Genomic DNA, 277,067 nt, shown 5'->3' on the forward strand with positions numbered 1-277,067 from the left:
AAAAATATACATTAATGCATATACAGATTAAGCTATGTCAGCCTAACATATTTTTATTTCGTATCGAAAGATTATCTAACAAATTCAAATAATTACAAAATAAAATAATGACTAATAAATACAATACCCTATACGGTAGTGTCTAATAACAAATTCCAAAGTTAAAAAGAACCAAACAAAATACCCAAAAAAGAAAAAAGAAATTAAAAAAAAGGAAAGAATAAATAACTTTAGGAATCATATACTTTAATGAACCAAGTGGGAGGGAAAAGGTTGGATTCCAAAGTTGATATCAATTTAGGAATGCATTTAATATCAAATTCCATAAACCCTAAAAGAGTGCATATCACATTTGATGATCTCATGCTACCCCTCATCTAGCCCATTGTTTTTCGTTTTCGGGGCTTTTTTTAATAATTTAATGTTAGTGATTCAAAAAATTAGGTTTTTTTCGGTCTTTTCACTTATATAAGTTAAAACCCATGTCCATGATTCAGATCAAAATTCGTGGATTCAATACCTGATAGCCTAACCCTTCCTCTGCAACATGATCACATTAGTTACTCCTCTTAAAAGACCCAATACGTTTTGTCGTCACTCACATGTATTCTAAGAAAATTCCTGCACGTTTAACTATAGAGTTTCTATGATTGAGTCACTGAAAAAAAATGTGCACCTTATTTATACAGATAGTGACTACTCTCATTTGGATTTGGTCTCAGTTTATTTATATTCTTCTCCTTTACTCGGATGTCACAATATATAAATATTTGTCAACGTCATCTGATTTGATAACTTCTTAATTGAATCGATTCAACGTTTGAAAAAGTTGTTTTGGAATATTTATAACATAATTCTGATTTGATTAACTAACCGTTTATTATACGGCTTTAGAATTCTTTGAAAATTTTATTTTAAATATTAATCTCTATAATTCACCTAAACACTAAAAAATAAATAGTCGATAAATAAATAAATATTTACACAAATCATTCCAGAATTAAAAAGAAATTAGCCAAAAATAAAATTATGAAAATTTAAAAATTTGATAATAAAACAGCTAAGATTTTTATTTTATTTTATTATTATTTTAAATTGTCACAATAAATAAATTAATGTAATCCAGCTAATATATCAATTAGAATTTTCTAGGACATGTCCCACAAGATTTTATTTTTCTAATAATTAAAAAAAATTAATAATTTTAAAAGCTTTTTAATCCATAGCTCAAATTAAAATAAATTAAAATAAATTAAAATAAATTAAAATAAATTAAAAATTATAAAATATTAGAAGCTGTTCTGGCTTTATAATTGTCACAACCACTAAAAGCTTCTCATTATTGTGTCTCTAATATGTCCCTTGTTTTCCATATCTCTTAATATTATTATTATTATTATTATTATTATTATTATTATTATATACTTTCTTTTATTAAAAAATTTAAAATTTAAAAATTCCAATTTCAATGATTTGAAACGTTAAGTGATAGGTTATGGTCAATCGTATTTTTGATTCTCAACTCGAGCTTAAGAATATTTTTTAGTTGTCCTTATCATTTAATTAATTAATTTATATGCTGTTATTTCGAAGAATGATGTAACGGATCTGAATATGTATTATATTGATCTAATTTATTATTTGTTATTAGGTTTTAGTCCCACTTCCGTTTTCGAACTTCTTAGCTGTTTCGTTTACTAACATGATAATATGATTAGTTTTTGAATCAGTTAAGTTGAAACGAACTGTAATGACCCGACTTTCTAAAACCCTAGACTGGTGCAAGCTCTTTATCATATACATGTGTACGTCATTTAAAGCGAAAAATGGAAATAAGCTCATATATTTTGTTAAGAATATTTAGTAATAAATTATAGTTTACCATATATATTATATTTCATATTTTATTATAAGAATATTTAGTAATAAATGATAGTTTACCATATAAGTATCTTTGCATTTATTACTATTTCTCTATCCTTATAATTCGTTTGATTATAAATAAGATAACTTTCACACCATTTAGGTGTGGTGTATTAATCAAACATTCACATGGTATCAGAGCCCTCTCGGTTTAACAGCCCCATCTTTTCTTTTCAATAGCTTTTGAATCCTCTAATCTTTTTCTCCACCACCCCTGCTGGTTTTGACGCCGCAGGGGCAGTCTTCATGACTGCCGTAGTCGGAGCCGATTGATTACTCTTCGGCTCCACCTTATTGACCTCCAAATCATCTTTCGTCATACTCTGTACATACAACCTCACCTTTTCCAACCCAATCGGTTTTCCCCTTGGCCAATATAGTCTCTCTCATTTTCTTCCCAATCAACCTTCATCCTTCACATAAACCCTAACCTAAACCTATCAACCTTTTGCAGAGATTTACCTTCGGAGTCTGGGTGTCGCACTGGCCTATTCGCCAACCAAGTTGCCGCCGCCCTTCCTGCCAAAATTGGCTTCTTCGCCCGATGAGGCGACTCTTCCGACTGCCCTTCTCGCAAAATTGGCTCCTTCGCCCAATGTGGCGACTCTTCCGGCTTCAACATTGTCTTTGTCCCTTGCTCTAGGTTTCCCCTTCTACTTCTTGGGGTTAGAAATATTCTCACCAGAGCCAGGCAGCATTGTCGCTAAGCGACAATCCCTCTTCATGGGTTAGACATATTCTCGCCGAAGCCAAGGCAGCATCGCCGCTGAGCGGCGATCCCTCTGCAATTTTTGATGGCCAAGAACCGGGTTGTTAGCATCTTCATGAAAAGTGTTTCTCAACCTCTTTGAATTTTTCAGATTCAAGCTTCACGTTCGTTTAAATCCGACACTTAGCTTGCGGTGGGGTGCTAAGGATATTTAGTAATAAATTATAGTTTACCATATATATTATATTTGATATTTGCCTTATTATCATAGGTATCTTTCCATTTATTGTTATTTCCATTTATTACTATTTCCATATCCTTGTAATTCATTTGATTATAAATAAGATAACTTTCACACTATTTAGGTGTGATGGATTAATCAAACATTCACATATTTTAATAAAAATCATTCAAAGATAGTATGAGGGTGGAAACTACCAAGGTGGAGTACAGTAGGGGCATAGGGAATTTTCGGTGGAGCGGTGAAATGTGTAGAGATCGGAAAGAACACCAATGGCGAAAGCACTCTGCTGGGTCGACACTGACACTGAGAGACGAAAGCTAGGGGAGCGAATGGGATTAGATACCCTAGTAGTCCTAGCCGTAAACGATGGATACTAGGCGCTGTGTGTATCAACCTGTGTAGTGCTATAGTTAACGCTTAAGTATCTCGCCCGGTAAATGAATTAAATCCTCTAAAAGAAGAAGAAGAATCAAATGAAAGAAGAATCAGAATCATAGAATGAAAGAAAGAGAAGCTCCGAAAGCTGAACCTATTTACTAAGTGAAATCAGTCCAATTGAGGGTTACGAGAATCTTCATTGTATACGTTTAAAAGTTAAATAATCAACGACTACTAGAGTTTGTCGTTTAGAAATAAAACAGATGCCTAAGAAAATTTCAGGGTAAATAATAGAAAGATGTAGAAGATAAGCTAGCACAACTAGGGTCACTCATGGCCATAAACACTCATTCTCGTCACGACTATGGTATCTTAAATTTTTTTTTTTGTTGAAATTTTTTAGTATTAAAAATATTTAATAATAAACCCATATATTGGGGTTGGAAATGTATACAATCATATCTGATAGCAAGAAGTTAAAGGACCTAATAATCATTCAAAACTGGTGAAATCTCACGTACACAGATTAGTTGTTGTCATATGATTTACTCACGAAAAAGTAATACAACTTTGCACCCTAGTTCAAGATGAATCATCCAAGACGGAAGATTCCACCCTAATTAAGATTTCATCGTTTCGTTATGCTATGATACCTCCGTTCGGTAAAAGGGCCCAAGCCTTTAGGTTAAGTAGGTTGGGCTAGGTTAGGTTGATCTTTTGGAATGATATTCAATCTGGGTACTTGCCCACTTCAAAAGCTTTGTAGCTTCATCTAAGTGGGTTTTGGTTAGGTCATTGAGCTCCTATACCACCTCTTGGCAAAGTAGGCTGATGGGCAAGACCCCTCCAGCCGCAATGGTGTGGAGTGTCAGAAATTGTTGTCTCGTGACCAACTCGCAGGGACTGAAGTTCGATATAGAGCTTTTTGGTTCTTCAGTTATAATAGCATTGAGCAAGATCCAAAGCTCCAGTCCAACAGGCTTCGACTAAAGTGCCTCAAGTATCCAATGGTATTCACGTTTGGCATATGTTTGCTCTAACCGAGATTTTTGGAGATGATTTTGTACTACAATCCGATGAAGGATACATGATGGTGATTGCCTCTAATGCCACATTACAACTAGGTAATTACTACCATTTTACCATCTACAGATATCCAAAATAACTTTCATTTAAACAACCAAAAAAGACACCATAATTTTCATACACAAATAGGTAATTACCTCACGTCCTTGCGACCTATGTAATTCCATGCATAGGTAATTGTCTTACGCTTATCGATATACAAAAAAGTCAGATAGTACTCGTAAATATTATTTATAGGTATGTAAACATCACAACCAATCACAATTTAGTCCACAAATCACATAAATCAACGCATACATATCTAAGAGTTAGAAAAGTGCTTACAATTTGGTCATCCGAGCTAGTTATCAAGTTAATTCTGCTTAACTCTTTCAATAATTAGGGCAACCTAACCTCGAAATTGAATTCATAACAAACTATTGAGTCAGACAGATTAAACTGTCCAAAATCATTGATCATTGAGTGACGGGTTGGTTGTTGACTATTGATTGAAGCCGAGCTGCTGACTCAGCTGACAACCAAGACGTGACCGAGCTGCGTGCACGATTGAAGCTGTTGGATTGGGCTGTCTGTGGAGTTGATGTAGGTTGGGCTTAAGGCGATTGATGGGCAAGACCAAAGTTGGAGTTGAGCTGTTTGAGTTTGAGATTCAAATTTGACTTGACTCGACTCAACTCAACCCAACCCAATTTAGTGGATCCTCCTTCTTTACTCGACTTTGTTGCTAATAACAAGTGCTTCTTAGGTGACTCGATGACAAATTTTCGACATTTCATGACGTCATTTTACCACCAAAACAACCAACTTACCATGCCGATTCTTTAACCCTTGTCAATTGCACGACAACACATCTTATATTCAATAAATTTGGAAAAGAAAAACCGATCTATGACTCACAAAAATCGATCGAAACTTAGGCTAATTCTGGGTCGATTACTCACAAATCATGACGATTCAAGGTGAGAATGATCACGAATTTCAACCAAATCAGCGACATTCCTCCGAGGATTCACCAGAAAATTGTGAGATTTCCAGTGCTTAAAAAAGAGGGTTGTTGCAGGAACATCGAAAAAAAGAGATTTACAGTAAAAAAACAAATAGCGTAACAAAGATCAAAACCGAACAAACTTGAAAGTTTAAGAACCAAAACATACGTTTAGAAAGCTCTCTGAACTAGCCATCATTAGAATCTGGACTCGATCCAAGAACAGTTGATAACAGACAGCATTCTTGAAGCCATGCACTGAACCAACATCATCTCAAATAGATTAGAAGATCAAGCAGTCTACAGTACAAAATGTTCATTAAACTTCAAAGAGAACCCACTATTTATTTGGGGTGTGGAAGAAGTATATAAGTGGAGAGATCCTAATCCGTAGAGGCAGATAGGTTTCTTCCGCAGCGATCGCATATGTTAGAATCACTTGGGGAAGCTTTGTGTGGCTTTTCCTTCATCAGCTGTGGAAGATCAATTTCCAGCACATCATGGAGTGCCTTGGTGCCTTCTTTCACCTCATCCAAACTGCACAACAAATGCTTACAATCATTCTCTATGGTATTATGAAGTTTTCACTGCTTTTATCAAGCTCATTGAAACCGTTCGTCTTGTTTTCGGCTTCTTGAGGTGTCTGGAAAGACAAATCCTCTTGTATTTTTTCTCTCTACGTGTTTCCCCATTCACTGCAGCATGCGATGAAGTCCTAATTCGGCCTCCTCTCCAACCGATGTGGGATCTCACAATCCACTCCCCTTTAGGGTCTAGCGTCCTCGCTGACACTCGTTCCTCTCTCCAATCGATGTGGGGTCTCACAATCCACCCCCTTCGGCCCAACGTCCTCGCTGGCACACCGCCTGGTGTCCACCCTCTTCAGGGCTCAGCGTCCTCACTGGCACACTGCCTGATGTCTAGCTCTGATACCATTTGTAAAAGTCCAAGCCCACCGCTAGAAGATATTGTCCTCTTTGGACTCTCTCTTTTGGGCTTCCCCTCAAGGATTTTAAAAAGCGTTTGATAGGGAGAGGTTTCCACCCCCTTATAAAGAATGTTTCATTTCCCTCTCCAACCGATGTGGGATCTCACAATCCACTGCCCTTTAGGACCTAGTGTTCTCGTGGGCACTCGTTCCTCTCTCCAATCGACGTGGGATCTCACAATCCACCCCCTTTCAGGGCCCAGAGTCATCGCGGGCACTCGTTCCTCTCTCCAATCGATGTAGGATCTCACAATCAATCTCCTTCGGCCCAACGTCCTTGCTAACACACCGCTTGGTGTCACCCCCTTCAAGGCTCAACGTCCTCATTAGTAGACCGCCCAATGTTTGGCTCTAATACCATTTGTAACAGCCCAAGCCCACCGTTAGCAAATATTGTCCTCTTTGGACTTTCCCTTTCAGGCTTCTCCTTAAGGATTTTAAAACGTGTCTGCTAGGAAGAGGTTTCCACATCTTTAAAAAAATGTTTAGTTTCCCCAACCGATATGAGAACCAATGGGTATCAGAACATCCCCCCCCCCCCCCCCCCCCCCCCCTAATATTGTCTCTGGCTAAGTTTCAACAGCAAGAAAAGAGGTAATTATAAAAGATACGCCATACCTTATCGAGAGTGGAGGCGTTAACCGAATTATAGTATCGTGCGTCGGTTTAGCAAGAACTCCCCTTTCCTTCAACTTCATGCAAATATCATATGCCGAAACAGGAGATAAAGCTTTGCTTTTAAGCTCCACGGCATTGAATAAACCTCTTCCTCGAACATGCTTGATGTATTGTGGGAAACGTTCCTGAACTTCGACGAGCTGCTTTCTGAGCTCCTCTACTAATTTAGCTGATCTGTTTTTTACATGGAAAAAAAGTTCAACATTTCATAGTATAAATCAGAGGCCCAAAAAGGGAGATAGTAAAGGAAATGACTAGAAAACATCTTGAAAAGTATAACAGGCAGCAATTTATCATGCATACTTCATACCTTTCAGCAAGTTTCTCATCTTTGATCACTTCAAGTGAGGCAATAGCAACTGCACTTGCCAGTGGATTTCCCCCAAAAGTGCTATGCATAATGAGATCAAGAGCAAGGTCAGTCTTTATTAGATATCACAACAGCAGTTTAAGATAGTGTTCTCAATAGCACACGAGTACTGTGTAATAGCCCAAGCCTAAGCCCACTACTAGCAGATATTGTCCTCTTTGGACTTTTCCTTTTAGGCTTATTAGGAGAGGTTTCCACACCCTTATTAGGCATGTTTCATTCCCCTTTCCAACCAATGTGGGATCTCACAATCCCCCTTAGGGGCCAGCGTCCTCGCTGGCACATCACCCAGTGTCTGGCTCTGATACCATATGTAACTGCCCAAGCCCACCGCTAGTTATTGTCCTCTTTGGGCTTTCCCTTCCGAGCTTCCCCTCAAGGTTTTAAAATGCATCTACTAAGCAGAGGTTTCCACACCTTTATAAGGAATGCTTCGTTACCCTCTCCAACTGATGTAGTATTTCATAATCCACCCCCTTCAGGGACCTCCGATAAAATTGGAGATGCATTTTCAAACCTTGAAAAGAAGCCTGAAAGGGAAAGACCAAAGAGAACAATATTTACTAGCGGTGGGCTTGAGCTTTTATAGATAGACACGTCTTAGAAACAAAGAAACATATGTAGCAGAAATTCTGATCATGTTTTACTCTCGAGGAGAAAATCAACACATGCATTTGCAGAGATAGGAATAGAAACATTCTTGTTTAAAATATGTTGAAGCTAATATGTTCTTTTGGGTGCAAGAAAGGTCATGCCATTTAGTCAAGTGGCAGCATTCTCCACTGTTTATATTAATTCAGATAGGGTTCATGTATAGAACTGATTCTTAAGTTGTGCCTTTTCTGCAGTGAGTGAAGCCTAATATAATGTTCACAGGGACCTTTAATAAGGCAACTTTTCCATTTAACTCCGATGAGTAGAAAAAAGAAGGTGTTAAAGGAACCCTCCTGGCCCAAGCCTAGACACTCTAAGATCCTTTTTCAAATCTCCTAAAGATTACTTTGGCTGGCTTAGCTAGTGGGCAATGCATCCATCTCAAGTGGAGGCTGCCTCACAATTTGCAAGCAGCCGCAGCTAATCTTCCAACCGATTTTGGGTCTGTTTGCGAGAAGGGGGAAAAGGGGAATCACAAGGATGACAAGTTGGTTAGAAATCAAATTGTATGGGAAGGAACCACCGGGATCGTGCATGGTGGAGTGTTGGGAAAGGAGGGTAGTGTGAGATCCCATATTAGTTGAGAAGGAGAACAAAACATTATTTATAAGGGTGTGGAAACCTCTCCCTAGCCGATACATTTTAAAAACCTTGAGGAGAATCCCAAAAGAAAAAGCCTAAAGAGGACAAAATCTGCTGCTAGTGGTGGACTTGGGCTATTACAATTGGTATAAGAGCTAGACATCGGACAATATGCTAGCGAGGAGCTTGAACACCGAAGAGGGGTGGACATGAGGCGGTGTGCCAACAAGGACGCTAGGCCTAGAAGGAAGTGGATTGGGGTCGCACATCGATTGGAGAAGGAAACGAGTGCCAGCGAGGACGCTAGGCCCCGAAGGGGGGGATGGATTGTGAGATCCCACATCGGTTAGGGAGGAGAACAAAAGCATTCTTTATAAGGGTGTGGAAACCAACTCTTAGCAGACACATTTTAAAAACCTTGAGGGGAAGCCCAAAGAGGATAATATCTACTAGTAGTGGGCTTGTGATGTTACCGGTAATATTCTTTATACTTTCAGTCTAGTACGAGCGTTCTAGAGAGAGGAGAGTTTACCAACCCTCTCAAATTGACTCGGTATTTTGTATTTTCCTAGGCAATCTCTTTCTCCGAATATCCATAGATTGTAAGATAGAGTCCTCCTTACATTTTACTAACTTGTGACTCAAGGCTAAGAAAAACAAATAGAATTCTTCAATGTTGGCTGATAAACTTTGGTCAGTTTTCATGAAACTATTGATTTGAAAAACAGCACCCGAAAAGAAAACGTCTTAATTTTAACGATAAGTGAAGATTAAAAGTCGGGCGCTAGAAGGGGAAAAAAAAGTCTATCTCATAAATCTAAACACAAGCTACACACCTCCCATGCTCTCCAGGTTGGATACAAAGCATTATATCTTTGTCAGCAAGAACAGCACTTACAGGTATTACTCCACCGCCCAATGCTTTTCCCAGTATCTGAATCATAAAAAAAAATCATGTACAAGTTTATAGCAGAAGAAATATAAGAATTAAGGAGATGTTTGGTTAAATGAAGAACGTTTTGAAATGAAGAACGTTGATCAAACCTTCCCCTATCGTAGATGAACCCGTAGTAGTACAGGAAACGTCGAGAATCAAATAGATTCATTCTTAATAAATATATATAAATAAAAGAAAACGTCCTATAATATGGGAAGAGCGAGACGGGGCATTACCACTAAATCTGGTCTGACATTCTCCCAATTGCAAGCCAACAATTTTCCCGACCTCGCTAAGCCAGATTGTATTTCGTCAGCAATCATTAAGACATTATACTTCGAGCAAAGATCTCGCACAGCTTTCATGTAACCATCAGGGGGAATAATAACCTAGAAGAATATCGAAATATCCACACAAAATGATTCAGATGTCGAAAGCGAAACTGTAAGAGTCAATACATTATGTAGCAATCCATATTCTTCAGCTGTAAGAGGCAGATAGCGAAAAAAGAAAGTAGTATTGGACTTTTCGTAGATCTATGTCTAAAAAGATCATAGCACGTGTTTTCGTTTCATGTAAGATTCTTATAACGCGTTATTTTATTATTTATTGTAACAGACAGTCCAAGCCCAAACCCATCGCTAACAGATATTGTTTGCTTTGGCCCATTACATATCATTGTCAGCCTCACGATTTTAAAACGCGTCTACTATGTAGAGAGTCTAGCCCTACACCAACTAGTGTCTCGCACCGTCTAGTGACTAGCTTTGATACCATTTGTAACGGCCCTAGCCCACCGCTAGTAGATATGGTTCTCTTTGAACTTTCCTTTTCGGGCTTCCCCTCAAGGTTTTTAAAACGCGTCTGCGAGAGAGAGGTTTCCACACCCTTATAAGGAATGTTTCATTCCCCTCTCCAACCAATGTGGGATCTCACAATCCACCCCTTAGGGTCTAGTGTCATCGCTAGCACACCGCCCAGTGTCTGGCTCTGATACCATTTGTAACAGCCCAAGCCCACCGCTAGCAGATATTGTCCGCTTTGGCTCGTTATGTATCGCCATCAGCCTCACGGTTTTAAAACACGCCTGATAGGGAGAGGTTTTCACACCCTTATAAGGAATGTTTCCTTAGCCTCTCCAATATGCCGCTAACAACATTTAGAAAACAACCTTCCCTAGTAAAAGATTTCTGTCCCTTCATACATACCCCTGCCTCTCCTTGAATGGGCTCGAACAAAAATCCAGCTATTCGGTCCCCATGCTCTGCACTCCATGAAAACGACGAGCAATAAGATAAACCGAACGCCAAATACAAATCCCCATGACCAAGCAAAACAAAAACTAATGGATAGGATTGTTTAATAGTGAAAATACATGAACAAGTTACCTCTTTTATAATTCTTTAGTAACAAATTTCTTGACATGTACATAAAAAACACAAGGGAAACCATGTCTTGGAACAATAGATTCAACCAACCTTTAAATATTTTCTCAAGGGCAACTGCATCACCAAAATCAACTTTAAGATGTCCAGGCAACAAGGGCCCAAATTCACGAGTCGCTTCATTGTCGCAGCTCATGGAAATAACAGCCAATGTACGACCGTGAAAGCACCCACAACATGAAACAATAATAGCCTGCATATGTGACATAAAATATGGGACTTCAAAGGTCATTTAATTATGAAGAATTTGGAGGATAAGTTATTGATTTTTTTGCACAATAATATGTTCTACATGGATTAGTTTCATCACAGTTTTGCAAGTAAATTTTAAGAAAAGTAATTTATTAAGATCGTAACAGCACCTACGAGCACTTAACAGCAATCAAGTTTGAACTGCGATGAACGCTAATGTAACAACCCTAGCCCACCGCTAGTAGATCGCCTTCAGCCTCCTCACTGGCACATTGCCTGGTGTCTGGCTTTGATACCATTTGTAACATCCCAAGCTCAGCGCTAAGAGATATTGTCCTTTTTGGGCTTTCCCTTTCGGCTTTGCCCTCATGGTTTTTAAAACGCGTCTACTAGGAAGAGGTTTCTACACCCTTATAAAGAATGTTTCGTTCTCCTCCCCAACCGATATGGATCTCACAATTCACCCCCCTTTGGGGCCCAGTGTCCTCGTTGGCATTCGGTCCCTTCTCCACTCGATGTGGGACCCCCCCAATCCACCTCCTTCAGGGCCCAGCGTCCTTACTGGCACACCGCCTCGTGTCTACCCCCCTTCGAGGCTCAGACTCTTTGCTAGTAGATTGCCCGGTGTCTAGCTCTGATACCATTTGTAACAGCCCAAGCCCACCGCTAGCATATATTGTCCTCTTTGGGCTTTCCCTTTCGGGCTTCCATTCAAGGTTTTTAAAACGCGTCTACAAGAGAGAGTTTTCCACACTCTTATAAGAAATGATGCTTCGTTTTCCTGCCCAATTGATGTGGGATCTCACAATCCACCCCCCTTCAGGGCTCAGCGTCCTTGCCGGCATTCGTTCCCTTCTCCAATCAATATGGGACACCCCAATCCACCCCCTGGGTCCAGCGTCCTTGCTGGCGCACAGTCTCGTGTTCACTCCCCTTCAGGGCTCAACCTCCTCATTCGCACATTGCCCAGTGTCTGGTTTTGATACCATTTGTAACAGCTCAAGCCCAATGCTAGCAGATATTGTCCTCTTTGGGCTTTCCCTTTCGGGCTTACCCTCATGGTTTTTAAAATGCGTCTGCTAAGGAGAGGTTTCCACATCCTTATAAAAAATATTTCGTTCTTCTCCCAAACCAATGTGGGATCTCACAGCTAATATGCTAAACGTTTCCAACTAAAATGGAGAACGGAGAAACTTTCAAAATTTGAAGACCACGATGTAAATTATAGCACAAAATTTCCTTACACCGCACCTCATCTTTGGGGATTTTCTTCTTCTTGTAACCCCATTTCCTTGCCAACTTCAAAGCAGTTTCCACTCCTTCAGCACCAGTGTTCATTGGAAGCACCATATCATAGCCAAAATTTTATGTTAAGTACTCAGCAAACAGGAGAAACTTATCATTACAGAAAGCTCGAGAGCTAAGAGTGAGTTTCTCTGCTTGTTCTTGGAATGCCTTGACAATCTTTGGATGACAATGTCCCTACAGGCATAAGGCAATAAAAGATATCAATTAAGCGATGAATTATCAAACAAGTCACTTAGAAATGATTATTAAAGAAAAAAACACCTGTTATTAGAATGAACAATGCTAAAAACGTTCAATTTAGTTCACATCATGCATGGAGATCAATTACACTCGTGTACCTGGTTGACAGCAGAATAAGCTGATAGAAAATCCAGATATCTCTTACCCTCTGGGTCCCATATCGATGACCCCTTTGCTTCCGAGAATACAACTGGAATGGGGTGGTAGCTGCATAACGCCATGAAGTATCCATCAATAAGGGTAGAATCAACATAAATTCGACACTCCACAGACTACAATTCCCTACTTAAGGGATATGGGAACTGTGAGATCCCACATTAGTTGGGGAGGAGAACGAAACATTCTTCACAAGAATGTGAAAACCTCTCCCTAGTAGACATGTTTTAAAACTTTGAGTGGAAGTCCGAAAGGGAAAGCCCAAAGAGGACAATATCTGCTAGCATTGGGCTTGAGCTCTTACAAATGGTATCAGAGCCAGACACTAGGCGATATGTGAGCGAGGAGATTGAACCCCGAAGGGGGGTGAACACGAGGCGGTGTGCCAACAAGAACGGTGGAACCTGAAGGTAGGTGGATTGGGGTGTCCCATATTGATTGGAGAAGGGAACGAATGTCGGCAAGGATGCTGAGCCCTAAAGGGGGGTGGATTGTGAGATCCCACATCAATTGGGGAGGAAAACGAAGCATCATTCCTTATAAGGGTGTGGAAAACTCTCCCTAGTAGACGTGTTTTAAATCCTTGAAGGGAAGCTCAAAAGAAAAAGCCCAAAGAGGACAATATCTGTTAGAGGTAGGATTGGGCTATTACAAATGGTAACAGAGCCAGACACTAGGCGATGTGCAAACGAGAATGCTGAGTCCCAGAGGGGGTAGACACAAGGCGGTGGCATCGAAAGGTGGATTGGGGGGTCTCATATCGATTGGAGAAGGGAACAAATGCCAGCAAAGACGATGGGCCCAAAAGGGGAGTGGATTATGAGATCCTACATCGATGGGGAGGAGAACGAAACATTCCTTATAAGGGTGTGGAAACTTCTCCTTACTCCATAGAAGAAGCATTTTAAAACCTTGAGAGGAAGCCCGAAAGTAGCGATGAGCTTAGACTCTTGCAAGAACACAAAGAAAAGAAGAAAATTTAAGGCTCTTAAGCGACATTTGATATGACATAGACTTGTATAAACTAATGCCTGCTGCATGACTTCAGCCATTTGATTCGTAACAACAATAAAAGTTGGAACTACATAAACCCTTTTATCCAATCAATAATATAAGCATCATAACACTCTCTTATAAACATTAAGCAATATGATTGATATCTTCTGATAGACAGAAGCTTGCTGCATCAAAGGTTACTCAGGCCGCCCATGGAGAAATCAAGAAAAGTATCACATATCATCATCTATATCAAAGACATGGAGAGAAACAGAGAGAACCCAGAATCAAAAACATCAGAAAACAACAGATATCACAGCATGAAAACAAGAACACCACCACAAACCTTCAATTCAAGATAAGATCAAGAGTTCATCAAGAAACCAAACAATCAAAACCATGAAACGAGAGCTCACTTATGGACACTATAATCTTTTTCCATATCTATGAGCTTCTCAGAAGCAGAAAAAGAAGAGAATGGCCTCCCTCCCCTGCAAACCAAGCTGATCAAACATTGCAACTGCCTTCTGGACGCCATTGATGAAATGGGTTTTTCACGAAATCTCGGAATCTCAAACAAATTCCCTTCTGGGTTTCACCTCACAGCATCCACAGAGCGAAATATCCAAACCCCAGAGATTAAGGCCTTTTTAATCGGCTAAATATATCTCTTATCTATTGGAAATTGGAACCATTTCTTCTTTAAATTAAGCAACCCACTAGTTGATCGCTGTCGTTGCTTTTTCCTGTTGTGGCATCGCAGAGGACGATAAACAACCGACTTTTTTTGCCCTGAAAAATATTCGCGTCGTGAAGAACTCATAGTTCAAACGGCACAAGCAATGTTTATAGAATCTTAGAACACGGAATAAGTGTGTACAATTGTTATCCATTTAACTTTTAAGGGTCGAAAAGTTTAAAGAGTTAGTTCTAATATTATGGTTAAAATTGTTAAAAGTGAAACTCATTCCTAATAGATATTATTCTTTTTGTGGTTTTGTTCAACGTGTTTAAAATAGGTAGAGTTTTCACGCCCTTATAAAGAAGGTTTCGTTCCCTCTGTTGGATGATGAAAGTCCCACATCGGCTAATTTAGGGAATGATCATGGGTTTATAAGTGAGGAATACTAACTCCATTGGAATGAGGCGTTTTGGGAAGCCCAAAGCAAAGCCATGAGAGCTTATGCTCAAAGTGGACAATATCATACCATTGTGGGGAGTCGTGTTCGTCTAACATGGTATCAGAGCCATGCCCTAAACTTAGCCGTGCCAATAGATTGGCAAATCCTTCAAGCCTCCTCGAAGGTACGAAGGCAGTCAAAAATGACTAAGACTAAGACTCCAAAGGAGTCGAGCCTCGATTAAGGGGAGGCGTGCTTTGTTCGAGGGGAGGTGTTGGATGATGAAAGTCCCACATCGGCTAATTTAGGGAATGATCATGGGTTTATAAGTGAGGCCTTTTGGGAAGCCCAAAGCAAAACCATGAGAGCTTATGCTCAAAGTGGACAATATCATACCACGTGGGATTTTACAATTTATCTCTAATCGATGTGGGACACCTCAATCCATCCCCTTTAGAACCCAACGTTCTTGCTGGCACATTGTCTCTTGTCCACCTCCTTCAGGACTCAACCTCCTCGTTGGCACATCACTTAACGGCCCAAGCACACCACTAGTAGATATTGATATTAGAGCCAAGTTTTGATCTTGGGACAATCCAGGTAATTGAGGCTCGACTCCTTCTTTGGAGTCCTCGAACAAAGTACATCTTATAAGAAAAGGATGGGATTTTCAATAAAGTGCATATTTGATTTGTAGTACTCCCGATAATGATTCTATTTTTAGGGTTTAGGGTTTAGGAACGAGTGCAAGGATATATTCAAATCTTATCGGAAATCATGAGATTTTTTGCAAGGAATATTTACATCAGTAATAAATTGCGACGACAATGTAACATTTTCCTCTTTGAGACCGTCTCGACGTGAGAGTGAATATAGTGGTTCACCATGAGGGGTCATCGTTGCCGTTAGTAGTGGAATAGAACGCAGAAAACGTCGCCGGAGATGAAGAAAATCGTTCTCAGTTTCATTGGGTGAGGAAGACGAACAGTCGGGTTGGATTCCAAGTTTCAACCGATTACGGGTGACTCATGCCATCACAGCAGCTATGGCTCGGCCTAACAGTCCACCGCTCGCGAGCCAAACCCAGATCAAATATAGAAGCTTGATTTGTTGCGTCGATTCGAGACCTACGACCCCACCCGTACACCCGCATCTCGACTCGACGCGCTCCTCTTGACTCTACACGTGCTTTGCCTTAGCAACAACTCATGCTTGGCTCGACTTCGGCACGTTAGGCAGTTCAATCGGCTCGACTTCTCGACTTAGGCGAATCGGTATATAAACTTTATTTCATTTTATAAGTTTTCGATCCTTCTGAAGCCATTTTGACCTTATTTAAGGCAATTTGAGGTCAGTAGCACTTCTATTTACTCAACTTTATGTAGTTTTATGACTTCTATTAGAAATAATCATCATGTTTAGCTAGATTAAGATATTGATATGCCCTAAGTACGTGACATAGGTTGATATTGGTGACATTTAACGTCAAAGTATAGTGCTCGGTACAGTTACAAATTAATTAGTAATATCGGTCCAGGCCAACCAAATAAGTGACCTTATTGTTTGAGTTAGATAATTGAATAATATACAATGGTGCATGTTTTATGGCCCCTACATGTAGCATATTATTTTATGTTATGCTTGTTATTTGTATTGACGTATGATGCTATGTAATATAGGCATGGTAACGGTTGGAAAATTTTATATAATAATAAGTAAATAATAATTTTAAAAGAAAGGTAAATGATGGGCTCTCTCTCCACCTTCTCCCAAATATCTGTCCCCGACACCTCGTGCAACTGCAAAATGATCTGAAAAAAAAACAAATAAAAAAATTGATGATGAGAAATATATATATATATATTCAATACTCATAAAATCTCTAATGCTCACATGAAGTTTAACACAGACCATTGTAACATTTAGAGAATTGAAATTGAAATTCATGTCATGGTTCATATTGGTCAGTTTGGATACAAAGAACAAAACCGAACTTGATAAATTGGTGATAACAGTCTAAGCCAATCAAGTAAGTGGCCTTACTATCGGCTTGGTCGAAAGACGTCTTATGTATGACGACACGTGCCCAGTGACCCTTGCACATGTCATTTATGCTTTATGTTATGTCATGATGTGATGACGTTAGATGATGATGTGTTGATGTTGTATGATGATGTGTTGATGTTGTATGATGATGTGATGACGTTAGATAGTGATGCAGTGATGTTATATGGTGTTGTGATGTTGTTATATGATGATGTGATAATGTTATGTGATGACGTGATGATGTTGTCTGATGACTTGATGACGTTAGATAATGATGTGATGATGTTATATGAATGATGTACTTGGTATGCTTGATGCACTTTATGACAATATGATGAGTATGATGATTGCATGACGTTTAACTTAATATGATGATGTTTTCCATATTGAGCATGTTATATGATGATGAATGCCATATTGCATCATGTCGTTAGATCGACATAAGACACAACCCTAAGAGCATGAAAATGATATTAATATAAATATCCACGAGTATGTGGTACCTAAAGTAACAAAGAGATGAGACTAGAGGGTTGTATTAGAAAAGACGTAATGATGGATTTAGAGGGACCTCATGCATATTGTATGTTCATAAGCATAGGGCTACTTCCCCTAGAGATGATGAGTGCGGACGCGTACAGTACGATGATGAGTGCGAATGTGGATGAGCGCAAATGTGAACAGATGAGGGTGTTCATGAGGCACATGACACTATGGGGTTCCACTGACCTCCGGATGTCACTACAGATTAGCTTGACTAGAGGATTCAAGGGGTGTGCGAGCGCTCTGGGAATTCACACTCGCACGTGTGAGTCGTGTGTAGAGAAGTACTACACACCCAGTTTGTCTGAGATTGCATGTGTTTGCATTTGCATGGCCCCCCTTGCAGTGGGCGATTTACGGAGTATTCTTTGAAATACTCAGGCCGTGTGCCACATCATTTTTCAGATAAAGGCAAGGCGCATTTGTACGGAGGACGGCGGCATCGCGAGCAGAGACTGTGACATGTGCATAGAGTAGACTCATATTTAAATTCCTAGTCTTAAGTTACAATATGTTGTTTTGCATTTAATTGTTTTAAATTATTTTGTATTTGTTTTTATTTTCTCGAAATTTCAGTATTTCATATTTAAATGCGTAAGAACCATGATTGTGTTTTTCAGAGAAGAAGTTGTTTTAAGCATTTTTCGAAGTTTAAGTCATAAATGATTTCATGTAAGAGTTATATTTCCACATTAGAGATGAACATGAGATGCTATTAGACTCTGAGTATGTGGAAATTTAGGGTCGTTCCATGCATGTAATATCCATTATACTATATTATGAATGAAATAAAATGCTATGCATGTCATGTCATGTCTTGCCATGTGAAGTTAATGTTATGTTATGAATAAAAATCATGGGAACCTCATGTATGTATGTCATGTGCATCGGGATACTTCTCCGTTATGTTATGCTAGTAAGGACACGTACTTTCGATATTGATGTTCGCCATGTTATCATGCAGGTCATTTATTTTCTATACGAGTCCGTCTGGTGGGTACATGTGTGTGTACGTGAGCTGTGGGTGGAGAAGTACCGCACATCCAACCCTGCCCAAGACTCGAAGAGCCAAGGTCATGTTACGATTTTAAAATAGGTCCCAATGTTGTTAAGTGTGTGATTGTATTATTAACCCCAACAGTTGGGTAACTTACTGAGTATTTCTTAACATACTCAAGTCACGTGTTATCCTTATATTTTTAGGTAAGAATAAAGCTCTAATGTACGGATGACAATGAAAGCTAGAGTAAAATCCGACCCTGTTATGATAATGCAAGTTCAGACAAATTATGTCAAGTATGTTAATGCAAAGTGTAAGCATGTATATTTATGCGATTGATTAGAAAAGTATATAATGTATGTAAGTGGAGTGTTATAGACTTAGAAGAAGAGGTAAAGGGCGTAGGAGATGACCTCGTGCTACATGAGGAATCGGTGAATCGATCTGACGAATGGTGTCACTCCCACCTCAAACAGTGCGTAAGACCCCACAACTGTCGTAATGGAATCGTTACAAGCAATTATGCAAATGATGGTAACAATCCAACAAGACAATGTCTCGTCATCAACGAGAGAGGCAAAATACCTACGAGATTTTAAGAAGGGCGACCCTCGTAACTTTAGTGGGACTACAGATGATCCAATAGTGGCACAATTGTGGTTGCATCAATGGAGACTATGTTCGGGCTGACAAATTGCTTAGATGATCATAATGTACAATGTACAATGTTCATACTACGAGGTGATGCAGAGTTGTGGTGGCAGTTCAGCTGCGAGATTCTTAATCCTGAGGGAGGTGTAATCTCGTGGTCGGACTTCAAGAGCGCTTTTCTGGAAGAGTATTACCCGAAAGAGCAAGAGTTCACACATATGAGTCAAAGAGGTCGTTTAGTTACCACATATGCAAGGGATTTTATGAGAATGAAAGAATTCGCTCTAACGTTGGTTAACTCTGAACATAAATTAGCATGGAGGTTTGTTCTGTACTAGACAAAAAGATCAGCCGAACAGATGAGACAATAGCGCCTACTATTTATGTTATCACCCTTAGAGCAACTATAACCATGAAAGGAGATGGACTACTAAAACCCCCTCCACCGACTCTTATCATGGGACAAAAGCGACGTCATTGTGACAGTTAGGACAAGAAAATTAGGGGTGTTACAATGCATGACATGACTAATGCTTATGGAAAACGTTCATTTAAAATATTTCATAAAAGGTGTATGGACTTGAAACGTTCTACATCTTAGAGCTAAATTTGGCCCGATCTAAACAACCGGGATATCAAAAATCAAACTTTCTCAAAATTTTCATGGAAGAAACTCAAGAAAGAGTGTGTTCTTTACACATTACAATTTTAAACATCTCAATTGATGGGTTATTGAGTGTAAGGTGAAGCAGATTGAATCCGATTCTTCCTTTTATGTAGAAACCTCTGCAAAGATCTCTTCATGGAGAGCCCGGAATCGGAACCACCTTCACGTTTACACGGTTCCGATCGATGTCGACGACTCGTGGATCGTCGGGTTGCTAGCATTATTATAGCTCTGGCCTGAAATGCACCAACAAGTTCATGAATTTCTAATCAAAATCAACCATTTTCTAATGCAATCCCAAGAAGAAAGGTACCTGATCCTCTGTAAAATCAGCCACACAAACTCTTCCATTGTAGAAAATTGTCATCTGCTGATGAGAGTTCTTGCTCGACTCATCATCTCTGCCATAAGAACAACCTTAATCAATCGCAAAGTCACGAGACACTATCTTTATTGATACGAAAAACTAAAATCAAAGTCACGAGAACTCTCATGTTATTGTGGAGGTTCGTTGTTTTATAAGTGATAATCCTTAGGTGTTAAACCTCGTAGGTGTAACGACTCAAGCCTACCACTAACAAATATTGTTTTCTTTGGGTTCTCCTGCTTCCCCTCAAGGTTTTTAAAACCCTACCGAGAAGTTTCCACACTTTTATAAATAGTGTTTCGTTCTCCTCTCCAACCGATGTGGGATCTCACAATCCACCCTCTTCGAGACCAGCGTCCTCGCTAGCGGATATTATCCTCTTTGAGCTTTCCTTTTTCAGGCTTCCCCTCAAACTTTTTAAAACGTTTGCTAAAGAGAGGTTTCCACATCGTTATAAATGGTGTTTCATTCTCCTCCTCAATCGATGAGGATCTTACAATCCACCCTCTTTGTGATTCAGCGTCCTCGTTGTCACTCGTTCCCTTCTTTAATCGATGTGAGACTCCCCAATCCATCCACTTCGGGTTCAGCCTCTTCACTGGCACATCGTCCGTTGTCTAGCTCTAATACCATTTTTAACAGCTCAAACCCACAACTAGCAAGTATTGTCCTCTTTAGGCTTTCTCTTTCAGGTTTCCCCTCAAGGTTTTTAAAACGTCTGCTAAGGAGAGGTTTCCACACTGTTATAAATGGTGTTTCATTCTCCTCCCCAACCGATGAGGGATCTTACAATCTACCCCCTTCGTGGCTCAACGTCTTTGTTAGCACTCATTCCCTTCTATAATCGATGTGGGACCCACAATCCACCCACTTTAGGGTCCAACATCCTTACTGGTACACTATCTCATGTTCAGCTCAAACCTACGACTAGTAAATATTGTCCTCTCTGAGTTTTCCCTTAAAGTTAGAGAAAAATTTTCACACTCTTACAAATAATGTTTCATTCTTCTTTCCAACCAACATCAGATTTCATAGTAGGTATAATCACAAACAATATTATATGTGATTGTGAAGGTTCATTGTTTACGAACAGCAAAAAAGAGAGAGAAAACTTACAAGAACTGGTGGAGGGAAGGGTGGTGGCGGCGGAGGTCACCGGAATCATGATCGGAAGAAGCCATAGAAGAAGAAGAAAGACAAAGTTCCAAGTTACAATTTTTCTCCATGAAAATGGGAAGAACCGCCATTAGAGGAAGAGGATCGAAACAATCAAACAGACCCAGATGAAAAAAGATGAGATTTTTGGACTTAACAAAATGGAAGAACGAAGGCTTGTTTATATGAATGCTTGACGACAAGATTGTTTCTAAAAAAAAAACACGTTTTAAATGTTTATTTAGAGGAGGCCAAATAATCCGCCGCTATTGATTTGGGAGCTCTTAATTTATCGTGTTTTAGTCATTTAAATCACGTGCTTAAGTCGGCAACATTATCTCAACATTTATTTGGATATTTCAGAAAAAAAATCTTGGTCTAAATTTTATTTAAATTATATAAACATTTCATAATTTCTTTTCCACTTTATTTTTTAGAATATAGAATATAGTTTGATAAAAATTCGAACCCTTTCGGTGGTATAATATACTATCTCGTGTTATTATTATTATTATTATTTTTTATAATATATGAATCAAAACGTAAACTTTTAAAAGCAATATTAGTATTAATATACAAACGGAAAACTGTTTATCTATATATCATATATCGTCTTACGACAAAAAAAAAAAAAAAAATTAATTTTTTTCTAAAATTTTTAAAATTTGTATCTAATGACAATATCTTTTTTAAAACTTTTTTTCTTAAACATTAAAACAAACTTTAGAAATATTTTTATTAATTTAGACCAACATTTAAATTATATATACATTTCTTAATTTTTTAATTTTTTTTTTAGAATATAGAATTAATCGGTTATTTGCATACAGATCAAAATTCAAATATTCAATTTCTAGGGAAAAAAAACGGTGGTAGAATGTACACGTCTTGTGTTAATTCCACACATTTACTTTTTAACTTTTTGTTCGTTCATATAACTTTATGAAATAGTTCATTCAAATTAAAATCACAAAAATTAAAAATAATATTACCATTAAATCAACCAATAATAATGTGACACGTAGGTTTATAAATTATAAATTACCTCTCCAACTATAATTATATCTTATTTTATTGCATTATTGATTAGATTTATTTCGTATTAAAATTATACTTCAATGAGGTAGCTCGGTTAGAGTGTTTAGGTCAAATATTCTTTACGAATCGTTTGGTTTAAAGTTTGTGAAATAATCATGAATGTTAAATGTATGAAAAATTAAAAATGCGAGAATATATAAAAATAAACGGAAAATATAATTGATGAATAATTTTATAATTATTTTTAGTAATAAAGATTTGTATTAAATTATTTATTAAAATTGATATGGGCTTTTTAAGCTTTTCTCAGACATCCCATTCCCAGAACTGTTTTCATTCAAATGTGGGCATGATTCATTTATGTATCTCTTCTTTACTCAGGCATCACAATAATAATGTGATTAAAGTCTCACATTGGTGAGTACGAGACGTTTGTCGAATATTCTCGAGCGACAAACAAAAAAAATATATAAAATCATCAACACGGTGATTCAAGCTCGAGGTTTAATGGACTGTTTTAAAAAAGAAAAATTGGTTTCGATAAGAGCTAGATAACTCTTCCTTCAAAGTTAGGTTATCAAATTCGAACTACTTGAAAAAGACATTTTTTATTTTATTTTATTTATCAAAATTAAAAATTTTAATCAAAATAATCTTAAACCTTAACCCAACCGTTAAAAATACCCGATAAAAATTCGACTCTTTACATATTTTACTCAAATTTAGCCCGATAAAAATACCCGATACGTATGAGCCTAACATAATTAGATACTTTACTCGAATTAAAAAAAAAAATAAAAAATGAGTAAATATTCCTCATAAATACCCATTTCATTAAAATTAAAAGCAAAACTTTGGTTAGGTATGGAAAATAGGCCACCAAATTTTATCGCCCATTAAATACTCATCTCTCCTTTATTATTATTATTATTATTATTATTATTATTATTATTATTATTATTATTATTATTGATATAATTACCAACTTTTTTTTGGTTTATTTTATTAAGAATATTATTATTTTTTTGTTTAAGTAAATAGCTATCAGAATTTCATCTAAATAAATATATAATATTTTTGTTTAATTACTTCTAACAATTTTATCAAATTATTAAAATAATTTAAACTAATAAAAATTTCATTTCTTTTATGTTTTTGAATTTATTTAATAATTAATATTAATAATTATTTTCGAATAAATAATTTTAATAAAATTGTATAAATTTTTATTCACTCGAATATAAAATACATTTATTTCAATTTATTATAATTTTCTTCCCAGACTTGATTGGTAAATAAAATTAATTTATTATCAAGAAAAAAAGAATAATGGAAATGAAACTGTTAAACCATAAACAAAACATAAATAATTGAAGAGTTATAAAAAAAGAAACAACATTAAACTCAAATAATGAAAAAAAAAAAAACAAAATAATATAATTATATTAAAATAGAAAAAGAAAATAAGAAAAATAAATAATTAAAAAGGTTGAGAAAGTAAAGAAGTGAAGAAATAATAATAATAAGAATAATAACAAAAACAGAAGAAACCTATTTTTAAAAAAAAAAAAAACAAAGAAAATAAAAGAATGGATTAAAAAAAAAAGTCAATTCTAAATTTTTATGAGTTTGGTTATTCGTTAATTATATTTAAAAATGTTCGTATCCGATCCATTAGTTCAATCAAAACCATAAAAATTGAGTTGGGCTAATTTTTGTTCAGTTTGAGTCGGGTTGAATTTTTAGAAAATCGGTTAGATTGGTTGGTTGACATCTTTTGGTCGAGTCAACTTCAGCCATCCAAAAAAATAGAATTACGTTATTAATATAACATGTGTTAGGATCGCACAAACACGATCTAGATGAGCACAAAGAACATGTATGATGCATATATATATATCCATCTACTATATATAACTATCGTTTTTTTTTACCATTAGTGTGACAATTTACTTTATATGTCATTTACCAAATATAGCTTTAATGTGTAACTGCTACTGAGCTATAAATAAGCAACTTGTTCTATAACCTAACAACATGTACGGTGAATAAATAGAAAATTTTAAATAATTAAAATAAGAACAACTCGACAACTTAACCATACCTAACTTAGTGTTGGATGGAATAGGGTTGGGTCTAGCGGTGAATTCTAGACATGGTTGCTTGAGTCACTCACCCAATAAATCTAAAATTTTGCTATAATTATTTTTTTATTATTCATTCCGAACAATTTTTATAAACAAATTTTTAAGTATTTTAAATTATAAATCGTAATTTAATTTAATTTTTTATTTTTTTAAACGATTACATTTAAGTGAAACAATTAAAAGGAGAATTTAAAGCAAAAGAAAAAATAATAATAATAAATAGGGTTTTTTTTTTTTTTTTTTTTTTTTTTGGAGGTGGCGATGAAATCGAAGTGGAGCATGTGGATGTGGGCGATGATATTCCTGCAGTTAAATCGCCAATCTCTGCGAGGAACACACTGCCTGAAGAAGACGAAGAAGCAGCGAATACTGTAACGGAGCTCGATTTCTTCTCCTTTCCCCCTTGATTCCTCCGCCGTCCCCCACCATTTCCCTTTTCGTTTCATATAAATTCCTCTTCTCCCTGCCACCCGCTTCACAATCTCTCTTCCTCCCCATCCGCTCTGCTCTCTACACATCGGATATGGCGACTGTTTTCCAGGGGCTTGCAGTTCGTACGCCTTTCTCCCCTCCCAACGCCTTAGATTCCAACAAATCCCTCCTTCACCCTCCCAGATCCCTCTCCGTTTCTGGTAATTTCTTTCTTCTTTCTCTTTTCTTTTCCTTCCATGCTTCTTGAGTCTCTTATTCTTGTTTTTTTTTTTTTTTTTTTTTTTTTTTTTTTTTTTTTTTTCATTTGATTTNGGCTGGGTTGTTCATTGTTCGATCTGAGGGAAGAACTAACCATGTTCTCAGGCCTAGATCTCGCTCTGACCAGTTCATCACTACTGCAGTTGCGGTTAGTTGCTTGCTTCCCCTCCTCCTCCTCTTTCATTTTCTTTCTGTTTTTACTGCTTAATCAACCCCCACTTCGTTCTACTAACTTTTTTTTTTTTTTTTTGTTAGACCAAGGCTGATAGTTCCTCTGCTTCCACAGCATCGAAACCAGGGTATGCTTCTCATCATTCCTGTAATTAACACCTGAACTTACTATACTTGACTTGATTATTCAAAGTAATAGAATTGCTGAAGCGTTGTTATTATATTTGATAAGGGATTTTGTGGGATGAGGAAATTCTTTGATAATTGTGTTAACATTTTGACTTGAGTATTGGGAATTGGGATCTCTTTTCCTCTGAAACTGCATGACATGTTACGGATTTGGAAGCTCTGTTGCAAACGCTTAATGCCTAAATATCTTCTGAGCTTTACTTTATTGAGCACTTCGCCACTATTTTTGTGAAAGGTTGTGTTGGGGCTAATAAGGTTGTGTTTAGAGCTATACCCTTTTCTTTTTGCATGGACCTCTCACGAGAAATTCAAGTCAACCATGTTGGACTTTTTCGAAGATGGTCTTAGCAATTACTTCCTTTGCTTCACGAGCTTGAAGTCATCCATTGTTTCACTGGAAAATAAAATGATAAAGTCAATGATTTGGCAATTAGCCGTAAAAGCTGATTCATTGGGAGCAATTTTACCATGAAGAATGTCCTTCGGTCTGATGGCAAGTACCGTAGGGGTGGTGACTATGAGACTTGACACATATACGAAGTTAAGACAACTAGCAATGTTTGAAGAGCTTGAAGATATGGAAGGATTTGGTGGGCTATGGCTGGTGGAAGAGGATGGGATCCTAAGAGCTTAGGAAGTCGTGTCCAAAATTAGAACATAAGAATAATATTAGACATGATTTTAGCTTGTTGGATACGTATTTGAGCATGTCTGGTGGATGTATCCTTGTCCTACACATGTTCGACATGGACACTTACCTAAAACAGTCTTTATGCTTTAGATGAGGTGTGTGTTTTATAGGAGAGACACAGGGTATCAGGATTTGGATCTCCTTCTTCATCGATGCTTTTCTTTTAGACAATTTGGTTCAAGCCTTCTTGGTAATGCCTTGGCTTTTGGTTCTGCCTAGGAAGAGGTGCTTCTTTTCTGGATGGTTTTCTCTCTCACACCTTCTCATTTAGGGACTCGGGGAGGGTTTTCGGTCGGTAAGTCAGTTATAATAATGCTGGAGAGTGTTTCCTGTGTATTACCTTGATGTTTGCGAAGGCTTCCAAGCCTCCCTTTTCTTTCAAGTATCTTGATGCTATTGCCTTGCGTCTTTCCTATTCTTGCTTCTGAAATTTGGTCTCTCAATAGAATCATCGTCAGATGTTCTGTATATATATATTTTATATCTGTGCATGTGCAATGTGATTTTCTAGTCCCTCTGCATTTGGATTCAGTATACATATTCATAAAAGATAACCAAGTTTTTAGTAGTGAAATTATGCTCTCAGGACAGTCTGAGAGACTGAACACATTGTGCACCGAAGTAGCTCACGTCGTACTTGTTTGTTTATTCAATCAATGATGGTTCTGAAATTCTGCTATGTTTCATGTGTGATATTTATTTATTTTATCAGAGACAATTTTATTGATGTATAAAATTTACAAAATAAAAAAAAAAAGAAGAAAAAAGGAACAATTTCATATTAGATGGTGATTACAAAAAGCTTTCCAAGTTGATTATAAGGGAAGCATACCCGTAAGAAACAAAGAGATTGGACAGTTTACACTAAGAAATAACATAATAAATAATGAGCTTGAAAAACCCTTTAAAGGTGTACTCTTTATCCAAAAAAGCCCATTGGATTCATTCCTTCCATAAAACCCAAACGAAGGCCAAGGTGATGTGCTTCCAAAGCAGTGCTTTAGCATTGTTAAAGGGGTGATCTGTCTGAAAAGTTGATAAGATCCTTTAATATAACTAGGAATTGTCAAATACCAGCCAAAAATTCCAAGCAAGCGGGCAATGAATGAATTTCTGCTTTTGTGCTTCGCCATCAGCCTTGCATAAGAAACACCAGCCTGAGGAAATGGCCAAGTAAGGTAGTATTCGCCTTTGAAGGATATGTTGAGTTAAAATGGCTATGTGAGAAATTTCCTAAAGAAAAAACTTGATCTTCTTGGGGTAATTATATTTCCAAATACATCTAGCCAAACATGTCTCCAAAAGGTTAACTCAAGGTTAATTGAGTTGACCATATCATAAAGCAGAGATTTGATGGAGAAGGAACCATTTGAATTAGGAACCCATCTCCATGGATATTCCCTTTGTAAGACAGACAATTGGTGCAAGATCGAGACTGAGATCGTTCCATCTCCATGCCTTTCAACTTTCTCCCAAGTTAGATATTAAAAGTGGCTCCACACCTCTTTAACCATTGCCTTCTTGCAATGTAGTTTTTATTTATGGGTAATTTGCTTTGTATTGGTGAGAATCCAATGCCCCAAAAACCTAAGGGTTCCTCCTCAAGGTTCGTCTACGGAGGGTGAGTTAGGGCCTAAGATCAGGCCGAAAAGCATAGTCGGTGGACAATAGGTGAATATTCCTGTACTACCCCCTTGTTGGTCCCGAGGGATGAGGAGGCTAGGTTAGCCGAAAGGTGGATATTGGTTCAAAGCCCCTGTCTTTTCAGGGTAAGAAGGGGTAGAGAAATACTTTGAGCCAATGTTTGAGTACCAGGCGCTACGGCGTTCGTTGAAGTAAGTAACTCATGTCATACTCCTAGGAAAAGCTTGGGTGGAGACGAGGAATGGGGAGAGATGATTGCATTACCACGTCTAGTTTAAATAGTACTTACTTATTTTGTTACAATTTTGTGTCGTTAATTTGAGTCATGTCATTGAATTACCATACATGTTGATCGACAAACTATACGGCCCTGCGGCCCTTCTCATGTATCAGTTGTGCCACAATTCTATATACATGCTGTCAAAATTTCTGTTGCATTTAATCTCTTCATTCTTCTTCTCAGGCATGAACTCTTGCTTTTTGAAGCACTAAGAGAAGGTTTGGAGGAAGAAATGGATAGGGACCCATGTGTTTGTGTCATGGGTGAAGACGTCGGTCACTACGGTGGTTCCTACAAGGTAACCAAAGGTCTAGCTACCAAATATGGGGATCTTAGAGTTCTCGATACGCCTATTGCCGAGAACTCCTTCACAGGTATGGGTATTGGAGCTGCCATGACTGGGCTGAGGCCAATTGTTGAGGGAATGAACATGGGATTTCTTCTTCTTGCATTCAACCAAATTTCTAACAATTGTGGAATGCTTCACTACACATCTGGCGGCCAGTTCAAGATACCAATAGTTATTCGTGGCCCCGGTGGAGTTGGGCGTCAACTTGGTGCTGAGCACTCGCAACGTCTCGAATCATATTTTCAGTCAATCCCTGGAATCCAGATGGTTGCTTGTTCCACACCCTACAATGCAAAGGGCTTGATGAAAGCTGCAATCAGGAGTGACAACCCAGTGATCCTCTTTGAACATGTTTTGCTTTACAACTTAAAAGAGCGAATCCCAGATGAAGAATACATTTGTTCTCTCGAGGAAGCCGAGATGGTTAGACCTGGCGAGCACGTCACAATATTGACATATTCCCGGATGAGGTATCATGTGATGCAAGCTGCTAAAACTCTTGTAAACAAAGGTTACGATCCTGAAGTAATCGACATCAGGTCGTTGAAGCCCTTCGATCTTCACACGATTGGGAACTCCGTGAAGAAAACTCATCGAGTACTGATCGTTGAGGAGTGCATGAGAACCGGAGGAATTGGCGCTAGTTTGACAGCAGCGATCACTGAGAACTTCCACGATTACTTGGATGCGCCAATTGTATGCTTGTCTTCTCAGGATGTGCCTACTCCTTATGCAGGGACTTTGGAAGATTGGACTGTGGTACAGCCTGCGCAGATTGTCACTGCCGTTGAACAGCTTTGCCAATAATTTAGTTAATTCAATCAGAAGAGCTATGGAAGTTAGCGTCGAAGTTGTGGTTCGTCTCAGTGATAGAAGAGTTATTTCTCTTTGCGTCGCATCGAGTTAGCGTTAATGAAGATTTCACTTTCAGATCTCTGAGCAATTTTTCATTATTGAAAACTTATGCAACTGTTTGATTGTTTGTTTTGTTTGAACTCCTTCTTTCCCCCCATGGTTCCATTTTTCTTTAGTACTTGTTTTTGTAATGTTCTTTCGCAGATAGGCCCGAGTAATATGGTATTGTTGATCAGTTTAATAGGATCTATGATCCATTTTTAGTATCACGTAATTGAAGGTTTATTGACCGTGGCTGTCTCCTTTCAAACCCACAAATTATGTGTTTGTTCCACTTTAAAATATTGATTCTATAGATATGTCTATGGATAGGGGATGTAGAAGTCTTAAAATTTCTCTTATAGCAAGGATTCCCATAGGGAATGTGAAGACTTGGATTTTTTTTATTGCATGTATGTCATGCACCGCCATTGCATGTATGTCATGTCTGATATGCACTCAAAGTCGCCATTGCATGTATGTCATGTCTGATATGCACTCAAGGTTCTTATTGTATGTATGTCATGTCTAATATGCACTCAAGGTTGCCATTGCATGTATGTCATGTCTAATATGCACTAAGAAGTTCATTTAAAATATTTTGTATGCAAATAAAGTTACTATCAAGAAAATAGCAGAAATAAAATAACAAAAACAGCTTAGGGCTACAATTTAAACATAAATGAACCTTAGGATTGCAAGTTAAACATAAATGTAACTATCTTAGCTTCGATCCCATGGCTTCCACTGTGACATCTGTACATTGGGTACCTTACATTACCTCAAAAAACAAAAATTCAAAGTAACCAAAACACTGTAATCTAACCTAAGGCTACAATTTAAATATAAATGCAACTATCTTATCTTTGATTCCATGACCTCCACTGTGATGTCGTCAACCATTAAGGGATATCTTACCTTTACTTGAAAAATAAGCACGTACCTTGGGTATTTTAAGAAATATTCTCAGTAAGTGATCCCAGGGGTCAAGAAATACAATCACATGCAACCGTGTTTGAGACCTATCGTAAAACATTATTTCATGGCCTTGGTCACAACTTCCACTATGGATAGAATTAGAGGTGTAAGTACTTATTTACACGTGGCCTACGCGCACATGAACCCTCAGACAAGCTCGTATACGTACTTTTGGACCTAGCTTTCAACTAATGTAATCCCACATTGCCGATATATCATGGAGGGAAGGGAGTGTGCATAGTATTGTGGTGTATATAATACTATATCATAACATCATGAAGGACATAAATGCTGTGAGATACATGTTTGTACTAATCATGACGGTGAAGTATCTCAATGCACGTGATCAATAATATGCATGAGGTCTCATAGTTTAAAATCATGATTAATATCCGTGATACACTACGTATTTTCGTTCATTTCATACATAACATAATCATTTCATGTCATTACATAAGGTAGAGTACAATATGGTACCATACTTTCATATCAACAATGACAACATGTCGACATAATGTTCCATAACATGACATATCTCATCATAAAAGCACATCATAACATAATAAACAAACATAACAATCACAAGATAAAACTCAGCAAGGACGATATGACACACGCCGTTCCTGAACAATTTATCCAACCCAAATACTAGTGAAGAAGTCACTTACCTGGTAGCTCTAGGTCGAAGTTACTAATTATTCTTGATATTAGCCTGAATATGCTCCTCACCATTCAAATCAACTTTAGATCAGTTCCATCATCATGTCAAAACAAAATGACTTCAAAAATCGGCCACCATGTGACCCAATTATTGTATTTACTAGATTCCTAATCTTACTTCCCAAAGAATTTTCATAAAACTACAATTGGGATCTCTTTGTTTTAATACAACTTTTGAGTGTAAACTTGAAAAGATGATTTCATCAGATACACAACTTTCACCAGAAACGTCAGAAGAGATTTAAAGAGACAAAATTATGCCTTTACAATCATCAAACGTCCAACATACATAACCAAAAATATTGAAACTAAAATTCTTTCTGTACATTAATTTGACAAAGGGATTGATGATGAACATCCCGCCCTCCTTCCAACGCCCGAAATTTTCGGTGTTGTTTGCAAGGGGAAAACACTATTTTAAGCAAGGTAATTGTATATCTGTGGGTTGCTCTTGTCACGTTCTAGGTACTCTCTATCGATTAGACTTTCGATCCGCTTCTTCAAATCCGCTGGCTTTATTGGAAACTTTAACTGTTCAACACACCACATAAATCCAGTTCAATATATCAAGAGTCAAGATATTACACACTTCTCAGTTCCTCCAAACAAAACAGAATCAGATAGCCATTTTCGCTTTCATTTATAGGTGGAAGAAACGTCCCGGAGTTGCAAGAAGTGCCATTTAATGAAAAGTGTTTCTTGTTGGGAAAAATAAAGAATAATATGGACTTAAGAATGCACGAGGTGCTTTTACCTATCAAGCATAACTCAATTGATTAAGACATTATATTTCAGCTAAAAAGACAAAGGTTCGAATCTCTAGCCCCTACATATTGTTGAAACAAAAAACGAAGCCATTTTCGCTTTCATTTATAGGTGGAAGAAACGTCAAGGAGTTGCAAGAAATGCCATTTAATGAAAAGTGTTTCTTGTTGGGAAAAATAAAAAATAATATGGACTAAAAATGCATGACGCGTTTTTACCTATCAAGCATAACTCATCTAATTAAGACATTATATCTCAGCAAAAAATGCCATTTAATGAAAAGTGTTTCTTGTCGGGAAAAATAAAGAATAATATGAACTAAAAATGCATGACACGTTTTTACCTATCAAGCATAACTCATCTAATTAAGACATTATATCTCAGCTAAAAAGACAGTTCGAATCTCTAGCCCCTACATAATGTTGAAACAAAAAACGAATAATGTCTTGTACCTGTTGGAATAGTTCGGTTATCAGAAGGGTGTGACTCAACACTTTCCGGGTTTTCATTATTCGAACAATCGCGGCATCAACCTGCAGATGCCACACAACTAATTTAGGGGTATACGAATCGGTAATCTACTATTAATCTGCTGTTTGATCAGAGAATAGTAACAAGCCTTTCAAGTCTTATTCTTCATTTACATTCCACCATTGAACAAATTAACTCTAGTCTATAGATGACTTTGATTCTAAGTTTACATTCAAGTTCAAATTACATGAACTGAAAAAACTCCATTAAAGAGAGGGGGAGAAGAACTCTAGAGAAAAATGGTTAACCTGATATTGACGATCCTGAAAGACTCTTTCAGTTGTGCTGGTATTCTCTTCTACTGTTTCCTTCATCTGAATTGCATTGACCTGCATCGCACACGATAATACATGTAGTTTCAGACGTTGGAATAACGCGATCATTCCGAGTGGGCAAAATAAAAATTGACGTACCTTAAGACGGTAGAGGGGAGCAGTAAACACTTCATTGAACACGAACGAATCATGGTCCTCCACGTCTCTACCTTTGGGTATCTAAATATATGATGGAGAGAGAAAAGAAGTTCAAATTCATAATTCATTTTATATTTTCTCCCAGAAAAGACATCAAATGAAGATGTCGTCCACCTTTTGCAGTACTCTAACTTTTCCACAGGCAAGTGACTGTAAAGTCCTCCTGAGTTCTTTATCCTCAATTCCAGTAGATTCTCTAATGTCTTGAAAACTGAGCTTCTCAGCGTCGTTGAAAAGCATTAAAACCACAGTCTGGACGACAATGCACAGTTTAAATCTTTCGACGTGGTAAGAAAATACAATGATTTCCCGCCCCATTTCATCCAAGAGAGACAAGGAAAAGTAATACCAAAAGGCCCCAAAGAATCCCTAAAAACAGCCATAATGCCCAAAGGTAAACTCACCTGAAAAAGGGAAACTGCCAACTCTTTTTTACCTTTTGGGAACTCAGCTTTCAACACACAGTGGCCTAAGGAATTATGCCACATTAAGCGTCTCCCACTGTACTTGCTCAAATAGAACTCTTTGAAAATGTCCTACAACATGAAGCAAGGAAATCAAATGATTACTCCAAATTACATGTACTCTTAAAGATCCATACTATTGTCCATTGATATCAACCTGGTAGACATTCAATTCGTGGGGAAGCCTAACGTCCATGGGAGGATAAGTTGGCCAATACCTACAGATGACCAATTGATTATTAAAATTCTTGTTAAAGGCGGAACAGTGAAATAGAGCTAATCAGTAAATAACGACAATAATTACAACTTACCCAGTAGTTAAGACATGAACACTCATTTCAATCCCCATGGGGAGCTTCGTCCTCGCTTGGGATGATTGCTTGAAAGATTCATTGATCTCTTTAGACAATTCTATGTCCTAATACAATACACCAGAAAATGAATTTCAGGAGATGGTGAAAACTAACCACAATTCACAACTATTCGGGATTGTGTCAAAAACAAAATCACAATTGTTGGATAAATCTTTAAAATAAATTTCAGAAGTATGCACCTTAAACATTCCTTCAAGTTTGTTCGTAAACTGACTACCACACTCGGTCTTAAGCTGCAATGAAGAAAAAAGAACTAGTTAGCATTATTAAAGCAACTACGAGCTAAAGAATTGGACAAACAAACTGTTGCCATGATTAGTAAATAAAACAATCACTATTGAAATTTGAAACAAGGAAAAATTGTCACCGACTTTGGAGATCATAGACTTCTCTGCATCAATGGAAGCACTCTTTCCTAGAAGAAGCCTCTTCGCTAGATCCTTCTTGTAAAAGGCTTCAAACACATCTTTTCCCTACATTGAATAAAATCAGGCAGGCTGTAAAATTTGTTTTCTTTATGTCAATTACAAGTGTGCAAAAGCTATGGCAAAATAAAATAGCAAGTCGCCGAAAATAATTTGAGATCAATTAGAAAAATATGATAATTACCTGAATAAACCTGAACAGAACCAACACTTTGTCCAGGGTACCCTCCAATTCTTCTTCAGACGTACCCTTATTTCCAGCACGGAGTTTTTCATCAAGAAACTTTGCAATCAGTTCGGCAGGACGATTCTACAGAAGGAAAATATCCGGCTGTTAGATCATATAATTGAACATAGACCAGCAACTGAAATGATGATACAAAAGAAAATGTTAAAAGCTGATGAGGAAATCAAAACTAGGTCTTGAAAGTAATATAGATTAGCAGAATTAATTCACATATCGAGAAAAGTTTGGTCCATAGATTTTACAACTTATGATTATGAGCAAGATCAAAGTCCAGTTTATCACATTACATCTGAAGAAAAAAGAGTTGAACTCTTCCTGCAAATCATGCTATGGCACTTGGCTCAGCAGATATTGTTGCTTATTCACCTCGTCGCACAATAAGGTGAACATTAGTTCTCAATGTTTTCTTTCTCAACATCATCAGATATACGCTTTTAAACAAGGGTGACAAGGTACACCAGATAGAATAATACCAATTACAAGGTTATTAATTCAATTATGTTGCAGTTTAAGAATGTGTATGCACCACTTATTTTAATTATCTTCAACAATTAATGGGAACATGCTGAAAAGAAAACAAGAACACAAACATGGAGAGAGTAGTACCTGACGAAGATTAATCAGATGCTCAAACGAATCCTTTATCGTATTGCAAAAAGCTTCATTCTTGGAAAAACTTTCTTCCCATATTGTATCAAGAGAAGCCTTAAATTCTAAAAGCGATGGGACCATATCCTTGTCCTTCTCATCATCCATGACAATATTCTGCCCAGTTCTTCGTATATATGAGCTAAGGGCTTGTCTTAGTGATTCAAGGGCATTGACCCTTGAAATAAGGTTGTACATTCTCAGAAGGTCTCCCATCCGATTCCCATCCATCAGCAATGTAAAACCCTAAGGCCAAAAAGATTCTAAATAAATATATTCTGCAAGAAAACAATGTATAGGAGAGAACAAGAATTTATGGAAGAATAAAAAAAATTGAGTTATTGATGGAACCTTATCAAGAATTGCAGATATATGACGTTCAAGGAGTTGTCTTTCCGTAGTTGCTATCAGTGGCTTTCTTGTACTTGAATCAAGGTAGTGCAAACATCTATCTTGCTCGGCCTGCAGCCTCCCCTGGAACAACAGATACAGAACTAGAATTAACATACATGGATGATTAGTGAGAAACACAAGAAGGAAGATTAACATTCGGTTCTTCAATGGACACGATGTGCAATCTTTTTTATGCCAAGGAATCAGCCAACCCCTTCATATTCATTAACTATGAGATTCAAAACTAAGAATTACTACTTAACCTACAATTCTGATCGACTTGCGATACTGCAAATTGCAGGTAAGTAGCCTCCAACATTTACCAAGCCATGTTCTCTTAGTATTTATACAATTAAGAGACATCCAATGTTTATTAGTGCAGAGTGTCCAACTGGGATTAAGAACGCGCATCCCCTTAATTCCAACTGGATTCAGCTGGGATATGCAAAAAAGAGGAAGAAAAAAAAATTAAGAGAAGGTCCACTTTAATGTCCAACCAAGAAAACTTCAGCCCCTTTATTTCAGACCCGTTCTGATTTCCAGAAACTCGGAAGAGACCCCACGAGGCCAAACTCCTCCATTGACCGAAACCACCCATTAGTGGCAAAAACACAATGAAGAAGAATATGATAGAATGACTATCATTGGAACATAAGTTGCAGACCAGCCCCTTTTTTTCTTATTTTTACAATTACGAGAGCATTTTCCTAATTTCTACCTTGAACTTAGGTTTGATTTCCAATCATTGCTCCCTACTTTTTTGCTTTAAAAAAAGATTTGGGCAAGGTACAACTTTGGTCCTAGTGTTTATTTGGTCTTTGAATTTGAAATATAGTTCTAAGGAGTCCTGAACCTATTGACATGGTTGACACCAAAATATTGACTAGGTTGTTAATTATTGACATAGATTGCTTATTTGTAATTTTTTTAAATTATATTGAACGATATTAAAATAGTAAAAAGTTTTGAAAAGGAAACATTACAATTCGGGAAATCTGCTCCTCCATGCAACTGATAACACCCAACCTATCAAAACGTTTCTACAACCTCATACTGAAGCTTCTGATGGCAGAGCAATGACTTGAGATTGCAACCCGGCTTTTAAATCACCCACCCGATTCATTTGTTGTTCAATCATAGAACAAAACTGATGAAATTGGGAGATAAAAATGGAGTGGATCGACGATGAAGGCATTGAACAAACTGAGCATCAAATTCATCTTCAATTTGATTAAATTCATCATGCTTCTTCTATTTGACTCCTCAATTGCTCGTTTGTTCACGAGGATTTTGATGTGATTGGGAATGAGAATGGAGAGGAGAGGATTAATAAAGGGGGTAGTGTGTGTTTATGGATAGGGGAGTTTCCTTCTTTTTAGATTCCAAACGAGTAGGGAAGAGGGAAAAGGAAGTTAAAAAAAAAAAAAAAAATTACCCAAGCCAAAAATAGTATGAAAATTGAAACTTCAACTAAAAATTGTCACATCAACATGGTACCTATTTTTTAGGTAAGTCAACTAATATTCAACTTAACTCAGGACCATTTAGAACCATTTTTCAATCCTTCAGGATAAAAATTTAGACTTTGAAAGTCCAGAGACCAAATAAACACCAACCTCATACCAGAGGTACTAAAAGTGTATTTTTCCCAAAAGATTTACTGCGTACTTAATCAATGTATAATCATGGCTAAGAAAAAGAGCAAGATTATGACAAAGATAGATGAATGCAAACCTCTGCATGCTTTAAATATTCTGAAACGTATGACTGCTGCATGTGTTTCATGCCTTCAGCGGCATAAAACTCCGAAGTGTATTCAAGGAATGGCTTTTCAAAGCTCTCTGAGTAAATTCCTAGCGCAGTGAACATCTTCAAAAGGTGGTTGAGGAGAGTCCGATTAACTGCTTCACCTAGCCTAAAAGACCATTTAAAGATACCTGTTAGTAATCATTTTACATAATATATATATAATGTGGAATAATCTAATAGATAAACTAATTGTACAAAAAAAAAAAAAAAAAAATTATATTTTACTTCATAATGAATATTCAAACCTCAGTAAAATTGGCTTATGTTTTTTTTATGAAATTCTGAAATTCTAATGCATGGTGGAAAACAGCGAAGAAACCAAAATAAAGTAATCTACACTTGCAAATTTGTAATATCTCGTTAGGATTGCACGCCGTAGATAATTGTGTCAATTTAGAAAAAACTACATGAAGCAAATAATTCCCAGGGATGAGAAGTAAAGGAATGGGAAGATTCACCCACATAGGGATTACTGATCGGTTATGTGTCAGTGTCACTAATATAAAATTTTCAACTAGAGGAATGTATAATCCATGGTGTTTACAAAAGACCTTCCCAATTTGCAATGAGGGAGGTATAAATATAGGAAGTAAAAATATTAGACAATTTACACCAAGATATAGCTTGGTAAACAACATTGTCGAAAAGTTTTGTGTAGGTTTGTGTCTTTTCAGCAAATATTCTATAATTTCTTTCTTTCCACAAATTCCAAAAGAAAGTCATGATGAGGTTTTTCCATAATAGGGCTTTTGTGTTCTTGAAAGGGTGGTTCGTTAAGGCCATATCCAAAAAATCCTTTACCTCCCTAGGAAATGTGAGATGTCATCTAAATATATTGAGAATCGTTGCCCAGAAATTCTAAGCATATATGCATTGCATAAACAAGTGACTTTGTGATTCGTTTTCTTTCTTACATAATGGACACCCATTTGTAGAGAGAGTGATGTAAGGCATTCTTTTTTGAAGATTTTCACTTGTGCGGATGGTTTTATCGCTATTTCCCAAAGGAAGAACTTCACCTTTTTAGGTTGATGTCCTTTCCATATTGTCTTTGCTAACGTGGGATCTATTGCTTCTACTTTTTCCTCCATGTCCATCATCAAGGATTTTGTAGAAAAGACCCCATCAACATTGGGGAGCCAAGTTAGTGAGTTTTCTTTGTTTGACAATACCACAGGGGCAAAGGCAAGGACAAGGCTTAATTTGGCCCCCTCCGTTGCTTCATTATCCTTTAAATTCCTACCAAGCTTCAAGTCCCAAAATTTGTTGACAACATTCCACGTTTCTTTAATCGTGGCTTTTTATACTATGAGAGGGCCTGTACAAAAGTGGATACTTCAAGGCTAGCATGGTGTTTTCAATCCATGGGTCGGTCCAAAATGATGTGCTTCCCCCATTCCCCACCTCTTATGGCGAGTTCGGTTGGTGATGAGATTTTGATGTTTCTTTATGTACTTTCAAGGCCCTTTTGTAGAAGATGGAGGGGGTGATTTTTGTTTGATGTAGAGGAGTATATTTAGCCTTTATAAGATTACGCCATAAGGCCTTTTCTTCATGATGATATCTCCATATCCATTTGGCGAGGAGAGCTTTGTTCTTCCTTATCGAGAGAAGACCGAGGCCTCCCTTTTTTGTGGGGAGGTTTATAATATTCCAACAAACAAGGTGTGCGTCATGAATCCCACTAACTTGGCTCCCTAGCGCTGACGGGGTCTTTTCTACAAAATCCTTGATGATGGACATGGGGGGAAAAGTAGAAGCAATGAATCCCACGCTAGCAAAGACAATACGGAAAGGACATCAACCTAAAAAGGTGAAGTTCTTCCTTTGGGAAATAGCGCATAAAGCCATCAGCACAAGTGAAAATCTTCAAAAAAGAATGTCTTACATCACTCTCTCTCCAAATTGGTGTCCACTATGCAAGAAAGCAAATGAATCACAAAGTCACTTGTTTATGCAATGCACATACACTCAAAATTTCTGGACAACGATTCTTAATATATTCGGATGGCATCTCACATTTCCTAGGGAGGTAAAGGATTTTTTGGATATGGCCTTAACATACCACCCTTTCAAGAACGCAAAACCCTATTATGGAAAAAACTCATCATGGCTTTCTTTTGGAATCTGTGGAAAGAAAGAAATCAGAGAATATTTGCAGAAACGACACAGACCTACACAAAACTTTTTGACAATGTTGTTTACTAAGCTATATCTTGGTGTAAACTGTCTAATATTTTTCTTTTCTATAGTTATACCTCCCACACTGCAAATTGGGAAGGTCTTTTTGTAAACATCATGGATTATACATCCCTCTGGTAAATTTCACTCATCAATGAAATTGTCTCTTATAGAAAAAAAATAGAGTCATGTAGTAAGTAGGGAGGTTGGATAATGTAGCTTGTATTAAGGTAAGTCTTCCGCCTTTTGAAGTATAATGTGATGACCATGTTGACAACTTTCTTTCTATTTTCTCAATAATAATCTTCCATAAGGAAAACGGTTTGTGGTTTCTTTTTAGAGGTAGTCCTAGGTACATATTCGGTCATTCTCCCTTTTTACAACCATATATGCTAGCAAATTCTTTAATGATCTCTGTGCTAATATTGATGCCCATGATCTCTGTTTTTTGGAGATTGATATTTTGTCCAAAGAATCCTTTAAAGGTTTTTACCGTCTCAATCATGTTTTTTATGGAAGAGGCATCAACCAAATCATAAAAGAGGATTGTGTCATCTGCGAACTGAAGGTGGTTGATGCTCAAGCCTTCGTTACCAATCTGAAAACCTTTTATCTGCCCTTCATATTCTGCTTTTGTCAATAGGTGACTGAGACCGTCCATTACCATGATGAAGAGAAAAGGGGATAGTGGATCTCCTTGTCTCAGACCCCGTGTGGCATAAATCTTCCCTCTTGGTCTTCCATTGATGATGATGGAGAAATTTATGGATGAGCTGCATCCTTTAATCCACCTTCGCCATTTTGGGCCAAAGCCTTTTGCCATAAGAATGTTTTCGAGGAAAGTCCAATCAATCTTGTTGAAGGCCTTTTCCATGTCAAGTTTAATGACTACACCTTTTTGTTTCTTTCTTTCTCGTTCATCAATGAGTTTGTTGGCCATGAGGGATGCATCAAGAATTTGTCACCCCTCAACAAAGACAGATATTTTTTATCATTTCAAGATATGCAATCGGCATTCAATCCCCAAACAACTATCCAGATGTTAACGCCACAGACACAGCGGGTCTCATACCGAGGGGATCATATACCCAAAATCGACTTACGAATAAATATTAATTCCATGACTTAGACAAAATTCCTCTTATACCCAAATATTAAATAATCATACCATATCTGGTGTTAGATCCAAAAATTTAGATTGATGGAAGAAGGAAGAGGCCAAAGGTGCATGAACTCAAGAAAAATTTGACAAAGATATAAAATGAATATAGATGAGGCATTTCTTAGTTCTGATGGCTTTCATTGCAGCATGTCCAATATTTTCCAAGCTGCCACCAGCTTAAAAAAAAGCAGAAAACTGAGTTTGTAGTTTTTCTCAGTTCTAATCATCAAAGAATGTAGTAAGTGCCTTTCATTGCTGTGTTTGCTTAAAAAGAAGAATCTCGAGAATAAGATGGAACTTTACGACGCTAAGGAGGAAAACATGCAAATTTCTAATGAAGAAAAAGATTAGAGAAAGATATGAAGGAAGCAACTATTTGACATCTCAAAAACAAAGGGAATAAGATTGATTCAAAAAGGTAAGATCACTTGGCTAAAAAGAGGAGATGACAACCTTCTCCAATGCTAGGTGCGCATAGTTTGAAGAGAGGGAAAATTTTGTGGCTGAATGCCCTTAAAGCAACAGCTCGTCTACAGGAAGGAACAACCATATCATTCAATGCAAAGAAAAAGGTTAGGAGGTAGTTGTTGACCTAATCAAATTTCTTGTTTCATTGAGAATTCATTTTGTAACAATCTCTGTAATTAACTGAAATTGTATTCTTTTTCTCTAAATCAATGAAAAGAGTTTCTCGTTACATAAACCTAAAGTACACAAATAACTTTAAAAAGAAAACATCTTCTTAATTTTTTGTCGATCCTCATTCCAATCACAGAAACTTATACGAAAGGACTGTCATAACCATTTTTGTCAATAGCTTATATCCTCCAGATAAACTAAGACTGCTAACAATTGTTGCAAGTATTCAAGCTTTATCATTAAGAAATCCATCGACTATTAACTTTATTATTAACTCAAAACGTGCATGAGAAGTCACAGTCCAAAATTAGTGTCCACAAATAAAGAAAAAACGTGCAATTTCATGTGAATATGCGATATCCATAATGCTAAAAATTATTGCATCATTCAGAATAGAGATTTACCTTTCTTTCTCAATCATTCTTAATAGACCAGTAACTGTCTTGTGCTCAACTTCTGAAGACAAAGATAGATGTTTTCTGAAAAGTTGCAAGCCCATGTCCCATAATGAACACACACTTGGTGTTTGTTTGACATACGTCCTGTCCAGATACAGGGCAATGCCACGAATCATCAACATCTGATCACAAAAATCTTGCCAACATTTCTCCACATATGCCAAGAAAACCACCAAATCTGGGCTTTGCCCAACCAAAGACTGTAATGCTGCAGATATGTGCAGTTCACACTCCTTCTCAATCCGCCGATAAAGGTTTCCACCCATTTTGTGCAAGCAAAGATCATTAACAGCCTGCATACATAATACAGCAATTGGTCAAGAGACCTCAGATACGGATAAATGACAAAATTTCAGAAACTGTCCTTTTTCAACCAAAGAAGTGGAGGAAAAATTATAGAGACATAAATTTGACCTGATAAAGCTTCTCGAGATCACAAGAATTAGGTTGCTTCAAGAATATGGCACATATGGCTGATTTCAACTTTGCCCATGTATCCTCCTCAAAATTAGCAGGGAGGGTCGGTTTTGCTTCATAGAGAAAAAAAAAAAAAAAAAAATTGGCGAATGTAAACCATTTTCAACATGAGATTTAAGTTTAACAGTGTCTTCACAACTATTTAGAACCATCTACACCACAAAAGGCTAGGCAGTAAACAAAAGCAAAAGCTAACACAGAGTATAGACGTGATCTCACTGTAATAATAGTTGCCAAGTTGAAGTATGTTTTCTTCAGCTTACCAATTTTTGGCAGATGACAAAAAATCTTCCTTCATCATGAACTTCCAATTGAGATATTGGTAGAAGAGTACGTGTTTCTAGCTACAAAATCTACCCAAAATAACGAAATTAACTTCCCCAATTCTATACGCAGAGTCCTCTTAATCTCCAAGCACATGAAATAATGTTTTATAATCCTGGTAGCTCTACCATAGAATTTCTTAGGATCCACTTGAAAATTTAAATGCCGCTGCGTACAACTCAGCAATCAGAAGGAAAATCAGCAGAAAACGTCCACTTAAAGGTCAACTACAAGTAATCTAGTATGAATGGCCACAAAAACAAAATGAATTGAATTCAACTCGAGAGCCCATTTTCAGTTACAGCTAAATTCCAAGTAATTCAAAAGTAAGAACACGAAGATATCAATCAGCAAGAACAAATTGAACCTAGAAGTCAGAAAGAACAAATTGAATCGACCACGCGAAAACAAAACCTAACCACAAAACATCCAAAACGAATTCCCTAAACCCCACGAGTGAGGAACGAGATCTAAAGAACAGACCTTTGACAAGCTTGATGACAAGTTTCTTGGCAGGCTGAGGAAGAGTAGCTTTCTTCCGCGACAAATTGGTGGCGACGGCGCGGCTAGTGCCAATGAGAGGGGAGTCGTCGGGATTGAGATCTTCATCTAGGGCCATGGAAGAAGGGTCGAAATCGGCGTCATCGACGAGGGCGGAGGAAGTAATGTTGGAAGAAGGGCGGTCGAGGTGGTGGAGGCCATTCTTGTTGGGGTCGAGGGAGGTGGAAAGAGGTTGGGATTTGGTTTTCTTCATAGGAGGGGAAGAGATGGAGGCGGTGGAAGTGGGTGAAGAAGAGACGACGGAGCTGGCGGCGGTGTTGGCGGTGGCGGTAGCAGAGCGTTTGGTGGGGAGAGACATGAAAGTGATCAAGAGGAGGGCATTGTCCAGTGAAGCAGAACAGAGGAAATTTTGAGCACAAAATTGAAGATTGATTTCTGAAGACCGCTCTACCCAACCAACGCACAAGACAATTTCAGAATTCCCTTTTCTTTTTTTCTTTTTTTCTTTTTTTTTTTCTTTTTTTATTATTTTTTATTATTAGCCAAAATAGGTATCGTTCGTGTTCCCGGCTTTTTGTTCGTGTTTTAGGGCAATTTTGGAAACCTAGTTTCTCTATCTAATATCCTAATATTCCCGTAGGGAACAGTAGTAGGGCTTGGATTTCGAACAAAAAGAGCCTACAGCACTACTGCATATATCAACCTTAAAACTGAAACCCTAATTGGGTCAACCAAAGCACGGGGTGAAAAACTAAGTTAAGATCAATACTTTTATACATTATTGTGAGGAGCGCTCAAATTTGATGGTTTCGACATGTATGATTAGTAACCAACATTCAAAAAAGGTTATGCTCGTGACCAGTTTTTGGTTCGTTTTTCGTGGGGTACCATTGGCTGCCTTTTGTTTATGTTTTTAATTACAAAGTAAATAACCACAATACTGAGATTCAGCTCGGTTGGATGAAAGCATGCGTCGTAGTCTTAAATATTTAAGTAAAAACATCTTCATAAAATAATGTCATGGACTTCGTTGTTTAAGAAAAATGTCTTAAAAATAGACATAAGTAAAAATAAAACAGCACTGTTCTCCTGTACTAATCTAAGATCTATGAAATTTAAATGCGATTATCTTATGCCATGGCCTTTAATTGTGATGTTACTGTCAGCTATACATGAGTGTTTTGCTTTTACTTGAAATATAGAAATAGCACATGACTGGAGTGTTTTAAGAAATACTCAGTACCTCACTATTGGGGTCGAGAATGCAAACACATGCAACCATGATTACGAACCTATCATTTAAAATCATCATAGAGGTGCACTCCAGACAAATTGGATGTGTAGGGAAGTACTACACACCAAGCGGTTCGCGCACCCCCCAGGCCCATCATTGTCGGCCTAGTTGGATGTAGCTGGTCGTCCGGAGGTACAACAAATCCTCGAATATCATGCAAGGCATGATCATCATCATAGTGTACGCGTCCGTACTCATTATTATAAAAGGAGAAGTAACTTGGTGTAAGTGAATATACGATATGCATGAGACCTATATAGTTTTTATCTTAAATCATTTATATGACATAAACCCCACACATCCTTCACATATTACTCTAGATAACATGTATACATAAGTTTTTATACATTATCATTTATAACATCATTATGGGTTGTGTGTCATAAAACTCTTCATCATAATGCAACGTGACATCTCATACATGTACATCGTCATAACATGAATTATCATATGCTCATTAACTTCTGCCTTGGTTCGTCCTCGAGTCTCATCCAACTAGGACATGTGTCGCTCCAATACTGTTAATTGTCCAAGATTCAAATTAGGATGATAGTTTACTTGACCTAAACGCTTAGACGGTAATGTAATTGGGCCAAGCAAAGGCCCATATCGTTGGGCCTCTTATTTTGTTTCTCCAAATAAAGCTTCGACTTCCAACCTAGGATAACATTTGATATTGTCCTCTTCGGATTTAATCTCAAGGTTTTAAAACGTGTTTGCTAGGAAAAGGTTTCCACACCCTTATAAAGAATGTTTCGTTATCCTATAGGTATTATTCAATTAAACAACGTTCAAGTTAACTATTCCCGAACACTCAAATACCCACGAAACGTTTTCAAACATTCTTAAAAATAAATAGTTTCTTTTTAATTATGCTTTTTTTCGGGTCGGATTTCTACAAAGTTCTCGAAAAAAGAGTCGAGATGATGAATAAAATCATGTATAAAGCTTGAAATGATCACTCAAAATGAGGTGATGGATCCACACGACCCCCAAATTCTTTCCTTTATTGAAAATAAACACGAAAACACATGCCACCCTTTAGCCCTTGAAACTATTAGGGATTAGGGAAGGTCGGATTGTGACGTTTTTTTAATTTCAACTCAATTGTTCGAGTTGTAAATTTTTTCAATTTAAACAACTTTTATTAAATAATAAACTTAACCCTGTCATAAATTTTCAGGTACGGCTAGCTCGAGTTGGTTTGAGTCATTTACTCAATTGTTTTAGTAAAAGTGAAATGTTAGTCTCAAAACATCCATTTATTTATTTTCAAACATTCAATTGAGATTAGCAACTCATTCCTGTATCTAATTAAAATTTATTTTGTAAAAGTAAAATAATAATAAAAAAAAGTATAAAATTAAATAAATAAATATATATAATTGTATCTCAAACAAAAAAAAATGTATATTTTAAAATTAACAATAAATTTGAGTTGAGTTGGCTCAATCCAATCTAGTTTTATTTCATTTATTTGAACTCAACCTAGTTGAGGATGGTCGTGAAAGAGTCTCACACTGGCTAATTAAGAGAATGATCAGTACATCATCATCGATATGAAGCTTTCGGTAAAACCAAAAGTAAAGTCACAAGAGCTTATATTCAAAATGAACAATATCATACCATCATGTAGGTCGTGGTTTTTAACAAACCCAACCCAAATAACTTCACGACTTAATCCATATTGTACGAGCTGAATTGAGCTGATCAAATTTTCAGGTCATTGAGTTTGTTTACTAAAATTAACACCATTTGAGTTCGGCTATACAGGGTGTGATCTAAACCATAAATATGAAGCTTCGATATCGTAAAACGCGATCGCCATACCGTAGTACCTAAAATGGAAGGCCACATGCAAAGGGCACAAGAAGTAGTGGCTAAGCATAGACATAGATAATCAATATCAACATTTCTTCATTTCATTTCCTTCCCATTTGAATTTACTTTCATGCGAAGAAATTAAAGAACTTGGCGTGGCTGTAAAGACAACAAATTTATGTATCAAAAAAAAAAAAAAAAAAAAAACATCATTGTTTTTCACAAACAAGAAAAGAAAGGAATTGCGGCTTTCTTGTTCTTATATTTTCTCTTTCCCTCTCCTCCCATTTCTTCAATCTTCATGCCATGTTCTTCCATGTTCTTCTTCTGTTTCTTCTCCATGGTACTTAATTTCTGTTCTTGATTCGTGTTCTTGTTAGTTTTTATGTGTTACCCATGATTTTGATTTGAAGTTTGAAGCATTTTTTTAGGGTTTGGTGGTGAGCTTAGAGGAGCTTCATCTTTGGGTATCAATTATGGCCAAATTGGTGATGATTTGCCATCACCCGACAAGGTTTTGGATATGTTGATGGCTTTGAAGATTACTAAAGTAAGGATTTACGATACGAATCAACAGATATTGTCAGCTTTTGCTAATTCTGATGTGGAGATTATTGTTACGGTCGAAAATGAAATGTTGGGTGAACTTATGGACCCCCAACAAGCCCTTCAATGGGTTGCCACTCAGATTAAGCCGTATGTTCCTGCGACTCGGGTCACTGGAATTGCAATTGGGAACGAGGTTAGTTAAATCATTATCGAACTCAAAAGTTTGTTCGTTCGGGTAGGATAATGAGTTTTTTTGTTTTAATTAAAATTAAGTTTAAAAACGTGATGTAATTTTTTTATTTATATTTTTGTAACGGTACGAGTTTAGAGTTTTCTCTTACGAGGTTTTCCTCAACGTTTTTTAAACGTGTATGGTAAGAAAGGTTTTTACATTTTTATAAAACATGATAGGACAGTTTTATAAATATTTTTTAAAAAATTAGGTAAAATTTAGAAAAAAAAAATAATTTTTTTTTTATAACGGTACAAATCTACTGCGGGTCGATATTGTCATTTTTGTATTTTTCCGAGCTATTTCTCAACGCTTTCGCTAGGGGGTTTTCACACATTTTAAAGAATTTTTTATCCTCCGAGGTAGGATTTCGCCTTTATATAAATATTTTTAAAAAATAAGCTAAAATTTCAAAAATAATTTTAAAAAATTTAGTTTTGTTATTAAAAAATTGGGTAAGAAAAGAAAAAAGAAAAAGATTCTTTCTCTCTCCTCCTTTTCTCTCTCTAAAAAGTTCATTGATTCATGTCATCTATTTTCTTTATGTCAACTCATGAAACATTTTGAAAATTCATTTTAAAACTTTATAAACTAAATAAAAATTAAATACTAAAAGATATTTAATAGCGAAATATAATTAAATATCGAGATACCATTGTATTCTTTGTTAGGTCTTTACGGACGACGACTTGACATTGATGGAGACGTTAGTCCCCGCCATGCTAAGCATCCATACAGCCTTATCCCAACTAGGTCTAGACACCATAAAAGTCTCAACACCAAGCTCCCTAGCTGTCCTACAAGAATCCTACCCGCCCTCGGCCGGGAGCTTCAAGCCCGAAATAACCGGAATCATGTCCCAATTCTTACAATTCCTAAACACAACAAACGCACCATTTTGGATTAATGCATACCCATATTTCGCCTACAAAGACAACCCGAATAACATCCCATTAGAATACGTAATCTTCAACCCAAACCCAGGCATGATCGATCCCTACACAAATCTCCATTACGACAACATGCTTTACGCTCAAGCCGATGCAGTCCTTTTTGCGATGGCCAAGCTAGGTTTCGGGGGCATCGAAGTTCGGGTCTCGGAAACGGGGTGGCCATCGAAAGGGGACCCTAATGAGGTTGGAGCAAGCCTTGAAAATGCAGCCAATTATAATAGGAATTTGTTGAGGAGACAAATGGCTAATGAAGGGACACCATTAAGGCCTAATTTGAGGCTTGAGGTTTACTTGTTTGCTTTGTTTAATGAGAATATGAAGCCTGGACCGACCTCTGAAAGGAACTATGGACTTTACCAGCCGGATGGCACCATGGCCTACAATGTAGGGCTGTCCTCCTTTAAGGGCACTTCCTTCTCTCCTTCTTCCTCTTCCATTTCACTCACATCAAAGGCCACTAGAGAGATGAAGGTAATGAACAACCCTTGAATTTCACTTTATATTGTAATTAGAGGGCACCAAAGGGCTTGGATTTGGTTGTTTGTATGAATAATTCAATATGAATTCAAGTTTGTGATGTTCTTGAGAATTTGTTTAAATTGAATTGAACAGGGTTCTACGATTGGGTATTGTCGAAGCTTGGTGTACTTGATGTTTGTGTATTTGATCACCTCTCGAGTTTTTACAAGAAGACTGTCTTAACCGTTCTTCGTTCGGGATTTATTCTATTTTAGTCTCTAAATTTGGTTATTGTAATTTTAATAAATCTTTATTATAGTTTCTTCGATAAACTTTGAGTTTAATTTTCGTTTAGTTTTAAGAAAAGTTACACGTTAATCTTCATTTAAGAAATTGACATAAGTCTAGTTTCTGTATGAGTTGGGTTCGATCAGCGAAGGAGAATCTTGCCTAAGGTTTGACGAAATTGCAAAATTGAGCGAAAAATAGAAATGGGATTTGAGTCTTTTTCTAAAGACTTGTTATGAGTATGTCAAGATCATGACGTTGTATGGTTAAAAAGTATGACGGTGACAGTAGGTATTAGACGATACCTCTCCTAGGAAAATGTGGTTTGATGAAACCAAGGTGGAAATTCGTGCGCACGTGTGAGATCGCACATCGGTTAGAGAGGAGAATGAAACATTCCTTATAAGGATACGAAAATCTCTCTCTATTAGACGTGTTTTTAAAACCGTGAGGTTGATGACGATACGTAACAAGCTAAAACGAACAATATTTGCTAGTGGTGGGCTTGGCCTATTACAAATGGTATCAAAGCCAGACACTAGGCAGTGGGCCAACGAGAACGTTAGTTTCAAGGGGGGTAGATTGTGAGATCTCATATCGGTTGGAGAGAAGAACGAAACATTCCTTAAAAAGGGTATGGAAACCTCTTCCTAGTAGATGTGTTTTAAAACCGTGAAACTGACGATAATACGTAACCGACTAAAATGGATAATATCTGCTAGAAGAGTATATAAATAAATCGGAACCTAATCGGTCCAAAATTTCGAATTAATCCAAAAGATTTTTTCAACCAAATGCAGCCCAACATGCACTCATCTATTTTTCCTCACTCCCTTCAGGGCCCCTGCGCCCTCACTAGCACTCGTTCCTTTTAACAATTGATGTGGGATCCCCACCAAATCCACCCCGTTCGGGGCCTAGCATCTTTACTGGCACACCGTCTCGTGTCTACCCACTTTAGGGAACAACCTCCTCGCTGGCACATTGCCTAGTGTCTACCCCCTTCAGGGAACAACCTCCTCGTTGGCACATCACCTCGTGTCTGGCTTTGATACCATTCGTAACGGCCCAGGCTCACCGCTAGCAAATATTGTCTTCTTTCGGATTTCCTCTCAAAGTTTTAAAACGCATATGATAGGAAAAGGTTTCCCCACTCTCATAAAAGGTATTTCGTTCTCCTTCTCAACTAATGTGGGATATCACAAAAGCCAAACTAACCCCAGATATCACAAAAGCCATAAAAAGTGAAGAGACATGGCATATTGTTGTCATGAAGTGTTTTTTTTAATCATTGTTCAAGTGAGAATGGTCGGTCAAGTGCTTTATTCCGTGGCCAAAAAACTAGCCATTAGAAAGATGGGTTGTTTGGAAGTGCTTTTACTTGGAAAGGTGCTTCCTTTTGAGCCCTTTTGAGCCCTTTTTTTATTGCCATGGATCTATGGTTAGGGATGGAAGTGCATACATTTTAAGGTCAGCCTTTGAGGGTGGTGATGAGGATTGCCCTTTGTCCATGTGCCCTTCCACATTTAATTAAAGCATTTCGTTTTTTAAGAACATTATATTTTCAATTTGAGTTCCGTTCTCTGTCATTCAATGAATCTCTTCCTTTCTACGTATGGCATCGCCATCCCCTTTGGCAGTATCCAATAACCAACGAATGTCAAGTGTTTTTCCTTGTGTGGATTCTATTTCAATGGGTCTTAAACAACTTGATGTTACTCGACTCTCCAACCCCTCAGAGCACTATTGAAGAGTTCACTTTATTTTTCCAATTTGAGTTGGTTACATTTTTAGAAAATTAAAAATTTTGGGTAGGTGTTTGGTCGGGTTTGTTGGGTTTTATGTCTTAAAACTCATAATTCGTAAAAAAAAACATATTCTATTTTTTAATAAAGTTATTATGGTTGTTTATTTAGTAAAGATTGTTATTGAATAAAGTGATTTTTACGATCATTAATCTAAATCCAATAAACTAAGAGCACTCTGGTTATAATATGATTACTTGAACTATATGTAGAGACATAAGAGTGGATCAAGTTCAAGTATATAGTCAAAATGATCTATAGTATAAGGATAAAACTGAGTACCTTATTCTGAGGACACTATGGATGTGGCCCACTTTTGTATATGATATAAACAATGTGATCACTAAAATTGTACAAGCGGAGACATGTGAGTGAGGGCGTCCTATGCAATGAGTATTGCATAAGATCGGACCATGAAGAAAATCACTCTCACTTTCTAATGTCGTTTACTATTGAGACTGATTTTCTTTTCATTCGATGACCTAGGTAACTCGATCTTAATCCTGAGCTAACTATGAACTCCTGTTTATTCGGAATTATCCTTAGATTTGCATGGGTGAGAGTGGCTCAAGTTCGCCGCCTCAATAGGCCTCCCATTTCAGGGGTAAGACTGGGTAAATGGCTGGGGACGTGGGATGCAAGATGAAATTCACTCCTTCCCACTCATAGGGATAGAAGAGAGGTAGGTACTGACTCCAGGTCTTGAATAAGGGGCCCCACCCTCTCATTGGCCTGAGAGGGATTCGGTTTACTGGTTGGACCACAAACCAATTGTTCATTAGAAGATCAGTGAGACATAAGGAACAATAAGTAACTTCAGTGGTAAAACGGTAAATTGACCCAGCTCTTGTTACGAACAACCTGTGAAGGATCGACTTACTAATCATGGTTATATCAAATGGACAGAAATATAACTATAGTGAGGGGAGTGCAACTACTAGGCTATAGTGGAATGTCCTAATAGTTAACGAATTTTGGTTAACAAGGTTAATGAATTTAACCGGTTAATCTTGGATCGTTGGAGCCCATGATCTATAGGTTCATTAGGTCTCTCTGCTAGCTCATATCGGACTAAACCATAGAACAGTGTGACGAGTGAGTTCGAAGTGTTCGAATTCAAATTAGGGAGAATGCGCTACATATATACGATATATTTAACCGCATTTTTGTTTTATTTACTAATTAAACAAAAAGAGAGAATCTGAGATATTTAAATTAGATTTAAATATCTTAATCAAATATGTGTCAGAATTAATTGTGATTGACATTCGAATTAATATTAAATATTAATTAAATAGTTTAATTAATTATTTAATATTACTTTAATTTAAAATTAATAATTCAAATGGATGGTTGAATCAATGAAGAAAGTCAAAATGTTGACTTCATTTAATGGAAAAATCGTGTAATTTTGAGATATCAAAATTTGGTTAACTCAAGCATGCTTGCCACGTAATCCCAAACATTTGAGTGGAATTTTGAGTGTCAACATTTGGTGATCTCAAATTTGCATGAACATGCAAACATGACTCTATAAATAGAGTTATCATAATACGTGAAAGTTCTTGTTGTTGGTGAAAAACCTTGAGAAAAACCTCTCACAAACACTCTCTTCATATATACAAAATCCCTCCCAAGTTTAAGTCACTCACCGGATTCCACAATCCCGTTCTAAGGTCGGTGGATAGTGGAGAAGATACTAATGGTGGTTCGAAATCGGTTCGTGAGGAAAAAGGAATTTGAACTACAAAAGGTTAGTATTCAAACTCATTAAGTTTTAATACTTATGAACATGCTAGTTATTTACTATAATTGATGTTCTAAAAGTACCTAAGATCCAAATTGCTTCCGCATGTGTTATATTAACACCATCAGGGTTAACCCAACAAATCTGGAAAATAGGGTTGCAACTCAACAGTATCGTAGTTTTAAAATAAAAGTTTGTAATTGATGTTAGTAATAGACTTGTAAATGTTTGATATTTGAGGGTTTTAAAATAATTATAAAAAAAACCCAACCAACCCAAAATTTTGAATTTAGAGTTAAGTTGAGTTGTGAACTCTATTCGAGTTGATATTGAATCAAAATGTGACATTACACAAGTTCAAAAGGTTGATTCGTAAGAGAATTCGAGGTACTATGAACACATTAGTACTAACAACACATAAGGCCTAAAACAAGAACTTAAGTTGAAGGTGTTATGATAAGAACATTCTTGAGATAGCTTCATGTGAGATTCTATATCAGTTGAGGAGGAGAACGAACAACGAATTTATAAGGGTATGAACATCTCTTCCTAGTAAACGTGTTTTTAAAAACCCAAAAAAGACAATATCTGCTAGCGATGAGCTTGGGCTGATACACTTCTTCTCATATAAAATCATCTTTTAAGGATTTTTATTGATGGGTAACACGTGTAGGAGGAGCAGAACAAAATTTCATTGAATTGTGCATACAAATTCGATCCACCTAAACCCTGTTAGATTATATAGTTTGAGTTGGGTCACTAATAGGAGTGTACATAGTCGAGTTGGGCTAGGTTGATTAAATTTTTTTGGACCAATAAAAGATTTGGATGGGTTGAATTGGTAACTCAACCTAACCCATATTTTTTTAAAATTTGGTAAGATGACGGTGAATTATTTTTTACAATAATTATTATTTAGGACCTCGGGTTGTGATTCAAAACCCTAAAAAATTAGATATTTAATAAAAATAATATATATATATATATATATATATATATATATATATATATATAAACACATATAAACATTTGAAGACTCTAATCATGCAAAGTGTCTAATGTCTGCATGAAGTCTAACACATAAGCGTGAGAAATCGGTGACCCGGCTTTGATGTCATGAGCTCACAGGACAAAATCGAATTTTCATTAAGGATAAATGAGTGACATCAGCTTAAACATCAACTTAAGCTAATCAAATAAGTAGTCTTTCTACCAGTATGGTTAAAAGTTTGTGTCTTGTATGATGACACGTGCTTCTTGGTTCTGTACGTGTCATATGTTTGATATGTATGAAATATTTATGAAATGATATGTCTGTGATATGATATGCTAATGATATGATACACGTTATGATATGACATGTGGATAAAATGAAATATGATATCATTGCCGATATGATGCAATATTGTAATATGGTTTATGATATGATACGTGCATGAAATGACATGGTATGTTGGAGGATATGTTATGCACATGATATGATATGACATGAATGACACACAGTAAATATATTTCGACACGGTAACCGTAATATATGTTTTAAAAGCTATGTTATAAAAAATGATATGATATGAAGGACAATACGAGGGGTTGTTTTTATATGGTTTGATAAATGAAAAAGGTTGGGACTTCATGCATCACTGTATGTTACATGCATCGGAAAAGTTCTCTATTTAAGATGGATACGAACGTGTACATAACGAAAAAGGAAAATTATTATAATGTTTATTATAATACTACGGCGGACACATTCTATCGGGTGTCCGACAAGAGCATCAAATAATGCTAATCCGACAAAGATAGGAGCCTAAGAGGTGTGCGAACTGACTGGTGGGTACATATTCGCACGTATGGTCGTGTGTGTAGATAGTAAATACACATCAAATAAAGCATAAATATAATAATATTTTTATTAATTTATCAAAAAAAAAAAAAAAAAAAAAAGGTTTTTGAGCGAATCCAAAATTTTAGCCCTACGTAACCCTCATTGGTTATAGCAATCCCCGTCCCTGATTTGGCCTTCTCCATTTTCTTCATCTTCTTCCTCCAAATTCCCTAACGCTGCTCTGTTTCATTTTCATTTTAATCTTGAAGAATATTCTGATTATGGCGGAAGATTTTTCTCTTGATTTGGAGGAGCTTCGTCACCTCCAAAGCATTGCCAAGAGGCCTCGAGTCATCTCTCTAATTTCCTCTCAGATTTGCAACTTAGAGAAGGTTCTTTGCTGTCTTCTCTTATGAATTTGAACTAACTTTGGCCTTTTTTTAATGATCGTAAATGCACGTTATTGTAGAAATCTGAAAGTTATTGTTCGGTAATTGTTCGTCATTAGCTGTTCTTTCGTGGCTTTCTGAAACTGATAATGTGATGGAAGTGAATTCTGAGCTATGGATATCTATTATCTTAATTCTTTTATGCTACCATCTGTGTAAGGCTTCTGCATTGTCTGTTTGACCTAAATTATAATGGTGTATGTTCACTCAGTTGTCAAAAGAGACTGTCTCAGCTCCATCCCTACAAACTCCCACTCCCATTCCAATTTCAACTTCGACAGCTAAGGTGCCCATTAATTCAGCCATTGTTTACACTCCACTACCTGGATTCAGCTGGGACCAGGACAATGATAAATTGAAGGTAAAAGGCTTCAAGTTTCTACTGGATGGCATGATTAGAATCCTTTTGTGAAAATTAGTGTATGTTAAAATTTAAAATGATCTTGTTCTCCCATTTGGGTGGGATGTATGGATGTAATTTTCATTATCCTTTTTGGGGATGTAGATATATATATCTCTGGAAGGAATTGACCAAGAAAAAGTAGAGGCTGTCTACAAGGAAACGTCGGTCGATATCAAGTTCCATGATGTTAAAGGGAAGAATTATCGGTTTGCAATTCCTAAGCTGAATGAGGAAATTGTTCCTGAGAAGTGCAAGTTCTTAGTTAGACCAACACGGGCTGTGATCACATTGTTTAAAGCTTCAAAGGGGAATTGGTTAGACTTGCAGATGAAGGAGGACAAGGTAAGTGATTTAACAGACAGTAAGTGGCGATCTAGTTGTATCTGGGTAGCATTTATTCAGCTAACGTTATGTTTTTTTTACATCTTACAGCTCAAGCCAAGTCTAGATAAGGAACGCAACCCAATGGCAGGAATCATGGACTTAATGAAGGTAACAGCTTCTTAGCCTATGCAGACTTTATGGATTGAAAATGAAGGAACGTTTCTCTTTCTTTTCTTATTTTTTTGGGGTGGGTGGTCCTAAAATTTCTTTCACATTTATGCCTGAGTTTTGGTGAGTAAAGAGTGGATAAAGATGATGATGTGATGTGTTCTTCAAGTTACTTAGATGGGCTGGAAGGTGATAAGTGAAAGCACCACCATGATTGAAATCCCATCTTCATCTGTTTAGGATTATGAGTTTCTTGACAACAAAAGTGTTGGGTCGAATGATTTTCTTGTGAGATTTGTCAAGGAACACACTTCAAATGGGTTGTGAGATTGGTTGAGTTACTAGACACTTTTTTTGCCATAGCTGTCATATGTCTATGGAGGACAAGACACTTTGAGCTCGATAATTGGGCTGAAAAAAAGTCCCATGACCTGAATTTTTACATCAAGCCTAACTAACTCATTCTTGGTCTTGTCACTGTCCTGTTTTTCTTCTTGTACAAATTCAAAACCAAACTTTTCAATTGATTTTCAACTAAAGATGTATATCGATATATTGTAACAGCTTAAACCCACCGCTAGTAGATATTGTCCTCTTTAAGTTTTTCCTTTCGAGTTTCCCCTTGAGGTTTTTAAAAGCGTTTGGAGAGGTCTTCACACCCTTATAAAAAAATATTTTATTCTCCTCTCCAACCGATGTAGAATCTCACAATTCTTCCCCTTCGAGGCCCAGTGTACTCGTTTACACTCATTCCTCTCTCCAATTGACGTGGGATCTCACAATCCACCTCCCTCGGAGTCCAACGTCCTTATTGGCATACCACTCTGTGTCCACCTTCCTTCGAGACTCAGCGCTGTCACTGGCACACCGCCGGGTGTCTGACTTTCATACTATTTGTAACAACCCAAGCCTACTGCTAGCCGATATTGTCTTCTTTGGGCTTTTCTTTTCGAACTAACCCTCAAGGTTTTTAAAACACGTTTTCTTGGGAGAGGCTTCCACACCTTTATAAAGAATGCTTCAATCTCCTCTCTAACTGATGTGAGATCTCGTTCTTCTCTCTAATTGATGTGAGATCTCACATGTATGTTATGTTGTGTGAAATAGGTACACTTACATGCGCCTCTGATAATCTTATATACAATTAGGATAAGCATGAAACTGTGTCTGCATTTAGGCTGAACACTGACCTCCGTGTGACTGCTGATTTAATGACTGACATGAAAACTGCAGAATATGTATGATGATGGTGATGATGAAATGAAAAAAACGATAGCCAAGGCATGGACTGATGCCAGATCCGGCAAGACGGCTGATCCACTTAAAGGGTTTCCTTGAGCCATTGCTTTCCAAATCTAATAATCATCTTTTAGGAATGGTTCTTTGTTTTTCTTATGATCAGTGGACCGCGTTTGGCTGGCTTTGCTTATATGGTTTTGAATCCTTTCTATTTGCTTTAGTTATGGAGTTTGTATAAAACTTGCTCCTGAGTTTTTTTATCTATGAAAAGTTCATGTTTTGCATGGGTTAATGGGCTGTTTTAAGGAATGATGGATGTTGAAAATTTTGATCAACGAACTCAAATAAGAGCTTTAATAAGAGAGTTTAAAGCTCGGTATTCTCTCTTTTTTTTTTTTTTTTTTTTTTTTTTTTTTTTTTTTTTTTTTTTTTTTTTCGGGAATACTTCAGCTAGTTCAATAAATTAAATGGTCATAAATAGTAAACAATTATGTATAGTAGATGACCGTATCTAGTTATTTATGTACTTTCCGCCAATATTCTTCTTTGCATTTTCTCTCTCTGATTATTTATCTTCATCTGGATCGAGTGTGTGTTGTTATGTGATCCTAACATTTAACATTTAATGCTAATTTTTGTAGTGTCGAGTTGTTACCTAATCAAGAGAGATAAACGCACAAAAGATTTGACCATTTATTCAACACGGCGGAGTACGTTTAGATTTTAAGAGACGGGCAATAGTAAGAACCATAGATAGCATTGAAATCCACAAGCTTTGATACAAAGAGGGCAAGAGGAAGTTATTAGAGAAGTATATTAACAAAGTGGGGGGTATTTTGGGGAAAATATTTAACAAAAACAAACCCTATTCTATTTGTTTCCTAAGCCTTCCCAAATCCCTTATTGTATTGTTTTGTTGGGTTTTTTCAAGTCAACAAAGGGGTGAGATTTTTGAGCTCAAAAGGGCGTAATCTACAAGCAGCCAGCCTTGATTTATATGCTGAGTTTTTGTAATCCCACCATGTGAACTCTTTGTATAACCTTTGCTCTCCCTCCTCCAATATTGATGCTAAAGGTGCAATCTTTTCATTCAATGGTGGCCCACCAAAGTAGATCATTGAAAACCTTGGTTTTGTTGGGTCAGCTAAAACCTTGTGCTTCACACTGTTAAACCTCCCATTAGTCATCACCTGCACCAATACAACTCGAATTATGATCCATCCAAGAATAAGAAAGAACAAGAATCGTATCAGCCTAAGCCATCTTAGCATATTCGTTTTCCTCTCCAACCAATGTGAGATCTCGCAATCCACTTTCCTTTCGTGATCCAGCGTCCTTGCTGGCGCACCGCCTTGTGTCTACCCTCTTTGAAGCTCAGCCTCTTTACTAGCACATCACATGGTGTCTAGTCCTTGCTGGCATTCCGCCTCATGTCCACCCCCTTCGAGACTCAGCCTCCTCATTCTCCTCCCCACCCAACGTGGGATCTCACTATCCACCCTCCTTTGGGGCCCAGCTTCTTTACTGTGCACATCGCCCTGTTTGGTCCTTGCTTGCACATTGCCTCGTATACCCCCCTAGCTGATATCATTAGTAACAGCTCAAGTCCACCACTAGCAAATAGTGTTCTTTTGAACTTTCTCTTTTGAGCTTTTCTCAAGGTTTTTAAAACGGTTGGCTAGTGTGAGAGGTTTCCGCATCTTTATAAAGAATGTTTCGTTTTCCTCCCAATCGAGGTAGCCTTCAAAACAAAATATAAACAAAACCATCCCAAGATTCCATTGCCATTTCTTGAGATGAAAATGGCAGAGAAAGAGTGGGCTATACCTGCAATGAGTCGCCAACATTGATGAAAAAGGACCTCTGATCAGGTGGGACTGGAACCCAGCTTCCATCTCTCAAACAAATATGGAGTCCGGTCGTGTTATTGGATCTCAGAACAGATATTATTTGTGGGTCTGTATGTTCCCCAAACCCAATCAAATTCCTGCCACTCAAAGCTTCAAGCTCCGGGCATGGCGGATAATGGTTCAACCTGAAACAGCAGTCACTTCTCTCGTCCTTCAACAGCCTGCTCAAATCATGTTTCTCTATCCCCAGCCCTTCCGCCATTGCTTCCAGCACTTCACAAGCCATCTTTTTCACTGCCAAAATATACTCCTCCACCGCACACCTACGACAAAAAACACGACAAATCAGAAAACAGAGCAACCAAAAAACAGAGCACTCTGTTCTTAGTAATTTTACGTGTTTTTACCTGAAAATCTCTGGATTTTCACGGAGAATGAAGAGGGATTTTTCAGAAATGAGTTCATGATTCGTGTTAAGGAGGAGATATTCGATCCAACCCACATCGCCGTTTGGGCCAATTCTCTTGCTGCCATATCCAAATGGGTCGGCTGGCCCTGCTTTTTCCTTCTCAGATTGAGGGAGGTGGAAGAATTTCAAAGCTTGGGCTTCGAGAGCTCCGATGAGGTCGTCGGAGACGCCATGGTTGACAACCTTAAAGAATCCGAAATCTTCACAGGCTTTGACGATATGGGTTTTGGCTTCTGGGTCGGAAAGGTCGATCACCGGAATTCCGGTGAACAGGGCGGTGTGTTTGCAGGATTTGATCGGAGCAAAATGGTCGAACACCAGCTGTGATTGAACCACCATGATTGAACAAGAAGGTTTTTGAATTTGAACGAGGAATTGGATGAGGAGGCATTAGCCTTGGCTTACAACGTATATTTATATACCATCAAGAATGAGTTGCTAATTTTAAAAAACAAATCATTATTATTTACCATTTCATGTTTATATTTTCAATTCAAAAGAAAAAGAAAAGGACATGATTTTCTTTTTATTTTTAACAATGAACTTGTTGTTTGATCATGATGTTGGTTTGAAGGGTGGTTGATTTTGAATGTGCTTCAATGGCTTGCTCCTCTTTAATACTACGATGGCCTACTAGAATTCATGGTTCGATCTGTTCGACAACTAAAGTAAAGTTACAAATTCTGACGAAGATGTTAATAGGTTGTTATTGAAGTTTATATTAGATCGGGCTGACTATGGAATATATTTAATAGGTTGCTACTGATAACGCTAATAGCTTCACGCTTGCATGATGTACTAACAATGTACTAGAATCTACTTAAGTGTGAAAAGAGAGTTTGTTGTGTTGTTCCTCAATCTTTATGTTAATGTAACAACTGGACTTTGCTTAGCTTCGATGCTCATACCCAATATACATCAACGGGTGTGTGGCCCATGGATTATGACTCATATGGATTAGGGTGTATACGTTAAGAGTTTTATTTTGGTCATGCCTCTGGACTTAACAAGAAACTCTTAGAGTTAAACCCAAGATACCCTAAAAGACTTCTCAATGTGCAGTTCAACATGGTCTTATGACACAGACATTACGTCGTAGAGAATGCATGAAACTTCAGGCATATGTATTCAAACTATCTTACAAGAACGCTTGAAGCCTCGGGCATTAGTTAGGATTGAGTTCGACATTTGACCCTAGAACCCTACAAGTCTCCCAGGTGAGTGTCTAAGGACAAAAAACCAAGATCCAAGAACTCAAGACTAATTGAGCTATTACTGACGTTATTGGAGACAATTCAAGTGGGTACATCCATTCTTTCACTGATTTAAAGTGTGTTTAAATTAGAGGACTATTTGAGATCATTAGGCACCTTAAACTCTTTAACATATTCTAACTCGATACCATAGACCCATATAGGTTGACTCATTCTCTAAGGGTAGTTTCGGACTAGCACCAAGAATAAGATGATATCTCTAACTTAGGCTAACTAAGTAAGTGACTTCACTGTTAGTTTAGTTGAACGAATTATATGATCTATGATGATGCACGCCTCGTGGCCCTTGCACATGTCATGAATGTAATTGTTGACATGTGTAATGTTGTGTTTTGTTATGCTATGCTATGCCATGCCACATTATGTTATTTTATGCTATGCTATGTCGTGTTATTCTGTGTTATGTCATGTCATATTATAAGATACACTATAATATGACTACCATATTGTGGATTTATATTTATGATATCGATGATATATGATGCATAAACCTCTATACACCACACCGTGTAAATTATGTTAAGTACGAAAGCTATGATAAGCATAAATTACACGTCTCATATGCTCGTTATGTCATGAGCGAATGGAGGTTTGATTTGCACCATAAACTTATGCTAAGATTTTAAGCTTTGGGGACCTCATGCATTTATGCATCACGTGCACCAGGATACTTCCTCATTATAATGAGTATGGACACGTATCTTACGATATCTTTGTTCGTCGTGATATTATGTGAGTCCTTTCCCTTCTAAGTAGTGTAAGTGTGCACTAGCCTAACAAGCCCGGAGGTACGTACATGAGTCTCCCTTATCATGTTTTACCTCGATTTTCCTTAGTGTTTTGCACACAAAGTTCCAGAATTGGTCGAATCTTTCGACTCCAAATTAGTCGATGTTGTCAATGGTGAACTCATATTTGGGCTTCAAATTTAACTCTTTAATGAAGTTTGACAAGTCGATCCTAACTCATGAGGCTCCGCATAACCTTTTCCTTCAACGAATACATTCATCATAGATGTGAGGTTGATTGCCTCTATAACCTAGATTCTCGTGGCACGATCGACCAAATTCTAGACTCTTAGTATTAGACTGTTCTTTGGTCCAACATGATGCCTTTGAAGGCCTTTTGAGATATGAAATATTTTGGGTCTTCTTTGCAATTAGAGTTTTCGTTCTATCAATACCATTGTGAGCACTGCAACAAATTTGACCTTTTAGGCTATTTTTCACCGTCATCGAAACCATATAATGACAGTTTGTGAACCGACACCTTTATAGGTGTCAATATTGGTTATGATGTCAGTATCAAATCGACAATGAACTTAGTTGTATCTGTATTCATTCATTGATGTTTAGCTACAACGTTAGTGTTAAACTAATATTGTAAACTAAAATGATAATAATCATAAACTAACTTATGTTCATGAATTGAACACACATGATCTAATAACAATTTATTTTAATGATATTTTACAACCACATAATTTTAAATTATTCTCGTTATAGCAACATTTTTCACGAACCTATTTTGTATGGTACAAACTTGCTATGTATATTTTCATGCCATATCAATACCGTCAACAAATACTCGAAGGATGATTATTATAGGCAAATTCTCAACAATTGACGGTTAACAAGTCTAAGTCGTTAGCTTTCATAACTTATAGTCAATACTGATAATCAAACAACGATCGATCATCCTTTCCTTTAAAATCTATAAAAAAAAGATTATTTAAATATTCAATACGACACTTCAAACTATTACTGATATGAAATATCACAAAGTAATAATGGTTGATACCCATCAAAATTTCTTTTATTTTGTAATCTCACATATTGCTTCGTGTCCCTTCGTCTCCGATCATACATAATATTAATAATAATTATAAATTTTTACTCACAACTAATAAAAAAAATGAAGCGTTGTAAATTAATAAATATATTCGATAAAAAGTTAGAAGGGTTAAGGATTAAATTGAGTTGAGTTGATACACTCAGAACTAACTATAAAATATTTTAGATTTGTTGGTTTCAAATTGTTCGGGTCATTTATTGAATTTTTTATTTTTACTAAAGGTAAAATGTTTATTTAATTGTAATATATATTTTGAAAATTTATTTAAAAAGGGGTTAGAAAAATGTTATAATAGAAAAAATAATTATAGAAGAAAAGAAAATTAAAATAAATATATGTATAATTACATCATAAATATAAAAGATGACTTCAATATGATGAGATAAAATTAATAATATATATTTTATTTTAATAATATCCTTAAATTAAAAAAAAAAAAAAATACGGTCAATATTTTACAATTTTTTTTTTGTATTTTTTTTAACAATATTTTTAAAAAAATATTCTTAAATTTTTAAAATTTTTATTAATAGGTGTAAATAAATAATTTTTGATAAAAACTTTATAGAGTTAATATTATTTTTAAATTTCATGGTATTTTTTAAACCTGGTTTATTAATAAATTATTTTTTTAATATTTTTTTAAATTAAAAAGAATATTAATAAACCTTTTCAAAATTAAAAGATATTTTAAAAACAAATAAACTTTTTATTTTATTTTATTATTATTATTATTATTATTTTAGTTTAAAGAAGAGTCAAAATTATTAAAATTATTAAAAATTTAGAAATATTTTTATTAATTTTGCCAAATATATATAAATAAAAAAAAGTATCATCAACATAGAACAAGCTTTTTTTGGTAGCAGCCTGCATCTATTTTCTGACCATATTCGTTTAATCTAAGCCTATTGATTGAGAAATGAAAGTGATGGGATATTGTGTAATAACGACGTTGCCTAATAGTTCATTCATTGTACAATATTAACGTTTTGGTACCTGATTCTAATAACCGTCGTGTCTTTTATTGTCTCGACATAATTCAACGTGATACGACTTTGATGTTGTAGTACTAGATCTTTTGTCTCCCTCGATAAGAAAATCTTGGTGGAGCAACGTCATCACACGTTTCTTTACTTCATTCATTTCATCTCTATTTTCTTAAATATACTTTAAGAATGAGTGATTGTCCTTCTCCGACCCTTACTGTCGAACTGGATAGTGGACAGCTAATGCGTTCCACTTATTGAACAGGGTTCTATGATCGGTCTGTGACCCCTGATATTGAAGGCATCCTTGGAGTGATCTTGTAGTTCCTACGTGGTGGAGACGATGGAGTCGCTCAAAGGGTTGAAGGGAAATAGTGCATCAAGCTGTTGGCAAGGGCCAACTTGATCCGTTTCCCCAAGGATCCCAGATGAGAGAACCCTAAGAATGCCACCGACTCCAACTACCGTCCATGTACGATCTATACTAGATCTGACCAACTGCCCATCCTACCTCTTATACGTTCTCGACCGCCCATCTTTGTCTCCCTAAAGTATCCAAAAGGTGGTGAGAGTTTTTTTATTTATAATCATTTACAGAATCAAATAGATTATAAAAAAATATGGAAAGAGCAATAAATGAATATAAGATATTAGTCTATAATCAAAGATTAAATATGATACATATGGTAAACAGTAATGGAAAGCTAAATATCCTCGATAGAAATGAAATAAGAAATGCATATCAAAGCATATTTCCGATTATGCCGTAACGTTCCAAATTAATTCAACGTTTGGAACTAATAATATTTTACAATATAGATCTAACGCTAAATAATTTTAGTAATTTTTCTATATTGGGTGACTTTCTAGAAATTTTCGTAAAAAATATATGGGTGAGGACAAAACATTCTAAAGGACCCGTATTAGTTTGTGAAGATAGTTTTCACTCGTAGTATCAGTTCAAGACAAGTAGGTAACGTGGTTATCGTGCAGATGAAGTAAGAGAATGTTGAGTCCATCAAGCGACGAATTTAGGTTCCAAACTCGAGTTTAAATCCTTGGCATGAGCATTACACATACAACGTGAATATAACGTAACAGCTAAAACATTTGATAATTGATATAATCATTAAAATTAAAATGTAAAATTTTTTTATTCACTATAAAAATGTTCCCAAATTTTCTTTCATAAATAATTATATAAATTCCATATTATTTTAAAATTGTGCAAACGTGGCATGTAATGAATGGGCATAGAAAATTGTCTAGTTGGCGTGTAAGAAAAGATGAGAACACGTGTAAGAAAAGGGTGAGTCAGAGGGGAGAATTGTTGACGTGGACGTTGGTAAGCGATGAGTTGGAAAGTGGGTCAAATAAATAAGCGAGACTAAGATGGAATTTCCTGTCGCCATCTGTCCCCTTTTCCGTTTTTAACGTGCTCGTTTCTACACTTAGGGTCCCGCACTGGATAATAACCCAAAGGCCCTCCTTTTTTAAAAATTATTTTTTATTTTCTATTTTAAAAGTTTCCAAATATAAATAAATAAATAAATTTACGATATTGCCATCGACACTCCACTCTTCTTCATGGTTCACTGATCCTGTCTGAAGTATGTCTACATCTTGTATTATTATTATTATTATTATTATTATTATTATTATTTTTCTTTTTAATTCCTCTTTTTCTCAATATTTTATTCCTATTTCTATTATTACAAGCTCGGGAGGACGATCGTGATTGAGTTTGATTGCTTACTCGTAATGGACGTTGGATTAAAGGACCTCGACGTCGACTTCTACCTCGACTCTCTAATCTTTAGTTTAGTGATTCAAGATATTGGAGCAATTAGGATGCTAGCTCGAACGGGATGAAAAATCTTCATTTGAACGGAAAATAGGGAAGAATCGAGGAGAGGTATCTCCCGTTACCTAAATGGGTCGGGGATGGGAATTATACTCTCCATCCACGTTTCTGCCCAATTCTCTACTTCACCCCGTCTCGCCTTATATATATTTCTTATTTCCATCCGTTTGAGCAAGAGCATTGAAAACTATGAAATTTTAAAATTATGTCAATAGGACGTTATATTATATTTTTTTTCTTATAAAAATTGGATTTATTGGGATGTTTTACATTTTTAATATAAATTATATTGAAAAATGGAAATCGTCCAATAAAAAATTATTTAAAATAAATAATGTTCTTAAAAATACAAAAAAATGAAAAGAACATTCTCGGTAGAAACCCGATGCTCATGAATTTCCTGCGGAGAACCTCATCTCAACTTTCAAAAAAAATAAATAGAAAATTTAATGGAGATAGAAAAGTCTTCATGTTTCAATCCCATAAACATCTCTAATATATATAGCACACTTACAAAACTTCAAACTCAACCGACCTATAGTTAAAGCTCAATAGCACGCTATAGTAATCGTTCATATTTTTCTTTGATTTGAGTATCCATCGAGAAAATGAGATTCAAATGAACACCCAATATTGTGTTTCAATAATTTAGCTGATACGCTACAATTTCATAAAAACATTAACGAAACTTCAAATTAGGTTAACCTCCGTTCGTTTCAATGATTTTTCGATTTTATTTTATTTTTCTAACAAATTTCTTCCATGTGCTTATTATTCAAATCTTCAATTATTTTTAGTTGAATGACACAAACATATTTGATTCAATGTATGCGATAATTTTGTAAAGCTATACTCGAAGTTGCATATAACCATTAGGGGCCATGGCCCCTTCATATATGAACAACAAACATAACAAAAAAAATAATTCATGTAATAACATCTTTGGGATGTTCAAAAGATGGAAGTAAAATCAGTAAAAACCTGAATCTGAAAAAGAAATCAGAAACCCTATGGCTCATAGCTCTTCGCCTCGAGAGAAGCTTCATGCATATAAAATATTTTATTCCCCTTTCCAACCGATGCGTGATCTCACAATCCACCTTCTTAGGAAACCTAGCATTCTAGATGGCACACGGTCCAGTGTCTAACTCTGATATCATTTGTAACGCTCTAAGCCCACTACTAGCAGATATTTTCTGCTTTGACTTGTTACTTATCGTCGTCAGCTTCATGGTTTTAAACACATACATTAGGGAAAGGTTTTCACACCCTTATAGAAAATGTTTCATTTCCTTCTCCAACTGATGTGAGATCTCACGATCCACGAGGGCCCATCATCTGCGCTGGCACACTATCCGATCTACTTTGACTCGTTACTTATCATCGTCAGTCTCATGGTTTTAAAATGTATCAATTAGGGAGAGGTTTCCATACCTTTATAAGCAATGTTTTGTTCCCTTTCCAACCTCGTTCAATCCCACCAAGAATCATTTGAAGGTAAATTTGATTTCTCGTTAGATTTGATTTTGTAATTCGTTTTGTTTAGTCGAGGGTTAGAGTTCTTAGACTTGACGTTTGATACCATCATTGTGGTTCCTCATGGGTATGTGTAGGCTAGTGTGGAGAGGTGGTGATGTCATAGTTGAGGAAGTAAGAGTTTGTTATTGTTGGATGATGAAAGTCTCACATCTGCTAATTTAGGGAATGATTATGAGTTTATAATCGAAGAATATTCTTCATTGGTATGAGGCCTTTTAGGAACGCCAAAGCATAGCCATGAGAGCTTATGCTCAAAATGGACAATATCATACTATGGTGAAGAGTCGTGTTCAATCTCGTAGTTTATGAGAGAGATACAGTCTGCACCATGCAGCATACAGCATGCAGCATGCAGCATTACCAAAAGCCACTGTTCTTACCAAAAGCCACTGTCCTTAAAAGACAAACAAACTTGTAATCTTGAAAGTTGTACAAATTTGGATGATTTCCCTTCCACGCGTCCTTCTCCCTCCATGCAACGTGCTCTTCCCTTCCCCATGCCACAACCTCTTCGTTCTTCTCTCCAACTTATACAATTCCACGTGCCCATCTTCAATCACGTTCGGGAGTGGACGACCAACCTCACCACTACCAAATATTGTCCTTTTTGAGCTTTCTCTTTCGAGCTTCACCTCAAAATTTTTAAAACGCGTCTATTAGGGAGAGGTTTCTACACCCTTATAAAGAGTGATTCGATATAGGATCTCACAATCCACTCTTCTTCAGGGCTCAGCGTTGTCGTTGACACTCGTTTCTCTCTCAAATCGATGTGGGCCTCACCACTACCAGATATTGTCCCCTTTGAGGTTTCTCTTTCGAGGTTCCCCTCAAAATTTTTAAAACGCCTGTTAAGGAGAGGTTTCCACATCCTTATAAAGGGTGATTCGATGTAGGATCTCACAATCCACTCTCCTTCAGGGCTTAGCGTTCTCGCTGGCACTCGTTCCTCACTCAAATCGATGTGGGATCTCATAATTCACCCTCCTACAAGACCCAGCGTCCTCGTTGACACTCGTTTCTCTCTCCAATCGATATGAAGTCTCACAGATCATATCTCTATAATGGATAATATTATTCGATCTGAACCTTTTTTTTTTTTTTTTTTGTTTTATACATGATGGGAGAGTTTTGTTAGTATTTTTGTCACTGCATTGAGAAGTTATTAACAATAGAGTATTTTTAGGAGAAGTTATTAATCTTGGAGCATCCATATTTAAGAGGAGAATTATTAGTGATTTTGCTTCTTTAAATAGTCATAAGTTGCAGGTTCTATTTAAACAACTCTTTGGTACAAAATGAATTTTGTGTTATTCATTCGTTGGGTTTGGATCGAGATCCAAAATTAATGCAATCACATTTGAGATAGTTAAAAAATCTCTATAACAGTACGATATTATTCAAATGGTTGTTGGAGAGTCAGACAATATAAGGATGAGCAGTTAAAAGTGGAGCCATATGCACCAAAATTTATGGAGAGAGGAGGATGGTCAATGGCACAAGGGAAGGAGGTAAGAGGGTGAGGGGGATCACATGGAATAGGCCACTTGTGAGGCCTCAATTGGCTGGATGGTTACTGCAGCTCATGGCCTTGGCTTGCGCTCATTGCTTATGCCATTGATGCACCCTGTGCTCCCCTTACGGCCCTCGCTTTTACATTAAATTTTGGCAGGTGAGGTCCCTTGCATGCAACATGCAATGGACAATACCCCGTCGGTGGGCTCAACTACCACTGTTTCTTCCATTCAATGACTATTCCATCCAACCAATTCATTTAGAAAGAGAAACAAAAATGGATGATTCCAAGAGTGAGATTCCGATATCTCACGTCGGTTGGAAAGGAGAACAAAGTATTCATTATAAACGTGTAGAAACTTTTCTTTAGCAAACGTGTTTTAAAAGCATTGAGGGAAAAATCGAAAGAGAAAGCCCAAAATGGACAATATTTACTAGTAATGGACTTGAGTTGTTACAAATGATATCAGAGCCAGACATGGGAGGCTGTGTCCTGAGTCTCGAAGGGGTGTGGATTGAGGGTCCACATCGATTGGAAAAGGGAACAAGTGTCAGTGAGAATGTTGGGTCCCGAAAGGGTGTGAATTTTGAGATCACACATCAGTTGAGGAGGAGAACAAATCTTTTTTGTAAGAGTGTGGAAACCTCTCTCTAGCATACGCGTCTTAAAAACCTTGAGTGGAAACTCAAAAGAGAAAACTTAAAGATGACAATATCTGCTAGTGATGGGCTTGTGTTGTTACAAATGATATCAGAGCTAGACACTAGGTGATGTGCCAACGATGTGACTGAGTCCTGAGTCTCGAATGCGGGTGGATTGGGGGTCTCATATCGATTAGGGAAGGGAATGAGTGTCACCAAGGACGCTGGCCTTGAAACACTCTTTGTATGGGTGTGGATTCCAAGAACTCAATCAAAAGTGTGAGATCCAACGTCGGTTAGAAAGAAAAACAAAGTATTATTTATAAGGGTGTGGAAACTTTTCACTACCAGACACGTTTTAAAAATATTGAGATGAGAAATCTATTAGCGGTGGGCTTGAGCTGTTACAAATGATATCAGACTCAGACATTGGGTGATGTGTCAGCGAAGAGGGGTGAATTGTGAGATCCAACATCGGTTGGGGAGGAGAACAAAGCCTTCTTATAAGAGTGAGGAAACCTCTTTCTAACATATGCGTTTTAAAAACCTTAAAGGAAAGCCCGAAAGTTGCCATTACATTTGTCAACTAACTTCGAGCTATATAAACCTATTCCTTGAATTAAATTTAAGCTCGATCGAGGAGTATCACGGGGTGTAGCTCGCTCTTTTCTTTTTTGTTCTTTGGAATCGAAAAAAAAGGTGTCAAAATAGAAGGTAGAAGGGGACATGGATCCACATTTAGAGGCCTACTTTATAGAAATAGTACACAAATCATAGGGATTGCAATCAATAAGGGGAGCTACTTGTTGTTTGTCCTAACACCTAACTTACATTTACTTCACTTCAAACCAACCAACATATAAACACTCAATTTTTCCCATTTTAATGGCATCGTTTGTACTCGCTTACGTTTACATAAATTTGTTTATTTTAAGGAAGATTTTCGAGATAGATATCTAGACAAGTAAATATGTGTAGTATGATCATCTTGTGTGCATAAAAAAGAAATGTCCCTTTGTTTTTGCTTGAAATCTTTTGAACGTTCATAAAGAAAACTGAGCTTTCATTAAGAAGAAACGAAAGAATATAATAGGGCATGGTGGAAGCATAGGCCGACATCACGGGTCAATAAAAAAGGGCCTACAAAATGAGGACCATATGTATCGATTGTATTAATATTGCATATAAAAAATTTAAAGTTGATTTTGATCCCGAAAAGATGTAGATGTATGCTCAAAAATTGAAAAAAAGGGGAAAAAGAAAGGAAGCTCGAAGTAATTAAACCTCTTCGAGCTATTTCGAGCTATTTTGATTGTGGTTCTAAATTATAGTTGCGAACTAAATAATGAGAAAAATATATATTTAATTTGAAGCGGTGAAATTAATATTAAATATAAAAAAGAAAATACATTTTATAATATTTAAATATATTATTTTTCAAGTAAAAAGGTTTTTTTTTTTTTTTTTTTTTTTTTTTTTTTTTTTTTTTTTTTTTTTTTTTTTTTTAAGTTTTATTTAACTCTAAATAAAATTAAAGTCAGTTATGACGTTCCTAATATGTGAATAAAACGTTCATTCCCAATAAAGAAGTCAAACTACACAATGGGCGTGATTCGTCTACTGCCTTGAGTCGACTACGTGTAGCAAATGGTGGAGGTGTTGGACGAACGAAGGCGTTAACCGATTTCGGTCGTGCTTGTGATCTGGGCTACGTCGTTCTGTGGGCTTAGGCTGGTGGCTACCTGCATGTGTGGTTGGCTTGGACGTTTGGTCACACTTCACATGAGTTGTGGAGCATCACTAGGTGCTGGTAGGTTGGGTTAGTCTCGACTAGACTGTTCTTGTTCGTCTATTCAAGAACTTCTTCGAGGTGTTCATATCTTAGTTTGAATGTCTAACCCATGGTAGCTCCCTTAGAAATTTACACAACCCTTTATAGGTTTGGGCTTTTGGGTCGAATTATTCTTGGGCTAATTTTATATTTAGCCCACACGCGATATTATTTGTAATTTCTCAAAGGTTTATGGAACACATGCCAACTTATAATTAACGTAACTGTCCAAGTCCAAATAAGGGATCTGTGTCGTAATAGTAGTACATCTAACTCTGATTAGGTGTTTGATCTACGTTAGGCATTGATAAACATCTCTCCCTTTATTATATATATATATGTTCTAATACAATAAATGCTTGTTATAAATTACAAGTTTAATATAACAAAAATTAAATATTTGGTTAAAACGTAATAAGAGCTTATATATGATCGAACGATGCATTAATAAACATCTCTCCCTTTATTATATGGTAGTAAAATATTGGAAGTAATATATATATATATATATATATATATATATATATATATATATATATATATATATATATATGTTCCCCATAAAAAAGGATGGTACTCAAATCATGTTTGGGCCACTGCCTATGTTGTCTGAGAAAATTTTCCAATTATCTTTAGCATCAATACTGCTCTCCAATAAGGTATATATAACAGCCTGCATGAAATTATTACTTAATTAGTGGCCTTTTTTAAAAAATTATTATGGATAATAAGAAAAATATAAGGCTAAAATTGTCATTTTACTTATCAAATATACTTTTTAAATTTATTACACATTTATTAAAAAATTTAATATTTTAATTAGTTGTTATAATAACTAATAATAAAAGGTTAAAATTGTCATTTTACTTATGAAATATACTTCGGGTATTATTGTATTAGAATTTATTAGACATTTATTAAAAAACTAATGGAAAAGGCTATAATTGTCCTTTCACTTATGAAATATACTTTTTAAATTTTCAATTTTATTCATAATGGAAAATATTAGATATTTATTAAAAAATTTAATCGGGTTAAATTTAAAGGTTAAACTTGTAATTTATTATATTTTAATTAGTAGTTGTAATAATGAAAAATAAAAAGTTAAAATTGTCATTTTATTTATGAAATATACGGGTTATTATTCGTATTAGAATCTATTAGACATTTATTAAAAAATTTCAAACGGCACAATTTTAAAAATTTAAGGTTTGAACTTGTAATTTAACTGTTTTTTTTAATAAATTTATTATAGAAAGAATAGAAAGAAGAAAATGAGAAGGCTATAATTGTCAATTTCACGTATGAAATATAGTTTTAAAATTTTAAATTTTATTCTTAATGGAAAATATTAGATATTTATTAAAAAAATTCAAAAGGTTAAACTTGTAATTTTGCTATAATAACGAAAAATAAAAGGTTAAAATTGTCATTTTACTTATCAAATATACCTTTTAAACTTTTAGTATTATTCTTACTAGAATTTATTAGACATTTATTAAAAAAATTGGAACTCAGTCAAACACACCACTTTAAAAATTTAAGGTTTGAATTTGTAATTTATAAATTTATGATAGAAGTAAGAAAATGAGAAGACTATAATTGTCATTTCACTTGTGGAATATATTTTTAAAATTTTAAATTTTATTATTAATGGAAAATATTAGATATTTATTAAAAAAAATTCAAAAAGTTAAAGTTGTAATTTATTGCTATAATAACAAAATAAATAAATAAATAAATAAAAGGTTAAAAGGGTCATTTTAGTTCAAATCTATTAGACATTTATTAAAAAAATTCAAACCAATTTAAACACAACTTTAAAAATTTAAAGTTTGAACTTATAATTTAACATTTTTTATAAATTTATTATAGAAAAAAAAAAATATATGAGAAGCCTATAATGGTCATTTCAAAAATAGTCTATTTAAAATTTCAATTTTATTCTTAAAAAAAAAATTATAATTTATTAAAAAAATTAAAGGTTAAACTTGGATTTTCTTACCCAGACCTATTTTAATTTTTTTTTTTTTATGTTTATTTTGTTCTCTTTATAATTTTTTTATTTTTATTTTTACAATTATGAGATTAAATAAATTTCTTGCCAAAAGTTTATTTTAACCTATTTTTATTACTACAATTAAAGTTTTATAAATAAAGATTAAATGATAGTTTGAAAATAAAAAATATATTGACCTAAAAAAGATATTTTAAAATAAGAAACTTCAAAATCAAAATATTATTTAAATAGAAACAAAAATTAATTAAGATCAAATAACTTACCCTATAAAGGATACGTTTTATGTCACTTGGCTTAGCCTTCCACGCTTCTATGTCGTTTAGATAGAGCATAGCATCACTCAAGCTTTTTCTTTGTCCCTATATTAAAATAATAATATTTTTAAATTTAAAATAAGTAGTCTCGAACACATTTTGATTTATTTTATTAAGCTTCTTTTCATCACTAAGTCAACTCGATATATATATATATAGATTTTCAATAAAAATATTATTATAAGTTACATTTTTTTTTTAAGTATTTAAAATATTTTTTATTGTTATATTAATGATAAATTTATTATTTATTATTTTTTTTACTTTTTTTATGAATATTTTCTCAAAACCCACTTTTGTCATCTAAATGAACAAATAAATAAATAAAACTATTATAAATTAACATTAAATTATTGATTTTTTTTTTTTTTCAAAGAGTGTTTATACAAAATCATTTGAAAAATAAAGCATTTCTTTCCCAATTATAACAAACACATTATTTATGGAATAAATTATATATTAGTCCTTATAAAGGTGAGTGAAAAATTGTTGGGTTGAGTTAGATTTTTTTTTTTTTTTTTTTTTTTTTTTTTTTTTTTTTTTTTTTTTTTTTTTTTTTTTTTTTTTTTTTTTTGGCTTGACTTTCTTTGAGGCCGTGCATCCTTACTAGTACACTATTCGATGTTCATCCTCTACGTGGCTCAACGTCCTTGCTGCACATTGTCTGATGTTCACTTCTTATGTGTCTCAATGTCCTCGCTAACACACTGTCTGATGTCCACTCCCTATGTAGCACAATGTCCTCGCTGACACACTACCTGATGTCCACCCCCCACGTGGCTCAACGTCCATGCTGGCACACTGCCCGGTGTTCACCCCCTACGGAGCTTAGCGTCCTCACTAGTACACCGCTTAGTGTCCACCCCTTTTAGGGCTCAATGGTAGTGTTCACTCCTTTCGAGGCTCAATGTCCTCGCTAGTACACCGCTCGTTGTCCACCCCCTACGAGCCTTAGAATCTTCACTGGCACACTGCCTGGTGTCCATTCCCTACGAGCCTTAGCATCCTCGCTGGCACACCGCCTGGTGTCCACCCCCTTCGAGGCTCAATGTCCTTGTTGGCACACCGCCTAGTGTCCACCCCCAATGAAGCTCAGCATCCTTGCTGGCACACTGCTTAGTGTCCACCTTCCTAAGGGGCTTAACGTCCTCGCTAGCACACTACCCAGTGTCCACTCTCTCAAGGGGCTCAGCGTCCTCGCTGGCACATCGTAGCGGTGTCCACCCCCCTCCGGGGCTCAATGGCAGTGTCTACCCTCCTCTGAGGCTCAACATCCTCATTGGCACACCGCCTGGTGTCTTCCCCTCTACAAGGCTCAGCGTCCTCATTGACACATCACCAAGTGTCTAGCTCTGATACCATTTGTAAGAGTCCAAGCCCACCGCTACCAAATATTTTTCCTCTCTAGGCTTTTCCTTTTGGGTTTCCCCTCAAAACTTTTAAAACGCGTTTCCTAGATAGAAGTTTTCACACCCTTACAAATAATGCACTCATTCTCCTCTCCAATCGACCTTTGGCTCTCATAATTAAATTTTCGAAAAACCAAAAATTCAAATTTTAGTTCAATCCGACCAACTCAAAAACAGAATAACAACAAAATTCAACTTGAAATCCAATTCTAAATTACTTTTAAAAACAATCGATAAATGTTCAATAATTAAACTAATTATCAACCTAATAGGTATCTATAAGTGAAATTCCTAAATAATTTTAACCCGACTAACCCAACCCAATCTAGCTCATGTATACCCCGGAGAAAATACCGTGTGGATGAGAATTGCAACCATTGCCAAGGTAGCTTCATATTTAATCTCAACTTTGTCATTTTTGTATTTTTGGAGCACCTTCTTCATTATCCTCTCAGCCTCTGCAGGATTATTAGCCAACAATGCCTGTAAAGCTTTTCTCTGCCACAAACAATAAACCCTCAAACTTACAATCAAACCTAAACATAGTTGAAAGTATAAACTAAAGCCCACCTTCTGAGCACTTATGTCTTTGGTTTCGAACTCCGCCGCCGCATCCAAAGAGAAGCACAGCAGCGACTGCATAGCCACTTTGGTGTTTAAAAAAGGAAACCCATCGTTCTGAGAACCGGACGACTCCATTCGGTTATATCTGTGACACACTATTTTGATGCCATTATTACTACACCTCCGAGCGTCGTGCTTGTTAACGGTCTCGTTGGGGACGAGGTGAACGGAAGAAGACATGTTGCGTCGGAACGACAACGGGAGTGGCAGTGTTGGGGCGATTCCACGGTGGAGGAGGGCGGTGGAGTTCATGACGGTGGGTGGTGGTTGGTTGGATTGAAATTTGAAGGCATGAGGAAAAGGGAAGAGGCTTTAATTTAAATAGAGGGAAAAGGAAGAGAATACTTGTGTATTATTAGAAAAGAAAGTAAGGGAGTATTTTACTTGAAACATGAGTAAAAGTTGCTGTGCTATGATTTGCAAGGCATCACGATTCGTTTTTCATTTCCTATATTGTATGAAGCACTTAAAATAAAAAAAGTGAATACTTTTCTTTTTTCTTTTTCTTTTGAATTTCTCGGGTTTAGAGGTGTACACGGGTTGTGTGATATCCCACGTTGGTTGGGGAGTAGGGTGCGAAAGCATTTCTATAGCAGACGCGTTTTAAAGTCTTGAGTGTAGGGGAAATTCGAAAGGGAAAGCCTAAAGAGAACAATATCTGTTAAGTGGGTCAGGGTCGTAACAGGTTGGGTTGGAAAAATCTTTTTAATTAACCCAAAATCTCGAGTTGGTTGGGTTGATGATCCAATCAACAACCTGAATGAAGTTTACAACCCAACCCAACCCAACCCACTTGGGTTAGGTTGAGTTGGGTTGTTGAGGTACGGGTCGTAACAGGTTGGGTTGGAAAAATCTTTTGAATTAACCCAAAATCTCGAGTTGGTTAGGTTGATGATCCAATCAACAACCTGAATGAAGTTTACAACCCAACCCAACCCAACCCACTTGGGTTAGGTTGAGTTGGGTTGTTGAGGTACGTTAAATATTCTTAATCTTCACAATAATTTTAAAAGTAAAATAGGGTTGGATTGAGTTGTAAAATACCCTATTTTCAGGATCCATCCCTCGGGTAAGGTTGGATTCAACCCTCAGGTTAGGTTGAGTTGTGTTGTAATACTCTATTTTCAAGACCCAACACTCGGGTTAGGTTGAGTTGTGTTGTAATACCCTATTTTCAAGACCCAAACCCTCGGGTTAGGTTGAGTTGTGTTGTAATACCCTATTTTCAAGGCCCAACTAGGTTGAGTTGTGAAATACCCTATTTTCAGGACCCAACCCTCAGGTTAGGTTGGATTCAACCCTCGGGTTAGGTTGAGTTGTAAAATACCCTATTTTCAGGACCCAACCCTCGAGTTAGGTTGAGTTGTGTTGTAATACCCTATTTTCAGGACCCAACACTCGAGTTAGATTGAGTTGTAAAATACCCTATTTTCAGGACTCAACACTCGGGTTAGGTTGAGTTGTAAAATACCCTATTTTTAGGATCCAACCCTCGGTTAGGTTGAGTTGTGTTGTAATAATCTTAAAAGTAAAATAGGGCTCTATTTTCAGGTTAATTAGGTTGACTTAATAAAAAAAATGTTAAATACATGAACGGAACCAATCCAAAGTTTCGAATTTCCAAAAATTCAACACAATCCCATCGAAAAAATCTAGCCCAACTCAATCTTTATAGTTTTGGTTGAGTTGTTGGATTGAGCTAGGTTGAGTTGGGTTGAGTTCAACACAATCTTATCGAAGAAAATCTAACCCAACTCAATCTTTATAGTTTTGGTTGAGTTCTCAGATTGGTCAAGTTATCGAATTATATGAACACTCCTAATTTTTTTCGTTATTAACATTTTATACTTGAATGTATCGTGTACTTTTTAAAAAATAAATAAATTCAACATAAATTCACAATGTTACGTAACAATGCAAGGTATAAGTTTTGTGCTTTTCGTTTTGCATGGCATGAGAGATCTTTGTCAAGTGGTCCATGTCTTGGAAACGTAAAGTCATGATAATACTTTAAACAACAAAAACAAATATGCCTCGTGACATTAACCTTTTATGTACTTCAAATTTATTCTATTTTTGATATAATCCTCATTTAAAGTTAATTTTTTAACAACTAAAATTAATAATAAATTTATTACTACAACTTATTTTAACATTTATTAAAAATACCCCAACTAAAATTAGAAATTTAACCTTTTCTCCTTTGTTGATTTTTGGTAGCGTGAGCTTCTTGTAGCCCATAGTTAGGTCGAGAAGGTACGTTAATGAACCCGCCTAGTGGGTTCATGCGCATTTGTGTGAACCGTGAGTAGATAAGTACTATACATCTAATCCTACCCAAAAAAGACAGAAAAGTCCAAGGAACAATCACGAGAATTAGGTCCTACCAATTATGATACATGTCGTATGTGGTTGTATTCTTCGACCCCAACAATCGGATCAGTTACAAAATATTTTTAAAACTCCTCATGTTTAACATTTGTTTAGGTAAAAGTGAATGCCCATGTATAGATGATAACGACCTTAGCTAGAGAGGTCATGTAATAGAGTCATTAATAGTCAGATACGGTATTTCTATTATAGTCTCATTATTAGGATAATTTAGTAGTATTTTTAATTTTTCGTGCATGCAGCCTTGACATGCATGTAGTAACAGTTTTATTTTTTAAAATTACCAAGGTCGATACTATTGTACACTTCATCATATCAATTCTCATGGATAATCCTCGGGTCCAAAGATATAAATTAAAGTAGGTTTATCACTTATATCAATGAAAGTCTCACGTGAAAATTTATTTTTTTGAGTTCTACGTAGGAAAGATTCAAACTTTTGACTCTTTAATTAAAAAATTTACGTCTTAATCAATGTAGCTATATATGCATTTGTAATACCCGAGCCTCGATAAGAGATTAAACACTCAACTTTTCTTTTAAAGTTCGAACTTACAAGTTTTCATTAAGAAATATAAATGAAAATAGCAAACAATTAAAAAATGGTTAATGTCAACCCATAGGTATTTTGGTCATTTTTTCCCTCGTCTTATTAAGCACGTGCAGATAGGTTAATTGAGAGTTTAGGGAAAAAATAAGGAAAGGAAAACAAAAGAAAAGAAAAAGAGAGAGAGAGAAAAGGAATGTATCCCTGTTCCAACTCCAATTTCAACCACGAGGAGTTCGATTTCGACTGAGGTCATTCATAGAATTTGCTTAGAAGCCTTGGGAGAAGTAATTTAGACTATATGTTTTCGAGATTTATTTCGGGGTTTCTCTAAATTTGTAACATTTGTAAGGAATTAGGTTCTAAGATTTGTTTATGTTGATCTTGTTGAAATATTATCACTAACTCAATAAGATTAAGCACAGTTTACTCTATTTAGGTTAAGAAAATGATTTAGGATTTTAGAATAAATTTAGGAAAATAATTTAGAGATTTTAGGAAAACGTTGAGAAATTTTAGGAATACATTGCCTACCATATGGTATAAATACTTCTCCACCCTACTGAGTTCATCACCCAAGAAATCCCAAGAAATACGGAGCAGTAGTATTCTGCAGAGTGTCTTGTAATCTCTTCTCGATTGGTCATAATAAAAAGTGCGAGTGTTTCCCACATAAAGTTGTGTTCAATAATCTGGTATTAGAGCGAGGTTAGTGTAGGTTATCTGATCTCTTGGAATTCTTAGTATGTTTTGTGGTTGCAGCTCTGTCTGATCTTCCACATCATAAACGATTTCTTGAGATTAGTAGTGGGTGAGTTTCATGCTTTATGGTTGCAGCTCTGTCTGATCTTCCACATCATAAACGATTTTTTGAGATTAGTAGTAGGTGAATTTCTTTTGTGTCGTGAGTAGTCTGTGACTCTGCAAGTTTTTTGTTGAAAGAGTTTGTTTGGTATTACTGAGTTATAGCCAACACGATGAGTGATTTCCAAATCGTTGGAGGAATCAAGAAACTCAACAACAACAACTACAACACGTGGGCAACATGCATGATGTTCTATTTACATGGACTTGATCTTTGGGAGATCGTTGGCGGGTGCAAAACCACGCCGCCAGAGGAGGATTCTAACGGCGCCTTGTGCAAATGGAGAATCAAAGTAGGAAAAACAATATTTGCCTTGAAGACCACAATCGGAGAAGAGATGTTAGAGCATATTGAGATGACAAGACACCGAAAGAAGCATGGGACACGTTCGTGATGTTGTTTGTTCTCAAAGAAGAACGATGCAAGACTACAACTTCTGGAGAACGAGTTGTTGTCAATTTCACAACGTGACATGACGATTTCTTAGTACTTCTACAAGGTCAAGTCGATCTGTCGGGAGATTACTGAACTAGACACAAAATCCGCAATTAGAGAAGATCGAATGAAGAGGATCATAATCCACGGATTGTGGCCAGAATATCGAAGCTTCATTATTGCTGTACAAGGTGACCCACTCAACCATCACTTGTAAAGTTCAAAAATTTATTAGCCAGCCAAGAAGCCATGGCTAAACAAATGGGAGACATCACATTCAAGGGTGAAGAAGAAGCACTCTACACAAGTAAAAGTCGGAGCAATAATAGGCTATCTATCAAATATGGATACAATGGTGACAAAAGAAGAAGTCACCAAAGAACTGCACAACTAGGGAGAGCTTGGGAGAACGATAGCAATAACTCTCAAGGGAAGAGATTGGAAGGAATTTGCTACAATTGTGGGAAGAAGGGCCACATGTCCTAGAGATTGTTGGTTCAAGAAAAAAATCTTCCGAAAGAAATGTGACATCCTCGAACATGGGGATGGAGGAAGAATGAGATGCAGAGGTATTGTATGCCATAGAAGAAGATGAGCTAGCACTCATGGCGATGATGGGAGACCATATCGATTATGAGAATGATTGGATCGTTGATCCAGGATGCTCAAACCACATGAAGCATTACCAGGCCTCAGAGAATGAAGCATTACCAGGCCTTGAGCAAATTGAAGAAACTCTTCCACAGAAGATGGGGGAGAAAATTAAAGAAATTCTACAATAGAAGATGGGAGGGAAGACAATACACATTTGCTTAAGTGCTGATGTGCCTGAAAATCCAAGTAACACTGATCTTAGTAAGAAAGAAGTGACTCAACCACGCAAACCTGGTGAAAAGAAAATTACACCTCAACGACTAAACGGTCTGAAAGAATCCAGAAGCCAAATCAAAGTATGTCGATATAACTATTATAGATGACGAAGTTAAAGAGCCAGAGACGTATGTAGAAGCATCACAAAATATGACTTGGCAGAAAGCGATGGAGGAAGAAATTATAGCCCTGGAGCAAAATCAAACTTGGGAACTAGTACCAAGACCAAAAGATGTCAAATTCATCTCTTGCAAGTGGGCTTACGAAATAATGTATCTCTCGGATGGATCAATCGAAAGATACAAGACTCAATATGTAGCTCGAGGGTTCTCTCAAGAATATGGACTAGACTATGATGAAACGTTTAGTCCAGTGGCGAAGATAACTATCATACAAGTTCCTCCAGTACTTGTGGTAAATAAAGATTGGAAATTAGGGCAGATGGATATGAAGAATACTTTCCTGAACGATGAGTTAAACAGAGAATTCTACATGGACCAACCGAAGAAATTTGAAAATGAAGTTGGAGTCATTAGTCAATATATGCAAAGTCCGAAGAAGCCTCATTTGGATGTGGCTAGACGGACCTTGAGATATGTTAAAGATACAATCAATTATAATCGTTTGTACAAAAGAAGCGAAGACTGGAAGCTAGCTGGATATAGTGATGTCGACTATGCAGGAGACCACGATACTCGAAGATCAATCGTTGGGTATGTGTTCAAGCTCGGTTCGAGAACAATTTCTTGATGTAACAAAAGACAACTAATTGTATCATTGTCAACTAGAGAATAGAGTACAGAGCAGCGGCGGGAGCAGCTCAGAAATGTACATGGCTGAAACTTCTGATGAAAGATTAGCACTAGAAAGTTGACTATTCGATACCACTTTAATGCAACAACTAATCTGTGATTCGTCTAGTAGAAAATTCGATGTTTCATGCCAGAACAAAGCATGTGGAGGTGCATTGCCATTTTATTAGAGACAAAATCTTGAAGGAAGAATACGGATGACCAAGTGGCAAATTTGTCACAAAAGAGCTGAATACTTGCACACATGAGAGATTTCACTGTGGTGCAGCGAATGAGACCAGTTCTGAGGGAAGTGTTAAAATATCATCACTAACCCAATAGGGTTAAGCTCAACCATGGTATGAGTGACTATATTTAGATGAAGAAAATGATTTAGGATTTTAAGAATAAATTTAGGAAAATGATTTTAGGGATTTTAGAAAAAAACGTTGAAAAATTTTATGTAACGACCCTAAATTTTACCTATTTAATCTAAGGTCATTACCATACCTTGAAATGCGGAATTTACATTAAATGGGCCCTGATCATAAATGCGACTTACACTCGCTTTTTATTAACTCGTGAAATAGAAAACGATTACAAGGGAAAGAAAGGAAAAATAACATTATTGAAATAAGAGAAAAAGAACAAAACTGAAATGAATGTCTTACTTACCCTAAAGTTTATTATGCAAATACAATTCAACCTATGCTAACCTATACTAATGATGCATATCGAATTCAACCTAGACTACGAAATGGAAAAACAACTACCCTATGCATGTGCCACGGTCCCGGGGTGTACGATGCCGCCGTCGATGTCACATGGGTGCCTTGCCCTTATCTGAAAAAATAAATTAACACGAGGTTTAAGTATTACTAGAATACTCAATAAGTGGCCCCCTATCGGGGTTATGCAACAAGCACATGCAATGATATGATGGGACCTATCTTTTCGTTTTGTTTTCCCTACGGTGCTGTCCTAACGGGTAAACTTTGGACGTGTACCATATACTCTACACACAACCCATACGTGCGAGTATGGGCTCACTAGCTAGTTCGCACACCGTTGGGCCACTTTCCTTATCCGGTGGGAATACTTTGGGAGCCGCTTATGCCGGAACCCATTAGAACTAGTAACCGTCACAGCAGCGCTATGCAAAGCATAACGGTCGTGTCCTGCCATTGGATGTATGCGTTCGTACCCTCGTGATGGGATAGGGGTATCCCCCCAAATGCATGAACACACATAATGCATGAGGTCCCCATTACTTCCACATTTAACATTAATGAACATAACCCCCCCTTCTCACGTTCCATGCTTACATGTCATTCTCATTTTCAATTTACATATCTTACATATTTCTATCGGGATTATGTTTCCAAGCAGTTTACCGTATTTCATGTCATATAATTCATGCTATTTAAATTCAAATATTCCATACAATCATGCCATAATCATTCAAGAACAACATAACGTCACATGCATTACATAATGTTGGGTTTTAAACTCATAGTTTGTAAACAAAAACATATTCTATATTCAATAAAGTTATTATTGTTGTTTATTCAGTAAAGATTGTTATTGAATAAAGTGAACTTTACGATCATTAATCTAAATCCAATAAACTAAGAACACTCTAGCTATAGTATGATTACTTGAACTATATGTAGAGACATAAGAGTGGATCAAGTTCAAGTATATAGTCAAAATGATCTATAGTATAAGGATAAGGCTAAGTACCTTATTCTAGGGACACTATGGATGCGACCCACTTTTGTATATGATATAAACAATGTGATCACTAAATTGAATATGTGGAGACATGTGAGTGAGGGCGTCTTATGCAATGAGTATTGCATAAAATCGGACCATGAAGAAAATCACTCTCACTTTATAATGTCGTTTACTATTGAGACTGATTTTCTTTTCATTCGATGACCTAGGTAACTCGATCTTAATCCTGAGCTAACCATGAACTCCTATTTATTCGGAATTATCCTTAGATTTGCATGGGTGAGAATGACTCGAGTTCACCGACTCAATAGGCCTCCCATTTTAGGGGTAAGATGGGTGAATAGCTGGGGACGTGGGGTGCAAGATGAAATTCGTTCCTACCCACTTTTAGGGATAGAAGAGAAGTAGTTTCCTTAAGTACTAACTCCAGGTCTTGAATAAGAGGCCCCACTCACTCATTGGTCTGAGAGGGATTCGGTTTACTGGTTGGACCACAAACCAATTGTTCATAAGAGGATCAGTGGGACATAAGGAACAAAAAGTAACTTCAGGGGTAAAATGAATAATTGACCCAACTCTAGTTACGAACAACTTGTGAAGTATCGACTTACTAATCATAGTTATATCAAATGGACAGAAATATATCTATAGTGAGAGGAGTGCAACTACTAGGCTATAGTGGAGTGTCCTAGTAGTTAACGAGTGTTGTTGATTAACAAGGTTAATGAGTTTAACTGGTTAATCTTGTATCGTTGGAGCCCATGATCTATAGGTCCATTAGGTCTCTCTGCTAGCTCATCTCGAACTAAACAATAGAACAGTGTGACGAGTGAGTTCGAAGTGTTCGAATTCAAATTAGGGAATATGCGCTACATATATACGATATATTTAACCGCATTTTTGTTTTATTTACGAATTAAACAAAAAAAGAGAATTTGAGATATTTAAATAAGATTTAAATATTTTAATCAAATATGTGTCGGAATTGATAGGGATTGGCTTTTGAATTAATATTAAATATTAATTAAATAGTTTAATTAATCTTTTAAAATTACTTTAATTTGAAATTAATTGTTGAATTAAAATGAAGAAAGTCAAAATGTTGACTTTATTTAATGAAAAAATTCATATTAGTGGAATTTTGAGGTGTCAAAATTTGGTTTAACCAAACTTGCATGCTTGCCAAATAAACCCCACAAATTTGAGTGGAATTTTGAGTGTCAAAATTTGGTTAACTCAAGCATGCATGCTTGCCACGTAATCCCAAACATTTGAGTGGAATTTTGAGTGTCAAAATTTGGTGATCTCACGTTTGCATGAACATGCAAACATGACTCTATCAATAGAGTGATCATGGTACATGGAAGGTTGGCTTTTGGAAAAAAGGTTGAGAAAAACCTCTCACAAACTCTCTCTTCATATATACTAAATCCCTCCCAAGTTTAGTCACTCACCGGATTCCACAATCTCATTCTAAGGTCGGAGAATAGTGGAGAAGACACTAGTGGTGGTTCGAAACGGTTCGTGAGGAAAAAGAAACTTGAGCGACAAAAGGTTAGTATTCAAACGCATTGAGTTTTAAGCTAATTTACTATAATTGATGTACTTAGAGTGCCTAAGATCCAAATTGCTTCTGCATGTGTTATATTAACTCCCTCACATAACACATCAGGCTAAACATCATACATAGCATACATTCACATTCACATGATGACGTTCTTAAGCACAACATCCTATCATACGATTTAATGACACGTGTGAATCTACGGGCACATGCCAACAAACAGCAAATAATGCGTAACCTACGACGGGTGAGCCACTTACTTGGTAGGCCTTAGCCGAAGTACTCCCTAAAATATAAATGTAAGCTCCTAGCTCCTTGTAACCGTTCTACGCTTCCGTTGGTGGTTGGTTCCTATTGGATCATTCGTCACCTTCGTTAGTATTTCACAAACATAATTAATTTCCAACTTGAATTTATGAAATACAACCTTAAAATGATCTATTTTACCTTAAACGGGGCCGAAGCTAGGTTCGGGAGGGTCGGAACGGTGCCAAACAGGTCAGAAATAGGTTTCCGAGCCGAATAAATCGCTGGAGCCGAGAAGCCGCTGCCGAGCCGATCAAGCTGCTGGAGCCGAGGGGTGTCGCACTACAAATGTGCCATGTGGCACAACCAGAGGGCGATGCGTGTGCAGCGGTCTCGGGTCGAGGCACGGGTTTTCGGGTCGTTCGCAAGTTATGGGTCGTCCTGGCTGAAGGACGTGTAGGTGGGCTGGGTTGTGCATGTCGGGCGTTGGTTTGGGCTTGCGGGTCTCGGGTCGGTTGGGTTTTTGTTCTCGGGTCGTGGCTGGTGGGTTAGGCTGTAACTGGGCTTACGGGTTTGGGCTGAGGCGACTGGGCCACGGGAGTCGTCGGGTGTTGGGCTGACTTATGGTGGTTGGACTTGGTTCGGGTCGCGGGATCTGGCCCTCAGGTCGGACTTCGTCTCCTTCACCCGGTTGCCTGCAGTTCTTTCCGGCGACCTCTCACTCTCCTCGTTAATGTCGTTTCGACGTCCTTTTTCCTCCGCTCCAGAGTCTCTTTCTGCCCCTAATTCCGTTTTTGGTATTGGTTTGGTTCGTAAAGGCCTCACACTCCCGGATCTAGAAGGGTTCGGAAATCCGACGTCCGTCTCTCTTGCCGACGGTGTACAACGTGTAGAACTCGTCTAACTCTACCCCCGATGTATGTAAAAGGCTCTGGGATTACTTTTGTTGGGTACCATGGAGGTTTTGACGTCGATTTCGTAGGGTTTCGCCTCGTCTGAGTTTCGTTTGATTTTTCTCTGTCTTCTTCGTTTTCCCTTATTTTTTCTTCTTTGCAGGTGTCTTGGGGTGGCTGAAGGTTGAGATCGAGTTCCTTGGTGACCCAGACTTCGGCTGCCCTTTGTGGGTCGTGTGTGAACTCGCCGGAGTTTTCGAACCTGTCGACAATTCCGTTTTTTTTTTTTTTTTTTTTTTTTTTATATCTGATCCGTTACATTTTAGGAATAGATCGCCTACCATCTAGTATAAATACCTATCCACCCTACTTAGTTCATCATCCTAAGAAATACGGAGCGGTACAGAGTGTCTTGTAATGTCTTGTGATTGTCTTAATAAAGAGTACAAGTGTTTTCCACAGAGAATTGTGTTCAACAGATCTTGTAAGGTTTTCACACATTTTTCATGAAGGAAGTCAGAGTCAAGTCGATTTGGAGGTAGAAGTTCAGGCATTCATCAAGAACCGTAAGTGATAAATTTTTAGCCAATTTTGGACTTGAATATATTTACGTGTAGTTAATTAGAAATTACAAAAAAAAAACATTTGCTTCCAAGAGTAAAAACTATCTCCACAGACCAATACGACTCCTTCCAGCATGGTTTGACTTCATTAACCACATGGATTGCTCAAAGCAAAGCTCACTTAACCATGAAGTTCTTATGATCGTGAAAAAGGTGTACTTTGTTGATATAAGTACTAACTTTCAATTCTTTCAAGTCTTTCTTAATCATCCTATTCTCGAGATTGCTCTCATTTGAATGTGATTTCGATTCATTCATGTACATTTCCTTTACTGAGGTGCATAATAGTGGATTGACTTAGAATTAATTAATGGAAATGACTGATTAACGAGTTTAGTTAATTAATTTTATGTCATTAGACCCGAAAGAAAATTTGTAATCTTCAAATTAATATTTATTATTTATTGCATGAAATTAAAATAAATTATATTTATCAAACATTGCTAACTCGTCTTCCAAAATCACTTAATAAACTATACGAAATATATTTTAAATATTTTTATCTAGCATAATTTACGGTCACTTCGTTATATATGTATTAACAAACTAATTAACGACCATTAATTAGTTGATTGAATTGGTGACCAGAATAATCGAAATACAGGTTGAGTTGGGTTAGGTTCTCGGACTATTTTTTTTTAATTATTTAAGAAAATATTATTTATTTATAATTCATATTATATTAATAATTAAATTTTTATAAAATTTAAATATAAAACATTCACAAGTCATAAAATATCATTAATATCTGTTACAAATATCAAATATTTTTCGATCTTCGTAATAATCTTTAAAGTAGTTTGGGTAGAGTTGAATTGTAACTTTATTTTCAGGTTTGTTGGGTTGACTCAATGAAAAAATGTCAACCCGAGAACCCACTCGAATTTTTCAGTTTTCCAAAAGTTCAACCTGACCCAATTTCTAAATCGAGTTAAGGGTAAGTACCTTGTAAAGACAAGTTCTTGCTAAATTGGAATCGGGGAAATCCTCCTCGATCGCAACGAGACGCTTTAAAGCTTCTTCATATTTTCCCTAATTAAGAATTACTCGTGAATTTATTTCACAATTATAATTTCAAAAATAAATTAAACACAAATATATATTTTAAGTTAACCTAATTTTTTAAAAAATGTTTTTATTCATTATTTTTTTTTTATAGAAAAACACAGATTATTTAAAATTATTTCAACATGTATATTAAACACAATTTAAACCATTTGTTTTTTTTTTAAATAAAATTACAAAATTTATTAAGTGAGCAGCTAAAAATCTTTCAAATATATGGTAAGAAAAAAAAAAGTATATTTATAATTAATATAATCACTTAATGCAATAAAAAAAATTAAAAAAAAAAACTTTCTTATTTAAAAAAAATATATATTTTTTTTAGAAGTGTGTAAACCAAAGATATTCGAAATGTACTCTAAATTAACTTATTAGATATATAAGAATCTGGATATATGCGATTTGCGCCTCTAATGCCTCCTCTCGGTTGTCTCTTACTTCGTTACATAAGTTTTCCATGTAGCATTTTACTGCATCATAATCCCCATTCACGACTGCCTACATCATTTCTTTGGGAACCAACATCATTTGTTCTCCTCCCCAATTGATGTGGGATCTCACACTCCACCCCCTTTAGGGTCCAGTGTCCTTGTTGGCACTAGTTCCCTTCTCCAATCGATGTGGGACACCCCAATCCACCCCTTTCAAGGCCAGCATTCTTGCTGTCACACCGTCTTGTGTCCACTTCTCTTGAGGGCTCAGCCTCCTCATTGAAACATCGTTCAGTGTTTGACCCTGATATCGTTTGTAACGGTCAAGTCCACCGCTAGCATATATTGTTCTCTTTGGACTTTCTCTTTCGAGTTTCCCATCAAAGTTTTTAAAACACGTCTGTTAAGAAATTTTTTTTACACTTTTATAAAAAATGTTTAATGGATTTCACAATAATTGAAAAATAAATCGATAAGACTAGAAGGGAATAACCTTAGAGGGAATAATGTTGAATAACAAATGAGCCATGTTTCACATTGGATGATTTTAAGTTCAACAATGGCTTCAATCGGCTCTTAGCACTCGTCAAGAACCCGTCTGAATTTGTATTTCTACAATGAGCTTCGAACTCCTCATTTCAACAAGGTACGTATTCCACCATTCTTCTGCTTTACCATTCTTGCTTAACATCGTATGAACCACAGCCTACACAAAATTACATCCTTTTCAATCAACATTATATGAAACCCACTAAACTATATTTAGGTAAATATTCGTTTGTATTGATCTCTAAAACGTGTTAAATTGTAGGAGTGTTTGTGGGTTGAGTCAGGTCGGGTCCAATCTAGTTGAGGTATTGAAAATTCACATACTTAGCCATGACAATAATAAGAATGTACCTTATAAAGGGAAAGTGTTGCTTCAAATGCTTTAGATTGAGGAAAGTTGTCCTTCTCCTCTAGAAATTCTAGAGCCTTGTTGTATTCATCCTAGTGAAGAACACCAAATTACATGTTAATTTATCACACTACATTGGAAGAAATTAGATATACAATAATAATAAATAAATTGTTGTGACGTAAAGCTCAAATTATATTTAGGTTAAAATGTCTCTGTATTTTAGTGTAACAATCCTAGTGTACGGCTACTAAATATTGTCCTCTTTCGGCTCTCTCTTTCATGGTTTAGCTCAAGTTGTTTTAAACGCCTATGGTAGAAAGAGGTTTCCACACCCTTATAAAAAATGTTTCGTTCTTCTCCTTAATTGATGTGGGTTCTCACAATCCACCCACTTCATAGCCCAGCGTCCTCGATGACACTCGTTCCCTTCTCCAATTAATGTGGGCCCCCCAATCCACTCGGGAGAGGTTTTCATACCCTTATAAAGAATGTTTGAGCGTTCTCGCTAGCACTCATTCCCTTCTCCAATCGATGTAGGATCCCCCAATCCACCCGAGAGAGGTTTTCACACCCTTATAAAGAATGTTCCATTGTTTTCGCTGGCACTCTTTCCCTTCTCTAATCGATGTGGGACTCCAATGCACCCGAGAGAGGTTTTTATACCTTTATAAAGAATGTTTCAGCGTTTTCGCTTGCACTCATTCCCTTCTCCAATTGATGTAGGATCCCCCAATCCACCCGAGAGAGGTTTTCACACCCTTATAAAGAATGTTCCATTGTTTTCACTGGCACTCGTTCCCTTCTCTAATCGATGTGGGACCCCAATGCACCCGAGAGAGATTTTTATACCTTTATAAAGAATGTTTCAGCGTTTTCGCTTGCACTCATTCCCTTCTCCAATTGATGTAGGATCCCCCAATCCACCCGAGAGAGGTTTTCACACCCTTATAAAGAATGTTCCATTGTTTTCACTCGCACTCGTTCACTTCTTTAATCGATGTGGGACCCCAATGCACCCGAGAGAGGTTTTTATACCTTTATAAAGAATGTTTCAGCGTTTTCGCTTGCACTCATTCCCTTCTCCAATTGATGTAGGATCCCCCAATCCACCCGAGAGAGGTTTTCACACCCTTACACTCATTCCCTTCTCCAATTGATGTAGGATCCCCCAATCCACCCGAGAGAGGTTTTCACACCCTTATAAAGAATGTTCCATTGTTTTCACTTAGGATCCCCCAATCCACCCGAGAGAGGTTTTCACACCCTTATAAAGAATGTTCCATTGTTTTCACTGGCACTCGTTCCCTTCTCTAATCGATGTGGGACCCCAATGCACCCGAGAGAGGTTTTTATACCTTTATAAAGAATGTTTCAGCGTTTTCGCTGGCACTCATTCCCTTCTCCAATCTATGTAGGATCTCCCAATCCACCCGAGAGAGATTTCCACACCCTTATAAAAATGTTTCGTTCAACTCCTCAACTGATGTGAGATCTCACATTTAGATCTTAATCTATTATAATTTATATACTTTATATTTAAATTTAGTTTTTCAACTTCCACTAAATTTAATTTTAATTTTAATTTTTAGTAAAAATCGAATCTGGTAAGTCTTCCTCATCTTCGTTTCATTTCGTGGCGTTGTAAAAGCTTACCAAACGTATGAGAATTTGGAGATGTGCCAGCCGAGCCTCATAGACAACTTCAACCTTAGCGGAAGAGCATAATTTTTTCGTATGGCACAATCCTTCACCGTACTTCTCTTCGACGACCAACTTCAATGCCTCATTCTACCAAAAAAAAAAAAAAAAAAAAAAAAAAAAAAAAAAAAAAAAAAAAAAAAAAAAAAAAAAAAAACAAAAAAAAAANAAAAAAAAAAAAAAAAAAAAAAAAAAAAAAAAAAAAAAAAAAAAAAAAAAAAAAAAAAAAAAAAAATCCTTTTAATTCATTGAGAGGACTTTTCAAATTTGTTCTTATAATTTAGAGGTTAAAAAATAAACGAACCTTGGTGGAAGCAATCACTAATGTTGATGAATTACTTTCTTTTGGTTGTACTAAGCTTAGCAATGCCTTCAATGAGTCTTCTTCGGCATTTGAGTACGTCTCCCCATCCCCACAACGAGCTAATAACATGTCACGTGTATTGGGATTCCAAGTCGACACAATAGAGACACGGGTCGATATTAAACCATTCGATAGTCGAGAAAAGGGTGGGTTCCTAACGTTGAAACAGAGCCATGAAGGCACCACCGACATCGGGGTGCTAGGGGAAGGTTTAAGCAAGGGAAGTTTAGACGGTAAGCCGCCATGAAGCAAAGCAAAGGATTCCATGGGTATGACAGTTTAGGCGATATCGATATGAGCTTCGACTTGAATGAAGGACGCGTTCTTGGCCGTGGTATGAGTATAGAGATTTCGAAACTATATAATAATAATGTGTAAAAGTGAGTATACAAAAATGGAAAAGCATTCTTGGAGGCCAAGTATTTAATTATTCTCATTTCATTCCCATCTGCATATAAAATTCCATGGTTCAAATAGAAGGCAAAGGTTAAAGAGGAAAGGGTTGTTGTGTTTCATATTTCTTTTAACAAAATGAAGAAAATCAAACTAAAAAAGAAGCATCTTTTAAAATGAAGAAAAAAAAAAGATTTGCCAAAGGTGCACGTGTTTGCTCATCGTTGTAATCTAATCGTCTCTTTTATATCACTAAAGACGTTAAAACAGCATAATAAAAGTTCTTACGCATCTAATAACAAATCTACGTGAGATCCCACATCAGAGAGGGATACCAAGTATTATTTGTAAGGGCGTGGAAACCTCTACGTAAAAGACGTGTTATAAAAACTTTGAGGGGAACCCTGAAAGGGAAAGCCCAAAAAGGAAAATATCGCTAGTGGTGGGCTTAGGCTATTACAAATGATATAAGAGCGAGACACCGGACAGTGTGTAAGCAAGGACGCTGAACCCGAAGGGGGTGGACACCGAGTGGTGTGCCAACGAATGAGCCCTCGAAAGTGGTGGATTGTGAGATCTCATATCGATTGGAGAGGGGAACGAGTGTAAGTGAAGACATTGGGCTCTGAAGGGGGAAGGAGTGAATTGTGAGATCTCACACCAATTGGAGAGGGGAACGAGTGCCAGTGAGGATGTTGGGCCCCGAGGGGGGTGGATTGTGAGATCCACATCGATTGGAGAGGGGAACGAAACATTCTTCATAAGGGTGTAGAAACTTCTCCCACGTATTTTAAAAACCTTGAAGGAAAGCTAAAGGGAAAGCCCATAGAGAACAATATCTAGTTGCGCTTGAGTTGGTACAGTTAACCTCTGTCGAAATATGACACATAAAGGGCCCGATGCATACAATTCTATTCAATATTTCTCAATCTTTCTGACTTGTTCCTACACCACCCTCTCAAAATAAAGTTAGGGTTTGTGTACAAATTGATAGCTTTGCCAGAGACCAGACGAGGGCTAGTTAGTAAATGTATAGCCGAGTGTAGTAGACACTTCTAGGCCGCTTCTCGGCTAAAAGATTAGTTCTACTTCCTTTTTTAGCTTTACAGCCATGGTAAGTACCCCATGCCCCTTCTTTTTCACCCTGCATTCCCCTTCTTTTTCTTTTGTGACAATGGCAATAGGACTTAGAGGTACAATCTCGATTATGCAAGGCTATAGAACTATCACGATTACGCCTCGAGGGTCTAACTTTTCACCTCGAGGCTTATGTGTAACAACTTGAATTTAAGAAAACCCTAGAGTCGTCAACATGCGAGCTTGGTGTCAATGTACAACGTCGTGATTTTGACACGCTCATGATAAGCCTTAAAAAGAATCCAATTTCCCATATATATTTTTTGTTCGGCGTTGTGGCTTCATTGGATCTTAGGCGAGGTTCTCCTTTGCCAACCGAACATATCTCGTACAGAATCTAAGCTTGTTCAGCCATACACATCATCCGTGCATGCATGTTCAATTGTATACAACTATAGTCGCTTGCTCTACACTAGGCCAATGTCTCTCGTGTTTAATGTTGCATCTCAATCATCATCTTGGTTCCCAACAGCACAACTCATGCATCATGATGTCATCCCATGACTCAAGATAGCTTGGTCATCTTGGCTTGCTCGGACATGTATATCGTAATCAACTCATGTGTTGCTCATCTCATTGGGACATCCTGAACATCCATCCATCAAAGTTGTCTTCGGGGCATGAGTTCTCCCACACATGGGTTGGGGCACAATGTCGATACACCCTTGTCGTCTAACATTGTCCTTGAAAAACTCATTTCAAAGGAAGACGCTCGTCTCACAACGTTCACCCACATTGTAATACACGTATGTACCACAGGGTATCTCTCTTAGGTCACAAGGCTCAAAGGTGGTGGAAAGCTGATACCATACCTCCCCTATAGTACATTTTGAGACATTTCTAATCTTTAAGTAACATGATTTTGGCTAGCAGTCATACCTTCTTTATGACTTCTTTATGACTTCATTTGGCTCGTCTCACAAGGTTCTCTCCAACCTTATTTATGTCTTAACTTGACTTTAATGAACACTCTTTTTGGTGTGTTGGATGATGCACTCTCCTCCTTGGCCACATCATGGCACTTGTCTGTTTCGGCTCTCACATGGTCGGATGGACGCCACTTAATCCTCCTATTGTAGGTCTGGCCCAAGCTTGTGTATCCTTTTTTTTTAGCTGAGTTCGGTTGAATTGGAGAAATTAATTAGACCTAACCTAACCATTTATTTTCATGTTGAGTTATTTATTTTCGTGTTGGGTTGAGTTAGGTTGTCGGGTTTTTTTTTTAATTTATAATTATTTAAAAAAAACATACATATCCACATAACCACAATAAATATTACATTAATAATTGAAAATCTCATAAAACTCAAATATTAAATGTAACGAGCCTAATTTTCTACTTAATTGAAGTCGTTAACATATACATAAATTAATAATTTTATGTGGAAATAATCATTTGAAACTTTGTCTTAAAATAATTTCATAGACTTAAGTATTTGAAAACACTTTTAAAACAACATAACGAAATACTAAATAAAATAAATAAATATTAAAAGTAAAACACCATATTCTAACCCAAAGTCTAGGAAATTAAATACAATTATCCTATGCATGTGTCATAGTCTCAATTTGCGATGTTGTCGTCAGCCGTACATGGGTGTCTTGCCTTTGCCTGAAAAGTAGCACGTGGCTTGAGTATTTAAAAAAATTACTCTATAAGTGACCTCATTATTGGGGTTAAATGCAAACAAATACAATCATGAATGAGACCTAACCTTTTAATTCATATTCCCTTAGGCGACTATCCTAAGCGGGTAATTCGATGTGTATCTACTATTCTACACACGACCCACACGTGCGAGTATGGATCCACCAGTTGGTTCACACGCCTCTTGGGCCTCTTTCCTGGTCGTGCTAGCATTCTCTAGTGGTATAGTCGGACACCCGGTAGGAATAGTGATCGTCGCAGCATTATTATAAACATAATGATCGTTTTCCTGCCTCATAATGTACGCATCCGTACCACCGAAAAGGGGGAGATTCCCCGATGCATGAGGTCCCAACATTTTCATTCATTAGATCATGTTATACAACTCCTTCCGTTTTCCTTCAAATCCTATCATTTTACAACATAGCCTTAAGGCATGTATTAGGGTTGAATATCGTATCATTCACATCATACATCGTCATATGTCATATCATGCACATAACATGTCATTCGACATATCATATTATATCATGCATGTATCATATCATAAAACATGTCACAACATGTATTATATCACCAAACGCGTTACACCATAACATACATCGTATCATCAATACATCACATCATAATACGTATCATAATATTAAAATAACATATCATTTCATAAATATATCATAGTCATATCATTTCATAAACATTTCACACATATCAAGCATATGACACGTGCATAACCACGGAGCACGTATCATCAAACAATATCAATTTCTAACTATGCCGATAGTAAGACCACTTACTTGGTTGGCCTAAGCAGGTGTTCTCCTTAAACTTTAGTACATTTGAATTTTGTCCCTCGAATTTTTTCCAAGTATCATTGGGAGTTGCTTCCTATTAGAACGTCCATCTTATTTCATTAAAAATTCACATTTCTAGTCTATGTCAACTTGAACTTGGAAATAGGACGTTATAAAGACCTCAACAGTAAGAAATTGTGCAACCTAAGCCGAATAACGTGTTTTTGAGCTGAGGAGCCGATGAAGTCGTGTGAGCCAAAGGAGTCGACATCTACATGCACATGTCGTTGTGGGAAGGTGATGCATCGCGTGTAACGTTACAGGTCGAGGTGCGGATCTCGGGTCACGTGTTTTTGTTAGAGTCGTTAGTCGTCAGCGTAGTTGGTCGTCTACGGATCTCAGGTAACGTCACAGGTCGTTAGTCGTCTACGGATCTTGGGGTCGAGAGTTCATCTTTTAATTTTTCAATGAATAATATTTTACTACATTTGTAATGTTTGTAATTTTTTTTATTAAAAAAAAAAAAAAACTTTTGACATTAAAATTAAATATTTTTCAAATAAATTATTGGATATTAAAAATGCATCATAATTAAGTACGTAATTATCCATTAAGATTACTTAAATTCTAATTATTCTTTTCACCAACCCCAAAACTATGATTAATAATAAATGTGGTGTTAATAATATTAATTAAATTATCCGTTGACTCTTGTAACAACAAAAATTTATCATATTAAATACAAATATAAATAGAATGTGCAAATTCCAAATTTAGGCTAAAAACCCTCAAATTTTATATTTTTTAAAATAAAAATATTTTTGTCTAAATAGCTTTATAAAATAATTTCAATATAGATTCGAAATTTAAATGGGCTTTATATATTTATTTAATTTTTTTTTATTATTTAGAAAGGTCTATATTTCATTTTCATAATTGAAAATAAAATTTGTCGTGGACCCTAAAAATATTTTGTTCACAAAAATAATAAAAATGTATAATTTTAATAAATGGTAAAATAAACAATTAAATTAAGAAACCCTAAATAAACCAATGAATAAATTATACCGAGGGTAAATTAATAAAAATATTTCTATATTTTAATATTTTTATTAATTTTTAATAATATCTTTAAATTTTTAATTTTAAAAGAGACGTTTTAAAAATATCCTTAAACTTTTTTAAAAAAAAATTAAATTAAATAATGTTTATTTAAATTAAAAAAATTAAAAAAAATAGTCTTATCATTTGTACTATTCTTAAAAATTAATCTTGGAATTTTAAAAATATTATTGACATCCTGAAGTCTATAATTTTTTTTATAAAAAAATTTTAATTACCAATATATATCATAGATCATCTCCAAATTTTTATTTTTTATTTTATTTTATTTTATTCGGTCATTATTGGAAAGATAATAGGCAAAAGAAAGGTTTTTTTTTTATTAATTTAGCCTAAAATTTATAATTATTTTCAAAATAAAAATATACTTTTTTTTTTTTAATTAAGGTTAAAAAGAAAGAAAAAAATGCTAAAATTAAAATAATACATATTAGAAAAGTAAAATAAATTACATTAAATTTAAAATTATTATTTTGATATTTAATTCGATTAAAGAGAATTTAATATTTTTGAAATATAAAATTGATTTAAAAATAATTATCCGCAAAATGAAATGAAATCTAATCGACGGCATTGGGAGTGAAAAGAGAGCGGCAACCACAACGAAAACCATCGTTCCAACAGCAAGAACCGTTCAGAAGAGCAAGTGGATACACAATTAAGAGATCTTCTTCTTCTTCGTCTTCAATTTTCAGCTAAATCCTTCTGCTTTGATCTCATCTTCTATCTATCTAATCTGCGTTTGATCCACGTGATCTCTCTCTCTGGCATTCTATCTGATGTTTACGATTCTTCATTTCGTCTCCGGGAACTTGTATCTCTCTAGATCTGCGCTTTTGTAGTTTAGATTCTGTTTTTTATATGTGTTTTTCGGTGTTGGTGGAATGTTGAAGTGATTTGCTTCTGTTTTTTGTTGTGTTTTGTTTGCATTTTGCAGTTTTAGTCTGGACTGATGATGGAGGCCTCTGTTATTACTCCTGGACAGGTATTGCGTTGGTTTAATTCGTTTTTCTTGCTTCGATGTGGATGTATTTGAGAGTTGTGTAATTCCTTGGTTCAGGATGGTTTTTGATTGTTGTGTTGTGTATGACATTCTTGCATAGTGAAGTTCACTGATACTTGTAGTTTATTTGATTGTTTGAGTTTGAATTTGAATTTGAATTTGAATTTGATTTCGCATTTACCTGCACTGTTGGCTACATGTTTTGGTTTAGTTGGCGATGAATAATTCTCACCGACAGTTGCCTTCGCCTTTTGATTCTTTTGTCGATGTGGATGTATTTGATAGTTGCGTAATTCCTTGGTTGTGGTTGGTTTTTGGTTGTTATGTTGTTTTGTGTATGACATTCTTGCATAGTGAAGTTCACTGATACTTGAAGTTTATTTGATTTTTTGGATTTGAATTTCGCATTTACCTGCACTGTCGGCTACGTGTTTTGGTTTAGTTGGCGATTAATAATACTCACCGACAGTTGCCTTTTCCTTTGGATTTTTAAATTATTTTCTCCTTTTTGCTCCTTATTCACCTCATTTTCAAGATTTAGTTCTCGGAGTATCCCATGAATACAGAATTTGTGTACTGTCAACTGGGAATTAACACTTCTTGTTCATGGAAACTTGTCTTGATGTGAATGGGAACTTGCATACAGAATTAGGACATGACTGCCTAGGATACATTTGTTTTTTCCTTTATGCAAGTTATCCTTGAATCTTTCTGAGCTTTTTTCCTCCCGGAGGTTCTTGTTTTTGCATTCAATTCATTCTACATTTTTTGAAAGTGTCTTGGATTTGTCGGATTGTTAGATTGTGTGTTGATGTTCGTGGGTTATAATTTTCACAGGTAGATTATGCACTGTATTTCGAGGCTTGAGTTTGAGAATGATACTGGGACAGACTGGAATTAATTTCAAAGTTTTCTTAAGTTTTGATATTATTTAATATTGATTTGCCTGTTTCTAATTTTACATGAAAAAATGTCTGTCTGGTGTTATGTTTACTTTCTCCTATCTGTTCATATTTGTTGCCTCAAGGATCTTACTTTTATCGCATTTTAAGCCTGAAATAGCTGACAAGGATATTTTCATGTCTCAGATATCGTTCCTTCTTGGAATATCTCCCATCTTTGTTTCATGGATATACTCAGAATTCCTTGAATATAGGAAATCTTCAGCTCCTTCTAAAGCGTGAGAAACTCTCTGCAATTTTTATTGTTTTAGATTTAAACTTTAGTGCCATCTATCGTCCTTATACGTGGTTAGAATGATTCTACTTGAAAGTTGAGTGACTGGGAATGTGATAACTTTCATCATGTATCTTTTTTTGGCAATTTATGCAAATTTCCCCTGATCTCTATGTTTAAAATGTTAAAGACTTGTAAGAGAATAGGCATTTAACAAGTAGGATTAAGGAATAGGTTGATTTTACTTATTCAGTTTGTGTTTGACTTGTCTGTTTTCGTCTGTCTTTTTAGTTGTTGCAGTCAAGCACACACAAGTACTTTTGTTTTTCTTACTTTCTATCTTCATTTTTAAAGGTATATATTCAGCTTTTTTTGCTTAAGATTCCTGTTCCTGATTGAAATTTCCTGGATTGCAGTCATTCAGACATCAATCTGGTTGACTTGGGAGGTGAGACAATAAAAGAAGATGATCAAGCTGTTCTATTGGAAGGAGGTTTGGCTAGAACAGCATCTGCAAAGATTCATAATTCATCCATCACAACAAATTTGATAAGGTAATTTCCATGATCTATATTATTATATATCTTTTATTTTGAAATACTTTGTTTCTTTAATGTCCTTTCTACTGTCTGAACCTTTCTGGTCTTTAGGTTTTTTACACTGGATGATACCTTCTTGCTAGAAAATCGAGCTACATTGAGAGCAATGTGAGTCTTGACTTGATTAGTTCTAACTAGATTAAGCAATTGTATTGAAGTAAACTCTTCAACTCATCGTTACAAACTTGTTTAGGTCTGAATTTGGAGCAATTCTGTTGTATTTCTTTGTATGTGACCGTACATCTATCCTGGCAGATTCGAAAAAGGTAATTTGGAGCAATTCTTGAAACAATAATTTCATCTCAACCTGTTTCCTCTTCCAAAAAAAAAAAAAAAAAAAAAAAAAAAAAAAAAAAAAAAAAAAAAAAAAAAAAAAAAAAAAAAAAAAAAAACTCTGTTATAGAACTCTTCCTGCCGCAATGCTTTTGTTTTTTTTACTTTACTTCTTCTCTATTACCTAAGATACATGCCTATTGCCGTATATTATTGTTGATAGTTAGGTGAGCAAGTAATTGAGGCCGGAATTCCACAGAATCTCATTCTCAATTTTGTGTCATCTTTTATGTTTCTAACTGATTCCCTTAAAATTTCGTACTTGTAGATACTAAACAATTTGCTTCCCCCTTTTTTTTTTTAACCTGCGTTAAAAGAAATGTTTTTAATACTGTTTAAAATTGTTCTTTTCTTTGACAGAATTACAGCCGTGACCTCTTTCTCTTTCTCTACATTCTTCTCATCATTGTTTCAGCAGCAACATCTTTAAAAAAACACAGCGACAAGTCAGCATTCTCTGGGAGATCTATTCTTTACCTTAATAGGCATCAGACAGAGGAGTGGAAAGGATGGATGCAGGCAAGTTGTTTTCTAAAGTAAATTTATAGATAGAATAATATACCCTTTGGAAATAAATTCTTAGATTGCTATCTTAATTTATGATTTTATGGTGCATGGAGTGTACATTGTGTTTTATTCTTAGCCTACTTTGATTCGTAATAAAATCTGTGTACTAGACTGCTCTTTATCGATATTAACTAGTTGTACATTTTCATTCGTCCACCACTTGTGTTTTTCCAATTATGTTTTGGCTTTTGACTGTCAATTTTTTGTTGTAAATTGTCTCCATGTCCATCCTTAGATGTCATTCAATTGTTAGTTCATTTGAGTGAATTTGTGTACGCTACACTTCATTTTAAAATGTTTTATTGTTCTTCACATGTATTTGATTTACTATTTTCTCATACCAGTGGTTTTAATTAAGTTTGAGTTATTTTGTTTGGTTCTTGTCAATCCATTAACATATTTCTTTTTTGTGTTTCAACAGGTTCTTTTCTTAATGTACCATTATTTTGCTGCTGCAGAGATATACAATGCAATACGCATGTTTATTGCTGCATACGTTTGGATGACTGGATTTGGGAATTTTTCCTATTATTACATCAGAAAGGATTTTAGTGTTGCTCGTTTTGCTCAGGTTACCTTGATTTAAGCTTAAAACTCTTTCTACCTTCAAAGCTTTATCAATACCCTACCCCCTGTGTTGGCCCAAAAAAGATTGGGAGCAAGTAACTTTTGTTAATATCTATTATTATATGCAGATGATGTGGCGGCTAAATTTCTTCGTTATCTTTTGCTGTATCGTTCTCAACAATGATTATATGCTGTACTACATCTGCCCAATGCATACGCTTTTCACTCTAATGGTTTATGGAGCTCTTGGTATTTTTCACAAGCATAATGAGAAAAGCTCAGTGATTGCAGTGAAGATTCTTGCTTGCTTTCTTGTTGTAATTCTCATTTGGGAAGTTCCTGGTGTTTTTGACGCATTTTGGAGTCCTTTGACATTCCTTTTAGGTAAGAACAGATTTAGGCCCCCTGCTCAAAGAAAGAAAGTAGAGAAGAAAACAGGACAAATAGTTGTTTTTTTGTCTCTTTAGTATTTCGTTCTTATGTTTTGGACTGGGAAGGTGGCTCAATTATTTTGATTTCATAAATCAAGCTATTCTTTGTTTTTAGAAGTTGTTTTCCAACCTAACCGTTTAGGTTGGTTGTATGCGGACTGTACTTCAAGTTTAAACTGTAGGTAGTGGGCTTTTCCATTTGCATACATGTTTGACAACTTGTGCTGATGACTAAGACTTTAATGATACCATATTTTTCATAATATGGTAAACGTTTAGATAATTGGGTTTCTTTGAAGACAATTGCAACCTTTTAAACTATTTGGTTTTCTGCATTTTTATTTGTACTAATCCATATATTACATAATGACAATTTTTCCTTGTCTTTTTCCCTTATTTTTTGGATATCTAACAGGTTATACTGATCCTGCAAAACCTCAACTCCCTAAATTGCATGAATGGCATTTCAGATCTGGACTCGACAGATACATTTGGATTATCGGAATGATCTATGCCTACTTTCATCCCAATGTAAACTGATGTGACTGAATTAGTTATGATTTTTATTGTTGTTGTTTTAATTTGTTTCCATTTTCTATTTGTTTGCTATCCTTAGAAACAATCATTTTCATCCCAGGTTGAAAAATGGATGGAGAAATTAGAGGAAGCTGAAACCAAGAAGAGAATCTCAATTAAAACATGCATAGTTACAGTTGCCTTGTTCGTAAGTTGGATGAATTTGTGACTATCAATTTCTTTTAGCACGGCAACAATAATCTTATTTAAGTCATTGCGTTTCTCAATGCCTTCTGTTGTTTCTAGGTTGGTTATATGTGGTATGAGTGGATTTATAAGCTGGACAAAATTACATATAACAAGTATCATCCTTACACATCGTGGATTCCCATAACGTATGTATTGTAGAGGTTTTCGTTGCTTTATTTTTATTTGTTTTCTAGTATTTTATCACTGACCTTGTTTTCTTTTAATTCTAGTGTTTACATTTGCCTACGAAATTTTACCCAAGAGATTCGAAACTACTCTCTAACACTATTTGCGTATGTATTTCTTTTCAACGTTATACAATGAGATATTAAAGTTTTGAACTTCTTGCAGTATATTCTGACTATTTTATATCATCAGGTGGCTTGGCAAGATTACCCTTGAAACTTACATTTCACAGTTCCATATATGGCTGAGGTGAGGAACTTTTTGGTGCAACTCGCTATTAGTTCTTTCTAATGTCATTTGATTGTGAACTCAGAATGTATCTTTACTAAATAGCCGTAGTTCCTTACCTTATAGGCCACAAAATGTTTTACATGGTTTGCATCCGTCATTTTAATTGTTGATGAACTTCAAAATTGCTTAATTATGCTCTACTCTCAGAAGACTTTCGTTGTTTATATTTAACGTAGATGTGTAATTACAATTCAAATGTATTCAATTTTTTTTAGGATTTCTAGGAGATATGAAGTGTCTTTCTTCATCGTCCACACACTTGAACTCAGTGTTTTCAAATACTTCTGCCAATATCATCTTTTTTTTTTTCTTTTTCAGTTCATAAGTTATGATCGAAATACGGCCACTGTAGTGCAAAAATTTGTATGGAATTTAAATTACATTTTTTCCATTAAGACATGCAATTGTTATTTTCTGTCTGTTTGTGCAGATCAAATGTACCCAATGGACAGCCTAAGTGGCTTCTTTCTATCATTCCAGAATATCCTATGCTAAATTTCATGCTCACCACAGCAATCTATATCTTTGTAAGAGATTTTACATGACCCTTTTGGAAGGAGGATTCAGTATTTTTAGATTTCATTTTCTTGCATGATTATTGGTAAATTGATTCTCTTTTGCAGCTCTCACTCCGATTATTTGAATTGACAAATACACTCAAGGCAGTCTTCATTCCCACAAAAGATGATCGTCGTCTATTGCATAATTTACTTTCCGGTGGTGCAATTGGTTTATGTTTATACAGCATCTCATTGATTTTCTATGGTTTCTACATTTGACGGTGAGCCCTTTTCCCAACTTGCTTTAGGGAATTTCGGATTGTAGTGGAAGTGTCATTAGTTGATAGTACTTTTCAGCTTTAGGGCTTTTCGTTCTGTTTCTTGGAATTCTAAATTGATTCTTATGTTTTTTTGACTTGTTAAAACTTATTAGTTGACGAATCTGCTATTTCGAAATGGTGATGCAGATGTTATTGTGAATGCAAGAGCCATGTCTGCAGTGTTTATTTCCAGTTGGAAATATGCAAAAGTGAAAGGAGATAAAATTTTTAGATTGCATATCCAACTCATTCTATAGGCTTCCTTCAATCGACCTTTTACGCTTTCAAGCTACGAAGACGTGGCTGTAGCGATTTGCAAGCTGAAAAGAAACTTTTGGTATGTTTCCAGATCCCCACAAAAGAGTAGTAAGTAGCTGATTTCGGTGACAAAGTGTTGTTCTTTGATGTAATATAGTATTCAAAATTGAAGTTATGTCAAATGTTCATCATACATATAATAAGTTCTTAGTACGTAATTTGCTTCATTTTTCTGGATGGAATTTCCCTACTTTTGCTTGGCTTGCCCGTGTCTTTCCTAAGGAGAATAGAAGTGTGAGATCTCAAATCGTTTGGGGAAGAGAATGAAGCATTCTTTATAAGAGTGTGGAAACTTCTCCCCAGCAGACACAAAGTCGACAATATCTGTTAGTGGTGGAGGCTTTGGCGGTTACAAATGGTATCAAAGCCCGACATTGGGCGATGTGCCAGCGAGGAGGCTGGGCCTTGAAGGGGGTAGATTGAGGGGCCCCACATCGATTGGAAAAGGGAACGAGTGTCAGCGAAAACGCTGGGCCCTGGAGGGGGTGGATTGTGAAATCCCACATCAAATGGTATCAAAGCCAGGCATAGGGCGATGTGCCAGCGAGGAGGCTGGGCCCTAAAGGGGGTGGATTGAGGGGTTCTACATCGATTAGAAAAGGGAACGAGTGTCAGCGAGAACACTGGGGCCTTGGAGGGGGTGAATTGTGAGATCCCACATCAGTTGAGAAAGAGAACGAAACATTCTTTATAAGGGTGTGGAAACCTCTTCCTAGCAACGCGTTTTAAAAACCTTGAGAGGAAGCCCGAAACGAAAAATTGAGAGAACAATTATCTTTATTATCAAAGCTTGGCTGTTTTGAAAATAGTACCATGGAATTTGATAACATATCCATATCAACATCATTCTGTGTTCTCCGTTTTTAGTGATTGCAGGAAGATCAATTCAAGGTAGATCTTTCGGAAGTTGTTGAAGAAACTAGCTTTTTCAAGATGTTCGTTCGATCTCGAGATCTAGTTTTGTAAGATTTTCTCTTTTTCTTTACCTCCATGAGACCTTGCCTTATTTGGTAGTGGAGGGTGGAATCAATACAATTCGTACTAGTAGTAGTGAGACGTTGCCCTCATTGGGTTGGAATAGTAGGTCTCCGGAGCCTTGTTCTCCATGGTCATTCTTACCGTCAATGCCTTTGTCACTATCAATCAAATCTACATGGACTTTTTGAACCAAAGTTAAGGTCACTAATAAATCTACATATTTAAGTAAACGGAAGTTTTTACGAAAGGAATTCTCTCCCGTACTTTTTTGTTTCTGGTCTAGGTCACACCCACCCTAGGGTTATTGGATACAAATCTGTCATTTTATCCCCAAAATATGTGGCTTACATTTGAGAGGTGGGAAGTTGTCAAAATCTTCATATCTTGACTTTGAACCACTAGAGTCAAAGTAAGATAGAAGTTGAAGATAAGGTTCAAACAAACCACAAAATTCTCATTTGACTGGGTTTAGAGCAAAATGTGGACGCAACAATTATTCGGTTGTATCGTATGTTCACTATTTGCCACAATTGCACTCTTGCAGTACTGGAATAGTAATTGTACGACACTTGTTCTAATCGAGCAAATAAGTCAGTCGTGAGAAATTCGAATTTTGCAGACAATGTTACCATATGCTCGTGCCTCGAATCACGTTTGCAAGAAATGTTTTAGAAAACATGAGCAAAAAAAAACATTTGAAAGAAAGCAATGTTGTATGACTATAAGCAAAGAAAGAAACCGTCATTTAAATAGTATAATAATTCAATGTGAATATCTTTAAAAAAAATGAAAAAAAATATAAGCCGACGCATAATTCTCTAAGTCATGCTCAATGATGATTTTTCCTAGATTTCATTAGGAATGATAAACCTCTTACATATTCATACAAGATCGGAATAGGTGGGTCGAGGTCTTACGAGGTACCCACTACTCGTTAGTACCCTCCCAAAAGGAAAAAGGGTTTGGATGATTAAAAGGTAATGGCATCTTTTGGCTCAATGTGCTCGTTGGAAAAGCTTGAACTCTAAACCCAAAACTATTGTCAGCCGTCCTTGATTTTCCTTGATACGTGGTTGATTTAAATGGACTCCATTCCCCATTGTTGTGCTTTGTCGTCCAAAAAGTTAAGCAAATCTTAATGGTCTCGAGCCACGCTAGTGAAGCCTAATTTGTATGAATGATTGATGAATCAATTGTTTTGAAAGCTATATGAGATTTCATTGTAAGTTAACTTGTATAGATCTATATGAGTATCAGTAGTTGGTAGACATAGGTCGCTCCCCTTTTTATTATGATTATTGTACAATACAGAGACTATTAACGCTAACTAATTTCTAGTTGTGAAATGTCTATCTTGATAGGGTACTTATACGTACATACGAAAGTAGGTAGCTACAGAGTCACACCCTATGTGATATTAACCCACACAAGGTCACTCCTTGTGTATATGATGTGATTCTACTATGGTCATGTCCTACATGATAATATATGAGTCCAATCGTTGTAGTACAAGATTCCACTAGAGTTGTTCCCTAACGATATGAGCTCATACTTGAGGTCACTCCTTTCACGTATAATATATGATTCTAATAGAATTGTGTCTTATACAATGTACAAAATTCTACTAGGATCATGTTCTAACGATATGAGCTTGCATACGAGGACACTCTTTGAATGTATATGATGTGATTCTACTAAGGTCATGTATGACATGATACGAGCACAGATGGGGTCACTCCCTCTATATGTACCAAATTCTATTAGGTTGGGTAGTCCGTACTAGTCAAGTTATAGAGCCATATGAACGCCCCTAGCGGGTAGAGAATGGGAGATGGAACGAATAAAGATTTCTCTCCGTTAACTAAATAGGTTACGGGATGAGGACTGGATTCTCTGTCTCCCTCCTCATCTCGCCCCGCCCCGCCCCGCCCATTTTTACATATAAATATAAATTTATTTATTTATGTGAAAATTAAAATTTTAAATTGAAAAGATATGACTATTCAAGTAGGAGATTAAACATGGAATTGATGCACCATACCACGAATAGGTACAATCCATGTATTAAAACAATAAATATGACAAACTTTCTTTTATTAGAGAACTTAAAAGATTTTAATAATGAGTTGAAGGAACTATGTTGTGGGTAAAATTATTATTGGAATTGTGCCATGAGATAAATGAGAACAAAACATTTTTGATGGTATACAATCGTTGCATCTCCAAATTGAACTACGTTTGGTTTGTGCTTACTAAACAAATGTTCTAACCAACTGAACTATGAGAGCTACTTACATATTTATACGAACGAGAAAAATATGTAAAATACTAATTTATCTTTACGAGATAAACCCAAATCAAATAAAGCCTAACCTAATCCAACATTATAAGAGTTTAATAAAACAAAAATTCTAAAATATATCAAGTTCGAGATTTCATAATAAAAATATTGAATATTTAAATTGTTAATTAATTATAAATTTGGACGTCTAAACGTAATCAAAAGTTTCTAAAATCTTTCACATGACATAAATTTATTATTGTCCCGTAGTCTCGAAACTTCGGTATGAAATCGCCTCCTGCCATAGCAATTTTTATATTATCATAAAAGAAAAAGCAGCAAAAATATACTCGGTAAGTAGCTTTACTTGCATGAATTTAAAAATTCATGGGAGAGCCACTACTGTTAAGTTATGGAACTTGTGCTTATTTATCGCTTATACATAGTAAAACTATATTTGTTAAATGAATATAAAGTAAATTTTAGTAAATAGCTAAGTAAAAAGTTATATGGGTAAAACTATGGTAAATAGTTATATATAATAGATGGTTATAGCTAAATATAGCAAGCTAAACTATATATATTCCCTCGAGCAGAGCTTTGAAAATGTATTCTTTATCTGTATTCTCTCTTACGGAACATACTTGAAGTCATCAATATAAATCTTTTAGCCAAAGTTCTCCTTGCATTTTCTCTATCATGTTCTTTGTGTTCATCTAGATCGAGTGTGTGCGTTGTTGTGCGATCCTAACAACTACCATTTGTAATTCCTATCAGGTAGGAATTAGCTCTTAACTCTTAGAAGTAAAAAGTAAGTAAGGTGACTATGAGTGAACCGAGATTACATCCGAATGAGAGCAATCTTAATAATAGAATGACTAAGAAAGATTTTAAAAAATTGAAAGTTTCTATCTATACCATTACGTAAACAAAATAGTCATATCACAAAGGATGAAAGGGAATGTCGGGGCTATCGTATATCAAATTTTGATCTGAATCTTAAGTATAGGTCGTTACAGTTAAATTCTTAACGTGTAAAATAAGAGTGATTTTTTATTTTTGGGTTGTTCTATCAAACAAGTGGTTGTCCAATCCAAACATCAAATCCAAACATCATGCTTGGTCTGATGTTGCTTATGAATGAATTTGAGTTCAATTTTTCCTCTATAAGCTTCGTGAGCCATTATCGTCCACACTTGCCACATGGTGTGTAACAACATCAATGCAATGACATTAGTGTCCAATCTTGTTTTTCATGCTCACATGAACTATATTGAAATCAACGTCGATTTTATTTGGAATTAGGTGCTTCGATATCAGCTCGATATTTAGCTAGATCAGATTATCATATTCAGCTCGATGTTGATGCTCTGTCTAGCAGTTGATACTCTGTATCTTCAAGGAGAATTCAATTTCACCATTTCTATGTTGGAGACAGTGGGGCAGACGTTAAACCTTTATGGAATTTAAATAAAAGAATTAACAAGGAAAATCTAGGTTAATCATATACTACTATAAACTCATTGATTATAACCTATTATTTATACTCAAAACTCTTGCTTTGTTCGTGAAACATACAAACAAACAAGTAATACACAAGATTTCAATTTATCATTAATCCCAACCTAATTTTTCCTACTACGAGTCTATTATATCCAAAATACCCTAGTAATTGATATTCTTGTTTCTCTTAAGATCGGCACACATTCTAATCTTCTCAATATTAAAACGTGCTACGACGTCCCATAAGTTGGTCAAACATATCGAAGAAATAGATGAGTAAATAATCGAGAGGACAATTAATAACCAAACAATGTCTTTACTACTCGACGAGAAGAGGACAGGAACAAAGCAGTGAGACCAATAGAATAGATGAAGGCAATGAAATTGTTTTATGAGTTGACAAGGGGAAGGAGCAAAGCCAAGATGGCTAGGTAAACAAGCAACCTGTAATGTAGGTCCCGACTCCAAGTTCTTTCTCTTCTTTCTTTTCTCGAGTCTGAAGAGCACACCCAACGACGACAACTCTTGCTTAAATCATTACTTTGAATTCTCCATTGTTTTGTAATCTTTTTTAAAAATTTTGATGAGATTCGATTCCCCAGATACTCAAATTGTCTCGATTTTCAATACAAAATATAACGTCGGGCATAGTTGTCTCGTCCCTGACTAGCTTGCTTCCCTGGCGTGGCTGGTTTTTTAGGGCTTGTCACCTTCACCATCAGTTGTCACCTTCACCGTTGCAATTGTCTATTGTCTGTTACCCTTTGATTTATACACAATATCGACCAAACACCGAATTTCTTTTCTATTTCTACTTTTGTGATTGGACTGTTGCTGAAACATCATCACCACTCAAAGTACTTTAACTTCTCTCCCAATCCCTTCCCCTATTTAAGTCCTTCCATCTCTCATCTTTCTCTCTCTCTCTCAATAATTTCTTCAAATTCATACCATGGGAAACAATGGAGAACTGCGGCTGCCATTTGAGGGTAAGTCTTTTATGCTTATAACCCTACATAAATGCTTCCCAAAACCTTAAAAAAACAGCAAACTTTTGTAAGTTCCACCTGAATATTCCTAGTTTTCGTATGATAGGGATCAAATTATTGACAATTTGATACGGTAATGAGTTATGTTCGAATTAACGGTGTTCTTGTTTGATGTTTTGCTCCTATGTGCTCAAATTGACGATGTTCTTATTTGATGTTTTGCTCCTGTGTGCTCAAATTGACGGTGTTCTTGTCTGATGTTTTGCTCCTGTGTGAGAAATTGACGGTGTTCTTGTTTGATGTTTTGCTCCTATGTGCTCGTATTGACGGTATTCTTGTCTGATGTTTTTCTCCTGTATGTTCAAATTGACAGTATTCTTGTATGATGTTTTGCTCCTATGTGCTCGTATTGACAATGTTCTTGTTTGATGTTTTTCTCCTGTGTGCTCAAATTGACAGTGTTCTTGTCTGATGTTTTGCTCCTATGTGCTCATATTGACGGTATTCTTGTTTGAGGTTTTGCTCATGTGTGCTCGTATTGACGGTATTCTTATCTGATGTTTTGCTCCTGTGTGCTCGTATTGACGATGTTCTTATCTGATGATTTGCTCCTGTGTGCTCAAATTGATGGTGTTCTTGTTTGATGTTTTGCTTCTGTGTGCTCATATTGACGGTGTTCTTGTCTGATGTTTTGCTCCTATGTTCTTGGAACAAAAGACGAGAAAACGATGAACGTGAACCCAACAAACGACACAAGCTCGATGAACCTTGACCAACCTAGAAGAAGCCTACAAACCAAACCAAATTACAAAAGATGGCTAAGAATTGGTGTATACACTTTCTTGCTCCTCTCAGGTCAATCAGTTGGAACTATGCTTGGGAGGCTTTACTTTGATAAGGGTGGCAAAAGCAAATGGTTGGCAACTCTTGTTTCATTGATAGGCTTTCCCATTCTCCTCCCACTCTACATGATAAAATCACCTAAAATTTCATCCTCAAATATCACCCTCCAATCAAATCCACCCACAACTACAAAACTTATCTTTGTCTATGTCTCTCTTGGCCTTCTTGTTGCCATTAATTGCTTTCTTTACTCTGTGGGCCTCATGTACCTTCATGTCTCAACCTTTTCTCTCATTTGTGCCTCACAATTGGCCTTCAATGCCTTATTTTCTTATTTCATTAACTCCCTTGTCTTCACTCCTTTCATTGTCAATTCTCTTGTTCTTCTTACCATCTCCTCCTCTCTCCTCGTCTTTCAATCCGATCCGGTCTCCGACACTAGCTCCGACGGCCCCGGACACCCAACTTCTCGAGCTAAGTTTATCACGGGTAAGGTCTTAAATATCAATGAAAACGTCTTGAACTTTATGATGTTCCTACTAGTTAGGCGGTGTAATATTAGTTTAATAGCCCAAGTCCACTGCTAGCAGATATTGTCTTCTCTGGGCTCTACCTTTCGGACTTCCCCTTAATGTTTTTAATACGCGCTCTACTAGGGAGAGATTTTCACATCCTTATAAAGGGTGTTTCGTTCTCCTCCCCAACCGATGTGGGATCTAACAATCTACTCCCCTTCTGGGCCAGCGTCCTCACTGACACTCGTTCCTTTCTCCAATTGATGTAGGACCCCCACCAAATCCACCTCCCTTCAAGATTTAGCGTCCTTACTAGCGCCTCGTATCTACCTCCTTCAAGGAACAACCTCCTCACTAGCACATCGCTCGGTGTCTAGTTCTGATACCATTTATAACGGTCCAAGCCTACTGCTAGCAGATATTGTCCTCTTTGTGGCTTTATTGTTAGATCCCACATCGATTGGGGAGGAGAACGAAACCCCATTTATAAGGGTGTGAAAACTTCTCCGTAGTAGACGTGTTTTAAAAACCTTGAGGGGAAGCCCGAAAGGGAAATCCCAAAGAGGACAATATCTGCCAACAGTAGGCTTATAGGTGTTTCAAAGTGAAACGTGTCTGCTAGGGAGAGGTTTCCACACCCTTATAAAGGGTGTTTCGTTCTTCTTCCCAACCGACGTGGGATCTAACAATTCACCCCTTTTAGGGGCCAGCGTCCTCGCTGGCACTCGTTCCTTTCTCCAATCGATGTAGGACCCTATCAAATCTACTCCCTTCGCGACCCAGCATCCTTACTGGCACACCACCTCATGTCTACCCCCTCTAGGGAACAGCCTTCTCCCTCGTACATCGCTTAGTGTCTGGCTCTAATATCATTTGTAACGACCCAAGCCCACCGCTAGCAAATATTGTTCTCTTTGAGTTTTATTGTTAGATCCCACATCAGTTGGGGAGGAGAACGAAACGCCCTTTATAATGATGGTGGAAACCTCTTCCTAGCAAACGCGTTTTAAAAACCTTGAAGTGAAGCCCGCAACGGGAAGCCCAAATAGAACAATACCTACTGGCTAGTGAGCTTGAGCCATTACCATTAGAACAAATTAAAATTTCTTATTACAAATATATATATACATTCGTGATGGGTTGATAACCTTTTTTCTTTTATATCAACGTTAAACTCAAAGAGACATAGAAATGTTAACATCTCGTTTAAAATTTGATGTTCGAGTTACAGGTTTCGTGCACGGTAGCGGCCTCAGCCGGGTATGGCCTAGTGCTATCCCTAACCCAACTAGCCTTCAAGAAAGTCATAAAAAAGGAGACTTTCAAGGCAGTATTGGACATGATCATCTACCTATCAATTGTTTCAAGTTCAGCCATTTTGATAGGCTTCTTTGCAAGTGGGGAGTGGAAAACTTTGAAAATGGAAATAGATGGGTTCCATTTGGGCAAAGTTTCATACAAAATGACATTGTTTTGGACAGCCATAAGCTGGCAACTGTTCTCCGTTGGCTCTGTGGGTCTCATTTTTGACGTCTCTTCTCTCTTTTCCAATGCCATTGGTGCTTTGGGTTTGCCCATTGTTCCTGTTTTTGCAGTCATTTTCTTCCATGACAAAATGGATGGCATCAAAATTGTGGCCATGATTTTGGCTGTGTGGGGTTTTGTTTCTTATGGCTATCAAAATTATCTCGATGATTTGAAGAGCTCCTCAAAGGTCAAAAATCGAGACTCGAACGACGTTTCGAGATCTTCTTCTTTGCCCTAAGAGAGATATGGATGAACACGATATGGTGTCACAACGAGATTGGTGTATATCTATTCATACTCGATAGTAATCATTTTGGTGTAATATCTCTTTTGTTCCATCTATATTACTATTGTGCTCTTTATTGAAATTTAAAATTAAAATTGGATTGTCGAGAAAAAAGGGTTTGTATAGTTCTGTTCGTCTGGTTTTAGCTTAAACCGACAATGAAATCGAACCATTCACTTATAAAAGATTATAAACCAAAAGAATCATAAGTTTCCATTGGTTTCGGTTTAAAACCAAACCAACTATATTTTGTTCTCATTGGTTCGGTTTAGTTTCAAACCAAATTTCTCTTTTTTGTGCCGGTAAGATAGAGAGAGGTGAACCAAGGTGCTAAACCACAATTATTTTGACGTACAAGTCAATAATCGAGATGATAATATGTGTTAGTGACTATTTTGGATATTCCCATCCATCTACTAATGTGTTATACTTATAGAGACGTTTAGGAACCATCGTCATAATGGCCAGCAATAATTTCATTGTAATTCTTGTCAACCATCAATTGGTCTCCTATTCGATTAAACTTCTTCTCAAATGGTGCTCGACTTATTGGAGATAAGACTCAAGTCATTTTCTTCTCAACCATCAATTGACCTCAAGAAGGCTCGACCTCAAGGTCTACTTTTGTCGACACTCGTAGTGGTATTGTGAGTAAAATACCTAGAAACTTCAAGACACTGATCTAAAGGTCCCACTACAGCTGCATGGTGTCACGGTCCTAACTTCTTGACTGTGAGGCGTCGTGATCTATACACGCTCACGACTAGCCTTAAGGGAAATTAAGCCCCATATGCATTTTTCGCCCCGGCTTTGTGGCTTCGTCGAACCTTAGGTGAGGTTTGTCTTCGCCAATCGAACATCGCTTGTGCGGAATCCAAGCTTGTTCAACCACATACGTCGCCTGTGCGTGTATGTTCAATCGTCTGCGACACATCCGACTTGCCTCTACGCTAGGCCAACTCATTCGGCTCAACCTTGTCTCTACTCGGGCCAAGGTCTCTCAATATAACGTCGCATCTCATCTTGTCATCTCGATCCCCATCGATAGGGTCCATATGTCTTGACGCCATCCCGAGTCTCGGGATGTCGTCGGCCATCATAACTCACTCGGTCATGCCATCGAGAATGGGCCCGCACGTCGTCCATCTCATCGGGACTTTCGGAACATCCATCCATCCGGGTTCTATCGAGGCATAGGCCCTCTCGTGCCCATGCCGAGTCATTTACGGATACCGTCTTGGATAGCTGGTGTATGTAGCAACCTCCAACACCCGGGCTAGGGCGCAATATCGGCACACCCGTGTCGTCCGGTACTGTCCTTCAAAAACTCATTTCAAAGGAAGTCGCTCGAGACACTCGTCTCGGCACGCTCGCCCACACTGTGACACACGTATGTGCCATAGGGTAGCTCACTTAGGCCACAGGGCCCAGGGGTGGTTTGCTAACACCATGATACCCCCTATAATACATTTTGAGCCATTTTCATTCTACCAGGTGTAGACATGATTTTGGTGAGGTGTCAGTGTCGTGCATTGTCCGTCCAAAGTTCGATTGACACCAAACTTGGCGAGCATTCATATTTCATATGGATGGACTTAACTCCCGAACCGCATGCCCAAATTCCTTCTGAGACCCCAACTTTTGAGGTTAAGGCCCGAGGTCCAACCAGGCCCTTCAACAAGCCTATCTTGTCCTTCATGTCTATGCTGATGTCTCTGTTATGCTTATGTCTCAACATGTCTTCAATGCCCACTTTGCGTGGTGGTGTGTTGGATGATGCATCGTCCTCCTCGATCGCATCATGGCATTCTTCTATGTTGGTCCACATATGGTTGGATGGGGCATCTCTTGAGGGACGACCCTTTGCTTGTCATGGCGTGAGGGTCACAACCTACTTTCTTCATACTATGGTTGTAACATTCTCCTCCACTTAACTTAGTCATCGTCCTCGATGACTTACTCGAGTCACAATCATATTGCAGATTGTGATACATGGCTCCCGTCCTGCTAACAACTTTTACTTCATGAGCCTTTTGAAAATAAAAAATAGCAAGGATGAGTATAAAAAAATAACCAATAAGCTGTTAAGACCGCACAACAACAGGCATACTTGATTTAGATGAATACAGAACTTGAGAGAGAAAATTAACGGGAGATTTATACATTAATAAAGAATACATATAATGCTGAAAATACATTTTCAAATCATAATCTAAGAGTGCACAGATGGTTCTGTGCACAGATCATTTGTGATATATAATCTTATTATTATCATAAACAACAATTCTAAATATTCATTCTGTCAACTAAGAACAGATTAATATACAGGCTCCTACCTTGAATAATATGCAGAATATTATGCAGATCAATCATCAAGGAATATGAAAGAACAAATTTTGTGAATTTTCGTCATCCACATAGGAAGATATTCAAACCCTATTAAAGTAGGTTGTGGAACGCTTAACAATAACTATTATCGGTTCTTATTATAGAGAAATTATACGAAGAAGTCGTTGTAATAAGACTTGACAGTTTTACGAAGTAAGATGCACAGATGAAACTCGAGACAAATCGATCTGAAGAACTACGGTTCAGAAATTCTCCAACAAAGCGACATCAGGTTTGATCTCATCGTTGTCTAGTACTACTACTAAACTGATCTCTAGCTTTTAGTTGGTGAAGATGATTGATGGTGTTCAAACATTTCAAGAAAACTCTGTACTGAAAATGCAATGCACTGCTAAGTTCTTGACCTAAATCGACTCGAGAAACTTAAAAAAACGTCCTCGGTTTAAACCCATTTCAGTGGAACCTGCATGAAGAATAACAAAACACGAAAATGCTCGAGCAGCGAGGCAAAGAAACGATGCTTCCATGGATCTACAAGTACAAAATGTTACATCTCAACGAAACGGCGAAATCATCGGTTAGCTCGGGATATCCACTTATTATATTGACATTTGATTAAAGCAACGTACAAGGGAAGTATATACACATGTTTACAACATCATAGAAAATCATGGAAGCAACAAAACCTTACGGATTTTTCGATACCACTCATCGAGCACGTTTCACAACAGTTTCAATCATATCTACATAACAATCAAAAAAAATCTTTCACAACGTCAATCGCCAGTTCTGGCACATTTGATGTAAACTTGCATCCCAAAAGCATCTATATAAGGCTACCCCTCGATGGTTCCTACAATTGAGAGATATCAACAATTTTCATGAGACCCTTTTTGAGTATGAAACTAATGTAAATGAAGTAGAGTAAATAAATAGTTCTACGACGTTCCGATGAACGGAATACAAACCGAAGAATTCATTGTCAAAGTCCAATGCTGAGGACGACGAACGGCTGCAGAATCGTCATGAACGAAGGTTATTGTCCCTACTCGTTCTTGGGCACTAGCTGCTATCCATGGTGGTAATTCTCTCATGATCCATAGAACAAATGCTGAAGGAATTGATGATCCTGGCATAATAATCTGCTTCATATCAAAATTCAAAGAAATATGTGTAAACCCGAAAAGCGGGTTCCTCAGGAGGCAGAGGGTTATGATCCGATGAACATAACGAGCTCCCGGTCGATGGGAGTCTAGTTGCAAGGATATGAGGCTTTCTTTTCCAGATAAAAGACGTTTGAAGAGAGCGAAGGAAATGAACCAAGACAGGTACTGAAGTAGGTAGGTGACTCAAGCGATTCCAAGAAGCAAACGGTTCAAGATGAAAAGGGAAATTTAAGAAGCTAACTAGAACTTAAAGACAGATCCAAATTCATGTAACAAGCAAAATGGAACAAGTTCAAGAACTGATACCTATAAAGTAATATGTAATCAGCAAAGTCGAAGTATATGCACCATAAATGCGATATTGTTGTCGCCACTGATTTGGTACCTGCAACGAGAACGAGTGTATTCATTGCCTTATGAACTGATCAAGAACACCCGTTTCTTTTTCTAAAGAAAACACGAGTTTATTGGTTCGATCAAGTGTATACCGGTATGTTCGTTAGAAAAGCTACCAGTGCACTTGAAGTGAAACATACGACCGACATGGCAGCCAAACCCGCAACCTGGAACGCAACAGAATAGTTTCAAGCAATAAGATGAATCCAGGCAGAAGTGAATGAATCATGAAAAATAGAAAGTCTGCTACCTTTAATATTTCAGAGGATGCTCTCTCAGATCTAACCCTTCTCATTTTCAAGAATAACAGCAGTCCTGAACGTCGAAAAAAACGCTCAGAAGGGAAAAGAAAAAGTTCTGCTACTCGGAATTCTGTGAGTTTTTGAAGCATTATCTTTTGTTTACTTAATCAATCAAAATCTCCCAGAAAGCTGTGATTATTTTTTGGTGGCTACTGCAACTTGTGTTGGGTTTTTGTATGGCTTATTTGTACTTTCGTTATGAAAACGGTTCTTTTAGAGAAAGCTACCCAAAAGCAGAAAGCTATTGGATAGAGTATTTTTGTGAGATCCCACATCGATTGGGGAGGAGAATGAAGCATTTTTTATAAGGGTGTGAAAACCTCTCCCTAGCAGACGCATTTTAACAACCTTGAGAGAAAGTCTGAAAGGGAAAATCCAAAGAGGACAATATCTGCTAGAGGTGGGCTTGGGCTGTTACAAATGGTATCAGAGTCAGACACCGAGTTGTGTGCAAGCGAGAACGCGAGCCTGAATGGGAGTGGACATTGGGCAGTGTGCCAACGAGAACATTGGGCCCTGAAGAGGGGTGGATTGTGAGATCCCACATCGATTAGAGAGGGGAACGACAACGATTGGAGAGGGGACGAATGCTAGCAAGGACACTAGGCTCCGAAGGGGGTGGATTGTGAGAACCTACATCAGTTGGAAAGGAGAACGAAACATTCTTTATAAGGGTGTGGAAACCTCTCCCTAACAAACACGTTTTAAAAACTTTAATGGGGAAGCCTGAAAGAGAAAACCCAAAGAGGATAATATCTACTAGTGGTGGGCTTGAGCTGTTACAAATGGTATCAAAGCCAGACACTGGGCAGTGTACCAACGAGGACGCTAAGCCCTAAAGAGGGTGGATACTGGGCAGTGTGCCAGCGAGGACGCTAGCCCCAAAAGGGGGTGGATTGTGAGATCCCACATCGATTGGAGAGGGAACGAGTGTCAGTGAGAACATTGGGCCCCGAAGAAGAGTGGATTGTGAAATCCCACGTCGGTTGGGGAGGAGAACAAAGTATTTTTTACAAGGGTGTGAAAATCTCTCCCTAACAGATACATTTTAAAAACCTTGAGGGAAGCTCGAAAGCCCAAAAATGACAATATCTACTAATAGTAGGCTTGGGCTATTACAATTTCCTTAAAACTCAAGGACATAGAAGTACCGCTTATAGAACAAATCTTGTTCAAGTAAGGTCGTCGTAACAGGGTACTTCAATCAAATTGAAATCGAGAATTACGAACAAAGATACTAAAAATAACCGATTGTTAGTACAAAGGATAGTTGCGAACCATAGCAAGCTAAGGCGCCTCCTAATAAGAGAATCACTACAGCAAAAAGATCTACATATACTACCTGCACAATAGTAAGAGTGATTGCCATATTACTTCATTTCCAGAGTATACAAGCCATAAATTAATATTTCGAAAAAGGTGTTTTAAGATTCTCCAAACCTGAAGAACTAACAAAGAATCAATGGATTTGTTTCTCATCCCGATCCAAAGTATCACAGCAAATGCCAACGTTAAGACGAAGAATATCACGACCACCTGTGAATAGATAGACAGTGATCAGATGTCGCATCCGTTTAAGCAGAAGACACGAGACGATATAAACAACATCGGAGTACTAATAAGAACATCACGATGTGTACAAGGATGACTAAATTTTGAACTAATAAGAGCGTCACGGCGTGTACCAGGATGACTAAATGTTGATGGCTTCCAACATGAGGCAGCCGCACCGGAAGCCACCACCTTCGGCTCCAATCTGTATTTGATGTACTTGGTTTACTTGAAATCTTCTCCAACAAGCCTTCCTCGAAACTTCTCTCTTCATCTTCGTCGTCTTCATCGTCTGGTTGATGGCACAGGTCAACCCTATTAATGTTTTCCATAGAAACATAATCAACAACTTTCAAATAAGACAATAATGAAAGATTAGAAAATGGAGAGATATCCAATTCTAACTCATCTCGAAATTGCTATAGTTTCATTAATCGATTCAAACTCAACCCATCTCGAAATTACTCCAGTCTTGCGTGAGCATCTATTCAAACAGAGGACGAAACGTCCTTGGATAAATGTGGCAAAAGCTATTCTTTGAGCCATGTCGGTTGAAAGAAATGGAAGGTTCATTTAAAAAACGTGTAAGAATATCATCTGATGATGGGATCTATACTTGTGAAAGAATATCATCTGATGATGGGATCTATACTTGTGAATTTCTTTTCAAAAGAGCTATATCCAAATTGTTACAACTAAGATTAATAAAACTCCTTTTTAGTGAGATCCCCACAACGGTTTCTAGTGAGATCCCACATCAGTTGGAGAGGGGAATGAAACATTCTTTATAAGGATGTGAAAACCTCTCCCTAGAAGATGCGTTTTAAAATCGTGAGACTACGGCCGAAGCGGACAATATCTGCTAATAGTGGACTTTGTCCATTACAAATGGTATCAGAGCTAGACACTGAGGGGTGTGCCAACGAGAATGCTGAGCCCCGAAGGGGAAGGATTGTGAGATCTTCACATCTATTAGAATGGGAAACGAGTGTCAGCAAAGAGACTGAGTTCCGAAGGGGGTGATTGTGAGATCCCACATCTATTGAAGAAGGGAATGAGTGTCAGCGAGGACGCTAGGCCCTGAAGGGAGGCGGTTTGTGAGATCTCACATTGGTTGGAGAGGGGAACAAAGCCTTCTTTATAAGAATGTGGAAACCTCTCCCTAGCAGGCGCATTTTAAAACCGTGAGGCTAACGGGCCGAAGCGGACAATATCTGCTAACAGTGGACTTGATCCATTACAAATGGTATTAGAGCTAGACACTGAGCGGTGTGCCAACGAGAATGTTGAGCCCCGAAGGGGAAGGATTGTGAGATCCCACATCGATTAGAATGGGAAACGAGTGTCAGCAAGGAGACTGAGTTCCGAAGGGGGTGGATTGTGAGATCCCACATCTATTGGAGAAGGGAAGGAGTGTCAGCGAGGACGCTGGGCCCTGAAGGGAGGTGGTTTGTGAGATCTCACATTGGTTGGAGAGGGGAACAAAGCATTCTTTATAAGGATGTGGAAACCTCTCCCTAGCATACGCGTTTTAAAATCGTGAGGCTAACGGGCCGAAGCAGACACTATCTAGTGGACTTGGTCCATTACAAATGGTATCAGAGCTAGACACTGAGCGGTGTGCCAACGAGAACATTGAGCCTCGAGGGAAAGGATTGTGAGATTCCACATCGATTGGAATGGGAAACGAGTGTCAGCAAGGACACTGAGCTCCGAAGGGGGTGGATTGTGAGATCCCACATCTATTGGAGAAGGAAATAAGTGGCAGCGAGGACGTTGGGCCCTGAAGGGGAACGGTTTGTGAGATCCCACATTGGTTAGAGAGGGAAACAAAGCATTCTTTATAAGGGCATGGAAACCTCTCCCTAGCAGATGCATTTTAAAACCGTGAGGCTAACGGGCCGAAGCGGACAATATCTGCTAGTAGCGAGCTTGAGCCATTACAAATGATATCAGAGCTAGGCACCGAGTGATGTGCCAACAAGAATACTGAGCCCCAAACAAAGGTGGATTGTGAGATCCTACATCGATTGGAGAGGGGAACAAGTGCCAACGAGGACGTTGAACTCCGAAGGGGGGTGAATTATGAGATCCCACATCAATTGAAAAGAGGAACAAGAGTCAGCGAGGACGCTGAGCTCTAAAGGTGGGTGGACTGTGAAATCCCACATCGGTTAGAGAGGGGAACGAAACATTCTTTATAAAGGTGTGAAAACCTCTCCCTAGCATAACGTTTAACGAGCCGAAACGGACAATATTTGCTAACGGTGGGCTTGGGCTATTACAGTATAAAAAATTCACTCACACAAATTTCATAATACTAATGAGAAGGAAATTACCACTTACCAGAATGACAGAAGAAGAAGAAACAAAGCCAATAGCAGAATTTTGGGAAAAGCTGCACAAAACAAATCATATTTAAATAAATTACATTGTTGAAGTCCTAACATCAAGAGACACAGTATTAGACACTGAGAGATTACCCATAAAAATGAAACCACAAGAACCCGACCAACATGGCCATCCATTGCAAGCAGCAAATAGGGCCAACACAAAATAAGCTAAATAACCTGCGAAGAACAAAAAAAACCAATATGTTTGAAGCAAGAACATAAACATAAACAAATACAGAAACCGAATATGATCATGAACGTTACAATGTCTTACCCAAATTAGAAGAACCAATCAATAGATGAAACACCTGCAGTTTGCAAGTACCATGAGACAAAAATCAAAATACAAACGTTTACTTATCATTCAATATTAAATAGGTATGTCTTTTTATATGATGTTAACAAAAAAAAAATTATGACTAGACATTTCGGGTTCATTTCCAAATTTCTGCTTTATAATTCTCGTCATCTGGTAAACGTAGGATGATCCACGAGAAACGTGGCAGGATTCAAACCTATGGCTGGCTCTGATCTTCTAATCCTTAGAAAACATGTCATTTTACCCTTTGATTGTAGCTTGCCCATCGTGTAACTAACTAGGAGAAGCACAATCGATGATATCCTTAGACTCGATTTGGTAATTTGAGTAAGCATTTTAGTATGTTCGATAGTAGGAACCTAAAGAAATCTGGTTCAAAACAAGTAGAGCACGAAGTTCAAGAATCCTAAATTTATCGTCCCTATTTCTCTAGTCTACTTGATACAATACATAAGATGGTCACCAACTATACCAAATGATCGAGTCCATGTGGGCAAAGATAGGAATATCCTTTTTAAGTACACTGAACTTGCTTTAGTCCACTAGCTACGGGTCCAGTGAAAGTGCACCAAAATGGGGTCGGAGAATTGAGTAACCTTAGATCGTCTAAGATAGAATGGAACTATCTGTGATTGAGACTGCAGATTCATAGAAAGTGTTCTGTGATTTAAGGAAGGAAAGATGAAACCGAAAAAACTTTCCTTCTTTCACAGTAAACTGGCTTTGCTACTTCTCTTTCTCTGATCTTTTTCTTCCGTTCTTTGAGTAAGGGAGGAAAGATTTTTTATGAGAAGATAGTTATACTTAAACGTGTGCAGTTCTTTCATTAAGGAAGGAATGACTCAACGAAAGATTACTGATACTCAACTACTAAACCTTGAACTCGGTAAATAGGCTGGATGAGAAGCTCCTGAACCTGAACCTCTATTCCCTTTCGTTCTTGTTCGTTATTCTTAAACAATAAACTCGTAAACTTGAGGATTTTTCTTTCACTTAGGCTTCACTATTCTTTTTCTCGCTAAATAGGTTAAACGTTCTTTGTCTAGATAAAGAAGATGAGAGTCACCTGAGGTCAAATAAGCAGATCCAATGAGGTTTGGCCCTCAAAGTCTAACTCGGGTTCTTAGTAATCAAGCTTTTAACCGAGTTTAGACCCAAGACCTAGAACGTATTTACAAACATCCCAAGCAAGGTCCCAACAAGCAATTCTCAAACACAAAAGGAAAAACGTTATCCAAGAAAGTGAATAGCTCCTAGGTATCATATTACGCCATCACGAAATCTCTCCCGAGCAATAGAAGCATCAACCATGGCTGCTTGTATGGATAAGAAAGAGCTATAATCCATAAACTGTCCATAAAGTCGATAAACAGAAACAGTTTCATATACTTCATCTATTGAAAAACGCCACAAAAGGCTTACTTTTTGACGAGTCCAACCATGTGAGTTTCTTAATTGAATCCTCGCTAACTGGAACAGAAAAAGTGAACAAATAGTCATTATGTTTGTTATATAAGAACAAATCATATTGCACACAGAAATAGTGATGTCCCCAAGAATTGGTACTCATTAAGAATGCTCAAAGCAATATTGATATCAAAAAACTGGCACACACCAGAAGGCTGCTAGAAGCAACAGTAATCAAGAGGATAAAGCCAAAAATCTCAGTGAATGACAGTCCATTGACCAATTTGAAAACCCCCTTTTAGTTATCCACAAACACAATAATCACCCAATCCTTCACTGAAATACGATCAAAACCCAACAATTCAGAAAATGCAAGCTCAAGCTGAAGAACAATCAAACACAAAGAAACAACAAATCCAATGCAGACCCACATTGATTTACCAGATTCCAAAGTGTGTAATAGATAAAAGGGGTTGAAAATAAGAACAATCTGAGATATAAACAGAGCAAACCTGATAAAATGCAAGAACAGCAATAATGGCATCAACAAAAGCAAGACTCATATGAACACCAAACAAAAGTGGCGGAAAACAAGAGTCTCTAATTAGTTCAACACTCATTTCCTCTCGCTATCTCTCTGTTCTTCTTCTTCTTCTTCTTCTTCTGCTATCTGTTCTAATCTATAAATGAGTACGAGAGAGAGCGCGTGATAGCAACGGGTTTGAAAAGGGTATCAGGGAAGATCTGTTACTCTTACTAACAAATGTTCTTCCCACATCGTTGAAAAGTGATTAGGAAAAGGGAAAAAACGAGGGATTACTGTAAATTTGGGAACGATTTTTGTGGCCAGACAAGATTCTGGGTCCTGTTGAGATATTCAACACGAGAATGGGTATTAATAATTCAAAGGGTTTAAGAATCGAAGCGAAGAAATTGCTCAGATCCCATTTGAATTTTGACCCAATGCGACTAATTTTAGACCTCCAGAGAAGAGAGTGAACCTTTTTTTGCATATTTTTTTAAGTTTAACGAACAGTTGTGGAGGTGATTAGCTGCTTTTCAGCGCCTTTTTTCTAATAATTTCTTCGGGTGCCATGTTCTTCGGGTTGGACCAACTTGTTAATTTTTTAAATTTAAATAATTTTTATTAAATAATTATGAACAAGTGTGGTTTCAAAAGGTTAGATTGTGAGCTCTTACATCAATTAGAGAGAAACAAAACTTTGTTTATAAGGGTGTGAAAACTTCTCACTATTAGATGAAAATATAAAGTCTCACGTCAACTAATATAGAAAATGATCATGAGTTTATAATCAAGGAACAGTATCTCTATTAATATGAGATCTTTTGAAAAAACTCGAAACAAAGTTACATCATACCACTGTGTGAAAAAGCCAAACCGTACAACTTTGATCAAATTTTTTAAACCCTATTTTTCTTCGGGTTTTTTTATTACTTTTTGTTGAAATATTATAACCGTTGTTCTCCTCCACTCGATCCACTTGCATTTCTATGAATTGAGAAACTATATAATAATTAAGTTCGTTCTTTGTCCCCGCATGCTTGTTTCTTCTATATATATATATATATATATATATATATATATATATATATATATATAATTTTTTTTTGTATTTATTTATTTTTTAATAAGATCTTTTGTGAAAAAAATATATATTTGTAAAAAAATCTGGAAAAAATACATTTTAGATGGTAATATTTAAAAAAGAGAGAGGTTGATTATTTAGTGCTATGGTCCTAATATCTATATTGCCATTTTATTTTATTTTATTTAACTCTTATTAGTGTCCACGTGGACGAATAGGCATTTATGAAAATATTTGAAAATAAAATGAGGTCTCCAAATCCATTCCATTTGGGGCCATTGTCTCGTATCTACCCCCTTCGGGAAACAATCTTCTCGTTGGCACATCGCTCCGTGTCTGGATCTAGTATCATTTGTAACGGTTCAGGCCCACCGTTAGCAGATACTATCCTCTTTGGGTTTTCCCTCAACGCTTTAAAACGTGTCTGCTAGGGAAATGTTTCTACACACTTATAAAGGGTCTTTCGTTCTCCTCTACAATTAATGTGGGATATCATAAAGTTACTTCACAAGAAATCGTTTAGTGGCCTTGGGAGAACATTCTGGACATTTGAATCACTCAATTCCGTCAAAAATCGAGGAAGAACGGAAAGTATGATTTTGAGGTTCTTGATTCTGATTTTCTTTCGAATTCAAGAGTTTTTCTCGTAATTAAGTTTTGAATTTTTAATATGTTGATACGGGAGGAATTTTGCACTAATCTTGTGAAGGAAGTCATAATTGATTCAGACAAGAAGGTGGCGTTTCGATGAATGTCACCGAGCTTAAAATTTTTGTAAGTTTTTAGTTTTGGACGACTTTTGGACCTAAGAAATTGAATGAAGAAGAAGGGGACACGTGTCACAACTAGAAAAACAATAGAAAATTCGTGAGCATGCGTTCTCTAGGGTTTGAAGTCAGGCGCGAGAAGGGGTAGGAATAATCGACAAAAGAAAAATGAAAGAGGTGTATACGGTCGGAATTGAAGAAGGTGAGAACGCACGGATAGGGGAGGACACGTGGCAACCTGACGTAAATCGAAGAAAATAAAAATAATTGAACTGAGTGGGAATTGAAGTGCGGCGTGTGTTTATGAAGTGGATGACACATGTCGGCTTAATAAAAATATGGTGAAAAGCCTACGTTCAACGCAGATCGAATCATGACCTAGCTGGTCATTATGTATGATGACCGTGCGTAGCAGCTGCACCCATGTGTAAGCTCATTTTTGTTGGCCCGTTTCAACTCGAAGTTTTTCGTTTCGATTTTAATAATAACCCTAATTTTGTTGAATTAGACCTCGTAAAAAAGTTTCTTAATTTTTGGAGCTCTTAACACGCGAAAAGGCTAGATTAGGAAGGCACGCATCATCCATGTAAGTAATACTTGTAGGGATTGCAAGGACGTGGTAGCATGCTAGCATTCCTTACCTTAGGTGGTTAAAAGTGCATGTTAAAGACTTCGGAAGGGCGTTTTTTGGATGAGTATGTACTATATGCATGTTATGGTAAAATTACGGTTATGCCCTAGGTTGAGCTTTCGGAGAAACATATTATGTTATGTATTATGCTAAGCTAGATAGAGAATGTGCATGACTAAATACAAGTTGGGCAATCGGGATGAATAATTATGCACGATGTAAGAAATTATCAAAATGCCCCTATAATGAGTTTTGTGATGAATGTTGTTTTATATGCTTTCTGTTAGAAAAAAGGATGGGTTGTTATGATTTGTGCTCCGAGTGATTGATTGGTGTTATCTCCCGGTTGAGCTTGCTTGCTTGTATGTGTGCATGATATAATATGTGTTAACTTCAGGTGTTTGACTATGTGTTATCCCTATGGAGGACGTTTATCTGCACAGAGCTAAGGTGTGTTAGAGTTAGGTTGGCTGGACGATGGCCTAGGTTAGGACGCCTCTAGTAGACTAAGTACCTTAAGATCATGAGCGACAGTCAGAGGATCTATACCCTAGTGTTCCCAAACTAAGAAAGACTTGAGAAGTCAAAACAGAACAACCTAAAGTCAGAAGTCATCGTTAAGCCAACTAGCCTCTCTAGGAACCTAATAGACCTCTTCAGACCCCATATATGACTAAGTTTAAATCATGGATTACAAGCTTAGGTGATCAATAAGAATATATCCTTAGTAAAGCATGCATGAGAGAAATAAGTTGAGATTCGAGCGCTACAGTTAGTGCGGTTTACATATTGACCCAAGTCAAGACGTTTCCAGTAGATCTTGCACCCAGGATCGTTCACGGCGATCAGAGATCTGGACCTCAATGTACCTAGAGACTTGGATTAGCCTCGAGGAGCTAACCCTGAGCGTCTTGGAAATGAGATATGAAATTTAAATTGCCTAGAAGCCCCTAAAAACCTCGTAGGCCTCCACAATAACCAAGTATAATCAAGGTAACTCATCAAGCTATAATAGTGTGAATAGTGTTACCAGTCTATCCACTACCCTTTCCACTTCGGTATTGCACCATCGAGAATCTACTTTGATTCTCGTACCATGGAACTATGCGTCACTAGTTAGGGTAGTGCAACACATGCCCTAACCTAGTGGAAATGGTTAGGGGTCTCTTGAATAGAACCCTTTTGCTGTAAACTCGTCCCTCAGAGGGGGAGCGTGAGACCACGTATGTTGACTTAGTAGCTGACCAACACACGAGGGATCATTTAGTTTGGCAACTTTATGATCCCGTGAGAGGGTCGGTTAGCTAACCTCCATGGAGAATGCTTAAATTGTTGCTTAGGTTCAAATCTAGTCATATTGTCTTACAACTTACGAGGTCGCGCCTCAACCTAGGACACTAGTCATTCACGACATAAGCAAAGCAAGTCACCTAAGTTATAGAAAAGAAAGATTGGAAAACTGGCACATATCCCCAAGGATACGCTTCAATTTAGAGACCTGCTCGTAATGTTGGGGGTACCTAGTTGCTCAAATTGTTGGGATTTATGCCCTAAAATCTCATAATTAATTATTTAGTTTTAACCACAATTTTTATTATTTTATTTATAATTTAATTGTTATCTAAGGTATGAAAATTCAAGGTTATTATTTAGTTTTTAACCACAATTTTTTATTATTTTATTTGTAATTTAATTGTTATCCATGGTATGAAAATTCAAGGCTATTGTAATCTTGAACAGTATGTCTTGACATACAAGAAGATCATGTTCAAGTAATAATCTAAAGGGTCTATAGTATATGTTGGTAACACTATTGATACGGCTCACTTTGTAATCGTTACAAATGATTTGATCCAAATTGTTTATGTGGTGACATGTAAGTGGGGGTATCCTATACAATGAGTTTGTATAACACTGAACCAATAAATATTTAATCTCTCCTCATAATCCGTTAATTGAGGAGATTAATATTTCACATGATGATCACATGCGACTCAGTCTTAATACTGAGTGAGTTATGAACTTCTTTCTGAGAGGGCTTATACTTTGATTTACATGTGTGAGAATGACTCTATTAGCCGATTCAATATGTCTACCATTTTGGAGACTTGACCAAATAGGGAGTTGGAAACATAATATTGAAATTCACTCATTTCCACAAAGAAAAGTAAATGAGTTGTTCTCTTACGTACTAATTTACTGTGATTTTCTAGCACATAGAATCATTTTGGTATTTCTTTTCAAACACAATTCATAAGATTCGTAAAGAAATTAACGAAAATTAAATTTAAAAACTAACTTATCGAAATGGTCTCGAAATGATAATATTACTTCTTGAAGTATTTCACGACAACCATTTAACTTTTTTTATTTAAGCATTATTTTTTTTTAAAGTCGTAGTTTTGAACTTTTACTTATTTATCAATGGAGATTCCAACAACCGACCGACCAGTAATGTGTTGATTAGTTGAGTTATACCTGTATCAGCTTTCGGCCCCTTTATGATTATTTCCGTTGGTCAGTCTAGTTAGGTCTTAACTATATCAAACCATATCCATTTATAAATTCTTTGAAAATTTTTGGAAAAAAAAAAACACAATAATAAATAATAATTTACAAAAAGAATAATTTGAAAAAGTAGAATCAATAATTTACACTTGGCGATCACATGAAGCAAAAAGGAATTGGTTCTAAATTTTCAAGTGGAGAATTTTTTTATTTTATTTTATTTTATTTTATTTTTCTTACATACACTTTCTTTGCTGTCACTCTAGTTTTATTTTATTTTTTTATTTTTTTTTTCTTCTTAATTTTATTAAAACAAAAAATATATTTTAATTTCTATGGTACTGTTTGATGTTGAAAGTTCTTTATCCATTAATTTAGGGAATGATCATCGGTTTATAATAATATTCTCTTCATTGGTAATAAGGTCTTTTAGTGAAGTCCAAAGCAAAACCATGAGAGCTCAAAGTGTACAATATTATACCATTGTGGAGAGTCGTGTTCATCTAACATAGTATCAGAGTCATGCCCTAAACTGTGTCAATAGATTGGTAAATCCTCAAATGTCGAACAAAGAACTCCAAAAGAAAAGAAGTTGAGCCTTGATTAAGGGGAGAGGCGTAGTTTGTTCGAGGGGAAGACATAGTAAAAAATGACTAAGATTCCAAAAGAAAAAAGAATTGAGTCTAAGGGAGGAGGCTTACTTTATTCGAGGGAAGGTGTTGGATGTTGAAAGTCCCACATCACTAATTTAGAGAATGATCATGAGTTTATAATCAAATAGTAGAGCTTATGCTCAAATATATTTACCAAAATTATCGAATTTCTAAAAAAGGGATTATATATATATATAATAAAATAATTTAATTTTTGAATGCATCTTGGACTTAATTTAAAAAGAATTTGCACACCAACTTTTTCTACGAGAGATATTCTTTTTTTTTTAATTTACTCGTAAAAAGACGAAGAATCTTTGAGTAAGGAAAGAACAAGCGAGAAATTAAAGATACGAAGATTTTAATGATTGACCTCAATAAACGGAGCAAGTGGTAGTTACTACCAAACTATACTCGTACTACTTTTAGTTTGGTCATTTTAAGGATGTTAAAAAAATTGATGAATTAAAAAATCTGATCAACTCAATCCAATCGATACAGTTTGAGTTGGGTCATAAAATTATTTGGATCGAGTATTATTCAAATAAATAAATATTTTATAGATTGAATTGTTTGAACTCTTAAAATTAAAATTAAATGGGTTAACAAACTAAACCAAATTTATTGTTAATTTTAAAATATGAAATTATATATGCATTTATTTATTTATTTTATTTTTATTTAATTTTCGACCATATATATATATATATATATATATATATATATATATATATAATCTCTTGATATTAGCGGACTTGCGATTGTATGACATTCATTTTCCAACGACGAGTGAGTTAAGCTAATTTGTTCTTACGTCGCCTACGACCAAGCAATGTATGCTTGAGTCTTTGACCTCAATTTAAGAGAAGGTTTTAGAAAACGAAGGTAGAGAGATTTTTGAAAGAAACGTTATATAAGCCAACAAGTAGTAACAACGACTCACATTGCCTTTTATATATATATATAAATGGACAATAAGAAACTTTTTTATTATTTATTTTTTATATAAAAATTAAAGATGGTGTTAAAATAGGCTATTACCAATAAATGTATATTTGTTATTTTAAATTAATGGTAATAATATTATTGAAATTAATAAAAATTTAAGAATAAAGTTTTAAGGTTATTTTTATTAATTTAACCTCTATTTTTATCTCAATAGCATAATTCACAGCACGTCTTACTTCGGTAAAGCAGTAAATTTCTCCTCCACTATGCCACTAAGAACACTCTGGTTGCGAAATTACCAAAAAGCCCTCCCTTTTACACGATTCCCATGCCACTCACTAATTTATAAACCGAGGCCGTTACAGAATTCGACACACACCAAAAACTTCACTACTGCGCAGTTACATCCGTCCCTCCCGATTCTCCAGAACCCAATAAATCCCTACGAACACATAAATTTCCTGCTACAGCCACCATTTTCATCTTCAATTTTTCTCTCTTCTGAAGATTATCAATGGACGAAAAAGTGGGTGCGAAGAACAGCAAGAGCCATGGAAATCAAGCTACCAGATGGGCGATTTTCAAGCGATCTCTGAGGAGAGAGTCGCGCAAAATGAAGCTATTAGGATCGGCTTTCAAGTGGAAGAGATTGACGAATCTGCAGATTTCTTTCATGGATAATATTCTTTTCAAATTTGTTTCTGTGTTGGAGGGTGTAGTTCTTGTTCTTAGACTCTGTTTCTTCTTCCTCTGTTTTGGATGTCACTTTTGAATTTGGATTCCGCTCTGTTTCGTTTCTGAAATTATTTGTTGATATTTCTGGTTGTTTCTTTTTTTCTTTCAATGTTCTGTATGATTTGGATTCATAGGATTCGTTTGGGTTGTTTCGATTTTGATTTATGGGATTTTGGGGAGGAAGAAATTAGTAGTTTGTGTAACGCTGTAAAATTCTATACAATGGACATTTAAGTTCGATCGTTGTTAGAAACGGCCGTCAATATTCGTTGTTTGTTCATTTTAGTGAAGGAAACTTAGCAGCAGGGGAATGGATTACAGAAAAATACTCTTGAGATTTGGGTTTTCCGGCGTCGTCGCCGGCGGTATGTTCTTCTCCGATGAGGAAAAACGTTTTAATGTTCTAGATTAATGAGATTTTGGGGAGGAAGAGATTAGTATTTTGTGTAGCGCTGTAAAATTCTAGATTAAGGGGCTGCCAATATTCGTTGTTTGTTCATTTTAGTGAAGAAAACTTAGAAGCAGGGGAATGGATTACAGGAAAATACTCAGAGATTTGGGTTTTCCGGCGTCATCGCCGGCGTGTGTTCTTCTCCGATGAGGAAAAACGTTTTAGTACTCTAGATTAATGGGATTAGTAGTTTGTGTAGCCCTGTAAAATTCTAGAACAATGGATATCTGAGTTCGATCGTCGTTAGAAATGGCCGCCTGATTCTTTGTTTGTTCATTTGAGTGAAGAAAACTTAGTAGCAGGGGAATGAATTACAGGAAAATACTCTGAGATTTGGGTTTTCCGGCGTCGTCGCCGGCGGTGTGTTCTTCTCCGATGATTAAAAGCGGTTTAATATTCGAACGAATCAGGTTACAGATCTCTGCTGAGTTGGGTTTCTTAGAAAATTGTGCGGTTGAAAAAGTCGAAACCGATTTCTTTGGTAATTTATGGCAATGAAAGTTGGAATCTGATTCAGTTTCTTTTGATTTCTGTCTGTTCTTGGCATTTTATGATTAGTCAGTAAATTTGAATTAATTTTCTAATTTGATTGCATTATTGCAAATTATTATAAATATTATTATTTCTATTTTTCTAGAATATGTTTAATAAAAAAAATAATTTTAGTGGAGACTAGGGAATACGAACCGATTAGTCATGCAATCCAAGTGAATCGACCTTTACAGTAGTAGCCCACACAAACCCCCCATGTTCGACGTGTGTAAACAATGTGTTTCTTTCGGGTGCTCAACATGATTTTCTCCAATAGGGGTGGTGTTAAGGATATTTAGTAATAAATTATAATTTACCATATATATTATATTTAATATTTTATTATAAGGTAAATATCTAATATTTGCCTTATTATCAAAGGTATCTTTGATAATAAATAAGATAACTTTTACACCATTTAGGTGTGGTGGATTAATCAAACATTCTTAGTCGCTTTTCATCTTCGTCGTGCACAACGGTGTCTCCTCCATGGTCACCGTGGAATGATCTTGGAGTTTCTTAAGATGGAGTTGGATCTAGGTGGAAATTGATGGCATAAGACGAAGAAAATAAACATGAACGACGACAGTAATCAAAATAGAACCATTAACGTTAGAATTCCAACTCATGATGCAATCATAGGCAATTTTATTTTCTCTTAAATCGCGTGAAACATCAACTTCTACAACCAACTAGTTTACACTGGTGTTGTTACATAAACTATCACTAAACGTTGATATCAAAATAAAATGATTTCTATATATAACAATTAATGTTATGTATTAAAAAATTATATATTTTTTTATATAGGTAGGGACCGACTCACCAACTTTTGGACGATAATTAGTATCTTATTGAAGTTAATGTTTAGAATAATAATTGATAAAAAAAAAAAAAAAAGTTGGATAATATGATTATATTGGTGAGGGTTCGAGTCAGTTTGTATACATCTCGAAATTTTAAAAATATAATTAATTTATTAAATATAAAATTAAAATTTAAATCTCTAAAATCTTAAACTTTTAATTTCATGAAGATTAAAATTAATGTTTATATAAATTTAAAAATTTATTAGTTAGTGACCAATTTTCTTTAATTTGTTTCCACATTTATGTTAATTTCCATATTTGAATAAACCAAGTTGTTAGGGTAAAAACATAAAGTAGATTAAATAAATAAGTTTTTTTTATATATAATTTTTATATTTATTATTATTATTTAATTTATTTCCAAAATTAAGAAATACTAAGAAAATTTTAAAAGTAAATACCATTTATCTTTTTTTTATTACGATAAAAAAAAATTATCCACAAACGTCTTAATAATACTCTAAAAATTTATGAATATTTTTAAAATATGGTACTGACGATTAAAGTTATTTTTTAATTAAAAAAAAATCTAAAGATATTTTTGAATTTTTTTTAATGTATTAATAAAACATTTGAAAACTAAAAATATTATTGAAATACTTTTGAAAATAAAAAAGTAATTTTGAAACCTTTTGAAAGTCGAGGGTACTTTCTAACCAAATATTAACCGAATGGTAAGAATATTTTTTTAGATTTTTTTAAAGTTTAAATATATTATTAAAATATACCGGATAATGCAAGTTTTCTTTCTTTTTCCTCCAGCTAGTTATGCTCAAAATTACGACTCATTCTCTCGGTTTCTTTTTTTGTGTAATAAACCCTAACAACATTTGATTCAGACTCAACTACTAATGTACAATCTAATTAAGTCTCGATGGATCTTTTCGTGATTCAATTATTAATTAAGGTCTATAAGTTGTAACAAGAAGAATGAAGGATAATTGAATCACCGAAATATCTGTCCGACATTAAATGTTTTGACATGATTGGACGTTAGATTTTATTTTATTTTATAATTTTAAACAAAATACTAACAATTTTCATTTAAAACACTTTCAGTATTTTTTATTTTTATTTTTGTTGTCGACTCTATATTTTTGGATTGGGTTGTTGACTTATTTTTTTAATTATCTTAAAAAAAATTTATACTTATCTACCATATTATATTAATAAATAAAATCTCATAAAACTCAAATATCAAACATTCACGAATCACAACGCATCACTGACGGTTACAATCGTCAAATATTCATAATATTCATAATAATCTTTAAAATAGGATAGGGCTATAACCTTATTTTCGGGTTGGTCAAATTTACTCGACAAAAAAGATATAAGGAGATATTGTCCTCTGTAGACTTTCTTGTTCTAAGCTTCTCCTTCAAGATTTTTAAAATATCTTAAAACTCAAATATCAAACATTCACGTGTCATAGTGCATCACTAATATCAATTACAAACATCATGTATTCTTAATATTCATAATAATCTTAAAAGTAGGATACGACTATAACCCTATTTTCGGGTTGGTCAAATTGACTCGGAAAAAAAAATGTCATCAATCACGAAAACCCGTCTAGCAAATATTGTTCCCTTTGAGTTTTCCTTTTCGGGCTTTCCCTCAAGAAAGATTTTTAAAACGCTTCTTCCCTTTTGGGCTTTCCACTCAAGATTTTTAAAACGCGTCTTTCCTTTCGAGCTTCCCTCTCAAGATTTTTAAAATGCGTCTTCCCTTTCGAGATTCCCCTCAATATTTTTAAAACGCGTATACTAGGGGAGGTTTCCATCCATCACTACTACATATTAGTCTCTTTGGCTTTCCCCTCAACGTTTTTAAAACGCGTATGCTAAGGGAGATTTCCACGCCCTTATAAAGAATTCTTGGTTTTCCTCTCGGTATGGAATCTCACAAGATTTTTCGATTTTTCAAAAATCCAACCCAATCGAAATCGAAAAAAAATCTAACCCAACTCAACTTTTTTTATTTGAATTGAATAGTCCGAGCTGGTCAAATTCTGAGATCATTTGAATACGCGGACTCACATAAAAAAAAATGGACCTCCACAACATAATTTTGGTTAATAATTAATTAAAAAATTAAACATCAAATAAATGAATAAAGAAATAAATGTAATGTAGGTCGCCTAAATCACATCCTCTTGGGCGTAGATTACGAGAACCCTCTTTGAGTGGCTTCACCATTTAGCCAGACAAATCGCTCCCCTTACCTCTTCGATTCTTCCCAAGTTCTTTATTCCTGCTCTAAAATCCAAACCAATTGCCAGATTTCAATCTCCACCATACCCCATTTTCATCTCCTTTCCTCCTCGCAATCTTCGCTTCCTTGTTCTATACAAATCCCCTTTCCTTCCTTCCTCAAATCGCCATTTTCCACCATGCAGGCTGTTCAATCTCCCACTCTCAAGCCCTCTCCATTGGACCCATTCCGCCGCCGGAAATGCTCCCCTTTCCTCGTCGCTGCTGCTCCCAAATCCAAGCGTGTTTCTTTCATTTCTGCATCTGCGGCTTCCACTGTCTCTGCGCCCAAGCGGGAGAAGGATCCTAAGAAGCGTGTGGTGATTACTGGAATGGGGCTTGTTTCTGTTTTCGGGAATGATGTTGATGCTTACTATGATAAGCTGCTTGCTGGTGAGAGTGGGATCTCTCTTATCGATCGTTTTGATGCTTCCAAGTTTCCTACTCGTTTTGGTGGCCAGATCCGGGGATTTGCTTCGGAGGGTTACATTGATGGTAAGAATGACCGGCGGCTTGATGATTGTCTTCGGTATTGCATTGTGGCCGGTAAGAAGGCTCTTGAGGATGCTGACCTCGGTGGAGATAAGCGCTCTAAGGTCATTTCCTCCTTTTGATTTTCTTTTGGATGTGAACTGTTTTGGTAAAGTATGTGTTCGTCCTGGTGTTCTTCTGCATGATTACATTTCTTGTTATTTTCTTTTGGATTCAATTGTTTCTGGTCGGTTTGCTGAATTCTTCATGAATCTTAGATCTGGAGGTTGTTTGCGAAGTTGTGAAGTGTTTTTACCTTTTGATTCAAACTATATGCCCATAGGAATTGAATATTTGATTATGCTTAAGTCAAGTATGGAGTTGAATCAGCTGTGGAGCTGCGTCTAAATCATTTAGTTTACTCTTTTTTTTTTTTTTTGTGAGATAATGCAATCTATCACTACGCCTAAGTGACATGGATGAATTTGGATATCAACGTTAACCTGTAATTGTAAGCAAAGCGACCTTTGGCTAAATATATTGACCACTAAAAGCTCAAGATTCTATTATTTCTCTCACTTCAAAATCCCCACTCAAAATCCACACACAACATAGCAGTTTGCCACAAAAACAACCCTTTATCATGCAGAGTTGAATGAGAAGTTGCTCGATTGTTTCTCTACAACCTTGAGCATTGACGAAGAACACTTAAATAAACAACTCCAAACAACACTAGCAAAATTACATCTTTAGAGGATATGATCGAGATCCTCCGAAAGGAATTTAGTTGCATAATCAGGTAGAGTTACATGGAGATTTGAAGAAATTATTGGTTGTTTGACTTTACTTTCCTTGATCTAGGGGAGAATTCCATTTAAGAGAAAATAATTAGTTTGTTCTTCAGGCAGTCACTGCTTTAAAGCTTTTATTAAAGATCCTCATTTCTATTGTTCATTTTTTCTCTTATCTTATACAGTTATGGTTTTATTTTGCTACAGATTGACAAGGAGCGTGCTGGAGTGCTTGTTGGAACAGGGATGGGTGGTCTAACCGTCTTTTCCGATGGTGTTCAGGCTTTGATAGAGAAAGGTCACCGGAAGATAACCCCTTTTTTTATTCCTTATGCCATCACAAATATGGGGTCTGCCTTACTTGCCATTGATATTGGTTTCATGGGTCCCAATTATTCTATATCCACTGCTTGTGCCACCTCTAATTATTGCTTCTATGCTGCTGCTAATCACATCCGTCGAGGAGAGGCTGATATGATGCTTGCTGGTGGAACTGAAGCTGCTATCATACCTATTGGATTAGGGGGTTTTGTTGCTTGTAGGGCTCTATCTCAAAGAAATGATGACCCTAAAACTGCTTCAAGGCCATGGGACAGAGATCGTGATGGCTTTGTTATGGGAGAAGGTGCTGGCATATTGGTAAGCTTTGACGTATATCTTGATGTGCTCTGTAAATTCTGCAAGGATAAGCTACTTTATCTTGCTTTTACCTGGACTGTTATGTATTCAACAAGGAAGATGAATATTCATTTTCTTCGTGTTGAATTTCACTCTGTGTTTGACCTCATTCCAAACCTATTTGAAGATAACTCCAGTGGTAGTTTTTACCTGACAGGTTATGGAGAGTTTGGAGCATGCAATGAAACGTGGTGCACCAATTCTTGCTGAATACTTGGGAGGGGCTGTTAACTGTGATGCTTATCACATGACGGATCCTAGAGCGGATGGTCTTGGTGTCTCTTCTTGCATCTTGAGCAGCCTTGAAGATGCAGGTGTATCACCTGAGGAGGTAACTGAATCTGATCTATTTATTCTGTTTCTGGAATCCCCAGTTGCTGACGCTAATGCTGTTTTAATAGTTTCAAAGTTTGTATTGATAATGTCTAGAGAATGACGTTACACGGTTTGCAAGTGCATTTGCACAATATAGCAAGTTGGTTGGCCTGTTTATAAGGCTTCTGCCACATTTTGTGTACCTCATGGTCATCTAATTACACTTTGTAAATATGTTATTCAAGTTTACTTAGAAAAATAAATTTCATCTTGTTTCTCATGTCAAATGTCTTGGTAAAGTTGAAATGTGTTTGGCTCCAACCCAAGATTTTCATCTTACCTGGATGATATGAGTAGCATTTATTTTGTAACAATTGTTGCATGTGACATTAAACAGCAAAGTTCTTTATATGTGGATGTTCATGGGCCTAATACTGGTTAGGGAACTCCAAGTAATTCCTATACCCTTCCAACTACAGAACACATTGCACATTTCCTTTTGAATCGTTTTTTTCCTTTTTCTTTTGAATCCTTTTTGTTATATGGGAATTTGGAAGGCTACCATTTTTTGAAATGTTAAATTGTCTGTTTATGATGACAAAAACTAAGTTTGCTTTTTTTTGTTTTTTTCTCAATAAAATTTGCAGGTCAACTATATTAATGCACATGCAACATCCACCCTTGCCGGTGATTTAGCTGAGATCAATGCCATCAAGAAAGTGTTTAAGAATACATCAGAGATCAAAATCAATGCAACTAAGGCAACCTCTCTTCTCCTTCCTTTCCTCCCTCCCCACCATATTCACCAGCATTTACATAGCTGCAATGTATTCCTTTCGAGGTGATCCAATGGTTTGCTGATGCTTTTTCTCGTTGTCATTACTTTTCAGTCTATGATAGGACATTGCCTTGGTGCTGCTGGAGGTTTGGAAGCCATTGCCTCTGTGAAAGCAATTGAAACAGGATGGTTGCATCCTTCCATAAATCAATTTGTACGTTTCCTTTTCCATTTTAACAATCTGGTTTCTGATAATGTCCGGTTAACTTTTGAACGTAGAGCAAGACCCTTTCGACAATTGCAATTAGAATTGTTTGTCAGTCTCTACTCTCTGTTCTTTATTACACGTTCACACACTGCACTTCAGTTTAGTACATCCACGAAATCGAGAAGAATTAATGTTTTAACTGGAGGTGGTAGTGGGAAAAAGGAGTTTATCTAAATCCATGAAAAGATCTATTCTATCTGGTTATAGGATAGTTCAATTCTGTCTCAAATCCTAATGATTCATTGATTTCAGAGAGTCCAATCTATTTCTACACCATATTGTTCATAGGGAAATGTCATGCTAATGAAAATTTGAGAATTTTGTTTCACAAATACAGAGCTCTGAAATTACATTAACTTCTCTTATACAGCACAATGCTTGTAGAAGTTGGTTTAGATGAATATTTATCATTGCTTTATCCCTATTTGACTGTAGAACCCCGAGCCTTCAGTTGATTTTGACACGGTTGCGAACGTAAAGCAGCAGCACGAAGTGAATGTTGGTAAGTTACATACATATTTTCCAACTGCCTGCTTTAAATCCCAGAACCTCCCAGTTTAGTAACAAAATCCTGCAATTCTCTGTTTTCAGCTATCTCAAATTCATTTGGATTTGGTGGACACAACTCGGTCGTGGCATTCTCGGCATTCAAACCTTGAGCGTGCGCGTTAAGCTTATACTTCAAGGTTTGGTTTTGTAGGAGAGTCCAGCCTTAGCCTTATCTGAGAATAGTCGCTAATTTATTTACGAACGAGGTTGCTTTGCTCGCTGCGGGCGTCTCTGTCTGTCTTTCAGTGTTTAGGTCTATATGCAATTTGTGATCATCATCATCATTCCATTTGTTGCTGTGTTTCTGATCCAATAAATGAGTTACTTGAACTTGAGCGAGCTTTTTGGGTTAGATAATATTAGATTTCTATTCACATTCTCTGAAGAATTTCATCAAAATGTTGTAATGAAGTAGTTTTTTTCTTTCTGCAATTCTCTCTCTTGTTCTTGCATTTTCTGAATGTTTTAGAGATAGAGAAATGAAAGAAGAAGGGGTCTAGTGATACTCGAGAAGCGCGGAATTATGAGATCTAGGTAAACAGTTTATATCCACGAACTATCGTTAAAAAATATTTATATTTTTTTAAGGGTATTTTTTGAATTTTTATTTCAAAGTTCAAAAGTTATTTTTTTTTAATATATTTTTTTTAATAAAGGGCAATGTTGGTAATTCATTTTTTAAACTAAAAAAATTCGAGAATCAGACCATTTTTTAAATTAAAAAATTTATTTATTTTAAAGTTTAAAAATAGATCAAAGTTTTAAAGAACCATGGTTGATTATTATTATTATTATTTTCTTTAATTTTCATATTCTTTTTGTGTAGATTTGTTGTCACGAGATACTAATCATGAATTAATAAATTTTAAGTAATTGGCCTTGATTTCATTAAATATAAAATTATTTTAAACAAATTATTCAATTTACAACAACAAGGACTCCGTGGCCCAATGGATAAGGCGCTGGTCTACGAAACCAGAGATTCTGGGTTCGATCCCCAGCGGAGTCGATTTCAAGTTCTCTATGCAATTCCGCGCTTTTCTTTTTTCCTTTTTCCTATTTTATTATTTTTCTTTTTGACAAAATTAATTCACAGCATTCAAGTAACTTTAAAAAATAAGTAAAGGACTCCGTGGCCCAATGGATAAGGCGCTGGTCTACGAAACCAGAGATTCTGGGTTCGATCCCCAGCGGAGTCGATTTCAAGTTCTCTATGCAATTCCGCGCTTTTCTTTTTTCCTTTTTCCTATTTTATTATTTTTCTTTTTGACAAAATTAATTCACAGCATTCAAGTAACTTTAAAAAATAAGTAAAGGACTCCGTGGCCCAATGGATAAGGCGCTGGTCTACGAAACCAGAGATTCTGGGTTCGATCCCCAGCGGAGTCGATTTCAAGTTCTCTATGCAATTCCGCGCTTTTCTTTTTTCCTTTTTCCTATTTTANTATTTTTCTTTTTGACAAAATTAATTGAGAGAATTTAAGTAACTTTAAAATAATAAGTAAAGGACTCCGTGGCCCAATGGATAAGGCGCTGGTCTACGAAACCAGAGATTCTGGGTTCGATCCCCAGCGGAGTCGATTTCATATTCTCTATGCAATTCCGCGCTTTTCTTTTTTCCTTTTTCCTATTTTATTATTTTTCTTTTTGACAAAATTAATTGAGAGAATTTAAGTAACTTTAAAATAATAAGTAAAGGACTCCGTGGCCCAATGGATAAGGCGCTGGTCTACGAAACCAGAGATTCTGGGTTCGATCCCCAGCGGAGTCGATTTCATATTCTCTATGCAATTCCGCGCTTTTCTTTTTTCCTTTTTCCTATTTTATTATTTTTCTTTTTGACAAAATTAATTGAGAGGACTTATGTAACTTTAAAATATTTTGTAAAGGACTCCGTGGCCCAATGGATAAGGCGCTGGTCTACGAAACCAGAGATTCTGGGTTCGATCCCCAGCGGAGTCGGCTTTTTTTTATTTCTGTAATTCCGTGCTGGAGTCGAATTTTTCTCTTTTTCCTATTTTATTATTTTTATTTTTAACAAATTAATTTAGAGGATTGGAGTAACTTAAATTAGTGGGCAATAAACTTTATCCTCTTTCTAAAAAAATATAATTTTAAATAAATATATTTATACCGATAGTTGAAAACTGAAATTAGATGTGCTATGCGGCTTGCTTTGTTTTTGTTCGAGTGTGAGATATCACATAAATTACATATTTAGATATCAAATAGTCAATAATTTATCGGAATTTTCCCTCTCTTTTTACACCCTTGTGGACAAATAAGCATAGGGTCTTATAGTACCAAAAATTTTACTTCGAATCGAGCTGCTTAGCACATTTCTTGGAGAGTAAATTCATTATATCTTCTTCTTTTCCATCTTTCGTTATTACAACCTTTCTGATGCCAAAGTCTTCAATTGAAACTACTAGTAGTCTTGAGGGGAACTCTCTCTTTCAAGAGACGCATGTCAAATCTTGGTAGGGTTTTTCTCATCTCTTTCTTTGTGCATTGAATAATGGACTGCGTAAGTTGGATTGGGTTGAAGAAAATTTTTGGACAAGAAATTTTGGGTTGGTTGAATTGGTGGTTCTAATTGATGAATATGGTTCATAACCCAATCCAACCCAATCGAGTAATCCAAATAGGATTGTACATGGGTTGAATGGGATAGAGTCATCAAATATATCAAATTAATAACTAAAATATCAAACTTTCCTGTATGGAGTTAATATATTATAAACTTAACAAAAGTAATAAAATAATATAAAAGAAATCAAACAAAATAATAAAATATATAAAAGAAACTAAATAAAACAGTGTATATACAACTAAAGTCGAACTTGTGCACAACATTCTTAGTAACAACAAATTACCAAGATTTTGTTCGATTTGGATCCCCCGATGTCCAATGAACCATTTTGTTCGATTTGGGTCCACCCGATGTCCAATGAACCTAAAACCCAAACCATACATATTCAGGTTCAAAAAATTTTACCCAACCCAAGCTAATCGTTATAATTCAAGTTAGTTCAATTCGAGTTGTCAATTCAATGTACACCCCTCTAATTACCAATGAATAACAAAAAATTTTGAAGTTTCAAGAATATTTTTGAAACAAAATACTAACCGTTTCAATCCAACTTTAAAAAATTTAAGAGTTTTTTTTAGACAAAGTACAAATTTCAACCGTATTTTAATTAATTTGACATATTATAAGATCATAAAAACAAAGAATTGTTCTTCAAATAAAGTCAAAGCATTTCCATAAATCAGCAGGAAAATGAAAAATCAGAAGCAAAATTTGACGTCCTCCAATAAGATTGAGAAAATTCATTGCTAACGAAAAGAAATGAAAGAAAAAATGTTCCAAAATTTTGAAGATTTAAACCAAACTTTATTGCATCTGCTGCTGCTTGCTCATGGGAGAAAAGGAAGAGTTTACATGAATAGATTGGGTTTGGAGGCCTTGTATGTGGTCTTGAGCTTCCTGGTTGGAGGTCTAACCTTCTTGAACACCAACGGAAACTTGATCTTCGAATCATGGAATTGTTTGGTGCTTTCCCTCTTGCATAGCTTAGCAGGAACAATGGCAGTCTTGATGATTTGGATGCATGGAGATCTAACACGGTGTCGAGAAGCCATCTCGGTGTACATTTGTTCCACAGCGCTGTTGAGAGTGGTGTCGCGATATTCCTTGTACATGTTGTGATAGCCAGTTCGACTTTGGTAGCGGAGCCAGATACCATAGTTCTTGATTTTGGTGGGATTTTTCTCAAAGATCTGCAAGGAAATCATATTGAAGATTATTTGTATCAGAAAGAACTCAAAGAAATTCAAAAATTCAAGTGTAGCAAGTATGCTACACTAAGTATCACATCACCACAAATGCACATGAATGGTGTTGCTAGTAAATATTGTCTTCTTTGGGCTTCCCTTTCGGGTTTTCACTCAAGGTTTTTAAAACGCGTTTGCTAGGAAGAGGTTTTCACACCCTTGTAAAGAATGTTTCGTTCTCCTCCCCAACCAATGTGGGACCTCACAATTCACCCCCTTCGGGCCCAACGTCTTCGCTGACACTCGTTCCCTTCTTTATTGATGTGAGACCCTCCAATCCAACTCCCTTCGAGGCTCATCCTCCTCGCTGGCACATCGCCCGGTGTCTGGCTCTAATACCATTTGTAACAGTCCAAGCCCACCGCTAGCAGATATTGTCCTCTTTGAACTTTCCCTTTCAAGCTTCCCTTCAAGATTTTTAAAACGTGTTTGCTAAGAAGGTATCAGCCCAACGAACAAATTCAAATTCAATCAAATTCTATGAAGTCTAACTTACATTTCATTTACTTCAAATTTAACAAGTTCAGAATATCAATAATGTTGAATACATTTCCAGAGTCCAACGAATCAGATCGACTAAATAACTATCGCGAGCATCACATGTAAACATCAAGGTTTTAACTTTTGTACAAATAGCCATCTTTCCGCAATTACCTGATAAATTGTTCTATATGCTTTTGAATTGTAAACACTAATACCCTTTTGTCATTGTCTATAGCAACCTTTGAATCTTTCCTCTCCCCTTGAAAACTGACCCCTTCCCTTTTAAAAAGTCTATTGCAAGCTTTGCATCAATCTTCTGTCTAAAAAAGTGGGTGAGGAAGTGGAGGCACCCACTCAATGAAAGTAGCTATCAAATGACTGAGTTAGCTTGAGTTGCATTTAGACACAAATCTATCAAGAACTCACTATTCTTTTTTAATAGATATGAAAAACGACACTACTATAAATTTTCTCTCTCCACCTTTTCCCACACTTTCTTTTCTTTACTTCATCAAGACCTCTGCATCCAAATAATTTCTTATTCTCTAACTAAAGAATCAAATAACTTTTCCACAATGTCACCACCAGCTAAGATGTTCCATTCCCAGTTTCACCCAATCTATATGCTTATAAAGAAGAGAAAAGAGAGTCCTTCATCGACAACGTCAACACTGGGGAAATGGGCAAGCTTCTAAAGTGTTATGTCTCAATTATTATCCAAAAACAAAAGGATACTTGTATAAAGCACATTCATTTTGACACGTCGAGAACTAACACGAGAATCTTCACCATTCTCTACATTTAAGACATAAAATACAAATGACAACCACTTATTAGCTAACCGGACAAACACAATATTTGTAATGCATTTCCTTCTTAATCAGTAAAATTATCAGTTCAGCATCAGCCTAAACTAAGAAACAGCCAGAGGATTACATTTTCACAAAGCTAAGAACTTAATGTAAATAAACTCAAAAGATATCCATTATTCCACGCATGTATTACCTCATTGATAGCAAGCACTTGTCCGTTACTCTTCTTGACCTTCTTCAACTTACTCAAAAAGTACCTGATTCCAAAAAAATTAGACAACTCGTCACAATTAAACAACTCCATCCAATGGCTATCTGAAAGTGAAAAGCATTGGCATTTCTAACGTGAAACTCACCAGAACTTGGACTTAGCCCGAACCTCATTCGTGGCCCATAACTTCATTCGGTAAATCTTAGGGTGTTCATCTGATTCAGATGGAATCGCCCTTCCTACAACCTGGTATTGGTGGAACTGGAAAAAAAAAAAAAAAAAAAAAAAAAAAAAAAAAAAAAAAAACAAATACTAATTAAACACTCCTCGAATCCACCGCGTTAATTTCGATTCAGAAAAAAACTAATCAAACAAAAATGTGATCAAATCGCATTACGAAAAAAAAAACAAATCAATGAAGAAGAAAATCAAATACTCAATGCCTCTGTATCCCTGCACTAATCTAATAAACATACGAAAATTTCATCATAATATATAGAGAATGCCTCTGTTGATGCTTCCTATATCATCCATTATACAAAAATACGAGATCTAAAAGAACGGAAATCATGTCTTACCCTAAAAGACACCATCTCGGAGGAGAAGAGAAGCTGCTGATGCCTCTGTCACCGATCTCCCTCTTCCCGACTAGTTACGAAGGCGCGGGGCTAGGGCTTTGCTCCCAATAATATACCTGAGCTTTCGGGGGCAAATATCTTAAATCCATACCACTTTTTTTTCTTAATTTTGTATTTTTCTTTTTAGTATAATTGGCTAATTTTGTTCCACACTTATCATTTTATTATTATAGTTTAATTTTTATTGTTAACTTTAAAAGCTCGATCGTTTAGGTTAGCATATTGCGTGTGAGACTCGATATTGAAAAACTTAGGTTGAGCACACGTTTTAAACGTGAAAGTTGTTTTATTTTCTTCATCCGAGTTCAATTAAACATATACACCTTGACAATACTTGGAACAACTTCGAGGGACGAAATCAAGCATATTCGAGTTTAGGGAGAACGTCGGCTAAGATCATTCAAGTAAGTGGTCTTACTATTGACATGGTCAGAAGTTTGTGTTATTTATGATGGCACGTGCCCAGTGACTTTGTACGCGTCATATGTTTAATATGTATGAAGTGTTTAAGAAACCATATGTCTACGATATGATATGATTATGATATGATATGCTAGATGATATGAAACATGTTATGTGCATGATATAATATAACACGATGTATGACATGAATAATACACAATAAATAAATAAATAAAAATTACGTGTACACAACTCCGAAATATGTTTAAATTAATTTGAAAAATGTTGGGACCTCATGCATTATCGTATGTCACAAGGATCGGAACATTTTTCCCTTATGATGAGTACGAGCGCATACGTTATGAAAAAGAAAAAGGATTGTCATGTTTAACATGATACCATTACGGTCACTGTTCTTTTCGGGTGATCGGCAACAATACCAAAGAATGTTAGCCTGACCAGAAAATAGGCCCAAGAGGTGTATCAACCGACTGGTGGGTTCAGATAAGCCGTGAGTAGAACAATAAATACACATTTGATCCTAAGGGAATACAGCTTTAAAATGATAGGTCTCATTCATGTTGCATGTCTTTGTATTTTCTAACACTAAAAGTGGGCTCACTTATTGAGTATTTCTTAAACTACTTAAGTTACATGTTATTTCTATGTTTCGAGTAAAAGCAAGGCATCTCTGCACGGTTGACGACGACATTGCAAGTTAAGACAATGACACATGCATAGGGTAAATGCATTTAAATTTATTAGACTTTAGGTTAGTATAGTTCCCACACTATAGGTTACAGAGATTTCTCTAGGGTCTCATATAGAGACCCGAGAGGTTAACGTGCTCAGATGAGCTAGTAATGAGATATCAGTGTCAGAAGAGGCTCGACCAGGTCAACCACAAGACACTACAAAAGGTAGCCTAACTGACCATCGAAAGATTCATGAAAGAATTAACTAGTCTCGTATAACCCTACAAAACTCAGATGAATATCAATGCTCTAGTGATCGGAGGAATTGATTATATTATCATTCTCAATTCCATGGCTTTCCAAAAAAAAAAATTATAATATCCATAGATATCAATGAATATATAAAATGGGTATTTTTTTTTTTTAAAAAAAAAAAAGATATAAAGAGAGAATATTTCTCTAACCATATGAAAGGGATAAGCCAAATGAATTATTCTTTTAGAATCATGAAAAATTCCACATTAAAAATGATCCTATTCCCTATATATCATGAATTAAGTGGACCAAGAGCTACCAAATTTGTAAGATTTTATTTATTTATTTCATAATAAATGGTAATTATTTAAAAAGACTAAGCCATCAAGGTAATTTAAATATTTTTACGGTTGATTTTAGATAGAAATGGTTAATATTTTGATTAAAAAATACTCTAATCTTTCAAAAGAAACATTAAAAAGTTTGGAGATAATGTATGAGACGTTGATAGACAATATTGTGAATTCACAAGTTAGTTGGAGAGGGGAACGAAACATTTCTTATAAGAGCGTGTAAACCTCTTCCTAGCAAACGCGTTTCAAGACCATGAGGCTGACGACGATACGTAACAGGCCAAATTGGACAATATCTACTGGTGGGTTTAGGCTGTTACAAATGGTATCATAACTAGACACTGGACGGTGTGTCGCAAAGACGTTGAGCCCTTGGGGGGAGAAATTGTGAGATCCCACGTCGGTTGGAGAGAGGAATGAAGTATTTCTTATAAGGGTGTGAAAACTTATTCCTAGCAAACACGTTTTAAGACCATGAGACTGACGACGATACGTAACGGGCCCAATTAGACAATATCTACTGGTGGGTTTAGGTTGTTACAAATGATATCATAACTAGACACCGGGTGGTGTGCCGGGAAGACGTTGGACCCTTAGGGGGAGGAATTGTGAGATCCTATATCGGTTGGAGAGAAAAACGAAGCATTCCTTATAAAGGTGTGGAAACCTCTTCCTACCAAACGCGTTTTAAAACCGTGAGGCTGACGACGATACATAACCGGCCCAATTGGACAATATCATTTTAGCGATTTGTCACGTTGAATTTCAACTATTTTCGATAATGACCAAAATACGTTATAAATTTAAAAGAACAAAATTAAATGATAACTCGAAAAGGATCAGCTATGTAATTTAACCTAACATTCGGTACATATTTTCATGTGGTCGTGTTCCATATTGGGTATCTTAAATATATTCTTTACACGTTTACAAATGGGTATCTTAAAATCTTACTCGGTACACTTTCACTTAAATCTAAACATGGGTTCCTCCACATCTCAAAGAGAATAGAATAAAAATGTGGTTAAGAGATTAACTCAAAGTAGCTCGATTTATGCTAAATTCGTAATGTGATACTCGAGTAAATTAGTAGGTCAATGAACCTTGACTGCAGCTGAATAGAGCGATCTTGATGATAGGATGGCTATGAAAGATTTTAAATAATTGAAAGTTATTATCTATACTAACACGTGCATTATTTCCTCTTTTATGGCTCAATTATAGAAACTCGAAAGATAACCGTGTTTTGCTTAGAGCAATTCTATGTTGGATGACCTCGTGAAAGTTCTTCTACGATGCATGTGAGTGAGGACAAAACATGTTGAAATGGTTGTCGTTAGTCTATTGTGAGATCCCATATCGGTTGGAGAGTGGAACGAAACATTCCTTATAAGGGTGTGGAAACCGCTCCCTAGTAGACACGTTTTAAAATCGTGAGGCTGACGATGATACGTAACGGGTAAAAGTGAACAATATATGCTAGCGGTGGGCTTAAGCTGTTACAATGGAGATAGTCTTTATGTTTAGAAGCGAGAAATAAATAACGTGACCACCATAACGTAGGGGACTATCGGGGCAATCGAGATTTTGAATTCTAAACATGGATCGTTACACGTAATTACTTGACTAATTTTTGACACTCCAAATTTCAATGAAAGAGATCGAACTTTTGTTAATACTAATCAAAGAAGAAAAAGCTAAAGTCAGAATGTGCATAGCAATAATAGGCGCTTATCTATTGTAAGAATGTGCATAGCAATAATAGACGCTTATCTATCGTATTCTTACGAACTTTAATGATTTGATATCGACATTTCTCCCTCCACAAAGATTTTGGTGGATAATCTTAACAAGTTGTCTCAAAATTTACAAGACTTTGCATTAGCCGACACTAAAAAAAATATTGATTTTTTTTTTTTTTTTTGTCAACGCTACTCGAGACCACATTTTTTAATCATTATAAATAAGAAACAAATGGTCACCGTCACGAATCACACTTATATCATCAATTTCTGCATTATCCGCACTCATAACTTTTGTGGCCATTTTCCCTCCAAACTTTTCCCCTGCACAGAACAAGCAGTAGTAGTTGCAATCAATCAATATCTGTTTTAGCTACATAATATCAACGTGATATCAGAATCATATCATAAACGCTAAATCATAGCATACCTGCAATTGTGCATAGCTCTTCTACTGAACCCGGGAGAAGCATTAACTTCCCATATTGACTCTCAACCTTACTTCCATCTCGAGACTGCATATGTACAGTAACCCTTTTCTTGATTTCTCTTGAATCATTCAAATAAGAGCTAATCGCCAAATTTTCCAAGGAGTCGATCTCATCAAACTCAATTCGATGTTCGTCCAAACTTCCCACGTTCCCGTTTCTTCGCTTTCCCATTTCCCCTAGTCGTTCAATAACGTCATCATCTTCTTCACAACGGTTTTCATTTTTCTTTAGCTCACCATCGCTCCAAATACCGCCCGTTCTTTCATATTCCTTCCTTTTCTACCCATAATCAAAAAAAAAAAAAAAAAAAATTAGAAAATTAAAAAGGAAAATAAAATTTAGACATAAAAAATAAAAAATTATACCATGAAAAAATTATTCATTATAATATTCCCATCTTCCAAATTTGATTGAATAATATACAACAAAGAATCTCTCTTGAGCTTCAATATTTGAGAAAGCTTTGAGGTTTGAACTTTGAAAGGTTGAGGCTTTTCACATAACACACCAAATTCTCCAAACATTTCTCCACCTATTGCTCTTCCAATGACCTAAAGAATCATATGATAAAAAAAAAACTTTAATATATTCATTAAATAAACATGAACAAGACCATAGGTTATAAATAATATAAATTTTATTACATACTTTATCGTGGCCTTCAATATTCGATATTAGATCCTGCATTTATGTCTTGTAAAGTTAGCAAAATGGCAAATATCGTAATTTTCAAACGAGAATTAAAGGGTTTTTTTTATCGCTTACCACACTGCCCGAGACCAATATATAGAGATCGGTTTGAGCTTCATTTTGGAGTATAATATCTTCCTTAGGTGGGAAATACTCGGCCTCCACATCTGAGACCTTAATATGCAAGAATTGATACTTACTATATGTAATATACGTGTATTGGTTTTCATATATTCATCGTCATAGGAAAATCGTCGTCATAATGCAACATGACGTTTAAAACATGCATTTCATCTTAATATGAAAATTAACGTCATATTAAGTGTCATCAAATAACACATCATAATCATCGTAAAACATTAATGGCATCATCATATTACTCATTCACGTCATCATACATCATACATCATACGTCATCATCAAAGCATCATATATATAAAGCATAAATGACACGTGCAGGGGCCTAGACCCAAGATGAGTTATATTATGGAAACTTCATCATCTTACATTGTCGTATTATCATGCATCATCGTCATCATACAACGTCATCAAATAACACATCATAATCATCGTAAAAGATCATAAGACATCATCATATAATTCATTCACGTCATCATACATCATACATCATACGTTATCATCAGAGCATCATAAGTATAAAGCATAAATGACACGTGCAAGGGCCTAGACCCAAGAGGAGTTATATTAAAGAAACTCTATCATCTTACATCGTCATTGTCATCAAATAACACATCATAATCATCGTAAACATCGTAAGACATCATCATATAACTCATTCATGTCATCATAAATATAAAGCATAAATGACACGTGCAAGAACATCATAAAGGGTTTGAGAATGATTACCAATTGGAAAAGAAAGTCATGAGAAACGCCTTCAAAAAGGTAAGCTTTGTGAAGAATTGGGTAGAAGAGATAATGAGCAATGGAAGCTCTAATAGCTTTCGGAAGCTCATTCAACGTGTCTCGCTGCTTCAATCCCTCCGTCTTGAACTTGAGACATACGTGCGATAACATTTGGTCTCGTATCCCTTCCGGTAACTGGTTTCTCGACGCAAACTCCATCGCAGCTCGTACCGAATCCCTCTACAAAGAAATTAGTATTACGGGTCGTTTTTCATTTCTCATTTAAAGAAGATAATACTTACGAAATTTTGGGTCCGACTAGTCCGATGAACGACGAGATTCGTCATGTTACCGATGAGATAAGAAGTCAAGCCCAAATTGAAGAGCATGTAAAAGATATCAAACAACATTTCTTGAGGGTTTTCAGCATGGAGATCGCCATAGCCAGTGGTTGTTAAGGTGGTAATGGACCAATAAATTGAAGTAACGTAGAGATTCCAAAGGCTATCTTCCTTGAAATTAGGGTTAGCTGCACCAATCCATGTTCGTTTTGGGTCAGGATATTTGTCGGCTATAACAAAATTAAAGCACCCAGCACAGTGTACTGCAAATAATGTAACCTGTAATATGCATTAAACCAATAATTAGCATAAACTTTGGGTTAATTATGGAGAAAAACTATGGTCAGTACTTACAGAAATGAGCTTTGTGCAACGGACCCAGAAATAATTGAACCTGATGTCCTTTTCTAGCCTGGAAAATAACCCAACAAACGGGTTAGCTCGAGCTTGATCGAAGCTAGGTTAGAGTCTTACGTTGGCTCCGGAGAAGATTATAGGTATACAAGTAAAGATAGTATTCTATAGATTTGCTATTCTTAATCTGGGAGAGCTTATTATTCTTTGTAAGATGTTACGCCGGTTGGAGAGACGAACGAAACATTATTTATAAAGGTGTGAAAATCTCTCCTTAACAGACGAGTTTTAAAAACTTTGAGGGAAAACCCGAAAAAAAAACCTAAAGAGGACAATAGGTGTTAGTGGTGGGCTTGGTTGTTACATTCTTCACGAGTCGTATCAAATCCATGCTCTTATTTGTCTATCTTGTAGTATTGAACAAAGAAATTGTGAAGTTTGTTCAACTCGAAGGTCTAGACTAGAGATATCCATTTAATCGAGGGAGGAGGTGGAGACGAGGATTACATTCCCCGATCCCATCCTGGTCCACTTGCATATATAAATATATATTTATTATAATATTTTACATTTTTTTAATAAAAACTTCATAAATAATAATAATAATAATAATTCATTAAATTTGAAAGGGATATTTAAAAAATGGGAAAAAATCGTCTTCACCCGTTAACATGCCCCGATCCTTTAAAATAATAAATGATTTCTTTGCGGGCTGGGAATGACAAAGACTTCCTGTACCTGCTTCTCCCATTAACATCTCTAATACAACCTATGTAACAGCTTCAAGCTTGCTGCTATAGATATTGTCTTTTTTGAGTTTCTTCTAAAAGTTTTTAAAACTTGTATGTTAGTGAGAGATTTTCACCTCTTCTAAAGAATGTTTCATTCTCCTCTCCAATCGATGTAGAATCTCACCGTCTTAGTAACGATTTGGGATAGAGTTGATAGAGTTATATTAGACCGACAACAAAGTCGAGAACTTATGTTTAAAATAGACAATATCGTATGATGGTAGAAGTTTAGAAAGAAAAAGAGAAACCTCGCAAAGAAAGAGCTGACCCGACGCAGCCGCCATAGCCGGAGCATGTTCAAAAGCTTGAACCCAGCCTTCCCAGTTTGGTTCGTGAGCAAGAAACTGATCCACTGTAATGGCGCAGTGGAACAAACATCCAAAACAAACCAAGTAGACAAATACCTAAAAGAAAATAAAAATAAATAATAATAATAATAATAAGAATAATAATGTTGTTTTTCTGGATCGAACCTGAGTGCTATTTTTTTGTGGGCGTGGACGAGAACATAGGATTGACCATCGAGATATGCGACAAAGAAGGTTAAAACGATGTCGGCGGCGAAAAACACGTTGACAACGTTGTCAAAGATAAAAAGAACATTTTGTTTGTAGGGAAGAAAGGCAAATTCAAATGGACATATCCAAGCTGAGTAGATCACTAGAATCACTAGCCATATCTCCCATGCTCTGAAACACATGTCAAATACAAAATATTAGTAACTAAGATTATAATATTATACCGTAATTACCCTTTAATCGAGACTCGACTCTTTTTATGGAGTCTCTGTTCAACACTAGACTAAAGACATGACCTTAATACCATCGACTCGCTCTATGGCGTCCTTGTTCGACACTAAGCTAAAAGAAACAACGAATCTCCATAATGTTACGATATTATCCACTTTGAGTATAAGTCATCGTGATTTTGCTTTTGGTTTTTTAAAAGCTCTCGTACTGCATCACCTCAAGCTCACCTCAACTAGCATATATTGTCATTTTTTGGCTTTCTCTCAAGATTTTTAAAACACGTCAGTTAAGGAAAGATTTCCACGTCCTTATAAACAATGTTTTGTTTTCCTCCCAACTGATGTGGATTTCAACATCCTTATAAAAAATCTCGAACCTATGTAGGATCTCACATCTATAGAGTCCTTGTTTGACACTAAGTTAAAGGCTTACCCTAATACCATGTTAGAAACAACAAACCTCCACAATGGTACGATATTATCCACTTTTAGCATAAACTCTCGTGATTTTGCTTTTTGAACTTTTGGTTTCTCAAAAACTCTCGAACCAATAGAGATAGTATTCATGTGAGATCCCACATCGGTTGAGAAGGAGAACAAAACATTCTTTATAAGGGTGTGGAAACCTTTCCCGATGCATTTTAAAAACTTTGAAAAGAAACCCAAAAGAAAAAACGTAAAAAGGACAATATCTATTAGCTGAGAGCTTAAACTTTATCGTTTTCTATTAACGCATGATCACATGATTTTCCTCTTAATTAGCTAACGTGGGTGTCTAAATTCTCGACAAAACGAGCTGTGATAGAATTAAGAAGGGAAGCTAAAATCAATATAATTTACCGATAACAAGGGTTGAAAGGGGAAATGATGCGCTTAGGAAGGCTGGTAGAGTGGCTGATGGAGGCGCCAAGGGAAGGCAAGAGGTCAAAAGTGCTTTGAAGGCCGCCATTAATTTGGAGCTCGTCGGAGAAAAAGCGCTTCAAGAACCGCTTCCGACAAGAACATCTCATTTTTTTGGTCGGAAAAGCCACCGGAGAAATGAAAGCTGTTCACAGGAGGAGGAAGAAGAAGACGATGCAGTTAAATATCCGAGCTGGAAATAAAGAATTTTGAGGAAGTGGCAGACAAATTATAAAAACTCTTTTTTTATTTAATTAATTAATTAATTTATTATTATTAGATGCACTATCAAAATATTTTAAAAAAAAAAAAGGATATTGGACGGCTGAGATTGATTTGGAGAGGTATTGGTGGACACGTGGAAAAATGGTGGGTAGGATACAAGATATCAGCTCATGATTCTTTTTTTCCCTAACTTTCTGTAACCTTTTTTTATGCCAGAGTATCATTTTAGTTGGCTATCATTAATCCATTTTTTTTTTTAATTATATAAATTTAAATTACAAATATATATATATATATATGGGCTTTTTAGATTCCCCAACTATTTTTTTTTGGGAAAAAAAAAAAAGAAAAAAAAATTATTTTCCTTGACCATTAGATTTTGACAACTATTACTTTTTTTTTATTTTTTTTATATAAAAAATTGGGTAAAAACACGGCACGTCGATTAGTACACGTTTCCACCTCTCGCTTATCGAATAACTATTCCAAAATCTGTATAGAGAAGAGTTTTCTATAGCGCTCGGTTCTTTCATACGAACTTAGTTATTTGCATAATAACAGGTATATCGTAGGTTGACCAAATCCAATTCTCTCGTATTAGGGTTGATTCTCGTAGTTCTCCTTTAAATACTAATAGTAAATAGAAACATAATTATTTCACGCTTACCTCAATATTTTATCTATTAAAGTTTTAAAATTTTATGAACTCTATTGGTAATTTTTACCTGACTGGTTTAAATACCATAATTGATATAAGTTAGAAATAAATATTGAAATTAAATAGATAATAACACTTCTTTATGTAAAAATAATTTACTCAGTAATTTAAATCGTAAATATTTTGTTTCTAAAATACTTTTAAAATTTATAAAAGAGTTTAAAAATACTCGTTAACCTCAAAACTGTTTCAAACATACGTCTCGCTTTCAACAATTTCATTTCTACCTTTAAACTTTTTTTAAAACTTCAAAACACCTTTACTCGGTTCTAAGAAGTTTAAAAATATTTGTATCGTCAGTATGTGGACAGAATTGTTAGTACCGCGTTTCAAAAATACACATGAACTTTTAAAACTAATTAATATCCTTAAAAGTTTGTTGTTGAAGAACGAGAGGTAATAAGAATTTTTATATTTTTCAATAAAAAATCAAAGAATTAATGTTATTTTCAAATTTTTAAAAGGTTTTTGAGATCTCAGTCAAAAAAACTAATCATTCCCAATGTAAAAATCTCTTTCGAGTTAGATGCATTTGAAGACCCGAGAGTAAAGTCATACAGATAATATTTACTAGCTGTAGACTTTTACTGTAGTAATTTTTTAAACATGATACTTAACGATAATTTTTAAAAATTTATAGATATTATTGAAATTTTTGAAAGTTTAAAGGTCTATTTAGAAATAAAGTATAAGACGGGATATTATTATTTTAAGTAACTTTATATTTGAGGGCGACAAATGCGTAGTGTTGACCGAGTAGACTTCCTTTTTCCAAAATTCTGTTCACATTCTCTCAATTAATTTTTATTCTAACTATCTCGTGTCATCATTTTCATTATTTTCCATCATTTTTTATAAAAAAAATAAATATTAAAACTTATTATATACTATTTATAAAAACACCTCAGGTAAATTAAATAATAATAATAATAATAATAAATCTTCTAATAAAAATATATATCATCGATAAATATGTAAGAGGTTCGAATCTTTACTTTTAATAAATTAATTTATAAATTAAAAAAATATATTTAAAAAATTACTCATTAAATAGAATTTTGAGCTATAACATTAGTTATTTATTTAATTATTATGATTTTTATTTTTTTATAAAAAAATTTATAATTTGATAAGTTCTTAATTAGTTGTTTATTTATTTATTACACTTTTTATTTTTATTTTTTTTTATATAAGATTAAAATTTAACTAAACTTAGATTATATATCTAATTAAATTACCGGGTTTTTTTTTATTAATTTAATCTTATAATTAATATGTATTAAATTAAAAATAGTAAAATTTATATAAAAAAATTAAAATTATTGAAAAAAAATCAATCTAAAAAAGATATTTTTAACGCACAATTAATAAAATAAAAATCTATTTTAATTTGTGCATCTAAATAAATAAATAAATATATATATATATATATATATATATATATATATATATATAGACGAAACCCTAAAGTTGGGGGTTTGGGTTAGGGGGAAAGGGAAGGAAGGGACCAAAATATTCTCTCCACCCAAAAATACAAAATACTTTTTTATAATTATTTTCAAAAGAAAAAAAAATAATATTTTTTTTTATTTATAATTATGGCCCATCATTTTTATCTATTTGTGGTTCACACTCCCTAACCCTTTTATTTATTTATTTATTTATTTATTTATTTATTTATTTATTATTATTATTATTATTATTATTATTTTGCTCCATATTTCATGATGTTGACTACTAGCAAATATGGAGCTAAACCTTGATTCCCTTGCCCAAGGCCAAGGGCATAGAATCATATCATTAATTCTCTTTTCCTTTTTCTTTTTCTCCACGAGGAACGGGTGGCAGAATTCGTTGTCAAATTTACAAGCTTTTCACGAAAAAGATAAAATAAAATAATTTATGAACATCTGAGATCCCGCTTTGATTGAGATTGAAGAGGAGAACGAAACATTTTTTATAAGAGTGTAGAAACCTCTCCTTAGGAGATGTTTAAAAAATCGATACGTAACTGACAAAAGAGGGCAATATCTGTCAGTGATGGGCTTGGACGGTTAATAATGGTATTAGAGGCAGACATTGGGCAGTGTACCAAGCGAGGACACTGGGCCCAAGGAGGTGGATTCTAAGATATCATATCAATTGGAGAGGAGAACGAAGTAGGGTGTAGAAATCTTTCCTAGACGTGTTTTAAAACCTTGAGAGAAAGTGAAAAAGGAAAAGTTCAAATAGGACAATATCTGTTACGGTGGGTTTGAAATATTATAGAACAAGACACTTTTTCCATATATCAGCTTATTATTGACACAATATATCATTCATATATACTTCATAAAATTACCATCCATAGCCTCCAATATTCTCGTTGAAGGTTATTCCAGTATTCTCGGGAGTATGACATGAGTCATTTCAGTGCTATAGCGCTTGATACTTCAACATTAAATCGAAGTATTTTCTCTTCCCCTTCCTACCCAAAAAAACAAAGGGTACCCTATGTCCTTGACCTAATAACTATCGTTCGACTAATATAATACTATAGGTTACTGTTAGACCTAATATTAAACACATCACTAACGTACCGTTAGTATCTTGAATCTCATTTGAATTCTTTTTAGATTACGGGTGTTTTGAACGATTAAATTATATTAATATTTATGTAGTTTTTTTAAATTAATAATGTCGTATTTATTTGAATTAATTTGTGGATGAGGTTGGAGCCTAATCTTTTTAAGCATATGCTTATTATATTTATTTATGATGTAGACTTGATGAAGTTTAAGATCAATCCCTTTGAATAAAAATAAATGTTTTTTTTTAAATGGAAAATAAAAAATGTTATCATATTCTATTTGAATTTTGTTTTTATTTTTTTTTCAAAAATAAAAATAAAAATAAAAATAAACCTATAATTTTATTTGTGGTTGAGATATATGATGTAGACTAGAAGCCAATATTAAACTGAAATTTGATTCCTTTAGGCTAAGGTGAAGAATAAAAATAAATATTTATTATTTTTAATCCATAATTATAAATAGGTATAGTGAATAAGAGTTTTATTTTTTTCTTTTAAAAAATAAAATAAAAAGTAATTTAATGTTTTATTTTTAATATTATATTCTTGACCGATTGGATAATTATTTGACTTTTTTTTAAAAAATTAATTTTATAAATACTATTTCCACTTTCTTTGTTTTATTATCTTCTTTTATAAATATTTTTAAAATTCAAAATTAAAAGAAAAAATGACAATTATTTCTTGATTCAAAAATTTATTTCTGAAAAATAAAGAATTCTGTAGAAAACAAAAACAAATTTCTAGCTAAAAAAATATATTTAGTTCCGAAAAAATTAATATGTTTTATAGAATAAAAAATAATTAAATATAATTATTTCATAAATTTATAATGCGAAGATATTTTGTCCACAAATCACGAATGAACTAAAATTTTTAATTTTCAAAATTTTATTTTTATTTCTATAATTGGATCAACAATTCAAATATTTATTTTTTACTTAAAAATATAAAAACTACTATAAAGATTATATAATAAAAATTATTTTTTTTAGTTATAACGATTTAGGTTCAGAATTCTAATGAAAATGAAATTTAATAGAGTTAAGAGAATAAATTTATCTCCGTAAATATTTTTATCGATTTCCAAATTTTTCAAAATTACGTACATGTGGAACTTCAAAACCCTAACCTCTTCATTGAGGCTACAAGGTTCGATCTTAAATGCCAGTTTTGAGTTTTCAAAAACAAACTTCTTTGAGTTTAAAACTATGGAGTTCAGATTCAGCATTTGATGACCATGATATTCTCTTACATACCCAAAATGATCACGTTACCTACTTATCTTGAATTGCTAATAAGAGCAAAAACTATCTGCATAAAAAAAATACGAGTCTTTTTAGTATGCTCTATCCTCACTCAAATGTTTCGTAAGTAAGAAAAATTTTAGGTCGTCCAACATAAGATTGTTCCAAGCTAGGCATGTTTAACTTTAGAGTTCATATAATTGAGCCACCGAAAAACAAATGCAATCGGTGAGTATAGGCAGTAACTGTAACATCTCAAGCCCACTGCTGACAGATATTGTTCCACTTTTTCTTTCGGACTTCTCTTCAATGTTTTTAAAACGTGTCTAAAGAGATTTTCACACCGTTATAGAGAATATTTCGTTCTCCTCTCCATCTGATGTGGGATCTTACAGTAACTATTAATTGTTTTAAACATTTCTTAACTATTATATTTTCAATATCCTCGTTCAAATATAGTCGTAATTTATTCACGTATCTCTCATATACTCGAACATCACAACAACAAAAATTTAATGACTATCTCGAAATTGGGTTTCTCCCGATCCATCTTTAAAGAGCTTTAGTTGTAGAGAGACAGCATTATTGCATAATCGTACTGTCTCCAAGAAAGAGTGGGATTTTGACGTACAACGAGCATGGATTATTGCATCAGAATTTCAATGAATATCATCATGATATTTAGGACACCTTTTTTTTTCCATTTTTATGCAAATATCATCGACCACTTTATAGCATAGACAAATTATTGGGTTATGATTCCTACCAATAGAGCGTAAGCTTGTAAACATACCACTAATAGTTCAACCTCAATGTTAACCTCCAATCCATTTAAGATTTTCATCGACATGAATATAACTCAATTAGTTTAAAAACTATTAAAAATTCATTTAGAATTTTCAACCGAAGTCCAAACCCTTATGAGCAATGTTTAGACTAATGATTTTGTAACAGCTCAAGCCCACCGCTAGCATATATTATTCTCTTTGGTTTTCCCTTTCGGACTTTCCCTTAAAATTTTTAAAACACATCTGCTAGAGAGAGGTTCTACATCCTTATAAAGAATGTTTCATTCCTCTCTCTAACCGATGTGGGATCTCACAATTCATCCCCTTCGGGACCAGCGAGGACACTGGCACTTGTTCCCCTCTCCAATCGATGTGAGATCTCACAATTCACCCCCTTCGAGGCCCAACGTACTTGCTGACACTCATTCCCCTCTTCAATCGATGTGAGATCTCACAATCCACCCCCTTCGAGGCTTAGCGTCCTCTCGATGTGGGATCTCACAATCACCCCCTTTAGAGCTCAACATCCTCCTGATATGGGATCTCACAATACACCTCATTTGGGACTCAGCGTCCTCTCGATGTGGGATCTCACAATCCACCCCTTCGGGGCTTAACATCCTCGCTGGCACACCGCCCCGTGTTCACCACTTCTGTCAAGATTAAAAACGTGGAATCTCTTAAATAACTGCCCTAACATTTCATATCTTGTTTCATTCATCTCAAGAGGAAGAAGAAAAGGATGGAAACATTCAAATTACATTTCACAAAACAAGGACAACAAAAAGCTAAGAGAAGTTTTGCTTTCACTATTGAGAAAGAAAAACCAAAACCTAAAAGGGGTCTTATCCTCTTGCTTGTGGGGTTGGTAGACCTTTGTGGGGAAGCCTGCCCTTAGTGCTATATTGTGGATGGTATAATGATCAGATATGCAGACCACAAAATCGAATACCAAGTACCTTACGCGTGCTTCTCGGCGTTTAAACATCTAATTTGCAGTGTGTAGTAAAAAGTTGGCACCCCAATTGCTCTGAGAAAGTGAAACTTGGAGCTACCCTTTGATATCGATATCTTTATGTGATTATTCTTCGGGACTATGAGTATATAGAAGCCAGAATCAACGACCCGACACCTTTATACTTCGTCTGATTAAAGTCATTACTACCTGTATGCTAATAGAACCAAAAGAAATACTTTATTTGGGATCCTAATGAAAAACATCGTAAAACATATAAATACACCGAAATATAAAATAATTTAAAGAATCTCGTAATACAATCTCATTAAAAAAAAAATGAATGAAATAACATAAATGCAAAAGCTAGACTGACTTCGACTCATTATACATTCAACAAACAATACGTCGCCCACCTTATCTATTCTTCAAGAAAAAATAATGAGAAAATATAAAGCATTAAAAATACTCCGCAAGTGACCTCACTTTAAGAGTCTGAATATGCCATCAAATAAGAAATAACTATAGTGGGACTTAATAATTCATCGTCCCATTCATCATGTATACAAAACCAAACATACATCACTCTCAGGAACCCCAAGTCTTTTTGCATCTATTTCATGTATTGATGTGCATCACTACGCATTAAATGGATGCGTTCATGTCAGAAACGACAATAGGGAGCTTGGTTAAAATGGTTGATTCTTATTCAAAATCTCAATTACTTTCACCCGCATATCACTCTACGATCCAATTCCTACCCTTGGCGAGCATCAGACGTCCTTAAAGATACCTGCAGCCACACACTCGGTGAAAACGGAGTATGGCCTAGAGTATTTTTTGGCAACCCAAAACTCGGGTTAGGGATGAATAATTGAACTTATTTCTCGATTCAATGGAAACCAATTTTAGGCATATCGACTCGTCCAGTACATGGGACAAGCATCACATCCTCTATTTCCTAAATGAAATGAATCAGAAAAATCCTAGTCTGTGGGTAACTTGCGAATGTGGCCTATGTTGAAGCTCAAGCTAACAAGCCACTAAAACCATACAAAAACAATGGTTTGCGGCAGGGAGTTCCATTTGGGGTTTGGGCAAATGTACAAAGAACAGAATGATTATGATCAGTAGCACGATGATGATTCACAATAAATGGACCTCCTTGCTTGGTTTCCAAATGGGTTCTATGTCATTTACCATATCATACTTTATTTTTGTCTCAGCTTAAAATCAATATAAAGAAATAAAATCAAGGCCATTCAAAAGGAGAATCATCAGTTTCAAAAAGAAACGTGGGAAGTATGCCATAAAAAGATTATTGATACCTCTCATCCCCTTCCACCATGGTCATCTCAACTGCATTTCTATCTCTGATATAATCATCACCACGAGAACGCCCTCCGCGCATAGTCCCTTTTTGTGTCTCTCTCTCTTCGTTTTTTTTCCCTACATGTTGAACACAATTCTTTGTAGAAAACACTCGCTGTGAGATCCCACATCGGTTGGGGAGGAGAATGAAACACCCTTTATAAGGGTGTGGAGACCTCTTCCTAGCAGACGCGTTTTAAAAACCTTCAAGGGAAAGCCCAAAGTGGACAATATCTGCTAGCGGTGGACTTGTGCCGTTACACTCGCACTCCTTATTAACACTCTGTAGAAACTACTGCTGCACTCTGTGCTTTGTATTTCTTGGGATGAAAACCTAAGTAGGATGGAGGGGTATTTATAGTAGAGGCTAAACAATTTATTCCTAAAATATCTAGATATTTTTATTTTAAAATACCTGAATCATTTTCCTAAAAATAAATATTCAATAAGCTCGTACAATTATTGGGCTTGACCTTATTGAGCTAGTGATGATATTTTAACACCGGTCACTCCAATAAAAAGAACTAGACATACCGCTTGCTTTCATGTCTACCTTCCTGAGAGTGAAGCTGCTTGTGGTGGTTGTTGATAATCAATTTAATAGTTTGCAAAATAACACAGATAGAAATGATACATTTTAAAATTCAGTAAGCAAAGAAGTCAGTCTAGGAACTGTGACAAATAAAGTCATTCTCAGAAAACTATACACACGGCCTAAAACAATAGATTTCTGCCTTTTGATTTAAAACTACCAAATGAGGACAGAACCTCGTTTGAGACGCTTTATGTGCCACCACTCTTTGTATTTGCAACAGCCTAAATCCACCGCTAGCAGATATAATCCTTTTTGGGGTTTTTCCTTTCGAGCTTCCTCTCAAGGCTTTTAAAACGTGTCTTCTAGGATGTGAGAGAGGTTTCCACACCCTTATAAAAAATGTTTTGTTCCCCTCTCCAACTAACGTGGGATCTCACAATCTACCCCCCTTCGAGGCCCAGCGTCCTTGCTGGCACTCATTTCTTCTCCAATCGATGTGGGACCCCCAATCCACCCCTCTTCGGGGCCCATCGTCCTTGTTGGCACACCGCTTTGTGTCCACCCCTTTGGGGCTCAGTCTACTTGTTGGCACATCTTCCGATGTCTGGCTCTGATACCATTTGTAACAAACCGAAGCCCACCGCTAGCAGATATTGTCCTCTTTGGGCTTTCCTTCTTAGAATTTCCATCAAGGTTTTTAAAACACGTCTATTAGGGAAAGGTTTCCACAACCTTATAAAAAATGTTTCATTCCCCTCTCCAACCGAGGTGGGATCTCATCTAGAACCATACAAGCCAATACTTGTCATAATGAGAACTTTTGTTGCTTGGGCATAAGTTTGAACTCCAGAAGGAAGTTAAATTTCCTAAAAGATGTATGTGAGCTAGCCCAACCTTGAATACTCCCATTAGTTTCTTTCAAGGGAAAAAAAAAAAAAAACAGCATACCAAAAAAGTTTGTCAGACTAAAATGGGGATGGCAACGTGGCCCGATAATTGTAGACTTAAAAGATGTATGGTGAGAATATTTGCTAAAACCAACACACCTATATGGTGGTGAAAGTTCTCTATTTATAATCATTTACGTAATCAAATAAATTACAAAAGAAATGGAAAGAGCAATAAATAGATACAAGATATTTGTCTATCATAAAATGTCAAATATGATACCTATGGTAAACTGTAATGGAAGGCTAAATATCATACAAAATATTTGTCTATAATAAAGGGTCAAATATGATACCTATAGTAAATAGTAATTGAAGGCTAAATACCAACAAGATATTTGCTATAATAAAATGTCAAACATGATACCTGTGGTAAACCTAATGGAAGGCTAAATATCATACAAGATGGAAGGCTAAATATCATACAAGATCTTTGTCTATAATAATTGGTCAAACATGATACTTATGGTAAACCGTAATGGAAGGCTAAATATCATACAAGATATTCGTCTATAATAAAGGGTCAAACATGATACCTATGGTAAACCGAAATGGAAAGCTAAATATCATACAAGATATTTGTCTATAATAAATGGTCAAATATGATACCTATGGTAAACTGTAATGGAAGGCTAAATATCATACAAGATATTTGTCTATAATAAAGAGTCAAATAAAGAGTCAAAGATACTTATGATAAACCGTAATGGAAAGCTAAATATCATACAAAATATTTGTCTATAATAAAGGGTCAAATATGATACATATGGTACATAATTTAAGGCTAAATATCCTCAAAAATCACCGTTAAAAGCTGTGAAGGAAATAAAACAGATGGAGAAGAATACAAGAGAACATACAATAATCATAGCAAAAGTCCATTTAGACCAATGTGGCAGACACCACCCTAGGATGGATAAAACACCCCTTATACCCTTGAAATTCAGAAGCAATTTAACATCAATACTTTTTCCTTGAAGATGCCAAGTTTTGTCAATAAACATATGCTAAATAAAACACCCCTTAGAGGATGCCAAGTTCTCAGTAAATACTTTGCAAGAAGTATAAAAGTTCAACAGATGCAAGGCACAAATCTATTATAAAAATTGAATTAACTAAATATTGTCAAGCTTTTGGGTGATCAGTGCATCTTTAACTGGTACAAGAGAGATTGCAAAAAAATAAACAGAAGTTTAGGACGTACATCTAAAAAAACAACAGAACATGTTACGCTTTAGCTTTTCCAGCCTGCAGAGATTGACTCCTCTGCTGTAACTTCAATATCTGGAAAACAGAAAACCAACAGTAAGTAATCTTCAAAAAATCGCCGCTTGGGCCAATCATTTCCTCTTAACGATCAAACCTAATGTGTTCAATAAAAAACGTTAAGGTGTTTAAAGTCATGCCTAGTAACTCGCATATCTATGGCTCAGTCTATCTCAACTCTACTCAATCGTTCTATCTATAATCTTAAGAACTTGAAGTGAGTTCATGACTCAAACTCCTTATTGAAATTCACCTCTCGTGTTGATACTAATGCTAAAGAGCCTCAAATACTTGGGGTAAATCGTCCCCACATTTTCATTCTTATAGCTTTGCTACTTTTTGTTCAATTGGATAAGTTAATAACTCTTTTGTATTGGGAAAGAAATATAAAAGGTTAAAATGAATCTGAAAGAGGAAGAAACATGCAAGAATCATTTCTGTTCTCACAAAAAAATTCTCAATTTACCTACAGTTTTTAATCAAGTTCAGATTTCATTCTCTTATCAGAAGTTCAGATTTCACTTTCTTTGTTTTCAAACAATCATTTCTGGATCCTCCAACAAACATGCAAGAATCATACACAAAATAAAAATGTTTTATTGCTTTTTGTTGAGGTCCTGCAAATATCAGCCAAAGGGTTAAATTTAAGATCTATAGAGGTATGAGAAGAACATACAGCGTCTCTCTTGCTATTTTGCTTCTCTTCCAAATCTTGAAGGGCTGAATCCAGACGTTTCCTGAATTGTGTAAATATTATTGAATTAAAACGCATGAAAATGGCGACTGGCATGAGAAAACTATATTATCACTATCGTTAATGTATATGGAAGAAGAATGCCATAAATGATAAAGAACAAAATGCAAGGAAATTGAATTGAAAGATCGACTCTGCTCTCTTGTTTGATCTATATTTCCCTCTTTTCATTTATGCTCTTCCCTGTGTTCAACTCTCTCTCTCCATCTCCATCTGGGATGCAACAGTAGGAAGAAAAAATAGGTTGTTCCACCAGCTATTGAGAAAAAATGGTTGAACAGCCTTCCCTCCATAAACCTGCATTATCAAAACCTTGAGGACCCTTCCTCCTAATAACCTTTTCTTTGCAGAAAGGCTATCTCCAACCAATTTACGTCTCTTTGTACAGAAGAAAAAGATACAGGCAGTGGAGAAAAGATGAGAAAATATTTCTGTAGCCATAGTATTTTTCTTTTTATATTCAGAGCATTATCTTTCAAAAACGTCCTTCGACACAAGTTTTCACTACCCTTTTTGTTGTTTAGAAGTACATACTGTCTTCTAAGACCAATAGTCTATGAGTTTAAAAATAGTCTATACCAATAGTTTAGGAGTTGCCTTCTGTCGCATTTTTCCCCTTCTCCTCAAGTCGTTATAGTCGAAACAAAATGGAGTAAAAAATACCTAACAAAATGACATGGCAGTTGAATTGTCATCACGGACCAATCAAACTATAATGCATGAAAGTTTTGGAAGAGTAACAAATTGGTGACTATTTCAAATTAAGAGTAACAAATTGGGCAACTTCTGTTCCTATTTAAACACACTTTCTTCTCTTTACTCGCACACAATTCTTCTACAATTCTTAATCCTCTCTTACTAAAATCCCTATTGTTGCTCTTCCCTACCTTCAATTTCTGAGACACAATTCTTCTACATTTTAAATCCTCTCTCTTTCAAAAATCCCTATTGTAGCTCTTCCCAAGCTTCCAATTTCAGTATATTGTTGTGAGTACTTAAATTGTAAATGTACTCTTGAGAGAGTTGTGGTCCATTCTTCAAAAATTCCAACATTTGAACTGGTTTGGTTCTGAGTCGTGGAAATGATTGAGTTTGCTCTTTAACTCGTAAAATGAGCAATCTTACGGTTTTGTCTGATTTGAGAAAAGAGTCAAAAAAGTTTTTATTAAGATTCCCAAGAAGCACTTGGAGAGTGGAGTAGGTCGAATTTGACCGAACTACTATAAAATTACAGTGTTACTTTCTCCAACTCTATCTCACTTAATTTTGAAATTATTATTGTGATTCGTTAGTTTTGTTTTTAATTGTTTATTATCTTAAATTGAATTATTTTATAAACTTGTCGTATTAATTGTGACATTCAATTGATAAAAAGTTTGAAAATAAAAAATAAATAAATTAAATAATTTATTGTCCAAACCTTATTCATCCCTCCTTTAGGGTTGTCATACCAATCCAACAATTGGTATCAGAGCAAGTTGCTCAATTTCTTTTCATAAACTTTATTGTTTGAGTATATGGCAAACCTACGAGTTAATAACGACATTATTAAAGGATAATCTATCTCTGAGCCTCCTTATTTTGATGGGCCAAATTATACTGAATGGAAGGCTAGAATGAAAATTTATTTGCAATCAGTTGATTATCATTTATAGTTAAATGATAATAAAGGTCCTTACATTCCAATGAAAATTGTTAATAACATTGAAGTACCTAAATTAGGAGAGGTATTGTTAATAACATTGAAGTACCTAAATTAGGAGAGGTATTTGATGAGCATGATATCCTTTAATGCTAGTGCTATAAATTATTTTTATTGTGTCTTAAGTAATGATGAATTTAACCAAATGTCTATATGTTCTTTTGCAAGTTAAAGAAACAAAAATCGACATGTTAGTTCATAATTATGAACTATTCAAAATGGACGTAAACGAATCTATTGTTGATATGTTTACTAGATTTACTTACTAATATTATAAGCCATTCAAAAGGTAAAGGATCTCACAAACACTTCCTTTGAAGGAACTCATTTTCAAAGTTTTGTGAAATCCTTTATATTTGAAGGTAGAATATACTTTGTCAAGATTTTTTAAAGCATTTATAGTATTAGTAAATCTAGTAAACATATCAATAATAAACTCATTTACATCCATTTAAAATAGTTCATAATTATGGACTAACATGCTAATTTTTGTTTTTTTTAACTTGATTTGTTCTCTCCTGAGTTACTTCGAGAGTTCTCCAAATTTCATTTGCAGAAGAACACTGACACTTAATTAAATTCATCACTCCTTAAAGCACAATAAAAACAATTTATAGCACTAGCATTAAAGGAACATTTTTCATATCATGCTCATCAAATTCTTCTTTCTAATTTAGTCACTTCAATATTATTAACAATTTTCATTAGAATGTAAGGATCTTTGCAAACATTTAACCATAAATGATAATCAACTGATTGCAAATAAATTTTCAGTATAATTTGACTCAATAAGTTCTTATCTCCTATCAAACCAAAAGACAAAAAGATTCCCTATCTTGTTTTCTCACCAAGTTGGGACAGAGACCAATATCTAGGAAGATGGTCAACATTTGGAAAGACTTGTATCCGTGTAAGAGATTAAAACAGCCAATAAACTTGGAACTTACAAAGCTCCAGGCCCAGATAGTCACTCTTCTGAATTTTTAATAAGTGTTGGAATATTTACCAAAAAATAATCTGCTTGAGGTGCTTCAGAAGTTCCTTGAGCCGGATGTTCCTACCTTTTACATTAATCAGACTTCTTTTAGTCTGATTCCAAAGAAAGAGAGGGTTTCTCAAAGTATCTAACATCATCCTATCAATTTGGTAAAAGTAGACTTTACAAAATGTTCCAATGTGCTTCTGAACAAGCTAAAAGAGGTTATCCATGCTACCATTCCCCCAATCATCCAGCCTTCGTGCCTAATCGTCAAATAGTTGATTCCATTTACTTGACAACACGATAGTGGATAACTATAAAGAGAGGAAGAAAAAGGGTGGAGCATGAAGCTTTTTTTTTAGTAAAACAAAGATGGAATGGAACTTGAAGCTTTGATCTCAAGGAGAGGAGTAGATATTTTAACTGCTATGCTCATGCTGGTAAGTGGGTAGGTGAATTATGAGGATTCGACTTTGAAAAAACTCGATACATGATTGATCAAGTTTTTCTCGAGGTTCGTTCTTACAAAGAAAGACTTTCTTGAAGACATGCTTGCATCTCCCACATTTTATTTTCCATCTTCCTAAACAATAAAATAAGCCTCTAGGTCTTATCAAGCCTGTAAAGTAGTGTAGTATATTGTACAAGGAATTAATCCTCATCCTAATTAGACTTTCATAATTATACAAGGAATTAATCGAACAAACTAATCCTCATCCTAATTAACCAAACAAATTAATCCTCATTTTAATTAACTACGGAATTAACTAAACAATCTAATCATAATCCTACTTAACCATGAAATTAACAAAAATATTTAATTAACCACAAATTCTCCTTCATCATATTCTATCTCTCCCAAAAATTACGCACCTACTGCATCAATTTTCCTTCTTCACAATAGAATTTCAGTCAAGGTTCTTTAGATTCCTATTGCACAATTACATAGTTTCGAGCAATTTTTATTTTGTTTGTTTTATCACCTTCGCTAGTTTTTTCCTTCACACGATTGAATGTTTTTCACCTTCCTTTGTTACACATGGAATTTTGAAATAATTGCATGATAACTTCGGTCGAGCAAGTTCTCACACATATTGAACTTTTTGATTACATGGATCAAAATCGCTAAACATTTTATCCAAAATTTGATAGATTTCGACCACCCCGTTCTTGATTCCCCCCAAGGCTTCACAATCTATGTAGGGATTTAGGTGTGTCCTTGAATAATTTTATACCTCCATTGGCCATGATCCAAATCCTAAAGTGGATTTCCTGGCTTTGAACTGTCTTCTTGTGTAGCAAAATTTCATTCTTGAATATTCTTCCCTGTTTCTTGAAAAGGGAATACTCTGAAAGAAACCTCTTGTATATAAATGTGAGTTGTTGAACAACAAGCACAACTCACAAAACTCCATCTTGTAATCAGCATCAACAAGAGTTTTTCAATCCTCCCCGGACGACAGCCATTAGTGGCTCAAATGATTGTCCTGATTCTAATTTGGTGTAACCTAAGAAGATAAATTCTCTCCAAAAATCAATCAAATATTTATTAAGAATAAAAAGTTAGGAATACAAGAGGGGCTTATGGAGAATTGGAAAACAAACTACTCATAATCCTAATTAACCAACGAATTCACCAAACAAACTTATCATAATCCTAATTAACCAAGAAATCAGACGACTAATCTTGATCTTAATTAACCAAGGAATTAACCAGACAAACTAATCATAATTAACCAAGGAATTAACCACTAATCCTGCTACATCATAAAGGCTGTAAACAAGGTGTTTCTCTTGCCCCATTACTTTTCACAATCATAGCTAATGTTTCAAATAGTCTGCCTGACAAGGGCTTACGAGTTTCAACACATACAGAGTCATAATACAATCAACTACGGCTAAGTTAGAATCATCCAAATTAAAAACCACCTCATTTAAAACAAAGTAACAACTTGATAACCGAGAGACACAAGAGAAATGTAAAATGAAGACACTTTGAATAAAATCTCATCGAGTAATTAGTTTAATGAAGGTTTTCAAATGATTGGTATTACTGTATTAGAGTCACTACTATCCATGACCTACAAAACCAAAAAGGAAAAAATAATGAAAAAAACATACAATTCTGCAGAGATGTAATCAATTCTCTTGCGCACGTTTGCATTTGCTTCTGCCAGATCCTGCTTCACGAGCACTGGACCAATCAGTTTAAATACATTTGCGTCATCTCTGAGTAGATCCAATTCCTGCGTATGTAAGCAAACAAGAAAAGCAAGAAAAAAAAGGTTAACACCTTGTAGCAAAGAATTATGCTGATAAAAACAAAATGTCCACCGATATGAATGCTTCAAATTCTTATCGTACACCAGATTTTTTCACTTGATTTGAAACATAGTTCATTATAACACATGAATGTTTAAGTTGAAACGGGGAAGGGAAAATTCTATAAAATCAATTCTGTTATTTTGCAACACTTCTTCACAGATAGAGATACTCAAGTCACCAAAACTATGCACGAATATATACTTGAAAATACGAGAATGACAAGTGAAAGGAATGGCAAAACCTTGAGGACGAGCTCGTTCTCACCAAGTTGAATAGTGTATTTCTTCCTCACTTGGTGATTCTTCGCAATATCTGAAGAATCGATCACATTGTTAGGCTTTTTGGCAAGTAAATTGTTAGTATTGAATCCAGATAGAACAATCGACGCAGTATTTGATTAAAATATTGATGTTTCCATAAATCCTGCTAATCGTATGAACAGGAAGTAAACGAGAATCGATTAGAGGCTTGCCTTTTTGTAGCTTGCTGAGATCGTTGGCTTTCGACTCAAGCTCGCGCTGTAGCTCTCGAAGAACGCTTGTGGAACTCATACTGACCGAATCGTCGACTTCCTTTGCTACCTACGCGCGGAAATCTGTTGCGAGATTGGTTAAATTAACATATATAGCTTTGCGTTTATTTATTTGTTATTCAAAGAAAATCCTAATTTCATCTTAAATTTAGGCTCGAAAAAAATTAATTAAAATTAATAAAAATAGTCTTCCATTTCCCAATTTGCCACGAAAATATCCTAAATTTTTTAAATTTTTAATAATATATTTAATTTAAAGTGTTGAAATTTTGTTAAAAAAATCTTTAAACTTTCAAAAAAAAAAAAAAAAAATCAAAAATCAAAAAATACTTTTTAATTAAAAAGTTCTATAAAAAAGTAGTTTCTGTTCATATATTGGTAAAAAAAAAAAATTAATTTATTTTATAAAGGTAAAGATTAGTGGTGTTGATGTTACCGCTCAGTGATAAAGGAGGTAGGGGTGCAGAGACAGCCAGGAGGTTTGCCTAAAAGCAGCCACCCTTGAAAGAGTGCGTAATAGCTCACTGATCGAGCGCTCTTGCGCCGAAGATGAACGGGGCTAAGCGATCTGCCGAAGCTGTGGGATGTAAAAATGCATCGGTAGGGAAGCGTTCCCTCCCACTCGAAAAAGTGATTAGCCACCACTTAAAAAGTCGATTAGCCACCACTCCAAAAGTCGATTAGGCACCACTCCCCAAAAAAAAATGTTACTTTTAAAATTTTATGGATATTTTTTAAATATAGTACTAATAATTAATGTGTTTTTTTAATTTTAAAGGTATTAATGCAACTTTTTTAAATTTAATGGTTTTTTTTAAACAAAATACTCACGTTTTCCATTTTAAACCCTAAAACGTTTTTTATATTCTTTTAGTTGAGAGTATTATTCTTCTGCCTTCCAGATTGTTATTCACTTTAATCGTAGTATTTGTGAGATTTCATATTAGTTTAAGAGAAGAACGAAACATTTTTTATAACAGTGTAAAAACTTCCATCTAGTAGAGGTGTAACCATGAGGCTAACGACGATACATAACTGACCAAAACAAGCAATATTTGCTGGCAGTAAGCTTAGACTGTTACTGTTACCGTGTTCACTTTCTTCTTTATTACTTCGTATTCGAGAATATCAAGACTAGCTTCTTCATTTTTTTTTCCAATCCCATAACTTACTTTCTTAATAAATAAATAAAAATAAAATAAAATAAAACACTCAGACAATGGTTCATCGAGTCTAATATATTTAATGTTTAATATATTGCTTCTATCCATAAATTCTTTTGAATTCGATTTACTTCTAATCATGTTCATGATCGTTCTATTATTAGGTTCAATTGCTCGTTTTTTTTTTTTTTTTTAGTGTAACATGTAGAGAAAAACTTGTTCAATATGGTTAGCAAATGTGAGCGTATTCCAGCAACCGTGTTTATGATGCTCTACGTAAACTCGTGTAATCATATCATAATGCTTCTTTCCCACCATACAAATCCGTGTATATTTTAAACGACGTATTTGACTATGGCAAACCTCCTGCCACTTCCTTCTATTACAACGTCTTAGATGTCTATATCTATCGTACCAAATGAGAGTTTTTTTGCATAATTCTGGTAAGTAATATGTGTTGGATGATGAAAGTGAGTCCCACATCGGCTAATTTAGGGAATGATCATGGGTTTATAAGTGAGGAATACTAATTCCATTGCTATGAGACCTTTTGGGAAGCCCAAAGCAAAGCCATGAGAGCTTATGCTCAAAGTGGACAATATCATACCATTGTAGAGAGTCGTGTTCGCCTAACAATATGAACATTTTATTTGTATACAAATTTTCATATTGGGATGATAATATCTGCACCGTTTATGTTATTAAAATAATTTTAACGACCTCATTTTTAATTTATTAATGAATAATTATAAAAATAATATATTTTCTTTTAATTACTACTTAGAGTAAATGGTGATTTCAATATGTCGGTGACGAAGGTAACCTACTTTCGGTGGACGCGGAGTCAACGTAGCATTCTTCTTTCTTACTTCCGTTTGTGATTTTGTGCCCTATCCTTTACGGTCGAGAATCAAGGATTGACTTTCTTTTTCAGGGAGAGGTTCAGGATCATTCTTGTGAAAGGTTTCGAAGTAAGTAGCTCGATAGACGGTTCAGTAAAGTCAAGTCTATTAGGGGCTCTTTGACGATCCCGACTGTCAAGTGAAGGGAATAAAGGTTCAGGAGAGAAGCCAGAAGTTGAGTCTTTCAAAGCAGCTAACTACTGAATTGATTTTTTAACTGTTGATCCTGAAAAAATAAATGGAAAATTTAACCGAGATTGAAATAGGAGGTAAGAACAGGGAAAAGCTCCTAAGGACCGGGATAAGAAAGGCAAACATTTTTTTAATTTAATTTCATATAAATTTTGATTTTTTATATTAAGATCAATGAGTGAATTGAAATTTCTAGGGGCAAAAAATTGAATTTTCTAAGAAAACACTGATTTTTTATTTATTTATTTTATTTATTTATTTATTTTTGGTTGAATCCAAGAAAAATGTTATTATTTGTGAAATTCCTACTCGACCATTAATGGGCCGCATATATTAGGCATAAATGGTAGGGGTATTTCGGTAAATCAACTTTTAGCTAAAAGGCCCAACAGGAAAAGCCCTAATTCTCACGTCATATAAATTTTGGCCGACAATCGTTTACCCTTCTTCTCGCACGAAGGATTTCTGCAGGCGGCAAAATCTCGCTAGAGCTCCACAAAGCGGAAGATACTTCCTTCATCTGTTGGAAAACATGGTGAGTAGATCTAATCTTGTTCTAAATCACTGCTTACTGGTCGTTTATGTCATTTACGATTACCGTTGAGTTTTTCGATCATCACGCATGGTTGGTCATGCCGGGATTTTGTGAAGAACTTCTTTGAGTCTTTTTTGTTTACACCATGAAAGTCATGAGATTGTTTCGTATCGGTTCCAAAATTTGTGCAAATGGAAGTATTAAATCCCGAATTTTGATAGGGCAGATTACTGTATGAGTATATTCCTCATAATCAAGGTTTATGCTGTGTGTTTTAATTGGGAAACCACTATGTAAGTTATAGTTTACTAACTCTGTTCTTTGGATTTCTTGAAGACTGTTCTGTCATGTTTTGAAATTTAGGGCTTATATCACTTCAAGGGCTTATAATGCGTGCCTCTACTTTGTCTGTTTGAAAGAGAGAGAGAAGACCTATACCTGTTTTTGGGTTTTTGTTTAATAATAATGCTTCTGTTACTTGGTGACTGGCATGGAGTTGACTTCCATCTTTGTTTCTTTATGCATTAGATTAGATAGTACCTTAATTATAGTCTATTGAAATATAGCGATCTTTACTTTGCTTTCGTTTTTGTTCTGGATTCCATAGTCTGGCTCAAGGAGGAAGACCAGGGAACCTAAGGAAGAAACTGTGACACTTGGGCCTGCCGTGAGGGAAGGCGAGCATGTTTTTGGTGTTGCTCACATTTTTGCCTCATTCAATGACACATTCATTGTAAGTGGAAAGATGCATATAAATTGGCTGCTTTTTCATTAACAAAATGATGACTTTGTTGTTCCAACCGCAGCATGTGACTGATCTTTCTGGGAGGGAAACACTTGTCCGCATTACAGGTGAAACAACAAATGTTTTCGTACTTATTTTTACTTTTAAATTGAAGTGTTTGAAACCATGAATCTGAGATATTTCCTTTTATTGCCTAGTTTTTGTGCCTACCAATATGTATTTGCATCATTGGTCGTGTAAATAAAATAATTTTTGTATAAAATTTTTAATCTACTTAATACAAGGTCTTAGAACGGCATATTACTTAAACCTTGATTTGCATTGAAGCACGAAAAGTTTCTGCATTTATGAATATGATGCATGGTTTTAGTTTATTCGTAATTGTCTGTTAGACTCACTATACTCGAATCGGAGTTGTCCTATAATAGAGGTTGTGAGATAGGATTTTCTTATCCTATAGTGAGGTCTTTTTCTTGCATGTGGGAATGTGTATGCAGTGCTTTTATTTTTCTCTTCTCTCAAAGCGGGAGAGTGATCCTCTAATTTCTCCGAGGGGGAAAGTGAACGTTGAAATTTATATTGTCATATACAAGGGTGTGGAAGTGATCGTTGATAAAAGTATTAGTCATGCTATTTTTTTCCGCTTCTTTATGTTTGTGTGGACAAATAAGAAGTGAGATTCCGTGTTGTGATGAACTCAGGTGGGATGAAGGTGAAAGCTGACAGGGATGAGTCCTCTCCATATGCAGCTATGCTTGCAGCACAAGATGTTTCTCAGAGATGCAAGGTTTCATACTCTGTTTATATTATTTCTTACTCGTTTTTCTCCATTTCTTTATAGATTGTAACCGTTGTATTGACTGATTCTAAATGTTTCCATTTTCTTAATTTCATTTTTAGCTTTCATAAACTTTTTACATTGTTACTGAACATTATTACTTTTCTGTTGCCACACTTTTTTTTTTCACTACTAGGAACTTGGCATTACTGCTCTTCACATTAAACTACGTGCCACCGGAGGAAACAAGACTAAAACACCCGGCCCAGGTGCCCAGTCTGCACTTCGTGCTCTTGCTCGTTCTGGAATGAGGATTGGTCGTATTGGTAAAGTCGTTATCTCTATAATATACTAACATTCATGAATACTGTACATTCGACTAAGCTCTTTGACCGTATGCTGCATCATTCGGTGTAAATCTAATTCCCTTTTTCGTTTTGATATGTTCCAGAGGATGTGACTCCAATTCCAACAGACAGCACTCGCAGAAAGGGTGGAAGAAGAGGAAGAAGGCTGTAAGCTCGCTCCCGGATTCCTCCTTTTATGGCGCTATGTTGGTCGTTTCTCTATGGTTCTGATCCTCTCCTTAATCTTGCTACCTTAGTTTTTCAGAACTCCAGCTTGTTTTTGATTATTCCTTTATCAGGGATGTTTTGTCTTCGTATTTGTTTTATGTAGAACTGAGACTTGTGAAAGAGGAATTTTTGGGTTTAGTTTAACAAATCAATACGATTCTCCTTATTATTGAATGAAAATTGTGGTCATTGAAAATTGAAATACTTTATAAAACGTATTGTTAAGTTGATTATTGGTTATAAAGTTGAATTCAAATCATTATGTTTATGTGACTTTATTCTTGGAATCTTAAACGCAGCCATGTTGCTTATGGAAATTTCATTCTCATGCCTTTTATTGTTCTTGTTTGTGGATACAGATTATATAATTTTTAGCCTGTTGATATATGGCTAAATGGGTATCTTTTATTATAGGTCTTTTGCATCAATGTATATTGTGTTACCATTCTTGTTTGTAATGAATGAGATTAAAGTTTTTTTTTTTGGTTTGTTGAGGCTTGTTTGATAATTATCTATATTTTGAAAATTCTAACTTCTAAATGTTACTTTCATAGTTTTTTTATTTGATATGCCATTATTTTCAAAATATATGCTATGAAAATGATTTGAGTACTTGAGTTGGGTCGAGAACTTTTAGGTCGACACAAGTGCTTGGAGGTGTGGGGGTGGTGGTCAGAGGTCGAGGGTGGTTGATGGTGGTGGCGCGGTGTTGGAATGTTCCTGCGCACTTGCCCACCTGGTCCCACCTGCGTGTTCTCGTGTGCCTCCCGCCCTCGCTCGCATGCTCCTGTGCACGTGCCTTGCCCCGCCGTAGTCATATGCTTGTCTTAAAGGTCAAGTTATGCATGTGTAAGTATGAACTAATTCAAACTGAAATTGTAAATGACTCGTTAAATCAGTTATAGTTCATTTGATGGTATTTGCTACTCGAATAACTTTAGTAATTCTAGAGCTGAGCTAATACGTGTAACTTAAAAGTTCAAGTTCTAGTTCTAAGTCATATAAAAGTTCATATAAAAGTTCAAATTGTAAGTTATATTGAATTGATAGGGATGTATTTTGAGTTCTTAAAAAAGAGTAATTTTTATAAAAAAAAATGTTTATTTATTCACAGTTCACAAATTAATCTATAAAATTTAGAAAAGCTTTAACAATTCCAAATTATTGTCACGTTTCCACTTTTTTTACTTTTAATAAATAATGTTAAAACTTTATAAAATATAATGATAAATAAATAAATAAATAAATAGAAATTTGCATGAGATTTGCTTTTCACACCATAAGTTGCCCTAAATTCACGTTCCTCTCTGCTCTTTCTTTAATCAAAGCCTACAGCAGAAAGAAAAACAAAATCCTATTAAATGCCACAACAACGTACAAATCATCACCGTCCGTCCTCACCTCGATCTACAATTCAAAAATCCAACGCCCTAGCGACATTCCATCAAATGATTTCTAAGAAACGCGTTGTAGTGGATCCTAACTCTCTCCAAGATTCTCACGTCTGTGAAGCCATGGCAGCGAGAAGCTCCATAGAGTGGGAGATTTGTATGTGAAAAAACGGAGAGAGAAGGAAAAATTTCGCGTAATGGGTTTCACAATGGGTTTGAATTTGCTTCTTCTCGTTGCAATGGTGGCCACCAATATCCTTTCTCTTTACCATCTTTCTTCCACGATTCAATCCACGAAATCCCCTGTTTCTCAGCCAGTTCCCGATCACCTAATCCGGCAGCTTCAGACCATACGCGCCACCATCAACCACCTCACGCGCCTCCACCCCACGGCGGTAGCCACTGCATCCAAAACCAAACACTCTATCCCTTCAGATCTCGTCCTGTACTCCCAATTCTCCCCATTTGCTTCCTCTTGCCATAGCAATCCAGAGCTTCTTCATAGGTTCATGAACTACACTCCATTTTCGACTTGCCCTTCTGATTCTGAGCTCGCCGAGGCTTTGATTCTTCGTGGATGTCATCCACTTCCTCGTCGGCGGTGTTTTGCCAAAACCCCACAAAAACCCTCTTCTTCTTTGCCGCAAAATCCCTTTGATTCTTCGATTCCGGAGGCCAATGTAATTTGGAGGAAATATTCGTGTAAGGGTTTTGGGTGTTTGAATCGATTGAATCCGAATTTGGGGTTCGACCCTTCTCGTGAAATCACTAAATTCATGACCTACAAGACTGAATTGGACCTCCCAATCCCTCAATTGTTGCAGATTATGAAGGCGTCTAACTCTGTTCTTCGTCTTGGCCTCGATATTGGCGGTGGAACCGCCACTTTTGGTGCTAGAATGAAGCTTTACAATGTCACTATAGTCACTACGACTATGAACCTTGGCGCGCCGTACAATGAGGTTGCGGCGCTTAGAGGGTTGGTTCCTTTGCATGTGCCGCTGCAGCAGCGGTTGCCTGTTTTTGATGGAGTGATGGATTTGGTCCGTTGTGGGCATGCTGTGAATCGGTGGATTCCTGTGAAATCTATGGAGTTTTTGTTGTATGATATTGATAGAGTGTTGAGAGTTGGGGGTTATCTTTGGTTTGATCATTTCTTCAGCAAAGGGGTGGATCTTGATAAGGTTTATTCTCCTTTGATTAACAAGTTGGGGTACCGGAAGGTTAAGTGGGCGACGGCGGATAAGGCGGATACCGGCGGGGTGAAGAACAGGGAGGTTTACTTGACGGCGTTGCTGCAGAAGCCTGTGCCAACATGAGGTAATGCTTTGTTTGTTGTTATGCATTTTGGTGTTGAAATGAATGAGAAGAGATTGATTTCATAGCTTGCTGAGGAAGTGGTTCTGGTTGTGTTATGAGCTATGTATGGTAATGAATGAGATAGTTCTTGAATTATAATCTTAGGAAAACTCCAAAAGTTCATGATTTTGTCTAATCCATTCGATTCTAGCTATGATTGTTTGTGTCGTCACATGATTTGAAACGTGTTTGTTAGGGAGAAGTTTTCACACCATTATTAAGAATGTTTTGTTCCCCTCTCCAACTAACATATGATCTCACAATCCACCTCGCTCCAGGGCCTAGCTAGGAGGCATTTGTTCCCCTACCTAATAGATGTGGGTTCTCTCACAATCTACTTCCCTACGGGGTTCAGCGTGGCACACAGCCCAGTGTCCACCCCCTATCGGGCTTCCTCTTAAGATTTTTAGAACGCGTCTGCTAGGGAGAGGTTTCCACAACCTTATAAAAAATGTTTTGTTCTCCTCTACAACTAACGTGGGACCTCACAATTCACCTCGCTTTGGGGCCCAACATCCTCGGTTCACCTCTCCAACCAACGTGGGATCTGACAATCCACCTCACTTCGGGATCCATTATCTTCGCTAGCACTCATTTCCCTCTCCAATCGAAATGGGATCTCACAATCCATCCTTTTCGGGGCACACTGTCCAGTGTCCACCCCCTTCGAAACTGAACGTTTTCACTGGCACACCACTCGGTGTCTGGTTTTGATACCATTTGTAACATGTCCACCGCTAGTAGATATTGTCATTTTTGAACTTTCCCTTTTGAGTTTTTCCTCAAGGTTTTTAAAACATTTAGGGAGAGGTTGCTCTCCCTTATAAAGAATGTTTCGTTCCCCTCTCCAACCGATATGGGATCTCACAATCCACTTCGCTTCAGGGCCTACCGTCCTCGCTGACACTTGTTCTCCTCTCCTCTCCAATGAATGTAGGATCTAACAATGACGTTGACAAAAAATAGTAAAACTTATTTGAGGCTTCCGCTGTCAACATTGTCGGTACAGTAGTACTAAAGACGTGATTTTAGGAGCTGGGTTTAGGCTGTTCCTGTCTGTAAGTTAGTTTTTTGGTCGTGTTATGGCTTGCCATTCGAGTTCGAGTCTTTGAATAGATAAATGAATGTAGAAGCCATGGATCTCTGCCCCTTTTGATCTCATAAACTGACATAAAACCAGAAAATTTCAAATCATTGACAGACAGATAAGCTGCGGCTAGGCTCGGATTATACGAGGAAGGAAGCAATTTAGTTAATGAAACAGTCAAATTCTTGTGCACAGAAACTCAAATATCTTATCCACCACCACCATGGACTGCTCATCTGCCAAAGCTACTGAGTGTGTTTGAACTGAAACGGACAAGATGGTGTGGAAAAAAAGCATCCACAAACAGATTTCTGGGAATTTATGTTCCAAATGGAAGTTCTTACAGACACAAATGGTCGCTTGTTCTTGTAGGTTCTGTCGGATTTATACATGGTTTTGTTCTGAATGGGGTATGAATATTTCTTTCATTAATTGTTCTTATATTGGATACTATTACATGATTAGAAATGTTTTCGTTCATAAGATACTTGTCTAGGATGTGTTATCTATGGTCGTATGTCCGTTTCAATTCCCATTTACTTGTATAGATAGGTCTTCACTATTCCCATCATGTCAATATGAAATGTATCACCGCTCACTAAAATTGTGTCTACACCTAGGTTGAAGTGACCCTACAATGTATTATCTAAAGATATGACTAGTTGTCAATTCTTCATACTCGGGTTATATGCTATTAAAGTTGTGGTTGTTGCTTATTTGTTTTTTGTCTATAACATTTCTTTCTTACAAATTATTTTCAACGCATTTTCTCTCAAACGTGACTGAGACTCGATCATACGTCTGAATTGTCTGCGACTTACGATTTTCATACGGCTAACTTGTTCGTGGGGTTAGAACAAATGCCGCATAATTGAAAGTAAATTCTTCCCTGTAAGACTCCAAATTCTCGGATTTAACTTAAGCATTAGAGTCTTTATTGGAGACTCAAAATTCTCCGATATCTAGTGTATAGTGTTCGATCTCTTTTGTAAATTACAAAATTTTCATCAACGGTCGTTAAAATTATTACAGGTTGCATCGGTTGCATCATTTGCAACAATTAATCTTCTCACCGTACGTGACAATAATATTTTTATAATTATTAATTAATTAAATTGTAATAATTCTATTTTTAAGGTTTTTTTTTTTAGCTATATTTATAGTTCAAGGGTGGTTTATGTATTTTACCATATTTAAGGGTCTAATTGTAAAAATTTATAAGCTTAGAAGGTAATTAATGAAATAATGACAATAAATAATTTTTTAAAATATCAGTATTTTTGCAAATTTCTCAATTAAAAAAAGATAATATAACATGAAATAATAATAATAAAAAAAAGGCTTTGAAATTACAAAAATGTCCGAAACATAAATATCTAAAGAAACGAGGTGAAAGTTTAATTATGAAAAACTAAGGGGCTCGATTTGTATTTCAGGTAACTTTTGGGACGGCCAGAGTCGACGGAGTATTTGAACAGAGTCTCCTAGTTTTCGATTTTTGTTCTGAAGCCTCTGTCGATAACGCGATTGAGATCCGATTGCGCTCGAATTCCCGAAGATTAATTTCCCGGGAAAAAATTCTACAAGCCACATGGTAAGTTTCTTTCTTCATTTTGAACTAAGCATGTTTTTGTTTAATGCTTCTGTTGCACATTCGTCTGATTTCGGCATTCTTGAAGTAACTATCTCTGAATTTTTTGGGGATGAATATTGATGTTAGGATCATGGAGTCTTGTTCTAGTTAGGAAGTTCTGTTCGACAATTTTGGACGTTTGATTGGTTGATGTCTTAGTAGATCTGACTTCTGAACTCACTTGGATACTGTGTTCGTAGTTTTATAGATCGATCTCTGAACTTAGTCGATTCGGATTTTAGACTTTGCTTGGGTAGATCTTGTTAGTTTCGTCGCAACATTTGAATTGTCTGTGCATTACTTTCTTCGTATTGAGTTTGTGCTTTGTCTATGAATCTAACCGACGACTTCAAGATTTTTACGTTTCTCTTGGGCGAAATTTGATTTAAAATCAATCACACATTATGAGACTCAATACAAATTAGTGAAAATGCTTGAAGCAGCTCGGAGGATTTTGATTAGCCTAGTGTATGCTCTATAGGAATCGTTGTGAAGCTTTTTCAAAAGACTTCACGATCCTCAAATTCTGATGTAGCTTATTTGCTAGCTTCTGAATTTTTCTTAGTGGATTAGGTTCTTATTTTTCAGACAAGAAATCTGTGACAATAATTATTAGGGGAAAAACCATCTGGTGCACAGACAAAGGCTATTTTCTCCCTCAATCCTAACCTGGTTGCTTTCTTATATGCAGGAATCTTGCCCTTCCATTAAAAACATTCTTCTTTTGGATTCCGAAGGGAAGCGTGTAGCTGTTAAGTATTATTCGGATGACTGGCCTACAAATAGCACAAAGGAAGCATTTGAGAAAGCTGTTTTCACCAAAACTCAGAAGACAAATGCTCGAACAGAGGGTAACAACTTTTTCATGCTAAGTTTTAACTGTTTTTTCTGATTAATTATCCCTAATCATGTCACCTTTCCTATTTAGTTCAACTTCAATGCCGTTTTAATCGCAAAGGAAGCCTCAGAATCTTTTGGTAGTCAAATTATCTGATTTGGTTTATCCAATATCATTGTTTTTTAACGAGAGAATAAGAGAATTATTTTTAATTGCATTTTTGTGACTACTATTATCATGGGTTTGTCATTGTCTACTTTGAAAGTTTATTTAGTTCTCTGCATTCTTATATAAAAAAAATGTTCTCTGCATTCTTTAATTTTTGTTAGACCATATACAAGTCTGCACCATTTTGTGGAATACCACATTTTGTTTTGTGTGTCTTATATGGTTGGTCAATTCCTTCTCAACATTTCAACTCGATATTTACTTCTAATATACAGCGGAGATTGCAATGTTTGAGAACAATATAGTGGTTTACAAGTTTGTTCAAGACCTTCACTTTTTTGTCACGGGTGGAGAAGATGAAAATGAGCTCATTTTAGCATCCGTTCTTCAGGGATTTTTTGATGCTGTGGGCCTTCTTCTTAGGTTTTGACAATTTTTTTTGTTTTTGAATCCTTCTGCCCTGATCAAATGCTACTGTTCTAAATTTCTCATTTTTGTTTCTTGTACTACAGGGGTAATGTAGAAAAGAAGGAGGCACTTGAGAACTTGGACCTCATTTTACTATGTCTTGATGAAATTATCGACGGAGGGTATCTTTCATTTGCTTCTTTTCTCATACCTTTATTCACATTTCAATTGTGTTGCTTGTTATTCTATTTCCTTCTTTTGATCAATATTTTGAATCTTGATTGTCATTTTTTGATTTAATACCCTCCCTAAGTTGATGTGCCTATTCTTGTCAGACCAGTTATCGATGTGAAAATTGAAGTATTAACTGTTAGATATTTATATCAAAAGAATCGAAGGTAGTAGTATTTATATGTCATTACTTATCCATTGTAAGGAAAGAAGTAATAGAGTCATGAGTACATGTGGAAACAGTTTGTTGATGGGTGAGAAATATGCTTTCATTGTAGTTCCTAAAATTCTGTAGAATAATAGTCTAAACGATTAGTATTGGAGTACTGGTTAGTTTTGATTTGGTGGATTCTTACTGGACAAGGAATTTGGCTGTCTCACATCTTCACTTCGATTATGTCACTAGTGAATTGTTTACATGAGTTTATGGAGATACTTTTTGTGATCATGATGATAGTGGCGGCGAGATTATGTAACGTGAAGTATAAATCCCAAGAAACCAGAAATCTAGAATTTGAAGTGGTATAATTGTGTATTTTAATTGGTTAAAAGTTACAGTTAACAGGTGATTGTTACTCTAATTGATCCTATTTATTAGCGAACCACAAGTTACCGTATAAGTTGAGTGGGAGTAATATTAAAACCTAAAGCGTTGCTAATTGGAGCTACTAACTCAGCTGACCAAACGCTGTTCGTTTGTAGGTTATTGCCTTTCAGTTTACCATCATTGATAAATGTAGCAGATAAATAACTAGGCACAACTTTGTTTCAGTAGCACCTATGCCCCTTTGTACTTGTAATATTAAACAAAGTAACCATCCTTGTTATGATATAGCTGATGGAGCAGAGCATCTAGATTAAATTATCTTGGGTTAGAGATATTCCTTGCGGGAATATGATAATTTGCAAAAGTTTTTCTTTTATTTCTTTTTTAAGTGGACAAATAGCCGGACATCTGATACCCTGCATTGGTCAACTTAAAGCATACAGTTACCAATGATTGTTTTGTTCATGATATAAACTTACTAATTGCCTTTTTCTAATTTTTTAAACTCCATCTATTGATATGTGTACTGGTAACTATGTTTTGATGCAAGACTACAAATCATTAGAATTTCATTGATTTAGTTTTTCACAAAGCTGTTTTCAAGAATTGATTCTTTTTTCTCTGTATATCCAAATGGTTTGGTGTTTTCATTGCCTCTCATGAAGAAGGGTATTGCCACCATTCTTATGTCAACTTGCAATGCACTAGTATACTTCCCTCTTTTTACAAACTATCCTGGCATTATGGACCACGTTCATTGCAGAAGAATGTGATTATTAGAGTGTTTTAACCCTTCATGTGTGTACTTTACAGTATTATTCTCGAGACGGATGCAAACGTCATTGCAGGGAAGGTCGCAAGTCACAGTATTGACAGTGGTGCTCCTTTGTCCGAGCAGGTACAATATTTCAGATTCTTTTTCCTTTCCTTTACCTCTCCTTTAGTTTCCATAATCTTGAAATGTGTTTTCTTTTCTCTCTCTCTCTCTCTCTCTCTCTCTCTCTCTCTCTCTCTCTATTGCAGACAATAAGTCAAGCATTAGCCACAGCTCGAGAACATCTAGCAAGATCTCTTCTTAAGTAACAAGTTTGCCTGAAAAAAGAGAGTGGGAAGGACAAGGACCCTTCCACCGAAAACAAGGGGGAAAAGAAAAAATCAGGTTTAGTTTATCTGTGGTGTGTGTTTTGGTAAAAGATGATTAATGTTGAGTTATTAGTAGCCTCATGTTTATATTATACATTCAGTTCATACTCTCTGCTGCATGCCTTTGGGTAAACCTGATTTTGGATTTGAGGGGATGTTTGTGCACTGCGGAACTGGTGTCAAATGTTATTATATGTGGAATTACCAGATTTTCTGAAACAATGTTTTCTTTTTTGGGGTTTTTTTTCAATTTTTTTTGTGGTTATTGGCTAAACGAAGATCGAGCATGTTTCTAAAGGTGGCGATGCCAGGTTTTGGAGTTTTGCTAGCATGGATGAAAAATGGAAGAGTATAATCAATCTAATAGATGTGTTTTTAGTTCAACGATTCTAAGACGAGATGATGTATGAAACTTTTGACCTCGAAGGATTATGCTATATGAACTCGTGCAAAATAATAAATGTTTTATTCATTGTCTAGTAAACATGTTATATCTGTACTTCATTAACAATGATTGGCAACTAAAACAATAGAGTATTTGTATCATTTTGTGAATTTTTGAGTTTTGCAAATTGGAGTTTCTAAATACTATTATTTATAATCTTTGTAGAGATTGGATTCCCGTATTTGGGTTTTCTCTGTTTATTATTCTTTTAAAAAATATGTATTTTAAAATTTAAAAAATCTTAATAAATTAATATATTTCGTGTGGTATTATACAACATAATTTTTAAAAATTCATCATTTAGTATTATAATGTATAAATATATATATTTAATATATTTTGAAAATATATTTATATTAAACGGGTGGAGATTTATGTGAGAATGAGGATAGTCCTCGGTTCCATTTATCTAAGGGAAGAAAATGTTTTTCTCTCTTATTTTCCATCTAAACAGGGAACTTACTCAGTTTATGGTGGATTCCCACGGGTAAAATGGACAAAAATGAACATCTCTACTCATCTTAGTTCATGGTGGATTTCTACGAGTAACGATTCTTACGAGTAAAATGGACATCTCTACTCGGCACATGAGCTACAAGATTGATTATTAAGGTTTACAAGTACGGTTCTGCTTTTACAAATACGCTATTATTTATGCTTTACTAGACAATACAATATTGACCTTTCATAGGCTGTTATTCTCTTCCTCATAGCCAATAAACAAGCAAACAATTCCGCCCGCCCTTAAGCAGCTCTACAGTTAGAAAGTTGCAGTTGTGTTGTTAGACGACGATCTATTCCGCTGTCAACAAGCCGGGGTTCCATCTCTATCATTTTCGGAGTCGCCATCTTCATTCGATGAGCACATAATCCGCATCAGCTGTGAAAAGATCTCTGGCAGTAGGAGGCATATTGTTGCGAGTTATCGATTTTCGTACCTGAGCATGAGTTTCAGCCTCATGCTGAAACATTTTAACCAACTCTTGCAGTTCCATCTTCCTGACTTCAACCATCTCGTCTGTCATGGGCTTCTTCAAGCCGAGGTAAACCAGCCCCCCTCCCATCAGTGCAATTCCTAACAAGAATAGGATTCCTGAAAATAATGCAAATGCATAAGGTGTATCTTCCGCTCCCGGGATCCCGTCCACGTTGATTCCGAACAGCCCGGTTATTATGGACAGAACAAGCCCACAGCCACCAAAAACCGCCAAGTTATGAGTCACTCGGAGGCTTTTGTCCTGCAAAATGTTGTAAGAAAGAAAGTGAAACCAATCATGCTTAATTATAATTAGACGTTCCATTTGCTTGATTCAAAGATTAATATCAAGGCTCCATTGGTTTCATGATCCACCAAAAGGAAAGTATAAGAAGAATTGAAACCAAGCATACAGCAGAACATAAGATTGCATTTCTTATGATTGAAGAACTTGAAAGATGAATCTTGGATTTATAATTTGAAAACCTCTGTTTGGCAATGAAAATAGAAGGCATTTGGGTATAATCTAATTTTTTGTAAAGGAAAAGAGATTAGATAGCAAATGGCCACTAAAATATCCTCATTAACTTATCCTTTTTGTTTGGATTCTCGTTAAATTATCATTGAATCAAGTACCTGTAACCATGCACGAACGTTACTCTGCATGACATCTTGAATGGTGAATAAACGATCACGAACTGCTTCCTGCTCTTCAATCATTTGCCTCGTGCTCTTTCTTACGCTCTCTAATAAGCTTTTTGCCACATATCCCCGTAGATGTTGAAGAAGTTCATATATAATCTCCTCTCTTGCATGCAGCGACCACTTAACTCTGATAACCTGAAATTGCCAACATTTGTTACGAACGACTGCCGAGGCGTACAAGCACAAAATAATGCCATCGTCCTTTTATTCAAACAAAAAGAAAATAAACTTCAATGTCACTAAAAACTAGAGGAAGATGAATTTTAGATGATATGGAACTTCTGAGAATGACACCTTATTTCGTATCACAGATTCAATAATTTTGGCCTGAAAAGTAAATGCCACAACTCTATTTTAAACTAACTTCATCATTATCATTAACTTGTTCCTTCAAACCCAAGCACACAAAGGAAAGGGAAAAAAAAAAACTGAAATGAAACAGTTCCACAAACATTATTGTGTTTTTTCATTGCAGGCAAACTACCGATTAAATCCCACCAAGGATTGAATCCATTATTATTATGATTTTTTTTTTTTTTTTTTTTTTTTTTTTTTTTTTTTTTTTTTTTTTTTTTTTACGGAAAATAAACAATTTTATTGATGTATGAAATTACAAAAGAAGGTTGAAAATCAATGAAAATACTATTTAGAACACTATGAAGAACAACAGACATCAAGGAAAATTTTTCCACAAGCATGGAGTATAGTGACGAGACAGCATACCTGTCTTGATAATTTTCTGATTTCTTGATTCAAGATGATACTAAAAAGATGCATATCTTCATGGTTTCTCCTATATTTATTAGTGAGAAAAAATCAAGGAGAGTATTCGTGAAAAATATGCATATACAAAAGATAAACTAACATGATATCACTTCAATAGATGGCGTGCAAGATAAGAACCTGTCCATAAATTTCAATTCAATCTCATCCGCAGCTCCAAATATGTATTTTCTAAATAACCTGTAAGAAAAAAAGATAATGGAATTTAATACATCAGTCATAGTACGGTGGAACATTTGACTGCGGAATTTTAGATCAACTGAAGAAAGAAGCCTATAGCCCTTGGACCTCTTGACATAAAACTATCATGGAATTTTATTTTCAGACAAATAGTAACTGTTACTATACACAAAGAATAGTAGCATTATTTATGCATGTCGGCTCAATAAGAAAGGGGAATATACCTGTCATATAGTAAACAATATGACAAAGTAGTATTAATTTGGTTAATTTATAAGCTTAATCATTGTAATTTCGAATTTTTTAAAATTTACAGATCAATTGGACACAAAATTGACATTTTAGAGGTCTATTAGACTTAAAATTCAAATTTATACCTATCAGATCAATTATCTTTTAAAAATTTCAAATTTGTAAGAGTTCCATAAGTCACAAAATTGAAAGTTTAAAGACTTACTAGGTATACGAGTAAAAAGTTTAGAGACCTATAACATACTTGTGAATGTCTAGGGACCAATTAGACACAAACTTCAAAATTTAAGAACTAAACTTGTAATTTAACCTATTAATTTTAACCATGAATCTACAATAATTATTTTAGGGTGAACTATGCTACTGCAGTTTTAACTTTTTAAAATAAAGTTATTACCTATCATCCCATCTTGAAAGACGGCAAGTTAGTTGTGCAATAACTTCATGCACCGTTCTCGGTGCATTATAACCTCCTGTTATCAGAAGCTCCTATCCAGAGGTTGAAGAGAAATCAGAAAAACAATTAACAAAATTGTCCAACTTTTCCTTCACAAAGAGGCAAAATAAATTATTTCTTTCATGAAAAACAACCTGAACTTCTGTGACGCCTAAAACATTTATGTTTGATACCGGTCCTTTAACATGCAATGACGTTATCAGGAAGTTCTGAGCTTGCCAAGATCGAAGTACAATGGGAATATCATCCTCTTCACTTAATGGATCACCAGCAGATTGTCCAAGTAGTTCAAATAGCAGTCCTCCAGCCACCCTTACTGGAACCTGTCTAGAAGTCAAAAAAGCAAGTGATTAGATTTTCCTGAGAACTTATATGGCATACCTAGAGATCTTTGTTTTGCACCCTGAAATTGCAAGAGACTAAGGGCTTTGTTTTCGAAATGACATGGGGGTTCTTGTTAAAGATAATTTTCTCTGGCTTTATATAGCTTATATAAAGCAAGAGAAATTTGTACCAAACTGACATGGCTAAGACAGGTGTAAAATATTACAATTTCACGACGTATATATTAATATGCAATCAGCTAGACACGAGTCATGTATCTCATGCTACGTAATATTAACAATGAAATTTCTTCTTGTAGTTCTAATATTAACAGAGGTTAGTAAAAAATGCTTCTTATTACCAACATACATTAGCACTCAAATAGCATGAAAGCTTGGGAGATTTACACCTCATAGAAAAGGTGCTTCATGCGGTCGCTTATGAGTCGACTTTCATCTCTTAAAGCTAAACTAATGGCAGGATGCAACCAGTGAGCAGTTCTGAGCCACGCCTCAACAGAAGGGTGGCTTGCAGAGACATGGCACCACCATATAGGTCCAGCTGGACGCTTCCAATAGGGTGCTACAAGATCTGCAACTGTAAGGTCATCTTCTTCATCCATGAAATCACATGACATTAAGGCCCATTCAGCATCTACTTGTATTGTTTGAACCAGCTCTGATATTCTGTCCCATCCTATAGGCAACCAATTATTGCCCTCAAATCTTTCTCTTTCATAAAACTGGCCACATTGGCTCTTTGGATCATCCGTGGATGTGGGTTCTAGTAATCTTCTCCTCTCCCGTGCAATGACATTGTCGTAATTCAGTTCAGTTGTAGGTGACCGCGTGGTCGGAAATTCACTATTCAGTTGTTTCTTATCAGGCATCTTGGTTCTGGATTTTGAATCGATTGATTTCTTTGGTCTTCCAATGAATTCAAAAGCACAAATAAGCCCATCTGTCCAAAGATCATATCCTAGTGCTGCATCCTTGTTAAAGGGTTTATGAGCTTCTGGTTTCTCCACATTATTTCCACGAGAGCTATGGTTGACATCCATTTACTTAAATTTCTATCCTGATATGCAGATCAGGGAAACAACATATCAGTAGCAAAACAAGAACATGCTCATTCTAGAAAGACACAAAGACCGCTGGGTAAGTCATGGTCATAGTATAAATAGGACGAATGTAATAATAGAGCATTGTAAACTTAAATATGAGATAGTAATATAGTATAAACCAAATTTGAAAGGAGCACTCCTTTCCAATACTCATCCTTTTGTTTTCCCCTTTCTAAAGGTCATAAAAACGAGTACGATACTTCTGATGATGCTGATGGTAATAGATAAAAGGAACCATGAGCATTGAACGAAACTGAAGCATCTGCTATGCTTACAACTACTTGTACTAGTGAAAAGATTTTCAAACAGTTATAGGATGGAAAAAACATAAGCAATAACTTCATAGCAAGAGGCATCCTATGAGATTCTCAAAAGCAAATCCACGCATTCTCCCCTGTTGAAATCATATTGCTAGTCCCAAAACCAATATGATCGAATGAATTGGGGCTACATTGGATATTTATATTCACAATGAGCTAAGATAGGAATTATGGAAGTAGAAGAAATTTCAAGTGAAATTGCAATTCAGATAGAAACGTTTCCCATCTAAGTCAACAAGACAAATGGAATCTTTCGTTTGAAATGTAAATTCATCAAGATTCTCATGAATTATCATTGCCAGTATTCGGTTCAGCACAAATCACTAATCTTACACTAAAAACAACATAAAGCCAGCGGAATCAACCATCAAGATAATCAAACTACGTAAATTTTTGAAGCACAATCGCCTCATTACTCCGTCCAGAATATTTACACATTCAAAACTCGTATCATTCAATTACCAACCAGCAAGCTATACTCTAACTAAAGTGCGTGTTATGCGGATCTAGAGGCAAGGAAGTCGAACAAAATTAAGGAAAAATTGAACTCACCGGCGAAGAAAGTCGAAGCGTGAAGCTAAAGCAGTGGATATAGGAGGTAATGATCAAGGCGAGAATGAGATTTGCACTGGAAAACAGCGATGAACGACTTCTCCAGTGAGTGAATAATATGCTTCTGTAGCTACGCGTCGAATCTCCGGGACTGATACCCGGACCGCCAGCTTCAGGACTCCCACCAATTACCTGTTTCTTCTACTTCACTAAGAGCGTAGATAAGAAATCATGATCCATGGGGACAAATCCAGTAGCTCGGGCTTGAACAAACAACAAACTCCTCCAATTTTGCAGATAAACCAAAAAAAAAAAAAAAACTGAATTGGAAATGATGAGCATGTAAGAATGTTCTTATGACCCGATAATTCGAATCAATCCAAACCTTTGGATTAGGTTAGATAATTAGAATCAATTCGAATGAATTATTTTTTCAAAATAATAAAAATTTAGTTCAATTTACAAGTTGAAACTACTCTACTTTTTAAAAAAATAAATTAAAAAATATTTAATATTTATAACATATCTGTAATAAATGTGTTGGAGCGGTAAATATTTAATATTTTAATTTTAATTAGGATAAATATGATTTTTTTAAATAATTAAAAAAATAGTCTGACAAGCCAACTCAATTTTCGAGTTTTGTTGTGAATTTAAGTCGTTGAGTCACTGAACCAATTAACAGAAAATTTTAGATTTATCAAAAAAAAAAATTCAATCCAATCGAAATATGCATCCACCTAGATGTTTGCAAGTTGCTCAACGAGGCGAGGGTCATTTGCTCTCACATCCCAATATTTCTCGAGTTTTGTACTGTTTAAAGAGGATTTAACTAAAATGTGCCGACAAACCTACTTTGACATTAAAAATTGTGACCATCTCGGTGTATTTCAAACTGGTTAGGTTCGATTATCACCGGTTGATCATTGATTCCATGTTTTATAATGTCAATTCTGTTGGATGATGAAAGTCCCACATCGGCTAATTTAGGGAATGATCATGGATTTATAAGTAAGAATACACTCTCCATTGGGATGAGGCCTTTTGGGGAAGCCCAAAGCAAAGCCATGAGAGCTTATGAGAGCTTATGCTCAAAGTGGACAATATCATACCATTGTGGAGAGTCGTGTTCGTCTAACAAATTCAACTTGGTTTAGGCTCAATTCGATCCAGTTCCAAATCAATTCAACCTCTCATTCTTTCAAGGGACCTCATTAGCATTAAAGTATTTAGTGTCGGGTCGGTGTGTATAAAATTGACTCGTACTTAGCAAGACTCAAAGATTACGGGATTTCATGTATACGAAAGTGATGCACATAAAACTGTGTATGAAATCAATACACATCCCGAACATATGAAAAGAGCTGAAATCCAAGGCCATAGTCTTAGGTCGAACTAAAAATAAACGACATCATTCATGTTTGTACATGTTTGCATTCCCTAACCTAACAGCTAGATCATTCATTCAAATGTGATCTTCGTTTATATTCGTACCCTCATTGAAAATAAAATAAATAAATAAAGTTGTATATTATAAATTTTTAAATTGAGTTTATTTATTTTTACAATTATTAAAAAAATAATTATAAAACTAACTAAATAATTTTCTTAAAAAATAACTATTGAAAAATTGTTCAAAATAACTTATTCATTTATAAATTAATAGCTATTAATTTATAAAAAAAAGTCATTTTATTTCTAATTTTCTTTAATATGTATATTAATAAAAATGATTTTAGTACAAATTCTAAACCACACATTATAAATAATAATAATAAAAATAAATAAATAAATAACGTCAATTTCTCTTAATCCACAAAATTTCCAAATTTATTTTCACATAAAAAATATAAAAAATCATGTTATTATAGTCCATTAAAGACATAATATTAATTAAATTAAAATATTTTATTAGTTTATCTCGAACTAAATATCTTTTTAAACAATATTTTATAACTAATTTTCATAAATTAATTAGTTATATTCGTTAATTTTATGTTGGATAATTTGCAAAAATATATATATTTAATACTAATAATAATTATAAAAAAACAATATATTTTTTTTATAATAATTATTATTTTATATATATATTGTTTTTTTTATAATTATTATTAGTATTAAATTATTATTATATATATATATTGTTTTTTTTATATTTATAATTATTATTAGTATTAATTTATTATTATTATTTTTTAGTATATATAAATAAATAAAAACTAAACGCTAATATCCAAGCGGAGCTCTTCCTGAAACGAACAGAGCGTTGCAGGAGATGACGAATGTCATCTTCTTCTTCAAATCCTTCTCTTCCTTACATTTCCAGTTCCCCTCTCTGGTTCCGAAGCCTCCGCCATTTCTGAGCTTCCTCAGCTTTCACAAGAAAAGCTCCAGCAACTCCCTTAACTCGGTTGACAAAACACTAATCGGAGCTCTATCCGGAGTCCTTTCGTTCGGCCTTCTTTTCCATTCCCCCTTATCTGTTGCGTTAGATTATTCGTCTGTGGAAATCTTCTCATTATCGGCTGATTCTTCGCCGTCCGATTCATCTGCGTCTTGTGTTGAAGACGAGCTACCTGACTTTGGAAACTCTGAGACGGTGTCTCCGCCGGTATCTAACGAGGATATTGTGCAAGAGGCTTGGGAAATTGTAAATGATAGTTTTCTAGATGCTGGTCACCATCGCTGGTCGCCTGAAGCTTGGAAGGTATAGACTCCCCTGTGGCCTCTCCTGATTAGGCAATTTTTTTCAATTTGCGTATCGTGTGTCAGTTTATATATATATATATATATATATATATATATATATATATATATATATATATGTATGTATGTATAGACTATACTCCGCTATTTACAATGTTTACCTATATAATATTTGATGTTATTGTGTAAGCTAGTGATCGGAATCCATGGAAGGTAATGGAATTTATTCGAATTTATAGATTTGAACTTATTTGCCTATAAATATGCGTGCATGCTATTTGAAATTCCGCTAAAGTGAACAATTGTTAAAAATGATTGTAATTGCAAGACTGAAGTAATGAGCACGGATATTGATGCTTTCAGCGAAGGCAAGAAGACATTATGAATATGTCAATTCAAACTCGGTCAAAGGCTCATAATATCATCCGAAGAATGCTGGCAAGCTTGGGTGATCCTTATACACGTTTTCTTCCCCCTGCTGAGGTAACGATTTTTCTCACTTTTATCCTTTCAATTGCCGAGTTTTCTTCCTTGTACGATGTTGCTGAGCAATTTGTCGTGAGGAAATTGTCGGGGAAAAAACAGCAGATTGTTGGAAGAAGAAAAAATAGGAAAAACACAAGAGAGACAGATGTATTTCAGATTCTGCTCAAGACCGATTATTTGTTTCTCATTCGATTGGCATATTTAAATAACAATTATATGTTAAAAATGGAAAGGAGTGGCAACTCAATTAAAGCCATTCCATTTGGCCATTCCACTAACTTTAATTGTGTGGCTTTACCTTAAAATAGAGTTTATCGGGTTATCAAAGCTCAAAATGGCAAGGACTTCTCATTTAGTGATCAAATTCGAGATATCTATCTTAAAGATGGTTCTGTATGCCGTTAAAGCAAGTTCCTTATTCGTCAAAATTTAAGTTCTTATTCATGTTCTGTTTTTCCTTTTTGTTTCTTTTTTGGAAGTTCTCCAAAATGGCGAGGTATGACATGACTGGTATTGGAATAAACCTTAGGGAAGTTCCAGATGATAGTGGAGGCATGAAAATAAAGGTACTAGGACTCTTATTAGATGGTCCTGCTCATTTGGCTGGCATTAGACAGGTAACTGTTCAGAGCTGATCCAATTTTTAATATCTATGCTCTTCAGAAAAACATTTGATTGCTATGATTCTGATCTCTGTTGATCATCTCAAAACTGAGCTGTTTTTAAACATTGTCTTTAGAGTTTTAGAACAAAAAATTTACTTAAACATGTTGGGATGTCTATTTTTTTAATTTTGTTTTCCCTTATTTTAATTTTATTTGTGCTTGTGGATTACCTGTTCTTTAGAATGCTCGAAAGTCTTCATTTTACATTCACAAATTTCTAAATACTAATTTTAGCTTCGTAATAAACTGAACTCTACAACCCACCATATTATCTGTTAAAAAACTGTTCTGAAAACAATCTTTCAGATACTGGGTCCATCATGTATGATTCATCAGAAAAGGCAACAATCAAATTATCTAGTATCTTGCAGCAAAAGCCTTTCTGATTTTTTCATGTGGTTATTTTTCCTTGTTATCACTTTCTAATTCAGGATCTTTTACTGTGTAATAGTGTTGTGCAGTTTCAACAATTTTTATTCATTCTTTTTTCTCCTTCTGTCAGGGTGATGAAGTTTTAGCTGTTAATGGAGTGGATGCGAGAGGGAAATCAGCATTTGAAGTATCTTCATTACTACAAGGCCCTAACGAAACACACGTGACTGTTAAGGTTGTTATCGCAGATTTGTTTCAATTTGATAAAATGCCTTGTTAACTTTTTTTCTTTTTGTTATTTTTCTTTCAATCATCCAGGATGCATTTTTTATAGGTCAAACATGGTAACTGTGGACCAGTAGAAAGTATTCAAGTTCAAAGGCAAGTTCTTGTTCGATCCCCAGTCTTTTATCGCCTTGAGCAAATTGATGCTGCCTCTTCTGTTGGGTACGTTCGCCTAAAGGAATTCAATGCATTGGCTAAAAAGGACTTGGTTACAGGTAATTGTCTGATAATGAAACCACTTGATATGTAAAGTTTCTTTCTAACTTATATAATCCTACAAGTCACTGATGGATCATAAAAGGTTCATTGTACAAGAACATTTAGGAATTGGGTTCTATCTCATTGAATTTAGGATTTAATATAAGGATTCAGTTCCTTTGAAATAGGGCTGAAACTTGTATGAATTTGAATTGAGTTCTATGTCATTGAATTTTGATTTTGTTCATTTTATTTTACACAGTTAAAATGGTACGGATGTATTTTCGTTGCAATTGGATATGCTTAAATGATAGTTCATCTCTTTCAATCCATTTCTTTATTTTTTAGTTTCATCCCTAATTTAGCATGGTTTTAAGAATCAATTCGATTCATCATCAAGCCTGTTCAATGGAAGCTCTTTAGTTCCTAACACACCACAAAGCAGGAAAGTACCTCATATATATCATTACTTTGAAAAATCAAACTGAAGGAAAGTCTAAGGACCACCATTTTATTTATCAGTTATTGTATTGGAGCTATTAAAACAGAATAAAACAAATCAATACTCACTCAGAGAAAGTCCTTTCTTTTTATGAGTGTTATATACAGAAAGTAAACCTATGTTCTGTTGTTATGTAGATTGGAATTGTTTCAATACTACCTGTTAAGTGGATGATTTCTGATAATAATAGAGGCACAATTGTTTCAGCAATGAAGCGTCTTGAGACCATGGGTGCTTCATATTTCATTTTGGATCTCAGAGATAATCTTGGTGGACTGGTACAGGTATTCAAAATGGTCTTGTACGTATTTTATTGTTTAATACTGTACTCCCTTTTGAATGAGGAATGTCTTCTTTTGCATGCCTTTATTTACAATGTCCTGCTACTGCCGGCCAAAATTTTCCTCATTGGGGATTCTCATGTAGAAGTAAAATTATGACTTTCTTCTACGTATATCTCTTTAACTTCTTAACAAACATATACGTAATATATGTGTTTGTATGTGTATATATATGTTGATTGAATTTACCAATTGTAACTGATGCTTATTTCAGGCTGGAATTGAAATTGCAAAGCTATTTCTAAATGAAGGAAGCACGGTATATGAATTTATTTTACTTTCTCCCAGCTTATTTGTAATATTCCCTAGGTATAAAATATAAGTCTGTTGCTTCTTAGGGTTTAGTTCTGACCATTCCCATTCTTGAAACTCTGGAAGTAATTAGATTGTTTTTTGCTTTTTATTTTTTCCGAAATGTTTTTTTTTTTTTTTTTTTTTTTCCTGTTGATGAAACATGGGTAGTGAACCTAGATCATTTTAGGCCAAACCACTTTGTTAATGCTTGATCATCACTTGCTGCCTTAGATGTTGGTAGTAGTATTAAAACAAAAATAACTTAATGAGCTTACTTTCAAGCATTTTTTTATGTAATGAAAAATCACCATTTGTGAGATCCCACGTCGGTTGGAGAGGGGAACGTAGTATTCCTTATAAGGGTGTGGAAGCCTCTCTCTTAAAAACCGTGAGGTTGACGGCGATACGTAGTGGACCAAAGTGGACAATATCTGCTAGCGGTGAGCTTGGGCAATTACAAATAGTATTAAAGTTGGACACCTGGCGGTGTGCCAATGAGGACGCTAGCCTTCAAGAGGGGTGGATTGTGAGATTCCACATCGGTTAGAGAGGGGAACGAACATTCCTTGTAAGGGTGTAGAAACTTTTCCCTAGTCAATATGTAACGCATTTTAAGAACCGTGAGACTGACGGCGATACGTAACGGGTCAAAATAGACAATATTTGTTAGTGGTGGGCTTGGGTTGTTACACTATTTGTGTCCAATAGTTTCTTTTTTTGTAACTCTTCAAGGTAATGGATTAAGATATGAAACCTGGTATGACACTCTTCCATAAAAGCTCCTTTTTTCTGATTTACAAAAAAAAAAAAATGATGATATGATGACTTGCTCAACTACCTTTGAAGATGCCTTAACTATCGATTGAAAATGATGATATGATTGTTTATTTGGTGTTTTCTTCTTGTTGATACATGCCCAGGTGATCTATACAGTTGGAAGAGATCCCCAATACCAAAAAAATGTTGTTGCAGACACTGGACCATTAGTTACAGCTCCAGTCGTGGTATGTAATGTTTTCTTATGAACTCTCTTTATTTTAATCGTATATGAAGAACTGAATGGCTTCTCATTTAAGCTGCATTAAGTTTTAATTTGCTAAAAACTTTTGCCTTCTAATAAAAGAGGTAACTCATCATTCTTTTTAATGTTTTTAACTTATATAATGAAACCAAATTTTATTACGTCGGTTACTTTGTTTCTGTTCAAACGCATTTTAGAAGGTATATATGCCTCAGTAATTTGGAAGGGTAACTTGAAAAAAATGGGTGTAATAAATCTTTATCACCATGCTGGTCTGTTACTTAACCTTATTCTTGTTTTGATTATAAAGAGAGGGAATCGCACTTTGTTCATATATGTCAATAGGTGACGTGTAAAAAATGGATGTGATGGATCCTACCTGCCATGCTGGTCTCATCGATGAACCTCTTGCTTGTTTTGATTTTGAGGAAAGGAAAATTGTATTTTTTTTAGGTTTATAACGAATAATTCTTTACAATATGGGGAAAAGCATAATAATTGTCCTGACACCAGTTTAGTGTTAGTCTTCAATGTGTACAGATGAATATGAATGCAACTCGCTGAAGCAGGCATCTAACTAGGATGATGAAATAACTATTTGAATGGACCGGTTTTAATTAATTTTATACATTAAAAAAAAATAACTAGCACGCATGTTCTTTGGCTAAAATGTTAGTTAAGTTGCTGCAGATATTCCTTGAATTAAAATTTGAAAGTCAGCTTTATTCAAATTTCATGTTTTAGGCAGCTGAATCAGAACCTCCTTTTCTCCTGCAAAATCTAATTCTGCCCAATATTTGATATTTAAAACATTCATTTCCAGCATTGTAAATCTAATTTGTTTGATGACGCTTAGTTACATCTTGTTTTACACTAAAATATACACTGATTAATTGGCATATACTTTCAATGTATGGACTTAATTATAATGCTCTCGACCACAATTCATACAGGTTCTTGTGAACAAAAAAACTGCAAGTGCAAGTGAAATTGTGAGTGCCTCAATCAACTGAATAACATGTGAATCCATTTTATGATCTTGTATTTTACTCACTCGAGTTGTTCTTATTTCAGGTTGCTTCCTCGCTGCATGATAATTGCAGAGCTGTTCTTGTGGGAGAAAGGACTTATGGCAAGGTTTAAGATATTTACCTCAGCTTTAGCTAGTCTTTTTCGTATGTTCTTATTATATTAACTTCAATTTTCTTTTTGCTATGCTGCAATGTTTACATGTGACTTCTTTGTACCTCCTTCCAAATTCACCCTTGCATGAATGTTTTTTGAGTTTCTTTTCTACTTGTCTAGTTGAACTAGCAATCTGAATTGCCATAAATTGTACTCGCTTCATCTTCATTGACAGGGTTTGATTCAGTCTGTTTTCGAGCTTCACGACCGATCTGGTGTCGCAGTCACTGTTGGGAAGTATGTTACCCCAAATCACAAAGATATAAATGGAAATGGAATCGAACCCGACTTCCAAAACTTCCCAGGTAGAGTAAATTACCCTCCAAAGAACGAGAGGAATCTGGTCAACCTCACCTAACAAGAATACCCCTTTATTGCAGCATGGACTGATGTCACTGAACGTCTTTCACAGTGCTCCATCCTTCATCAAGGATAACGCAGGTTTCCCCGTGCCCTCTCGGTCTTCTTTCGCTTGCCTTTTTACTGCTCCTCCCTCTTTAGAGTGTCTTGTTCTGAGATCTCTAGATTTGCAGCTCAATTTGCATAAAGCTCAGGGCATGAAAGTGGATCAAAATCAGTTTATCTCAGTGTAGATTCACTGAGAGGTGCAGACAAGAACCATGGAGAAGTTTTGCATCTAATAAGCCCCTCTCTTAAGCAATTAGAGGCCATAGAATACCTTTTTTGTGATTGTTTTTAAGAAAACTTGAATCTTCTTGTTTGCTTGTTGTAAATGGTTAGTAGTGACAATGGTCAAACGTTCTTGAACATCAGATTGTTTGAGAATTCGTCAGCTTGAAGAAATGGTCCATTATATACTTTCTTTCAGTCAGAAACGCCTCATTCATTCTGGCAATAAACCATTTTGCTTGGTTTATACTCTTTGGATGTGATAAAGAAACTCTTATTCATTTTTTGGTCTCTAAGTATTTTCAGGGAATAAATGATTTAATAACTTTAGTTTATGTACTTTCAACCAATAAATAATTATTTAGTCAGTAAACTTTAGCATGTAATAATTTAGCGATTTGGAAGTACTAAGTTATTAAAGGATGTGTGGCCAAGAAAACACTTTTTTTTTTTTTTTTTTTTTTTTTTTTTTTTTTTTTTTTTTTTTTTTTTTTTTTTTTTTTTTTTTTTTTTTTTTTTTTTTAACTAGAGTTACCTCAACATGTATATTTTAGTCTGTTTAAACCACTAAATTTTTGTTACTATTTTCAACTAATATTCTTATCTAATACAACCTTCAACCTTGTCGTGTTAGCTATTTTATTTATTTATGAAAAGAAGAAAATAAAGTAATATTAATTGTAACTAAATTTTGAAAATTTAAGAATACGAAGAAAAAAAAAACAAATATAAATGTCTATCGATCAAAGATATATATATATATTATATATATTTAGAAACGTGTAATTTGGATCGCAAAGAAGGTTGGAGATTACTAAATTGACTCAGATTAACTAAATTGATTATGAATGGACTAATTTTTTATTTTGAATCTTATGAAATTGAACCATGTCTACGGACATTTGCAAAGAAATCTACAAAATTTGAGAGATTATTGTTTGATTAATCGAGAAAATGCTGGATCAATAAATATATATATATATATATATATTTAAAAACAACTATTCGAACCAGACATAGCATAACTTGAAAATTGGTTAACTAATGTGATTAAGATGCGAGATTGTGGGTCACTTTTTTTTTCCCTAACTGCTCTACTTTTGCAGAAAGTGATTTGGGATATATAGAAACTACACTTAAATTATTAGTTTTTCTTTCAATAGTATATTTTAAAATACTAAAATTTTGTTTCAATAGTCACAAATAAACTTTAAATTTTGTGATGCAATTTAAAAGAAACTTGAAAATAGAAACCGTCCATAGGTCATTGAAGATTTATAATTTCCCGTAGGCAAAACCTGGCAACCCGCCCAGAGTTTGATCATTCAAAGTATTTGTGTAGCTAAATTTTAAACGAATTCAAACTAGAAATCGATCGAAAAAAGTAAACAGATCCCAATCTAAATCTACCAATTTAGGTTTTCAAAGATAGCAACAACAATTTAGTTTTGTAAGGGGGTGTTATGGATACGAATTTTAGGTTTTTTTTTTTAATTTTTTTTATAGCAAAGAAATATTCTATTTTTTATAATAGAATATGTAAAATTATCCAATGGAGTTTTAAGAAATAATAAAAAAAAATATATATTAAAAGGAATCTGTATGTGAACATAAGAAAATTTTATTTAAAAATTGCGAGAAAAAAATTATTATCATTTATTAAAAAATAAAGAAAAATAGATTTGGGAAATTTCTCTGTTTTGGTTTCAATATATCCAAACAATGAAAAAAATTCAAGATCCAAAATATATATATTATTTTCAATATCTATATAAATATTTAATCCAAATATTAAATTAGGGAAATTAAAAGCATGTGGCTCTGCATATTCTTTATAACAAGGTATCAAAATTTATTCCCATTTGAATGTTTGAAGATTATATTCTTGAATCCATCATCCAGCAAAGTTAGGAGACAATATTCTTCATTACAGACCAAAAACATAAAATTCCCTTGCTCCACACTCACTCCGACTATTTTGTATTTTCATCTTCAAAAATTGTTCTAAAAAAATTACGAAGGAACCATTCAAAAATTGAATCAAATATCGACTCCTAAGTTTCACTTTACTATTTTGTGTTCCTTTTTTCTTCAAAAACGGTGCTCGAAAAATTACGAAAGAACGTCTTCGTACAAAAATTGAATCAAATATCCACTCTGACTCCCACGTTTCACTTGACTACTTAGTGTTCATAAAAAATGGTGCTCGAAAAATTACGAAGGAACGACTTCGTTCAGAAATTGAATCAAATATCCACACTGACTCCCAAGTTTCACTTAACTACTTCGTCTTCCTATTTTCGTCTTAAAAAATGGTGCTCGAAAAATTACGAAGGAACGACTTCGTTCAGAACTTGAATCAAATGGGCCTTTTTAACTCAATAAGGCGTAGATCATTGGTTCAAATCCGATAAGGGACTTCGGCTTCTTTCACAAAACTCAAACCGTTTCGCTTCGACGGGAATCAATATTCACAACCTTAGGATTTCCAAAAAAAGATGTTCTGAAAACATAAACCAACCCCATAGATTGCTATTTTGCCTTTTTTTTTTTTTTTTTTTTTTTTGTGGGCTCTTTCTATTGCTTGTGGTATCCAACTACTTCATTGCCTGCTTTCTCAAGTTTTCTTATATTCTTTTTCTTCTTGGTGATCCAAGAAAGCTTTGATTCTTAAGTTTTATGAATAAAAATAATTTACAGTGAAAAGATAATCAGTACTATTCAGCAACAGTTTTGGTCTGCTCTCTCATTTGATGTGTTTTATTAAAGCTTGGCTTCTCTCTCATTATTACTACTAAATCCCAGAAGAGCAAATCACAGACAACTTAGAGTGATGGGTTCCAACATTCTCAGGAATTTGGCACTATTGTTCTTACTCTTCTCAGGTAAAGGTCGATTTACGCTTGTTTCTTTTGTAGCCATTTTCATGCTCATTGTTAGACTGTTATAGTTTGAGAATCGAAGAGCAAGCAAGTAAAAGATAAGTTTGTTTTTAAGTATACTTCTTCTATGGGAGTAGAAGAATTCGAACCTTAGAATTTCCAGCTGAGAGTACGTGTCTTGTCTAGTTGAGTTACGCTTGAAATGTTGAAGCATATCAGGTTGATAGGTCGATAGGTCGATCTCTGCAAACAAAATGACATAAAATTGTTAGATATGGAAGTGATTCCAAAGTGTTCTTCATATTCACTTTTTTCATAGTGTTAATTATAGATGTTGTCAATTCGTATTGAATTTCTCATGCAATTCTAATCCTTGGAACTGTGTTGGATAAATGCCTTTATTTTGGTTTAGACAACTTTATAGCATCCAAATAGAGTCCAAAATTGTGCTACATCAATGCATTGAAACGAAAATCATATAAACTAAATGAAGTGTATAAACATGCTATCCAGGAATGTAACTTGCTAACATTTCAGTAATTGTAGTAAATTTTACCAAAAAAGGTGAAAAACTGATGTATAAACATGCTATCCAGGAACGTAACTTGCTAACATTTCAGTAATTGCGGTAAATTTTACCAAAAAAGGTGAAAAACTGATGTAGTTTTACCTCTTCAGGTTCAAGTTTTGCAGAGAAACCTCCTATACAAGAAGAAAATCAACAAGACATACCTCTGCAGAGTGAAGAAGACAGAAAGATCTTCTCTCCTTCAGTACATTTCACTCAGTTGGATGACGCCCCAATTGTAAACCCAGCGACAACGCCAGGAGAAGTTCAAACTCCAACAGTAAACCCAACTACGTCGCCACAGACTGTACCGAACTCAGTAGACCCTAATATGATGACTCCCACCACAGGGCCTGGGAACTCTGGTGGAGGTTCATGGTGTATTGCAAGCTCTGCTGCTTCCCCGACTGCTCTACAGGTGGCTCTTGACTACGCCTGTGGCTATGGCGGTGCAGACTGTTCAGCGATTCAGCCAGGTGGGAGCTGCTATGACCCCAACACCGTGAAGGACCATGCTTCTTATGCGTTCAATGACTATTACCAGAAGAATCCAGCGGCTACTAGCTGTGTTTTTGGAGGAACAGCTCAACTTGTTAGCACAGACCCAAGTATGACAACTTTTACCTTTTTGAATCATAATCAATCCCTGTTATCACCTTCGGTAAACAATTCTGAGAGATTTTTTAACTACAAAACTGCTTAAATCAGGATTAGTGAATACAGAGTTTTGTAACATCTCAATCCCATCGTTCGTAGATATTGTTCTCTTAACGGTGGGCTTAGGCTGTTACAAATGGTATCAGAGCCAAACACCGGGCGGTGTGCCCCCAAGGGGGGTGGATTATGAGATCCCACGTTGGTTGGAGAGGAGAAGGAAACATTCCTTATAAGGGTGTGGAAACCTCTCCCTAGTAGAGGTGTTTTAAAACCTTGAGAGAAAGCTCAAAAGGGAAAGCCCAAATAGGACAATATCTGTTAGTTGTGGGTGTGGGTTGTTACAGAGTTCATACTTCATTCCGTTAATCCTACTACTAACAGCTTTTATACAAAAGAAACTGACCACACTACAAAGTACATATATTTTAACTCACAAATTATGATTTCCTTTGTAGTTACTCCATTTGTGTTGTACTACTATTTTTCGTTCAACCCTTTATGAGTGAGCATAGTTCCCTTCTCTCTCTCTCTCCTCCTCCTTTCCTAGTAGAGATAAATTCTGAGGTTTGACAAATGAAATAAAATCTAAGAAATTGGTCTGTTATAATTTCTTTTAACCATCCTTTCAACATTACTGCAGGTAATGGTAACTGTCACTATGCAACATCCAGAGCTGTACCAAGGTAATCCCATAAGGGCTCCTTCATTCATTTTACTATGAGACTATACTTCACCCAACAAAAGAAGAAAAAAGAACTCAGTTTAGTAAGCAAAAACAAAACTATTTAGACCAAAATAAAGTAAAAAACTAATTTGTTTTACGTACTTTTCACAGCCCCCCTCCACCTGCAGTTCCAAACCCAACACCACCGCCGCCTGTAATCCCAACACCAACACCGCCCATCACCACAATACCAACCATGACACCGCCGGCTCCCACGAACCCAACGTTTACGCCCACAGATCCATCGATGTATGGTGCAGAACCATCAGGCATGCCCAGCTCAGCCACTTCAATATCAAAACGATCACTGCTGCTCTTGGCCATGACTTACCTTTTGGGTTCGCTTGTGGCAAATCATCTGTAAGCAGAAGGAATCTCATTTCTTCTCTCCACAGAGAGATGGCAATCGCTTATTTGCTGCACATTTTTGCATTGTTAGACATCAATATGATACAAAAGAAAGATTATATAGCAAGTTATTGTTGTTACACCAAGATATGTATTAGAAAAACTAAGTCCACAGGAACACAAATTAGTAGACTAAAGAAATAAATAGGTCACATGCTAGCTATACGATAATTTACATTGTTAGTCAATAAGGGGATATAGATATGTCAATTCCATTTTGGAAGCTTTTAACCAATAAAAGGATATCGATAAGTCAATTCCATTTGGAAGCTTTTAGGTTGGTTTTCCAGGGAAGAGGCATTGTACTCAGGCTTCACCTTGCACAAGAGTCAGATTCAGCTTTATTAATGAAAGACCACTTTGTCAAATGTATGATTATTCACTGTGTAATTTGATGATAGAAGGCAGGTTCACAAATTTGCATATATAACTAGGATCGATGCTATTAAACTTCTGACTCATCGATTGGAGCTCAGGAATAAAGTTTGAAATAATTTTAATGATTGACCCAAAAAAGAAAGGAAAATTTATTCATAGTCACTCATCAACATAAAAAGGAAAGGTCTGTACATTGCGACTGTAGTGTAACTGTTAAAAGTAGACCAGTATTATTTAAGGAAGATTTAACCAATATAAGGTTTACTTGGGAGTGACTGAAGAACTCAGATCACGAGCAGGAATGAGACAGCCGTTACACAAATGATTGCCACTGTTGCAACAATTGAATTCTGATCAAAAGCTCTCCGAAAGCTGCCAGCTCGAGAGAAATGCTGGAAAGCCAAATATGCTGCAATCAGTAGTGAGATGATGGTCCCTTCTTGAGTTCCCCTGCCAATGGGAGATAATAATAAATGCTGAGATTGGAAAAATTATGAAGTTCAATTTGATCAAGAGTTCAAATGTGTACCTTAAGTTTTGGACTTGATATGGGGCCACAATCACCAAAAGTAATGATATGAATGGTATTTCGAGTTCACCTACATCCAAAAGAATCCAGCATCCGACTTCCTATGAATTTTCTACTCATTCAATGGATTGTACAAAATGGAATGCTTTCAAGAATTGAATAAAATGAGGTTCAAATAAATAAGTTTCGAGCCAAGCTATATACTAAGTTCCTTTCAGGATAAAGTGAATGATAACCAGCAATTAAATTCATAGATGATCGTGTGAGGTAGATCAGGAGAGACTATACCAGGGATGAAGAAAAACAGACGAACAAGAAGGGCCAAAAATGCGCTCCAAATGCCATATTCTCCTCTGAAATTGAAGTTAGAACCAAAACATTAGCCCAGTTAGAACTAATAGCTCATAAATCTTGCTGATAGATACTGATCTTAGAAGGACTAAATTAAACTTCTTAAAGACAATCAACGCATGATGCATCTATGTGATCGTAAGGGGAAAAGGGATGGCAGTATATAAAGAGATTTCAAGAGGCTTACTTAATCCACGAGATAACACTTGCAGGAGCCTGAAGAGCAAATAGCGGAACGATAAATGACTTCTGGATCCCAGTCCCCCTTGCGAGCATTAAAATCCTGGAGAAGAAATCTAGGGTTTTAAAATTTTACTTTGATACGTGCAATGGACTCTGAAACAGCAGATCAAGGTGATCGTTGTAACATAATGACGGTTGGAGATATAAAAGTAGCCACTGAATGTTATCAACTTAAACGCAATTGTTTACATAGCGGACGCAAACGAATTTTAGCAAAACATTTAACAACTCTTGAGTACTCAATCCTCATTCTACAGAATCGTGTCTCAAAGATCGGAAGTCGTAAAATCCATCGTTGAGAGAGCCAACATCGATGATTAACAGCACAACTTGAATAATATAATAAGATCATCTATATTAGACATGATGATGCTATGCTTATTTCACACATGATCAAGAGAGAGCGAGAGGATAATTACACAGAAGAAATAGTAGAGATCCACTGAAGATTGCGAGCAGAAAGAGGCATCGCGTAACATACAGCACTCAAACCACGCCTCCTCTTCTTATTAATCGCCAACGTCGAACTCACGTCGCTACCGAAACCAAACCTGGTCAAACATCTTTTCATTTTTTAACAATACTAACAAATTTTTAATCCAAAATCACTACTCAAACGGACTGACATGATTCTGGAGCCTGAAATTACCTGATCGGATTAGAACATATCGAGCTCTGTTTAGCGGCAGGATTAAACGTGAGTTTTGCATTCGGCAGAGAGGATCTTAGAGAGAGAGGGGCGGATAGCTTGGATTTGTGTAGAAAGGGACTGTGAAGTGAAATAGCAGAAGATAATACACAAACCATTTCCCCTTTCTTCCGTTGTCTGGTTCAGCTTCTATCTTCTCTCAGATTTGGACCGTAAACGATGCTTTCGATTCTCTAGTTTTGATTCAACAAGCAAATCGTCGCTTGCCTGACTGATGAACACGAAGAATCCAGAGCCGCCTAACCGAAGTGTAGTGATTGGGCCAATTGTCGTTCAACTCGAACACGTCAATCTTATTTTCAGTTTCTTCAATTTATAATGGATAGCAGAAATATTACCAAAGTTTTTTTATTTTGTAACAACTTAAAAAATTATAATAATTACAAAATTAGAAGAAGAAAAAAAAAAAAAAAAAAAAAAATCTTAATCTCGATCCACCTCTCACCACTCCTTTCCTAAAATAACTCCGTAACTTAGATTTGAAAAAGCCAATATTCATATTTTACATATTTTCTTTATTCTATCGAATAATAATTTAATTACAATTAATTAGATTTGAATTAAGAATTAAATGACAATAATTTTTGTTTAGCGTTGATTTGGATTTCAAATGATAAAATCAAACTTTCTTTAATAATAGATTAGTGACACTAATTAAATAAGTTACTTTATTATCGGTATGGTTAGAAGTTTGTATCTTGTATGACGACATGTGCTTCGTGGTTCTGCACGTGTCATACATTTGATATGTGTGAAGTGTTATGATATGATATAGTATGTTGAAGGACATGTTACGTGCATAATATAACAAAATACGATGTCTGACATGAATGATACACAGTAAATATGTTTCGACACGGTATACAACTCCGATATATGTTTTAAAGGCTATGTTATAAAATGATATGATATGAAGGAAAATGGAAGAGGTTATTTTTACATGGTTTGATAAATGAAAAATATTAGGATCTCATGCATTGAAGAATTTTTCCGTTTACAGTAGGTTCGGACGCGTACATCACGAAAAGAAAAATGATTATTGTGTTTATCATAATGCTACCAACAGTCACTATTCCTACCAAGTGTCCGACAATAGCACCAAAAACTGCTAGCCCGACCAAAAAAAAATGGTCTAGGAGGTATACAAACCGACTGGTGGGTCTATATTTGCACGTGTGGGTCGTGTGTAGAATAATAAATACACATCCAGTGATCCCGCTTAAGATAGTCACCTAAGAAAATACTACTTTAAATAATAAGTCTCATTCATGATTGCATATGTCTGCATTTAACCTCAATAGTGAAACCTATTTCTTAAAATACTCCAATCATTGCTACTTTTATTTCCGCATAAAATGGAAATATTTAGTTTCTGAAAATATTATAAGAAAATTAGCCATTAAACTTTTTTAAATCATTTATTTTTTTCACAAATTTAAAATTTTTAAAAATTAACTAATTTACTAAATTTAAATTTAATTTTTACAATATTAAAATTAAATTTTTTATTTGATTTAAAAATATTAGAAATAAAAGTATATAGATTAAATAAAAAATTTGAGAGATATCCTAAGAAAAATAACGCGCTGCTCAAGAATCGAACCAACGCCCTTGGACTTGAATCTGTGAACTGGTGCACAACTAGAACGTGAGTAGACCATCAAACGCGCATCGGTCCTTGCACATGGGTTGCCTTTATGGCTCATGACTTGGTGCGTGATGTTGGATGATGAAAGTCCCACATCGGCTAATTTAGGGAATGATCATGGGTTTATAAGTGAAGAATACTAACTCCATTGGAATGAGGCCTTTTGGGAAGTCCTTATGCTCAAAGTGGACAATATCATACCATTGTGGAGAGTCGTGTTCGTCTAACATGGTATTACAGCCTGCCCTAAACTTAGCCGTGCCAATAGATTGGCAAATCCTCGAATGTCGAACAAAGGACTCCAAAAAGAAAAAAGGAGTCGAGCCTCGATTAAAGGGAGACGTGCTTTGTTCGAGGGGAGGTGTTGGATGATGAAAGTTCCACACCGGCTAATTTAGGGAATGATCATGGGTTTATAAGTGAGGAATATTAACTCTATTCGTATGAGACCTTTTGGGAAGCCCAAAGCAAAGCCAGCCCAATTTAATTGTCGTTTGATTGTATTTCATTCCGATTTCAATACTAATGCTAATTGAACTTGATTCACGACCTACCAACAAAATTTTAAGAAATTTGGGACTTACAACGAGCATAAATACAAGGTAAGGAGGGCACACTTCATCCCGGTAAATAACCACTTAGACTATAAGCAAGTAATACTTGTAGGGATCGATAAGACGTGTTAAGGTGCAAGCATAATTTACCTTAGGTAGTTAAAATATGCATGATCCGGACTTAGAATGAACAATTTGAATGAATATGACACGTATGTTATAAAATTACGAAATTTCCCTTAAAATGAGAAAATTGAGAAACATGTCTAATTTAATGTCTCCCGCTATGGTAGATTGGAGGAAGTGATACTGTGATATGTGCTCCGGGTGAAAGCAATAAGAGCTTACAAGTAGGTTAGTTATTGAATATTTTTTTTTATACTCACTCATTTTCCCCTTTCTTTCCAGGTATCAGTCAAGGTAGGGAGCTGTTCGGGAGCTACACTATCACAAAGGGGTGTCGACCCGGGGCATTAGTTAATTGTATTCTTTTTATGGTTGTCATTGTATTATTATTATTATTATTATTTTTTTTTTTTGATATCTCGTGTCCATCCTCCGTTGACAAACCCTATAATTATAAGAATATATTTTTTTATTTTTTTGAAAAATTAAGATTATTACTCAGACTTTTAAAAAAATTAAAATATATTAGAAATAAAATTTAAAAATATTTTTATTAATTTAACTTAAATATTTTTAAGAGAAATTTTGTTTTAAAAAAGAAAATTAGCACAAGGAAAGGTTTTGATGGGTACTAAAACGAGTGGTTGCACGAGGCAGTGGCCCAATAGCACGTGATTATGTTTGGTATTTTATTTATTTAAATAATAAAATATCCCAATTTTTCAACCACATAAATTACATGAAAAATATGTTTTTTTATTTTTTTGGAAAGTGGACAAATTAATATTATTTTCTTTTAATAGAACGAGTGGTCCCATTTCTTCAATGCGAGCTGTCCATTTCTACCCTCAGCTCAGCCTGTGGGTCGAATCTTATTTCAGTTCAATATATATATATATATAGATATATACATATATATATATATATATATATATATAGATAGATATATACATATATATAGATAGATATATACATATATATATATATATATATATATTTTGAAATTTAATATTTATTTTAGACACGACCCACGATCAAGATTTTGCTAAAAACAATATTTTTACGAGCTAGTAAAAAAAGAATGTGAAGAGAGTAAGATGGGAGTGGGGGACGGTCCTACGCACACGCAACACATTGAGTTGAAAATCGTCATAGTCTAGAGTTTTTACGTGTAATCCAGCCTCCAAAATCTAACTCAAGCTAACCTCTGGGGCGGACCACAACCGAAAGGAGATCGTGGATCAAATTAAAATTATCTATTAAAAATATTCTTTGAAATTATTAAATTTTTCTAAAAACGGAGAATTTTTCTAAAACTCGAAAATTTCTAAACTGTGATAAAAAAATTTTATGTAATTTTGATTACCCTAATTTTTTATGTAAAATAAATTTATAAAAATACACAAGGCTCGAGTCTCGGAGAGAAGAAGAGGGGATTGGGTCAAACCCTAAATCGACCTTCTCGGCCTCGACAATTAGCCAAGACTAAGATTAGGGTTGGACTCGTAAGGGGAAATGCAACTTGTAGTGTCTCAATTCGATTCAGTTTGGTTCACTAACCTAATTTGCTATATCTTCCTTAGGTAGCTCCCTCTTCTCGATACTTTAAACCCTAACTATAATCAAAATTCTCCTAAGCTAATTCCAACGTCGAGTATAACGAGCACCAAACTGATGTGTAGTTTCTTTATCTTTTGTAGCTCGTATTCTTCCTTCATTAAAAAAAAAAAAATCACTATTATATATGATGGCGATCATCATTTGCAAAGAACACGAGAATAACACATTCTGAGCCTCGTTCCCAACAGTTAGAGGAAGAGATTGTATCGCTCAAGAAAAGAACGAGAAGAATGGATCAAAACATAGTCGAGATCATGGAGATGTTAGACAATCAAGGTCCCTCGACAAAAGTTCAAGACAGAAAATTTGATTTGAGATCCGAAGAAAGAAAAATTTGAACAATGGAGAATACAAGAGGAACTAAAGCTCATATCCAAAAAAAACTAAAAGAAAAGTCGATCCATTGTCGCTATTCATCTAAAAATCCTGAGAGTAGCGACATGATCAGATCAGATTTGAGAAGCCTAATCATGAAAAAAAAACAAAAATTATAGAAACTCGAGCTAGAAATGGTTGAGACCGTGGTCATTTGTTACCCTTACGAGGTAAAAAGTTCATACTCGGATGAAGATTTTTCGGGTCGAGGCCATGGTCATGTCTCACGGGTAAAATTTAAAATCTTAGAGATTTTTTTTTTTCTTTTTCAAATGGGATATATATATATATACACATATATACACACATATATGTATACATACATACATATATATACATTCATATATACATACATACATATATATATACATGAAAGGGGAAGGCGCCAGGGAGACAAGGAACGGTAGTTTATGCTAATCCAAAATCAAGGCGAGTAAATTCTATGCTAAATACAGTGATGGATTATGAATCGACGACAATGGATGACGACGAGCCACTTCTTGGGAAGATAAAAGCCAAAAGCGAAGCAGCTCCTCTTTCGAAAGAGACGTACGGAACTTGTTTGCAGCGACGAATCGAGCAAGACAATCACCAACTTCACTGATGAAGATTAAGTTCCTGCTCGCTCAGTTTCTTTGAACAATCAATCCAACAATTTTCACTTGAATTCTTACAGTTAAATCATGGAGAAGAATCGGAGGGGAGAAAGAGGAGCGATGGCGTTTTCGTCCTCGGTGGATAGCAATATGAGGGCTCGTCCGAGTAACACCACTAGCACCGGCAACAGAGCTGCGGCACTTGTGCAATACAATGCCGATGCTGGAATTATGAGCAAGTTTGAGCAATCGGATGCCTCTGGTGAGTCTTTTAATTATTCGAGGTCAGTTATTGAAGCTAATGAATCTGTTCCCGAAGAACAAATTGCTGCTTATCTGTCTAGGATTCAGAGGGGTGGGCTGGTTCAATCGTTTGGTTGTTTGCTTGCGATTGATGAGTCTAGTTTTAAGATTATTAGCTATAGTGAGAACTGTTTTGAAATTTTGGGGTTACATGATGAATTTGAGTCGGCACAGGGGAAGGGATTGATTGAGGTTGATATGAGAGCTCTGTTTACGCCTTCCTCCGGTGCTTCTTTGGCTAAAGCAGCTTCGTCCAGGGAGATTTCGTTGTTGAATCCGGTTTGGGTCTATTCTAGGACTACTCAGAAACCATTTTATGCTATATTGCATAGGATTGATGTGGGGATTGTGATTGATTTAGAGCCTACACGATCACTTGATCCTGCATTGTCGCTTGCTGGCACGGTTCAGTCGCAGAAACTAGCGGTTCGGGCGATTTCTAGGCTGCAGGCTCTACCTGGTGGTGATATAGGTGTTCTATGTGACACGGTTGTGGAAGATGTGCAGAAGCTTACAGGGTATGATAGAGTGATGGTGTATAAGTTCCATGATGATGAACATGGTGAAGTAGTGTCAGAAATCAGAAGGTCTGACTTAGAGCCATATCTCGGTTTGCATTATCCTGCCATTGATATACCTCAAGCTGCTCGGTTTCTGTTCAAGCAAAACCGCATCAGGATGATTTGTGATTGCCACGCAAAGCCTGTGCAGGTCATTCAAAGCGATGAGCTAAAGCAGCCTCTTTGCTTGGTTAATTCAACACTTCGATCACCCCATAGCTGTCATTTGCAGTACATGTCGAATATGGGCTCCTTAGCCTCGTTAGCGATGGCTGTAGTCATGAATGGTGATGACTCGCCAACACGGTTATGGGGCTTGGTAGTGTGCCACCATACTTCTCCGCGATATGTCCCTTTCCCACTTCGTTATGCTTGTGAGCTTCTCATCCAGGCATTTGGGCTGCAGCTTTACATGAAGCTTCAATTGTCGTTACAATTAACAGAGAAAAAGGTTCTCAAGACACAAACGTTTCTCTGTGACATGCTTCTTCGAGGCTCCCCATGTGCATTGCTGATGCAGTCTCCTAGTATAATGGATCTTGTGAAGTGTGATGGTGCAGCATTGTACTATAATGGGGCATGTTGTTTACTTGGTATAACTCCAACTGAAGCACAAGTCAAAGATCTTGTAGAGTGGGTACTTAATAACCATGGGGATTCTACGGGACTGAGCACAGATAGTTTGGCTGATGCTGGCTACCCCGAAGCTGCTTCTCTAGGTGATGCAGTGTGTGGCATGGCAGCTGCAAGAATTGGTTCCAAGGATTTCTTATTCTGGTTCAGGTCTCAGGCAGCAAAGGAAATCCAATGGGGAGGAGCCAAGCATCATCCGGATATCAAGGACGATGGTGGAAAACTGCACCCAAGATCATCATTTAAAGCGTTTCTTGAAGTTGCAAAGAGTAGAAGTTTGCCTTGGGAAGTTCAAGAAATAAATGCCATTCACTCGTTGCAGCTTATTATGAGGGAGTCTTTTTCTAACACTAGGGACAGTGATTCAAAGGTAGAAGCTTCTGCCCAGCCGAGTGATACTGTAGTCCAGGATATCAACGAACTCAGTTCAGCAGCTTGCGAAATGGTGAGGTTGATTGAAACAGCAACTGTTCCAATTTTTGGGGTTGATTCAACTGGTGTGATCAATGGATGGAATGCTAAAATTTCTGAACTCGTAGGATTACAAACTAGTGAAGCTTTGGGTAGATCTCTGGTTAATGAAATTGTTCATGAAGATTCACGTGGAACTGTTGGAGATTTACTTTCCCATGCTCTTCAAGGTATGTGTAGATATCGAAGCATTTAATATTTTAGCTGCTTAAGTCCAGAGGCATGGCAATAGAAAATTGAATATAGACTTAAAAGTGTCACGGCCCAAGCCTATCGCTAGCAAATATTGCCCTCTTTAGGCTTCCCCTCAAGGTTTTTAAACCGTGTTTACTAGGGAGAGGTTTCCACACCCTTATAAAGAATGTTTCGTTATCTTCTCCAACCGATGTGGGATCTCACAATCCACTACCCTTCGGGGACCAATGTCCTCGCTGGCACTCTGTTCCCTTTTCCAATTGAGTGAAACCCCCCAATCCATCCCCTTTGGAGCCCAGCGTCCTTGCTGGTACATCGCCTCGTGTCCACTCCCTTTGGGGTTTAGCCTCCTCGCTAGCACATTGCCTGGTGTCTAGCTCTGATACCATTTGTAACGGCCCAAGCCCACCTCTAGCAAATATTGCCTTCTTTGGGCTTTTCCTTTCGGGCTTTCTCTCAAGGTTTTTAAAATGCGTCTACGAGGGAGAGGTTTCCACACCCTTATACAGAATGTTTCGTTCTCCCCAACTGATGTGGGATCTCACATAAAGTTCGATAGAAAAAGTTCTCACCATGATTTCTACCAATAATCTTCATAGGGGTGAGTCAGCCGTCTAGTTTATGAAGCTAACTATTGATTCGATCACCAGCTGTAATAGCATAGCAATAAACCTCTACCTTTTCCTTTTCCCCCTTTATCTTGTTATGTGATTGTCCTTATGTTTTTCAGGTAAGGAAGACAACAATGTGGAGTTAAAACTTAGAAGTTTTCAATCTGATAAAGAAAATTCTACCATTTATATTGTCGTTAATGCTTGCACAAGTAGGGATTACACAAACAAAATTGTCGGGGTTTGCTTTGTCGGGAAAGATGTTACGTCCGAGAAAGGTGCGATGGATAAATTTATACGTCTGCAGGGAGATTATAAGGCTATTATTGAAAGTTTGAGTCCATTGATCCCACCGATATTTGTTTCAGACGTGAACGGTTACTGCTGTGAATGGACTGCAGCCATGGAAAAGCTTTCTGGTTGGAGAAAAGATGAAGTTATAGGGAAAATGCTAGCTGGGGAGATCTTTGGAAATTTTTGTAGGTTGAAAGGTCTAGATACGCTCACTAGTTTTATGATCCTTTTATATCAAGGTATTGACGGTCAAGAAACCGAGAAGTTTCCGTTAGGATTTTTCAATAAGGATGGGAACTATGAGGAGGTTCTTTTAACATCAAACAAAAGAACTGATGCAGAAGGTAACATCATTGGTTGTATCTGCTTCCTGCAAATTGTTCAGCCCAACTTGCATGGGGTCTCTGAAGGACTTGGAGTGGGCGACAGAGAGGGAAATTTGCAGCTTAAGGAGTTGACTTACATAAAGCAGGAGATGAAAAATCCTTTAAATGGCATTAGATTTACTCATGAACTTCTTGTAAATTCAGGCATTACAGAAAATCAGAAGCTCTTTCTTGATACCAGTGGCGCATGCGAGAGACAAATCATGACGATCATAGAGGATATGGACTTCAGAAGTTTAGAAGGAGGGTAAGTAACATCGAAAACGTCCACTATATCTTCAGATTCATATCTTTTTCTCTACTGCTGGTGATTTTACGGTTTTTTTTGGTTTATCAACTGTGCCATAAACTTCTGAATTTGCAAGTTGTTTAACTATCACTTTATTAAACCCAATGTGCCTGCATAAAGAAATGAAGCATCCACCGAAGTAAGTGTCGAGGGACGATTGGAGAAGAGAAAAGTTAAAACTTGAGGGCTAAGTGAACATTTAGGGCGTGTATGAATAAGTATAACCACTGGAACACATTGTTTAGGGAAAATAATGCATTGTTAGCCTCGTTAATATGATCTTATTTATCGAAAAAAGTAGCATTTAATATTGTGCAACAGTTGTTTTAATCGACTTCAAGACAAGGTAAATGAACACATCTGTTTATGTCGCTAGGCCGTTCCTAGCTAGAGCAACAAGCAAATTTCTTCATTCCAGCTGAGGATTAGAGTATATTTTCCTCTCATATTGTTTTCATCAGTTGGAGAGGAGAACGAAACATTCCTTATGAGGGTGTAGAAATCTCTTCCTGGTAAACGCGTTTTAAAACTTTGAGAGGAAGCCCAAAGAGGACAATATCTGCTAGCGGTTGGCTTAGACTGTTATAGATGGTATCAGAGCTAGACACCAGGCAGTATGCCAGCGAGGACGCTGAGCCTCGAAGGGGGGTAAATTGTGAGATCCCATATCAATTAGAGAGAGGAACGAGTGACAACGAAGATGCTAGGCCCAAAGGGAGTAGCTTGTGAGATCCCACATTGGTTGGAGAGGGGAACGAAGCATTCTTTATAAGAGTGTGGAAACCTCTCCCTAGTAGACACGTTTTAAAAACCTTGAGGGAAAGTTTGAAAGTGAAAACCCAAAGAGAACAATATCTATTAGCAGTGGGCTTAGGCCGTTACAAATATAATTCTTCCCCAGATATCCCACAGTTTCTTCTCCTCTAGAAAACATGAAAAGTAACCGATACCTTAGCTTTTATTGAACCCGAATTGTCATATAGTCATGCCTTTATGTCTTCTATTGTCTGCTAAATTTTGTTCTACCTCTGATATTTCGCCTCATTTAACAGCCAAGTAGAGATAAACAGAGAAGAATTTCTCCTTGGGAGTGTGCTGGACGCCATTATCTGTCAAATCATGACTGTTGTCAGAGAGAAGAACATACAACTTTTTCATGAGATTCCAGAAGAAATCAAAGTGTTAAATCTTTGTGGCGATCATATTAAGCTTCAGTTGGTTTTGTCAGATTTCTTGTTTAATGTCGTGCAGTACGCGCCTGTTCCGGATGGTTGGGTTGAAATCAAAATTTCAGCTGGTTTGAAGCTTATACAAGATGGAAATGAACATATTCACTTGCAGATCAGGTACTCACTTTTACTTTCACTACCTTAGCAGTTTAGTCTCTAAACTTAGTATTCTTTGATTTAGTCTGTACACCGAAAAAACTTGTTACTGCTAAGGTCAAACTGAGTTTTGCACTGTAGCCACATGAATCTATAATGTGAGATCCCACATCGGTTGGAGAGGGGAATGAAGTATTCCTTATAAGGGTGTGGAAACCTCTCCCTAGCAGACGAGTTTTAAAATCGTGAGGCTGACGACGATATGTAACGAGCCAAAGCGGACAATATCTATTAGTGGTGATTTTGGACCGTTATAAATGGTATTAGAGCCAAACATCGAGCGGTGTGCCAACGAGGACGCTAGGACCCAAGGGGGATGGATTGTGAGACCCTACATTGGTTGGAGAGAGGGTGAAAACCTCTCCCTAGCAGACGCGTTTTAAAACCGTGAGGTTGATAACGATACGTAACGAGCTAAAGTGGACAAATCTGTTAGTGGTCGGCTTTGGCTATTACAAATGGTATCAGAGCCAGACACTGGACGGTGTGCTAGCGAGGACGTTGGGCCCCCAATGGGGGGTGGATTGTGAGATCCCATATCGATTAGAGAGGAGAATGAAACATTCATTATAAGGGTGTGGAAAACTCTCCCTAGCATATGCGTTTTAAAACCATGAGGCTGACAGTGATTAGTAACGGGCCAAAGTGGACAATATCTGTTAGCACTGAGCTTGGGCTGTTACAGATGGTATCATAGTCAGACACTGAGTAGTGTGCTAGCAAGGATGTCGGGTCCCCAATGAGGGTGGTTGTGAAATCTCACATCGGGTGGTGAGAAGAATGAAGCATGCCTTGTAAGGGTGTGGAAACTTCTCCCTAACAGACGTGTTTTAAAACCTTGAGACTAATGGTGATACGTAATAGGCCAATACAGACAAATATCTATTAGCGGTGTGCTTAGGCTGTTACATACCAACTCGTTATTTATTTTCTACATGACTTTTGATTTCTAGTAGTCACTAAACCGTAGGATTAATTCTACCATACAAAGATTAGAGACAAATCATGGTAAACTCTAAGCTTTTAAGTCTAATCCCATTATTTCAATGAAACTTCAATTGAAAAACACAAAACATTCAGCCTAGGTTTTCCATGTATGTTCTCTGTTTGATCATATGATGATTGAATTGTTTGTACTGCTCACTTCTTTAACCCATCTTGCTACAACGAACTATTGGGACAATTATTTGTTTTGGTTTTCTTGTATGTAGAATGTCTCATCCAGGTCAAGGTCTGCCTCCTGAACTAATCCAAGATATGGTTGGAGGAGGCCAGCAATGGACTTCAAAGCAAGGCCTTGCTCTAAACCTGTCACGTAGACTTCTCAATAAGTTGAGTGGTAACATACGCTACGTTAGAGAGCAAACTAAATGCTACTTCCTCATCGATCTCGAGCTCAAATTAAGGCACTCGAGAGGGTCGATGGAAGCTACTACAAGCCAAGGGACATGAGCTTCTATTTTCAGGTGGATGCACGCTTCTACAACTCATATCAGGAACATTGTTATGGAAGATGCACAGATTCCAAGTCTGGACAACGCCGAGCCCCAACACATAACATGTCACCGGATACGTGAAAGCATATAATGAGTCCATTTTTCGGTTGCTCGCCCGTTGCAATGCCGAGGGTCCCTTGATAATGTTCATGGTCGAATTCGACGTGAAATTGTATGTAAGGTTTGTAAATGACAAGTCTGGATGTTATAGGTTGTGTAGCTCAGTCTGTATTTGAGGTTGCCGCTGCTGGTGCATGTTTCATCAATTATGAAATAGGGTTTTGTTTTTGTCTGTTTTGGACATGAATACCATACATTGTAATATTTTAGCTCTGTGATTATTGTGACACAAAAAGGACCGAACCAATGTCGGTCTGAGTAACCAAGATAGTTACGTTTCTAAAAATTCATACATAATTTCGGGATCAAAATAAAATAAGTTTGTAAGTTTGGAGTTTAAAAGCTCGAGAAAATAAGTTTGGAAGTTCAGAGATGAAAGTTTAGAGTTCGAACGTTTGAAAAAATATTTACTTTTCATCTCCTACTAGCATATGTACTTTTTTTTTTCTTGAAGAATGCTCGAAATGTTGATGTTGGTATTTTTTGGTGCTGAAGATTTTCTTTTGAAGTCTTGGTTTATTGTTAGCTATTTTTCAACTATTAGGGTGTGAAAATTTTTCCGTTTTGAAAACCTTGAGGGGAGAAGCCCAAAGAGGACTATATGTGCTAACAGTAGGCTTGAGCTGTTATAAATGGTATTGAGCTAAACACCAGGCGGTGTACTAGCGAGGACATTGAGCCTCGAACGGGATGGACATTAGACGGTGTGTCAGCAAGGACGCTAGGTCCCAAAAGGGTGTATTGTGAGATCCCCACATTGATTAGAGAGATGAATGAAACATTTTTTATAAGAATATCAAGCCAGACATTGGACAGTGTATTAGCAAGGACGTTGAGCCTTGAAGGGGATGGACACCAGACGTGTGCTGACGAGGACATTGGGTCCCAAAATGGTGTATTGTGAGATCCCCACATTGATTGGAGAGAGGAACGAAATATTCTTTATAAGGGGCTAGAAATATCTCCGAGCAAACGAAGGGAATGGACACCAGACGGTGTGCCAACGAGGACGCTAGGTCCCGAAATGGTGTATTGTGTATTGTGAGACGAGGACATTGGGTCCCAAAATGATGTATTGTGAGATCCCCACATTGATTGGAGAGAGGAACGAAATATTCTTTATAAGGGGCTAGAAATATCTCCGAGCAAACGAAGGGGATGGACACCAGACGGTGTGCCAACGAGGACGCTAGGTCCCGAAATGGTGTATTGTGTATTGTGAGATTCCAAATTTGATTGGAGAGAGGAACGAAACATTCTTTATAAGGGGTTAGAAATATCTCCCTTACAAATGAAGGGGATGGACACCCGACGTTGTGACAACGAGGACACTGATGGTGAGATTTCACATTGATGGAAGAGAGGAATGCTATACTTGTTAAGAAAATTAAGTGGAATCTATTTACTAATGTAATGGGCCTATATCAGAGCCCATGGGCTTGAGATACAAAATCTAGTTGCCAAACATGGCCCAAGCTCTTCAAACCAGAAGAAACAAACCCTAATCGAACGCGCATTCTCTATATATACCTTTCAGACCCTTGGAGCTTATCATATAAGCTGGACGGCCTAGGGAAACCCTAGTTCTGTAAGTTCTTCTCTTTGATCCGCCGCTAGGGTTTATTGGCTTACTCTCTCGTATTTCAAATTTGTTTCACTGTCTTTGTGTTGAGATTTCGTTGTGTTGCCGCTAACTTTCTCAATCGTTTTGGTTAATTCTCCTTTCACCTAGCGTGCCCACAATTTGTTGTTTTTTTTTTATTCGTTTAGGATTGATTTAAAGTTTTCTAGGATGTGATACCTTTGAGATGATTAATAATCGTACTTGTTATGAAATCTGTGAATATAAGTGAAAATGGCGGTTCCTTTGCTGACGAAGAAAATCGTGAAGAAGAGGACCACCAAGTTTAAGAGGCCACAGAGTGATCGTAAGATCTCCGTTAAGGTATCTTAGTTTGCTATTGGTATTTTCATTTAATTTCTGTTTATATGTTATTATGCTCTGTATGGAAGATGATGAGATGTATTGTCGCCCCAGTCTGACTTGTACCAATGGGTGCAAGATGGTGATTGACGCAGTATCTGATTCTTGTTATTGTTAATTTCTCATTTGCTTTGATTTAAATTTAGAAGATATGATAGTTAGGTTGTGTTTTTGCATTTTTCACATATTTGATTAAGCTTAACAACGTTAGAAGGATGTGATGATTTAATTCACCCCAGACCCGACTAGTGTCCTCGTATACATTATGGTGATTCACAGATAGACTATCTGATGCTTACTATGACATAGCTTTTAAATCAGCTTTGAAGTCGAATATGGAATTTGTTGTGTTTTGTTTTTTGAAACCATTAGTAATTTGCTTATGTCCTGTCTCACCGTTTATTAGCGGAAGATGGTGATGTTTTGGAACTGTTTTTTGTTATCGTAGTACAGTATGAAATCATGTTTTATCTGGCCACGGGCATCTCGTGTTTTCTTTTTAGTTTGTAAGCATATTTTTTCTCGAGTATACAACACGGCGTGATGATGATAACCCATCATTTCTGTAATTGAATGATGAATATTTTCATGCACTACCATCTGATCTATGTTGTATATTAAATTCGATGTTAGTTTTACGCCATTTTTTTCTAATATTCGTTTGTTATCTCTTTACATTTTGATTTTCTGCTGCAATCCATGATGCAAACTACCCAAATTACTGATTTTCTGTGATTATTTACACCTATCACCATCTTTCGGCTGAGGTTGCAGTTAAAAAGTATTTTTGAAGTTAAAATAATTATCATCATTTCTGTAATTGTGGCTTTTCCACCTGACATACTAGTTTATTGCACTTTAAATTTTAACTTTTATTTGCATGTTAACTCTTTACTCAATAGTGTCTTGCTGCAATCTGTGATGCAAACAATCCCAAGTTACTGATTTTCTGTGATTAATAACAGTTATCACCATCTTTCGGCTGAGGTTGCATTAAAAACTATACTTTCATAGTTCTAGAGTCATTTACAGTTTTCTTTTGCTATAAACTGAAATTGCCCGTGGTATCTAATGTCCGGTCTCTATTTAATAGCTGGACATTTCGTTTTTTAGGGCATATAATAACTATATACAGGTCTTGCGACACGGTTAGCTTAAAAACTTATAAGCTCTCTGTTACTAAAACCCTGCATACAGATATATTATTTATTTTTAATCTCCATTAATCTTCGTTAGACAATATCTTCTGGCTTTTGTTCACTTATTTATAATTTTATCTGACAGGAAAACTGGAGAAGGCCAAAGGGTATTGATTCCAGAGTAAGGAGAAAGTTCAAGGGATGTACTCTCATGCCAAACATTGGCTACGGGACTGACAAAAAGACCCGACACTACCTCCCTAATGGGTTCAAGAAGTTCGTTGTTCACAATGTCAAGGAGCTTGAAGTTCTGATGATGCACAACAGGTTTGTGACGACCTCTCTCATACATCATTAGCAATTATAAAGGAATGATTAATGCATTGTCTTATCCGTTTGTATTGTTACTGCAGGACTTACTGTGCCGAAATCGCCCATGACGTTTCCACAAGGAAGAGGAAAGAGATTGTTGAGAGGGCAGCTCAGCTAGATGTGGTAGTTACCAACAAGCTTGCTAGGTTGCGCAGCCAAGAGGATGAATGAACCATTTAGATCCACTTTTCATCATGTTTTGTAGTGAGATTTCGTTAATATATACAATTTTTGTTGGATTTATGAGATTTTGACATTAATGAGTTATGAATTCACAACCATCTCTTTGACAATACATTTTAAGGACTTCCAAGTCATGGCGTTTATCTTCATGAGCTTTTTGGTTCTCCGTTTCATTTTGTTTTTTTACCGGACGTTTCCTTTGGCATCATTTCTTCTGTTTTGTGTCCTAATCTATTGAACATTTTAGTGTGCATGTCAATGGTGCCCATTGCGCCATGTACTACTCCGATTATGCTAATGTATAACAAGATAAAAGTGGGTGGGTCGACATTGTTAGCCCTTTAGTCGTTATTGATATTAACAAGATTATAAAGAATGTCAATGGTGCCCATTGTGCCATCTTCAACGTACATGGAGGGTTCATTCTTCGATAGTATTCAAATTTTGATGCATATTTAAGATGTTTTGATCGTAAAATATGACTTGATTTTTTATAAACATGCCCAAACAAGTAGCGAAGGCTAAGACATCCCGAGTCATGGTATGGCATCACGAAGCATCCGTTAGACTTGAGTTTTTGGTTAGACTTGTCATTGTAATGCCTTCCAATAAGCTCCTTTTGAATGTTTTAAAGTTGTTTTGATCCAACGAAGGGTCCAAACACGAAAATTTCGAATCAATGTTTTAAAGTTTGTAGGCCGTGTTGTTGAGTACCAAGATAACGAGACTTTGAAGATCCTTAGCCTAGTGTAGAGGCAAGGTTAACTAAAGTTATAATCGGGTGAAAATACATGTACATGCATCATTAATGATGCATAATGCCCGAAACAAAGCTTAGTTTCCACCTACTAGCGCAACGAAAAAGTGAAATAGAATTTGAGTTCCCTCAAAACTAACCATCACACATTGCAGTAAGGCGCATCGGCAAACATAACTTGTTTGAAGAAAAAGAAATTCGCATACACCAAAAGGATGGCCGAAGGGGGCTTATGCCACTAAGCTATATAGCCTTTCGCTCACTTGTAATGGTGTTTAGCATATATAAATCTTTGAAAGTTAAGGGAATTTCAGCCCTCAGCCCTATTACCCCTAACGTTAGTACTTTTCTTAGACCTCGAAAGTTTGACCACGATGAACTCGAATAAATGAACGTAGTCTATCTCTTCAAAAGACGAACTTCATCCCACACATATACATTTCTCACCTTTCTTTGAGTAAAATACTTCTTAAAAAATTTGACAACAATGAACTCGAATAAATGATTGTAGTATATCACTTCAAAAGACGAACTTCCTCCCACACATTCACATTTCTTGGTTTTAGAACTTTTCTCGAACATTCTTCAATCAAATTCCAGATTCGAAACTAAATTTTTAGTCTGGATATGAATATTGCCTTTCAGTTATAAAGGTAAGCACAGCCATTTTATCCCCTAAGGCAAAGAATATCACTTTCTTAGCTTGTGCAGCAGCAGAATGTACCATTTCAAAAGAGAAGACTTACAAATGTTGGCAAAGAAAGTATTCCCATATCCTTCTTTTGCCTTGAACATGAAGCATTATCCTAACACTTTACAACTCCAAAGACCCCTTTGAACACAGCAGCCTTTGCAAGTAAAGAACTTGAGCCTTCCTTTTCACCCCCATTTATAAACCCATCTCTGCCTCCTTACTTCCACATTACATTACAAGTTTTGGGTCTTTTTGTTCTGTTCTTCCTCTTTCACTCAGCTTTTTCTTTCTGATTTCACTGCTCAAATGGCTAATTCACAGATGAAGTACATTGCCACTCTGCTTCTGTTGCTTAACTTCTGCATGTATGTTATTATTTTGGGCATTGGAGGGTGGGCCATGAACAGAGCAATTGATCATGGCTTCATCATTGGTACTATCCAAGTTCTTGATTAATCTCCTTTGCTTGTTTTATCTAGTTCCATATTTTGAATGTCTCCAACGGATTATCGAGATGAAAACTTCGGTACTATGATCATATCACGGATGGAAATTGAAAAGTGATATGAACTTTGACACTATGTGTGAGATCCCACATCGGTTGGGGAGGAGAACGAAACATTCTTTATAAGGGTGTGGAAACCTCTTCCTAACAAACGCGTTTTAGAAACCTTGAGGGGAAGTCCGAAAGGGAAAGCCCAAAGAAGACAATATCTGCTAGCGGTGGGCTTGGGCTGTTATAAATGTTATCAAAGCTTGGTGTCGAGCGATGTGCCAGCGAGGATTCTGGCTCCCAAGGGGGGTGGATTGTGAGATCCCATATAGGTTGGAAAGAGAAATGAAGCATTCCTTATAAGGGTGTGAAAACTTCTGCCTAACAGACACGTTTTAAAAACTTTGAAGGGAAATCCGAAAGGGAAAGCCCAAAGAGGACAATATCTGCTAGTGGTGGGCTCAAGCTGTTACACTATATCCATGTCATGTTGTCATTTTTTGTTTTTGGTTCATTTTGAACATGTTTCTATGTTGCAGCTTGCTGATGGGTGAGAATTTTGCAGGTCCTGGGCTTAAACTTCCAGCACATTTTTCACCAATTTACTTCCCCATAGGGAATGCAGCCACTGGTTTCTTTGTGATATTTGCTTTATTGGCTGCTGTGTTTGGAGCTGCCTCAGCAATCTCAGGACTTAACCATATTCGGTCATGGAGTGCTGAAAGCTTCGGTGCTGCATCCTCTGCTGCTGTTTTTGCATGGACTCTCACTCTCCTTGCCATGGGGTATGCATTCCCATCTAATTCTTTAAGAGGTTTATCTAAAAGATCCGCAATATACCTAGGAAGACGTTTCAAATACTACACATGGGTTACTGGGTATGTCAGTTTAATATTAGCCCATTTGATATCTCCGTATCCGAGAATCAACAAACCGGACTCAGCATTGTTCACAAAATTTTGAATCTTCTTTTTTATCTCCGATTACCCGATAATTTCCACAAGCACAAGTCCTGCTTTTAAAAGGCCCGAAAATTCTTTCACAAAATAATCCATCTTTTTCAGGTTTTAAGTTTTACTAAAAAGTTCGCATCGTTCTCGTAACGGTCCATGTATTAAAATTTAGTCTTTTTTAGTTCAACATGTGAGAGGATAGGATTCAAACTAATGACTTCATGTTCGAGAATGTGTCTTAGTATGTTAAGTTAACGATGACCCATTTTAGAATCTCGACAAAGTTTTTCATACGTGTTTTCTTTTTTTTTTTTTTTTTTTTTTTTTTTTTGTTATAACATGAAAAGGAAAATAAAAAAGGAGGAGCATAACTTGCTTTGAAAGTTTTGACTGGACTCTGAGGCTTTGTTATTTATGCAGCTTTGCTTGGAAAGAGATTCAACTGGATCTCAGAAACTCAAGACTGGTGAGGAAAATAAAGATTTCTTTTCCCAGCTGCAATTTATCATCACAAATCTAATCTAAAACAGTTCCAATTCAAACTATATTGATACGACAAGATTTTGTTTGTGTTTTAATTTTTTGCAGGTAACAATGGAAGCCTTCTTCATGATTCTCTCAGCTACACAGCTTGTTTACATTATGGCCATCCATGGGGCTGTGACCACAAGATGAGAGCTGAATGCTTTAACATTTGTTTGATTCATTGCCCATTTTCAATTGTCTTTGGTGTTGTTTTCTTTTGTTGTAATTAACCATCTCTGCAAAACCTTGCAAACATGCAAGGAGCTTAGTTTAGAAGATTATTCTTATTGTGGTTTGTTGTGGTGATTTTATTTGTATAAATGTTGACAATAAACTTGGTTTGATGTTTGATTTAAAAGCTTCAGTCTCCCTCTCACACACTTTTTGTTTGTAGGATGGATAAAGAACACAAGAAACCGATCAAAGGTTATGATAATCTAACAACATTTTCGGTGAAAATAGATTCTACCATCAAATGCCAACCTGAATATCGCTCTACTGGTTAAGACATAGCCTAAAACTAAAGGTTTAAGGATTCAGATTTCATCCACCTAAAATGAAAGGTGTAATGTGGATATTCTCAAGGAGAATACAAAGCAGAATCAATTATTATCGCTTAAGTTTGGTAATGTAACAGCCCAAGTCCACCGCTAGCAAATATTGTCTTTTTTGGACTTTTTCTTTTGGGCTTCCCCTCAAGATTTTTAAAACGCATCTGCTAGGTAGAGGTTTCCACACCCTTATAAGAATGTTTCGTTCTCCTTCCCAACCAATGTGGGATCTCACAAGTAATCTTTATCAGAATCTTCAGACCAATATATCTGTAGCCATATCTTCATCCTTGCTTATTGAAACACACGTCTGAGTACCAATTGTGTTGACTAAGACAAACAAGAACCATAGTTGTGAGATTCCACATCGGATAGAAACTTCTCCCTAGCAGATGCATTTTAAAAACCTTGAGGGGAAGCTTAAAAGGAAAAACCCAAAGAGGACAATATCGACTAGTGGTGTGCTTAGGCCTTTACAATAGCTATAGCTAATCTATTCCTTTCTTTTCAGTTTGAGGATAGGATACGATCTAAAAGGCAACAAGTTTGATAGGCCTTTAAGTACAAAATGTACTTGAAATGGAAAGGAAGGATGATGGCAGAGTTGCAGCAGGTGGGATGGAGATGGAAATGACCGTTACATGATTTACGGGGCCTAAAATTTAGTTGGTACGGATTCGGTATAGTGAGGATAGTTAGGAAGGATAAGTAGGAGGGGCCAAGATGGAGGGGATTGAAGTGTGGAGAGTTGAGGGAATCTTTTGGACTACCAGTTGTCGAGAAGCTAAAATATTACAGTTTTCCTTATTTACAATGAGAATATCCATTGAAGACCAAACACATTCATCACAAAGCCAGCAGATCATGATAGCTCATGGAGCTTGAAAATAAACAACTATAATGCTGAGATAAAGCATCAGTGTAGTGGTGGATGCCAACTGACAGACAAAACAAATGCGAGTTTTTTTAACTCGTCTATATACGCATCCTTCATACTGAAAGTAAAGTAAACTGAACTAGTTTACATGATCATACAAGTAATATAGAGAAAATATAGTAAGCTAAGCGGCCTGGTAATGATGAAATTGCCATTGACATAGATCTTAGCTTAGGAAGTCGAGCATCACATCACAACTATAAATGTTTAGAGATATACCAGAAGTTTCAAACTTATCAAAAGGCTTGCTTCTTAGATGAATTTCATCAGTGCACTGGAACTCTCCCTGGCTGTCTGCTTCTATATTAAAGGTTTAAAATAATGTCAGTTTCAGCTTACAGTATCAAAAAATTAAATATTGGCACAACAATATAAAAAGCTTATAAAGTGACATTAAATGAGTAAACAAAACGATTCTATATTACAGAAAGAGAGCATCCCCGATGGGAAATGTAACTGATAAAGCACCAAACATTGACAATCAATGCTGTCAATCAAGACCATTTGACTGTGAAATCGGCTACAGCGATTTCTCCACAAATCTTTCAACGATCATTTGATCCTGCTGCTAATTGAAATTGGTTTATTTTCTTAATTTAAACACGTTCCTTTGTATATGTAAGTGTATTATTGTTTGGACAGATATCTATGAAATTTCTCTTCATCTCTGAAGTTCTTTGGTAACCAACCCAACCCCAGTGCCACTTGGGAAAATGTTATGATACAGTGATATGCCTTAAAGAAATCTATCAGGTAGTTGGTTTAAAAGACTAGACAAGATAATAACGGGCAACTATGAATAGAAAATGATGAAAATAAAATGGTCGGCCATTCAAGCTTTCTGTCAGCCTCAAAATGATATTGACATATTAAGGCCACAACACCGTAAGATGCAGAAAGATTCAAAAGCAAACAAACATGTCGAGAGATAAATTATCGATGAACTTTGCATAGGAACAAAACTTCGTTTCATATAAAGGGGAATAAAGAATCTCTTGGCCCCTAAAGACAGAGCAATTAGCCAAAAAGCTATCTAGTTGGTACTCATGAGAAGCTATTAAAATTACAAAAATTCCTATCAAAATAACTCTAAAGAGAAGGAATGAAACTCAGCCACATGAACTCAGAAACATCTGTAATGAAACAGTAACATTAATGCAAGCATTGGTAAATAAATGCTGGCAGTTTCGACACATCACATGCAGTTGTTACATTACAGATAAGTAATTCTTCAAAAGAACAAACCTGAATTCATCAATTGATGCCTTTCAGCAAATCAAACAATCCACAACAACTGAATATAGAAGTCCTTTGGGCCATTATTGGTGCTGAAGCCAAGGTCTACACAAATGACGAAGCATAGTTACATACATTTTATTCGGACTCGACACAAAGCACAACTGATAAAATAACTTAGCCATACCTTGTTTTTAGAGCACAATGGAATCTCAGAATCCTTAGTAACAGCATCGTCTTTACTAGCTCCAAATGCAGGAGAATCTGATGGAAAACGTGTCTTGCCTTCCAGATATCTGGACCCTTGTTTCATCATACTTGAAGACATCTGATCATTCTCCATTGTTACAGCTAAAACTTTGTCCTTATTTTCTTTTGGTACTGAATTAAGATTAGTAAATGATGAAACTCGAGTTCCAGCGCATTGGTTGGACAACAAAGTATTTGCATCTTCCTTCAACCCAGATGTCACAGTATCAGAAACCACTAGATTCTCACCAGCTTCAACTTTTGTGTAGCAAATTTTCTCTGTAGATACAGGAACCTTAGATTTAACTGAATCAGCAACCAGAGTTTCAACCAATGAGTTGATGCACTCCCCAACTGATGCAGATTCATTTATCCCAATGGTTTTGGACGAAGATTTACGTGGTATATCATCGCGAAGATTTTCTGTATAAGATGAAGCATAGGCTTCAGTTTTCTTATCATCAATATTACACTCCTCAGCTGAACTGCTACTTGAGTTCTTATCATCCCATTCATCAAATTTCTTCCCAGCTTCAATGTACTCGCTGCTGATGCATTGACGAGCATTATTCTCCGCTGAAGTAAATTCCTTCTCAACTTCAATAGCACCATTGCCATCAAATCCCAACTCATGGATAGTTCCTTTGTTTCCTTTAATTCCTTCTACGTCCAAAGATTTGTCTTCATCCACAGCAGACAAAACAGGTGATGCATTCGAATCATTCTTCACCAATTTCTCATTGTTCCCATCAACCTGATCGTAACACTTGTAATGATCATAAGTAGCATTGACCTCCAAACTCTCGGAGCTTCTCCCATTCTGACCTTTACAATCTTCGTCTCCTGCTAAAGTTTTTTTCAATTAAAAGCTACAATCTTAATAATACAGAAACCGATGTAAATCCATCCCCCCCAAGCACAAAAAGCCAATGTCTAGAATAGATATCTAACGGGCCAATTTGACAAAAACCAGATGAATCATCAATAAGGTTACAGATTTTGGTTCAAGTAGAAAGTAAGTACATATGAGTTTTAAGGGATAGAAAAAACTTCATTTGACCAAATCACAAGCATCAAAGGAAAAACGCAATTCACATCATCCGTTTTTCACGGATGAAGAGCAACTCGATCGCAATGGATCAACCAAAGAAATACAAGATGAACAAATCAAGAAACAAACATGAATCCAAACTAGATAAATCAACGAACAAGAACAAAAAAAAAAAAAAAAATGCAGATGAAAGACAATTATAAACACTTGATCGAAGTAAGGTAGATAACTGTAGATAGATTCCAAAGGATCATTTTAAAAAAAGAGGAAACAGTCCTAAACAACAACAATTATAGATAGTTGTCGAACAATTACTCGATGAATTGATTTTCGCTTCCTGTTCCTTCTTTTTCCTGGCTGCTTTTCGCTTCTTCACACCCGACGGCATAATTGGCCTCTACTCAAGACTGAATCCTTTACGTAACCCGCCTGTGGGCTCTATGCAACAAAAATTCTCGCTCCGTGTCTCTGCAGTTATGGAGAGAATCCTGTGGAAGTAGGGTAAGAGAGGGGAAACGGGAGGAAGAAGGAAGAGGAATTTCAATGGGGGATTCGTCAAAACTCCATTAGTGGAAAGAAAGTGTGTTTATAAAGCGAAAAAATGAGGTTGGTTTGGTCTGGTTGGTTCCATTCCTTCTTCCTCTTCGCGGCTTTGTGTTTCAAATTAAATAAATAAGACAAAATCGCTATTTATACTCACGCGCTTCCACGCGAATTCCTCAACTTAAATTACCATTTTAGCCTTATCGCTCTTTTATTATTTAACAGATTCGTTAATTTTAAAATGTTGAAAATGTGTAATTTTAAAAATTCATTTTTTTATATTTTTTTAAAAATTTATTTTTATTAAGATTTATATTAAATTGTTAATTTATATCATTTTCGTGTTTAAATTAAATTTTGTAAATATCATATTTTAATCGGTGAATTTCCAATAATAAATAATTGGAAAGTTTACAATTGGTAAAATTTTAATTTATTTCCTATAAAGTTTATTTATTTTTAATTTTGGTATATACATTAGTTTGGAAAAATCATATTTAAAACCGACAACTCAATCCACCCTAATTCAACTCTTTATTTTTTAGTTTATCGTTTTATTTTTTAAATTATTTTTTAAAAATTAAATTTATACATAATACATATTACATTAATAATTAAAATTTTATAAAATTCAAATATCAAATATCCATTATAAAAATTAAATATTCTAAATCTCTTAAAAAAGAGTAAGTTGGGTTAGGCTGTAACCCAACCAAAAAAATATCTATCTGCAAACCAAACCTATTTTTCAGAGAAAAAATCTAACCCAACTCAAGAGTTTAATTTGGATTGGTCCAAATTATTGAGTCACATGAAAACTTTTAATTTAGTCACTATAATTCAAAATGAACTCTCTGTTTATTGTATTCACTTAAAATGAGGAGAGCTACACTCTTACAAATAATGTTTTATTCAACACTTGTAAGGAATGTTTCGTTCCCTTTATAACCAATGTGGGCCCAGCATCCTCGCTGGCGCGCGGTGTGCTAGGGAGAGGTTTTCACACCTTCATAAAGAATGTTTCGTTCTCCTCTTCAACCGATGTGAGCTTAAAACGTCTGCTAGGGAGAGTCACTCCCTTATGAGAAATGTTTCGTCCAACTGATGTGGGCCCCCAACGTCCTCGCTAGCACACATCCGATGTATAGTTTTGATAACATTTGCAACAACTCAAACCTACAGTTAATAGATATCGTTCGTTTTGGCCCGTTACATATCGCTGTTAGCCTCACGATTTTAAAACGCGTTTACTTGGGAGAGATTTTCACACACTTATAAGAAACGTTTCGTTTTTCTTTTTAACCGACGTGAGATCTCATCGAAATCATTTTCAAGTACAACCAACTTGTATAAACCACTTGAAAATGTCAAAACTATCGAGATCAATTTCTTAATTAATATCCTAACGAGCATTGTTATAAGTTACAATAATGCACAATTAATTATGTATAATTTTATTTTATGACAAACCTATCCTATGAAAAATTATTACGAGAGGCTCGCACATTTTTTTTTGTTGATAATTTTGCATAATCTTTTTGTCCCTAGCACACGGCACACCAGGGAAGATGCTGGGACCACATTAGTTGGAGAGGGAAATGAAACAAAAGTTATACAGTTGAGTCAAAAGTTCATTTTATCCTTGTAATTGCATTTTTCACAAGTGCCAATGATTTAACTTTTACTATATATGAACGAGTGAATTCACCTCCCAATTGGAAAAAGTTTCTAAAAGTCATTTTCACCCATGTAAATCAAAAGATATTGTCCACTTTGTCTCTTTACGTGTTGTCATCAACTGGTCAGAGATTTTCATACCCTTGTAAGGAATGCTTTATTTCCATTTTTAACTGATATGAAATCTCATAATCCACCCTTCTTGAGGGCTCAAAGTCCTCGCTGACACACTGTCCGTTGTCTAGCTCTAATACCATTTGTAATATCTCAAGCCTATTGCTAGCAAATATTGTCCGCTTTGGTCCGCTGCATATCGTTATCAGCCTCACGATTTATAAAACACATCTATTAAGGAGAGGTTTTTAGACCTTTATAAGGAAGGATTCGTTTTCCTCTCCAACTAATGTGAGATTTTACACCCTCGTGAACGATTTAGATAAAAACATTTGTAACAACTGCAAAGTGACTCGTATAAATAGCGTTAGTAATATAAAACACGTAACCTTATCTATATACTATAAATCCTTTAGATTATAATTTGAATGTCATCATTTTGTATGTCAACTACATGCTATTCAAGATTACCATAATAACCTTAGATTCACACAATATTGAGTAACGCTATACACGATATAAAACAAATTATTTTTTACTAATAAAAAAATATACAATTATGAAAACTACCAGTGTGAGATTCCACGGTTGAAAAGGGAAACAAAACATTTCTTATAAGAGTATGGAAACCTCTTCCTAGGAGATGTGTTTTAAAATCATAGGTTGATGGCAATACGTAACGAGCTGAAACGAACAATATCTAGTGGTAGACTTGGGCTATGACAAATGGATTGTGAGATCCTACATCGATTGGAGATGAGAAGGAAACGTTCCTTATAAGGGTGTGGAAACCTCTCTCTAGGAAACGTTTTTTAATCGTGAGGTTGACTGCGGTACGTAACAGACCGAAACGGACAATATCTGCTATGGTAGGCTTAAGTCGTTACAACGAGTTTTAGGACACAAATCTAAACATGATTACCATACTAAAATTTACCTAACTTTTCCTTCTTAAAATTACTTCATAACATTGGGACGTGTTAAAAAATTCTACCTATTCTTATAGATCGGATTCGATTGAATTGCATGCAAGTGGGATCGATCGAGAAAGTAACCTAAAAGGAATGGGACATTCATGTTATTGCTACGAAGAAAAGAAAAAAAGAAAATTATTGAATTATAGTTACCTTTTTGAATCTTTTATATATATCAGACGGCTAGGGAGGAGGGGACACGCTATTATTGTACGTACTGGTTCCAGCAGATCAAAGCTCAGTAGGATCAAGCTTAAGGGAGCCAGGTCCAAAGCTAGCTGGTGGAGGGCTCGCAGATCTTTGACGAGCGACGAATTACTGAGTTTTGAACTCATCATTGCCACAGCTATTGACGTTTTTCCAGTTAATTTTAATCGCTCTTGATTCCTAGACGGTCAGACGCCGTGGAATTTCGCCATGGATGCGCTCAGAAAGCAAGCTAGCAAGTTCAAGGTTCAAGTTGCAAAGCAACAGCAGGTGATTTGAGAATTATCTTGTGTTTCAGTTTCTGATCTTATTGGTTTAGTTCTAAATCTGGTTTATGGTTCAATGTTTCGTCGGTAAGAAAGATGAATGTGATTGTTGTTGTCATTTTTCTCTGTAAAGGGTTGGAAAGTAGAAGTCAATGAGTTATCTTAGCGGGACTGTTTCCTTTTCAGGATTGTTATCATCCTGTTCTAAACTTTAGCTTGATTGATTTAGTTGTCCGTTGTTCTTTGTAACTGTTGTGAGATGCTGATTTTTTATTTTCCCTTTTCGATCTTCCATATTTCCCGAATGGTTACGACAGTATCATTTGGCAGTTTTTTGGACTTAATTTTCCAGTTTATAACTTAGAAGGAAACTTTCTGATTCCAAATCTGAAATGATTCTTTGGTTGGCGGAGTTAGATGCAGACTGTTGATATGTTTCCTGATGTCCACCTGTCAGTGCAGTATGATTTTGAACCCTGTTTTTGGTTCTGAAAGTAAGCATATTGGATGATTGCTCAAATCATTTTCATGTTGGGAAGATGCAACCATTGCGTAACAAATGAACCGAATTCACAAATGTTTTGAAGTCTATTTATTTGGTTATACTCGTCAAAATTCAAAGATTTTGAAACAATGATGACTCCTTCATTACAAGGTTCTTATACCTTTAATTTAGCTGGGCAAAGGACGTCTACTTTTTGGAACTCAATCATCAACTTAAGTTTCATAATTGTTATATGGAAAGGATAACAAAGAATATGAATTCAAAGGGATTTTTTTCTTTCTGTACTTCAGGCTGTAATAAAGCAATTTGGTGGGACCGGCTATGAGAGTTCAGATGTGATGGTGATAGATGAGGCTGAAATGCAGAGGCATCAGCAACTGGAGAAACTCTATAGATCAACTCGTGCAGGAAGGGTAACATGTTATGATCACTTTCTGAACCATGATTTATTAGTGTTCAAATTCAATTGATGCCTCTTTGTTACAAAAACATTGATATTGTTTAATTATTGTCAATTATTGGTCGTGCTATTGTGAATATATGGCATTAAGCCTATCCAAATTAAAATGATGTTAATAAATAAGATGATGCTTAACCAGAATTTAAAGCGAAGTTAAATAGATTTAGAGATGTGGGTTCCGTGGTGTACAATGGATTCATGTGATCCTTAGACAACTATAGGTTTTGTTGTACAGTTGATGGGCATCGGAGTATCTTTGTTATGGCCTTATTTGGGCTTAAATGGCTTCTTAAGTTGTGTATCTAGAGGAACTTACAAGGATTGGTATATTAGTGAATGACTGTTGAACATGAGGTCACATGTTTGATACCCATGGGAGCATCTTGTATGATATTAGGATATAATTGTTTCCCAAGAAAGAAAAAAGAAAAAATATGGTGGTTTTCTTAAAAGAAAAAGGGAGTGTATGATGGTTTGGTGTAGTATGTTTTTAAATCGAGATAACTTGATTAATTAGTTTGGTTCATGTTTACTTACAAACTGAACCGTGCAATGGGGTGAGCAATACTGCTTCTTTGTTCTTTTTTCTTTTATGAGATACACTTTTATACTATAATAAATTGTGTTTTTTTAATTAGAAACTTTGTTTCAAGTTACTTTGCAATTTAGATTTGAATGGAACCAAGTGTGAGTAGAGAAAGAATAATATGTCATATAATGCATAGACCGAGGCGTGGATTGATAGAAATGATAGTGGGTTAGGAAGACCTCCCTGATCCCTAATTGTAAGGTAATTCTTATCTTGATCCTTGCCCCCACCCATTGGAAATTGGAGTGAGTTTGAGAAAATGATTTTATAAAATTTAGCAAATATATAGAAATAAACTTTATTTGGCTAAAGAATACGGAAAAAATTGAAAAATATTTATTTATGTAAAAAATTATCTTTTAAAAAATTAACAATGATTTTATTAATGTGGAAACATAGATATAAATATGACTATAATTTAAAAGTATAGGGGCGAGATCAGGGCAAGGAATGTATTACCCATCCCTTTCTCTAAAATCATATTGAGAAAAAGACCATCCTCAATCTTTTCTTTGATCAAGTCAAAGAATCTTCATCATAGCTTCGGGCGATTTTGTCATTTCTAAATGAAACCTTAAGGTAAAATTTCTCAGATTTCAAACCATCAAGGACTAAAGTATACTAGTGCAGAATTGTATATCAATGTAAAGTAATTAAAATGATTATCCGTAGCTAGATGACCCCTTTCCCCCTTCCTTACATGGGGCTCATGTTGATAATACTGATAATGAGCTTTTTTTATAATTCTTAATGGTAAGCCTAGAGTTAAACTCTTTCCTACTTGAGTGATTACACATGGGCGATCCACTTTCTCCCTTCCTCTTTATTTTAGTAGTTTGTGTTCTTAGTAAGATGATTTGATTAGGGAACACAGAGGAATTCAATGGAGGATTTGCACATTGTATCAGTGTTTCACCAATCCAATTTTCTCCCATGAAGAAATTTTATCCTGAAAACTTTAATGTTTTTTTAAACCAGTCTACTTCAAGTTAATCATTGTTAGATGATCTCAATTGTGACACATGAAACTTTGATGATTTTTAATATTTCAAATGTGTTTAATTGAAATCATTCTTCACGAGAGAAGTGTTAGGATAAGTTACAAATGTTGAACGTGTTTAGGACTTTTTTATTGTTGTTCGGAAGCTTTGGTTCAAATCTTTGGATGTGACAATTCTAATATTAATTATCTAGAATGAGTTGATCTCCACATATCGTGAGGATTTATTTTGTCTACAATTTGCAACATTATCAAGAATTTTCTACTTCTGTTTTAATTGATTTTGTTCCACGTCCTATTCATTTCTTTCTGTAGGAATTCCAAAAGGATATTGTTAAAGCAGGAGAAGTATTTACAGCCATAGGATATAGGCATATTGAGACAGGTGAAAATTCTGCAATGACGTTATGATTTGACTTTACATCACGCGGTAGAGATAATTTACCGTGTTAAATACAAGACTTGACCTAATGGTTATACTTATGTTGGACAACTGTATGAACTCAACTTTTTCAAAATTGGCTTTCATGGTTTCCTTCATGTTTAATCCCCGTGTCTGTCAGGTAACAAGTTATCTGAGGATTGTTGCAACTATGGAGCTAATAATAACAATGAAAATATATTAGCAAAAGCTTCATCTATATATGGCGATGCTCGCAAGCATGTGGAGAAGGAACAGGAGGACTTGATCAAGCTTTTATCTTCACAGGTTGGTGTGACTGCCGATTAATATTTTGTTTGCATCATTGCATTTATATAGAAACTTAACATCTTGAATGAGTTTGATGCTTTTTTTTTTTTTTTTTTTTTTTTTGCCTGAGCTGGCGAGTTGAGGATGATAATAGAACTTTAGTGATCATATTTTGTCTTCTTCATGTCTATTCCACTTAAGTTGCTCTCTCGAGCTAATAGAAATGGAACCATTTGAAAATGGTTAGAAACATCCCTCATGACCTTATTTGAACCATCTCACCATATACGTGATTTCAATTTATTAGCTGAATGAAACGTTACAACTCGGTGAAATTTGTGGCTTTCTGTTGGTGTACCATTTCCATGCTTCTTTTTTCTTTTATTTGTTTTAGGCAACTGGAGCAGTTTATTAAGCTCCTGTGACTCCTCAGGTGGATCTCTTTTCCACCTTTTTTTGTTTTTGTAAATTTTCTTTTCTTTTGCAATAACAAATTTGTTCCTTCCTAGTTTTTATTTATTTAAGTATTTTTATACTAAAAAAAAAAACTTAGAATATCAAAGCCATTAGGGATACTACTTGGTGAATTATTTTGGCCCACTCCTTATCAATGGCATTAAGGATACTTCCAGCTAGAAATATATATATCGAAGTTGGAAAACCATGCCCCAAAACGGTATTTATTAAGAATATTGAAAGAATACACATCAGCACATGAGCAAACAAAAACAGAATCAGCCCACCGCATTTGATGCCTGAACAAAGAAACAAAGATTATCCAATATCTTTCAAACCAAAAATGTCCATAAGATTGCTGGAAAGGTTGCACTCAGAGGGCTCCTCCCATGCCCCAAAACAGTACTCCATCTGCCCTTTCTGGGGAGGTTATTCTGACAAACGGGTATTTGTGCAGTTTTATGGAGTTTGTGGGGAGAGAAATAATAGAACCTTTAGAAGGTTTGATAGGGATTTTGGTGATGTTTGGTCCCTTGTTAGGTTTTATGTCTCTTTGTCAGTTTCAATGATGATGTTTTTTCATAATTACCCGTCATGTCTCATTTTACTTGGGAACCACTTTCTATACTTTGCCTCATTTTCATTACGGTCTTTGTTTTTTTAGGGTAAATTAATAAAAATGCCCTTGAATTTTGTACCTTACCTCAAAAATACCCTTGAGATCTCAAAAGCTTCCATAATACCCTTGAACTTTAAAAAAGTTAAAAAAAATACTATTACGGTTAGTGTTGGATAAAATCACCCATATTTTGTTTCACAAATACCCTTGAACTTTCAAAAGTTTCATTTAAGTATAAACAAAAAGAGGAGTTCTATCATTTTATGAGCATTTCAAAACATAAATATAAGAACTTCAACAACCAAATATAAAATTTCTTTGAAATTATCTTGCGTTTGAAAGAACCAACTTGAAAACAAATTGACTGTGTGGGTATTTAAATTTTTTATATTTATGTTTGGAAATGCTTAGAAATGAGAGAGTTCCTCATTTTTATTTAAAGTTCTAGTATTAAATGAGAGAGAGAGAGAAAAAAAATGGGACATATGTGGAAAGCTTTAGAGATTGAGGCAAAAGAAAGTTATTTAAGAAGCGATGGGAAAAAGATGAGAAATGAGGAATTGTTGGGTCATAGGTTAAAGCAGAGAAGAGAGAGGAAATTAAAAAGGGAGTTGATCTGTGAGGTGTAGATGAATAGTTTCCGTCTATATGCTAACACTAAGAACTTTTTTAAGTTAAAAGATTAAGGGTATTAATGTTACTTTTAAAAATTCATGGATATTTTTGGAATGTGGTACTAATAGTTCTGTTAATATACTAATGGTAAGGGTATTTTTTTAACATTTTAAAAAGGTTTAAGGTTATTAATGAAACTTTTGAAAATTCGAGGACATTTTTTAATTTAATTATTTTAAGGGGATTAATAAAACATTGAAAGATCTAGGGTATTTTTGAACTTTTAAAAAAAATTAAGGGTATTAATGAAACTTTTGACATTTCAAAGGTATTTTTGAAACAATTTGAAAGTTCAAGAGTATTTTTGAAACTCCATTCAAAACTAATGGAAATTGTGTTTTTGAATCTTTTTTTGAAGTTTAAGACTATTATTGGAATTTTTGAGAGTTCAATGGTATTTTTGAGAGAAAGTATAAACTTCAAAAGTATATTTATTAATTTAGCCCTTTTCTGTGTCTTTGTACTCTTTCATTTTTTTCTCATGGAAAATTTACATTGAAAGTTTAGTTATTCATTTAATAAATAATTTCCTCCATCATTGAGCAACACGATCTACAGTGAGCCAAGTGCATATCAAAGGTCTCCAAAATTAAAATATATCCCTAATCGAAGTCTAAAAGAATATCTCCATTAAAACACAATCCAAATCTTCAAAACCATATTTGCACAAGAAATATCTAAATATCTATTCTCTTGGTGTTATTTTGCTAGATTGGAGCCCCATTTGTTTTGGTTGGACTCTACAGTTCAGTTACAAACAATAAAGAGTTAACCATAAGCACATCCTTGTTCAGATATTAAGCTTCTTTATATTGGAATTATTACATGTTTGCCCTAGGATTTAGCATATTCCACATTGCACCTTCATGACTGTACCATGCCATCATCAAACATTGATGAAGAATATGCTGTACACTTTTCCTTTCTCACGAGTTTCCTTAAATTGGAAAGGAGTATCTTAGTTTTTCTTGTCATCTTGTGTACTTATGCTCTCTCTCTCTCTCTTCACGTACATCTTTTAGTTCTACCTTTAACTTCAGTTAATTGTGGTTAATTTTTTTCTTCTCTCTCTCTCTCTCTCTCTCTCTTTTTTAAATTTAAATTTATATATGTATGTATTAAAATTTGATTTGTCAACTCCTTTTGTAACATTCTTCTTTTGTTGATCAACATAGATTGGAAGCCTTTTTTGTGATTCCTCCTCTTTTTGGCTTAGCAACTCCTCATCCCTTTGACATTTAGATTGTTCTTCGTTTTTGTTAGTATATTTTCCTTGTGTTTCTCATCAATTTTCTTTTATTGATGTTAAGAAAACGTTCAAAATGAAATTGTCATGGTTTGCACTGACTTGTTTTTCCTTCTCTGGTGTATGTTTTTGTAATAGTTAACAATTAATTTAACATGGAACTTGTTGATTTTTCAGATTTTAGATCCCTTGAGGGCAATGATTACTGGTCCTCCTCTAGAAGATGCTCGAAATCTTGCTCAACGTTATAGCCGAATGAGACAGGAAGCAGAATCACTGGTACTAAAAATTTCATCTTATTTATCAACTGTATGCAGTAGCAAACCTCGTTTTATTTTCCCAATAGACCGTCATGTTTGACTGTTTCTTGTGTTCGTAAATTTGTACGTTTGTAAATTAGCCTTCTCAATTTCTATCCAGGCAGCAGAGATTTCCAGAAGACGAGCACGTGTTAGGGAATTCTCTAACCCCGAAAATGTTGCGAAGTTACATGCTTCAGAAGCAAAGATGCAGGAACTAAAAGCAAACATGGCAGTTCTTGGGAAGGAAGCTTCAGCTGCATTAGCCGCTGTTGAAGCACAGCAGCAGAGACTTACTTTGCAGAGGCTAGTTGCTATGGTGGGTATGAACTTGGTTTTAACTGGCTAAAATACAATGTAAAGCATGTAGTAGTTAGTTAATACTTGCTAGTTTAATGGTTGGAATGCTACGATGAGTTTGATATCCATTATGATGCTGTTGCTTATTAAGGTTGAAGGTGAAAAGACATACCATCTTAGAGTAGCTGCTATCCTCGGGGAGGTCGAAACAGAGGTTAGTCTCTCATGATATTTTTGCAACATTGACCACCCTAATTAATTTTATGCGTTTCTTTTTTTTTTTTTGGTTTTGTTATTTTGTTCAGATGGTGACAGAGAAACAAAGAAAAGAGTCCGCTCCTCCTTTGATCTCATCAGAAAATCACCCAGAGAAATCATCATTCTTTTTGGCTGAAGTATGCTTTTTACTGGTCATTAGTATTCATAAGAATAAATAGATACTAACAGTTCCACTATTTATTTTATTTTGAACTACTCTTTCTATCTTCTACCATGCACGAGTAACGCGATTTGTTTTTGGGTACTGTGTCTTGTGTTGAGGATTGTTAGGAAGGAGTCCCACATTGGCTAATTTAGGAAATGATCATGGGTTTTTAAGTAAGGAATATTGGTATGAGACTTTTTCGAGAGCTTATGCTCAAAGTGGACAATATCATACCATTGTGGAGAGTCGTGATTCCTAACGTGGTATCAGAACCATGCCCTTAACTTGACCATGCCAATAGAATCCTCAAATGTTGAACAAAAAAGTTGTGAGCCTTGAAGGTGTAGTCAAAAGTGACTCAAGTGTCGAACAAATGGTGTATTTTGTTCGAGGACTCCAGAGAATGAGTTGAGCTTTGATTAAGAGGAGACTGTTCGAGGGCTCCATAGGCCTTAGGGAAGGCTCTATAGTGTACTTTGTTGGAGGGGAGAATTATTGAGGATTATAATTTAGGGAATGATCATGGGTTTATAAGTAAGCAATACGTCTCCATTGATACGAAGTCTTTTGGGGAAGCCCAAAACAAAGTCATGAGAGCTTATGCTCAAAGTGGACAATATTATACCATTGTGGAGAGTCAATACTTTACCCCATTTTAGCGCCAAACACAATTTGTTCATTGGTTCTTGAATTGTCTGTTAGGTTATGGAGGCGGCTGCCTAGCTCAGTCAACCGTTATACATAGTAAACTATATTTGGTAAATGACATATAAAGTAAATTGTCATAAATAGTAAATAGCGATGGTTATATCAGGTAAAGTAAGCTAAACCATATGTATATCCAGCTTTGAAAAAGTGCTTTCTGTATTCTCTCTAGTCATCAATACAAATTCTTTAGCCAAATGCTCCTTACATTTTCTCTTTCCTGTTCATCTAGATCTAGTATCAAATTCTTTAGCCAATATTCTCCTTACATTTTCTCTTTCCTGTTCATCTAGATCTAGTGTCAAATTCTTTAGCCAATATTCTCCTTACATTTTCTCTTTTCTGTTCATCTAGATCTAGTGTGTGCGCTCGTGCGATCCTAACATTGTCCATAATGCCTTTACAGGTTACTAGTTTACAGCCACTAAGAGGATGATTTAAGTTATTCTTGGGAGGGAAATTTGAATGTTAACCCATGCTGTCTAGCGAATAAATTATTTTTGGGATCATCGGATCTGTAAAAATTGGATTGTCTCATTGTGCTGTACTTTCTTTGATTCGGTTAGCTCTTTCAGCTGCCTGCTAAGTCGTGACTACTTCTTCAACTTTTATAGAGAAAAATAGAAATAAGCAAGCCGAGTGTTTAAGGGGAACAAGAATAATTCTGGATACGCTTGAACGAGTGAGATTGGTCCCACATGTAGTCTGCAGTGGTCTATTTGGTGACAAGTCTGGTGGATATATAACTAAATATTTTGCAATATCCATGATCAGTCCTTTTGTGCTGGTTAATCAAATTTATGTAATAATTGGTTCACTTGCAGTTGACATCGCTAAACCTTTTACTCTCATTTTCCTTAATATAACCTCATTCTTTTTCCCTGAACTGCTACTTAGATATGTAGTTCTATTAATTGTTCATAATTTATGAATCTCTTTTAATTTGTGTAGGCGGTGCATTCTTTTAGTGCTGCATCAGAGAAGGAACTGAGCTTGTCAGTTGGTGACTACGTTGTTGTGCGAAAGGTACTTTTTATCTCCTTGAGACGATTTTCTCAATTATTTGTTTCAAGTACGCATGTTGCAAATTTGGACGCCTAGGGAATATCATAAACTGCGACTAGAAAGATCAATAAAAGAGAGATATAATTGTTTGTTTTCAAGTTGTTTTTCATGGATTGATGGGTAAACTGAATAGATAGGCTATTGTATATTTCATGTGACATCCCACCTCGGTGGGGGAGGAGAACGAAACACTCTTTATAAGGGTGTGGAAACCTCTTCCTAGCAGACGTGTTTTAAAAAATCTTGAGGGGAAACCCAAAAGGGAAATCCCAAAGAGGACAATATCTGCTAGCGGTGGGCCTGGACCGTTATAAATGTTATCAGATTCAAACACCAGACGATGTGCCAACGAGGAGGCGGTTCCCCGAAGGGGTTAGACACAAGGTGGTATACCAGCAAGGATGCTGGGCCCCGAAGGGGATGGATTTGGTGGGGGTCCCACATCGATTGGAGAAAAGAACGAGAACGAGTGCCAGCGAGGGCGCTGGGCCCTGAAAGGGGGTGGATTGTGACATCTCACATCGGTTGGGGAGGAGAACGAAACACCCAGGGTGTGGAAACCTCTCCCTGGCAGACATGTTTTAAAATAACCTTGAGGGGAAGCCCGGAAATGAAAGCCCAAAGAGGACAATATCTACTAGCGGTGGGTTTGGGCCGTTTTAAAACGTGTCTGCTAGGGAGAGGTTTCCACACTCTTATAAAGAATGATTCGTTCCCCTCTCCAATCGACGTGAAATCTCATAATCCACCCCCCTTCAGGGCTTAACGTCCTCTCTAACACTCGTCCTCCTCTCCAATCGATGTGAGGTCTCACAATCCACTCCCCTTCGAGGCCCAGTGTTCTCGCTGGCACTCGTTCCTCTCTCCAATCAATGTCGGATAGACCCCCCTTCGGGACTCAGCGTCCTCGCTGGCACACCATCTAGTGTCTGGCTCGGATATCATTTGTAACAGTCTAAGCCCACCGCTAGTAGATATTGCCCTCTTCGAGCTTTCCCTTATGGGCTTTCCTCAAGGTTTTAAAACACGTCTGCTAGGAAGAGGTTTCCACACACTTGTAAAGAATACTTCATCCCCTTCTCCAACCGATGTGGGATCTCATAATCCATCTCCCTTCTAGGTCCAGTGTCCTCGCGGCACTTGTTTCCCTCTTCAATCGATGTGAGATCTCTCTATCAAATCTGTAATTTTGAAGATGAAAAGAAGTCTTGAGCACTCAACTTATTCCATGTCTCCAGTTTTTTATGCTACAAAGGAAACTAAAACTCGTGGAATCTATTATATGTTCTGTAGCTTGAAAATCAGCATATTCATGCAGGTGAGTCCTTCAGGATGGTCAGAAGGAGAATGTAAAGGTAGAGCTGGTTGGTTTCCATCATCATATGTGGAGAAACGCCAGAGGATTCCCACTATGAACACTGTTCCTGAAGCGGTTTAATCCACATCTGAGTGCATATTCCATAGTCGTCTTCATTCAGGATGGTAAGCAGTATTGACCCAATTGTCCACATATATTGGGTTTTAATATCAATTAAATTTATGTATTCTTTTCTCAACATCATGGTTTAGATGTGTACTTGTGTATAGTTATTCTTTTTTTTGGAAGAGATGATACCATTGCATGAACCAATTAAATTAGCGACATCGATTAATTGATGGTAACTTGCTGTGTAATATGTCTATTGTTATGTGGAGACCAATAACTTAGGCACATTTAGAATTTATATTGTTTTGTTGGGTCTGTCTTGAAATGAACTGAGAGCTCGGAGGTTCGAACCCGAGCACGTATATCATATTCTTATCATGAAATTAGTGGTGATATAGTCATATTCAACACCATGAGAGGGAAGATTTGTCTGTCTTCTTATTGATTAGGACATTTGTTGAAGTGGTGACTAAGAAACCAAATGATGGAAGCTATATTTCGAAACTCGTGATTGGTATTACCATAATACAAGGAAGTGAATAGATACATAGATAGACGAAGAAAATCATAACTATACTTTAACAAATATATATTTGGAAAAGACCACTTATGTCGAAAGTTTTTGGTTATTGTCGAGAAATGTAGAAGTCTCACCTTGATATATGGCTAACATACTTAGAGTGACAAACTCTCTATGTGGAGACATCTTTAGGTTTGAAGCATTTTTCTTTCTTTTTCTTCACACTAACAAATGAAATCGATCATATATATCAGGAAAAAAAAAAAAACAATACAATCAGTTTTTGGCGAACTCAATCTACAATTTCTATCGTAATTTAATCACTTATAAAGTTGAATGTTCGTATAACGTTCTTTGGTGATACTATGGTGATACTATGTAAACTTCTTTCCTTTTGAGAGTACAAAATACAACTTCCAATAGAAATTTCATTGTGTACCATTTGGAATCCATTACAATATGTGCAACATGCATTTCTCTAAAGGATGTCATAGGGGATGTAGGAATGTCGGGGTCATCGATCATGTTGTAGGGAATGTAAGGAATGTCGGGGCCATCGACCATGTCGTAGGGGATGCAAGGGAATGTCGGAGCCATCGACCATGTCGTAGGGGATGCAAGGGAATGTCGGGGTCATCGACCATGTCGTAGGGGATGCAAGGGAATGTCGGGGCCATCGACCATGTCGTAGGAGATGCAAGGGAATGTTGGGACCATCGACCATGTCATAAGAGATACTAGAATGTCAGGACCATTGATCATGTCATAAGAGATGCAGGAATTTCAAGGCTATCAAATGTCGAACCAATGGCTCCCAAATCTGGATTTCGAATCCTAGACAGAGTTAAATGTTATAACATTGTTTTCAACGACTTATTTATAACAACAACAATGAATAAATAAATAAATAAATAATTGGGACCCGACAAGAATTAGACAAAGAATGTAGCCTTTGTCTCCATATATGAGAAAACACTTACCTTAAAATAAAGTTCTCTCTATGGCCTAATTCAATTAACGGCCGCCAGCAGGTTAATTTTGCTATTAACGCAAATAACAAAAAATATAATAATAATAATAATAATAATAACAGTTACGTCCACGTCGATTGGAAAGTGCAGCCCACGCGCCACTTGCATCAAACAACTCACACGCCGTTGGCAATTGGAGCGAGTGGGGAAAGATACGTCAAAACGCTGCGTTTTGGAAAGGGCGGGGGACTCGTTTTCAAAAGCAGACGAAACAGAGCCACCTCGGATAAGTTGAAAAACATTTTAAACAAAAAAACAACGCCATTTCCCTCTCTCTCTCTCTCTGTTGCTCTATCTGGGAAGTCGTGCGGTGGAACAAACCCCACTCTCGTCCCCTCACCGCTGATTGTTCAAACGCCATTTTTCCTTAAACCCCCCAAAATCTACCCAATCCCTCTGTAAAATTTAGGGTTCAAAAACATGTCCTGTCTTTTCCAAGCTCAGATCCAGTCCAGCCATGGAGTTTCCTGCTCTTTTTTTGAGTTTACTAAGCGGCGGTTTATGCCTCGAAGGTAGTTTAGTTGATTCAATCTTTTTTTTCTTTAGATTGTGTGGATTTATCATGCTTTTCGACCAATGTCCTCTTGTTTGAGAGCTGGGATTTGGTGATTTTGGAGGATTTGTTTGTAATTTTTGAGTTGTTTTGTTTGCGGTTTAACTGTTTGATTAAATGTCAGTGGGGTACGAACTACTACGAACACATTTTTGTGTATGACTATGTAACTGTTGTATGTCTTGTGATTTATGCCTATCTACTGGTTTCTGGTTATATGATGATTTCTTTTATGTTTGTCTTTGAGAGGAATATGGATTGCTAACAGATGGCTATGTGATTGTTTGGGAATTGGGATAAGTTTATCCACCTTAGATTGTTTGGGAATAGACTATGGATTGCTAACATAGTCTATTGAATGGAATGTTACAAGAAACTTTTACTGGATTGTCTTGTCTGGTTGTCTGCATTTAGTGTCGTCAATCTTGGAGGCTTCCTTTCTAAAGGTGTTTGAGTGCACTGTGAATTTTCCTTGTTTCTTGTTAAGCCATGTGTTTCTTGGATAAGGTTGTGTTGTTTTCTACATTGGGTGAACCTATAATTTTCTTTTGGTCGTTGATATTTGTGAGTGTTTGACCTTTGATTGCTGAGAAAACTTATGGGATATTAGATTCTAGATAGGTGACTACCATGGATTAAACTCGTTCATTCTAAACTCTTTATTAGTTGAAAGTATGATTTTGAATCTTCTATAAGTTTTTTTCGGGAGATCCCACGTTGGTTGGAGAAGGGAATGAAGCATTTCTTATAAGAGTGTGGAAACTTCTCCGTAAGAGACACGTTTTAAAACCTTGAGGAAAAGCCCAAAGAAGACAATATTTGCCAGTGGTGGGCTTGGACTGTTACAAGTGGTATCAAAGCCAAACACCGGGCAGTGTGCCAGCGAGGACGCAGGTTCCCCAAGGGGTGGATTGTGAGATCCTACATTGGTTGGAGAGGAGAACTAAGCATTTCTTATAAGGGTGTGGAAACCTCTCTAGTAGACGTGTTTTAGAACCTTGAGGGGAAGCTTAAAAGGGAAAGCCCTAAGAGGACAATATCTGCTAATGGTAGGCTTGGATTGTTACATTTTCATTGTCCATCAAAGCCATAGAATTCACTTAAAATAGTTGTTCTTTTGTGTTCACTCCTTGAGTGAAAACAAAAACAAAAAGAGGTCGTTTCTTAAAATACTTCTGTTGGAGAGAGTCATTGTTCGAAAATGTGTTTTTATGATCTCTTGTCCCCTTGTCTTGCGGATGAATTAGCTCACTGCTGATTTCAAAAGTTTTGAGCGATTATCTAATGGTTGATATTTGCTTTTAATACTTTTAGCTTGAGAAGAACTATTTTGGTTCTTCTTTGAAATGGTTTGCTGATAAAGTCGTTATTAAGGTCTTACATAGGTTTCAAGGTATTTATATTTCAAGCAAAACTGAAAAAATTAACTGTGAATTCTTTAGGTGAGATCTCACGTCAATTGGAGAGGGAAATAAAAAATTATTTATAAGAGTGTGGAAATCCCTTTCTAGCAAATGTGTTTCAAAGTCTTGAGGAGAAGCCCGAAAGAGAAAATCCAAAAAAGACAATATATGCTAGCGGTGAGCTTGGGCTTTTATAAATGGTATTAGAGTCAGACACCAGAATGTGTGCCAGCGAGGATGCTGGCCCCCAAGGAGGGTGAATTGGAGAGAAGAACGAAGCATTTCTTATAAGGGTGTGGAATCTTCTCCCTAGTAAACACGTTTTAAAACCTTGAGGGAAAGCTCGGAAGAAAAAGCCCAAAGAAGACAATATCTGCTATCGGTGGGCTTGGGTTTAGGCTTAGGCGGTTACACTTTACTTGTGCGTTGTTTTCCTTGTTTTCCTTAGCATAGTGAACTGCAATAGTAGCTGGAGTGCCTTCTTCCCCATTACTACTCTCCATGCTCAATCAACTGTTTCTGTAACCTCCCTCTTTTATGAACCTCAAATTCATTATGTTCCGTTCCGTGCTAGGTTGAGATACGGAAGCCATAGCTGCCGTAAGGTTCACGAAGCTTCAAATCGCTGTTCGTGAAGGATTTGCCCGACTCGAAAGGCACCGTAGGATTTTGTGCATTGAGGTTGGGAAGAGGGAATGAAGCAACTGGTCCGCTGAGCATAGTTGTGTATGTAATACATTGATATTTTGTAAATTGATCTGATCTCTTCAAATCAATTTGGTTAGTAGATTCAATTTTCAATTTCCATCTCTTCATCTTTCAGCTTTTTCTCTGTCCATTGCCTTTCAAATTGCATGGATTTGGTAAATATTAAAAAATTGAGTATATCATGGTTCTAATGCATCACGATTCTACTATCGAGCAAGCTCGTCTAGTTAGAAAGCTTCTATGTCCACAACACGATCTTAAAGAGTTTTGAGTTTATTAAGCATTCGATGAGGTGCATCATCTATGAAACCGAGTATATTCATTGACATTTTGAGCTTCGATTTAAATGGGATCACTCGTTTTAGCTACCTTATTAACTTAGCATGAAACTTGTGTTTGTGAGTTCATGACTCGAACGGAAGTATTTATTAATCAATTTTGATCTCTAATTTTTATGACTGTCAAATTTTATAGAAGCTTTCAGTTTCATTACTTTAAATTTAGATCATTATTACCATTTTAACCTTGAAATTTAAGAAATATTGCAATATTAACACGTATATAGTTTTGAAATTCTAGTTTTAACTTAATTATTTATTATTTTCTATTTAAGGGTTAAAATGGTCCCTTTTTATAAAATATAAGGACTAAAATAAATATTATAAAAGTACAAGGTGAAGAAGAAGAAAAAAAGTGACTTTAAAAATTATAAAATTATAAAATAATAAATATTAATGTTTTTTTTAATATTGTTGTGTATGGAAGGCCCAAGACCAAGCCCAAGACCAAGCCCAAGCCCAAGACCAAGCCCAAGCCCAAGACCAAGCCCAAGCCCAAGCCCAAGCCATGAATAGCAGACTGAAACGCCCAACAGAAAATACGAGGGCGGTGCCATTCTTCTTCCCATCGGTTCCCTTCCATTGATTACATTTCTCTGATTCGCTTAATCCCACAACGAATTAGTGAAAGAAAAATGGTAGTCGAAGAGACGATCAAGGCTCCATCGGCGGAAGATCTCTCCAATTCCATTGGAAATCAAAACCCTAGGGGACGAGGTGCTGAGGAAGATGAGGAACTTGAGGAAGGAGAGATCGTCGGCGCCGACGACCTCGACGCGTCCAATTTATCGGCGGCGATAGTGCACCAGCCTCACCCATTGGAGCACTCTTGGACCTTCTGGTTCGATAACCCTTCTGCCAAATCTAAACAGGCCACATGGGGTGCGTCTATCCGACCGATTTATACCTTCTCTACTGTTGAGGAGTTTTGGAGGTAGAGTTTCTTTTGATGTGTTTTATCTCTTGCTTTCGGTTATGTTTTTGGTGTTTCTTGGTTCGTTTTTTTTTTTTCTTTTTGTGGGAAATTTTAGGAGACTTCAGGTGAATACCATTCGATGTAGCTTTAAGAAATTGAAATTTCTTCCATGTTTTGTAGTGGTTTAGTTACCTTGGTCTTGTTCTATTTAATTCGAAGAACACTGAGACAAAGAAGGGATTGTGATTGCGAGGGCTGTAGAGAAGGGGCTTATTGATGGAGAAAATGTGAAAGAAAAATATTCTTGTCGCGTGTAATGAAGGAATCGAGTTTATGGGCTAATGTTCTTGATATGTGCTTGGAATTAAAGGTCTAAAATCTATGCTGCGATGTTTCTGCTTTCTGCGTTGTCCTGTTCTTGTGTGTATTTCCAGACCCTCTTAGGGTTTTATTTGGGAGTTCTGTTGAACACTTCACTTTTTACGTTCATATACATAGTCTTTGTGAATTTTCTCAGATTTAGTCTGAAATACTTCGACTATATCCTGGTGTGTAGACCTAAGAATCAGACAGGAGTAAGATATACTTCAATTTTACCAACTATGGTGTTAGAAAATTGCTTTGAATTTATATAAACAGCCGCTTCTGCCAATTCATCTGGACTTTATTATCCCTTGGCGATTTATTTCAGCAACTTAAATTTCGACGAGTTTGGATGTTCATTTGATGTAACAATTTTCAAGTTGTTTTCCTTTCTTGTTTTGCAGCTATGGTTACTTTTTTAGCTTACCATCTTTGCCTCCTTCCTTCTTGTTCGTTCTGTTTTGTGGTGTTCTCTGATTACCAGAGTTTTTGTCTTCGTAAATTATACTTTTTGAATAAAGTACCGTGGGTTAAATTAGGACCCATGTTATGAGTGATCACTCACTTGGATTTGACGTCCTACTGTTGTCTCATGAGAATAGTCGAAGATGCATATAAGCTGACCCGTAAACTTACTGATTTCCAAAAAAAAAGGAGAATCTTTTTAACATAATAGAAAGTTGGTGAAGCATTTGCATACGTGGTTTGCTTCTGAAACGTTTCTGTCTAGATGCTTATTCCGTTTGCTTTTATATTGTTGACAATCCTTCTTTTGTTTGTGAATGTAATGTTAGTTTCCGGGTCCGTTCGTTACTTATAATTATAAATGGTTGCTTCACGAAGACATTGACAAAAGTTTCTACTTGCAAGTACTACATCTTTTGTATTTAATTGGTTGTTAACTTATGTCTCTATTGTCTTTTTGTTTTCACTTTCCCTCAGATTGGTTGACCTATTTGTTCATGTTTGTTTCCCTCATTTTTTTAGTGTTTACAACAATATTCATCATCCAAGTAAATTGGCATTGAGAGCAGATTTGTACTGCTTTAAACATCACATTGAGCCAAAATGGGAGGATCCTGTTTGTGCGAATGGAGGGAAATGGACTGTTAACTTTTCAAGGGGCAAATCCGATAATGGCTGGCTGTACACGGTACTATGAACTGCACATACAATTTGACACGAGCAAAATATTTGAGACACTAGTCTTTTATCTCTAACAATCAGTTACTTCCATCCAGCTGCTTGCTATGATCGGAGAACAGTTTGATTGTGGCGACGAAATTTGTGGAGCAGTTGTTAATGTCAGATCTGGGCAGGATAAAATATCGATTTGGACAAAGAATGCTTCCAATGAAGCTGCGCAGGTAATAGCCACTAGACCAATAGTTTTATATATACGGCCCACTAGATTTTCATCAATACAATACTCTGTTCTGGCACACGCAATGAACTTCATTTATGAACAATAATTTTACTCATGTTCAATGGTGGAAATTGTTTACCGTTCGGATTCTGTTCGTTCATCAGTTAATGTCTCTGCATCCCGTTCTCTTTTTTCTGGTTAGGCAAGCATTGGAAAGCAGTGGAAGGAGTTCCTTGATTACAATGACAGCATTGGCTTTATATTCCATGTATGTATGCTGCCACATAGGTTTCATTTGCATTTCTTGTGGTTAGAACTCCAATCTTTTGGTTCGTGTTTCTGATATCATGTTGTTTCTTGTTCAGGACGATGCAAAGAAACTCGACAGACATGCGAAGAGCCGGTATACAGTATGATCGGGTATGGCAGGAGGATACTCGTCTGTCCTAAACGTGCAAAGCATGCTCTGCATCAGCATGTTAATATTAGTTTGAGTTGTGGCTTCTTCTTTCTTTAGTTTCAACCCCTCCCCCTCAAGCAAACACACCACCTAGTGTTGAACAATGTTTTGTGCCGATTTGATTTGGAATTTTTGTGTTGGAATCGCCATTGCTGCACATTACAAGCACCTGATCTCAGATTCTTGTTCTGTACTTGACAGTTCTAGCATGAGATATGGAACAGGATGATGCTCCTCTACAATCAAATGATGTTTTAGTTTGATCCGAATCGATATTCGTTTCTTTTTATTGAACTTATGACCTCGGTGATAAATTATACGAAATAACATAACATTGAAGTCAATCTATTTTTTTTTTGAAATATTTGAAAGCATAAATGGAATTGTAAGTTACTTTTAAGATTGATAATATGATCATATTTATGGTAGTTGGTAAAAACGAAGTCGATTGATAATATGATCATATTTATGGTAGTTGGTAGAAATGAAGTCTAATATTTTCTATTCAAAGTTTACTTTTAAACTATCATTATTTTGAAATTTTGGAAAGTTAAGATAGATCATTGAAACAAAATTTAGAAGTCTTTCATCTAATCTCCAATGATAAGGACATTTATTAAGGGTATATATTCAACGCCACAACTTGGATTGACCCAAGAAATGAATTTAGGGTTGAATTAGCAGTTTGAGTTGGTGTGAGTAGGTGAGTTTAGGATTGGATTAGCCGTTTGGGTTGTATTGGGTAAGAGTTTTATGTTGTATTGGGTAGGTGAGTTTAGGGTTGGAGTCAACATGAATCAACCCAACCCTAATTATAGGATGTGAATTTAGGGTTGGATTAGTAGTTTGGGTTGCATTGGGTAGGTGAGTTTAGGGTTGGATTAGCAGTTTGGATTGCATTGGGTTCATTTTTTTTGAAATTCAGTTCGATTTTGGATTCATGGGACAAAATATTTGGATTCATTCAAACAAAATTTTAATGTATTAAGAAAGTTAGGGTATTCATGTATTTGTAAATATATTTTTTTTTATTTAAGCTTTTTAATTTTTTCCCCAAAATTTTGGAACCTACGAAAACATGGTGTGGAAAAAACGAGTGAGCGGTTTAGAGGTATGAAAATTTCCCGCCATTTGCCTCTCTCCCTCCTTGAGATAACCTCATCAATCTCATCTCCACCATCAGAGCTAAGCACCCAAAAGAGCAATGGGGATTCAGGGGCTGTTGCCGCTACTGAAGTCGATAATGGTGCCGATCCACATCAAGGATTTGGAGGGTTCTTCTGTCGCGATCGATACCTATTCTTGGCTCCACAAAGGCGCTTTCTCCTGCAGCAAAGACCTCTGCAATGCCCTTCCCACCTCCAAGTATCTCCATTCTCTATACTCTCTTCTGGATTCAAAAATCGCATATTGCTTTCGACTTCTGTTCATGTATTAGCTACTTTACTTGCATCTATACCCAATATCTCGAATACCCAGTTCGTGAAATTTCCCTTCGGCCCATAATAGTTTGATATTAATAGGTTTGTAATCTGCTGTTTACTTTGAATTTAGTCATCAAATGGCACTTGTTGATGCTCTGAGTTTAATATTGAAAGGCAATGTTTGAATGATTCAAACTCGATTTCCAAGAATCAAATGAACAATATGGCAGAAAACACAATCCTGCGCCATGGCTTGGCTTTAGAACGTGATACTTGACTCAGAGCATCGAAGAGCTTGCTGGGTGCAATTTTGTTTTTCGATTTCTGCAGTTTCTTTGATCCAATGGCAGGGGATATGAAAATAGGCTTTTTTTTTTTGGGTGAAATACGTAAATTGAAAAACAATAGAAAAGAAAGAGACGAAGAAAGTAGTTTTCTTAGCAGCATTGTCGAAACTCATAACTATATGCCATTTGGTTTTATAGGCACATTGATTACTGTATGCATAGAATAAATCTACTACGGCACTATGGAGTAAAACCCGTTCTTGTCTTTGATGGAGGCCTTCTTCCAATGAAGAGTGAACAAGAAATCAAGCGTGCAAGGTATGGCGAGCATCAACTCACCTGCTGTTTCACTTTCATTTAAGTTCTTATATGTATTCTTTGGGTATCAATTTTGTTGGGTGTTTCCCTATATTGATATCTCCAAAGTTGAGCTTATTTAAACAATAAAACATCAATACGTGAAGAGGATACTAAAGGGTTACAATTCTTCTTATTTTTGGTTTCCCCACTTTGTTTATAATTCATGGTTTCCATGCTTTTAAAGGCATTCTTCATCTGAAGAAACTCACTTTTCACCACAGGACGAGAAAAGAAAATCTTGCACGAGCAATGGAACATGAGACGAATGGAAATTCTGCTGCTGCCTATGAGTGTTACCAGAAGGCCGTTGATATAACACCTATGATAGCCTATGAACTGATTCAAGTAATAGTTTTTTCATTACTGTTACGTTAATTTGTTAAATTTTTTGAGAATGTTACGATGGATTTGACCATGAATTCATTCTAAAGGTGTTGAAGCGGGAGAATATATCGTATGTTGTGGCACCTTATGAGGCAGATGCTCAGATGACCTTCTTGGCCATCAGCAATCAGGTTGATGCTGTTCTTACTGAGGACTCTGATCTAATACCCTTTGGCTGTCCAAGGGTAAGCTATACAGGAAGTCATTCTTGAATTCTTTTCATTTTCCCATCCATTTTGTGTTTAGGATTGTTGGGAGGGAGTTCCACATTAGCTAACTTAGGGAATGATCATGGATTTATAAGTAAGGAATATATTTTCATTGGTATGATGCCTTTTGAGGAAGTCCAAAGCAAAGTCATAAGAGTTTATACTCAAAGTGGACAAATATCATACCATTGTGGAGAGTTGTGGTTCATAACATGGTATCAGAGCCATGCTCTTAACTTAGCCATGTCAATAGAATCCTCAAATGTCGAACAAAAAGTGTGAGCCTCGAAGGTGTAGTAAAAAGTGACTCAAGTGCCGAACAAAAGGCGTACTTTGTTTGAGGACTCCAAGGACTCCAGAGAATGAGTCGAGCCTTGATTAAGGGGAGACTGTTCGAGGGCACCATAGGCCTCAGGAGAGGTTCTATAGTGTACTTTGTTCAAGGGGAGGATTGTTGAGCATTGTTGAGGATTGTTGGGAAGGAGTCCCGCATTGGCTAATTTAGGGAATGATCATGAGTTTATAAGTAAGGAATACATTTCCATTGGTATGAGGCCTTTTGGGAAACCAAAACCAAAGCCATAGAGTTTATGCTCAAAGTGGACAATATCATAACATTGTGGAGAGTCGTGGTTCATAACGTTTTGATGGTGTAATCTAGCTTCAACTTCATATGTCATGGAGAATTCTTAATGATTTTTTTTTTGTTGCTCTGCTCCTGTACAATCAGATTATCTTTAAAATGGACAAATTCGGACAAGCAGTCGAGTTTCGATACGACATGTTATCAAAGAACAAGGACTTGAACTTTGCTGGATTTACAAAACAGATGCTTCTTGAGATGTGCATTTTGAGTGGTTGTGATTATTTGCAGTCATTGCCAGGAATGGGACTCAAAAGGGCTCATGCACTTATCAAGAAATTGATGAGTTATGACAAGGTGAGTTTGTGTTTCAAATGAATGTTTTTATCTTTTTTAGAATAAGATATGTTTTGTGTAGAAAATAGTGACTTTGTGACTTTGTGACTTTGTTTAGGTGATTAGACACTTGAAGTACAGCACAGTTTCAGTTCCTCCTCTTTATGAAGAATCATTCAAGAAAGCCATAATGACTTTTCAGCATCAAAGGGTTTACGACCCTATCACTGAAGATATTGTACATCTCTCTCCAATATCCCACAATATAGGAGATGACTTGGACTTCTTGGGCCCATATCCTTTTCTTTGGACTTCATTCCTGTTTGTTGTATATTTTTAGTACTATATTCTTCTTTAAATGACCAGGAGCAGTAACTTAACATATAATACGTCGATACCGCAACATATAGCGAAAGGTATAGCCGAGGGTGATATCGATCCATGTACAAACTTACCATTCCAGGTACATCATCTATTTTTCTGAACACTTGAACATTGCATGCAATAATTCCTAAACAAGTCTATAATTTTAATATTGTTCAACTAATAAAGGCAATGAATTTGATGAAATTAGATAGTTAATCAGCAATAGGATGTCCAATTTTAGGATTTTTTTTTTTTTTTTTTTTTTTTTTTTTTTTTTTTTTTTTTTTTTTTTTTTTTTTTTTTTTTTTTGTAATATTCCAAGCCCACTTCTAAACGATATTGTCCTCTTTGGGCTTTCTCTTTTGGACTTCCCTTTAAGGTTTTTAAAATGCGTCTACTAGAAAGAGGTTTCCATACCTTTATAAAGAATGTTTCATTCTCCTTCCCAACCGATGTGGGTTCTCACAATCCACCCCCCTTCGGGGCCCAGCGTCCTCACTGGCACTCGTTCCTCTTTCCAATCGATGTAGGATCTCACAATCCACCCCCATTTGGGGCTCAACGACCTCGTTGGCCCGATGTATGGTTCTAATACCATTTGTTTAGTCCAAACCCACTGCTAGCAGATATTGTTCACTTTGGGCTTTCTCTTTCAGGCTTCCCCTCAAGGTTTTTAAAACGCGTCTGCTAGGGAGAGCTTTCTACACCCTTATAAAGATTGTTTTGTTCTCATTCCCAACTGATGTGGGATATCACAATCCACCCCCTTCGGGAACCAGCGTCCTCGTTAGCACTCGTTTCTCTCTCCAATCGATGTGGGATCTCACAATCCGCCCCCCCTTTGGGGCTTAATATCCTCACTGGCGCACCGCCCGGTGTCTGACTTTGATACCATTTGTAACAGTTCAAGCTCATTGCTAGCAGATATCCTCTTTGAACTTTCCCTTTTGGGGTTCTCTTCAAGGTTTTTAAAACGCGTTTGCTAGGAAGAGGTTTCCACACCCTTGTAAAGAATGCTTCATTCTCCTCCCCAACCAAAGTGAGATCTCACATTATTTTTAGTCATATGACATGCGGGTGCCACGCAAATCTAAAGCAAATGGTAATCATCTGCATAAATGAATTCACTTGCCCAACGACCTTAATGTGCTCTATGATATAAATGATTGAACAACAGTAATAAAATAGGAATGAAAATAATGTTAGTGCTTTAAGTGAGAGTTACACTTATATCTTCTGAATCCTATATTATGTAACCTAAAAGTCCCATCTTCCTCTTATCCCCATGAGATTGTCAGAGTTGGGGGACACTGACGAATAAGATTCAGTACTTAAGTTTATTATGTTGTAATACTTATTTCTTTGCTTTCTTTACATGAACAGGAGCAGAATATCATTACCGGAGTCGTTCATGAAAAACCTTACAAACTAAAAGAATTTAACGCTGAGAGTGTGAAGAAAAAGTTGGATTTACCTGTGCAGAAGAATGTCCTGACGAAATACTTTTGTATCCTCGGATATTTGATATCCATTATTCTTATTCTTGTTGCATTTGCTTAAATCTAGCTTCAAATATTATGCTTCATCATGCCATAGGCAGAGATAACAAATAATAATCATATATGAGATGATCCTTGCAGGATAGAATTGGGTGGATGATCTGTTCCTATTTTATTGTATCGTTTTCATGAATTTTGGGGATTTTTTGTTTTGAGCACTGCATTTAGCTGATGTACGCTATGTTCATATTTAAAACGCGTCTGCTAGAGAAAGATTTCCACACCCTTATAAAGAGTGTTTCGTTCTCCTCTCCAACCAATGTGGGATATCACAATATGTTTGCATTTTTAAAATTTTCAGGAAGAAACAGTATCATTGACCAAATGAATGCCATAAAAAAGTTTTAGTTTTAAAGTTTTGAAAGAAAGTTATATGACTGAGTGAGATTGTCAAGTGCTTCTTAACATCAAAAGGTTTTGCCTCTCTTGATGCCAAGAGAAAGTTCAGGGCCCCAAAACAATCAGCTAATCACTCAACCTTCAGGGATGGCTCCTCAATTAGTGCTGAGGAGCCGCCGCCAGCTTCTACTCATCCTGTAAGAAACTGACTTTGATTCTGTCAAATATCATATGAACCATGCTTATCTGTTGAAACTATCTTGATATTTTTCTTCTTGTTCTTCATTTTTTTTGAATTTATCAGATAAGAAATGATAATGCAGATGGGTTTCCTGGTAAGGGTATGTATATCTCTCAGTTCTGAAGAACACTTTTGACTTGGTTATACACTAATTTCTGTTCATGAATGGAAGACACAGAGCATATTTTACTGCAGCAACACACTCAACCAATTCATAAGCCTTGTATAACGCTTCATAAGGGACCTGATAGTGAGAATCTTCCTGAAACAACGGGAGAAAAAGTGAGAAAAGAGAACAAAAGGGTCATTGTAAGGAGTTCTTACTTTAAGCATAAGCCTGAATGCAATGAAGAACAGATAGCCACTCCCGTGGTTGCTTCTTTTACTAGTAATTCTTGTGACAGTTCAATCAAGAAAAGAAAAGCCTCCCCAAATGAAGAAATTCAAGTGGTATGTACTTTTATGCAACTCTTCTATTAAAAATTGGCCTACTTTCTAATTTTGATATCATTTTATTCAGGACAATGTGAAAACTAAGCATTTGTGTAAGGATACATTGCAGCCTGATCATGGTAAGTTTCTAATAAAAGCTTCTTGCACTACTTTTATGCAACGGTCCAAGCCCACCACTATTAGATATTATCCTCTTTGGGATTTTTGTTTCGGGCTTTCCCTCAAGGCTTTAAAACGCGTCTGCTAGAGAAAGGTTTCCACACCCTTATAAAGGGTGTTTCGCTCTCCTCCCCAACCAACGTGAGATATCACATTTTAGTTCGTTATTGTTTTGTTGTTTTGCTGAAGTTTAAGTGACTTTGCTCATGAACTAGATGAAACTGTATTGGAGACAGAATCTGAAGGGAAGTTTGGATCCAACATTTCTCACTTGAGTCATTACTCTGACATAGCAGAAAAATCAATGGAACGATTCGTTTCGGTAATATCGTCATTTCGATTCTCTTCGGGGTCTCGAGCTAGTGGTCTCCGAGCTCCTTTGAGAGATGTTCCGAACAGCATCAATAGGTAAAACATCTATCCTATCAGGAACATTTTATGTGTCACCAGATTCATAATCTTGAACTTGTTTCCCAATTCCACTGAAGGTCTGCTACTGCAATGGACTTGAGTCAATTTGCATATGTACCAAATAAGAACAAAGCTCCCTCAAAATTCCGAAAAGGACGACGTTGATCGGTATTTAAGCAGCAGATCGTTTCGATTGCCCAAGAAGACATGGGAGTTTTGTTGTAGATATCCACTCTATTTTATTTCAACTGTGAGTACAAACATATTAGTCTTTTGAATGTGTTTGATCTGATTTTTAGAGGCAACAAGTTCATAATTTGGTTCATCTTCAACAGCTCGAGGCGTTTCAGCTACGTTCAAACGCGCTGCTCTTCCCAGCTTCAAGCCTCATCTGTGAGTCTAAATGCTTCCTACTCAATCACATTCTTCAAATATGAGTCATAGGAATATATGCTTCAAATCCTTCCTTTTCTGGATTTAGATGTTCCATTAATCACATGTACATAACTGAGGTGATATAAGGAAAGTGTAGAATTGTTCTGTATGTTTGTTTGATAATGCTTCTAAAAACAGAAAAACAAATAGTTTGAAACCTTGTTACATTCACATATGTTAGATTACAAAAATCAATGGAACGATCATTTTGAGGTCGTACTGGTCGAGTGGGTTAGAATTGTGGGAATAGGGGGGATTGAAAGCTCGGGCTTCTTAGTCATAGATATATACTTTAGATAGCCGAGCTATACTCGGATTAGTTAAGTTGTAAGTGCATGTTTTATATTAAACTTAATGTTTTTACGTAAAACTTTAGAACCGACGTTTATTTTAACAATGAGTGAGATATGTTTGACTTAGAATGATATTAAGTGAGATATGTTGTTCGACTTGGAGTGATATTATGTTTCTGAATAGATTGTGATCGACTTGTTTTGTAATATGTTTCTGAATAGATTGTGATTGACCTGTTTTGATGTATGTTTCTAATTTTTTTAACTTTTAAATATGGGTTATAATAAATATAAATATAAATTTAAAAAGTTAATTTATTAGGTTTTCTTTTATTAGGAGAGTAATAACAAAAAAGTTGTAACTTTTTTTTTTATTTATTTAAAAAAATTATATTTATTCACTCTATTAATAACTAAAATATTTTGAAACTATTAAAAAAAATTAAAAGTTTGAAAGATATCTTAAGCTAAAAATAAAAATTTATATTTAACATCAAATTTAATTTTGTTAATTAGATATTTATTTGACCCATTGAAAATTTTAAAATATATTCCATATTTTTAAAGCTAAAAAATTTATTAGATAAAAATTTAATAAATATGAACATAATAAAGTAAAAATATAAAATAAAAGTCTTAATCGCTAAATTATAAACGCAAATTTGTCAAACCACAAAAAAGAAAAAAAAAGTTTTTAGTTGAAACTTTAATATTTATATATTCAATTTAATATTTTATATCATATTCAAATGGACTTATTTAATATAATATTTTTTTAATAAAAAAATAATAATAATAATAATTAAATATATTTTCCACAAACTTAGAGGACAAAAAAAGAAATTGATAGAACTAATGCTTCATTTTATGAAACCAAGGTTTTCCCACAAAATTTGACGAACTTTTTTTTTTTTTTTTGCTGTTTTTCTAATTTGAAAATTCAAATTCAAAATTGATTATTTGATGAAATCGATTGTTTCCACCAAAAATAAATCCTCAAAATTATAACAAAAAATTGAACGGAAGCAGAGCGGAGAAGCCTTTTCGTGTTCATCACGATTTGATTTTCTGGTTCCAATTTTCTTTTTCCACACAAAACCAAACTTGCGTATCGAGAAAGATATAGGAAATTCGATCGCCGTAGTTCCGATTCCGATCACGTTTCTAAGAATCCGGTCATCCGAAGTATTGAATTCCGTACTCGGCTCAAGTCTCGTCCCTTCAATGTTCTTCCATTACCAGTACAAACAGAGAACGCCATTTTTCTAGCCACTCGCCTCTCCGCCACCACGTGCGGCGGAACCATTTCCTCTCCATCCATCTCATCGTCTTCCTCCGCCATCCTCCGGCCGATTATATCCGGAATTCCTACCGGAAGTGAGCTCGCCATTTCCTTGTTCGATTGCCATCCGCCCTCGCGCACCGTCCGGTTATGATACTTACAACTTCGCGGCGCCGCAGCCATTCCGCGGCGGCAGTTGAAGTTTAAGTGATCCTCACCGCCGAATCCGCCGCCGTCTTCGCGGTGGAGGTAACGGCAGCGGTCGCGATCGGAGAAAATTACTTCGGATTCCTGAAATTCTTCGGCCATAATTTGGGATTTATGCGAAGAGAAATGGAACAGTATAAACAGAAAAAGCCGCAAATGGAGGAACTCCGTATTTATAGAAGGAATCGGAAGCGACTCAGCTCGGCTCCGAGTCGTACTTAATACACTTTTAATTTATTTTTCATTTTTTTTAATAAAAGGGATTAATGACGTCATTTTATTATTATTATTTTCATAAATTGATTTTTCTTTTTAGTTCAAAAAGTTTAAATTACTCTGAAATTAGACTATTTAGAAATTAATTCCATTCTTTAAAGCCCAATTAAAAATTAAATTTTAATTTTGGAAATACACTTAAATCTTAAGGTCAAAAGTGTCCATTTAAAAAAATGGTGTATTTTATCTTTTTATTTATTATTATTATTATTAATGCTAGAAGCTTGAATATCATTCTATTTTAACCATTTAAAAATGTAATATGAATAAATTTTAAAAAATAATTAGGAGAAGAGTGTAAAACAATTTAAAAAATTATAAAAAGAATGTAAATATAGACTTATTTTTTTTTAGAAAAATTATAATATTTAATAAGTTACTTTTAAATAAAAGGATTAAAATGAAATAAAAATAATAATATTTGGACGAAAATGGTATTCCCAAATTAGAAATACAAGTTCACGCATAATTCACTAAGTGTGACAAGTAGATGAGTTGTTCTTTTAAGTGTTAATTTTGCAATAAGGTTCAGCTCCTATTTCAATTTTTTTTTTCCACGAAATATTATATATATACATATACACATATATACACACATATACATATACATGTATATATATATAATATATAGTGTGTGAGAGAGAGAACTTGTAGTTGAAGGTTCTGAAATCTGTAAAAAACCAAAGGAAAGGAAACAAAGATGTCACAACTTATTAACTGGCTGCTATTCACTAAAATACACTGTGAATGACCATTCAACTCACACTTGACTCCAAACATTCCGACAACTCCTTCACAAGTTTGACAACGTCATTCGACGAAACAAGAAGATATCTTGCGTTCGATCGCTTCCGCCCCACAGCACACGAGAAGTAATTGTCACCCTTGAGATCAAGAACAGATGAACCCTCATGCAGTGACAATCGATCCTGCACTACAGGCCTCCAAAACACTGCACTCCCATGGCTGTTTGCTCTTCTTTCTATAATGGAAAGGGAGCGTTGTTTCTTCAGGCGTGCCGACTTCGGCGGTGGGGCTCCATTGTTTGGCATCTTCGGCGGAGGTAAAGGATTCGGGACTGTTTGTGGCACTTCAGAAGGAAGGTCGGGCTCGAAAAATGTATACACATCTTCATCCTGAAACATACACACAACACACAAGGATTTATAGACATTTTCATCGTTTACTTGAGTCATGAATCATCAAATATTTGAATGGAATGACCTTGGCTAGGAAGTGCCCAACACAGAGAACATAGTCAATAGGCTTGTTGATGCCTTTGTCACGAACTATTTCTCCCAATATTCGATCAATGGCAGAACCCTGTTCAATAATCGTATCATTCCATATCATCTGTCATTCATTTTTGCAATTCATATTTCAAGATCAATGTCACACACCTTTGTAACACCAACTGCTCGAACCTCGACTGATCGACTGCCTTGGACAACATCAACTGATGCATTTGAGATTGGACCAGTCCATAGATGCTGCAACAAGTCCCTCGCTTGAAGTCTTCCAAACTCAACATCTAGTTCAGTACAAGTCAATTACTAAAATGATTTTAGAGGAAGAAACTGATTAGATTGTCCGTGGTAAATGCTAGATACCTGCATATTTGTAATTCCACACCAGTGAAGTTTCACGGAGCTCGAAATGGGATCTAGGAGTTCTTTCGGTAAAATACTCGAAAACATGCTACCATTCATTAACAGATATAAGAAACCAAAAGGAAGTAAGAAGAGTAACTAAATAATGTAGTATTATTCTTCAGACCTTAACACTCTCAACCCAGTCCATATGTAAATTTTCGGGCATAGTCGTCATCCATTCTCCCTTTGTAGGACGTAAGAACATACCGTTTTCTGCTGCCAGCCACATGTTGTACTGACCAAAATTCTGTAATAAAACATATTCAAGGCCAAAACAAGGATGCAGAAGGGGTAGAAGGCATTATTAATGCAGAAGAACAAGTGTACCTCATCTAGAACACTTCTGTCACTCCCACTAAGGACAACCACTGTCGTATTCCGGTCATCACAAAGCTTCTTCAAGGGCTCTCTCACATCTGGATGTACTTTAAGATCCATGTCTCTAATTTGGCCACATCTTCTTCCGAGGGCATCAACTGCTTCAGTTAAGGTAGCATTGAAACCCTGTGAAATAAGCAATTATGCAGCAAACAGTTATTGCATATTGGCCACTAATATAGTTTTGATCTTACAGGGAATATACCAGAATAACCAATCGATTATGTGATCGCGAATAACTGTTCGCTGCCTCATTAATTGGAAGTAAAGGTGGTATCTGTCTGGTCCTGATCTGAGCTTCAACTACAGTGTCGTTGAGTTCGCTACAGCCAAGAGAACTTCATAATTTATCTAAAACTACAGACAAAAAACTTGAAAGTCAAACATTGCAAGAAAGTGTCATAAACCATTTCCAGAAAACGTGACAAACAGGCAGTTTCCTCCTAACAAAATTATTTCTAGGGATAAATTGCAGAAGAAATAAAGGCTGTTGTTCCGGCATAATGCTGAGATATGACAAATCTGCTAGTATTTGAAATGGACAGATAGTCAACTGATTCATCTTCATATGATGTTACATGCTTGTGTTATGTTTCACACTTCCCCATACAGAAAATCCTAATCATGTTGCGTACATTGCAAACAGGACACAGGAATCGTTATAGAAACACGATAACATGATCTCTTCAAATGAACACGCGAAATGACAGATTGCATTATGCAAATTCCTCATTTGGCAAGTAGAAATGCTAGTGCAACTCGACCTACTGAGACAAGAATGAGTAGAAGCAGAACCGTGTATGAATTTCAAATAGTACTCGTTCAATTTTCTTGGGGCATAGAAGTTAAAACATGATATTATGGACAGAAGTCCAACCAGCAAGAAGCTTATGGCTTTTAGTAGGAAATTCATTTATTAGGTAGCAAAATCTGTATTTGCTTTCATGGGCTGTGGCATCTTGAGGTTAAGAAACAGACGGGCCAGTTCCATGTACAAAAACCCTCAATGAAAGTAGTCATGAAATTAATTAAAGGTTTTGAAAATCAAACCAAGAAAATTCATGAAACAAGATTAAGAATTAAGCTAAATGCAAATTAAGGACAGTCACCCATGCGTATCAATACCTCACAAATGTTGCAGCCCATTCTTGGGATGTGTGAGTTGTAACGTGCATGAAGTTATGAAGGTGTCGCCTTTCTCTTTCATCAGCTTCCATATTCAAAGCATAACCAATTGAAGCAGCAACTTCAGTGATATTCCATGGATTAACTAAAACAGCACCAGCACCTAATGACTGTGCTGCACCAGCAAACTAGAAAAAATATGATCATATTACACCATGGGAAATGTTACCATAAGCTGCTCAGATCTAGTTTATATCCTAAAGCCAAAACATTTGGTGGAACATACGATCCTTGGTTGTAATGTCATTAACTGATATTCGGAAAGAAATGTTAAAATTCCATGGTTTTTATTTTCAATCAACAGTGAACAACTTAATTTATTGCTCACAGTTCCTTCTAAAATCATTGTTGATGAATTCTTTTCAATTAAAAAACGGAAGCATTTGCCCCACTAGTGATAACCTCAGTCATAACAGTAAGAAATTTTTTTGACAAAGGCTTAGAAAGCCCTTAAAATTCTGAAGGGGAAAGAGATTCAAGAACTAACACTGAACTACCAGTTCAGTTTGTAGCAAAAATAAAACTAAAACTTGGATTACCTCACTCAGAATAAGAACACCTTTCTTGGAAGCTTGACAGGCAACAAACTCATAGCTCACAAGATTCATTCCATCTCTTAAAGATGTAACCAGTGCCACATCTGCATAAGAGAAAACAACAGGACAAGGTGAAATCAAAGATGTATAGATAAAACCTACACAGTTTACATAAAACCAGTGCTAACATCTAACTTTATTTGCATTTATAATTCTTGCCACAACATCAGTTTCTGAGGGATCACTTACTGCATGACACAAAAATGCTAGATAAAACAGAGAAATCTCTGGTCAGTTACATGTTTATTAGGCACCTAGGTTGGTACATGAAATAGTTACTAGTGAGGTTAACCATATGGAATTGGTTGGTTATTATGACTTGGAGACGGGAAGAGTAGGCTGAAATAGATAAGAGATACGTTTTTATTGAGCTTCAGGTTCCTCAATTACCAAGGATTATCCAACTGGCCATATTTTCTTTCTATGCAATTTAGAATATCTTTCTTGGTGCCGGGTCGTTCCTATCAATATCACACGTAGGGTTGGATAAATAGGAACATATTAGATAGAGAAACATGAAAATTACGCCATAAAGATAAGTACCAGTGACAGCATATAAAGCACATAACGCAGGGAAGTCAAGTGAACGATCCTGTAAATAAGAAGAAAAAAAAACTTCATTAAGTCTTTGTTTGATCCATCAACGAACCAGTAACCAAATAGCTTCGCAAGAAGCCTAAATTCTAATCATTAAGTTTAAAGGATAGATGTGATCATGTAGCCAATGATATTTGATGCAAAATGATCTTATATTGCATCTGATTTATGTTATCAGCATATCACATGAATTGACATTAGTTGTTCTCCACCATGAACATGAATTTCTGAAAAAAAAAAAAAAGAAAACGACTATCTTCCCTGCTTGAATATTAAAGTCACGAGTTCTGAGACCTTCACCATCACTGATACCATAAATTATGAGTACTTGTATGATGCAACTACCTTGAACATTTCAACTTACAGCCATGGAATTAATACAGTCATTATAAAGATGTACGCATGAAAATAGAAATCAATTGAGAAGACCAACCAGATGATGTATTGGAACTGCAGTAAGGGTGCCAAACCTCCCATTAATACGCCCAACAATCTCATGAACCTGACTTGTTAGCTTTTGATCTGTTAAGCAGAGCATAAGACAAGGTCTTTAAATATTCCATTCCACTTTCTCAAGTTAAAATAATGTATTTGGGAAACTAAAACAAGGAGATATTTTTTCAAGTACTACAAATTTGAAATTTCAATTACAATAAATATCTCCACAACTTGTGACATGAAGTACATAATGTGTGTGTATCACGTTTAAGAGATAATGATCATACACTCGGGAACATCTGTCCTTGTTGGCACAGCAATTTGCAGCAAAACTACTTTATCACGCCACTTTGGATTCTCTTCAAGAAATTTTTCAAAAGCCAGAATCTTTTGGGGTATTCCCTTAATCATATCAAGACGATCAACACCCAACATTACCTGGTGATGTCAGTTGTATCAGAAGAACTGGGAGACCAGAGTTACTCAAGTAATCTTACCAAATAGGATAAAGAGATTGAAGCTTAGAAGATGGACTATAAAATAAAAGATTTAGTTAGTCATGTAGTTTTATGCAAAATGACAAACACTCAGTATCACCACTTTATGATAGAAGCATTGGAAAAACTTGAACATGGAGTCAAAGAAAATATGCAGCGTTCAAGCAGTCTTAGCAGTGACAAACAGTTAGCACCACCACTTTCAAAGCAGTAATAGCATGCCTTACATAATGTCATTGGCAACGCAAACATGGGAAAATCAAAAGCAACCACCATTTTGATGAGTTTATGTGCTATGTGAGTGCATGCTTGAGTGTGTTGGATGAAATTATTCAGTTACACTGCAATAAGTGACGTTTTCCACTCTTTTCATTCAGAAAATAACTGAAACCTTTAAAATGTTTTTGGGACCAATAGTCATAAGAGTTCAGCCACAAACAATGTACTGATCACTTCCAATAATTTTTCTTACAAATGTATGAGAGAGAGATCTAGTACTGTACGATGCAGGAAGCAAAAGTAAGAAGTTGGAAACTACCAACCAGTGATACAAATTACAGAACGGTTGTCCAACATTCATAACATTTCAGGTCTTACGAAGCTAATAAACAAGCTTAATTGAGAACACTTACAAATACTGCAAAAAGACTGAAGTTCTGCAATGATAGGCAAAAGGGAATATTTGAGAGTGGAAGGAAAGGATACAATTACCTTTCGTCCAGCAAATCTTTCTTGAAGTTCTTTAATGTGATCCTGGACTTGAGGAAGTTTAAGAGCTCGAATGAATCGATCAGAATCTATTCCAATAGGAAACTGTAGTTTGAAGACCCAAAAGATGAAAAGACAAGATATTATATTGCAAATGACTGTAGTGAATTCTCAAAGAAGGAAAATATTGAGACAATAGATACTTCCGTTACAAGAATACAATTTTCTGCAAAACGCATGCATTGAAGGAAAAACAAGATAATCAATTGGTCTTACAGCAGCTATGCGAGTCAGTTTTCCTTGATCCTCTACTCCTTCAGGTGTACCCTCCAACCCAAGAATACGGGTGCAGGCACTAACAAAATGCCTGGCATAATCATATGTGTGGAAACTGGAGGAGATTCACGTGTCATTTAGGCCCAGATTTTGAAATAAACGAAACTCACAATAGAAAAGCAAGTTGTGACTAAGCTGACCTTTAAAAAACACAATAAGTTGGAAATCCACATAGTATGAGTAATTCGTGCTAAATTATTACAAGATAATAGAGTAACATAAAGTATAGGAAAGAAAAATGCTTCCTAGCAGACATTTAAAAAAAAGGCACAATATGAAGATGGTAGCAAATGTGAGAACTAGAAGCTGGAAATCCACACAATATGGAGAGCTCCTAAATCAATCATGTTGAGATATTAGTATGATATATTACTAGCAAAATATATACATATATAAACCCATAGAATAATGCATGTTGAAGGGAAAAAATTTACTGCCCAATATATGAACAGACAACGAATTTGTCCCATCCATGCTCAGAAGATCAAAACAAAAATCAGATAAACAAGCTCCATCACTTTTTTCCACTTCCACAACATTTAGAGAAAATGAAAATGTCCTAGAGTTTTTATTTGTAAAAATAAGAAAAGAGGTCCCAATCTTACTGCAGGAAAGATAAGGAAACATTAAAACGATAGCATGAATATCACAAGATAGCACAACACAAATAAACGGCTTACCCAACTAAATCAGCAGCAAGAACAGCTCTCAAAAGCTCTGACCGAGATGGTAGAGTTCTATGTATTTCTGACGATGGAAATGGGGTGTGAAGGAACCAACCAACTTTCATCTTACGATTATGCTCTTTGAGACATTTTGGGAGAAACATCAAATGATAATCATGACACCAAACAACATCTCCCTCTTCATAATGTTTGTTTACAACATCAGCAAACATTTTGTTTGCCTTCTTATATGCATCAAACTGTGACTGAAAACTCCGTGTTGTTGCAAGGCGGTCTTCTTGTGGAAGACCAAGATAATGAAATAGAGGCCACAAGATGTTGTTACAGTAGCCATTGTAATACTGATGAACAATCTCTTCATCAAGAAAGACCGGTATGCATTTCTACAATCCGAAACTTAATAAGCATAGCCATTACTTATCAATGTAGCATTAATGATCAAGTTTGAGAGATGCGAGAGTCACCGTAGAATATACCTTTTCAGCTAATGCTTTCTCTAGGGCTCTCTGTCCGACTTCGTCAGGTACGTTCACACCAGCCCAACCAATCCATCTTGCCTCAAACTCCTTTAGTCCTTGAAAAGGAAAAAAAAGACTTTACCTTCAGTTAAGATATCAAGTTCTTAACATAATGAAGTAAAATTAGACAAATGAATAAAGAAAAATAGATCTCTGGAATCACTACTTTTTAACATTAATATGGAACTTAAGCCAAAACACTTGCTAATACAGGGCATAACATACCTAAAAGTGCACTGACTAAACCACCAACGCTAATTTCAAGATGCCATGTCTCCTTCCCTTTCCTGACAGCAGACACAGGCAATCTGTTTGCTACAACTAGAAGGCGCTGTTTAGAAGTCCTCCCTTCTAGCCTTTGAAACCCATCAATGATGTCTTTTACCACTGACACCCCTTCTAAGATATCTTCCTCGTTAAATGACCCACAACTATCACCAGAAAAAGAGAACAGATCATAACTGTTGAATTCTCCCAGACTGTGAGCTTCTTCATTGAGAGAAGACCGGTTTGATCTCCTGAGCTCTCTCTCCCTAAGAAGCCTTTCCAATCTGGTTCTAGGAGTAGGAGGACTGTTGTTATGGTTGTTTGACAGCATTGATCAATCAATACACAAGTTCTGTGAACATAAATGAAAGAACAGGTAACTTCGATTATTTAATTTCAATACTAATGATCTAACAAGCACTGAAAGAAACAACTACCATGGCAATTTTCTCATGATTCTCAACTTTTTTTTTCCAACAATCAAGAATCCTTACACCTCATGCAAGAACATCAAATGCATATGCATACAACATGACAGTAGAAAATTGACAGAAAACCATAGTAATAGCCGAGCTACATATACTGTTCTACTTCAAATTCCAAAACTCCAAGTCATTGGAGATTCGATTCATATAGACCACAATCCCATATGATAAGCCAAACAGAACAACAGAAATGCAGCAAGAATCTTCAGAAACAACCTCATGAATCAAGATAGTCATAAAAAAATTTAATTCCAATCAGTAATTAGAACATGCAGAGAACAAAATTCAAGAATGCAGTCTCGAAAATCAAAAAAATAAAAAATAAATAACCCATCTCTCCAAACCCCCCCCCCCCAAAAAAAAAAAAAAAAGAGTAGGCGNCCCCCCCCCCCAAAAAAAAAAAAAACAGAGTAGGCGCGGCAGAAGCAGAGTGATCAACAGAAAACAAAAAGAAAGAAATGCAAGAAAGGGGAAAGGAGTTGTAACCGAGTTTAGAAATGCAGATCGTGTAGTGAAGCAAAAGAGCGAGGAGAGAATCGGGGAAATGGAGATTGAGATTGAAGATGAGGAGGGAAGGAGGGGATGATCAAATGATGAAAGAAGGGATTATGAGGGAATTAGAAATGGAGCGTTTCGCCATTGTAATGCGAAATTGAATGGAAGAAAAGGCGAAAGGGGATATGAAGAATTGGAGGGACTCGACAGTCGCCCAGAGGGTGTTGTTATAAACCTTTCCCCCATGCACGCCACACCTATTTATACCATTCACCACCGTTATTTCCCACATCCTCTCTTACCCAATGCTTATGAGCCACCATATAACATTATTATTATTTTTTTTATATTACTTTCAAATGTTTTATTTTAAAAAATATATTTAAAAATAAAAATATCTCTATTTTGTTTTAATTTTAAAAATACCTTCCAATTTTTAAAACTTAATTTTTTTTTAAAAATTTAAAAAACTTTTTAAATTAAATTTATAAATTATGTTTATCGTACAAAAAAAACATTAAAAAAATTTAACCAAGGTTAATACTACTTTTAAAATTTAATGGTTTTTTTTTTAATATTTATTTGTTGGGTAAGTTCAAAATTCAAAAACGAGCTATTTTCGCCTCGATTACATTTGTTTTGAATAGTCCTTGTACTCGTTTATTTTTATATTAGGAAATAAATTTATGACTAATTTTTACTTCAAATATCTCATTATAATATTTATTTTAAATATAATATGGGAAGGACACAACGTTATTTATTTTATCGATAAAATCATATGATCCTCCCTCACATTATACAACCCTCATTTTAGTATATAATTTATTTATCTATTTTCCTATTTAATTTAATTTATCCAGTGTTTTTCATTAAAATAATAATTAGATACTTTCGCCGATTATTTTTATTTTGAAAATTATTTTAAAAAATACTTTCAAATTTTAAATTTTTTTTTAAAAAAAAATATAAAATATCTCCTAGAATCAAATATAAAATATTTATAACAATTAGTAACTAACCTCAATTAAAAAAAAATTAAATATTCTTAATTTTTAAAAAAATCTAATTATAATCTAATTATATATATAAAAAAAAAATCTTTTGTAGAATTTCCGAATATATTCTATAGAATTGTAGGAGTTTAAAATGAAAAAAAAAAAGTGAATAAAATCTTGGAATAATTTAGAAGTTTGAAAATTAAAAAAAGTGAATAAAGAATAATTTTTTTAAAAATAAATGTGATAAAATATTAAAGAAAAAGTAGAAATATTTAAAAAAAGAAAAAGTTATTCCTCCGGCCCACAAAAGCCCATTATTCATTAACCCAACGGCCCGCCGGATAAAACCCAGCCTTTTACTAAAGGTTTTCTCGTCACCGTCGCATAGTCGACCGATCAGTTAGCCGGCGGTGAAAATGGCGTCTCGTCTGGTGACTCTGTTCTTCCTCCTCATTCTCATCGCCTCACTGCCTGTCCTCTCCCTCTCTTTCTCCCAATTCAAATCCCTATTTTCGCTCGCGCATTCTCTGATGTCTCGCGTCGCCAATCTCCGTGCCTCCCGCGGCGACTTCTCCGGCTCGCAACGGGCCAGGGTCATCGCTAACAAGCTCGAACGAGGCTTCGGAGGACTCGGTTTCTTAGCCTCAATGTGGTCGCTAGCTTGGGACTACGCCAAGAACTACGCATGGAGAGATCTCGCCTTTTCGGAACTCTACGACGCCGTTCCCGACATGAACGAATTGCTTAGGGCGTTGGCTGAGTTAACCGGGTTGGAATCGGACACGGCGAGGGCAAGGTGGGTGTCGCGGAATTACCAATCTCTCTTCAGATTATGCAATTCGATCTTGCAGAGGCTTCTCAAAGTGTTTTGGAAATCGGTAAGTGGATTGAATGGGTCATTTTTTGTTTGCTCGTAAGGTGTTTGTTAAAATGCCTGAATGAAAAATGGTTCAATCTGTTTGTTTTGGGGATGGGCAGGGGGCTTGGAGGGATGTGGTGGAGACAATTCGAATGGAGGTGATGGATGGTGGATTGCTGAAGGACTGTTTGGAGCTGGGAAGTGGCGATTTGAGAGGAATGATTCAGATTTTGAAGGATTTGGCTTTGAATTTTCATTCCTCCTTTGGGCGCAGGAATGAACTGTGAGAATCAAGAATTATAGCAACTTTGGGATTGTTTTCATGTCCTATGTTGGTTGTTGTTGTTTTTTTTTTACACACTTTGTATATTACCCATAAGTCATAGTTCATTACTCAACTCCATTAGGTTGATGATTTGGACACATTAGTTTTCTTTATTGAATTTACGAGTAAGACGCAAAACACACATGATCTGGACACACATTGGTTTGGTTTTTAGACTTACAATAAATTATTGAACTTTCCAAGAAGATGGATATAGACAACCTTTGATATCTAGAATTAGCCGGCCTTTGATGTATCTGAAAACTCGAAGAGCGACTTCTTGGTTCATGCATAAATGATCCTGATCAGAAGGGTGAATGTGTTAAAATCAACCTTTTCGAAGCTGGATTTGGTTGAATATCCTGATCAAAATGGTGAACGTGTTAAATCAAAAAAATCTGAAGAAATGAATTATAAGTATTTGAAAATTGAAAATATATAACCGGGCGTAATAGTTCATTTTTTATATTTAAGAACACCAAAATTGATTTTATTGCAAATCTTAAAATTAATATAAAATAGATCAAATATATCTTAAATTAAATGAAAAAATTCTAACCTAAAATATATATATTTAGGACTAATTTTATATCTTAAAGAAAATTTCATCTTGAAAAAATTCTAACTATAAAATATATTCTTTACAACTAATTTTATATCTAACTGATTACCACCTATAAAATAATATATTCCCAACTAATTTTATATCTTAAATGTAAATTTCATCCTAAAAAGTTCGAAAATAATCTTAAAACAAATTTCTCGCGATGTGGGACCGCCACCAAATCCATTCCCTTCGAGGTCAACGTCTTTATTGGCACACCGCCTCCTGTCTACCCCCTTCGAGCAACAGCAAGAAGGCTGACACATCGTTCGGTGTCTGGCTCTGATACCATTTGTAACGGCCTGGATCCACTGCTAGCAGCTATTGTTCTTTTCGAGCTTTCTCTTTTGGGAGAAAGTTTTCACACCCGATGTTTTGTTTTCCTCCCAACCAATGTGAGACATCACATTCTAAATGGTCTTCTAAAACTCGTAAAGGATTGAACGACAACTAGGTTTAAATTTCAAGAACTAAAATGTCGACATGCTTTCTAAAATCTCATACTAATGGAAACAGAGAACTTTCTAAGTTTATTTTTGAGTTAAAAGTTATTATTATGAAATTTGATATAAGATATAAAAATATTTGTAGAATTTGTGAACATTAATAGGATCTTACTTTCGATTCTACTCCTGTTTTTCATTCTTGGCATGATATCAGAGCACTTCGAGATGAATGCTCTAGCAATTTTTCAAATACAAAAATCGATAGCAATGATGTCACAGGGAAACATGACACTGTTAGCATATTTCACCAAGCTCAAAACACTCTGAGATGAATTGGAAGCGCACCACACACCACCTGTAATCAATGCCAAATACATGTTGATCAACGGGAAGAAGACAAGTTGATGCAACTACTCATGGGGCTCAATGAGTCTTATAAAACGGTGAGATCTAACATATTGATGATGACTCCATATCTAATGTGAGGCAAGTCTACTCATTACTTGTACAAGAAGAGATGCAACGTCAGGTAACTTCTGAACCTATGGAGAATTTCTCAATTGCAGCAACAGTGATAACATATTCAAAATTCACTAAGGACAAATCAGGGGAACATTGCGATAGAACTGGTCATACAATTTATGAGTGTCGGATCCTTAAGTTTTACTGTAAATTTTGTGACAAAAGAGAACATACAGAGGATCAATGTCGATAGAAAAATAATTTTGGCAAGGCAGTACAAGTCAATCAAGGCAGCAATCATGGATATCGATTATCTGCAAATATGGTTGATGCTTCTCAGTTGAATACAAAAGAACAATCACCTCATTTTATTCTAAATTTTTATGCTAAGCAATTACAACAAATAGCACCAGCCTTATTTGCACTCAATCATCGTACTTCTGGTAATTCTGACCGTTACATCAATGCTACATATTTGTTTCCTGCATTATTTATTAATTCTGCTACTTCTAATTCATGGATTCTTGATAGTAGAGCTACGAATCATATAACATCCAAAGGTTCTGCTATGACTGAACCAAATACCCTAATGAAGGGACAACACATGTCACAGACAATATTTCCTTTAACCCTTAAATTAAACGTTGTGGACCAAGATCTTGTATCCTATTTAAACGTTATGAACGAAGATCGTACTTTCGATTATTTTTAAAAGCTAGTTGGTAGCTTGTAACCTATTTAGACGTTCTCAGCTTTAATGAATATTGTACTTCCAATTCCAATTCTGTTTCTCATTTTTAACCGTTATAAACACAAATTGGATTGAAAAGTACGAATCAGCCAATGTACAATATGAATTCTCGACCCATAAACTTTGAGAGGTTGAGAGAATTGAATGAGTAAAAGGGATTATTGCAAACAAGCAATAGGTTATTTTGGGTTGCAAACAAATCTGGCACTAAACTGAACAAAATAAGGGAAATTTAGCTACAAAACCAAGACGGGGAAGAACATTGGAGGTGGTTCATATGCTGCTTGCAGATCTCGATGAGAGGCTCCGGCTGCTTGAGAGATGGCCTCTTCTTATCTTGTCCTCTGCGTTCTGGAAGCATCTCAGCGTTGGAAGCTTCCAACGCCTTCTGTGGCTAAGACTGTGATGAATGGTTTCAAGCCTTGAGATTATCAGCCTAAAATTTGGTCTCTTTGATGGCTTCTCATGCCAGCAATCTTCAATCAACCTGAATGCAAATGTCATTTAACATAAGATCGAGGCGAGACGAGATGAGAAGGGAAAGTTTTCTTCAATAGACACCTTTGTACGACTGACTGCGACATCGCAAGTAAAAACAATAACACATGCATAGTTTTTTTAGACTTTAGGTTAGTATAGGGTGTTTTTTTTTTCTTTTAAATGTGTTAGTATTTTCGTTATGTTGCTTTAAAGCTGTTTTTAAACATGCAAGTCCGAGACAATGACTTAGGATGAAGTTCTAAATGTTTATTTCCGCATAAGAGAGTATGTTACGTAGCGACTTTAGGTTAGTAGAAATCTAGGGTTGTTGCAAATGGTATCAGAGCCAGACACCAGGCGATGTGCCAGCGAGGAGACTAAGCCTCAGAGGAGGGTGGACATGAGGATGTGTGTCAGCAAAGACGCTGGGCCCTGAAGGGGGTGGAAACGAGGCGGTGTGCCAATAAGAACACTAGTCCTGAAGGGGGTGGACATGAGACGGTGTGCTAGCAAGAACACTACATCCTGAAGAGGGGTGGATTGGGGGGTCCCACATCGACTGGAGAAGGGAACGAGTGCTAGTGAGGATGCTAGGCCTCGAAGGGGGATGAATAGTGAAATCCCATGTCGGTTGGGAAGGAGAACGAAACATTCTTTATAAGGGTGTGAAAACCTCTCTAGTAGACGCATTTTAAAAACCTTAAGGAAAAGCCTAAAAGAGAGCTTAAAGAGAACAATATCTACTAGCGGTGAGCTTGGGTTGTTAGACATTATCCATACTCCGTGTCACAACGTTTAAGAACACAGTGGCTTACTCTTTGATTCCATGCGCGTAGCATTTAGCTGGAGCTTTGAAAGCTGGGCGTACACCGCCTGCATACTCTTTAAGAATAGCATTTTCTTTCTTGTTTGAAAATGGCGGTTGGCCTTCGATCATCTACATCATAATAGCGCAGCATCTCATTCATTAATATCAAACTCAAGTTAAGACATCCACAAGTTGATATCAATCTAAAGAGTCCAAACCTCTTGTAGTATTAAAGCAAAGGAGAAGACATCCACTTTAGTATCATATCCATTGTTCTTGAAAACCTCTGGAGCCACATATCGGCCTGTCAAACAAGAACCAATTCAGCATTTGCTACGGTAAAAGAAAGAGAGCTGGGAAATCTCACATGAAGTGTCTTGACAAGTCAGTGGCTTATCCTCCTTGACTGTGAGCAGCTTGCTAACTCCAAAGTCTGCAACTTTCAGGCTCCCAGTGTCATCTCGCAATATATTTCTACAATCACACAACAAAAAACAGAGAAGCCAAGCCAAATTTAGGAAGTTTCAAGGAATTAAAGGAGTTGATCAGAGCGGAATCAGCTCTTACGATGGCTCGAGATCACGGTGGATGATTGGTGCGGGTTTATTTTCGTGCAAATAGTTCATTCCCCTGAACAGATTTTCAGTAAACAAACAAACAGGTCATTTCCCACAGAAATTAAACATAACAAGAACAGATGAACAATTATAATGAGGTGAAAACCTTGCAATATCAAGAGCAAATTTCACAGCTACAATTGGTTTTAAAGCTCCTTTTTTCTGTAAAAATTGGCAAAGATCTCCCTGCAGCCCAAATTCAATAAAATTTAAGGAAATGGGGATTGAATTCATATGAAGTTTCTCGTTTTCAAAAATGAATTGGATAAATATTCAAAACGAGAAGCGAAGAACCTTAGGCAAATATTCGGTAACAATCATCATGGGACTACTTTGAGTGACAGCACCGAGAAATTGAACGACGTTCGGATGCCGAATCTTCTGAAGCAATGCAAGCTCGTCTCTGAAAGCATTCCTGAGTTCCCATGGGAGAAAAGTTAAGTTATGGTTGAATTTGTTGAACACGAGTATTCGTTTGAACCACTCGCGCTCTTTATTAAGACTAATAAAAAAGAGATTACAAGAGACACGGTAGAAACTACTACACTCTCTATGCTTTGGATTTCTTTTGAGATAGAAAATCTAGGTAGGGTGGAGGGTATTTATAGTAGAGACTAAACAATCTAATCCTAAAATAAATATACAATGGACTCGTATAATTATTGAGTTTTAACCCTATTATGATAGTGATGATATTTTAACAGAACTAAGTTCTAGTTCGTTTAGAACGTAAGACACTTACACTTTATCCTCATCAGAAATCACATCCTCGGGGAGTTCTTTGACTGCAACTCGGATTCCGCGCCACGATGCTAAATGGAAGGTTCCCTGGAAGGGGTTTGTAGATTAAGAAGTGTAATAAGAAAATAAGAAGAGCAGAAAGAAGAAAAGTATTGAACCAACCTTGGTTAAGTTGACACTGTTTGTGAAGTCAAATTCTTTAGGATCAATTTCATATTCGGGGACTTCACGAGCATGCTTGACGAGCATGGGAGCTTTCTGAAATTTGCAGCATTATCAACAAAAGAAAGGCATGATGAATGAACATAATCTGGAATTTGGGGAAAATGAAGAGTCCAAGAACATTGGAAGTACCAGATGTTTTGCGCCGCTTTTTTCCAACAATTTGATAACTTCGTGGTTTTTGTAGAATATAGCATCTGCGAGAGGCTGTAATTCCAAACTTAGATTATCACAAATTGGTGAAAAAATTGTAATTTTACCATTCAAATGATTCTTAAATCTCTCAAAATTATGCTTTTTAATCAACTATTCTCTATCTTTTTTAAGAAATCATATGAATTCTTAGATGAATTTTTTTCTTTAAAAAATTAGCGTGTTTTTTAAAAAAAAAAAAAAATCAAATAGATAATAAAACAAAGAAAACTAAGAGGTAAAAGTAATATATTTCTTGGTTTAATTTTTGAAAATAAAAAATAACAAACTAAGTTCTTGTTTCATAATTATTTATTTTTATTTTTTTGTCTTAAAAAAAAGACTAAATATTACTTCCATTTACCTATTTCCTTAATTAGAAATTTACAAAGTATTTTGTAAAAAAAAAAAAAAAAAAAAAAAAAAAAAAAAAAAAAAAAAAAAAAAAAAAAAAAAAAAAATTAAAAGAAACATTAACACCTTTCACCTTTAAAAAAATTTAAAAATTCTTACCATCAATATATAAACAAAAATAGTAAACACGTCATAGATTATCTCCATATTATAAGTATTTTTTAAATATAGTATTAATAACTGCTCAATTTTTAAAAAAACTAAAAAAATTAATCAATAGGGTATTTTTAATATAAAATATTAACAATTTTATATTAAAAAAAATTAAGTGAAAGGGCTGTTAAGATTTTTTTTAGTTTATGAATCTTTAAAATTTTTAAAAGTTTATAGATATTTTTTTTTAAAAGATAAGTCTTAAAATTTGAGGGAATTTTTTATTAATTTAGAAAAAAAAAAAACTATTATAATATTTTTTAAAAAAATAAATTTGGTTGACGGTTGACCTTCTACGGCTACATATTTTTTATTGATCATTCAGATCAAAAGCAACTGCTAATCCAATCCAAACCATCCATTTTTTTTTTCCTCCAGAAGCCAATATTTTAATTTAATAAAACATATTTCCTACACTGACCAAAAATAAAAATATTTTTTTAAAATAAACTAAATTAAAAAAGAAAGTAAACGGAAGCAAAAAAAAAAAAACAGATAGGAGCAAGCAAATTACCGTACTACCCCAGCAGTCTTTTGGGTCAATCTCCGCTCCTCGCCGGAGCAACAAATCGACGATCTCCGTGCAACCTTGACAAGCAGCAATATGAAGCGCCGTCCGATTATCAGCATCGTGAAAATTAACATCAACTCCAGAATCTATAAGCTCCTTAATCGCTTCCAAATCGCCTTCATTTGCCGAATACATCAATCTCACTCCCGGATGGATCTCCTCCCCGTCCTCCGTCGCCTCTGTCGCCTCCGCCGCCTCCTCCGCCTGCCTCTCCGGTGCCATCGACGACTGCTTCCCTAGCAGAAACCTCACTCCGTTGTTACTCGTATTCGTCTCCATTTCAACACACAGAACTAGTTTCTAAAACCCTAACACAACCAGCCGCCGATGAATCTCCGGCGAAGATTCCACAAAATTGGGAAATGACTTGAACAATTACGATTTCGCCGCTAGGTTTCCGACTCGAATGAACTCGAAATTTCACGAACCAAATCGCCGTGCAAGCAAAAATGGAGAACTCGTTTCGTTTCTAACTTCCAAATTTCAGAAGCATTTCAGGCTGTGAAGTTTTCGATTTATAGCGCGTGGAAGAACCTGTTTTCCGTCGGTAAAGTGCATGTTAGCAATTATGTTACTGAATTTTCTAAAATGTACTTCCCGTTAACTTCGCCGTCTCTACTTGACGGAATCTGTTTTTCCACTATAGCGCGTGGATGACGACGAACTCGTGCTTATTCGCAGATGGGTACTTATCGCCTGTGACATACTCAGAATATAAATGGAATCTTAACCGTTGGCTTAGTCGACTTTTCTTCCGTTGAATATTATTAATGGCTTGAATTTGATGTTGCTTTGTATCTTGATGAAAACG

At 35.9% G+C, this 277,067-nt stretch overlaps 34 protein-coding genes, 5 long non-coding RNA genes and 9 other non-coding genes across 68 annotated transcripts; 28 read left to right on the plus strand and 20 right to left on the minus strand.

Annotated features, from left to right (window-relative positions):
- Positions 1 to 5,399: 5,399 nt before the first annotated feature.
- On the minus strand, positions 5,400 to 14,712 carry LOC111490420 (ornithine aminotransferase, mitochondrial-like). Its single transcript, XM_023139029.1, is given in 11 exon segments — positions 5,400 to 5,637; positions 5,696 to 5,862; positions 6,932 to 7,165; positions 7,302 to 7,382; positions 9,434 to 9,531; positions 9,771 to 9,923; positions 10,743 to 10,798; positions 11,013 to 11,172; positions 12,423 to 12,653; positions 12,818 to 12,926; positions 14,288 to 14,712. Coding segments are annotated over 10 exon segments (1,398 nt in total). The 5' UTR covers positions 14,410 to 14,712; the 3' UTR covers positions 5,400 to 5,637; positions 5,696 to 5,708.
- A 5,095-nt stretch (positions 14,713 to 19,807) lies between these two features.
- On the minus strand, positions 19,808 to 21,553 carry LOC111490502 (protein TIFY 5A-like). The gene is made up of 3 exons (XM_023139154.1): positions 21,383 to 21,553; positions 20,213 to 20,300; positions 19,808 to 20,135 (listed from the first exon to the last, which is right to left on the minus strand). Exons 1-3 carry the CDS (start codon positions 21,511 to 21,513, stop codon positions 19,962 to 19,964), a joined length of 393 nt encoding a protein of 130 aa, XP_022994922.1. The 5' UTR covers positions 21,514 to 21,553; the 3' UTR covers positions 19,808 to 19,961.
- A 3,306-nt stretch (positions 21,554 to 24,859) lies between these two features.
- LOC111490432 (pyruvate dehydrogenase E1 component subunit beta-3, chloroplastic) lies at positions 24,860 to 29,789 on the plus strand. The gene is made up of 4 exons (XM_023139049.1): positions 24,860 to 25,242; positions 25,351 to 25,444; positions 25,552 to 25,595; positions 28,455 to 29,789. The coding sequence occupies exons 1-4, from the start codon at positions 25,130 to 25,132 to the stop codon at positions 29,425 to 29,427; spliced, it is 1,224 nt and encodes a 407-aa protein (XP_022994817.1). The 5' UTR covers positions 24,860 to 25,129; the 3' UTR covers positions 29,428 to 29,789.
- A 1,609-nt stretch (positions 29,790 to 31,398) lies between these two features.
- LOC111490376 (cullin-4-like) lies at positions 31,399 to 43,546 on the minus strand. The gene is made up of 17 exons (XM_023138967.1): positions 43,066 to 43,546; positions 42,196 to 42,311; positions 41,728 to 42,074; positions 37,267 to 37,447; positions 35,491 to 35,613; positions 35,098 to 35,385; positions 34,429 to 34,554; positions 34,191 to 34,292; positions 33,999 to 34,052; positions 33,757 to 33,863; positions 33,603 to 33,663; positions 33,386 to 33,517; positions 33,096 to 33,233; positions 32,922 to 33,002; positions 32,757 to 32,837; positions 32,430 to 32,510; positions 31,399 to 31,743 (listed from the first exon to the last, which is right to left on the minus strand). Exons 1-17 carry the CDS (start codon positions 43,439 to 43,441, stop codon positions 31,630 to 31,632), a joined length of 2,508 nt encoding a protein of 835 aa, XP_022994735.1. The 5' UTR covers positions 43,442 to 43,546; the 3' UTR covers positions 31,399 to 31,629.
- Positions 43,547 to 46,445: 2,899 nt separating this feature from the next.
- Positions 46,446 to 48,857, plus strand: LOC111490433 (glucan endo-1,3-beta-glucosidase 11-like). Its single transcript, XM_023139050.1, has 4 exons — positions 46,446 to 46,541; positions 46,630 to 46,940; positions 47,651 to 48,403; positions 48,545 to 48,857. Exons 1-4 carry the CDS (start codon positions 46,505 to 46,507, stop codon positions 48,632 to 48,634), a joined length of 1,191 nt encoding a protein of 396 aa, XP_022994818.1. The 5' UTR covers positions 46,446 to 46,504; the 3' UTR covers positions 48,635 to 48,857.
- A 5,340-nt stretch (positions 48,858 to 54,197) lies between these two features.
- LOC111490477 (calcyclin-binding protein-like) lies at positions 54,198 to 57,014 on the plus strand. Its single transcript, XM_023139118.1, has 5 exons — positions 54,198 to 54,448; positions 54,717 to 54,866; positions 55,011 to 55,250; positions 55,341 to 55,400; positions 56,634 to 57,014. Exons 1-5 carry the CDS (start codon positions 54,338 to 54,340, stop codon positions 56,736 to 56,738), a joined length of 666 nt encoding a protein of 221 aa, XP_022994886.1. The 5' UTR covers positions 54,198 to 54,337; the 3' UTR covers positions 56,739 to 57,014.
- A 373-nt stretch (positions 57,015 to 57,387) lies between these two features.
- LOC111490445 (gibberellin 2-beta-dioxygenase-like) lies at positions 57,388 to 59,325 on the minus strand. 2 transcript variants are annotated; one of them, XM_023139070.1, is made up of 3 exons: positions 58,897 to 59,325; positions 58,467 to 58,812; positions 57,388 to 57,829 (listed from the first exon to the last, which is right to left on the minus strand). In XM_023139070.1, exons 1-3 carry the CDS (start codon positions 59,295 to 59,297, stop codon positions 57,566 to 57,568), a joined length of 1,011 nt encoding a protein of 336 aa, XP_022994838.1. In that variant the 5' UTR covers positions 59,298 to 59,325; the 3' UTR covers positions 57,388 to 57,565. The 2 variants fall into 2 exon arrangements, with proteins under 2 accessions (XP_022994838.1, XP_022994839.1); XM_023139071.1 differs by having other exon boundaries at positions 57,740 to 58,220.
- An 11,694-nt stretch (positions 59,326 to 71,019) lies between these two features.
- LOC111490483 lies at positions 71,020 to 75,131 on the minus strand. Its single transcript, XM_023139127.1, has 4 exons — positions 74,777 to 75,131; positions 74,561 to 74,704; positions 72,747 to 72,842; positions 71,020 to 71,136 (listed from the first exon to the last, which is right to left on the minus strand). Exons 1-4 carry the CDS (start codon positions 75,080 to 75,082, stop codon positions 71,041 to 71,043), a joined length of 642 nt encoding a protein of 213 aa, XP_022994895.1. The 5' UTR covers positions 75,083 to 75,131; the 3' UTR covers positions 71,020 to 71,040.
- A 12,104-nt stretch (positions 75,132 to 87,235) lies between these two features.
- On the minus strand, positions 87,236 to 90,563 carry LOC111490475. Its single transcript, XM_023139116.1, has 5 exons — positions 90,192 to 90,563; positions 89,843 to 89,977; positions 88,189 to 88,278; positions 87,782 to 87,994; positions 87,236 to 87,366 (listed from the first exon to the last, which is right to left on the minus strand). Exons 1-4 carry the CDS (start codon positions 90,516 to 90,518, stop codon positions 87,875 to 87,877), a joined length of 672 nt encoding a protein of 223 aa, XP_022994884.1. The 5' UTR covers positions 90,519 to 90,563; the 3' UTR covers positions 87,236 to 87,366; positions 87,782 to 87,874.
- Positions 90,564 to 95,890: 5,327 nt separating this feature from the next.
- Positions 95,891 to 102,565, plus strand: LOC111490405 (protein REDUCED WALL ACETYLATION 3-like). Its single transcript, XM_023139009.1, has 17 exons — positions 95,891 to 96,156; positions 96,280 to 96,327; positions 97,434 to 97,525; positions 97,938 to 98,075; positions 98,172 to 98,228; positions 98,314 to 98,386; positions 98,814 to 98,972; positions 99,442 to 99,591; positions 99,716 to 99,971; positions 100,434 to 100,549; positions 100,656 to 100,742; positions 100,841 to 100,929; positions 101,014 to 101,076; positions 101,162 to 101,218; positions 101,691 to 101,787; positions 101,884 to 102,041; positions 102,228 to 102,565. Exons 2-16 carry the CDS (start codon positions 96,295 to 96,297, stop codon positions 102,037 to 102,039), a joined length of 1,623 nt encoding a protein of 540 aa, XP_022994777.1. The 5' UTR covers positions 95,891 to 96,156; positions 96,280 to 96,294; the 3' UTR covers positions 102,040 to 102,041; positions 102,228 to 102,565.
- Positions 102,566 to 108,073: 5,508 nt separating this feature from the next.
- LOC111490450 (probable purine permease 10) lies at positions 108,074 to 111,393 on the plus strand. 3 transcript variants are annotated; one of them, XM_023139079.1, is made up of 3 exons: positions 108,074 to 108,149; positions 108,864 to 109,481; positions 110,739 to 111,393. In XM_023139079.1, exons 1-3 carry the CDS (start codon positions 108,113 to 108,115, stop codon positions 111,035 to 111,037), a joined length of 954 nt encoding a protein of 317 aa, XP_022994847.1. In that variant the 5' UTR covers positions 108,074 to 108,112; the 3' UTR covers positions 111,038 to 111,393. The 3 variants fall into 3 exon arrangements, with proteins under 3 accessions (XP_022994847.1, XP_022994846.1, XP_022994848.1); XM_023139078.1 differs by having other exon boundaries at positions 108,864 to 109,475; positions 110,733 to 111,393; XM_023139080.1 differs by having other exon boundaries at positions 108,076 to 108,149; positions 108,867 to 109,486.
- A 2,806-nt stretch (positions 111,394 to 114,199) lies between these two features.
- Positions 114,200 to 122,199, minus strand: LOC111490437 (tobamovirus multiplication protein 1-like). 2 transcript variants are annotated; one of them, XR_002719565.1, is made up of 13 exons: positions 121,716 to 122,199; positions 121,219 to 121,266; positions 119,752 to 119,785; positions 119,568 to 119,654; positions 119,431 to 119,482; positions 117,219 to 117,399; positions 116,974 to 117,069; positions 116,812 to 116,875; positions 115,482 to 115,546; positions 115,324 to 115,398; positions 115,142 to 115,220; positions 114,638 to 114,811; positions 114,200 to 114,522 (listed from the first exon to the last, which is right to left on the minus strand). XR_002719565.1 is itself a non-coding variant. In XM_023139058.1 (13 exons), exons 1-13 carry the CDS (start codon positions 121,821 to 121,823, stop codon positions 114,496 to 114,498), a joined length of 1,077 nt encoding a protein of 358 aa, XP_022994826.1. In that variant the 5' UTR covers positions 121,824 to 122,197; the 3' UTR covers positions 114,200 to 114,495. The 2 variants fall into 2 exon arrangements, 1 of the variants encoding a protein (XP_022994826.1); XM_023139058.1 differs by having other exon boundaries at positions 114,638 to 114,798; positions 121,716 to 122,197.
- Positions 122,200 to 133,051: 10,852 nt separating this feature from the next.
- Positions 133,052 to 137,440, plus strand: LOC111490418 (3-oxoacyl-[acyl-carrier-protein] synthase I, chloroplastic). Its single transcript, XM_023139028.1, has 7 exons — positions 133,052 to 133,754; positions 134,628 to 135,059; positions 135,256 to 135,429; positions 136,061 to 136,174; positions 136,304 to 136,405; positions 136,895 to 136,961; positions 137,051 to 137,440. Exons 1-7 carry the CDS (start codon positions 133,299 to 133,301, stop codon positions 137,116 to 137,118), a joined length of 1,413 nt encoding a protein of 470 aa, XP_022994796.1. The 5' UTR covers positions 133,052 to 133,298; the 3' UTR covers positions 137,119 to 137,440.
- Positions 137,441 to 137,944: 504 nt separating this feature from the next.
- Positions 137,945 to 138,017, plus strand: TRNAR-ACG. Its single transcript has one exon. It is a non-coding gene; the product is annotated as a tRNA-Arg (tRNA).
- Positions 138,018 to 138,134: 117 nt separating this feature from the next.
- Positions 138,135 to 138,207, plus strand: TRNAR-ACG. The gene has a single exon. It is a non-coding gene; the product is annotated as a tRNA-Arg (tRNA).
- Positions 138,208 to 138,324: 117 nt separating this feature from the next.
- On the plus strand, positions 138,325 to 138,397 carry TRNAR-ACG. The gene has a single exon. It is a non-coding gene; the product is annotated as a tRNA-Arg (tRNA).
- A 118-nt stretch (positions 138,398 to 138,515) lies between these two features.
- On the plus strand, positions 138,516 to 138,588 carry TRNAR-ACG. Its single transcript has one exon. It is a non-coding gene; the product is annotated as a tRNA-Arg (tRNA).
- A 118-nt stretch (positions 138,589 to 138,706) lies between these two features.
- Positions 138,707 to 138,779, plus strand: TRNAR-ACG. Its single transcript has one exon. It is a non-coding gene; the product is annotated as a tRNA-Arg (tRNA).
- A 118-nt stretch (positions 138,780 to 138,897) lies between these two features.
- Positions 138,898 to 138,970, plus strand: TRNAR-ACG. The gene has a single exon. It is a non-coding gene; the product is annotated as a tRNA-Arg (tRNA).
- A 1,329-nt stretch (positions 138,971 to 140,299) lies between these two features.
- Positions 140,300 to 143,071, minus strand: LOC111490491 (60S ribosomal protein L18a-like). Its single transcript, XM_023139139.1, has 4 exons — positions 142,930 to 143,071; positions 142,497 to 142,612; positions 142,334 to 142,397; positions 140,300 to 140,791 (listed from the first exon to the last, which is right to left on the minus strand). The coding sequence occupies exons 1-4, from the start codon at positions 142,942 to 142,944 to the stop codon at positions 140,450 to 140,452; spliced, it is 537 nt and encodes a 178-aa protein (XP_022994907.1). The 5' UTR covers positions 142,945 to 143,071; the 3' UTR covers positions 140,300 to 140,449.
- A 3,441-nt stretch (positions 143,072 to 146,512) lies between these two features.
- On the minus strand, positions 146,513 to 151,755 carry LOC111490393 (potassium channel KAT1-like). Its single transcript, XM_023138993.1, has 11 exons — positions 151,559 to 151,755; positions 150,444 to 150,659; positions 150,219 to 150,374; positions 149,180 to 149,237; positions 148,787 to 149,104; positions 148,485 to 148,724; positions 147,693 to 147,791; positions 147,576 to 147,608; positions 147,293 to 147,478; positions 146,867 to 147,206; positions 146,513 to 146,760 (listed from the first exon to the last, which is right to left on the minus strand). The coding sequence occupies exons 1-11, from the start codon at positions 151,726 to 151,728 to the stop codon at positions 146,645 to 146,647; spliced, it is 1,932 nt and encodes a 643-aa protein (XP_022994761.1). The 5' UTR covers positions 151,729 to 151,755; the 3' UTR covers positions 146,513 to 146,644.
- Positions 146,778 to 173,662, plus strand: LOC111490508 (40S ribosomal protein S14-2-like). Of its 2 annotated transcripts, none has more exons than XM_023139163.1 (10): positions 146,778 to 146,782; positions 147,108 to 147,109; positions 152,950 to 152,957; positions 159,054 to 159,063; positions 171,240 to 171,326; positions 171,934 to 172,059; positions 172,133 to 172,178; positions 172,773 to 172,858; positions 173,046 to 173,175; positions 173,301 to 173,662. In XM_023139163.1, the coding sequence occupies exons 5-10, from the start codon at positions 171,324 to 171,326 to the stop codon at positions 173,366 to 173,368; spliced, it is 459 nt and encodes a 152-aa protein (XP_022994931.1). In that variant the 5' UTR covers positions 146,778 to 146,782; positions 147,108 to 147,109; positions 152,950 to 152,957; positions 159,054 to 159,063; positions 171,240 to 171,323; the 3' UTR covers positions 173,369 to 173,662. The 2 variants fall into 2 exon arrangements, with proteins under 2 accessions (XP_022994931.1, XP_022994932.1); XM_023139164.1 differs by having other exon boundaries at positions 159,054 to 159,061; positions 171,244 to 171,326.
- On the minus strand, positions 157,849 to 159,665 carry LOC111490528. The gene is made up of 2 exons (XR_002719582.1): positions 159,452 to 159,665; positions 157,849 to 158,340 (listed from the first exon to the last, which is right to left on the minus strand). It is a non-coding gene; the product is annotated as an uncharacterized LOC111490528 (long non-coding RNA).
- LOC111490522 lies at positions 161,203 to 161,644 on the minus strand. The gene is made up of 2 exons (XR_002719576.1): positions 161,440 to 161,644; positions 161,203 to 161,272 (listed from the first exon to the last, which is right to left on the minus strand). It is a non-coding gene; the product is annotated as an uncharacterized LOC111490522 (long non-coding RNA).
- On the minus strand, positions 162,042 to 168,636 carry LOC111490501 (prefoldin subunit 6-like). The gene is made up of 5 exons (XM_023139153.1): positions 168,475 to 168,636; positions 168,244 to 168,314; positions 167,799 to 167,923; positions 162,919 to 162,979; positions 162,042 to 162,260 (listed from the first exon to the last, which is right to left on the minus strand). The coding sequence occupies exons 1-5, from the start codon at positions 168,551 to 168,553 to the stop codon at positions 162,204 to 162,206; spliced, it is 393 nt and encodes a 130-aa protein (XP_022994921.1). The 5' UTR covers positions 168,554 to 168,636; the 3' UTR covers positions 162,042 to 162,203.
- Positions 173,663 to 174,825: 1,163 nt separating the features above from the next.
- LOC111490436 lies at positions 174,826 to 177,975 on the plus strand. Of its 4 annotated transcripts, none has more exons than XM_023139057.1 (2): positions 174,826 to 176,135; positions 177,810 to 177,975. In XM_023139057.1, exon 1 carries the CDS (start codon positions 175,013 to 175,015, stop codon positions 176,132 to 176,134), a length of 1,122 nt encoding a protein of 373 aa, XP_022994825.1. In that variant the 5' UTR covers positions 174,826 to 175,012; the 3' UTR covers position 176,135; positions 177,810 to 177,975. The 4 variants fall into 4 exon arrangements, with proteins under 4 accessions (XP_022994825.1, XP_022994823.1, XP_022994824.1 ...); XM_023139055.1 differs by having other exon boundaries at positions 177,814 to 177,975; XM_023139056.1 differs by lacking the exon at positions 177,810 to 177,975 and adding an exon at positions 177,355 to 177,704.
- A 679-nt stretch (positions 177,976 to 178,654) lies between these two features.
- LOC111490490 (coatomer subunit zeta-2-like) lies at positions 178,655 to 182,613 on the plus strand. Of its 2 annotated transcripts, XM_023139138.1 has the most exons (6): positions 178,655 to 178,855; positions 179,586 to 179,745; positions 180,176 to 180,323; positions 180,413 to 180,490; positions 181,900 to 181,984; positions 182,110 to 182,613. In XM_023139138.1, exons 1-6 carry the CDS (start codon positions 178,853 to 178,855, stop codon positions 182,167 to 182,169), a joined length of 534 nt encoding a protein of 177 aa, XP_022994906.1. In that variant the 5' UTR covers positions 178,655 to 178,852; the 3' UTR covers positions 182,170 to 182,613. The 2 variants fall into 2 exon arrangements, with proteins under 2 accessions (XP_022994906.1, XP_022994905.1); XM_023139137.1 differs by lacking the exon at positions 178,655 to 178,855 and having other exon boundaries at positions 179,580 to 179,745.
- A 564-nt stretch (positions 182,614 to 183,177) lies between these two features.
- Positions 183,178 to 188,674, minus strand: LOC111490402. The gene is made up of 8 exons (XM_023139007.1): positions 188,347 to 188,674; positions 186,761 to 187,428; positions 186,162 to 186,350; positions 185,968 to 186,059; positions 185,259 to 185,318; positions 185,079 to 185,148; positions 184,287 to 184,490; positions 183,178 to 183,912 (listed from the first exon to the last, which is right to left on the minus strand). Exons 2-8 carry the CDS (start codon positions 187,409 to 187,411, stop codon positions 183,526 to 183,528), a joined length of 1,653 nt encoding a protein of 550 aa, XP_022994775.1. The 5' UTR covers positions 187,412 to 187,428; positions 188,347 to 188,674; the 3' UTR covers positions 183,178 to 183,525.
- Positions 188,675 to 190,581: 1,907 nt separating this feature from the next.
- Positions 190,582 to 197,315, plus strand: LOC111490416 (carboxyl-terminal-processing peptidase 1, chloroplastic). 2 transcript variants are annotated; one of them, XM_023139026.1, is made up of 13 exons: positions 190,582 to 191,056; positions 191,419 to 191,538; positions 192,021 to 192,158; positions 192,709 to 192,813; positions 192,913 to 193,078; positions 193,771 to 193,847; positions 194,119 to 194,163; positions 195,119 to 195,202; positions 196,173 to 196,211; positions 196,294 to 196,356; positions 196,580 to 196,709; positions 196,785 to 196,845; positions 196,938 to 197,315. In XM_023139026.1, the coding sequence occupies exons 1-12, from the start codon at positions 190,625 to 190,627 to the stop codon at positions 196,838 to 196,840; spliced, it is 1,455 nt and encodes a 484-aa protein (XP_022994794.1). In that variant the 5' UTR covers positions 190,582 to 190,624; the 3' UTR covers positions 196,841 to 196,845; positions 196,938 to 197,315. The 2 variants fall into 2 exon arrangements, with proteins under 2 accessions (XP_022994794.1, XP_022994793.1); XM_023139025.1 differs by having other exon boundaries at positions 196,785 to 197,315.
- A 1,522-nt stretch (positions 197,316 to 198,837) lies between these two features.
- On the minus strand, positions 198,838 to 200,782 carry LOC111490513. Its single transcript, XR_002719567.1, has 2 exons — positions 200,649 to 200,782; positions 198,838 to 200,159 (listed from the first exon to the last, which is right to left on the minus strand). It is a non-coding gene; the product is annotated as an uncharacterized LOC111490513 (long non-coding RNA).
- On the plus strand, positions 199,844 to 202,356 carry LOC111490458 (PLASMODESMATA CALLOSE-BINDING PROTEIN 1-like). The gene is made up of 4 exons (XM_023139089.1): positions 199,844 to 199,919; positions 200,595 to 201,092; positions 201,782 to 201,824; positions 201,977 to 202,356. The coding sequence occupies exons 1-4, from the start codon at positions 199,868 to 199,870 to the stop codon at positions 202,227 to 202,229; spliced, it is 846 nt and encodes a 281-aa protein (XP_022994857.1). The 5' UTR covers positions 199,844 to 199,867; the 3' UTR covers positions 202,230 to 202,356.
- LOC111490515 lies at positions 201,060 to 202,054 on the minus strand. Its single transcript, XR_002719569.1, has 2 exons — positions 201,968 to 202,054; positions 201,060 to 201,140 (listed from the first exon to the last, which is right to left on the minus strand). It is a non-coding gene; the product is annotated as an uncharacterized LOC111490515 (long non-coding RNA).
- On the minus strand, positions 202,144 to 204,783 carry LOC111490472 (cold-regulated 413 inner membrane protein 1, chloroplastic-like). Of its 4 annotated transcripts, none has more exons than XM_023139112.1 (7): positions 204,424 to 204,775; positions 204,194 to 204,337; positions 203,719 to 203,814; positions 203,469 to 203,533; positions 203,181 to 203,250; positions 202,917 to 203,101; positions 202,144 to 202,282 (listed from the first exon to the last, which is right to left on the minus strand). In XM_023139112.1, the coding sequence occupies exons 1-6, from the start codon at positions 204,579 to 204,581 to the stop codon at positions 202,936 to 202,938; spliced, it is 699 nt and encodes a 232-aa protein (XP_022994880.1). In that variant the 5' UTR covers positions 204,582 to 204,775; the 3' UTR covers positions 202,144 to 202,282; positions 202,917 to 202,935. The 4 variants fall into 4 exon arrangements, with proteins under 4 accessions (XP_022994880.1, XP_022994879.1, XP_022994881.1 ...); XM_023139111.1 differs by lacking the exon at positions 202,144 to 202,282 and adding an exon at positions 202,373 to 202,590; XM_023139113.1 differs by lacking the exon at positions 202,144 to 202,282 and having other exon boundaries at positions 202,777 to 203,101; positions 204,194 to 204,325; positions 204,424 to 204,783.
- Positions 204,784 to 209,196: 4,413 nt separating this feature from the next.
- LOC111490362 (phytochrome E-like) lies at positions 209,197 to 216,409 on the plus strand. The gene is made up of 4 exons (XM_023138948.1): positions 209,197 to 211,539; positions 212,295 to 213,102; positions 214,197 to 214,490; positions 215,741 to 216,409. The coding sequence occupies exons 1-4, from the start codon at positions 209,490 to 209,492 to the stop codon at positions 215,979 to 215,981; spliced, it is 3,393 nt and encodes a 1,130-aa protein (XP_022994716.1). The 5' UTR covers positions 209,197 to 209,489; the 3' UTR covers positions 215,982 to 216,409.
- Positions 216,410 to 217,652: 1,243 nt separating this feature from the next.
- Positions 217,653 to 219,964, plus strand: LOC111490500 (60S ribosomal protein L32-1-like). 2 transcript variants are annotated; one of them, XM_023139150.1, is made up of 4 exons: positions 217,653 to 217,733; positions 217,989 to 218,090; positions 219,414 to 219,595; positions 219,682 to 219,964. In XM_023139150.1, the coding sequence occupies exons 2-4, from the start codon at positions 218,001 to 218,003 to the stop codon at positions 219,809 to 219,811; spliced, it is 402 nt and encodes a 133-aa protein (XP_022994918.1). In that variant the 5' UTR covers positions 217,653 to 217,733; positions 217,989 to 218,000; the 3' UTR covers positions 219,812 to 219,964. The 2 variants fall into 2 exon arrangements, with proteins under 2 accessions (XP_022994918.1, XP_022994919.1); XM_023139151.1 differs by having other exon boundaries at positions 217,657 to 217,733; positions 217,996 to 218,090.
- LOC111490562 lies at positions 218,155 to 218,234 on the plus strand. Its single transcript, XR_002719597.1, has one exon. It is a non-coding gene; the product is annotated as a small nucleolar RNA U31b (small nucleolar RNA).
- Positions 218,821 to 218,902, plus strand: LOC111490557. Its single transcript, XR_002719592.1, has one exon. It is a non-coding gene; the product is annotated as a small nucleolar RNA Z196/R39/R59 family (small nucleolar RNA).
- Positions 219,040 to 219,122, plus strand: LOC111490558. Its single transcript, XR_002719593.1, has one exon. It is a non-coding gene; the product is annotated as a small nucleolar RNA Z196/R39/R59 family (small nucleolar RNA).
- Positions 219,965 to 221,480: 1,516 nt separating the features above from the next.
- Positions 221,481 to 223,609, plus strand: LOC111490495. The gene is made up of 4 exons (XM_023139143.1): positions 221,481 to 221,707; positions 222,333 to 222,552; positions 223,141 to 223,186; positions 223,309 to 223,609. Exons 1-4 carry the CDS (start codon positions 221,581 to 221,583, stop codon positions 223,393 to 223,395), a joined length of 480 nt encoding a protein of 159 aa, XP_022994911.1. The 5' UTR covers positions 221,481 to 221,580; the 3' UTR covers positions 223,396 to 223,609.
- A 1,049-nt stretch (positions 223,610 to 224,658) lies between these two features.
- On the minus strand, positions 224,659 to 227,911 carry LOC111490440. Of its 4 annotated transcripts, none has more exons than XM_023139064.1 (4): positions 227,585 to 227,911; positions 226,157 to 227,061; positions 225,979 to 226,074; positions 224,659 to 225,033 (listed from the first exon to the last, which is right to left on the minus strand). In XM_023139064.1, exons 1-3 carry the CDS (start codon positions 227,655 to 227,657, stop codon positions 225,988 to 225,990), a joined length of 1,065 nt encoding a protein of 354 aa, XP_022994832.1. In that variant the 5' UTR covers positions 227,658 to 227,911; the 3' UTR covers positions 224,659 to 225,033; positions 225,979 to 225,987. The 4 variants fall into 4 exon arrangements, with proteins under 4 accessions (XP_022994832.1, XP_022994831.1, XP_022994830.1 ...); XM_023139063.1 differs by having other exon boundaries at positions 224,659 to 225,027; positions 226,157 to 227,064; XM_023139062.1 differs by having other exon boundaries at positions 224,659 to 225,030; positions 226,157 to 227,064.
- Positions 227,912 to 230,756: 2,845 nt separating this feature from the next.
- LOC111490443 (SH3 domain-containing protein 3) lies at positions 230,757 to 241,808 on the plus strand. Its single transcript, XM_023139068.1, has 10 exons — positions 230,757 to 231,054; positions 231,846 to 231,968; positions 233,920 to 233,989; positions 234,168 to 234,313; positions 237,469 to 237,570; positions 237,712 to 237,909; positions 238,042 to 238,104; positions 238,196 to 238,285; positions 239,971 to 240,045; positions 241,403 to 241,808. Exons 1-10 carry the CDS (start codon positions 230,995 to 230,997, stop codon positions 241,520 to 241,522), a joined length of 1,047 nt encoding a protein of 348 aa, XP_022994836.1. The 5' UTR covers positions 230,757 to 230,994; the 3' UTR covers positions 241,523 to 241,808.
- Positions 241,809 to 243,333: 1,525 nt separating this feature from the next.
- LOC111490514 lies at positions 243,334 to 245,911 on the plus strand. Its single transcript, XR_002719568.1, has 2 exons — positions 243,334 to 243,573; positions 245,592 to 245,911. It is a non-coding gene; the product is annotated as an uncharacterized LOC111490514 (long non-coding RNA).
- Positions 245,912 to 246,601: 690 nt separating this feature from the next.
- LOC111490469 (eukaryotic translation initiation factor 4E-1-like) lies at positions 246,602 to 249,438 on the plus strand. The gene is made up of 5 exons (XM_023139108.1): positions 246,602 to 246,997; positions 248,330 to 248,495; positions 248,584 to 248,709; positions 248,911 to 248,976; positions 249,074 to 249,438. The coding sequence occupies exons 1-5, from the start codon at positions 246,699 to 246,701 to the stop codon at positions 249,122 to 249,124; spliced, it is 708 nt and encodes a 235-aa protein (XP_022994876.1). The 5' UTR covers positions 246,602 to 246,698; the 3' UTR covers positions 249,125 to 249,438.
- Positions 249,439 to 250,245: 807 nt separating this feature from the next.
- Positions 250,246 to 256,926, plus strand: LOC111490394 (exonuclease 1). 4 transcript variants are annotated; one of them, XM_023138994.1, is made up of 15 exons: positions 250,246 to 250,533; positions 251,078 to 251,197; positions 251,461 to 251,584; positions 251,671 to 251,808; positions 252,563 to 252,772; positions 252,870 to 253,045; positions 253,142 to 253,214; positions 254,501 to 254,624; positions 255,091 to 255,212; positions 255,320 to 255,356; positions 255,429 to 255,706; positions 255,777 to 255,828; positions 256,084 to 256,276; positions 256,357 to 256,529; positions 256,579 to 256,926. In XM_023138994.1, the coding sequence occupies exons 1-14, from the start codon at positions 250,373 to 250,375 to the stop codon at positions 256,442 to 256,444; spliced, it is 1,896 nt and encodes a 631-aa protein (XP_022994762.1). In that variant the 5' UTR covers positions 250,246 to 250,372; the 3' UTR covers positions 256,445 to 256,529; positions 256,579 to 256,926. The 4 variants fall into 4 exon arrangements, with proteins under 4 accessions (XP_022994762.1, XP_022994763.1, XP_022994764.1 ...); XM_023138995.1 differs by having other exon boundaries at positions 256,615 to 256,926; XM_023138996.1 differs by having other exon boundaries at positions 250,247 to 250,533; positions 255,320 to 255,350.
- Positions 256,927 to 257,946: 1,020 nt separating this feature from the next.
- LOC111490497 lies at positions 257,947 to 258,619 on the minus strand. Its single transcript, XM_023139148.1, has one exon. It carries the CDS (start codon positions 258,596 to 258,598, stop codon positions 258,164 to 258,166), a length of 435 nt encoding a protein of 144 aa, XP_022994916.1. The 5' UTR covers positions 258,599 to 258,619; the 3' UTR covers positions 257,947 to 258,163.
- An 804-nt stretch (positions 258,620 to 259,423) lies between these two features.
- On the minus strand, positions 259,424 to 267,828 carry LOC111490374 (alpha,alpha-trehalose-phosphate synthase [UDP-forming] 1-like). Its single transcript, XM_023138965.1, has 18 exons — positions 267,602 to 267,828; positions 266,589 to 266,982; positions 266,322 to 266,419; positions 265,840 to 266,228; positions 265,100 to 265,214; positions 264,827 to 264,928; positions 263,906 to 264,056; positions 263,614 to 263,702; positions 263,127 to 263,175; positions 262,527 to 262,627; positions 261,928 to 262,115; positions 261,008 to 261,125; positions 260,752 to 260,928; positions 260,549 to 260,671; positions 260,383 to 260,470; positions 260,173 to 260,303; positions 259,997 to 260,095; positions 259,424 to 259,908 (listed from the first exon to the last, which is right to left on the minus strand). The coding sequence occupies exons 2-18, from the start codon at positions 266,959 to 266,961 to the stop codon at positions 259,528 to 259,530; spliced, it is 2,772 nt and encodes a 923-aa protein (XP_022994733.1). The 5' UTR covers positions 266,962 to 266,982; positions 267,602 to 267,828; the 3' UTR covers positions 259,424 to 259,527.
- A 1,091-nt stretch (positions 267,829 to 268,919) lies between these two features.
- LOC111490484 lies at positions 268,920 to 270,101 on the plus strand. The gene is made up of 2 exons (XM_023139128.1): positions 268,920 to 269,489; positions 269,590 to 270,101. Exons 1-2 carry the CDS (start codon positions 269,028 to 269,030, stop codon positions 269,755 to 269,757), a joined length of 630 nt encoding a protein of 209 aa, XP_022994896.1. The 5' UTR covers positions 268,920 to 269,027; the 3' UTR covers positions 269,758 to 270,101.
- Positions 270,102 to 272,082: 1,981 nt separating this feature from the next.
- On the minus strand, positions 272,083 to 276,744 carry LOC111490424 (integrin-linked protein kinase 1-like). The gene is made up of 11 exons (XM_023139034.1): positions 276,200 to 276,744; positions 275,059 to 275,133; positions 274,867 to 274,962; positions 274,706 to 274,791; positions 274,258 to 274,378; positions 274,070 to 274,149; positions 273,914 to 273,976; positions 273,714 to 273,820; positions 273,565 to 273,650; positions 273,354 to 273,475; positions 272,083 to 272,545 (listed from the first exon to the last, which is right to left on the minus strand). Exons 1-11 carry the CDS (start codon positions 276,533 to 276,535, stop codon positions 272,332 to 272,334), a joined length of 1,386 nt encoding a protein of 461 aa, XP_022994802.1. The 5' UTR covers positions 276,536 to 276,744; the 3' UTR covers positions 272,083 to 272,331.
- Positions 276,745 to 277,067: the final 323 nt, after the last annotated feature.

This window comes from Cucurbita maxima, unplaced genomic scaffold (assembly GCF_002738345.1).
Source record: "Cucurbita maxima cultivar Rimu unplaced genomic scaffold, Cmax_1.0 Cma_Scf00015, whole genome shotgun sequence".
Lineage (NCBI taxonomy): Eukaryota > Viridiplantae > Streptophyta > Magnoliopsida > Cucurbitales > Cucurbitaceae > Cucurbita > Cucurbita maxima.

Coding starts and splice junctions, on each gene's coding strand:
- LOC111490405 (XM_023139009.1), top strand. CDS start 96,295: ATGATGGAGGCCTCTGTTATTACTCCTGGACAG. Junction 98,387..98,813: donor TCCTGGCAGATTCGAAAAAG/GTAATTTGGAGC, acceptor TTTCTTTGACAG/AATTACAGCCGTGACCTCTT. Junction 99,592..99,715: donor GTGTTGCTCGTTTTGCTCAG/GTTACCTTGATT, acceptor TATTATATGCAG/ATGATGTGGCGGCTAAATTT.
- LOC111490497 (XM_023139148.1), bottom strand. CDS start 258,598: ATGGCCGAAGAATTTCAGGAATCCGAAGTAATTTTCTCCGATCGCGAC.
- LOC111490475 (XM_023139116.1), bottom strand. CDS start 90,518: ATGGAATCCTTTGCTTTGCTTCATGGCGGCTTACCGTCTAAACTTCCC. Junction 89,978..90,191: donor TAGTGATTGCTTCCACCAAG/GTTCGTTTATTT, acceptor TTTTTTTGGTAG/AATGAGGCATTGAAGTTGGT. Junction 88,279..89,842: donor TCCAAATTCTCATACGTTTG/GTAAGCTTTTAC, acceptor GTTCTTCACTAG/GATGAATACAACAAGGCTCT.
- LOC111490374 (XM_023138965.1), bottom strand. CDS start 266,961: ATGCTGTCAAACAACCATAACAACAGTCCTCCTACTCCTAGAACCAGA. Junction 260,929..261,007: donor ATAATCGATTGGTTATTCTG/GTATATTCCCTG, acceptor CTTATTTCACAG/GGTTTCAATGCTACCTTAAC. Junction 260,096..260,172: donor GAGCAGTTGGTGTTACAAAG/GTGTGTGACATT, acceptor ATTATTGAACAG/GGTTCTGCCATTGATCGAAT.
- LOC111490502 (XM_023139154.1), bottom strand. CDS start 21,513: ATGGCGGTTCTTCCCATTTTCATGGAGAAAAATTGTAACTTGGAACTT. Junction 20,301..21,382: donor CCTTCCCTCCACCAGTTCTT/GTAAGTTTTCTC, acceptor TTCTTATGGCAG/AGATGATGAGTCGAGCAAGA. Junction 20,136..20,212: donor CTGATTTTACAGAGGATCAG/GTACCTTTCTTC, acceptor GGTGCATTTCAG/GCCAGAGCTATAATAATGCT.
- LOC111490495 (XM_023139143.1), top strand. CDS start 221,581: ATGGCTAATTCACAGATGAAGTACATTGCCACTCTGCTTCTGTTGCTT. Junction 222,553..223,140: donor CTCACTCTCCTTGCCATGGG/GTATGCATTCCC, acceptor TTATTTATGCAG/CTTTGCTTGGAAAGAGATTC. Junction 223,187..223,308: donor ATCTCAGAAACTCAAGACTG/GTGAGGAAAATA, acceptor AATTTTTTGCAG/GTAACAATGGAAGCCTTCTT.
- LOC111490424 (XM_023139034.1), bottom strand. CDS start 276,535: ATGGAGACGAATACGAGTAACAACGGAGTGAGGTTTCTGCTAGGGAAG. Junction 275,134..276,199: donor AAGACTGCTGGGGTAGTACG/GTAATTTGCTTG, acceptor TTGGAATTACAG/CCTCTCGCAGATGCTATATT. Junction 274,963..275,058: donor AAAGCGGCGCAAAACATCTG/GTACTTCCAATG, acceptor TGCAAATTTCAG/AAAGCTCCCATGCTCGTCAA.
- LOC111490501 (XM_023139153.1), bottom strand. CDS start 168,553: ATGAGTTCCACAAGCGTTCTTCGAGAGCTACAGCGCGAGCTTGAGTCG. Junction 168,315..168,474: donor TCTCAGCAAGCTACAAAAAG/GCAAGCCTCTAA, acceptor TCGATTCTTCAG/ATATTGCGAAGAATCACCAA. Junction 162,980..167,798: donor GATTACATCTCTGCAGAATT/GTATGTTTTTTT, acceptor TACACAATTCAG/GAAACGTCTGGATTCAGCCC.
- LOC111490393 (XM_023138993.1), bottom strand. CDS start 151,728: ATGAGATGTTCTTGTCGGAAGCGGTTCTTGAAGCGCTTTTTCTCCGAC. Junction 150,660..151,558: donor CCTTTCAACCCTTGTTATCG/GTAAATTATATT, acceptor CATGTGTTTCAG/AGCATGGGAGATATGGCTAG. Junction 147,207..147,292: donor TAATGAATAATTTTTTCATG/GTATAATTTTTT, acceptor GATTATGGGTAG/AAAAGGAAGGAATATGAAAG.
- LOC111490440 (XM_023139063.1), bottom strand. CDS start 227,657: ATGCCGTCGGGTGTGAAGAAGCGAAAAGCAGCCAGGAAAAAGAAGGAA. Junction 227,065..227,584: donor AGCGAAAATCAATTCATCGA/GTAATTGTTCGA, acceptor AAAAAACTTTAG/CAGGAGACGAAGATTGTAAA. Junction 226,075..226,156: donor CATTGTGCTCTAAAAACAAG/GTATGGCTAAGT, acceptor TCATTTGTGTAG/ACCTTGGCTTCAGCACCAAT.
- LOC111490416 (XM_023139025.1), top strand. CDS start 190,625: ATGACGAATGTCATCTTCTTCTTCAAATCCTTCTCTTCCTTACATTTC. Junction 193,848..194,118: donor ATCTTGGTGGACTGGTACAG/GTATTCAAAATG, acceptor TGCTTATTTCAG/GCTGGAATTGAAATTGCAAA. Junction 194,164..195,118: donor TTCTAAATGAAGGAAGCACG/GTATATGAATTT, acceptor ATACATGCCCAG/GTGATCTATACAGTTGGAAG.
- LOC111490472 (XM_023139112.1), bottom strand. CDS start 204,581: ATGGTTTGTGTATTATCTTCTGCTATTTCACTTCACAGTCCCTTTCTA. Junction 203,251..203,468: donor TCTGTTTTTCTTCATCCCTG/GTATAGTCTCTC, acceptor TTTTGGATGTAG/GTGAACTCGAAATACCATTC. Junction 203,102..203,180: donor TATCAAGTCCAAAACTTAAG/GTACACATTTGA, acceptor TCCCATTGGCAG/GGGAACTCAAGAAGGGACCA.
- LOC111490445 (XM_023139070.1), bottom strand. CDS start 59,297: ATGGTGGTTCAATCACAGCTGGTGTTCGACCATTTTGCTCCGATCAAA. Junction 58,813..58,896: donor GAAAATCCAGAGATTTTCAG/GTAAAAACACGT, acceptor TTTTTGTCGTAG/GTGTGCGGTGGAGGAGTATA. Junction 57,830..58,466: donor ATGTTGGCGACTCATTGCAG/GTATAGCCCACT, acceptor GTATTGGTGCAG/GTGATGACTAATGGGAGGTT.
- LOC111490491 (XM_023139139.1), bottom strand. Junction 142,398..142,496: donor CGGGCTAAGTCCAAGTTCTG/GTGAGTTTCACG, acceptor TTTTGGAATCAG/GTACTTTTTGAGTAAGTTGA. Junction 140,792..142,333: donor AAGTGCTTGCTATCAATGAG/GTAATACATGCG, acceptor ATTTCCTTGCAG/ATCTTTGAGAAAAATCCCAC.
- LOC111490458 (XM_023139089.1), top strand. CDS start 199,868: ATGGGTTCCAACATTCTCAGGAATTTGGCACTATTGTTCTTACTCTTC. Junction 199,920..200,594: donor ATTGTTCTTACTCTTCTCAG/GTAAAGGTCGAT, acceptor TTACCTCTTCAG/GTTCAAGTTTTGCAGAGAAA. Junction 201,825..201,976: donor ACATCCAGAGCTGTACCAAG/GTAATCCCATAA, acceptor TACTTTTCACAG/CCCCCCTCCACCTGCAGTTC.
- LOC111490508 (XM_023139163.1), top strand. Junction 172,179..172,772: donor AACACTTGTCCGCATTACAG/GTGAAACAACAA, acceptor TGATGAACTCAG/GTGGGATGAAGGTGAAAGCT. Junction 173,176..173,300: donor AATGAGGATTGGTCGTATTG/GTAAAGTCGTTA, acceptor GATATGTTCCAG/AGGATGTGACTCCAATTCCA.
- LOC111490418 (XM_023139028.1), top strand. CDS start 133,299: ATGCAGGCTGTTCAATCTCCCACTCTCAAGCCCTCTCCATTGGACCCA. Junction 135,430..136,060: donor CAGGTGTATCACCTGAGGAG/GTAACTGAATCT, acceptor TAAAATTTGCAG/GTCAACTATATTAATGCACA. Junction 136,406..136,894: donor ATCCTTCCATAAATCAATTT/GTACGTTTCCTT, acceptor ATTTGACTGTAG/AACCCCGAGCCTTCAGTTGA.
- LOC111490436 (XM_023139057.1), top strand. CDS start 175,013: ATGGGTTTCACAATGGGTTTGAATTTGCTTCTTCTCGTTGCAATGGTG.
- LOC111490443 (XM_023139068.1), top strand. CDS start 230,995: ATGGATGCGCTCAGAAAGCAAGCTAGCAAGTTCAAGGTTCAAGTTGCA. Junction 231,055..231,845: donor AAGTTGCAAAGCAACAGCAG/GTGATTTGAGAA, acceptor TCTGTACTTCAG/GCTGTAATAAAGCAATTTGG. Junction 233,990..234,167: donor ATATAGGCATATTGAGACAG/GTGAAAATTCTG, acceptor CGTGTCTGTCAG/GTAACAAGTTATCTGAGGAT.
- LOC111490490 (XM_023139137.1), top strand. CDS start 179,580: ATGCAGGAATCTTGCCCTTCCATTAAAAACATTCTTCTTTTGGATTCC. Junction 180,324..180,412: donor GCTGTGGGCCTTCTTCTTAG/GTTTTGACAATT, acceptor CTTGTACTACAG/GGGTAATGTAGAAAAGAAGG. Junction 181,985..182,109: donor GTGCTCCTTTGTCCGAGCAG/GTACAATATTTC, acceptor TCTCTATTGCAG/ACAATAAGTCAAGCATTAGC.
- LOC111490402 (XM_023139007.1), bottom strand. CDS start 187,411: ATGGATGTCAACCATAGCTCTCGTGGAAATAATGTGGAGAAACCAGAA. Junction 186,060..186,161: donor TAGGCGTCACAGAAGTTCAG/GTTGTTTTTCAT, acceptor ACCTCTGGATAG/GAGCTTCTGATAACAGGAGG. Junction 183,913..184,286: donor ACGTTCGTGCATGGTTACAG/GTACTTGATTCA, acceptor AACATTTTGCAG/GACAAAAGCCTCCGAGTGAC.
- LOC111490483 (XM_023139127.1), bottom strand. CDS start 75,082: ATGAACTCCACCGCCCTCCTCCACCGTGGAATCGCCCCAACACTGCCA. Junction 72,843..74,560: donor TTGCAATTCTCATCCACACG/GTATTTTCTCCG, acceptor ATTTTAATATAG/GGACAAAGAAAAAGCTTGAG. Junction 71,137..72,746: donor TAAAACGTATCCTTTATAGG/GTAAGTTATTTG, acceptor AATTTCATGCAG/GCTGTTATATATACCTTATT.
- LOC111490433 (XM_023139050.1), top strand. CDS start 46,505: ATGTTCTTCCATGTTCTTCTTCTGTTTCTTCTCCATG. Junction 46,542..46,629: donor TCTTCTGTTTCTTCTCCATG/GTACTTAATTTC, acceptor GCATTTTTTTAG/GGTTTGGTGGTGAGCTTAGA. Junction 46,941..47,650: donor GAATTGCAATTGGGAACGAG/GTTAGTTAAATC, acceptor ATTCTTTGTTAG/GTCTTTACGGACGACGACTT.
- LOC111490432 (XM_023139049.1), top strand. CDS start 25,130: ATGGCGACTGTTTTCCAGGGGCTTGCAGTTCGTACGCCTTTCTCCCCT. Junction 25,445..25,551: donor TCATCACTACTGCAGTTGCG/GTTAGTTGCTTG, acceptor TTTTTTTGTTAG/ACCAAGGCTGATAGTTCCTC. Junction 25,596..28,454: donor TCCACAGCATCGAAACCAGG/GTATGCTTCTCA, acceptor TCTTCTTCTCAG/GCATGAACTCTTGCTTTTTG.
- LOC111490362 (XM_023138948.1), top strand. CDS start 209,490: ATGGAGAAGAATCGGAGGGGAGAAAGAGGAGCGATGGCGTTTTCGTCC. Junction 211,540..212,294: donor ACTTTCCCATGCTCTTCAAG/GTATGTGTAGAT, acceptor TATGTTTTTCAG/GTAAGGAAGACAACAATGTG. Junction 214,491..215,740: donor CATATTCACTTGCAGATCAG/GTACTCACTTTT, acceptor TCTTGTATGTAG/AATGTCTCATCCAGGTCAAG.
- LOC111490394 (XM_023138994.1), top strand. CDS start 250,373: ATGGGGATTCAGGGGCTGTTGCCGCTACTGAAGTCGATAATGGTGCCG. Junction 255,357..255,428: donor AGATGGGTTTCCTGGTAAGG/GTATGTATATCT, acceptor CATGAATGGAAG/ACACAGAGCATATTTTACTG. Junction 255,829..256,083: donor TACATTGCAGCCTGATCATG/GTAAGTTTCTAA, acceptor CTCATGAACTAG/ATGAAACTGTATTGGAGACA.
- LOC111490500 (XM_023139150.1), top strand. CDS start 218,001: ATGGCGGTTCCTTTGCTGACGAAGAAAATCGTGAAGAAGAGGACCACC. Junction 218,091..219,413: donor ATCGTAAGATCTCCGTTAAG/GTATCTTAGTTT, acceptor TTTATCTGACAG/GAAAACTGGAGAAGGCCAAA. Junction 219,596..219,681: donor GTTCTGATGATGCACAACAG/GTTTGTGACGAC, acceptor TTGTTACTGCAG/GACTTACTGTGCCGAAATCG.
- LOC111490484 (XM_023139128.1), top strand. CDS start 269,028: ATGGCGTCTCGTCTGGTGACTCTGTTCTTCCTCCTCATTCTCATCGCC. Junction 269,490..269,589: donor TCAAAGTGTTTTGGAAATCG/GTAAGTGGATTG, acceptor GGGGATGGGCAG/GGGGCTTGGAGGGATGTGGT.
- LOC111490477 (XM_023139118.1), top strand. CDS start 54,338: ATGGCGGAAGATTTTTCTCTTGATTTGGAGGAGCTTCGTCACCTCCAA. Junction 55,251..55,340: donor TGCAGATGAAGGAGGACAAG/GTAAGTGATTTA, acceptor TACATCTTACAG/CTCAAGCCAAGTCTAGATAA. Junction 55,401..56,633: donor GAATCATGGACTTAATGAAG/GTAACAGCTTCT, acceptor TGAAAACTGCAG/AATATGTATGATGATGGTGA.
- LOC111490376 (XM_023138967.1), bottom strand. CDS start 43,441: ATGTCTCTCCCCACCAAACGCTCTGCTACCGCCACCGCCAACACCGCC. Junction 42,312..43,065: donor TGTCATCAAGCTTGTCAAAG/GTCTGTTCTTTA, acceptor TTCTCTATGAAG/CAAAACCGACCCTCCCTGCT. Junction 42,075..42,195: donor ATCTCGAGAAGCTTTATCAG/GTCAAATTTATG, acceptor TTATGTATGCAG/GCTGTTAATGATCTTTGCTT.
- LOC111490437 (XM_023139058.1), bottom strand. CDS start 121,823: ATGAGTGTTGAACTAATTAGAGACTCTTGTTTTCCGCCACTTTTGTTT. Junction 119,786..121,218: donor ATGGTTGGACTCGTCAAAAA/GTAAGCCTTTTG, acceptor TGCAAACTGCAG/GTGTTTCATCTATTGATTGG. Junction 119,483..119,567: donor TTGTGGTTTCATTTTTATGG/GTAATCTCTCAG, acceptor TGTTTTGTGCAG/CTTTTCCCAAAATTCTGCTA.
- LOC111490469 (XM_023139108.1), top strand. CDS start 246,699: ATGGTAGTCGAAGAGACGATCAAGGCTCCATCGGCGGAAGATCTCTCC. Junction 248,496..248,583: donor ATAATGGCTGGCTGTACACG/GTACTATGAACT, acceptor ACTTCCATCCAG/CTGCTTGCTATGATCGGAGA. Junction 248,977..249,073: donor GCATTGGCTTTATATTCCAT/GTATGTATGCTG, acceptor TTTCTTGTTCAG/GACGATGCAAAGAAACTCGA.
- LOC111490450 (XM_023139080.1), top strand. CDS start 108,113: ATGGGAAACAATGGAGAACTGCGGCTGCCATTTGAGG. Junction 108,150..108,866: donor ACTGCGGCTGCCATTTGAGG/GTAAGTCTTTTA, acceptor TTGGAACAAAAG/ACGAGAAAACGATGAACGTG. Junction 109,487..110,738: donor CTAAGTTTATCACGGGTAAG/GTCTTAAATATC, acceptor TTCGAGTTACAG/GTTTCGTGCACGGTAGCGGC.